Below are 206,215 nucleotides of genomic sequence, written 5' to 3' on the forward strand. Positions count from 1 at the left end.
TAATATTGAATTGGAATTACTAACTGATATTGATATGGTTCACTTCTTTCAAAAAGGTATTCGTGGTGGAATAAGTCAATGTAGTGAAAGGAAACATAAAGCAAACAATACATTTTTACCGGATTATAATCCAAATGAACCATCTTCATTCATTTCATATTTGGATGCAACAAATCTATATGGTCACAGCATGTCGCAACCATTACCAACAGGTGAATTTTCATGGTTAGCACCTCATGAAATTCTCAATCTTGATATAATGAATGTGGATATCGATAGTCCTTATGGATATGTATTGGAAGTGGATATACATTATCCCCAAGAACTTCATGATAAACATTCCGATTTACCATTCTTAGTTGAACGTTTGATACCTCCATATGCAAAATCGAAAGTTCCCAAATTAATTCCAAATTTAAACGACAAAAGAAAATATATTGTTCACTATAGAAACTTACAGCAAGCTGTCAATCATGGTTTGATAGTGATGAACACACATAGAGTATTGAGGTTTAAGCAATCATGTTGGATGAAGCCTTATATAGATTTGAATACTGAAATGCGTAATAGGTCTAATAACAAATCTGAAAAAGATTTCTACAAACTAATGAATAATGCAGTCTATGGAAAAACAATGGAAAACGTAGACAATAGAATTGATGTTAGACTCATTACACATTGGGAAAATATAAAAAGAACTATAGGTGCTAGTTGTCTCATATCTCGACCAAATTTTAAAAAATGCTCTATTTTTACAGAAAATTTTGTTACCATTCAATTGGCTAGAGTAAAAGTTCATTATGATAAACCACTATATTTAGGATTTTCCATTCTAGAATTATCTAAAACAGTTATGTATGATTTTTTCTATGGATGTATCAAACAACAGTTTGGAGAAGATGCGTCCTTACTCTACACTGATACCGACTCCCTTATTCTCAAAGTAAATACAGACAATTTCTATGAATTTATCAAAAATAATATAAGTAAGTTCGATACATCTAATTATAAAATAGGAAACCAATTCAATATTCCAGTGACAAAGTCAGTTCTGGGTAATTTCAAAGATGAATTCCCAAATGATCCAATAATCAGCTTTTACGGTACAGGTGCTAAAGCGTATTACGTGAAATCTGTTGATGGTGAACTGAAGAAGGCCAAAGGTGTGAAACGATCTGTTATAAAGAATGAATTGACATGTGAAGACTATGAAAAAATCATTGAAGAGGGAGGTATGATATTCAGGAAGATGAACTCGTTCAGAAGCGTATTGCATGATATTTACACTGAATTGAAAAATAAAGTCGCTTTATCGTATCATGACGACAAGAGATTCATCATTCCGAATACCACTCGAACTCTTCCATGGGGTCATAGCGATATAGAATATTATCGAAATGATCCTAATGATAACATTCGTTGGGTGTCTGAAATCGTTCATTCTTTTTCTCAAGAGAGCGCCTTAGACCAACTAATCAATTTGTTGACTGTAGAGATGAATAATTGAATTATAATTCGAAGTATTATTGCTTATTCCTTCAAACCGGAACATTCTTATTTGTGATTATTTGTGATTATTGTATTATGTATTGTATATGTATCACTTTTACCAAGTTACTTAGATGAATAAAAAATGATAAAAATATTATTTGTTTCATTTCTATTTTCCTAACCAATTACTGTAAAGTATATAGCATAATGTAAATGAAAGAAATATCAGTTTGAAAAGAATCATCGTAGAGTGCACAATGTCTAAAACAATCGATAAGTTTGGTAGAAAAAGAAAATTGGGTGGTAATGTCATTCGAGGTCCTCCCGGGATTGGTTTTAAATTAACAAAAGATGGTCATTATGACATGCAAAGAAAAATATTGAAAAATATAAGCGAACCAATTGACAAGAGTGATTGTGTAACTGTATCATATCTTGAGGGGGAAATTAACGGAACAAAGGAGGTTATACTTCTAGCCCTACAAGCTGCAATACAATCCACAATAGGTAATATTGCTCGCGATGCCCGTCAAGCATTTGACGATAAAATTGCAGAGGCTCGGATAACTTTCACTCGTAAATTTGACAAACTTACAAATGATGTGGACATAAAAATGTCTGACATAACAGCGTCTACAAATAAAAAATTTGATGCTATGTCAAACATAACAGGGACTACAATGAAAAAGTATGATGTACTAGAAGAGAGAGTTGAAGTTTTGGAGAAAAGCCATAAAGTCAGGCCATCAGGTGGACTGGGATATCCAGGACTGGACATTGATCCAAATGTTAGAATAATAGAACCAAAACCAAAACCAACAGATGACGTATTAATTGAACCAACATGGTGAATTTACTCCCGCGTTAGGTTAGATTAGATTAATACATACAGTAGGTTAGGGTCATAGGTGTTAGGTTAGGTTAGGTTTCACGGCGCGCGAAGCGCGCGGGTGGGGGTGGGGGGCGGCGGGGCCGCGCGTAGCGCGGCCCCGCCGCCCCCCACCCCCCACCCCCCCCCTCCTTCCCCCGGGGTGGTGGGTGGGGGGCCACCGCGCCGGCGCGCGAAGCGCGCCGGCGCGGTGGCCCCATTACGCTCGCGCCGGCGCGCGAAGCGCGCCGGCGCGAGCGTAGCGAATTGGGGCGTAGGCCGCGCGGAGCGCGGCCCGCTTTCTTCCCACCATTGCTCACCCCGCCCACTTCCTACCATTTCTCGCCCCACCATATTCCAACCATTGCGCATGCACGCCCCCACCTCATTCCCTCCACTCCCAATGATGTTGATACCCCGAGGAGCACGTTCTTCTACATTCAGTACGACAACTCCAGTCATCCAGAGCAGTCCAGCCATACTCAACCAGAAGCAGTGTACTATACGACGAGGAGCTAAGTTTGAGTAAGTTAACAATGTACTTTAATTTTTTACATCTACTAACTTTGTATTATTTTACATTTTTAGAATGGCATCCAACACTCAGGAATTAAATAACGCTGTGGCATCCATCATGCCTATGACAGAGCAGGAGAAGGCATCCACTTCGCGAGTTAGGTGCAGATCCACCAGCCCTGACTTATTCGAGGAGGAGGAGGAAGTCAGGCCTGTAAAGAAGGTTTGCCAACGACCTGCAGCGAAGGTTGGTCCTATTTCTAAGTACCGAGCTACTTGCAATAGGACTAATCCTTATGCAGGTAGTTGGTCGACCGCTCCAAACAGCTTAAGGCCCTCCACACCACCCGCAGCAGTAGTGGAACAACCTAGGGCGCCTTCTCCGGAGGAGCCACCAGTTGTATTGTCCCCATCGGAGGAGGCTCCCATCGTATTCACTCCGTCGGTGGTGCCGCTTTCGCCGATGCTGGCAACACCGGTGACGAATCCTGAAGTGTTAGTGCCACAAGTGCGACAGCCTATCGGAGAGGTTAGTGAAATGTTGGACAGTTTTCTACAGAGATGTAAGGAAGCAGAACATGCTTCTCGAGCTAGTGAGGCCGCGTTGGTTAAAAGGAAGCGCGAAATGGCTGAAATTGTTAACCGACGGAGGGAAGCAGAAAAAGTAATAGCCGAACTAGATCGGAAGTATGCATCTCTGGAGAAAAAGTGTGAAGCAGATACCTCTTCGATAGAGACTTATAAAAAGTTAGTGACTTTTATAAAAACTTTCCCATAGATTAAGTGTAAGTGTAGTAAGATTAGTTTTAGGTTAGTTAGGAATATTTAATTAAGATAGTTTTAAGTTTATGTTTGTAATTTTAGGAAATAAAAATAAAATAAAAAAAAAAGAAGTGAAATTAAGGGTGTACATTGTTTTGGTTTGGTACACATTGAACAATGCGATGGTTGGAGCATTTTTCTTCACTTCGTCTCATTATTATTTCCTTTTTTTTATTTCAATTACAAGTTCTTCTATGCAAATACCTCACATCAATTTTTGTGTTCTCTAATCTATTGTAAATAATCTCTTGGGAAGAAAATATGTTTCATAATGAAATCAATAAGTATATTTCATATAATTCATATAGTATTTTCAATTTTCTCTTTCATGGAATATAGCTCATGTCATTTTTGAAATTCATTCCCACTTAATCCCCTCTCCTCCCCACTCCTCCCCCACTCCCTTTCAAAAGTATAAACGTAGGAATTATCTGTTGGAATATTCAGTTGATCAGCCACCTTCAACATGGAACCTGATTCAACTACTGAGCCGTACAGTGACCCAGCGCATCAACATCCTTACTGGGCTTCTATCCATGAAGGTTTCGTTACCTCCACGACGGCACCTCACTCGATGGATTATGATGACATAATTTATGATGATCGGATACAAGTGCTTCACGTTACTGGAACCGATCAAGCGGACCTGTCTGATGGGGATTATCCAGATCCCTATGATTGGCGGAATGATTACGAATGGGATACACAGTCCGGAAACACAGACGACGACGACAGCGATGACGATGATGACGGTGACGCTGACAATGAGTCCGATGATAGTCCTCCACCATCCCCTATCCTGATTGATGAAGTCCTGAATTCAGACGATGATATGTAATCGTTTCCTCATTTCTCCCATCCTTTCTATTCCTTTCCTTTCCTTCCACGGAGTACACACTTTTTGGTTGGTGTACACGAGGCACTGCGAGGTTGGGGCAGTGTCTTTTTCCCTCTCCCTTATTAGTTTTTTTTTATAATAATCACTCAGAGTTTCTCATAATAATAATCACTTAGAATTTCAAAAAAATTGTCATTCTTATTGCTTTCGAATTTCAAACACTGAATTGTTCTACATTTACACTTCACCCCCTCCTTTTTTTTCCAATATAAATAAAGCATCAATCCCAGTTCTATATCATTCTTCCACAATGTCGAGTGCTGATTCCACCACCGAACCGATGAGTGTACCAGAGTGTTCTATGACGAGTACAGGCCCCATCCAGGTACATGGAATAGATTCAACGTTCGATCATTTCAGTACAAATTTTGCACAAATGCTGCAACGTATCTATGATCTACCTGATGATTTCCCGGCACGTATGGAAGAAGGTATGCAAGAGGAAGTAGAGGCAGAGTTAGAGATGGATGTCAATGAGTTAGACGATCTAGAGGATAACGAGCTAGATAATTATGCTAATGATGATTCCATTAGTATATCGTCTGATTCAGATGATTATGAGGATGACATCATCAGTATATCATCAGATACAGATGATGATACAATCATCATTGTTTCTGATGATGATGAGGAGCGTTAGTCCATACCATTGCATGGATTAATAAAAAAAACAGCCCTTTTCAGGGCTACAATTGAAGACTGAAACAATAAAAAAATATAGCTCTTTTCAGAGCTATCATTATACTTTCAAACAGAAACAGGTTCATACCATTGTTAACATTATAGTCTCAAACAAAATGTATGTATGTAAAAGTATTCATCATTATATGCATACAATGATTGACAAAATGCCAACTTCAACTTTCATTTAAAGTAGTACTCATCATATGCATAGATATTCAATGACTATCAAATTCCAAATATCGACTTTTCAGTCAAAGTAGTAATTTATTTGTCATATAATGTATAGATATTCAAAGACTAACAAATTACTTAGACTTTTATTAGTCAAAGTATTCATTTGTCATATAATCTATGAATACTAATACAACTAACTACTGTTTGTGTGAATAATGTAGCCCTGAAAAGGGCTGTTGTTTTTTTTTGACCAGTAGGTCCACGGTTATTGTGCCACAGGTTGGACATTATTACATATAATACATGTAGATACTCGAGTGAAGTTTGTTAGTGGCCTCTCGCAAGCTTCACACCAATTCTGTCCCATTTCCATAATTGAGACAGTGTTGTGGGTGTTGACATGGGCATACCACCCTCCATTATTGTTTCTATGCGAATAAAACCGAAAGCAGCACCAACATAGTTTTTTGTTCTCTCCATCTATTGTGCTGATCAATACGTATGCATCCATTGCACAATACAAATCCAAGGGATCTTCCAGTGTCTCACTGACATTGAGCGTTCGCATACCGATCCTCAAAGCACCATCGCCTTCAGTTGTGTCAGCTTCTATCCCTTCATCATCTCCTTCTTCATCCATGACCCTCTCAAACTCCATCACGTCATCATCTTCGTCGCTTTGGTTGGCCTCGTTTTCAACTTCGTCTATCTCATCTTCATCGACTCCAACATCTTCTGCTTCAACTATCACTTCCTCTAGCGGAACATTGACATCCTCATCATCTGATTCGTCTATCCAATTGTTTTCATCAACAGCAGATATTCTATTTAATGCAGCATTTATTTTTGCAGAATTCATCTTGTTGTTGTTTGCTCACAGTTGTAGAGAGTGAATGAATGAACTCTAGGTTTGCAAGTCGACTTATATAGGAGGTGATGCGACTCCCACTTGACTCGTTTAGAGTGGAATAGTAGGAGAAGTTATCCCACTATACTTTCACATGATGTTGATTTGTATAAATAGAGATCGTAGGTGTAGGAGAGAGCATTCAGAGTTTCTGTAAGTCATCTCTTAATATTTCTAATCGAATTAGTAAAATGCCGTTTCCAAAAGAGTGGAATGAAAAACCAAAAGTGTGTGTCTACCCAATGATGATTGCAGGGGCTATTGTGTGCTACTTTTGTCAAATAAGTAGACCTAAGGATTCAATCAATCCATGTACTGGTATGTGTAGTGATTGCGTGTTGCGGATTCAACTATCGCCTCCTTCTCATCCACCGAAGCGAACAAAATCGGATTATCGTCAACAACAGTTACAGTGTCTGAAGTGTTCCGAACCTATAATATTTAACAATATAGGTATCTGTAGAAATATTTGCGGTACCTGTGCTGCCGTTCCAACTCCACTGCAACGTTGTTTGCGTTGTGATACATATTCCATGAATTGTTGGAATCATGTATGCAATGCATGTAGAAGTACTTGGGATCTGTGTGAGAAGGTTGGTCAACTCTACCCCAATAGGAGAATCCATTTTTTTCAATGTTGGTGTTTGACGCACGAGCAACAACTATTGAGGAATAGAGTCAAAGAACGTTCCACATCCACAGAGACATATTAACATTTTTCATTTTATATTTTTTATTATCGTTATTGTCCTCTATTATTAATAAATATATATATATATATTTTGAATTTATTTGTATTATTTTCTAACATTTAAAAATACATGCATGCAACACAAAGTTTTCCTCTTGAATGACAAAGATTGTTACATGCGTGAATAGTTTAGTGAGAGAGCGCATGTGCCAGTTGATGAAAGAGCGCATGCGCTAGTTTATTTTCTTCTATAAATGGTGAGGTCTCAGTAACATCATCACCTTTCCTATCCACATTCTATTGCTATCACATATCATTCCTCAGACCTTAATAATCATGAGCTCTATGCCGCTATTGATTGCTGAAGATGGTTCACCACTTATTGATATCGATCAGACTGATTTTGAAAATATTCCAGTATTACATTTATCCAGTCAAGATTCGATAAATGATTTTGATATTAACGACTTCGTTAACTTTGCAGATGTGCCAGAACCAAATGAGCAAATTATTATTGAAAATCCGATCGTTTCGCAATTATCATCACTCAAACACTCTTCATCTACCCTTCCTCTTGGTGTTGATAAGAAATCTAGAACAATCAAGAGGAAGGTTACTAAGGCATCTTCATCGATTGTCACTGACTTTAAAGAAAAGAAAGAATCCAAAAGTGTTGTGCGACAGAAAAAACCCGCAACGAAAAGTGACAGATCGAAGAGGAAGCCAAAAGGTACTCCTAAAGAAATGAAGAGTGATTTGAAAGCTGAACCGCTATCTTCTTTCAGTCCCCTCCATCGGTTTGGGGAAATGAAAAGGAAAGCAAAATACCGTCTTGTAAAGGCACAGATGACTATTGCTGAACTTGAAAAGAGTGAGCGAGCTATTAATGCTAATAATGAAACTCTTGAAGCATTAGATGCCAAGATTGCATTAGCGAAGGTTGAATTGGCTAGAATGTCTAAAGATGCTGATGAACTCCGTTCAAAAATAGGTAAAGATAAGCAATTCCATCAACGTTCGAGAATGCAAGCTCAGGCTGAGCTTGAGCAGTCGACTAAGCTTTATGAGACGGCATTATCAGTGAGAGATAATTGGCAAAAGGAGTTGGATACTGCATTTCAAAGTGACGGCGATTAGTTTTGGGAATGATAATGTGTTTTCAATATCGTGAGTTGAAAAATATAAGCGGGAATGGAGTATACAATTAATTTGGTTTGGTATACACAGAACATTGCGAATGGCTGGGGCAATGTTTACCGCTGCAATATTTTTCAATTCACATACTTATAATTGAAATGAAAACAATAATGAACTTTAATATTACTTTATTCATAAAAGTCACTATTAGATACATTTAAACCATATTTGATTCATCAATCCAAGAATTTTGTTCGCTAGGAAGACCTAACCACTTTACATATACTTTATTTTTTCTTCTCTTCAACACCTTCTCAATCAGATATACGTCAGGATTCTCGGTTCGTAATAACTCTTCTTCGTAAAAACATCCTCTAATCGGCTGTTCATTCATATCTTCAAGATTATAAGTCGTTGGGATGGTTTTATTAATTTTAACAATCTTGAATAGCTCCGTGGTAAAATTCGCAGTGTAAGACTTTTCAAAAATATTTTTGTATTTACTTATACGTACAATATCATTCAATTGGAATTTGGGTTTACTTTGTCTTCCTCCAATTCCATTGATACCCTTGAATTTCAATTTTGTTGTTGAATCAACATTGATGGGTGCCATACCTATTGTACGATGAACTTTATTATTATATCTACTAGTTATAATTGGAAGAATATCAAGCCATTTGTGGTGACCTCTCATCGAAAATTCCTTGTAGAGCCATGCCTTTATTGTACGAATCACTCTTTCTGCTATAGCTGCCTTCTTTGTGCTGAATGTTGAATAATGATTGATATTATATTCTCGCATGAGAGATGAGAAGCTTCTATTAAAAAATTCTTTCCCTTGATCGCTTTGTATATGTTTAGGGGAAAATTTGGCTTTCTTCAGTACATATTTCATTGCATTAGTTATTGTACTACCTGTTTTATCTTTAACTGGCACAGTCCATAGATATTTTGAGTAACAATCAATTACTACAAGTATATATCGGTATCCTTCATTACTTTTTGCATAAGGTTGTAGTTCAGCTAGATCTATTTGCCATAGATCTGCAAAACCTTTGATGGTAGTTATTCTTCTACGAAAATTACGTCTTGCAGGTCTATGTAATTCATTAACAACTTGTCGTTTGATATCACTTACTTCATTAGTCATTCTATTTCAATATGATTAAAGAGAAAAAAAGTGATAATGTTACTGCATTGAATGATGATGTGACAGTGATCATTACTTGTGGATATATATTAATATATTATACCTTCTTCACGTAATTCTTCAATTATTGAAATTATTTCATTATCATGTCCGGTATGTCCAGCTGACTTTGATGCTACCAATAGTCGTAGGCGAGCAACTAACTCTTTCGGTGAATTCCAGTACACATAATTCGCAGGTTTAGAATTATATGTTTTCTCCATTTTCACTCGTTTGAGTGCTCCACCAATTTTACTTCTACTCCTAATTGGATATTGTCGTGAGTCTAATAGTGGTTTGATGACTTCACGAAATTTTTTAGAATTTGTATTTTTAAAACCATTCTTCAGATGATATTGTTTATATGGAGCATTCGTTATTTTCAATATTTTGGAATATACTTGACGAGTTTCTTCATTATCAACATCTTGTGGATTCTTCAAAAAGATCATATCATATAATTCTGGACTACCTGCGCATTCATATTTTTTCACTTTATTAGCATCCCAAAATGAAATGTTTCCATCTTTGAAATGTACCACTAGACTTCCCATTTTCAGCTTTTGTGTAATTGGATCCATACGTACGCCAAATGTTCCATCATATGCTGGATTTCTAGATTTTACATTATTCAAATGTTTCATCAAAACATCTTCACCACTTTCATTCATAACAGGTGAGATGTCAGGATCCGAGGAATCGATGTGGGACGATGATGGTGTTTCGAATAGAGTTGTTCTCATATCGTCTTGAAGTGTGCTCGTGTCACTATTCACAGATGATACACCATCAAAAGATTGTTTTCTTCCTATTGGAGTACTCATGGGATAATTTGAAGTAGATTGAACAGATCCACGATTTGGTGATAACACTGCTGATTTAGAAGTAGCGTTTGATGATAAAACATTCAATGGTTTCATTATGGGCTCATACAATCTTTCAAGTGTCGAACGATTTTCAATATTATCATTCTTGATAGAGTTGAATTTCTGTCTGACAGCTTCTGTTGTCTCTACTAGTTGACGTTTCAAATTCATTTCATTGTTTTTATGTTCAGAATCGTTTTTTGTATTCATAATGCCCTTTTTAAATTATAGCTCAATTCGTTGATGAAGTGACCTCTACAATATTCAGTGATCGAATAAGTTCCAAAAACAAGATCATGGGTATATAAAACTATCGAATCCTTTGCGATATCTACCTTCATCTATTTTTCTATCCTTATCAATGACTAGAAATCCATATTGGTCCTCCCAGCATTTAACACACATCAATTGGAATTGTTTGAATGTTACATCGGGTGAAACATGATCTGAATAAATGTGATGTAAATTCGTCTCATCTTGTTTGAACATTATAATGAAATTGGTATTGTCACGCACTAACTGTTTGGGTACCCGTGAATATGTCTGTGCTAGATAAAAACAATCAACATCCTTATGACGTCCCATACAGAAATATGATCTAATAATATCTTGCTTTTCACATATCACATCATCGAAAATGAAAACAGAATTAGGCTTAGCGTCGGAGGGTTCCACTATTTCTGCATTATTGCTGAATGTATAAAAACCTAATCCTTTTATAGGTTCCAAAACACTTCGCAAGTACTGATATTTAGGTTGATTGAGTGATTCCGAATAGAGATACACATTTCTAAATCTCAGTCCTTGTGGATGTGTTAATAGTGATATCATTGCATTCGTCTTTCCACAATTTGAAGGTCCTATAATGAGTCCTCGAACTGATGATGGAAGTAGTGGACCATGTCTGAATACTCTTTGTCCATTCAATCCACACCCAAATTTCTCATCTAGATTATCTACAGCAAACTTTTCTTTCTGTTTTACAATGCGCATCGTGCCGTGGTTGGAGACTATATAAATGTTATTAGCTTATTCATTTCAATGTGTACTATCAAACGATACGGACGTATTGAAAGTGATCGTAAAATTAAAAGAGGTTGTGGTTTTGTTAATGATTTAATAAACAAACTTCCTTTCGAATTACATCTACCTGGAGGATATCAATACTGTGGACCGGGTACAAAATTGAAACAACGTTTAGCTCGTAACGATCCTGGAATCAATAAATTAGATATTGAATGCAAAAAACACGATATTCAATATTCTAAGCATCCATCTGATCTTGCAGCAAGACATTTAGCCGACAAAGAACTTGAATACAGCGCTTGGGATAGGGTTAAATCAAAGGACGCGAGTATTGGGGAAAGAGCAGCTGCATTACTTGTCACCAACATTATGAAAGCGAAAAGACATATGGGCATGGGTTGTAGTACCAATAAGAAAAAATGTAAGAGGAAACAATCGAAGAAAAATAATATTAAAAAAGTTGCATTTGGTGCTGGGATAGTCCATAAAGTGCGAAATGTATTGAAGAAAGCTGGTGGGAATCAATTTGTGACGAATAATAGCAAAAAAGCTATCACTGTGGCATTGCAGGCGGCACGTAAATACCTTAAAGCTGCCGGTGGAAAGAAGAAAATCCGCACACCACGCATAATTCCTGTTCCCAAGATCGGTGGACTTTTACCATTGATACCAATTTTTGCTGGACTATCCGCACTAGGAAGTTTGGCGGGAGCCGCTGCTGGTATTACCAAGGCCGTGAATTCGGCAAAAGCCAGCAGAGCGGCTTTAATGGAAGCCAATCGTCACAATAAAACCATGGAGGCTGTAGCATTAGGCAAACGCGGAAGTGGAATATATCTCAAACCATACCGTAAAGGTTTAGGACTATATTTAAAACCATACAAAGCCACAAACAAAACAAAAAACTGATTGAACCCCTACCTCAGAGGCCTCTTACTGATCTCGATCTCAGTTATTATGCACAAAAAATGAAAATTCCACATTTTCGTGGTGTTTTTATGCGTGATAGATTACCATCTTCAGGTCCAAAACAAAACGAGACAGCTATTGTTAATTTAGATGGAATAAGTGGACCAGGAACACATTGGGTGGCATATAAAAAATGTGGGAAAGAAGTCACATATTTCGATAGTTTTGGAGATCTACCCCCACCATTGGAATTGACTCGATTCTTTCGAAAATGTTCGAATGTAAAAATCAAATATAACTATGATCGACAACAGAAATTTAATACAGTTCTCTGTGGTCACTTGTGCTTGCAGTTTCTCTCTAAATAATTTTCCAAATAAAAATGGATTCAACACCAAAACTGGATCGGGAGGCTATCAAGGGAATGGGGTTTTCACTTAGAATGTTTTCAAAATATGGTACCTTGAAAAAAATGGATAAAGTGATGCTTGCAAATATGCCTAAGGAAGTGATACTTGCATGTGTTGCACATGAGATTGCATATGTTTGGGAAAAGTTGCCTAAGCATCTGCAAGATGACATCGATATAATGAAACATAGATATTGTTATGAGCACCACCACGATCAAAATTCAGATTCGGATGTTAATGATGGTCCTATACCTCGAAAATCTATGTGTTGTATTTGTAATATAGAGGATGTGAATATTGGTATCAATAAAAATGATACTTATTACAATACAACACCTTCCAAAAAGTGTAAATTGTCTCAAATGTGCTGTTGCTGTGTACAATAATAAATTGAAATGTGTTTCAAAATATTCATCAGTCATGTCACGAAAGTTCGAGCTACAAGCTGTCGGGACAAGTGTCTTGAGTGCGGATTTTTTTCCACCAATTGAATTGGATAGGAACAGTCGTCATGGATTAGGACTTTTGGGATTCTATGGATGCAATACAATCAATAATATAACTGAAGCTAATAACTTAGTTAGTTTTAGAATCAGTAATGACAACTCATCGATACCCCAAAAGTTGACAATTGAAATTCCATGTGGTGCTTACGAAATAGAAGAGATCAATGCCGTCATACAGAAACATATCATGTTCAGATTGTTTCATGATAAAAAACCAAATGATGTCGTTGCAGATGATATTTTCTATCTACACGCCAATAATAATACATTCAAATGTGAAATGCGATCCAAATATGAAATTGATCTGACACATCCAAATTCTATAGCAGAAATGATGGGGTTCGCTCATGGAATATTTCCACCAAATCAGATACATGAATCATCATTACCAATAAACATTACAACTGTGAGACTTATCCGCTTAGATTGCAATATAATATCAGGTTCATATATAAATGGTGAAGAATCTCACATTCTTTTCTCATTCGATATTGATGTTGAACCTGGCTACAATCTTACTAAAGAACCACACAGTATTATATATATGCCTGTCAGTCCAGAAGGTCGTCAATTGATTCACAACATTACAGTGCGTATTTTGGATGAAAAAAATAACCTTATCGATTTTGGAAGTGAAGAAGAGATTTTCATTATTTTGGAATTGAAGAAAATCGAATAACTGTTGTTATGGGTTTCATTTACAATAGACAAAATCGCATTGAACAATCCCAAACGAGTTGCACTATCAAAAAGAAAGGTGTGCATAAAAAGAAAAGTGTGCATAAAAAGAAGCTCATTCCACAAGTGTATGCTAAACAGTTAGCACATAACGCTCTGTCTGTGAGTGATCTTAAATTTTTGAAATCGATTGGATTGAAAGTGAGAAAATAACAATGGTGCTCGAAACAAACAGTGAAAAGTTGAATATATTCAATGAACCAGTGCTCGATCATTCTCTCATAAGTTTACATGAGCACACATATAAGCCCTATGGATCACCGCTATTCAGGAATTCGGATGAAATCAGAATTGCAATCAATAATCAAGATGTTATACTAGATATTGCCGACAGCTTCATTTACATAGAAGGTAAATTCACCCCCAAAGATGTAGCGAAAACATGCTATCTCTCGAATAATGCAATTGCATTTCTCTTTGACGAAATTCGTTATGAAATGGGTGGTGAACAAGTGGCTGTTGTTAGAAAACCTGGGATAACATCTACAATGAAAACCATGATATCATTTGGACAATCTCATGCTAACACATTATTGACATCTGGTTGGGGACTTTCACAATTGAAGCAAGATATCTTGGATACAAACAGTCATGTTTTTAGTGGAAAACTACCACTGAAATATTTGATGGGTTTTGCTGAAGATTACAACAAAAGTATCTTGAATGCCAAACAGGAATTGATTTTGATTATCGCTCGATCATTCAAAAACTCGTATATAGGTGAGGTTGATGCTGATTTGGAAATAAATAAAATCGAATGGAAAATAAGACATATTGTACCAGATGATAAACACAAGCTAAAACTTTTGAGTAGAATAAACAAAAGCGGTCTGAATGCCAAAATCAAGTTGGCGTATCGTATGTGGGACCTCTATGAACTACCATCATTACGTGGGACTTCTTCAGACATATGGGCCATCAAAACAACTAATGCATTGGAAACTCCTCGTTTTGTCATCATCGCATTCCAAAGTACTACCACATCTGAAGATAGAACACAGGATATTACAAAATTCACAACTGCTGATATCAATAGTATTCGAGTATACTTGAATTCTGAAGTTTATCCATATGAGCGTTGGAATTTGAATTTCGATAAAAAACTTGATGCTCCTGCTTATTATGCTTTTGAGAGTTTCCAGCGAAGTTATTATGATAAAGATATGAGTGAACCTCTGATGGACATTGGGCAATTTAGAGAGAATCCACTATTCGTCATCGATTGTTCCCATCAACCGAATGCAACAAAATCATCAACTATTGATATAAAGATTGAGTTTGAGACGAGGAAGACCAAGTTTCCAGACAACACTAAAGTATATGCATTAATTTTGCATGATACAGTTTTAACATACAATGCATTGGATGGTTCAGTTCATAGCAGATATTGACACTTTTTTTCACTCTATCATATACTGTTTTATGATCTTTTTTTTATTTGTAACTGACTTATATCATGTATTGTATTTTATATCATATTTATTGTTTTGTAATCATTTTCTATTGTATTTCATGAGATTTAAATAAATAAAACATGAAAATAATTCAAAGTTTTTTATTTGACATTATTTATGATTTACAGGAACATACAGACTATCTAAAATAACTTCTTCCTCATAATCATCATTTTCGCGACCATCTTCAATTTCCTCTCGATTTTCATCATTCAATTCAAAGTGATGAATAATCCATTCTGGCAAGTATGGTTGGAGGCTATACAGGAATCTTCTTAGGTTCAGTTCAATCATAACCTCACAAAGTTGCCACAATTCCAATTCATTATCCAAAAATTTGTTACAAACTTCTGCACCACTCCAATACTTCTCAGCATCACGAAGGCATAATTCGATTTGTTTTTCATCATAGCATACACTCATATCATAATTGCTTGCATGTTCGGCTCCATCACCCAACACCTTCAATTTAGACGACAAATGTTGAACCGATGATTTGAGATCTACAACATCGACCCAATCTTGACTTGCGTACTGCATCCACATCTTTAAATGGTGGAACTGAAATCGAATAAAAAAAACAATAAGCAACCTCCAATTTTTCAGTGATATAATACTCACATTCCCATTTTAATTGTAGTTACAAAGTGGGTGTATTCAACTAAGTTAGTAATGTTTATATTTCCATATAATTATCATCTAATATATGAATATTAATAAAACAATAAGAAATTCATTATAATTACTATTATTATTCAATCATATTGAATTTGACTAGAGTTAGCGTTTTCACACCAAAAAACTTTGTAAGCTATGACCTAAAGAAATTCGCTATAAATTATTACAATTATTATTCAATCATATTGAATTTAACTAGAGATCGCGTTTTCATGCCAGCAAAACTTTGTTGGCTCTGTCCTAAATACACCATCGTATATTTACCACCTGATGAGTTGATACAAGATATATCGTCATCACTGAATTGCAACGAAATACGTTTTGGTAGCCATGTTTTAAATAATTTATCATTGCTCACATCTTGCAAAGTTAATAAAATTGATTTACCAAATCGTGTAGAATAAGTTGACATATTTTTAATTATGTACACTTCATCAATTGGCAATGATGATAAGGCCTTTTGCTCTAGTATTTCAACCTCCTGTACAATCAAATTATTAATTTTATTCAAGTCTACTTTTGAAACGGACATGATGATAATATATATGAAAATATAAACAATTTCCAACAGACAAATACACTCACCGTCTTCCTTCTATTACGAACTGAATAACACTCTACCAATTGCTAACTGCTGCAGATATATTCGTCTACTGATTTCATAGTGTGCCAGGCATTTCTTTTATATTAAACAGTGCGAGTCACCCCCACCATGAAACCGTGAAAGGTTCACATTGCTAGTTGCTATCCACTAGACATGCCTGACGTCACAGCCAAGCCCATCTCCCAATTTGATGCGATAACAGTTGCCGGCACGAGCAAGCAGTGATCGTTGCGCTCTCGGAGAGGGCAGACGTTTGCACAGTCCTCGCCCGCCTGCGTGTCACCATCAATAGCGAGGGTAGGGTGATGCGTTACGTCACATCATTCACTGCTTCGAGAGCGATAGCCGAACAAGCAATTGTCGTTGCGCTCTCGGAGAAGACAGACGTTAGCGCAGTCCTCGCCCGCCTGCGTGTCACCATTGATGGCGAGTCTGGGGCGTTACGTCACATCCTTCACTACATCGAGGGAGGTGAGAGCAGACCGATGAATACGCATTACTCTGCCACACGTCGTGGAGTGAACATGTCGCTCTCTAGCCGTTGAACGGTTATTGCTGTGACGTCACTCCACTACTAACTTGGTGCCCTCACACCGATGGAGCATTCATTACTTGGAGGATCTTCGAAGTATGCAGACGTATGTTTGTACATAGACAAACAAGCACATGATGAAACCCTGTACCGTGCATTCTCTAACACACACACACACACATACACACACAAAATCTCATATGAAAAAAAAAATCTGAACGATCCATGCACCAGACACTTCAAGGTCACAACGCCTTGACTTCACTGCACAACAAAAAAAAGCAAATAACACGTCATATTGGTGGGGGAGGATTAGAACCGGGAAAAAATTTCTGAACGATCCATACACCACACCCTTCAAGGTCACATCACCTTGACTTCACCAAACAACAACCAATAAAAAAGCAATTAATACGTCATAGTGGTGGGGGGAGGCTTAGAACCGGCTCAAATCTCCTACTCGTGTTTTTGTTCAAAATTGGCTTTATTCATCAACGTGATCTCCATCAAGGGATACACACTCATTCCATCCTATCAACTGGAGCCTATCAGCTGTCTCTACGGAACCTTCGAGATACCGGACGCCCTCTCGTCATAGCATCGCCTTGTCACGGTAATGCGGAGCTCTGCCGTGATTAACCTTCTTTCCCTAGCTACTCGTGGGACCTTTATGAACAGAGTAAACTTAAAACATTCTTTCTGACGCTAAATCTATAGAGCAGGTGGATGTACTTACGACTCCAAGTAACCTCCCTGTAAACCTAGATCAGAAGCGATATATAGAGGAGATGGATGTCGAGTTTACGACTCCAACTGACCTCCGTGTAAATTTAATTCAGAAGCGAGTCTCCAGAGGAGATGCATGTCGAGTTTACGACTCCAACGCATCGTCAGGTGTAGCTGACGTGCAAAAACCCTGATATGGGAAGGTTGTCGTGGGTATCTAGGTGGGAATCTTGCAACTTGACTATCCGACTACCTCATTAACATAGCATATGCTTAGTGCCTACCCCGCTGGGGACCGAATCAGGTCTTTGGAGTTCGGCAGAGCCGTACTCTTACCATCTGACCTGAAATACCACTCACCATATAAACTAATCGGCTTCGTCAAGAAGTTGGGTTTGTTTGGCCGAGTGAGAGTAGATGTGAGCCACAATAAAACCTTGCGGGTTGCGGATCTAACCTAACCTAACATTATAACACTTTTCAAGCCATTGCTTTGTTTGAACGTTATTTTTTCACAAGAAGAAGCAGTGTAAAATTAAAACACGACATTATTTTTGATCCATTGTTTTGAAAATAACAAAAGTGGTGTCACTCTTAACACAATAACTCACAAACTTATGAGTAAATAAATTATTCCTTCTTAAAATTACTCCCTCCCAAATTCCAGACCCTCCCCCGACACTCAGATCAAAATCCGCCCTTGGTATTGGGGTTTATTACTGGGAAAAAGTATTGACAATAGCTTCCTCAAGAGTTTCCATATGCTTTAGGAAGCTATTGCATAGCGAAACACCGGCTTTGTAAACTTTCCAGTGAAAATCGCACAATAAATTATTACTTGAGTAATGTGTTGACTGAGTTTGAATTTCATTATTGGAGTGTTAAAATATAAAAAATATTATGAGTCTAACTTTTGAGGTATTGAATATACACGTCAAGTGCTCTGGACTTATCAATATAATATCAAATGGGCTCAAGCTGAAATCATCCACAAAGAGGAACACTGATTTAGGAGATAATTCAAGGAAGCCGCGTATATGTTGTCCAACAACGCATTTAGTCAAGCTAGCGTAGAGATACGTAACATATGAAAACCTCTTATCAAGCGAAAAACGACCAACTCCCGCCAAAACCAATGAAGCGGAAAGAGGAAAGAGGGGATAGGTGAACGGTGAAAGCACCCGAATGACCTATAAATAGTCAGATCTCGGAGAAATAAGTCCAGTTATCACCTGAAGACGATTGTGGATACTAACAATCGAAACGTCATGACGTAACTTGGTTTGAAATCTTTTAATTTAAATTTTTCATTTTTATTAATAATATTTTTTAATTTCCAGCTTTTATTAATATTTAAATTTTTTATTTTCTGGTTGTAATTTCAGTTTTTTGTTTTAATAAAATTCTTATTTTTGATTAATCTTTTTATTTTTTTCAGGGATTTCAAATCAATTTATATTATATTAGACAATGGAAGTCCGAACTGTTTAAAAAATCTGTTTAAAATCTGTTTTTCCGTTAACCAGCTGTCGCACCCCTACGAACGACAACCCTCAGAAGTCGAAACTTGTGCGAGCTAAGGATTAACGAGGTCTTATCTTTTAACGTGTGATTCCTAACACGGGTTGGACGATAGCAAGTGAAGATCGATCGTTCAGACTAGGGCTTGAACCACCGACCAACACAGCAGTCAATTCGAGTAGGTGAACAAATCACCCACGCCGAACCGCTTGGCTACCGACCGACTGATGAAATACATCACGAAACATTGTCAGCCACCTTCAAACAAATAGTTGTTGACAGTTGTGTTTTATGATCATGAGTTTTTTTCTTCAACACTGACATTTCCATTTTAATATAAGTAAAAAATTGAAATTTGAAGAATGGACACTCCTCCAGATATTACAAACTTAACGATAACAATTACCAGACTAGGAAAGAAGGTGGAAGGTGTTAAAAATATGTTGAAATATGTGGAAAAGATGACGAGAAAATATGGAATGATTTGGATGAAAAAACCAATAGTACTATTGATTTGTCGGGGGAAAGCAATCAGCGTATTCATATGAATTGTCCATGGCGTTGGATGATTCATATTGGTTCCGACTCTAATGAGTCTATAATTCTTTACGAAGGAAAACAAGGGTGCATTAAGATAGCTACCAATGAAAAATCAAATAGTCAAACCAAACATATGGATGTAAGATTTCATTATTTGCGAGAGTTGACAAAAAATTACGAAATTTATTTTCTTTATTGTTCAACTTCGAATATGGTTTCTGATGGACTAACCAAGAGTAAAATTCAAGAACTTCAGAGATTCCATAGGAATAATTGATGAATTATTTGGCGAGTGGATTATTAAAATATGTACGCCAAATCGTCACTTTGTATATGAGTTAAAAAGTAGTTGTTTATGTTGCAAGTTTACAGTTGTGTCATATAATTAAAAGTTCTTCTTTTAAACATTGAATAGTTTTTGAAAAGATTTGTTTCATTATTGAAAACCAATCACTTCTTTCGAAACTGAATATGCTGTTGCAAAATAATAAATTGAATTGATTAAAAAATGTTTTTCCTAATTGTACTGCTACCACCCAATTATGGATTTTGACCTAAGTAAAAGTTTCATAGATATTTTTGGATATTTATTTGAAAATTTTATAGAATATTATTACCATTGTTGTTACTGTTTCACATATATACATCGTTATCTTTAATATACTCAGATATGAATTTAAATTTTATCCTGCTATATACATGCACTGCTGTTGAATCTGTTCAAGTTAACTGTATTTGAACAAAAATGAAGCTATTATCAGCTTATTCTCACCTACTTGAAAGGATTATCTCAAACAAAACAATTGGTAACAGTCTATTTTTCAATCACCTTCTATTCAAAACGAATCATCAATAATGAATTATTGATAGGTTAGTATGTGGCGGCTAAAGTGTCGATATACCATCACATAAAAGGACTACTTGACTGAATGAGGTCAGAGTATTGTTCACTTTGAATAATGGAAACAAATAGAAAAGAGTAGCAGACAAGCTAGTTGAATATTCCTAAGATCGTGAGTGGAATATAAAAACTAAAAACCAAGATACTTCAATCATTCTACACATAGAAGAGCAGTTCGCAAAAACTTCCCCCGCTAGATATTGTGAGTAGTCTACATTAATTTTTTGTTTACTAAAAATTAATTTCCGAATATTTCATCAGAATCTATCACTTTATTATATTTTTCAATTTCAGTTGATGTACAAACAAGATTGAAAACATAAGCATTCTTCACAAAAAGGTATAACATTTGATATTAATATAAAAAATTCCACGTATCAAATAAAGTCTTATTATGTCAACTCCTCTACTCCTCTTCTCTAATCACAAAAATTGAAAAACAATTATCGAAGCTACTTATTTTCAAGAAACAAACTTCATATATGAAAAGTAGATAATAATATTTTCAATACACTGACCCGTTACTATTCATAATAATAATTACAAATATTCACATTAAAGAATGTCGAGAGGCCGTACGATCGATTTTTACTTCATGTTGTCCAATCCATGCTAGGAATCGCACTTTGAACGGTAAGACCCTGGTAATTCTTCGTATGCACAAGGTTCGACTTTTGCTGTTTGTCGTTCGTAGGGGTGGGGGCGACAGCTGGTTAATGAAACAAAAGTCAGAGAGACAGACAAATAACTTCTGTTTTTCATTCCTTAGTGGTTGAGTAATTTATTTAGATATTTTTCCCTTATCAAGTCCTACAATTATCAATTTCATAGAATTTTCCAATCTTATAGTTTCCAATAATCACACATTTTAAAATAACAACATTTCGAATCTATAACATTAAAGAAGAATTCAAAATGGACTTTCACTTTTTCTTTTTCCAAAGTCTGGCGCACCTTGGATTTAATATCAAGCTAATTTATGTTGCGCCCTGAAACATTACTTCAGCCAATACAATGTTCATTATTCAACAGGAACTATAATTTCGTTTAATTTGGCAAACTGATAAATAATTCAGTAATACAACTTATCGGTAATGAGCTTCTCAAACTTACTAGATATTTCGATTATGATTTCTTGATGCTTGGTGATAAAGGATTGATTTTCTGAAGAGGGTAATTAATTTCTGATGAATTTTCGAATTGAATAAAAATTGAAAGAGAAAACAGAACAAACTTGAAAAAATTCTTCATTAAATTTTTTGTGCAAATAGTGCTACATATAATTACGATGTTGTAAATGGTGTGGGAAGAAGTTTGTAACGAATTTGTCATAGTGTCATTCGACAACTAATATTGATTCTGATGAGGCATTACAAAGGTTAAAACCTAATAAGGCAGCGGGCACTGATCCCTTATTTTATATTGAAAGGATATGGTGATTGGTTGAGAACTACTTTGCTCCATATATTTAATTTAATGGCCGAATCAAATATTTATCTTAGCGAATAGGAAACTTTGATTACGACACCTTTATAAAAATCCGGAGACAAAATGAATATCCAAAATTATAGAGGTATATCAATTATATCTTCACCAGAAAAATTGTTCGAACATATTATTTCGAAGAAACTCAGTGAAGACACCAACAAATATATAGTACCTCAACAGCATTGATTTATGATACAAAAGTCTATCAGTACAAATTTATTTGAATTAAGTAATAAAGCCTTTGAAGTTTAAGGCGACGAAAGATAGTTATAAGTTACCTTTACTGACTTCAAGCTCAAGTGGTCAAGCTCAAGACTTAAATTCTAGGACACATCTATATGAGGTTTCAGAGGAAATTTACCTAAATTTTGAGAATGTTCTCATGAATCGCTACTTTGTAGTGAAAATTGGTATCATTCTTGTTGAAGAAAAATTCTTAGAATCTCTGAATTCTGCATTTAGATACTGATAGATGTTTATATCACAAAATGGCGCACGTAAGTGGATCGTCGTCAACTAACGGAGCTAAAAGCCCAAGTGAAAAGTGCATCTTGTCGGCATGAAATTGAAAGCAACGAATCACAAACAGCTACATGTCATCATGAAGTGAATCTATATGAGATTGAAAATATAGACTTCTGCATCAATTAGTTAAAGAACTAGAATCTAAATGTAACATTCCGATTGATAACTGCGGTCTTTTAAAAAAAATGCATTTTCCATCAGAAAAACTCACCATATTGGAGAATAAAAAGATAACTACACATACAAACGTTATTGAAGAAAAAAGCCATATAACCGCAAAAACTATACAGTCAGTTACGCCAGTGGAGTACCTCACTGAGTCATCAAGAGAAAAAACAGTTTTCAAATCTTATTGTACAGTGATCAAAGACGGAAGAAAACCCGAAACTTCAAAAAATTATAGCAAGAGAGGAAGTTAATGCAGCAATCATAACAGCTGAAATATTATTAAATACGTTTGTTTGAAGGTAGTTGACAATGTTTCTTGGTGCATTTCATCAGTTCGGACTTCCATTGTCTAATATGATATAAATTGATTTTAAATACCTGAAAGAATCTGTAAAAAATTAAAAAGAGATTACCTGAAAAATAACAATCATAATAAGCAAAAAAACTGAAATTACAATGAAATAAAATACAAGCAACAACCAAAAATAAAAAAATCAAACTATTACCAGGAGATAAAAATTTAAAAATTATTAACGAGAAATGAGAATTGAAAGATTCCAAACTTCACGACGTTTCAATTGTTACTATCCACAATCGTCTTCGGGTGATAACTAGACATCACGAAACGTCGTGAAGTAACTTGGTTTGAAATCTTTCAATTTTTAATTTTCATTTCTTGTTAATAATTTTTAAATTTTCATCTTGTGTTGATAGTTTGATTTTTTGATTTTTTGGTTGTTGCTTGTATTTTATTTCATTTGTATTTTTTTTTTGCTTGATATAACTAATATTTTTCAGCTAATCTCTTTTTTAATTTTTTACAGATTCTTTCAGGCATTTCAAATCAATTTATATCATATTAGACAATGGAAGTCCGAACTAATGAATGCATATTAGTATACATAATGTGCAAAACTTGGAAAATGAAGATGAGAAATGGCAACAAGTTCCTCATAAAAAAGTTACAAGAGAAATAGAAGATTCATGATAGTCGGCAATGATAAAATACCTGATATTAGTACTGTGTCTGAAGATATCTCTCTCCACGTAACTCGACTGAAATCTGATACTAAACCTGATATTCTGAAGAAAACATTGGAAAATCACTTTTCCGAGGTAGTGTGCGTGAAACACCCATCTGAATTCCCTGAACTCTATTCTTCGATGAAAACCAAAATCAATTATGAAAACTTTAAGAAATCATGGAGACCTGAAGTTTGGTCCACCCGAGCACTACTCACGTTTTTTAGTGAAGAGGGCAGCACCATCAACACAGGGTTAGTTGGTGAGTCCAGTATTAAGAAACCAAACCCTGCCATCTCACCCAAAAACAATTTGAGTTCATTTCACATAAATATACAGTGTTTATCCAATAAAGTCGATGAGTTATCTGTATTTTTAGATGAGTTTGATAACGATATTGTATGTTTATCAGAGCATTGGCTTACAGAAGAAAAACTGAAAAATGTAAATTCATCTATTCACTTTCTAGCTGCTTACTTCTGCAGGAAAAATATCAAGCATGGCGGAGTTGACATCTATTGTAAAAATAACTTGAATCCACAAATTGTACACCTGAATACTTATAATGTTGAACTCGACTCTGAATAATGTGGCATTTTTATTAAATATATTAATATGTTGATTATTTTTCTCTACAGATCATGTACAGGGGACGTCAATGCCTTTTCGCCAAACCTGGATACTCTTCTATCTCGGTAATTGAAAATCAACATGAAAATATTTTTACTGGGAGATTTTGATATAGATTTCATGTCTGAGTCAACTTCATATTTCCAATTTAAATACTTCCTAGATTTCTATGGCCTTAAAATAACCATAAATAGCTCCAATCCATCAACGGCTCACTCATCTACATGCATAGATGATATAATATCAAACCTACCTGAAAATTAATATAACACTGGTGTTCTTGACCCCTGTCTCTCCGACCATAAAGGGCAGTTTGCTACCACCAATGGGGCTCCGGACATTTGCACAGAGAAAAGTAACATATTTTGTGTTTCCAAAAAGGGTCTGAGAATATTCAAAAATTACTTAAGCACTTGAAATGAATTGGTACCTATTATCTGAATACCGAACAGTTTGGTGTGAGTCGTTCTTCAGATATCCTTATCAATATTATAGTAAAATCCATCAAATTATCTTTTCCAGTGAAGAAACGTACACCTACAGAAAATAACTTGAAGTTACCATGGTTTGATGATACACTTTGAGAAATGAGAATCAATCTCAAGGCTGCAATTAACGCAACAGTTATGTCTCGAAATCCATAATATATGGCGACATTCAGGGCACTGAAGAATAATTATAAGCTCCAGTTACAAAAACGAAAAAAAGAAACGAATGATCAGTATATTTTAAGTTCCAGTAATATTTCCAAAGCCTATTGGATTATAATAAATAGCGAAATGAAACCCACAAATTCAAATAAACCAGTAGATATATCAGTACAATGCTTGAATGAATTTTTCTGCAGTATAGCTGAGTATAATATTACAGCTCTTCTTGATCTCTCAATAAATGACCTAAATAAGTCAGATAGCTCTTCTTTACCCTGCGAATCTTTTATTCTGGAGCCTGTCTGTCTTCAGGAAGTAATTTATACGATGAAATATCTCAAAGACAGTAGTTCTCGCGATATACACGACCCAAACAGCCAGATGATATATATATATATATATATATATATATATATATATATATATATATATATAAATTCTAGAAATGTTAATGCAGTCAAGCTGCTGGAAAATAATTTCATGAAAATCAAAAAATAAAAAGATAGTAGGTACTTTTTGATCATTCCCATATTGATTTCAATTCAAGAGCCACCGGTAGACAGCTGTTTCAGCCTATTGGGCATCGTTATTACCGGGCAGGCGGTCCTCGATTGAAGAAAAAATGAGAAAAACCAAAAAAGTACTTGATAAAAATAGTTGCGCAAACGCAAGCGAAACATAAGTGGATCGCCTGCCCGGTACTGACGATGCCCAATAGGCTGAAACAGCTGTCTACCGGTGGCTCTTAAATTGAAATCAATATGGGAATGATCGAAAAGAACTATCTATTTATATATATATATATATATATATATATATAAGACGAAAGCTTGGCGACTTGGCGATTTGTGAAATGGAGTCGAAATATACAGGGTATTCCATATTCGATGTTCTATTAGACGTATCTAGAGAACAAAAAAGTTGAGAGTTTTAAATGTTGGTTACCGATCACCGTTGTGATCTTTCGTTTGAAAATATGTTCATCACCACAATGTTGCCACATCTACATGTAACAGACATCAATTTGGAAATTTCAAATGGAACACCCTATATATTATATAAATTTTGAATTTTGCATCGAAATCCAGATTACTTTTGTTGAACATGTTCTATACTTATCTCTCATCGTTTTTAAAATATTGATTATTTTGTAATTTTTTTTGACGAAAACATGGTATTCTTAATATTTAATATGGTATGAATTAACTGATATATCGAACTCAACTTCTAGCAACATTGAGATAAGATATTGTGGTTTTTATTTCAGAATGGAACTCAAATCATATTTTATACAGAATGTCTGAAAAATACGTCTCAATTTGTATCTTTTATAAACAACCATAACTAATTTTTTTCAAATGGAATACCCTATATATTACTCAATTTTTGAATTTAGCCAACCAATGCGAACAACTTTGATCAACTATGTCCTATACCTATCTCTGACCGTTTATGAGATATGAACTATTTTTAAAAAAATTGCTCCTATGCAAGCATAAAATTTCCAATAAAATCAAAAATCAAGTGCATAAAACACACATTCTTAAAACTTCAGCATAGCTCTCGGGCCTTCTAAAATTCACTCCATTAACACATATGGTTGAACTTTTTTTATTTCCAATCATCTACTCGAATATCAAAAGAGTTTTAAACATTATATTTAATTTCACAACCAAATTTCAGCAAGGATAATGGTGTGTCATGATCTAAGTCTAATTTAAAAAACAAAATAATGGATTTGACAATAACTTGTTCAAAACTAATTAATACAAATTATTGTATGATTTTCATTATAAAGGGATTTACAAAAACCGCGACACGCGTTTCGCTATGCAATAGCTTCTTCAAGCGTAAACTGTCCGACTGTCATATTGAGATGTAGATTCTTATATACGTTGAAACATACTATCTGTTTTTCAATATTCAAATGCATCCGAATCTTATTCACTGGTATCTCTTTTTCTCATTGTTCACCATGGCTATTGAAATCACTACACATCAAAAAGTCTGCGTTGTTTTCACACCCGTTATTACTATTAGTACTTATCCAAGGACGTCACAATTTAATCAGAAAACAAAAATTTTAAGTAATTATAATTGCACCAATATCGAATTTCAACACCCAAATAACGATCAGTTCCTGAAATGAACAATGACAACACGACGGCTCGCATTCTATTCATCACCGTCGCATGACTTCAAATTTAATTTTATGACTCTTCAGCCAATCATAAAAGTCGGTTAGTAAAAAGCATCCAATACGAACCCCCAAGTCTACAGTCCATGTGGACTAGTTGACAGCGGTTTTATTTCTTTGTATTGGTTTTCTCAGCCTTAGAGTTCGTCGACAGTTTTAAGTATGTACTATACCGGTTACTTCGACTATACCTACCCGAACTCAGGTTCAATATTCCCAGCATAAACTAAAGCAACATCAATATAATTTCTCAAGTTAGTCAATCGTTTGAACGAATTCATAGATACTCTTTGGATACTTTTTCAATCAGTATTCCGCAAAAAAATATTTGGAGCATTTTTTAGATTCAGCTACTTGAGTAGTATTTCTCCGTATATTTCTGGTGAATAACTTACCATTTCATACAATATGAGTAGTTCAAGGATTCGGCTGTTACTTGGTGAAGATCCATAGTAATTTCATAAACTATACCTCACGATTTGATCTCCACAAACTCCATTTGGAAAATATGTCACAGCATGTTTCGCTAACAAGTAGCTCTTTCAACAGTGATTTGAATACTACAAGTTGCTTTTTACGATAATATTTATATACGACAGGTAACTACAATTGGGACTACCTTCATCAAATTACCTAAAACTCTACAATTCTTATATACCTGCGGTACCTCTTCAATTATGATTACCAGACTTCTACATCTCACTTCTACATCAATAATAATACTTCCTCGGTTTGTTAAGAAAACAAGTTCAAAAATGGTGATCTATTCAAATCCAGTTGGTCATTCATTAGGATGTTTGAATTTTCAAGTTTAATAATTTCCATTGCTTCCAAATGATTCAGTTTCAAACCTTTATTTTCTATCTGTAAAATTTCGAATTTCTCGTTAAAAATATGATTTCCTTCTGAAAAATGATTTGGATATGTTGAATTTGTTTTCTTATTTACATAGCTCATACGATGTTCCTGAATTCGATTCCTAAATGTTCTGCCAGTTTGACCAATATATACCTTGGGACACGATCCACATTTTAATTTATTTACTCCTGATTATTCAAATTTGGATGTTTTGTCTTTATTATTTTTAACTGACTTTTCCAAAGTATTACTCGTTCTATATGCAATTTTAATATCTCGTTTCCTCAAAAATATAGCCATTTTTTCCGTTGTTTGTCCAAAATACATTGGAGCTTTATGATTTTGATTATCCAACTTATCAATAGGAAAAACGTCTCGAATTACTTTTGCGCAGACTTTTTGGAAAGTATTTTGTTTATTAATTCGGCGTTAAACCCATTGTTTACAGCGGTTTGCTGATGATATTGGATTTTTTATTGAAATTATCTATTGAAAGAGAAACATTGACTAATCTGTGAGTCATGCTATTATGAGCTGCTACTTTGTGTTGATATGGATGGGTAGAATCGTAATGTATAGTAATATCCGTATAGAACGGTTTGGATAAATTGAAAAATCATGTTTGTTGTTCATTCTACTAATTGCTAAGTACAAGAAATTGACTGTGTTCTCTGCTTCCACTTCAATGGTGAATTCAATGTTTTCATGAATTTTGTTAATATCGCTATGAAAAGTATCTAATTGTCTCATAATACCCGTAAAACATACCAAAACGTCAACCACATATCTATGCCAATACAAGAAATTCTTAAAATTCTTAATCAAAGGATGTTCAAAAATCGACTTCTCTAGGTTATTCATCAACATTTTCGCAAGTAAGGGGCTTAACGGATTTCCCATAATTGAACTTTCTGAAGAGGAATAAATATTGTTGTTAAATTGAAAATAATTTTCCATAATCCAACTGAAAACATCGAATAGAAGCCAGGCAGCATAAGATGGCATAAAAATGGGAAAAATGAAATATATAATAATAATAATAATGAATTTATTCAAGCGAAGACATAAAATACAATGTTACAGGCACGCATAATATGTGGAATACATTGATACGATATATTGGTAACAATGACCCTAATTTATTTTAAACAAATTCAAGGAACCCACAAAGGAAATCCGGTGCGTGGGTATACATATCTGTTCAACTTTGATTTCTCATCATCATTTCAAAATCGATGGATTGATGCTGTACCTACCTATGTAATTAAAATAAATATGTATATATTAATGATGTAGAAATATGTTAATATTAATAATTATTAAAGAAAAAGTATAATAATATCACTTTTGATTGTGTCCTAATATTGTAAATAATGCAATGTTAGTTATTTTTCAGGTCTATAAGACTATGGATTGCATTGCGCGGTTTACTCATTAACCATTTCCGTACTTTAGACTTGAATAGAGATATCGAGTTGAGTATTTCAAATGAGTATGGCAAGATATTATAAATCTTTGATGCAGGATAAAAATGACATCTCTGAACTATTGTTTTCAGCATACGGCATACTTTGGGAACATTCTTTGTATCTAGTCGGATAACTATGTTCAATGTTTTTGGTGTTATATGCATTTCTGTGTTGATATAATGCCAGATACAGAACAAATAACTGATGAATATCTAGAACTCCAGCATCTTTAAAAGGCTGATCACTGGAATATCTGTAACCGTTTCCAGTGATTACCTTTAAAATCCATTTTTGTGTGATCTCCAAGTGTCTCATGTATAAATTTGTGGCTCCACCCCATACTACGATACCATAAATTGGATGAGTTTGTATTAAGGCATAGTACATTATTTTTAAATTTTTAAATTTTTCAAATATCGAAATTTGGGTAAGCAGTATCTTACTTTTTTTATGACGTTTTCAATTTGATCATTCCATTTCAGGTGGCAATCAAGATATATTCCTAGAAACTTAACTTCCTTATCTGATTTAATTAACATCATCTCATCTCCATGTTCAAACTCTATTTTCGTGAATGGGGGTAAGTTCGATTCGTAGCTTGTGAAGGGTACATAAATGGTTTTTTCAAATTTATGGTAAGTAATTTTTTTGTTAGGAAATCCACTATTATGGAAAATGATTCAATAATTTTTTGTTTCAGACTGAACCAGTTACTGCCCTTGAAGAATATAACTGTGTCATCCGCAAATGAACTTATTTCACCATCTACAGCAAGTTGAAAATATCATTAATATAAATTAAAAACAAAATTGGACCGAGAACTGTTCCCTGAGGAACACCATATTGAGCATTTTTCTCCCCACTCATTATATTTTCAATTTTTACACATTGTTTTCTATCTTCCAAATAACTTTTCATGAGTTTATGTGCGCTTCCTCTAAATCCAATGTTTTCTAGGGTTTCTAATAAGTCCGTGTGGCTGACAGTGTCAAAAACCTTCGCAAGGTCAAGAAATATGCATATTGCAGGTTCTTTAGGATCAATAGCTTTGTATATCTTTGAAGTTGGGTTCACGATTGCATCTTGCGTCGACTTAACTTCCATAAATCCATATTGATTTTTTGAGATGACATCGAATTTTTTCAGAAAATCTGAGATTCTTGATTTGATCAACTTTTCTAAAATTTTACTGATGGTTGGTAGTAAAGATATAGGGCGATAATTTGACATATCCATCTTGTTCCCTGACTTGAATGAGAGTTTGACCACTGCAACTTTCGCAATTTGAGGAAAAGTACCTATTTGCAATACACGTTATAGGTTTCACTAGATATGCAATACAATTTTTAATTTTCAAAAGTATCCGTTGTGATATTATCAATGCCTGGTGCTTTTTTGGACTTCAACTCTCTGATAACCTTCCTAACTTCATCTTCCTCTACCTCGTTCAAATAGATGGAATTATTCAATCTTTTTGTTGCGAATTTTTTTTTCGGTTTTTTTCATTTTATTTGCTAGTTTTGTAGCTACATTTGTGAAGTATTCATTGAATTTTTCCGAAATTATTGAGCTATCATGTATTTTCATTCCATCCGATTCAATTACTATTTTTTTTTACAAACTGCCACATATGTTTGGGGCTATTTTCATTATTTTGTATTTCTTTCTTATAATAATCAGTTTTTGCCCTATCTGTTAAACCACCAAGCATATTCTCATATTTCTTATACTCATTTAAAATCGCGGTATCACCTGGGTTTTTTTGTACTTTTTTATATAAATAATTTTTTGTATTCACTGATTTTACTAAACTGTTTGTTATCCATGGACTTCTTTTGACGTTTCTTCTCTTGATTTGAAAAGTATTACTGCTCAAATCTATATAGGAACTTAATTTTTCAACGAATAGATTAGTAATTTTGTTGACGTCATATTCTGACAGAAGTTCATGCCAATTTTCGTTTTTCAAAAGTATATTTAGATTATCGAAATTAATATAAGTGTTGAAGTGAATTTCAGGTTTCGTTTCTTTTATTTCAGATTGAAGATCATTATGAAGCACTTGGGAAAAGTGATCTGACAATGTAGATTTGAAAATTATAGGTTGAACTTTATCTAGGCTATCTTTAGTTTGTAAAAAAATATGATCAATACATGTCAAAGTTTGACCTTGTTCACGAGTTTCTTTATTTATCAATGACATATAGCCGTATTCTTGTAATATATTAAGATATTCAACACGAACTTCATTTATTTCGAGTATGTCAATATTCATATCACCAATGATTAATTTAGAGTCAGCATATTGGTTGTCCATCCTAAGGAAAGTTTCCAGCGAACTATTGAAAGCAAAAGGACATGAAGACGGTAACCTGTATACCGATAAGATTTTAAATTTTTTACCAGTTACTTCAAAGCTAATTTCAACTGGAGGTATTTCAAATCTCTAAACTATATTCTATGATATCAGAACATTTAAGTTATTGATATATTATTAATACTTCCAGTAATAACCATACATTAATGTAGTAATATAACACGTAGCTACTCGTCCGAGTAGCGGAGACTATTTGATGACGAAAGAATTGCGAAAACTGGAATATAGCAAGACGGACAAAGCCAATATATACTTTAAGGTGATACACACGGAATTACTTCATATAAAATCTGATATTTTGAATTTTAATGTTAGAGAACAAGTTAATCAAATCATTCATAAAAAGTTCTGCATTCGAAAGGAAAAAATCTAAATTCACCAATAGAAAAGAAACCATCTCTACCAATTAGAATAAAATTCACGAATCATAAATTTTATGACGGGTATATAAATTTATCGAAGGTTCAGTTTGCATTACAGAAACTGAAAATGTGTTGATAGAGAAAGGTTTCATATATAACATTGAAGATGAAAATAGCACTAACAACTTTGGAATTTTGGGAATCGAAACAGAACTGACTTTACGAAGGTCATTGAATAGCGTTAATAAGAAAAACCAGTCGCCACATATCATAAAATCAGAATTTTTGAAAGAATGAATTGAAACTTGTTTAAATCAATACGCAGTAAAATTACTTGACAATTATATTGACTAGAACAGATAGAGGTAATACTGTGATTGCTACTGTGATTAACTATGTCCAAAAACCCTTGATTCCTTGAATTTAGGACATTTTGAAATACTGAAACGTGATCCAACTAATTCTTTCCAAAGACAAGTGGAAGATTTTTTGAAAAATTCAAACATACTTTTTACTGAAAGGGAAAAGGGAAAAAATTATAGTCACTTATAAAACTGCACAAACAGAGTTATCCAATTAGACCAGTGGTTTCCTTTGTCACTGCACCATCAGTGAAATTATCAGAAAGGCTAATCAGTATCATCTTGAACTATTGTAATTTCCAACCTAAATTCAATCTACGGAATTCATATGACTTGATCAATAAAATAGAGAACATAACTCTACCAGATAACGCAAAATTACTATCTTTTGATGTGCAGAATCTATTTCCAAGCATACCTTCTAATGATACTATTACTTTAGTAATAGAATTATTAGATAAAAATAGAGTGAACCCAATTATAAAACAAGAAATCATTGACCTTCTGTAGTTATGTCTCAAACAAAATTATTTTCAATTTAACAACAATATTTATTCCTCTTCAAAAGGTTCAATCATGGGAATTCCGTTGAACCCCTTACTTGCGGAAATTTTCATGGATAACCTAGAGAAGTCGATTTTTAAACATCCTTTGATTAAACATTTCTTGTATTGGCAAAGATATGTGGATGACTTTTTGATATGTAGGACATTTAGATACTTTTCATAGCGATATTAACAAAATTCATGAAAATATTAAATTCACCATTCAAGTAGAACCAGACAACATAATCAATTTCTTTGACTTAACAACTAGTAGAATGAACAACAAACATGATTTTTCAATTTATCACAAACCGCCCTATACGGATATTACTATACATTACGATTCTACCCATACATATCACCATAAAATAGCAGCTTATTATAACATAATTCACATATTAGTGAATTTTTCTGTTTCAATAGATCATTTCAATAAAGAACTTGATATCACCAAGCAAATTGCAGTAAACAATGGGTTTAAAACCGAATTAATAAACGAAATACTTTCCAAAAAAGTCTATGTAACAGCGATGCGAGTCGTTTTTCCTATTGATAAGTTAGATAGTCAAAATCAAAATTATAGAGCTGAAGAGCTCTAACGTATTTTGGACGAACAACGGAAAAAAATACTTCATTTTTTTAGAACAAGTAGTAAGTTGGAAAATTTATTCAAAAATAATAAAGACGAAACATCCAAATTCGAGAAATCAGGAGTATATAAATGGAAGTGGGGAACCTGTCCCAAGATATATATTGGTCAAACTGGCAGAATATTCAGGAATCGAATCCAGGAACATTATATGGGCTATGTAAATAAAAAAACAAATTCAACATATTCAAATCATCTTTTAGAAGAAAATCATATCTTTAACGAAGAGTTCGGAATTTAACACATAGAAAATAAAGGTTTGGGACTGAATCATTTGGAAGCAAATGAAATTAATAAACCTAAAAATTCAAACATTCTAATGAATGACCAACTGGATTTGAATAAATCACCATTATTGAACTTGTTTTCTTAAAAAACCGAGGAAGTATAATTATTGATGTAGAAGTGAGATATAGAAGTCAGGTAATCATAACTGAAAAAGTACATCAGGTATATAAGAATTGTAGAGGTTTAGGTAATTTGATGAAGGTAGTGCCAATTGTAGTTACCTGTGGTATATAAATATTAGCGTAAGAAGTAACTTGTAGTATTCAAATCACTGTTAAAGAAGCTACTGTGTTAGCCAAACATGTGATATATTTTTCAAATAAAGTTTGTGGAGATCAAATCGTGAGGTGTACCTCAAATCGTGTATGAAATTTCAAGGATTATTCAAACTTGAAATTCTTTATCAATATAAGTAGGCTGTAATCGCTTGTTTGGATAATAATAAATGAATAAATTAATAAATAAGTGGTTGATGACGCCGCGTTGGATTGTGATAAAGATCGATAGCCAGAAATTCGTATTCGCTTGTATGTATGTTTTGTTTGTGACGCTTTTCTTCCATAAGATATTTTTGAAGAGAATGGAAAGTGAGCATTACATTTAATGATGAGAAAGAAATGTGGAAATCTACCAAAAAGTAATCAAATCAAAAGAAGAAAGTAATCAATTTACAAGAAGTAACTTCCAGTCACAAACTGGGAGAAAAGCCCTCTCGAAACAGCTACTTACATATAAACATTGATATATACGAGAAAAATTATTTTACGAAACAAATACTTCAATATTAACACTGAATTATACGAAAAACACTTTTCTCTATTCAGTTTTTCATTCCAAACATTCGTTCTGGAATTGAATATGGTTTCATTCACAGGATTGCTACACAATATAGTTAACGAAAGAGGTAAAATTTTACTTACAAGGAACACTCTTATTCTCACTGGTGAATATACGATGTTTCTGCATGAGACACTTGCCTTATCGCCTCTTCAGCATCAAATCTGGATAACAACATAAGATGAAGCACCCAGTTTATTCATAAAATTGTGACTTCATGTCACGAATGAGTTCAGTCTACTCATGTCATCGATGACAGTACGTAATTACATTAATGCGCTCATTTGATTAAATCCTAGCCGTAAGAATCTTGTTTAAAAATATGATTCATTTCGTTTGATATTGAAAAACCAAACTAGCCATTTATAATATTATTTTTTGTGAAATCCATTGACGCTGAATGGGTAAACAAAACAGCAAATCCATGAAGGTTAACTTTGCGAGTATGAAGATTGGTTTCATGAACATGTAAGCTGTATCTGTAACATATGTTTCAATGAAGGCTATTGCAACATCATTTACCCGAATTATAATAATTCAAACAAAAAAATTGTCAGAGATTTTCTATGAAATGGCGGGTGGGATAAGCTCGATAAAATTGTGGAGCAGAGAGAATTGAGGTTTGAAAATTCATAGCTATATTTTATGCCAGCCCTCTAGGAAATACCTTGGTAGTTACTTTCAGATTATACTCAACTGATACTTTGATACGAATGATGTGACTTTTCTGTCAGACAAAAATGAGCTAAATTAGAATTGTATACCGAGCAATTACCACAACTTCCCCAATATAGGACCGACGACATCTTCGAGGGTGTGGTGCACCAACTTCAATGCAATTCTCCATTCGAGTAGAAACCGAACTGATCAAAAGCCAAGGTATTTTAAATCTTCATGTTATTCATTGAGAAAAAATCTACCATGATGCATAACTATTTTTATTATGAAAAATGGTTAATTGGGAAACAGTATCAATTTTTTCTCAAAAAAGCAGTTGTTCTCTTGATGAAGTTTCGAATTCAATTAAATTTATCTTCAGGGCTCTGTAACAATGAATGTTTATGAACATACCTTCCACAAAACTTATACGATTATTATCGTCTCAATTTCTCAAGAAATTCAATATTTTACTATTTTAAAAACAATCAGACATTTAAGATACATATTTAAAAAAATAAAAAACATTGCAACAACCATATGTCCGAGACAACACCAACACAAAACGACATGAAACAAACGAATGGCTTCATCTGTGATTCTGATAAGATCGTATCTGTTTTTTTAATCAATGGCGGAAAGAAAAAGAATGAAAAAGAGTGAATTATTAAGGTATTTCACTTATCAAATTAAAGTATGCAGTATTGAGGCCATCGACATCTCTTCTAGTGCTAACCCTATCGCATTTGAGGATATATATCATTTCGCTCAAAAGTCTTTTGGATAAATATGTTTCAACATCCAGAATAGTTGGAGGATCAAAATCAAAAATATGTCCATATTCTTTTTTATGTTCAACGAGAGCTGGTCATGGCAGAACTACAAAATATTCCTATGCATTAAAAAGTTGTCATTTTCATTGCCTGTTTTCAAAAGATATGTTGACGATATTGTTACTTCCATTCCAAAAAATAAAAAAAACTGAAATATTAGACACTTTTCATAGTTTGCACCCAAAACTGAAATTCACACTAGAAATGGAAGAAAACGATTCGTTAGCATTTTCAGATACTAAAATAATCAAAGACGCAAACCGAATTTTGAAGCTAGACTGGTATCATGAACCAACTTTTTCTGAGAGATTTTTAAATTATTTTTCAAAACATAAATTTCAGAGTGGAATCAACATAATAGAAAATTTGAAATCACGAGCAATTGCTATTTCCAAAATTCTGAATTCTATAACAAAAATCTCCAATAAGTTGAGTATTATCTAGAGAGAAATAATTTTTCTAGAGCCCTTATGAGAAAAATAATTAAAGAAAGAAGTTTCTTCACCCAAAATACAGGGGTGGAACACAAATTTCAAAAAATTCCATTTGAAGAGAAATTATTTGATGAATTGGAATGCTACTCAGTACCGAACAAATCAAAGTGGCCTTTTCAATTGAAAATACAGTTGAAAAGCATTTTTTCTCAAAAAGAAACACCACAAGAAATTCAATCCAAAATAGTGTACAAATTGAACTGTGGAAGCTGTCACAAATGCTATGTTGGTCAAAACGTATAGTATCTTAAAACAAATTTCAGAACACATAAGGGATTCTAAGAAACTGAATATAAAAAACCCCACAGTTCCCGTTCAACATGAAAAAGAAAATGGACACATTTTTTATTTTGATCATTCAACTATTCTAGATGTTCAACCATATTTATCCGAAATATTTTTGAGCGAAATGATAGGTATATATTCTCAAATGCGATAGTGTTAACACTAGAAGAGATGTCGATGACCTTACTTAATACTGCATATTTGAATTTGATAAGTAAAACACCTCAATAATTTACCTTTTTTTCATTATTTTTCTTTCCGCCATTGATTAAAAAACAGACACCACTTCATCAGAATCACAGATAAAGCCATTCGTTTGTTTCATATCGTTTTGTGTTGGTCTTGTCTCGGAAATTTGGTTGTTGCATTGTTTTTTATTTTTTATTAATATGTATCTAATATGTCTGATAGTTTTCAAAATAGTAATATCATCAACACGAAAAAACTACTTTTCGATGGGTAATTTAATTAAAAACTCATTATTTTTCGAAAAATTGAAACGATAATAATCGTATAAGTTTTGTGGAAGGTATGTTAATGAAAATTCATTGTTACAGAGCCCTGAAGAATAACTGAATTGAATTCGAAACGTCGGCAAGAAAACAATTGTTTTTTTGGGAAAAAAATGATCCTGCTACCCAACCAACCATTTTTCAGAAAAATTATTGGATCACCAAACTAGTTACCTGAACATTTTTATTTTATTTCTTCAAATCTAAAAAAATGAACTTTAAACGGTCAAGTCAGTCTCGGATATACCTACACAGTAGGTTGAATGGACTGACGCCTATCAGAAAACAACTACTCCCCTGGCTAATACCACGAAGGGCGTTGGATTATATCCAACAGGCGTTAGTGCAGGAATCTTCACAGAAAATGTCCTGCATATGCAATTGGCAATACAACTGAAAGAGTCGACCTTCAGTTTTGGAACGGGCATACTTGCAGACCGGCTTCGGGCTCATTAGCCAATCATCACTGCAAGATAGTGGCCATCATCGACCTAAAGTATTGCACGGACGAGTGGCTAATGAGCCCGAAACCGGTCTGCAAGTGTGCCCGTTCCAAAAGTGAAGGTTGACTCTTTCAGTTATATTGCCAATTGCATATGCAGGAAATTTTCTGTGAAGATTCCTGCACTGACACCTGTCGGATATAATTCAACGCCCTTCGTGGTATTAGCCAGGGGGGTAGTTGTTTTCTGATAGGCGTCAGTCCATTCAACCTAATGTATAGGTATATCCGAGACTGGCTTGAACGTTTAAAGTTCATTTCTTTAGATTTGTTTACTGCCAGTTTTGAAGTATAGCCAACTGACTAATAAGAAAATTTTATTTCTTTCCGAGAAATATTATATAAATATAACGTTCAACATTGTATAATAAATAATGATGATACTCTGAGAAACGCAATACTAGAATCAAGTTCCACAAACCATTTTCAACTTCGTCAAGCTATATCGGTTTACGCCACCATTGTACTTGTGAACCTCATTTTCAAAACATCTAGAGAGTACAGCGCAATGAACGTCGCGTCGGTTAGCCGTATTTTGGATTCATATCCTGAAAATTGGCAAATATAGGTTTTTCAATATGCTTTATGGATTGATTTATCGTTTTTCCAACACTTTCGGTAATACAGGAACGTGGTACCAACTTCATTGACCCAAATGTAACACTCTGTATATTTTCACATTTTTGAATACCTATCTGGCATAAGTATAATGTGAGTTTATGTAATACACCCTGTGCCTATACCTATACAAGGTGTTCGAAAACGACGACTAATTCTGAAGATATAAAAATGGGCCAAAACTGTTATTTCAAATAGAATAACCTGTATTTTAGCAAAGTTTTGAAATTCTAAGCTAATTTTGACCCATTTTGATGAAACATTGCCTTTATCAAGAATCAACCGTTCACGAGATATTTCAGTTTTTATTGAAAAAGTGAAAAATGTGCATGTCCAACACGAAATAACGTGCTACGAAACCTTCATTCCGAACAGTTGCAGAAAGTTCATTAGAGCTATTAATTTGCCGTCATAGTTTTACTGAAGACAGGATTTCAGATGTATGAATATTGAATAAAAAAAATTTCAAAAAAGGTTATAAATGTTTCATTGAAGAGCGAAAATTTAATAATAATATATTGTCTTTTCACATTAATTATAAAAACTATTTCAAAATAAGATCGAAGACATTTCTGTTAACTTCCAGGCATTTATTAACTCTCTATTCGCATCCAGGATGATAGTTTCTAGTTATAGTTTATGAGTATCATTGAAATTGAGAAATAAAACTTCTTATGTTTTTTATCACTTGTATTTGTGACTAACGTTACTGCAGTTTCGTCCTATACAGATATTTTCAAATGAAAACAATAAACAATATTATTTTTATTTTCCCCGATCACTCTCCTATGGACTATTACGTATGGGGACAGACACAATTAATAATATTGTACAACAAAAGAGAAGAATATGGTATAAACGTTTTATAAACATTCAACGCCCTAGATGCCGATGAAATCAGTCGAACTATAAATAACAGTTTGATAAAGAGAGTTAGTAAATGCCTTGAAATTACCGGAAAAATGCCTTCGAATGTTTTATAGGAAAAGACAATGCAATATTATAGAATTTTCGCCTATCATTTATTCATTTGGAATCCTGTCTTCAATGGAAACCATACCAGCAAATTGATAACTCTAATAAACTACATGTAACTGTTCGAAATGAAGGTATCATAGCCCGTAGTTTTATAGTGGTCATGCACATGTATAATTTTTTCAAGAAAAACTTGAAAATCTCGTGAATTATTAATTTTTGATATGCAAATGAGTCAAAATCATTTCGGCATTTCAAAACTATTCTAAAATACAGGGTGTTTTGAAACTGCGTTTTGCCCCATCGATTCGTGGCACGAGTGATCCCGCTTAAGTTGACAATCTCATTAAGCCTGCGGAAGCAATTATTTGCCTCCATACGGCTCTGCTGAGCCCCCATCGTGGGTTTCCTTGCTCGTTCTCCTTGTACGTGAGGTGATGGAGGCAGCGGTGGTGATCCTGGGACCGGCTGAATTCTCTTGCGCTCCCAGGGGTTGTTCTTGGGAGCTGGTGCAAAGCTCCTATCTGACCCTAGTATATATGACAGATGGAACATCACACTTGAGAAAATTGAGGGTGATATACCTATTCATTACGACCCTGCATATTGGACGTCTCTCAGTCCTTAACCTATACACGACCGCCACGTCGAGCATGCCCTCAGTACGGAGATCACCCTCAACCTCCTCAATTTCAGGAGCAAAGTCCAACCCTCTGAAGACAAAAGCATGGGTCTTGCCTCCAGAAGGGTGTACGTGTGAAATTCTGCTTTAGCTTTCTTTATCATTGATTGAAATCTATTGCTCTTGCTAGTGATGAATTTTTCCACAGGCTGAGTTTTCCTCGCGACCCTCTTGGGGATCACAAATTCATCTTGTGTGGGTTAAGAGGGGGAAGTCCTGCATCTTATTCCTTTTATTGTCTTTTCTGGCCTCTGATGATTGAGTTTTCCTCTTTGGGTCTTTTCGGGCGGTTTGAATAGCGCTACTGCCTTCTCCAGCCTCTCAATCCTCTTCTGTGCTTCCCTCATGATTGCAAGGGGAAAGTCTTTCAGGGAGGAGTCAAAATCAATTTTATCGTTGAGATAGCTTTTTACTTTCTCATTGACATTTGCCATTGTTTTATTCTTTATCTGTTCAATTTTCCTTTCTAACTCAAAATAGGATTTGGAAGGAATTTCGCAAATAGTTGGCGTTATGATGGAGGACTAAGAAGGCCTTCCCGTTCTCCCTCTTTATATTTTTCTGGGTGTTGAGTCGGTCTCTTCGTCACTCGAAGTTATAGCTGTTCCTGTTATGTTATTGTTTCTTTTCGGAAGAAGTTTTTCTTGTTCGCTCTTTCCGAGAGCTTATTTTTGTTTAAAACCGTAGTTTCATACGCATACTTTTCCATGTTGTTAATCATTTCGAATAATTCTGGTAAAAATACACCCTCGTTCTCACCGATCCTTGGTTTCTGTTCCCTGATGGGCTTTTCGCTTTCCATTAGTGGTATGTTGGAGGTAGTGGTAGGGGTTCAGGTTGGATATACGCCTTCACAGTAATGATTGGGGGCTGCATCTTGTTTGAAACATCAGCATTTTCTATTCCACTTTCGCTTTCATAAACACCTGTTGCCGTTTTGGCCGATCTGCAAGGCTGCGTTTCGTCCCCATTATGTGGCTTCGACTCGCCCCCTGCCGACTGACCGTCGCTATTCCTCTGGTCTATGCCCATATCGAGGGTGTGTTTAGGGTTACTTTTATTATCTTTCATATTTGGGTCAGGGATGAGTGAAATTACCCTACTCTTTCTGAATAAACTCGGTTGGGCTTTGGAAAACGTAGGAGTATTGAAATTATTCACCAGTGTTTGAATAACGAAGACGTTGTGAAGTAACTTGTTTGAAATCTTTTTAATTCTATTTTTTAATTTTCTGCCCACTTTTATTTTTATTGTTTTTAATTTATTTTTACTCTGTGGTCATTTTATTTTGCATTACGTTTTATTGCTGAATGTGATTGATATTTCAGCTATTTATTCTGATTTTATTTGTTCTTTGATAGATTTCCAATCATAGTAAAATCATATTAGGCAATGAAAGTCCTAACTGATGAAATATATATTCCTCGTTGAACAGCAATCAGCATTTCTCAACAATACTTTTTTGATTTATAGGTTCGGTTAGGTCAGGTCCAAAGTGAGTGGTTCTATTTGACCCACGAGGTATGTACTCTGCTGTTTCATCATTTTCCAAACAAAGGCGACACACACTGTAATCCGACGGTCCGAGTCTCTGCGTATGATGATTCAAATGAAAGTGCCCTGTAAGAAGGTCTGTTAGATATCGTACTTCATCCCTACTGTAGTCCAACAACTGTTTGGTATCAAGCTTCGAAGGGTGAATGCTGGAAGATTCTGCCAGAAGTCCATAATATTCTTTCCATCCAGATATTCAATCTTTGTTTGGCAAAGCCGAAAACTATGCCAATGACAGGTTTTGGTCTGATGATTTAAAGGAATGTTAGTGAAAACTTTCTATGTTAGACATAAAAAAATTGAATACAACGATGAGAAATCAAGTGATATAGCGCATAAGGTTGAATGTAGGATCTACATATTTTTGTACTTGCCTCAGTTTCTTTATGACGCAAAAATCCATATTTCCTGATTTTCCTAGTTTCAATAACATGTCTTTGTGTACATTTATGTTGAACATTGAAGTTTTCAGACCCAAATGTGATCACTAGAGTGAATTTTATTAGTATTCAGTTCAGAATGATGCATTCCCCATATTTATGTATTTGCACGAAATCGTTTATGAAGGTACTTTTTTTTGCCAACAGTTGATCTCTCACCTTTCCTATTATTTTTTGAAAGCCGAAAGTTTTTACAACCATTTTTGTAAATCTTCATCAGCTGTGTAGCGGAATTGTTATAGAATGACGAATTATGACTCCTAATATGAGGGTTGAATATTTAAAAAATCGATTGAATTTTTGTAAGGCAATTGTGTAGGTGATTATTTGGTAATTGTCTTCTACTATTGTAAATGCTGTTTTTTTCATAAATAGAAATTTCCATATAGAATTTGTCAATAACAATTTACGTATTCCAAAAACACTTTACTTTGAGATTTTCTCTAAACGATTTTAAAAAAAACACAATACGTGTTTCGCCATACAATGGCTTCTTGGGGCGTGTGTTTACTAACTAGTTAGACACGGTAAAGACACGCCTGAAGAAGCCATTGTATGGCAAAAAACGTGTTGCGTTTTTGTAAATTCGTTTAGTGAAAATCTCATAATTAAGTGTTTTTTGAATACGTTAGTTATGGGCTTTCATTAAGTATCGACCAGTTCCATCATATATAATAACAATTCAATTGATTACAGAAATTACAGAAGTGATTAAGGAATAGGAGACCTCTCACTTGACCCCCATACTATTCAAGAAAATATATAAGGAGTAGCCTCTGCCTGTGTGAAGTTTCTGTTATGCTTTTTGTAACAAAACTGAACCCACTGGAAGCAAAAATTGTCCTGATTTTCGAAATTCAGAAACACATGTCCGTTTCTGACGTATAGGAAAAGATATGTTTCTGCCGGAGCGCCATGTATATATGCTTCCCTAATTGAGATCTCGGTAACACCATTGATTTCCAGAAAGTCTCAAAAAAGATGGAGTTTATGAGATGTTCCGTTTTGTCTAGGAATAATGTGTAAGGTTCATCAAAATTTACTTCAAATTGAAAATAAGATTATTTTTTTCCGTTATTTTCATCTATTCATTCTCAGGTTCTATACAAAATTTGATATCGGTTTTGTTAAAAATGCACCGTCATGGTCATTTGTCAAGGTACATTGCATTCTAATCTTTTACCATATCAGAAAAATTGTATACAAAGCATATATATTTAGTGAAGGGCTCGTCTAATATACTATCAGGCAAGTGGTGGGTGAATTCGAATAAGTCATTCAGTAATAACTATATCTCGACAAAGAATCGCGTGAACTAACCTAATTTTCACATGACGATACCAAAAAGACCAAGCGAAGTTAACTGAGAAATAAATAATCAACCCCCTACTACAGTTTCCATTTACATTCCAAAGAGCTTTTATCGCGCTTGTACACTTTGAGTTGCACATCGCAGGCCATGAAGTTTGAATTTACGTGGCATCAGTTGCGTATTGGTCAATTCTATTCGGACAGCTCTACCTACGAGGTTCAAGTCGGTTGATTGGTGACACGATGTTGACTTCACAACAAAAGTTTTCATCGATCGGATATTGAATATTAAATATTGTTTGACGTTTATTCTTCCAGTTGGACAGTGAAGAGGAAGTTAGAGCTAGTGAGTTCATACTTTTATTAAATTTTCATTGCGGTTTGGAGTATGGGAAATTTTTGAGTACACAGGGTGAGAAGTCGATTGAAATAGATGAAATTGATTTTTTCACAGTTCCAAATTGGAATTGATCTTTCATTTTATCTGGATTGCGTTGTTGATTATCAACTAGTACTGATGCCTATTTGATGCTTCAACAAAAAAAATTGTTATTCATATTTTTATTGGAATATCTGCTATAAACAGTGAATCTTTTGAATATGTTAACTAATATCATAGAAAAAGAAAAGAGTTTTTGTGTGTTTATTTGTTAATAGCAAACTCTATTAGTACTTGATGATTTCAAAAACTCTGTCACCTGTAGAAAGTTGATTTATGTTAGGCGGTTCGCTAGTAATGAATAATAAAGAACGGGATTGATATTTTGATCACATACAAGTTCAAAACGAATATTATTTGAAATTTTTGAATTGACTCAAATAATTGAATCGATTTTTTCAGAAGAAATATCAAAGGAATTCAATTCATGAATGATGTGTGATATTGAATTGAATATATTCTATTTTACTGTTGATCTGATTGCATAATTTATCATTTCAAAATAATTATCATTTCGAAAATAATTTTCCCCATTCTACACCCAATGTCACTTCATTGAAATAATTATTTACGTGGATGAGCTTGAAACTAATTTGAAATTTTTTCTCCAATAATTGATTGTTTCTTTATCTTGAATGTTCCCTTATTTATTATCTGCGTTTTGTGTTAGCTCCTTGACTTGGTTACAGTTCGTTTACTAATTGTAGATCAGTAATACCAACACTCTCAATGTACATTCCACTTTCCATGGGATTTGGAGAGCGTCTTTTGTTTCAGTCTGGTTCTTTCAACCAATAGAGGTGTGGATACTTGATTATTTCCTGATGATTTTCAATAAATATTGAATTTCAAAAAGTGAGAAACAAAAAAAGTCAATATCTGTATTTACTAGGTGAAAATTCAATAATGATGAGATATCATTTAGTATATTCTTTATATTTTTATTCTCTTTTCGAACTGTGTCAGCATTTCAATATTATCAAATCATCATTTCAATCACACTAAAAATCTATAATACTGTGATACAAATATTTTTTTGAATATCTTCAGTTCGTTAACTCTATATGGTCTGTAGAATGCACCATTGATATTTGAATTGTTGGAAAAATGACATGAAGATGGAAAAAAGGTGGAAGAAAGTGAATTATATTCCAAAAATCATCAATAACAGTCGAAAAAATAAATACATTTTCAATGTTTATAAATACGGAGTTACAGTTTATAATTTAAAAAAAAAACTCCTCCAGGATTGACAAAAATTGTATTTATCGTGTGACAAATGTGTTTGAAAAAAGTAATACAATTGCAGATACATATTTTTTATTCATTGGTCACAATAAACACCGTGAGTCATTCCGGATATACAGGGCGTTGAAATTTCAGAACAAAAAGTCTCTTTTCGTTTTGGCTCCCGTAAATCAAATGAATGATTGGAACTTCTCCGATCGATTAATAGCTGGCGAAAGTTTCTTCAGGTGCATTTGACCCAGTGCTCTACTAGTGGCGTACCAACACGTTATTGGCCAATTGTTGAAAACTCTGATTTTTCAAACTGTCTATTCAACCCAATGAATGAACATTGACAGTGAAAAGAGTAGCTTTCTGAAAAAATTGAGGTATTTTATAACTTGTAATTTTATGTCGAAAAAATGATAGTCAAAATAAACGAAATTTGATTTTATCATCTTCTCATTCCATTAGTCCTTGGAAAATTGTTTTGTTCGACAATATTCTTTTGGTTGATCAATGTAAGTCTATGCTTGGGTTCTCAACAGAAAAATAGGTGTTAAACCTATCCAAATGTAATTACTATGCTTAAAAATACAATTTCATACTCATTACACTTTGTAATTATCTCATTTATTGAACTTATTTCACATTATTACAAGGCCACTTTCTCCACTTGTCTCTTTCGACACTGTTTCATTTCTAAAAATCGAATTAGTCTTTCTTGAATGATTTACAGTTTTATATTTATCGTAAGAATCTACAAACAAAATATAAATATAAATCCAAAAAAAAGTATAGTCATAACTCGAATCAGTTTATTTAAACAAATATTAAAAATGAAAAAAAAATGGCTGAATGCTTATGCCCGTTAGGGTTTGCACAAACAAAAATAAATTTTGGTAATTATGAAAATAATAATGGGAATTATTCTACTTTGGACCAAGGTCCTTGGTCATCATATCCACCATGTATAGGAATATTCAATACAAATGAAAGGAAACAACACTTGAATAATATTGTGCTTATTATTTTCTACTATTATTTTTTCTATCTTCACGGCCCGAAATTTCCCAACTTTTCCAAGTCGAATAAACACCGAAAAGTTGGGAATTTTGTAAAATTGTCACTTCAAAATTTGTGGACTGTTCAACTGTTCTCTTACTTGGGAGAAATTGAACTTTTTTGAAGTTTTCAAACGACTCAGAATTTCAAAGTATGGGATCTCCAAGTTATGCATGTTGGAAAATCCCAACCTTGTCCTGGTTCTTTCCCTTTCTTTTCTCTCATTTTTTAAAAAAATCTTATTCATTTTCTTACTATTATTTTTTTCTATCTTCACTTCCCAACTTTTTCTCAACTTTTTCCAAAGTCGAAAAAGCAGGAGGGGAAGGCTCCCCCCCTCCCTCCCCATGGCGACTGCCCTGCCTAGGAACGATTGACGCAATTTCCAAAAATAAAAATTAGTGCTCTCTCGAAGACAGGTCTTTCTTGTCAATGATACTTTTATACGTAAATTCTGGCTTATTGTCTCGTTGGAAAGTTGGGGAGAGGATTTTTTTCGTCTGTACTCCACAGAATGAAATAATCAGGCCAGCTTTCTAAATTATCGTCAGAAGAAAGAGTTGGTTTAATAAGACCACCCTTTCGATTCGATATCAAGGAATTCATGTGTCCTCAATCGTCAAAATAATAAAAGAATAATTTGCTGAAAAAGCAAATGCGCCACTGGAATCAATGAAGTCGCTCCGGAGCGCCAATCGATTTTTATTGTTGTTTTTATTTTTATAGTTGTTGTTCAATAATTACACTTCAAATAATTTTCATGACTATCATATTTCAATTTAAAATATGTTGTGAAATCATTTGGATGAATTTATTCTGGAAAAATATCTATATACAGGGTGTTTTAAATTTGATCCTAACCATTGAGATCTCGGAAACTATGAAAGATATACGAAGATGGTTAAATTAGGGAAAAGTTGCGGATTTACCTGACGTACAATATGACGTACAATATGCCACTTTTTCTCTGCTGCATAATGGTGTTTACAGATTTGCTATCCGACGTTTCGTCTTCCGGCCACCATACTCAATTTTATATTTTTTTTGGGTGCTACATTGGATTCTTTCTGTTTTGGATAGAACCAGATTTCACCTTTTCAATGATGTATCATAAGATATCATTCTTTTTCGAAAAATTGGAGATATTGAAATAAAGTAATTCTTATCATAATAGGCTTTGACGGAAATGTATTTAAACTTATATCCCGAAAGACGACAACTACATCGAACTATGTTCGAGTTTGGTTGATTTGAGAAGCCGAGGAAAAAATACGAACACAGAGTGGACTCGGAAACTAAAGAAAATGTGATAAATGAGGTATTATGAGGTAAGTTAGACATCGTGTCCTTCTCAATAAAAATTAATAATTTGCAGATAAACATGAACCCGGGAAAATCTACACGTTAAATTTCCTCCGAAATGAGTATTTATCATAGAAGTGCTTGGAGACATCAAAAAAGCGGTTTAAAATGTTACAAAATACACATATCTCAAAAATTACATCCAGATGATCCCGAAAGGCGTTTCAAATTTTGTAATTGGCTAATAAGAAGACCTGATTTTCCTGTTTTCCTGGAAAATGTAATTTGGGCAGATGAAAGCACTTTTATGAATTGTGGGATATTCAACCGAAATAACGAACACATTTGGAGCATAAACAACCCCAGGCAGTTCCGAGATATTCGATTTAGTATTAATGTGCGGGTAGGAATTTACAAAGATAGACTGTTGGGTTCTCATTTATTCGTCGGCATTCTGAATGGAGAAACCTATCAGCAGTTTTTAATGTCGATTTTCGAAGACTATTTGGATGATCTACCTTTGGCTAACTACTTTAAAAGAAATCGAAAGGTTCAAAACAAATTTCTTCAATATCTTTACTTTGAAAAATATCATCAATGGCCTGATTACAATTCAATACGAACAGCTCGATTAAGAAACGAATTCAAAATATTAGATCAAAGACGCAAATTGTCATCCCTAATATTCATATATAAAATAATCAATAATCGTATTGATTCCCCTGAAATCCTAGGCTTGATTCCGTTTCATGTTCCTTCGCGCCTTACTCGACATACAACTATGTTTAATATTTCTATGTCAATATCTACAACTAGAGCACCTCTCGCAACCATGTTGATGTTAGCTAATGAATTTAATGAAATAACAGATATTGATTGGGCTTTACCATATTCCAAATTTTATAACACAATACTGAATGAACCTACGTGAATATGTATCCCATCAGTTCTGATAGTATTTATGTAAATAAAACATATACTTTTCAAGTTACATTAACATTATCTATAATTCTAATAATAAGAATCCATGTAATAAATCTAATAGTTTGTATAGATCAAATAAATAAATAAATAGCATTATCTGGTTTTAACATGATGGTGCTTCACCGCACACTACCAGACGAGTATTTAATTACCTGACTAAAAGGTTAGGTTATAAATGGATAGGGAATAATGGGCCGGTGAGGTCGCCAGCAAGGTTTCCGGACTTAAGTGTTATGGATATATTCTTATGTGGTACAGCGTTTATGGTCAGAGGGAATATAAAAATATTGAGGACCTTCAACATAGCATTGTAAGAGAGTTCGGAAGATTGAGGAGGAGGGAAATTAATCGTGCAGTGAATAATATTCGAAAAAGGCACAGTTGTGTTATCATGAACAAGGCCAGCATTTTGAGCATTTGCTGTGATTTAGTGTCGTCTCTACATTTTATTAAATTATTGTTTTTTGTTCAAAGTTCTATTTTCGTTGAAAAGGATACAATGTCTAATTTACCCCATACACACCTCATTAATAAAATTTTGTCTCCATATTTTTCCATTGGATTTTCAAATGCACCGATGTGGTTGTCGTCTTTCGGGATACAAGTTTAAATACATTTCCGATGTCCTAACACTGTTTCTTTCTATAAATTTGTATCATATGTCTTTTTTCTTCAAACATCAAAGCCTATTATGATAAGAATTATTTTTTTCAATATCTCAAAATTTTGAAAAAAAATTATAACTTGTGATACATCATTGAAAAGGTAAAAATTTGCTTCTATTCAAAATAGAAAGAATTCAATGTAGCGCTCATAAGAAAAATTAATGTTGATGATGGTGGCTGCCGGAAAACGAAACGTCGGATAGCAAATCTGAAAACACCATTATGTAGCAGGGAAAGAGTGGCAACATGAGAGTGCAATTCATTTTCGAATCCTTCGAAAAATAAAGCCAGAAAAAAATAAAAATCATTTGCCGAAATTTCAGTTTATTCCGGATATCTCCGAATATACTCGGAATTTCAGAACTTTCTCAACGGCATATTATACGTCAGGTAAATCCGCAACTTTGCCCTAATTTATCCATCTTCGTATCTCCCATAGTTTCCGAGATCCCAATGGTGAGGATCGAATATGAAACACCCTATATAGGTATCCAATTTCATATCTCACTGATATTCGTAATTGGGAATAAGGAAAACACAGAAAACACATTTTCTCTATAAATTTCCTATACTCCTATTTTCTTGAATATTTCCAATCCAAGGCTATCTGAAAGCTCCATATAGTAAAAGTAAATTTCCTTCTAGTTTGATACATCTACATATGCACATTATCAATCCATCAATCTGACCTCTTACTTGGATGGACGATAGGACTAATCATTACATAAACTTAGAGAGATTATGCTGACGTTATCAAAATGCCGGTATTGAGAAAAAGGGCGCAGGGAGATAATAAGGTCATCAACGGGCTTTACATTCACTCAAGCCCTCCTAGAGGTATGTATATTTATGCTGGGTGAGGTTCTATTGTAGTATGGACATGTTTTTCATGATAATCCCAGATCACATATTCACTGTTTGAGAATATTGGGTTTGAGCTTCCATTGTCTAATAATTGTGTCCAATAATTTATTGTGTCCTGAATAGGCACAATAAAATTGTTCATACTAAACTTGATTTTCCAAAAAAAAGACAATGCATACAAAACCATTATTTTGATGTATAGATTCAACTTTTTCAAGAATACTGCACTGCATTCCGACTTTTCTCATTGTTGTAAGATACATTTGTAATTGAACATTATGAGTGTCCATGGATGTCAGGCCTTTGTTATTTTATGGAAGCTGAACATTTCTCAGCGCATGGTCACAACGTAGGTAGAGAATGATGGCAATACCAAGTTTGGATCGTTGTAGGTTCGATAGCAGTAAGCTGTGGAAATCCTTCTCCAGATATATTCATTCTTTAGTAAACTGTAACTATACTCAAGTCGTAATATAAAAGCTGAATTTCATACAAGTTATTTTGGTAGGTATTTATAAGAGGTAAGTATAGATCTGCCTCTGCTATTAAAACTATCCGGTAACTGAGGAAACACCTTACAGTAACAAAAATAGCATATGTAAACTCTTTCCCAGTGAAATGTGAGTTGAACAATTCATTAAAGTTTAACCCCGGAGAGGGGTTTATCCTCGATTATCATTGATATTCGAGGATTGAGCTTTCTGTCGATCTCATAGGTGACATATTCGTGAGCGGAAAAGCCAGAACCTGTACTTACTCATGCTTGTTCTTTAACGACAGTTTAGTTCAGCAATGCATTATGATTCAGCCTAGCACCACCATTTTGGCTGGTCAAATCAGCGCTGTCTGGTGTTACACTACTAACGCTTGGTTTTTGGGTGCTGGATTCAACCAAAGCAGGTTTATCAACCATCAGACATTTGTCTAGAAAGAAATACTCTAATTTCTATTTTCTCATGAACTATGCAAAGAGGGGGATCCGAACTCCTGATGACTTTACAGGATCTATCCAGTACCATTTTGTCATGTAAACTTCCCAAATTCACAGCCTTCCTATTGTCGCGAGACGTGTTGTCCGTGGAACAGACGATTTTGGATGTAAACCTCTATGGAAATGCACCAGTTTCAGGGTCTTTACCTCGAGTTGATACAGCTTCTCCCGAGTCCACTTCACTACTCCAAATAAGTAGTTTACGATCGGAAAGGCAAGCATATCAGTACCAGCAACTTCGTTTTTGCGCGATAATTGACCACATCTGTCATACTGATACTCAAAGCGAAAAGAGATCTTCACTGAGGCCACCTCTAACGAGTGGCGTTGTATCACTGCAGGGTAAGTATAAGTCTCTCTTTCATCCAAATGGATACTGTACCATTTGGATACTGGATGCTTCCATCTACGAACTGTACGGCTCCTTTCCAATCGTTCTTTTTTGAGATGGACTGTTGAACATTTTTCTAACCTGAATTCCATATGGTTAGCAAGGATCTACTCTTACACCAGCTCAAGGGCTGATGGAAATCCTTTTCTCCAGAGGCTTTGAGTTTAAGGAAATCTATATAGAATAAATTGGTGACCTTATGACTCCGTTTCCGAGGGTACCAGAATTGTACCCATGAGTTTTTCTGAGCGCAGAGGATGATGGAAATAGTGAAATGTAGAAAATAAGGATACTGAAGAAATCTTCCAAAATACACAGCTTGTTTGGACTCTAGCTTGACCATATTTTATGGTGAAGCGAGCCTGCCAGGGTCGTATCTAGTTTTTAAATCTAAAGCAATGTTACGATGGTTACCTCTATTACTCTAACGTTAAATGTATTATTATCAAAAAGTCAAGAGCATCATTCGCAGAGGAGAAAAGTAAAAATTATACCCGAGAGTTTCAGGATTTCAAATTATATCCCATGATCATTACAGGGAAAATCAAATGTTCGAAACTGGTATGGAAACTGGAAAAATTGCCGTTATTTCCTTAATTTTCTTATATGAATTTGTTTTTCTATCAACCAGCAGTCGTCCCCTCATGATCGTTCACATATATGTGGATCGAAAGACTAAAACAAACCACTCTCGATAACTAACCGGCTATCTGATACGATAACATGAAAATGAACAAGACACAATTTATAATTATTATATAAAATGTATGCATTTACGAAATAGAATATTATGGATTTCTGACAGTCACCTTAGTGAATCCAAAAGGTAGGCGTGAAATTTTTATATATTTGAGTTACATTAATTTCATGAAGAACTTTCCTAATGGATGCTTTTAATGATCAGAAAAGTTTCATGTGACTCTAAGTTCATTTCTTTGATATTTCTTTGAATTTCAAGTTATTATACGGTGTGTTCCAGATATGGAGATGTAAAAAATATAAATTAGGTTGAACTGGAAAAAAGAGCTTTGGAGCTTACTTAAATGACGTTTTGAAATTTATAAAAATCCGATTAAATGTGATGACAAAAAGTGTAATATATAAGTGGCAGTTTTTTCATTATTATTTTTTTTAAGTAGAGTTTTTGAAGGTTTCTCGGCGACGAAACGTCGGATTGAAAATCCATTTTGTATAGCTGGAAAATGGACAATTGCAAGATGTGTTTTTGTTTCTCAATATCTCCTAGAATGATGTCACAAACATATTGAAACGGAGTTGGAAAATTTCGCTTCTTTCGCCATTCAAGTGAACTTCAAAATGAGTAACTTTTTCCTAATCTAAACAATTTTGTGTCTAACATGGGTTTCGATTTTTTCATAATGGTCCTCATTATCTTGGTCAGACAGTATATTGATAAAATTGAGTGGATATAATCTAAATTTTCAAACTAGAAGCCTAGTTATCTTCAAAAATAATCTATTTCCATGAAGTCAGAGATATTTTCATTCAAAATTGATGTTTGAAAAAACAATTTTGCAAAATAACTTTTTTTAAATCAACATGAAAACATTTTAATTGAATGGTAACTTTGAAACAACAATCATGACTTAGAATGATCTACGAGTATATGTGTGAAAGAGTTTTGTATATTTATATTATTATATTATAATAGATATTATATTTTTCAGGTCTCCTCTCATTTGAAACCACTGCAAGTTAATTTATAACCATAACCATAAATCTATATAACCTGAAATGACATTTTTGCGAATTGTAATTCCTTTTTGCATAACGTTATAAGACTGTATGCAGACTTTTCGATATGAGGTGTCACGTTATACTCATTACTTATAAATGAATCTACAATAAATATATAGTCATATATTCATGTAACACTTTGCCCAGTATGAGAGAATTCTGCCGATTTTTTTTTAAAGTGATATTTATTCATTTTTCTACTTGATATTGGCTGTAGATATATTTTTTTGGCACCAGATATAGACAGTTTAGAATAGAACTTCAAAATAATACTATATCATCAAATATATCGAGGGCATACATAAATTAGAATATGTGCAATCCAATAAAAAATACCGTTAACGAAGAACCTCTGAATAAACAGTGATAGTTCATGTCTATCATAATTTAGATCCTTCTATTTCAATTGTTTTCTTTTGTGAAGTATTCCACCGCCTCCAGTCACGCGATAAGCTAATAACTCAGTAAGCACATATTCCTGTCTTGGAAATTTAGTATTTTCTTATAGGTAATTAATATCGAGTTTTCACCGAGGATTCTCATACAAGGACGCTCATTTTCCTTAATAATACACATTACATTATTTAAAACATATTTATCTGAAATTTCTAGTGATTTTTTCTTCAATGCATTAAACGATGAAGCAGTTGATGACCAGATAACATTTAGAGAGTTTCACAGCGCTTGAATGGATTAGATCTATTGAATCGATTACAATGAATATAAATCGGTCATACTGAAGTTTCATTTTCATCGATCGAAATCGATGAACATATACCGAACCCTTCGGTAATATAGAAGAGTCAGTGTCACCACATATCACCTTTCTGAAACAAACATCGACAGTTACTGGTTGGAGATTGTATTGTTACTTACGTAAACCATTTTTGCTACCACTATTATTGCTATCTACAATGGTTTGGAATGGTTCCCTATAAAGGTATTGCTCAATCTTGCTATCACTAGGTACTGGTCTGGAACTCGATGGGCGACTTGTATGAAACGCTCTAAGGCACTGTGTCATGTATATTGCTCTGATGCCAATCTTTAGGTTGAGTACATATTCTTATCCGATTTTTCTACAATTTGACGACAGTTGATACAAAAGAAAATGTCTTAAATTTAACCAGATTTCAAGAATACTTGGTGTGAGCTTTCAGTACGACTAATTAGTAAATGATAGTTTCTCTATCTGGTCTACTTTATTAGCGATACAAAAAGTCATTGTTGACTATCTATATTCTCTCCAAGATCAATCTCTTTCAAATACTGAAGTACATTTGAATATTCTTGCCATTTGTGTCTCACTGACTCCTCAGTTACTTGGACTTTTTTTGTAGTACACGGTTTTCTTAGAATCAAATCTTACAGCTGTGACTAGACAAAATTTGCGAAAATGTTCTAAGGGTCGTCTCAACAGAGTACCTGCATTAGCGTGTTTCAATACACAAGTTATTGTTACCTCCCTCTTTTCGAAAATGAGTGGTATACTTCCCTGTGGACATTCTTCAATTAACATAGCTCGCCAACATGAATACACACCTCAGACTTGACAACTGCCAAAAATTTTACACTTTGATGAAAAGGGTATATTTTAGGAGAGACTAATTTTTGGTAAAGAATGAGAAATATGAAACATCGTGTTGTATAAAATACTTCCGGTATAACTTTCTGTCTACGGTCTAACACCGAATTGTACTAGTTATTGTTTTAGTAGGTCTTTTTCTGTATATTTTAATATATTGCAATTAGAGGAGTAATATCTGATTCATTTACCGTCAACACTTACAGAGGCCTTTAGGTTTAATTTTTGTCCCGAGCTTCCTGCTGCTTTGTATGAACGACCTACTAGATGCAACATCCAAAACAACTATAAATAGCCGATACCATTGCATCGTTCCTTGAGGGTTGAAATCAATTATTCTCTCTCGAATATTTCAAAATACTCGCTAGTGTATATCAAAGATGTGTTGACTGCAATCCTTTCTATCTGTTATACATCAACTAATTACAAGTGGGCTTCAAACTAAAACATAAACTTTTTCATATGAAGAAGAGATATTAAATTCTACAACGACTTCAATCCAACGTATATCAGCACTTTGACGTGGTCACCGCGCTCAGAATGGTGTGTTAACGATTAATGAGATGAATTAATCTATTGGTCCATCCAGAAAGTTATAATGAATCACAAGAGGCACTGACCACCATATAGTAACAATAGCATTTTTTGGCGGGTTTTTGTCTTTGGAAAGTCCAGCCACTGTCCTGAACATCTCCTGTCTTGGTAGAGTGATCAGTTTTTATCACAGGTGACGAACATACTGCGAAAAGTGATATTTTTTGTCGATCGTTCAAATCGTGGGACACCCACACTTCGAGCCAAAAACTCCATGGGAGCTGATGCTCAGTTCTTTAATCTCACGCACCGTGTGTGGTGGGTCAGTCTCCACCAGACTTTTCAAATCCTCGTCCTAGTTTACTGTAGGTCGATCACTTCGGGGCTCAATTCCGAGGGTAAAATCTCCGGAACGAAATTTCGCAAACCAACGTCGAATAGTGCATTCATTAACACTATCATTGCCAAATGCCTGATAAATTTTTGGGCTGTTTGGGCAGCGCTTTGGTTCAATTTGAATTATTAGAGAAAAATTCGCCAAATATCATAAGCTGTAATAAGCTGAGAAAAGGCAAATAATTTGGAAAAAAATCAACAGCATCAATGTATAGCGTATAAAATTCTATATCGATCAGTATATACCACGACACAGTAGAATAAATATTTGAGAGCTGTTGAAGGTTGTAGCTGACAAAGGAGTGGGTGTTTACGTAGTAATGTGTCTTCCTAAAAACCAAAAGTGACTTATTTAACGATTTTATAAATTCTAATATCAACTGACGCACCCAGGGTGGCTCCTTCCATCTGAAATGCACTATACAGAATGTGAAATTTTTCCCAACTCTAAAGTTAACGTATGAAGAAAATAATACTTACAAGATTTTTTCATTTATTTCAGTGCTTCAGCTCAATTCGGCCTACATAAAACAACTAATACATAACGGAGATGTGGACAAACTAGAGCAGGCAGTTCTTGAAGGGCAAGGTAGAAAGCTCATTGGAGAATACTCGGCGGATTACAAGACGAGGACTTTTTTGAAATCGATACCAACGTTAATGGTAAGGTATTACACTTAATTTGCACCACTTGTGACTTTTGAATTAATATTTGTACTACTCACGGCATAAATGCGATCACGATCAAGGTTTCCCCAGAGAAAATCAATTCCAGTCGGAAAATATATTTTCTTCGGCATCTACTTATTTGTTGCTGAAAACAATCAATTATAGTTATGAAATATATTTGATTCTAATCGATTGAAATTTTTCAATTTGTTAAAAAATTCCATATGATAGTGATTTCTTTTGTGTACAATTATAGGTACATGGAAGGGACAATCTTGCAAGGATCAAATAATATGGCACTGAAGAAATTTTCAGATATTCAAGTTTTTCAAGAGATGTAGCGTTCAGGTTCAACAATTATTTATTTTTCGATAATATTCAGATCCTTAGGAAAAGAAATTTCACAAACTTGTTGGAGTTAAAGTATTTATTGGTATAAATTGGTCAATTTCTCTTTGGAAATATCAGCGTATTCTGATCATATTTGACTAGCTTTCACATAATTTGATCTTGTATCAGGTTTCAAATTGTGGTTTATCCGAAAGTATTCTTCTCATTTCAGGAGAAAACGCCTCCAGCCTAGAGCAACATTTTTCAAATAATTGATCAAACCAGAGAAGTCGGTCTGGATGTCGAAATTAACATTTCCTGGTCCTTTTTTTCGTGATACCCTTAATCACACTTTCACAATTCAGAATATTCGATATATAATATTCTTTTGGATTTATACTTCTCAATAATAACATAAAAAAACTCTCCTGAAAACAGTTCTTTTTCGTAGATATAAACCTATTTTTCTTTATTTGAGATCAATTTTGTTCTCATATAATTCTGGATTTTCTCTGCCGATTCAAAAGTAGTCAAATCTAACGTTGTCAACTTTTGAAGTATTTTAATCTGTTTCGGTTTAAAACAAATCTGTTTTTCCGTTAACCAATCAATACATTCATTCTTATATTTTGTGCTGAAAAATTAAATAGTATAAATATTATAATTCATACAAATCATGAAATTATAAAACAACAATAAAAATTAATTGGCGCTCCGGGGCGACTTTATTGATTCCAGTAGCGCATTTGCTTTTCAGCTGCAGGAAAAACCTGCAGCACCACATCATCTGAAGATCTTGATCTGCCAATGTCCTCTCTCTCTCTCTGAAAAATTTCCCCTACATAATAAATGAAGTAGAACGGAAATGAAAACAAACGAGCACTCACGACCCAACTAATAAATATCTTTTTTCATTAACTACGCCTTATGATTTGATCTTTCGAAACTTTATTTTCGAAAAATATATCACGAAATGTTTTGATATCGCTATAGCAATTCACTACGAACAAGCTAGTGTGATAGCGAAAAATGTCATGATATATTTTTTGAAAATAAATTTTGTGAAGATCAAATCATAACGTGTAATTCATGAAATTACTATGAATCTTCATCAAGTAACGGCCGAATTAATCAGTAATGAATATATCGTTATAGAGATATTCTCAAAGGAAGTTTTAAAAGACAGTTTACAATATTTCCCTTTATTGAAATGTAAAACGCAGTTACCTTCTATTAACCTTTGAACACGATTTTCCACAAATTAGAAAATCAATTTATAACTTTCAGTAGAGCGATTATGTCGTGTCCGTTAAATATTCCATTCCATGAATTATTGACATATCATTTCTCGGCGCATAAGCCTTCATTACCTACAATGGACATTAACTACGTACCTACAATAACATTTTCAGTGTATCAGTAAATTTTTTCGAATTGACATTGATTTGTTGTAATGATAATTTGCCTCAACTCAATATATAAATGAAAAGAGTTGATTTTATAAATTGCAATAGTTTGGGATTACTCATATTTCCATTAATTCGTTATGCATTGGTTACTTACACTCATACTTTATGGATTTCATCATATTTGTTTCTGTTTCATTATTTTTCTCATTGATGAAATGCACGTAAATCCTATGTGTATTTTGAACATTAATCATTAACATCAATCATCAGCACAGGGCCGGCCTAAGGCGAAAGTTGCAAGTGTGCAAGACTCACATTTATGCCCCTACTGGGGCATTTAAGGTCACAGTTGTTGTGCACTTTTACGCCTTTTAGAACATTAAATTTGTCTCTCAATTTGATTTATTATTGATTGACTTGATAGTTTCAATACTCTTTCTAGTACCTTAAACCAACTAATAAATAAACTAGTTAAATAAACTAATGAAAGCTTCTGGGTCACGACGTTACAATGATGTTTACACTTATATTGCAAGTGCTCTCAGAATAAATAGCTAATGCGGGAATCACCGTCCGCCGGACCTAAGGTAAATTTTCATATCTCATGGGTAAAAAAAATAAAGCAACAGAATGTAGTGAGCCAATAATTACAGTATTACAGAGTTTAATAATGGCGCATACAAAACAAAAGTTTATTAAATGTTAAGATAGGTACATAGTCTCTTTTATTATACATTTACACAAGGGCTTTTCTTGCTTTCATTTCGGAGAATGAGTTAACTATGTCCAAATAATCAACTGACTGAGACAGCGCGTTTTCAATTGATAAGATTGAAAGGCTGTTAAGTCTTTCTTGCGACAGTGTTGACCTGACGTAAGTTTTGATCAACTTCAGCTTTGAAAAGCTTCGTTCAGCGGAGGCGACCGACATGGGCATCGTGGATATGATCCGTAACGCTATCCACAGGTTGACATAGGCATCCGTGCTTTGGGTCAATGATGAAAAGTTTAGAACATCCATTGGAGACTTTTGACCTAAAAAAAAAAGTTATGTCATGAAACTCTTCAAGTGTGATATTTAGAGAAGATATTATGAAAAAGAATAGAATGGATTTTTATCCATTTTTCTTTTTACGTTATTTACGTGTGTACTGAAGTGTCAGAATAAAACTAAAAAGAACAAGAAACAATATTACTATATATTAATTATGTAATAAAATTCTAAGTTTAATGCATTTATCTGATAAAAAATAAGGTAAGATAGGGTGAGGTAAGAAGTGGAATTTAACTGTACAAAAACCTATCAAGTTTAAATCGTTAATTTAGGATGGTGAAATATTAATATTAATTTCAATAATTAACACTACCTGCTAACTTAAATTTCAATATTATTTTACTGAAAGACTACTAACCTTCGTTGGGTAAAAGTTTCTGTATAGAAACCAGCTCGTCGCACAATTCGGCCCCTCTAATGTCACTTTGATCAGCCCCATCTGACATTAGCTCTTCCAGTTGTTGGCATTTGATCAAAAGTGTTTGTCGATCGGGCAGTTTGTCTAGATTGAAGAGAAATTCAAATTTTGAAGTTTTGGCATTCAACTGCTCAAACCTTTCTTCCACAGCTGAGTAAGCAGTATCAACTAATGGTAAGAAAAATTCAACTTTAAATTTTTCTTGTGGGTCAGTAAGAGGCTCGTGTTCGTCTCTACGCTCAACCTTATAGTCAAAGTGTTTCTTCCTCCTCCTGAGTCTTGGGGCTTTGAATTTCGCTTCAACTTTCAGCTCTTCAGCCAACTCTTTTGCTTTCACCAAACTGGAGACAAATCCATTCTCACGAAAGTCGACTAAAAAATCTGAAATGGATTTCAACGCGTCTACAACTTGAGGAAAGTTGATCACCTTTGATTGCAACATCTTACTTGCTAAGTTAATTTGAAAGAGGACGTCATACCAGGTTATTAGAGAAACTAAAAAACCGTAATCTTCAAGCATTGTGGCCAAAGAGTTTGCTTCGCTCCTAACATCATCTTCAAACGAGGGATCATCATAAAGATCCCAGAGAGCTTGGCGAACTTCGACGATCTGATATCTCACTGCTTTCAGTGAGTCGATTCGTGCCTCCCACCGTGTTATACAGAGCTCTTTCAATGTCAAAGGAATCCCAGTACAAGATTCTTCAGATCGCGAAAGACTCTCTAGGAACAAGCTCCAACGTTTGGTTGAAGAGCTGAATAGGGTATACAGACGTTGGATTGTTCCAAACAGGGTCACTGTTGGAACTGAAGACTTGGCTGCATCACTAACCACCAAGTTTAAGCTGTGACAGCCACAAGGGACAAAAAAGGCTCTTTTATTTTGTTCGATAATTCGTTTCTGCAACCCAGAAAGTTTGCCCTTCATGTTGGCCCCGTTGTCGTAGCCTTGGCCTCTACAATTTTGAATGTCAAGACCATAGTTTCCTAAGGCATTAAAAACGGTTTCAGACAAGCCTTTGCCAGTGGTGTCCGTGATTTCAACAAAGTCAACGAAACTTTCACATATTTCTACCGTTTTGTCACTTTTTTCATGGACATACCGGAAGATTACAGAAAGTTGTTCTTTTCTACTTAAATCTGGAGTGCAGTCTAGAATTAATGCAAAGTACTTTGCTTCTTTGACTCTGTTTAAAATAGACTCTCGTACTTCATCTCCCATTAAAGAAAGAAGCTCGTTTTGGATGGTTTTCCCAAGATACGAGACACATCTTCGTTTTTCATTCATTAGAACTCTTGAAATGTGTTCTTTCATCACAAGATCGAACTTGGCTATGAGTTCAACAAGACCTAAGTAGTTTCCGTTGTCTAATTTGTAAAGTGTTTCGTGGGTCCCTCTAAAGGCAAGTTGGTGATGTGCTAAAAATTGCGTAATAGCAATGAGTCGGGTGAGAACATTTTTCCACCTTTCCTTTTCTTGCGCAACAATCCTTTGATATGAATGGTCGATTGTCGTTCCTTCAGTTAGTCTTTTTTCTCTTTCAACCCATTTTTCGTAACACTTCATGTGATTTGGAGCCGTTTCATGTTTTGTCAATGTTTTGCCTATGTGCCTCCAATCACTGTTTCCGTTTTTTTCTAACAAATTTCTTGTTCCTGATGTGTTAAAGATCCTGCAGTAAAAACAGAATACACTATTTTTCTTTTCAGAGTAAGTTAACCAACGTCTCCTAACCTTTTGACCATTTTTGGCTAACCTATAATAAAACAAATTAGAAAATGATCTTTTGTTTTCATCTCTTGGATAGCTCTCCAGCTCAGTTGAGATTGATCCCTTGGTAATAATTAAATCACGTAAGCTAGCACTTATATGATCAGGCCAAGTACCCAAGTCCGTAAAATAACTATTCAACTCAGTAGCATCATAAATATCTGATTCTTCTTGGGACTTGTCGTTGTCGCTGTCGGAATCAGAAAGAGTCGGTTCTTTATGGTCCTTTGGGGTGTCTACTTCTTCTTCTTTTTCTTCTTCAGAAGAAAAGGAATCGTTGGGTTCATGGCTTGTTTGTTTTTTTTGCAATTCAAAAGGACTGCTACTACCTTCATCGCCTAGTTCCACTTGGCATTCCTTTTCGGGTTGTTGTCTACTTTGTTCACCCCCAAAATGTTCTATATTGTTGAGGTTGGTTTGTTTAGGAAACTGCATAAGAGTTTAGAACTTGCTTTGGTGTTTTTCTCTGCAATTGCCTTCCTTTTCCGGTTTTGACAACCCGACGGTTGTTTTGGCTTTGGCTTTGAAAACATTTCCAACTGAAAAAAATATCCTACAGAGCGCCTCACTCGAAAACGTGGAGTAAAGCTTATGTTTTAGATAAATTATATAGTTCAAAAATTTATAATACATACAGGTTTCACAAACAAAATTCAACTGTCCTCACGTACGCAAGCTTGATTGGTGAATATACCAAAAGCTAACAGCGTAAACTAAACACAACAAACGCAAAAAAGCAAAGAGATTCAAACCCGCGAAACGCCGAGACGTGAATAACGTGGTGGGTCACTCAACGCACTAGCCACTACTGCACCTGTCACACACAATCGCATATCGGTGGCTAGAAAAACAAAGCGGAGGAAGGGGGCAGGAAGTTGAGTCACGTCACAACCCTTCCCACGTCAGACGACTGCTCCACTGACCTTGGTCAAGGATATCAGACTACTGTATTTCAGAACAGAACTCATTGGGGTAGATCTTCAGTTTTACCTTGAAATTCAACTGTAATAGTTTTGAGACAAAGTTCCTTTTTGAATCAATTTCCAAAAATTTCCCAAATTTATTCTTTTTTTACAATATTATGCCCCTCCAAAAGGCTCGAGTGTGCGGCTGCATACTTCGCACACCCCTCAGGCCGGCCCTGCATCAGCATAACATCAAGTGATACCAAGCTGAGATCATCCACAGAGAGGAACCACTGGTTTAAGAGGAAGTTCAAAAAGCTGCATATACAGGGTGTTATTCAAGATAATTAGGGTAATTTAGGTAATTTTAAGACGAAATGTTCAAATGAATATGGGTCCGCAAATCCTTCGTTCTCAAGATACAGGGTGTTAAAATAAAAAAAAAATTATTCGTAAAAATTTTAAATATCTTCAACTTAATTTTGTTGTAATTTGGCAATGGTATTTATTACATCAAGGAGCTTATTTAGCCCGAACGTGATTCAATTTATTGAGTCCAGTGGCGTCTCGAGCGGAATTTGAACGAATATTTTGGACTTAAAAATGTACGCCACTGACTTTTGTGCAATTTCCATTATTTCTTTGGATATAGCATTTAGAAATACAACTTTTTTGTCTCTTGATTTCTTTTCGTATGTTGCTTAGTTTTCAAGAAAAAAAGTCGACCTAATTGCATATCCCTGGACCTCACAAGGAATAAATGAGGAATTGAATGTTTCTTTTGGAAATTATTATTTTTACAATTTTTCATTATTAATTATGTAATAATAACAACAAATATTAAATAACATTAACATCTAGACTAACGAATTGCACTAAATGAAGTGATGGAAATGGCCTCCTACGGCTTCAATACAACCGTCTAGCCGCCGCATCATTGAATTTCGCACTCTTGTGGAAATACCTGGCGTATTTTCTATTATGTCACATGAATCAATGATTTTATTCAGTAAATCCTCTTCACTTTGAATAGCAGTTTTGTATACCCCAGAGAAAATAATCTAAGGGATTCATTTTGGGCGAGCGAGGTGACCATGGGTGTGTGCCTACTCTTCCAATCCAGCGATTATTTTTAATTTTCATCCAAAAATTGCCGTACCACTACACTAAAGTGTGGTGGAGCACCATCGCGCATGTACCACATACGGAATCTTTCCATGATTGGAATTTCTTCTGAAAGTCCAGGTAAAACAAATTCTAAAAACTTTCGGTATTCTTCTCCATTAAGTCTAGGTGGAAGGAAGTGAGGCCCAATGAGATGGTCACCGACAATTCCAAACCAAATATTAAAAGAAAACTGTTCTTGAAAATTATTTTCTATCAAGGCGTGTGGATTGTATTCAGCACAAATGTGATTGTTGTGGAAGTTAATAATTGAAATGCGAGAAAAACAAACTTCATCTTTAAACAATATTCGACTGGATTTCTTCTTATTTTACCGCGTAACCAATTACAAAAAGCTAGTTTTACAGGCAAATATCTGGCCAATAGAGCTTGCACACGTTGCATGTGATTGGGATATAGCTGCTGAGCTCTTAAAATCTGCCATACTGGGACATGGGTGATATTCAGTTCTTCAGCTTTTTTCCGATTACTGGTATGAGGATTTACTTCAGTCTCATTGAAAAAAGCTTCTTCAATTTGAACTGTTTGTACCGTTGCAGGCACACCAATGACAACCGTCGATCTTTTAAAGCTGCCTGTTTCAGAAAGTCGTGCATGGAGACGTACAAAAGTTCTTCTATTAGGCACTACACGCTGAGGAAATCTTTCATAGTAACTGCGTCTTGCAGCATTCGAGTTTCCGTAAGCCATTCCATAACAGAAATGCATATCTGCCATTTCACTGTTAGTAAATTGAACCATGTTTTACAAAAATTTTGTAAAACAATGTTTTACACATTTTTTATAACAATTATAAATTAAAATCTTATAAAGTTGACAATAACTGTCAAGTTGTTTATTGAATGCTGCAATCGTTTTCCAAGGCAACCCTTGATTATTATTTATGGTATTTTCAGAAGAGTGCGAAATTCAATGATGCTAGACGGTTGTATTGAAGCCGAAGGAGGCCATTTCCAACACTTGATTTAGTGCAATTCGTTAGTCTAGATGTTAATTTTATTCAATATTTGTTTTGATTATTACATAATTAGTAATGAAAAATTGTAAAAATAATAATTTCCAAAAGAAACATTTTTTAATTCCACATATTATTCCTTGTGAGGTCCAGGGATATGCAATTAGGTCGACTTTTTTCTTAAAAACTAAGCAAGATACGAAAAAAATTCAAGAGACAAAAAAGTTGTATTTCCTTAATGTTATAAATACCATGGCCAAATCACAACAGAATTAGGTAAAGGATATTTAAGATATTTACGAATAACTTTTTTTTTTTATTTTTATTTCAACACCCTGTATCTTGGGAACGAAGGATTTGCGGACCCATATTCATATGAACATTTTGTCTTAAAATTACCTAAAGAATCGTCTGTTGAATTTATGGTATATACTTAATTAACACCCTATATGTTGTCCAAGCCAATACAGTTGGATTATAATAAGATTAGAATGAATTCAGATAAAATAGAGCGGGTAAACTACTCACGAATGTGAAAAATATTAAGAAACAAGAAGTATGTGATTTTCAAAATTTAATCTAGATTTTTTTTATCCATGTATCTACAACAAAAATCATTTCTCAAGTTTTTGCGTCAGCAGTTGATGTGGTACAACTAACTTACTTTTAAAATGTTGTTGAAAGTACGCTATTTGGTCTTTTTTTACGTAAGTAGATATTGAGGACCTTTAAAGATAACTATGGATATGTATAGAGGTACTGAAACTTTTAGCTCATTTATATGCTTCACATAAAAAACCTACTCCGACATTTTCCAATTAGCTAGGCTCATTACTTGAAGAGGTCGGTGTCCTCAGGTATTGAGCAACTGCGTCACAAATTTTTCTGTACCCGAAAAAATTCAGTAGAATTCAGAGAATCAACTGCTGTGTAGGCATGCATGAAACAACCCAAAAACCTCCCCGTTGGAAACTCAAATGAACAAACGCCTACCTAGGGTCAATTCTCCACTGTTCTATATGAATGGAGACTCAAGCTCAGATCTTAATGACCTGTTGGTCTCATCAACTTAGATTCAGTAATATCGAATGTAAGTCGATTGTGGAAGGTTATAAACCCAAAAAAAACTGCATTAAATATTTTTTAATAACTGGATATACGTATCGTCAATAGTACAAGATTGACATATTAATTTCTCACTGGAAGGTTTTCAAAAATCTTTCGGTAGGAAATGTGTTAAAAAATTATCTTTTTTTTCAGTCGAAAATCTCCCTACTCCACGATGCTGTAAACAGTGGTAGACTAGAAGAACTGAAAACTCTCCTGAATGAAGAACCTGAAAAAAAGAAAAGAATGGTTATGGCCAAAGATGAAACAGGCGTAGGATTACTGCACAAGGCGATATACTATGACTTGGAGGATATTTACAAATGGCTGATCCAAAAATTTCCTTTCATGGTTTCTATGAGAGATTCGGTAGGTACATCAACATATAATCGATCTAACAATGTTATTCAAAAATTTCCAAAACACATAAGGTCACTGTAGCCCTATGCCCATGATATATCGATAATTACCACAACCTGCGAATCACAATACATTTCGCATTTCCTCTTTTCGAAAAGTTCCAGAGTACTTTCATCATCAGAATTGTAATTTCGCACTTGAACATATTCATTCAATTTAAAAATGTATTGCTTTGAAAAATTTATATTTCACCTCTAAAAATACCTCATCATTACCGACTTGAAAAAGGAGGTTATCAATTCGACACGTATGTATGTATTATTGAAACTGCAATAAGAGTATAATGGGGCTTCTGAAAAATACTCAATAATGTACGAGTAGAATTTATTCATATGTATGCATGTATGTGTTCACATATGTCCACGTAAATAATATGGCCGAAATCGAGCTAACCTCACATAACAAACCCTTGGAAAAAAATTGATGATAAGATTACTTTTTTCACATAAAAAAAGAAATACCTATATTGAATGAAGTTTTGTCAGTTATTTCTGAAGACAGTTGTTTTTGTGATATAAGAAGAACTGCGTTATGGAAGAGATCACAAGAGCTGAACTTTACTTTTGGAAAACAAGATGAAAAGAGCATGTGGTATGGAGAAAAAACTATTTAAGAGAAATAAAGAAAGCCAGAACACTGCGAAAATCTATTTTTCATTTGGCAAAACCAGAACATCAAAACCCTAAAGTCCTCTCACTATAGTCACACTTTTCTACTTCTTCATCTATCTTCGTTATCAAACCTACGATCAATTTGATATTATTAGTGTCAATAATAATAATAATGAAATCAAATTGATTTACATCAAAAAACGAATTATAAGTACAAATTATAATGTTTTGATCCAAATAGATTATTCAAAGAAAATGTATAGTCTTTAAAACGTCACCAGATGATACATATTCATTTTTATATTCAACATTTTATCAATTAAAGTTACTGATAGATTAGATTTTTTTTCAAAGAGCTAATTTATAAAATGCAGTAATTTTCTGCCCTTACTACATTTGTTTTATCTCTTACTACATTTATTTTATCATGAACTTTTGGGAAAAATGAAACCAAAACGGAAAATCAAAGCTACCTACATGGCAATCTACATTAAATTCAATTCAATTCAATTCAATTCAAATTATTCATTGGTTTTACAGATTATAGTGAAAGTAATATAAAACACGTCACAAATTACAAATAGGTAGACATTTCACATTTAAAACTGATAATTTTAAAAATAGAGTAAGTAAATTAAAATATATTATTGAATGAAAGTATCCAATTAGCTGAAATAAAATTCTTCAATATTATAAAACATTTTCGACAACAGAAAAGTTTTGAGATGCTTTCTGAATTTGAAGTCAGTAGTTTCCTTTTTAATTGATTCCGGGAGCTTATTGTAAATTTTTACGCCATCGGAGATAGATCCCCTGAGGATTACATTCAAATTATTTAGAGGTGTTTTCAGATGGTGGTTAAATCTAGTTGAATAACTGTGATCATTACTATGAGTGCTGATGTTTTTTTTATTTTTAAAAATGTAGCAAGATATTTCTAAAATATACAAGCAAGAGAGAGGAAGTATTTTCAGATTGGCAAATAATGGTCTGCATGATTCTCTCTGACTTTTATTCAATAAAGTTCTAAGGCATTGTTTCTGCAGTACAAATAATTTCTGAGCTGCAGATGATGAACCCCATAATAAGATTCCATATGTGAGTCGTGACTGAATTTCAGCATAATACATTTTTTTTAGTACGGAAAAGTTGAGAACTCTTCGTTGGCATTTCAGTTGGTATATTTTGCTGTTTAGTTTGTGTGTTGTCCGTGGGTTCTAGCCTAATTGGAATGTTTCGTGGTTCATTCAATGAAATACCGACTAATACGAAGCACATCATCGAAATACCTTTATCAGAGTTGAAAATTACTTTAAGAGGTAAATGATCAGACACTAGAGTAAAATGTCGACCATAAATGAATTTATGAAAACGCTTGACCCCATGAACAATGGCCAACGATCTAGCTCAATTTGAGAGTAATTTCGTTTCCCAAGCGCTATTTTGAACAGGTTAAATAATTCCTGACTTTACTAAAAGCTGTAATTTTTTTTCCACTTTGGGTCGTAATGCATAAGGCATATTGTATGCTTTTTCGGAAATGGGACTGGCATTTTCTTTTACTTTGAAATCTACCTCAAACCCAATTATTGGTTTGGATATATCAGCATCAAATACTGACTGAAACCTGAAGTTAAGGTCGCTGACATATTTATCTCTTGTCAATGAGAGATACTTTATTTGAAAATTTTCCTGCCAATTAGGAAACATAACATTCAACCAATTTTTACCCAGCAAAGGTGTGAAACTTTTGACGGACTAAACTACTGTTAGTGGCAATCTAAATGTTTGACCAGATCTGTTAACATTTACAGAACATTCTCCAATGGCTTTTATCTGTTGACCAGTTACTGATGATAACTTATACTTTACAGGTTCCAATTTACAATTTGGAAACGTTTCATAAAATAAATTATCATTATTAACAGTTTTGCACGCATCTGTATCAAGTTCAAATGATATTGACTTATTACTTACATCTAAACACATGTTATGAGGCAAATTAACATTACCAACTGACTCTATTTTATTCAAAGGATACAATTCACAAGCAACTGACTCTTCTTGACATACTTCTACAACTTCTTCTTGTACGGTGCGTATGCTGCCCTGTCTGCACATTTTTGATGTATGCCCCTGCTTCTTACATCGGAAACATGACCACTCTCTGGCAGGACATGTTTCAGGATTGTGGAACCTACCACATCTATGACACTTCGACTTTGAAACTTGTCTCCTATTCTGACCTGACTTGGCATTCCCTTGTGAGCTCTCATCATGTTTGTGACCATTTCCATACTCAGGACAATATGTCGACTGACTTGACTTCTGACTGAAGGACTTTGAACCACTGACTTTATGAATATCTTGCACTTCCTCACTATTAGCAAGCATTCGAGCTTCTCTTTCAGCTATCTCACTAGCCTGAGCAATAACACATGCATTATTAAATGTCAAGCCCATTTGAGACAACAGCTTCCTCTGCAAAATCTCTGACTTCAAACCACATACTAGCCTGTCTCTCAGAGCCTCCTCTAAGAACGTACCAAATTTACAAGTGCTTGCTAACTTGCGAAGTTCAACTATGTAATCACTTACAGTTTGGTCTGGACGCTGATTACACTTATTGAATCGGAACCGTTCACTAATTTTAGACTTTTCAGGAAGGTAATGCTTCTTTGATATATATATATATATATATATATATATATATATATATATATATATATATATATATATATATATATATATAAGCTGTTCGTATGTTTTATCACTGGGTGTGAGCGGACTAATTAAACTTTTGAGTGTTCCATACACGACTGGACCTGCTAATGTTATGAACATAGACACTTTCATTTCGTCCACGACGACAGCATTCACTTTGAACAAATGTTTGAACTCGTTCGACATACATTTCAAACTCCTCTGCTCCCCCTTTGAAGTGTTCAATAGATCCAATTAAGGCCATCGTAATCGTCGCCAAATGTGTTGTCCGTGGGTTCTAGCCTAATTGGAATGTTTCGTGGTTCATTCAATGAAATACCGACTAATACGAAGCACCGTTTATTATTAAAAATTCTTTTACATAAGTAGTTGAACATGTGGTCTGTACACCATTTTATTTCTCTATATCAAGTGTCAACTGTCTTAATTAACACTTGTCACTAGAGTGCGTTCTAATATACCACAGTTTGGACATTGTTTCTCTGATATGGAATTCCCAATCTAATGTGTCATTCATATTTATACCTAAAAATTTCATGAATTTCACTAGTTCGGACTTCCATTGTCTATTATATAAAATGATTCGAAATCCCTGAAACAAGTAAAAAAGAATAATTAAAAAAGAATAGTTGAAAATAACAATTATATTAAGCAACAATAAACCTGAAATGAAATGATAGTAAAATAACCTACAAGTAAAAATATAATAATTGAATAAATAAAAATTAAAGGAATGCAAAAAGAAAATAATAAAAATAAAAAAGTGTAGAGATTCCAAGTCACGTTAGTTCACCACTTTAATTTTTATTTATTCAATTATTATATTTTTACTTGTAGGTTATTTTACTATCATTTCATTTCAGGTTTATTGTTGCTTAATATAATTGTTATTTTCAACTATTCTTTTTTAATTATTCTTTTTTACTTGTTTCAGGGATTTCGAATCATTTCATATAATAGACAATGGAAGTCCGAACTAGTGAAATTCATCACGAAACATTGTCAATCACCTTCAAATAAAAATTTCATGTTTTCACATTGTTTCAATTCTACTTCTCCCATATTAATTTCTGTTTTCAATCCTGTTTTGTCTATAGTGAAATATTGAAAAATTTGTTTTACCAGAAGTGACATATAATTTGTTTGTTGAGAACCAAAGTATAATTCTTGGATCTAGGATCGATAGATCATCTGCGTAAAGTGTTAGTTTGTATTCATCTAGGTATTTACCAATATCTGCTATATATAAAGAGAACAAAATAGGTGCAAGGACACTTCCCTGCGGTACCCGTACACATATTGTCTTATACCATCAAGATAAGACCGAAACCACCGATTTGTATTTCCTCTGATCCCATAAATACAAAAAGCTTTTCTAACAATCGATCGTGTGGAACACAATCAAACGCTTTGCTCAGATCGCAGTATATTCCAATGGAGGAGGTCAACCTCTCTAACATACAATACTAATAGTTTCGCAAACACTGATGTAAGAGACAATGGTCTATAGTCTTCTGGTAAATTCTTTGATTCTTTTTTATAAAAGGGATCACCTTCGCTACTTTTAAGGACTGGGAAAAATCCTGTTTTTATCGAGGAGTTCATGATTAGACAAAATGGTTCAACTAAGTCCTCCGCAAATTCTTCAATTATATTGTTAGACAGGGCATCAGGGCCAGAAGAACGTTTGTTTATAAGTTTTGTAAAAATGTCTTCAATTTCTGATTCTGTAAATGGGAGTACCAATATTGAATCCATGATATTACTCTGAGTAGGGGCAACATTCCCTCCTTCATCTGGTATATTATGTATAACTTTCTATGGTGCATCAATGAAAAAGTTATTACAGGTGTTTGCCACAGTTACAGGTGAAGTGATGTCTTTATTTTCATGTATCAGCTCAATGTTAGGCTTAGATTTGGATTTATCTTTCAGTTCATTTACGATAGACTAGGAAGTTTTACTTTTGTTTTCGGAGTTCTGAATTATGTTCACATAGTGATTACGTTTACATTTTTCCACAATTTGTTAGTGATTACGTTTTCTGACTATAGTATTCGCTTAGTATTAGATACTGTTTCTGAAGGATATATAGATCTTTAAGCTGTGCACTTAACTGTTTCACTTCATCAGTTACCCAAATCTTCAAAACTGGATTTGATTTTTGAATTTGTATTGGAAATGCATAAAAAAAGTGATTTTGAACAACGCTTTTAAATTTATTGTATTTGTCATTACAAGTTTCATGGTTATATAGTACATCCCAGTTATCCTTTTTTAGTGGTTGGGAAAATTTTTGTTTGTTCTTTCTGCTATAGTTTCTACCTAACTTTATGTTTTTCCTGTCAACATATGAGTTATGATTCATTTTCACTGTGATATATCTATGATCTAAGAGAGAAGTGTCCTTGACACGGCTTTCTGTCTCAATATTTGAGAAAATATTATCGATTCTAGTGCAAGATTGTGCAGTTACTCGGGTATCTTGTTCTTCAATACTATTAAGTCCATATTGGGCAAAAATGTCTGATTCTTCCTCTCTCTCACGGGATAATGTTTTAAAGTCTATTGGATTGTGAATCATTGCTTTATCAATATCTGTAATAAAAAAGACAGGTTCTTTAAAAAAAAAAGTTAATGGTGGCCATGTTTTATCGAATATTTATCATTACATCGTCATAGTACACTTCGAATGCAGTACCAATTTCTTTTTCCATTTTTTCATATTCTCCGAAATATCAATTCCATTCGAAAAAAAAAAAGAAAAATGACATTTTTGGTTTTTCCGTATAACTCGAGAAAAGCGAGAGTACTCATAAATTTTCTTCGACCATTGTATTGTTCCCGATGACCTTTTTTTTCCATTCCATCGTCTTCGTATCTGATAACGGTTTAGAATATAGTTATGTTATGTTATCACATGATAAAAGAAACGGCCTGTATATTTTCACTTCATTTCAATTCAGATTGTTGGAATTATACAACTAGTGAATAAAAATAACATTACAAAATGTTTACTCTATTTCTCTTTGAAGTTCACCTCAAACAAATTAATCGAAACAGATTTGAAACAAAGAATAAGTATTTCATCTACTGTGTTTATAATTACAAGAGGAGGTGAGTATTATTATATAAAAATAATAAATATATGCAAATTGTTTTCAATTATAATGTATTAACTGATAAATTCTACAATTTTTATAGTTGATATTACCATTATTGGAGCTATAGAAACATTACTTTACGAAAAAATTACTTTAGTTACCATCTTCAATATTCAATAAGAAATATTGTAAAGCATATTAAAAACATATTTTTATGTACTGATTTTTTTTTGTTGGGCAGTTTTTTCTGGTATTGTGAAAATATTCTATAACACGCATTGTTTGATTCGTCCATTTCATGTCTTTGTTTTATGGAGATTCATTAGCGAACAAGAAAATATTCAAGGTTTTCTGGAGCGAGCTGATTCTCTCATATTATTGGACATTCCTTCCCACTCAGGCGCATTTGTCCAAACTCCTCCTATCAAAGTTGACAGGAGCTTCGTCGGGGGGGGGGGGGGGGGGGAAGGGAAGGTATTTTAAAAAAAATATGTTTTTCCAGTAACCAGCTGTCGCAACCCTACGAACGACAACCCTCAGAAGTCGAAACTTGTGCGAGCTAAGGATTAACAAGGTCTCACCTTTTAACGTGTGATTCCTAACACATTGCTCTAAACAATGCTTCCACCCCTTTGTTGTCAAACTTTTTTATTATAGAAACAATTTGAATTTTTTATTAGCTCGCCTCCTGATCGGGAGACCTTTTGATTTTTTCCACAGCATATATTTCATATAAATGCTGCAATCCTATTCCCACGTGGACATCCGGTCCACCCCAGCCTCTAACCAGCGTGAATGTGGGTAGATGTTACGTAAATCCAATTTAGCACTCCCTCGTAGACATCCGTCCCACGTCGGACTCTAACCGACGTAAATGAGAGTGCTATATTTTAAACACTTAATAAATCCTTTCTCAATTCAATATAATACTTGCACGTTCAAAAACGGTGGACAGTCATAACACAAACTGAGTTCCAACCACTCCAATAATGGAGTCCACATACCTACCTTCTTTGTGGACGGTCGTTATCGGCACGTCCGTCCACTGCCATGTAAGATACGAAACTCCGTTAGACACTTTCATTGAAAGTATTCATGAAAGGAGGAGGAACATTTTACTTTTCTTTGATATTCTAGATCATCAAGGTTATTTATAAAGTTTGGAACTCCAATCACGCGAATGAAAGTTTTCAATAGAATCGTATCAACGTTATTTTGCTGAAGATATATCGCTATTGAGGTTGACATCAAACTTAAACTTCAGTACATGATTTGTGGGATTTTACATTTCTTCATCTCATTCTTAAAATTTCCTAGCATCATTTCCCACTGTCACCTCACGCTGAAAATTCTTGCGAATCTTTGTTGAGATTGTAATATTGACAGAGGCTGTTTGGGCATTTCCAAACGTATTTTACCCGGCGGTGCTGGATGGGACTAATATTTCATCTGCATATTATATTCTGTTTTTGTGATCAGCTTAATGAAGATATTGTGGCAAGATATTGAAAATCGGGCTCCATCTATCTGACCTTGTAATATCGAACTGTTTTTCTCCACTTTCGATATTTTATTTCATCATGTTCAGTCACTCTCATTGAACCTGTCTTATTTCCCACACTTTTGTTGCTCTTCTTGATCTCTACTGTTGTTTCCATTGTTGGAGATTAACAACAAAAATGAATTTGAGCCACACGTCAGAATGGTCGAAAATAAATTCGGCAGAAAACCAAAAATCATCAGATCTGACAGAGGAGGCGAGTATATGAACACAGAAGTTAGGAATTTCCTGAAAAATGCAACTCACGGCGCCATATTCAAGTCAGCAGAATGGTGTAGCTGAACGAAAGAATAGATATTTAACAGAGATGGTCAGGTGCATGTTAATTGATGCTGATCTACCAAATACTTATTGGGGCGAAGCAACCATGACAGCAAATTTACTTGAAAATTTGGTTCTGACAAGGTCAACCAATAGGATCCCCTTTGAAGTATGGCACGGGAAGAAACCAAATGTAAATCACATCAAAACCTTTGGCAGTATTGTTTATGCACATATTTCTGAAGAAAAACGCCATAAATCAAGTGAAAAGGCAAAGAAATTCGTATTAGTTGGTGTTGAGATTACTTAGTTTGAATAGGTTACTGAGAGACCAATTTGCAGTATATATCAATAAACCACTGTAACTAGTTTTACTAGCAAATAATTTCGTTCAACAGGGCACCTTTATACACATAACAATGTATAATGTATATCTCTATATACTCAAATTCCTGAAAAGAACGCAAATAAGAAAATGAACAATTCAAACAAACATTATTCAACTTACGATTGTCCCTAATTCAAACAAATCTCAAAAGAGAATTTCAATATTAATCTCTTTCTTTCAATTTGACGTTTTTTACTAAACAACTTTCTCCTGTCAGATGAGATTTTTATATATACAGGATGAATAATAACATTGAACGATTAAAATTGAAATGCTCCAATTAGGTTCTACAAAGGGTTTAAAAAAATAAGAAATATGAATAATTATTGAAAAATTAATAAATGTTAATGGTTATTTCTAACAGTTGGTTACGAAGCTGGTTCCAAAGCATATAGACTTCTTGACAGAACCACTGGAAAAATCACCATTAGCAGATATGTACATATTTTGGAAGAAGCTCATAGCGGATTTCATCAAATGAACGAGTTTCAAAACACTAAAAATAGAAGTGATTGTGAATGTCAAAATGACAACAGTGAAGTTGAAATATCATTTTGTCAAAAATCTACAACTTCTGATGGACATATTCATGTAAACGCCGAATTTTCAACAGAAAATATTGAAGAATACTCTGCAGAAATGACTGATGAAGAGACTGGTATCCAGAAAGTTGAGGAAAGTGTAACCTCGAAAGAAAGTAATGCGGAAATCCAAGATGAAGTTCACGGTTTGAGAAGATCACAAAGAATAAATAAAGGTGTTCCAGCCAAGAAATATTCTGAAGAACTTTCAGTGGAAAACATTCGAACCGAGCCAAAGTGTAGAAATGACGCTCTACAGAGGAGAGATGCGAACAAATGGATCGAGGCAATGGACGAAGAAATACGTTCCATGAAAGATAATAATACTTGGACATTGACTGAATTACCACCAGATAAAACGGCAATTGGAAGCAAATGGATTTATAAATTAAAAACCGATAATCAAGGCAATATATCCAGATATAAAGCAAGGATTGTTGCTCAGGGTTTTTCTCAAAAATATGGTCTTGATTATGACGAAGTTTTTGCTCCAGTCGTCAAACAAACAACATTTCGTCTTCTATTAACCATTGCTGGGAGGAAGAAAATGCACGTTCATCATTATGACTTCAAAACGGCTTTCCTAAATGCGGATTTGAATGAAGTAATATACCTGAAACAACCCCAAGGCTATATTGAAGAAGAACAAAAACATTTGGTCTGCAAATTGAATAAAACTATATATGGATTAAAACAATCAGCTCGAATATGGAATTCAACAAGAAACAAAGTTCTCATTGATTTCGGTTTTAGAAGGGGTGATTATGATCAATGTCTCTTTACTAAGAAAGAGGAGGATAATTTCATTTACATACTGATATATGTGGATGATATATATTCATCAACAGAAATACATTCCAAAACTATTAAAAAATTTCAATATGGAATCTGCCAAACCAGCTAGCATTCCTTTGGATACAGGATACTACAAAAATAGATTTTCCACTGATGAAAAATTTCATAATGAAGATGTTTATAGAAGCGCAATAGGAGCACTATTGTATCTTTCTGTGAATACGAGGCCAGATATATGTATCGCTATATGTCAATTATTGGAAGAAATGTTAGTAATCCTCATAAATACGACTGGACAGAAGTAAAACGGATCATGAAATATCTTAAAGAAACTCTGAATATAGAAATTCAGTTGGGAAATCTTTCAGAAGGAAATAATATTTATACGGTTCTTGCGACGCTGACCGGGCTGGAGATAAAACTGACAGAAAGTCAAATATTGGATATTTATTCAAATACATGGGAGCAATGTTTGATTGGCGATGTAAAAAGCAAACTTGTGTGGCACTTTCATCTACCGAGGCAGAATTCATCTCCCTGTCAGAAGCTTGTCAACGGACCATATATTTGACAGGACTTTTTCAAGATTTTCAAATCGAGATCTCAGAGACGATTATTTTCGAAGACAATCAATCATGTCTTAAAATGATTGACAGTGGCAAAATGAGTGACAGGACAAAACATATAGAAACGAAATACAATTTTATCAAAGATCTGAAGAAGAAAAACAAAATTAATTTTCAGTATTGTCCGACCAGTTCGAAGTTGGCTGATTTTCTGACAAAACCACTTGGGCCTGAAAAGTTGTCAACATTAAGAAGTTTGATTGGATTGAAGACAAAAAATTCATTATTGTTGAGAAGGGGTGTTGAAGATTAACAACAAAAATAAATTTGAGCTACATTATATTTATATATTTTTGATTCGATGTTTCTATGGTTGTATGTTGATATATATTGTCAAGTTCAGTTGTTATATTTTACTAGAAATAAAAATTATAAAAAGTTTCCATATAGTTTTCAGCTATAATATCCCAAGGACATTGATAACTAACGAAATAATTTTATCACAGTTTTCGAAAGCACGTTATTTGGTAACATCCCGACGCCGAAGGCGGAGGGATGTTACCTAAAATAACGTGCTTGAGGAAGTTGTGATAAAATTATGAGTTATTTATCAATGTTCGAGGGATATTCGGTGAGAAAATTTTTTGCAATTCGAACAAAATTATTTATTGAACACACAGTTATTAAAAGAACAATTCGTATAATGATATAACTCCATAAATATTTTCCAAGTGTATTTTTTACTATTGACAGTATTTTTTGGTGTATTTTCTTCAATGATTTTGTCAATTGCCGCATCATTTTGAACACCAAAGCGAGGAAGTGACATTTTCGAAATAAATTGAATTACTGAAATGTCAAACAACTTTATTGTGTTGGTTGCTTAGCAATGTCATGACATAAGTGATAACTACCCGTGAAAACTATCCATGGGTAGTTATCAGTGTAATGATGGTTTCATTGGTTATTTCGACACACATGACTAGAAATAGACAAATTTGATAGGATAATTTTTTTGGCAAAAAATTTTCATCATAAATATAAAGTATCTTCAAACATCTATTTCTAACCTTTACCTTCTCCACCCACTATTTTACATCATGCTTTCGCGCATCGACATAACAAATGGTGTACGTGAAATTTATTGTTTGTGTTGACTCCTATAGTTTAATTCCATAATTGTAGGCACTGAATTCTCATTATATTATATTATTGCATTAAAACGGAAACATTGTTGTCAATATTGTGGTTCTATACAGGGTGTCCCTGGACTTCCTCTTTTCCTCTCGGAAATGTATAGATGGGGTCAAAATATCACCAGTACTTCATATAACTTTTTTTCCTAAAAGTCTTCGTAACCAAGTTACGGGCCCTCGAAGTTACAAAATGAAAAATGTTTTTCTTTGATAACTTTTCAAGTGAATATTCAAAATCATCCAAATTTTGATAATTGACTAAACAAATGAATTCCGTCGATGAGCTTTCATGCAAGAGTCAGTTGTTTTGCTACAAAGTCAGGAACGGACTACCCCCGATGGTTCACACCCCAAAACTTTGAAATGACAGATATTTTTCAATATTTTTCAACAAAATAAGGTTACTTGGACAATTTTATGAATAAAAGTACTCGTGTGGAAAGTCGATCGGAGCAACGAGTCTTGATAAAAATGTAGTTCTACTCGACGACATCAAACCCGCTCGTCCACCATTATTTGAAATGAATAATTATCAAAGCAGAAATAATAATGATAACGTTAATTCAACAACATTTATCCTGAGATGTCTACCATTATTCGAAAATATTAGTTTTTAAGGAAAATGGAAATGATAGGTAAAATGTTCATAACGAATTTTTATAATGCAAAAACGTTTAACTAACGAAACTCAAGAGCCTCAAGAGCAAACAGAAATGAAAAATCCTCTACAGAAACTGCTCGATATGACCACCTTCTCTCTCTATACATTTTCTTAGTCTGCGAAGACACCCTCTCTGTACTTGAAATAGCATTCCAGGGTCGTTTCGTATGGCTTCACAATGTAATGTTATTCTATTCAACAATGCATCTCTTGTGTGAATAGGTGTAGCGTAAACAAGGCTTTTTAGATGCCCCCACAGAAAGAAATCCAATGGATTTAAATCCGGAGACCGCGATGGCCATGAATATGGCCCACCTCTACCAATCCATCTATTGTGGAAAATATGGTTCAGATGGTCACGCACAATCAAACTAAAATGAGGAGGAGCGCCATCATGCATAAACCACATATCTCTTCGGGTTTGCAATGGAACATGTTCCAAAAGTCCATTCAAATCGTTCTGAATGAACTCCAAATAACGTTCTCCATTCAATCGGTCCTGTAGAACGAATGGTCCTATAAGATGGTTTCCTATGATACCAGCCCAAACATTCACGTTGAATTTCCGTTGGTGTTTGGTTTGCAATATCCCATGGGGATTTTCTTCGGCCCATATATGGAGATTATGAGAGTTGATAACTCCATCTCTACTGAAACCTGCTTCATCAGTGGATAAAACTCGATTAATAAAAGTCATATCCTCTCTTTGCCTATCCATGAACCAATTGGCATATTCCAGTCGTGCTGGAAAATCTTGAGGAGTCATGGCATGTACCTTCTGGATGTGAAATGGGTGGAGCAGTTTTTCCCTAATTATTCTATGAATAGTGGACTTGGATGTATGGAACTGTTCTGATAGATTTCTGATGCTCATTGAAGGATCATCAGCGACGGCTTCCAAAATATTTTCCTCCAATACAACGGTACGTACAGTCCTAGGAGCGCCCTCACCACCTCGTTTTGGCAAAACTGTACCTACAATAATATCGAAATAAAACAACGTGCTCAAATTAATTATCAATTATTACATACCTGTCTCCCTCAAGCTGCGATCGACACGCTCGAATGTTTCTCTTGACGGTCCGTTCGATTGGGAAAATGCTCGGAATACAGACGACGAGCTTCTGCAGCATTACAAAATGCTCGTCCATAAAATACATGCATATCTGCATATTCATTGAATGTAAACTGTTCGGCCTTATCAAAAAAATTCGAAATATCCTATAGAATATTGACAATACAATGATAGTCATATGACAACGCACCACTCAACAAAACAAAATCGCATTCCAGTTTCTCATTTTTTATCAAAACTTTCTAAAAGGTTTTTTTGTCAACATCTGTGAAAGAAATGGAACATAATTATTCCCTGGATATTTTTCACCTGATCATGTGCAGCCGTTTTTGTAGTTCATTCGTTTGCTTTTTATTAGTATAGTAAATATTTTTTCCGATGTGCGTTTTTTCAGCTAAATTTAGATTCGTGTTAAAGAATTTCTCCCATAAAATTATAATTATCAGTGAAACTCCTCAACAGTTTAGCTGTGAAGAAGAATTTGAAACATTCGAATGTTGAGTTTCATGAGATTCAGATAACTGATCAACACGAAACGTGATTATTCCACACGTATTATGTACATACAAAATATGGAATGAATTCGATATTTCATAGTAGAGTAGCTTGTTAGTTTAAAAACACCACGAATCTACAGAACTTGATATTTCTTTTGAAAAAATATCTGCTATCACAATTGTGACTTAAACTTCCATATAGGTACTGTACTTTTTGTTTACGACTTCATTTTAGCATACTTTGTATTATTCCTGTTATAAATGTTGTTGAATTAACGTTATCATTATTATTTCTGCTTTGATAATTATTCATTTCAAATAATGGTGAACGAGCGGGTTTGATGTCGTCGAGTAGAACTACATTTTTATCAAGACTCGTTGCTCCGATCGACTTTCCACACGAGTACTTTTATTCATAAAATTGTCCAAGTAACCTTATTTTGTTGAAAAATATTGAAAAATGTCTGTCATTTCAAAGTTTTGGGGTGTGGACCATCGGGGGTAGTCCGTTCCTGACTTTGTAGCAAAACAACTGACTCCTGCATGAAAGCTCATCGACGGAATTCTTTTGTTTAGTCAATTACCAAAATTTGAATGATTTTGAATATTCACTTGAAAAGTTATCAAAGAAAAACATTTTTCATTTTGTAACTTCGAGGGCCCGTAACTTGGTTACGAAGACTTTTAGGAAAAAAAGTTATATGAAGTACTGGTGATATTTTGACCCCATCTATACATTCCCGAAAGGAAAAGAGGAAGTCCAGGGACACCCTGTATATTTCATCATAATTGTTTCTCATCTGTTCAGTATAAATTCCGTACGCCACTGCCAGAGACAGATTAAAGCAAAAACGTCAGTTATTTCTGAGAATTTAGTGCCTTCTATTTTGGAATTATAGTATATGTTATTATATTTTGGCATGACTATGTATATATTAGGAAAAGATGTTAGCCATAGCTAGTTATTTTTTATTTTTATATTCATATGATCCATAAGAGAAAATGGAAGTTCCTTTGTTCATGATTATTATTAGGATAATATTGAATTGATATTGTTACATTTTAATCGTTCTTTAATGAACAGATGTTATACCATATGTTTCATTCATCTTCATTAAGGCATATACACATGTGTATATATCATGTCTACATTAACATTCGTGGAAAGCGAAATTAATGTTTCAACACCTCGACCCTGGATACCGTGTTTTCTTGACTCGAAGCCAATAATATTATTTTCAGGTTGCGAAACATCTGAAACAATGGGTTGTGTATTTTGAATTTGATTGATTTGATGAAAAATATTCACTGGAAGTGAAGTTTTTGGCTTTCTACATACCCGTTATTGTACAGAAATCTGTTATTCAGAAACCCATTTCTGAATAACAGATGTGTAGTCATGCATAGAAGTTACTTTCAGATACAAACTGAAAGAAAAAGTCCTCTCGAAACAATAAGTTCCATATAAACATTGAATTACGAAAAAAAGTACTTTTGAAAAGACTACTTTTATATGAATTATATATTATATATTCAGTTTGTATTCCGAACATTCGTTATGGAATCTAATCACACACAGAATTGCTTAACAATATAGCATATGAAAGAGGTGAAATTTCACTTATATGCAACACTGTCATCCTCAATGGCAAAAATCCGATATTTTGGACTAAGACATTTGCCTTATTGCCTCTTAAGCTCCAATCTAAAAAACATTACAGAAGAAACAATGTATTCATTCATAAAATTTTACGACTTTATGTCACGAATGAGTTAAATCTAATCATGTCATAGATGACAGGACATAATAACATTCATATGTGTAGGGACCATTCTGGCTTCTCCTGTATATATGTTCCTATACGTACTATAGAAGAATCAAAGAGCGAGCTACTAGATGTACACAACCTTGTCAATTTCAATCCTCTTCTCATCAGGGAAATGGCAAATCCAGTCGTTGAAGGCGACCAACGATCAAAGCATCAACAATTGTTGTCTATCTCTCAGGATCCCTTGAGAACTTATAAAAGAAAGGACTGTTCCTTTCCCTACTTGTCAACAGTTTCTTCACAATCTTGAAGAAAATGAGAGCAACACCTGGAACTAATCACAAAAAACGAAAAGTATTCATGCAAAACGGAATATCAACTTGTTCCCATGTGTTCATTATAGAGTTAACACTGTTAAAAAAAAACAAAAAATCAGAGTGACCATCTTTCCTGTACCTGTCAATATATTTTTTTATGAAAAACAAGGTAGCATAAGGTTGCCGTAAGGTTGTTGAAATTGATTATTAAAAAAACTAACATTTTTAATAAAAGTTATTTGAGTTGTTCAAAGCTAGAATTAATTCCATGATATGCTTATTCGATTCAATCGCAGATATAGGAATCTCGTTTGATTTGAAAGGAGGATATTTTTAGGAAAGATAAGTTCTTGGAAAAGAAATGTTTTGGCTTTCTAATTCGCCATCATCATACAGAAAATGTGGAAAACTTCTAAAGGAAGAAAGAGAACAATGGCTTTCAAAATAAACTCTCTACCAAGATGTGTAGATAATGCATAGAAGTCACTTTCAGATACAAACTGAAAGTAAGTGCCGTTCTGAAACAAATATTCTCAATGTACATTGAATTTTACAAAAAGTACTTTTCTTTGAGACATTCCTTGATATATACTACATGTAACAATGAATCCACTCTTCATATTTTGATTTTCATCCAGAAGACATGATTACAATACCCATCTTCATAAAACATGAATTGGTTTTTCTATTTTTTTATTTCGTATTATATAGAGATTTATAGACCGAGTTTAGTCACGGTGAGAGAACCTTAATTTTATCATTGTGGTTAACTATCATCAATTCTTCATTTCTGAATTGAATCAGGTTTAAATTTTGTGAAAATAATAAATTACCACATCGATACCTTGTTCGAGATGAACAATCATAAAAAAAGTTGTGCATTCTTTTCAGGAAGGAAGAACCGCTTATCATTATACCTCAATGTGTAAAGATCCGAAGTCAGTGCAAAAATTGCTCACTAACGCTGGAGCTGATCCTTCAGGTTTGGACCAATATCAACACTCAGCCAAATACTATGTGGACCATAAGCACGAACTTGAACTCCCTAGTAGCCAACGATCTGTGACTAATTCAAGAAGGAGCACTGCTAAAAAAGACAGTAAGTGGAAATGAAGTTAGTGTTAAGGTAAAAGTAAAGAATGAAATGTTTTGAAATTTGAAACCTGTGCTGTCTTTTTGAAAAGACAGCTCAGGTTTCAGTTGAATATATCGATTTCCTGTAAGTTTTTGAATCAGATAGTTTAGCGAATATATCGGTTCAAAATTTTTCGTTGAAGTACAGAGACTACTATGATATAATAATTACACTCGGACATGTTTGATAATAATTTATATCTAATTTTCCTTCTATTAAGTAAATTGGTTATACTATTAACTTATTTATGATCAGATGCACTAGATAAACATGACAGTTTACCAAAGTAGTTTGTCACCTACTTTGACACGAGAATTAGTCGACAATGAAGTTTTATGAAATATTAATAATTTGACATTTCATCTTTCACAATTTCAAAATAACCAACTAATTTTTGTGAGAGAAATATATTAAGTCAGCCACTATGTTTATTAATGCCAAGTTTGTTTGGAAGTGTTTTTGATGTCTATAATAATGAATATGATTTGAAATAGAGTTTATTGGTGACTAAATCGAATTACTCGTTTTTGTTTTCAAATTTGGATATGTACATTTTAAAATTGATTGAAATAGGCACGCAACGTTGCTCTTCATTTCAAGGTTAAGATGCCTATACACTAGTGTAGTGACTCATTTCAGTAGAATTTTCATGCAAATCTGTCGACCGAAATGACTTGCTCGATTTTATTAACGTGAGCCTTAAAAAAAAAAGAAAACGCTGGCTATCGTTAATATCACTGTTCATGTGACGGTACAGTGTTGCGTATTCTACAACATGATGATGTAAATTGAGAGGTAGACGTGAGTTGTGATGACACTAACATTAAATTTCATTTGAGGTTGAGTATGTGAGTACATGTTAGTTCACCTATTTCCTTGAAACCTTTCGTGAATCTATTAGAAACTGAAATTATCGACTGTGTTTGTCATCAAGTCCCTATTTTTCATTGTGGGTATATTTTGGAAAAAAAAAATATGAGAATATTGAAATGGAAATATCAATATTAAGTTGATCAAACGCATTAGCTTTTCTGTTAACCTATTTAATAAAATCAAAATATTCTACTAATACTGTTATATACATCTGTGAATCTTCTTTAGTGTTTTTAGGTGCGTTTTGTTAACATTAATCTATCTCAGATCTGTCCATCCTGACAAACGTTATTCCCACTCTCTGCTCAAGATAACATCATATATAGATTGGCCAATAGTGAGACAGGTATTATGATTCATTTTTGGGAAAAAATATGTTGTTGTTCAATCATCCTGATGGTGCAATAGACAGATAATGTTAGTACGATAAACTAAATGAGGTACGCTCAAGTATCCCTAAAACCTCATCTTTTTATTTTTTAACAAATACCAACAACAAATACCAACTGCTACCAACGAATAAATTAAAATTGATATGGTTGGCATTCATACTACTTATATGTGTACAGATGTATTTTTGTTTTAATATAAATGTGAAAAACAATAAATTTTATGTTGAATACCTCCCGCCTATGGCGATGTCGGCAGTTCTCACGACAAAGTTTTTTTTTACTCGACTGTGATAAAACCAAATCGAAGAGTTATGACTTTAGCTGTTTCAGTTTCCAGTGTGTATGTTTGTATTGTTTGAAGGTGGTTGACAATGTTTCGTGGTGTATTTCATCCATTCGGACTTCCATTGTCTATATAATATAAATTGATTTGATAAATAAAAGTGTGACGGTTTCGTGTCCTCGAATTATTCTGTGATTTGAAAGTTTTATATCTTTCATAAATATAATTTGGCTTTTTGTAAATGAGGAATTTATGTGTATTGACGAGTAGGTGGAACTACCAGGATTTAGCAATCGGTAACCAACCTGACTCCTCGAACTTGGGGGATATATGATCGAATTTTCTCACACCATAAGAAAGACGAATGCAATTGTTTTGTATTTTTTGTAAGCGATTTACATCAGTTTATATTGAAGCAGGCCCGTAGATTATATCGCAATATGCTAATCTAGACAATATGAGGGTTTCATAAAGTTTCACCTTCAATTTGGAAGTCATAATATCTCTACTTTGATAGAGTTGACGTAAGATGCTGTATGAGGTACGACAAAGTGAATTTATATGTTTGTGAAATCTCAGATCAGCATCTAGCCATAAACCCAAGTTCTTGCTTTCTGTAATTGTTTGTAGTAAGTCTTGTCCAAGTTGGATTTCAATTCTTCCTTCAATTTCCCGTCTTTTGTGTTTCGGACCAAAAAGTATCAGCTGAGATTTTTCAGAATTCAATTTCAAGTTATGGGCTATAGATAGAACCAGTAACTTCTGTAGATCGCTGTTAATTTTTTTTCCATTGCCATCTGCCACTTACTTGGAGGAAATCGATAATATAACTGAGTGTCATCTGCATAATGATGAACTGTTCAATGATCAATTATTTTATGGAAATTATATATATATATATATATATATATATATATATATATATATATATATATAGAGAGAGAGAGAGAGAGAGAGAGAACAGAATTGGGCCAACGATAGAGCCCTGAGGTACTCCATAATCAACAGGTAAAGCACTAGAACACTTTCCATCCAGACATACTGACTGAGTCCGATTTTTGAGGTAACTTTTCAATAGATTTACAGTCCCTTCACTAAATCCAAGAAATGACATTTTCCTACACAGAATATTGTGTTCTAATGTATCGAATGCTTTACTGTAGTCCAAGAGTACCATGGCAGTTACTTCATTATTATCAGTTGCTTTGAATAAATCTTGGGTGATGTTGACAAGAACGGTGGTGGTGCTATAGAATGTACGAAATCCAGATTGAACATTTGTTATTAAATTAGTATTGTATACAAAAGAATCAATTTGATCTTTCAGAATCCGCTCGAACACCTTAGATAGGATGGACATTTTGCTAATTGACCTCAAATGAGATAATTCAGTTGGATTTTCACATTTCGGCAAAGGGAGTACAATTGCATGTTTCCATGCAGAAGGAAAATGATTTGTTTCTATAGAAGAATTGAATATGTGTGTAATGTGGTTGATAAGATAATTTTCAATATACTTTAACATAATGAGAGAAATGTTGTCAGATCCAGCACAGTTACTTTTCATACCACTGATGTATTGTTGAGTCTGGAGTGGTGTCACTCTGCGAAAATTCAAAGTAGGTCCATTATAGGTCTGCGTATATCTTTCAATAAGTGTTTCATGATGATGAGATTTTGCAGGATGAATAATATTTGTGAAGTGGACATTTATTTGATCCAGATCTGATAATTGGTCTACTATTTACTACGGCTTCACACTAGCAAACCAAAGTTATCAAATTTTCAAAGTCCGGGGAATCCCGACCCAACACTTTTTGGAGAAAAGTCTTTACAACACTAACCAAAACCCACCCCACCATGTGGCTGTCGGAGGGTTGGAATGCGCTGCGACAAACACTGTTCCAAAATTTCAGATCAGTTAAGTTTTGAAAAAACATTTTCTAGACCAACAAAATATCTACCGTTGTCTCAAAGACAACATAAGAGCATTAGTTGACAACGATATAGTTTTTTCGAGATGTACCGCATGATAAACGTCACAAGTGAATAGACAAATGTCAACAATGGTTCAGCAAACTCGACACCTGGTCTGTATCTGTAGAGTAGGGAAGGTGAGTGTAAGCCCACGCACTTAGGCCTCATGTGACCCATTGTACATCCTCCTGAGGAGTTGTCCTCCTAGGTCATCGTCCATCCTGTTCTTTCCAGGAAGGTGGATAGGTCGCTGGGAGACATCTCCTTTATATCGGCAGGTGTAGGCCACGACTCGTCGAACACACACTCTCTTATTGACGATAACTCCGGGCACTCGCACAGGACATGCCTGACAGTCTCATCTTCCTGTTCACACATCCTGCATAGAGGTGTGTCCACTAGCCCCATATTATGGTGGTGTTTTCTTAGTTGACAGTGGCCCGTCAGAAATCCTACTGTGAGGCGTAGATTTTTCCTGGTCATCGCCAGATATTTCTTCGGCGCCAGCTTCCCAGGGTGGCCCAAGGTGATCCTGGCAAGATTACATCCTTTGATTTCATCCCATCTCTTTAAGGATTGAGCATGGGTGTAACATTTGACTAGTTCCGCAATTGTTGAAGTCATCAGGCCATGGGTGCCACTGGGTCCTAAAATTTTTAGTTCAGCCGCTTCCTTGGCTAAATAGTCGGCAATGCGATTACCCTTACTCTTGTCGTGCCCTTCAAGCCACCTCAGGATAATGTTAGTATCTACCGAGGCTTTGGCTAAATCTTGGTGGCACTCTAGTACTAGCCCTGAGGTAACACGCTGTCTGTTCAAGGATAATAGTGCTTGTCTGCTATCAGTGCAGATTGTTATGTTTTTGCCAGAAATTCCTTACTCGGTTATTTCTTTTGTGGCGATTGAGATACCAGCCAGTTCTGTTTGGACCACGCTGGTATTTCTTCCCATTCCCCACTTAATCCTTAGGCTCAGTGACTTGGAGTACACTCCACATCCTGAGCCTTCTTTGGTTTTTGAGCCGTCTTCGATACCTGTTATTTCAAACACATTGGCATCGCGAACTCGAACGATTGGTAATGGTGGCGGGTTAACAGTCAAAATTTTTTGCATTGAATTTTCTACACGTAAAGGATTTAACGAAAACAGATCGAACGGCACGACGTTCACCTAGTACCCAATACCTCTCTCGAAAAATGCCTATCAATCCTTGAGTTTCTACATGACAAGACGGTACGTGCTCCTGAAAAATATTTTGATGAACTGTAGGATGTTTAGCAGGAAGTAAAATAAGAAAACGAAAACTCACGGAGTCTGTACGAGATGATACTCTGGATTCAAGAGGAATCAACCCATTTTCATCACAAAAAGGAGAAATACTAATGTTGGTTTTATCCTTTTTTTTTGTCTGGAAAAGTTTCTTCTTGAACAATTTTCAAAATGAAGATTTCAGCGACGTTTAATTCCTCACACGTCAGTGGTCCACAATTCCGGCTAGCTTTTTGAGTTTTTAGTTTGAATATGAATCTGAAGACAGCAGCCACCACCTTCACTGTTTGAAACAATTCTGAGAAACCAGTTGAATGCCAAAAATCAGAGCAGTTATTATCAGTGTAGTGATGAATTTTTTCTTCATAGCAGTTGACAGTGCCACTAGGTCACTTATCTGGCATTTCATAGAACCATGCTGGCCGCTCCCACCATCTCGAGCTGAGTGAAATTTTTGGAGAACAACAACGTGATGGAAGGTCTGCAGGATTGACAATTTCAGGAATTCAGGATTTCAGCAATTCTATTTCACACAAATGTGGCCTATTCTTCTTTTCTTTGTATCCAGGTAATTACCGTAGACGAATCACTCAAGAAATAACTCGTTTTTTGTTTGAATTCAAAATCATCCATGACATTCCTGTACAATCTTGCGCCAATTGTCGCTGCAAGTGAATCTAGCTTTGGAATTGTCAAAATTTTTCCTTTCTTCAGTATAGGAGCCAACTTAGACTTGGCTGTTAGGAGGTGGACAGAAACTTGTTGATGCTCAACAACACCTAGAAATATAACTGCAGAGTAGTTACTGGCGTCACAGAACATATGAATAGAACAAACGAAATTTGAAGTTGGAGCAATATCTACCCATCTAGGTATAGCTATTTCTAATAGACTAAGCAGTTCAAGAAACCAATTTCTAATTCAACAGATGTATCTTCATCTACAAACTCGTCCCAGGTAAGGTTTTTATTTCACAACAATTTTGGAACTAATGTAGCAGGGCACATAAAGCCTATAGGATCAAAGACACGTTGAGCCATTGAAATAATTATTTTTTTGATAATATATTCCTCTTGTAATATCACTTCTTTTAGGCAACTTGGATTATTATTCAATGTATATCGTACTGGATCCCACATCAATTTCAATACTGGAAAAGGTATTACATCTTCATTGTTGTAGTTACTGTCCTTTCTAGTGAACTTACCCTCTGGCCATAATCATAGTGGCTTCTTGCAAAAACATTTTGAGAGTCGATGCATCAGAAACACTTATAACACAGTTGTCGACATAAAATCTTTTATTTGCTACTTTCAATATTACTTTACGGGAATTTCTCGTATCGCCGCATTTTATATCATTATAATTTTAGTTTTTTCGCCTGATATAATTGTTATTTTTCAGCTAATCTTTTCAATTTTTAATTTTTTTAATTTTTCACAGATTCTTTCAGGGATTTCAAATAAATTTATATCATATTAGACAATGGAAGTCCGAACTAATGAAATGCACCACGAAACATTGTCAACCACCTTCAAACAAACATAGGACAGGACTGTTCTACTGTTTTTATTATGTATCATATATTATCGGCCAATATCACCATATGTCAAATTTCCTGGAACTCTGTGTATTTATATTAAATACTCTTTCATTGGTGGTGGAGTCATTTCCTTCAATGACTTGAGTTTTTTAATTCATCACTGATAAGATTCATTTATTCTAATAATATGTAACTAACTATGGAATGAATGAACACATAAAAGAGACACAAACTTGAAAACATAATAACTTATAGTCTAGTGGTTAGTTTGAGCCGATTTTGGAGCCTCCACCACCACTTTTAACCTTGAAAGATCTTTACATAAGTCTCACGATGTAGTCCGGGTCACTTTGAGGGCGTGTTTTGAATTTGACCTCGAACGAAATGACCTACGTCACACGACTATCGATAAAGGTTATAAAAGATGCTGTCCAAGCTATATGGTAAATACATTCAAAGAGTTTCATTGGATGGGGAAGATAATACTTCTTTCAAATCATGGCTTTCAAAATGTCTCATAGAACATTTCACAGAATGACTGATTCGCGAAGTGAATTCATACAAAGGCAAATTCATTTCTACATATATGTGTCAAAGTTCTAAGGATCATCCCGGTGCCAAAACGCGCTCACTGGTTGACTCAAATATTTCTGTTTGAATATGACTTCAATCTCCTCTGTGAATAGTGGAAATATGATATATTGATATGAAATATGAATAAGCTCTCTCGCTTCAAACATGGTCAAATTTCAAGTGAGTGCTTTTTTACGATAAAATTTCCAAACCGATGACCAGCTGCGAAAGTTCAGAAGTATTGTCTTTGTGCTACTCAAAGATAGACGAAAATACCGTGATAAAAATAGAGGAAAAAAGTAACGTATTATGTTTTCCCGTCAGTAGTATTTCAAATACTATTATTCCAGATTTTTTAGTTTTATGTTCTCAAACTTTTGATTTTTTTTTTAAATCAATAGAAGTAAAAAAAGTTGAAGTTTCCCTACATTTTGGTTTTTGAAACAAAGTTTTTTTGAGTTCATATTATAAGATCCTTCAAATTAAAATGATCCTCACCACAAATCCCCCATAAACTAATCTCAATCGATCGAAATGGTTGCTGTTTCAAAGGCTTCATTACACCCAACTTTAAAGACTGTCTTTGGAATAAAAAAATGTTTCTTTTTGTTTGAAATTTCAGAAAGTATCCAGTATGTGGTATGTAGAAATTCATAACTTCATGAATATTTCTAGTGGAAACGTATTCAAAAAATATTTTATCGAGAGTTTTTTAACAGTTTAACAAAAACGCAAAACGTGTCTCAGGCATGTTTTCACTAACTGAATTCTACATATTTGATGTTTGATATATCCAATTTTACAATTTGAAATACCTAAGCTTACCTGAGTTTGTGTACCAGTTTTCATATTTGAAAAAATATTTAGTAAAGGGAAGTTATTCGAGTTCTATTCGGTCATTCAGTAAATAACTCGAATTCTTCAATCTATTCATTTCTGGACATTCTCGAAGATTGAGTTTCAAACTTTTCTCTTCTAAATATAACACAAAGTATTCATGTCCTTCTGCTGAAAGTTGAATTGCAAATGTGGAAATGGTCTTGCTATTTAAGAAACTACTTCTTTTATGATTTTCAATTTTTTGGGAAAAAAACTCTCCTTGTTTGACCAATGTATAGTTTTGGGTAAGAGACACAAGTCAGCTTATATACTCCTGATCTATCCGACATCGAAGTTTTGTCTTCATTGTTTTTAATAAATTTACTTAGACTATTAGTCGGTCTGTATGCGTCTCCGCATACGTTTTTCAAAAAACGGGCGATATATTTGATGGGTTCATCCAAATATGTCAATGTCCTATAGCTGAAGTCATCTTGAATTTGGGTAGACCTGGTTCATGGCTTGCTTTTGTAGTTTTTGGAGTGAATGGAGTCGATGATATCTACCTTATGACTGTTGTTGACTGCGATTTGTTTGATGAAACTCGGCTCTATCTGGAAATTTCTTTGCGAAAGTAGAATACTCAATAGTCTTTGAAGCATACTACTGAAAGCAGCTACATTATGCTAGTAAGGGTGTGTGGAGAAATCATGTATGACAATGTTCGAATAAGATAGTTTGTGGAAATCTTTTTGACGCTGTCTGTACTGAGATATTTTCACATCATGTTTTAGAAGATTCCACTGTTGTAGTCTTGACCTTAACAGCTCAGCCTTTTCCTTAGACAAGCGAAGATCTCTTATAAGGTCACTCAACTCTGCTTGACTAATTCTGTGCGGATCACTAGACCTATCGCTTACCTCAAAATCAGGGTCATAGGATGTAGAAGGATGGGTTGCTCCTTCTAAACAGTCTTCATCACCTTCCTCTAAAATTTCATAGTTTTGGGGTGGAGAAGGGAGTGGCAAATTGTTTGAGTGTGGTACAGGCCGAAGAGCAGATGGGAGATTAGGTATTTAACCGTTCCTCTTTTCTTCATAGATAAACCTTGCTTAATGGGAGGAGTTAAGCAGAAATAACAGTCGTCTGTATGATTGGTAGGCTCACGCCAAACCATAGGTACTGCAAAAGCCATTGCCCGGTTTTTATTTTTCAGCCACTCTCGCAATATGACGGAACAAGAATTACAACATATATGAGGAGCCCATGATTTATCTTGGTCCCCAACTTTCACACCAAAATAATGTTCATAGGCTGTCTTAACGATAGGTGTCATTTTACGTTTCTGAGCCTTAAATGTTATTTCACCACATATATAGCAAAAGCTATCGACAGAATTCACACACTTTCGAGGCATTTCAGATCAGCACTTAAATTAATTTAAAAATCAACTTCACACGATAATTTCAATAGCAACCACGTGCGTACAATTGACAAACTCACATAGGTTATGTTTACTACTTAAGAACAGCTGATGAGAGGGGTGTTATGTAAACAAACAACTGTGTACCAACTGTTGGTGATGAAATATTTCATTTGTTGAAAACTCAATATACATATATATAATATAATGATACAATATCTTGAAAACGAGAGCTAATATATAATTTTTATGGTCACTTTCGGTTTTAACACGTGGAAATACATTAAAATCATCTAATTTCAATCCCGAAACAAAAACTTTGTTGTGTTGTGTTATTAGTCTTTCACTGCATAATATATTCATCACCAAAAATTATTTCCATCATATAAACAAGCACTGATTCCATAAAAAGAAATTTTGATTTCCCAAATACCTACAAACTGTAATCAACTCTATAGAGATGCACAATTCAATATATTATGTATTCTTTATATTCTATAATCTATTTGATCTTAACACAAGCGAAAGTTAAAGAAAACTTTTTTCAAGACAAAAAACTGTAGTAAATATCAAACCTTAGTTGTAGAACTGGGAAATTGAATAAAGCTCTTGTTTTGTCAAATCGCTAGGATTTTATTTTGCTCAAGAATTTTTTTATATTTGTATACTCACTAGGAAAGAAATATGTAAAGACAATAACATAACAAGATGGAACAGAGGTGAATTCTGAAACCAGTTCACATGTAGTTTGAAGTACGAGGTCAGTTCAATCATTACTTTACAGTTTTCTACAAAGTTCTCGAAAAGTCGAAATTCGTGAGAACCAGGGATAAACATGGTCTTACTTGTTAAGGTGCGGCTCCTAGAGCCGCCAAGGATAGTGCAACAAAAGTCCTCCCGAAAGCATTAATTCATACGAATAACATTGGGCTTCAATCGGGTTGAGACGGAATCGTCACAATAATCCGTTGCTAAATTACATATTTTATCAACATATTCTCCTCAAGTATGCGTTTTTCAGTCATATTTATATTCGACTATATTGCAATGACAAGTGAACATTTGTTTTTAGATTCTAGATTATATAAAACTGATTTTGTTGTCGATATATCAAATTCAATCAGAAAATTACTTAGATCTTCATTTAAGGAACAAACCCTAGATTTTAATTTAAACTGTAGTAGAAACAGCGATCTGATATACGGAAATGAAATGCTATTAATTGCTTCCGTACGGCAGTTATTGCCAGTAAAGTTTGCCCGCATTTTATAACCGTTCACTTAGTTAAAATCTAGACACGGCATTCTCGACTTATTAAAACAGCACGAGATTTGATTATGTCAACATAAAAATACAAATTGTTTAATATGTTCAAGGTACGAGCCAAGAATATTGCAATGAAGATTCAAAACCCAAATATGATTTAAAAAAATTTATCATTTGTTATTTTGACTATATATTATTATATTTTTACTTTTTTACTCATCCGTTTGTTTAAATTTTTATGGTTTCATTTCAACAATCGTCAACTTTGAAAAATATTTTGAATACGCGTATCAAGCATATAAAGTTATTTTTCACCTTCAAGAAAAAGTGGCTTATTCCAGCGGTTGTATCAATTGATTCCTTGGGACGTTTCGACTGCTACTGCGGAAGACATTATTAGTGAACTGACTCGGTCTTTGCTGAAATTTTGAGATACAACCTGCTTACAAATTGCTTCCATTCGGATAGCGAAGACCGTAAAAAGCCATCTCTCATAGAGATTTTTTGCAGTACTTTGGCTCAAACTGGAGTAACACTAGTAACACTAATGAAGGGAAAACTTTCCAGATGTGGTGTTGAGGAAAATTAGTAGTTATGTTGAAAGAGAGTTTGACTCACTGATATAGAGGTTATATAACATCTATCAATCATATTAGGACTTGGGCCTCATATTCCCAAAGATTGTGGTACATCTCAAATAGAGTACAGAATAGGAAAGGCAACTAAGTATTTCTCTGGTTATGAAAATTGAATTCACACAGAACCCCAAAGTATTGTTAACGTGTATTCAAATTAAATGACTGTATAGTTACAGTTTTTGATGAAATGTTGTCGTCAAACAAAATTAGTGGTGTTTGAAATTAATATTTTGGAACTCTTCATTTCCAAAAAAACAACCGAACTTATACTTTGGCGGTATAAGTAGTTTTCCCTGAAAAGTGTTTTTTCCGTGTGCATCTTTTAAAGCATATATGTACATACATTGTTGAATATATTCAGCATTGATTAAAGCGACCATATGAATTAAGAGCTTGAATTTCCTAATGTTACTAAAATCCAGAGTTCTTCTGTCGATAATGTCGTTCATTGAGATTATAAATATGTGTATTCATTAAAATCCAACTAAATTTCTGTCAGGGTCGTCTTGATAAAGAGAGACCAATAATCTTTGTATCAATACCAAGCCATTCATAATTTCCAAATGTCTTTTGAAATTTGTAGTTACCCAAAAATTTCTGTTCAGAAAATGAGGATATCAACAAGAATTAACTAATAAAAATACTGTATTGAAAAAGTCATAGATGATTTTCACGAGAAACATGATAAGCGATAATTTCATTTTTTGAAGTAAGCAATGAAATACATGAATGTGAATGTCAAGTTAATTGTCACACACATAATAAAAGTTATTCAAATCGTTGAGCGATTTTGATGAATTTTTCCAATGACGAAAAAGTGTATATGCTTTTTGTATATTCGATATGTTTGAGGAATGCTACCAAATCTCTGGAAAATAATAATCAGGAATTGTATCCTGAACGACGACAACCTAATCATTGATATTTTCAACGAATCGAAAATACTTTACGGAATTATGGATCTTTTGAAAAACCCTACGAAAGAAAATGTACGGTTACTGAATGTGGTGGCGAAAATGAAATTGGCGTTTCAGGTGAGTTCAAAGAAGATTAACAATGATGATAGAGTGACACTAATTTGATTTAGTATACTCTAGTTGTGGAAAATAAAATAGTGACCGCTTTCTTAAAACGTTTATTTCTGAATGCCAGCAATATGACCTCGAATCCATTCGGGGTGTTTATACTCCGGTATGCGAGTTTTTATTGGTATAAAAAAACTCATGAATTTAGGATTTATGGGAAATAAAAAAATTGAGAACAAGGAAGTATCTCTGAGGGAGATTGCTGATAATTTAGCCATATCCATCACGTCTGTACGGAAAATTTTGAAGAAAAATAAATTCAAGCCTTCTCGAGTCAGGAAAGTTCATCATTTGCGTTTAACGGACTTCAACAGGAAAAAAGTTTTTTGTAGATGGCCCAATAGATAATGAAATTTGTAAAAAAAATTGTGGTGTGATGAAAGTACATTTACTAATAACGGATGGTTCAACAGGAATATACATTATCATTGGCGACAAGAAAATGAATATTTACATAGAGTTACCAATTTTCAAGAGAGATATGGTGTTAACGTATGGCTTGGTGTTCTTGATAATAAAATTATTGGCCCCCACTGTTTTGAAACATCTCTGACCGGAGAATTATAATTGGATTTCTTATCAGGGACTCTAATTGAGTTATTATAGGATTTGCTGAATATTACTGGAATTTTTTCCCAACACCAAATTGTTATTTTTAACACCTCGACACGTGTTTCGATCACCAAGTGAAGATTAAAACTTTGATGAGTTTTAATCTTCCTCTTTGAAGATGATCACTTGGTTATCGAAATACGTGTCGAGGTGTTAATAACGATTTGGTGTTGGGGAAAAAACTCCAGTAATATTCATTACTACACCAAAGGTTCCAAAAAGTGCATCATAAGAGGATTTGCTACTTAGCTTCATGAGAAAATATGAGTATTTCCAACACGACGGAGCTCCACCACATCCCAGGAGAATCTGCAGAGATGGTCTATTAGACGTATCTAGAGAACAAAAAAAGATGAGAGTTTCAAATTTTGGTTACTGATGTAGATGTCTATGAACTATCGTTTGAAAATATTTTCATTGCCGCGTTGTTGCCACATCTACATGTAACAGACATCAACTTGGAAATTTCAAATGAAACACCCTATATATTATATCATTTTTGAATTCTGCATCGAAATTCAAGTTACTTTTGGTAACCATGTTCTATACCTATCTCTCACCGTTTTGAAAATAATAATCAGTTTGTAATTATTTTTTCTGAAAATCATGGTATTTTTAATATTTAATATTTCATGAATTAACTGATACATCTAACTCAAATTCTGGCAACATTGAGATAAGATATGGTAGTCATTATTTCAGAACAAAACTCAAATCTTATTTTATACAGAGTGTCTGAAAAATACGACTCAATTTGTATCTGTACAAAACGTTGTAAAACGACCATAACTAATTTTTTAATGAAACACCCTGTATATTATTCAATTTTCGAATTCAGTCAACCAATGTGAACAACTTTGATCGACTATGTCTATCTCTGACCTTTTATGAGATATGAACTGTTTCTAAAAAAAATGTGCTTCTATTCAAGCATAAAATTTCCAATAAAATTAAAAATCAAGTACATAATACACAAGAAATACTTTTGAATATTATAAAATCAGTCTGAAAAATTCAATACATATGGTGAATTTTTTTCTAGTTCCAATAATCTACGCGAATATCAAAAGAGTTTTAATTCAAACATTAATTTTCAATTTCACAACTGAATTTCGGCAAGGATCATGATCTAAGTGTATCATGATCAAAGTCTGATTTAAAAAACAAAATAATGAATTTTACAATAACTTGTTTAAATAGTTCGACTATCATATTGAATAGTGAAGATGAATAATAATAGTTATTCGAACTCTTAAAATCCTGAATAAGTTTTATATACATTTATTTCACGACTGATAACATAATAACATCATCAATCCATTAATGTTTACAAGCGAATGGTCATCATTTGAGGCACCTGAGCTAGTGAATTTTTGTAATGTCAATATCAAATGTCAAATAATTGCGATGCTAGTTTGACAATATTATCTCTTGTTTTTTAATGTAGAATTAATTTTGTTACCAAAAGTGTTCGTTCTTCGGTCAAAATAGTAATGTTTGTCATTCACCCACTATGAAATTTCATTCATGTATTCCATTAAAACTTTCTGAACTAATATGAAGTTATTATTCATTACTTAATGTGTTCAATAAATACTTTTTTCGCCGACTTTTATAATTGAAATGTTATATTTGTATAGAAGCAAAAAAATTATAGAAGAATTCATATCTCATAAACGGTCAGAGATAGGTATAGGACATAGTTGATCAAAGTTGTTCACATTGGTTGGCTGAATTCGAAAATTGAATAATATACAGGGTGTTCCATTTGAAAAAAATTACTTATGGTCGTTTTTCAAAGATACAAATTGAGTCGTATTTTTCAGACACTCTGTATAAAATAAGATTTGAGTTTCGTTCTGACCTAGTGGCCCCCATACCTCATCTCAATGTTGCCAGAATTTAAGTTTGATGTATCAGTTAATTCATGCGATATTAAATATTAAAAATACCATGGTTTTGACAAACAAAATCACAAAATGATTATTATTTTGAAACGGTGAAAGACAGGTATAGAACATGGTACACAAAAGTAACTTGGATTTCGATGCAGAATTCAAAAATGATATAATATATAGGGTGTTTCATTTGAAATTTCCAAGTTGATGTCTGTTACATGTATATGTGGCAACAACGGGGCAATGAAAATACTTTCAAACGATAGGTCACAGACATCTACATCGGGAAGCAAAATTTGAAAATCTCATCTTTTTTTGTTCTCTAGCAACGTCTAATAAACCATATATATATATATATATATATATATATATATATATATATATATATATATATATATATATATATATATATATATATATATATATATATATATTCAATATAACTTCACTTTTTCATCGCAAACTTCTAATGGAAGATCCATGTGACACACACTGTGTATTATACCTACAGGTGTATTACGCATAGACTTCAACATGAAGCGGTTTGATATGCTGGAGCATATCTATAAAATATTATGTCGATAATGTAGAAAACATTGAACTGAAAATGTTTATCACCCTTATCAAAACGTTTACTCGTAAATTCAACTGAAGCTTATTTCACCTGAGATTATCATAAGAGGAGTGGCATTTCCCATTCGATATATTTTCGACCTGCTGGTACTAACGAAATATGAATTGTATTTATGACCGATGTGACTTATCTTGACCCTCATGACATGACTACCTTAATCTATTCATTAAATTATAAAACTTGTGATAAAAGAACATCTGGGCTTTTTAGTAATTATTATAATCTTTGGCCGCCATCCTAAAGAAACAGTTCATAGCAATGAAAGTAATTTAATTAGGACTCTGTTGTAGTTAAATGGTTATGAGGTTAGTTAACCAAATAACTTTTGTGATACTTGAAAATAATTGTCTTTCAAAAGTTTGTGAAATATGATAATATCAAAAGAATTACGTAAATAAAGCAACTGGTTCAACTGTTCTTGATCGGTTGAATAAATTTCGTTACACAGCTTTCGCCCCTTCACGAGAGACAATCTAATACAAGCCAAAAATCGTGAAAACAGAGAATTGAAGAGGTCTTGCCTATTAACGTGCGAGTCCCATCATGATAGGAATAGTATTTTAATGAAGGGGCCATACTGGTAGGGGCCCGATAGATCTCGATCCTTCTGTTACTAGTTAAACTTGTTTGTTAAAACGATACGATTGGTAACAGGGACGAAAAATTGAATTATCTTGTTGAACAATTAGATATAGAGATTTTAGAACTTTCAAATGACATGCCTTGCGTATAAGGCACGCATGTACATCCACACCATTTTTTAAGAATTATTGGTCCTGCAAGATCAACACTGGTGAACTTTTAAGCTTTTTGAAGAGAAACAACATATGTTTCTAATGCTTTTGATTTGAATCTTTTATGAATGACACTTCTAGATAAAAAGATTGAAATCATGCAATTTTTGTCCTTTCATTATCCAAAATCCCTCTCATTAGAAGGGCGTGCACAATTAATTTCGTCAATGTTTTTAGCCACAAACTACAACAACGTTTCTAAGTCTGGCTTAATAATCATCAACAGCGCATACATTAATGATGAAGGGGTTCGCCAATTAACTTTTCTTGGCATTGCAACTTATTTTTCAAAAAAGAGATTTCAATATCCTAATAGACTGGTTGCGGGTAAATTAGAAGTCAGAAGAATTTTTCAGTTCGTACACTATCAGTGTGATTTTAAATTCTTTTCAGAATATTTTTGAAATATTTCAAAAAGTTTCAAGATGTTACTGCTGATATTTCTAAAGCATTCACCATTTCGAGCACGAGGATTCAAATTTGAATTTGATTTTCTAATTGGACTGATAGTTTTTGTTCTCAGTTTTCCGGCTTTCTCAAATAAATTTTCTTACAAGCGGTTGAGAATGGCTCTTTTGTGTTTAATTCCGTTTTTCTTTATATTGACTACCAATTATAAATGACCATTCAATTAACATACTGCTCATTATTACCAAAAATTATTATATTAACAAATTAACTTCTCTGGATTACATTTCTGGATATCTGTTCTACATCTCAATTCCCTTAGTTTAGAAAATATCACAAAATTTGGTTCGGTTTGATTTTTATTATCAGAGATTTTTCTCAAGATAGGCAACCATTTTTCTGAAGGAGTAATATTTGAGTAGAATTCATAAATTATGAAAGTAAAAAGGTCTTATTCTTGAACTAACTGAAAACGAGAAACCAATAAATGAGTTATTTATTGACTCGTGATTTTTCATAACCACCACTTTACTTGGAGGTGGTGCTTCCATCATCTCTACAGCTTTTAAAATAATAGGTCATCGTAGAACAAGCAGTTATTATTTTTAAATAATGAATATTTTTCTCATATATCAGGCACCACCCAAGTGTCATATGATGTTTTGTTGTTATTCGGACTACTAATATTTTTATCTTCACATGCAGAAATTCGTCTAAAAATTTTACAGTAATTTTGAATCATTTTTTATTTCCTTGATAGAATACAAAAATAATAATTTGCATTTGACACATTTTTTTATGAAGTAATAAATTACATACGGATTGAAAATATTATCTATTTGAAGAATTCACAATAATCCCAACCTACTGAATACATCATTAATTATAGAAATTCTGAAAATCAATAGGTACTATAGGGAATAGAATGAAATATTAATGATTTCTCATCGTCCAACTTATGACATACTTATAGTTTATAAGTATGCTCCTTTGACGAGCCGTCTCGGAAGGAGTTCGGATTCGGAGAATTGTTATAGTTATTGCATTGATTTTCTAAATTATCGAAAATAGCTTATGAAATACTCTAGCTGACTTACACGCAGAGAGGAATACTCAACAGACTTTTTAAAAAAACTTCGTAATATTTTCGATAATATTACTTTATTATCTGATATGAAATCAAATATATCTGATGAAATGGTACGTATTACACCTAACATATTCCCACCTTCTACATCTTCCCTTCTTCCGTAATTAAAACTTTTGTCTTAAATTTTTTTCTCCTCTACGAATATTTTTTGGTATACGTAAATTCTCATCTGGAATGAAAAATTTTCAATCGATCGGTCGAACTATATCTCCATCTGATTTTTGTTATTAGCATGAAACCATTATCCTTGCTAGGGTATACCTCTGAAATACGTCCCGTTGGTCCCATACGAACGTGTTTCCTCAAACCATTATGAATCAGATTTGCGAAATTTTTGCACCTCAATCTATTTCGTTCAATGTAACACATGATTTCCTAATTTTTTCAGTGATCTCAATACTCTTTATAATTTTTTACCATCTTTTTTCGCATTGCATTTCCCTGCATGCAATAAATCTTCATAAGCCATTGTGTTGAAAGAGATTTTTTAAATGCCTTGTAAAAGGTACATGTGAAAACTACCATACACGCCAGTGCCTCTAAAGTCGTTACAGTTTGAATTGTATCCTTCTGAAGAGGAACAAAATGTGTTCCTAATGATTTAAATATGATATTCATAACACTTTTAGAAGAGCTTGCATACCTTCATGTAAATTAATTTAATGCTTTTCTCTTAAAACGATGTATATTTGTGAAATCTATTCTTTTTCTAAAAGTTTGATTCTCACCTAGCCTAATCAATTTCCTCTCGAAAGCCTCATATTTTCATTCCATGAATTCAAATCATCACTCACTTTGTTTTTCAGAGTTCTTTTATAAAATCCCAACATCCATCCTGTCAATATTTTAGGTTATTTACTATAATATCGAATCGTTCCTATTTGCAAACAACTGTTGATAACATTCAATTATTTTTGACTGATTTTGAAGAAAGCAAAGTCTTGGCTTTCCACTTTTTCCAAAGGAAGAAAGAGAATCATTGAATGCAAAACGAGCTCATTACAAAGATATGTAAACATGCATAGAAGTAAATTGATTGATGTAGCCGTTACTACGTGGTAGAAGAGCATCATGAAAAATGAGAAATTACATTTTAACCACTTTTATTTGTAACTATCGTTACTGCAGTTTCGTCCTATATGGAAATTTTTAAACAAATACAATAAAACTGAGTAAAACTGAAAAATGAATGATAATAGTAGCCTTTATATAACTGAACACCACTGTAGATAATAACAGTTTAATTGAAAATAAATAATAATGGTAGCCCTAGTGTAACTAAACTGTTATTATCTACAGTGGTGTTGAGTTATATAAGGGCTAACATCATTTATTTTCAGTTTTATTGTATTAGTCCGAAAATGTCCATATAGGACGAAACTGCAGTAACGACAGTTACAAATAAAAGTGATAAAAAAACATATAAAGTTGCATTTCTCATTTTTCTTGATGCATAGAAGTTATTTTCAAGAAAAAGCCTCTCCGGAAAACTTCCCTTAAATGAATATTGAATTATGCGAAAATCACTTTCTCCAATTCAGTTAGTAGTACAAATATTCGTTATGAAGTTGAATCAGATATTTATTATTCATAGGAATGCTACACAATATGATATGTAGTTTGTATTGAGTTCGGTTAGTAAACAAGCGTACATTAGGAGGGTTGTGAATGTTAAAATTGAGAATAAAAAGTGCACATCACTCTCGGTTAATGTTAGTCCAACAATACCTCACAACAGAGCCTCAGAGAATTAGTATTAACTCTAATATTATCCATAAGATTTCATCGCACTGGTATTTCTCAACTTGAATACACCCATATATTGAGTTTCCGCAGACAAACTGCTCCGAACAATAGTTTTCATCTTCCCGAATCATATATCGTATCCTTTGATAACACCCTCTAACGAATCTACCTTCCTGATGATGAACCCATTTGCTACAAATGTGAGAAAAATGGCCATATAAGTGCTAATTGTCAGGAAACCGTAACCGAGCCTATTGTCAATATTGTCCAAGAACAACCCGAAGATCCAACCGACTTTGGTCAACATTGTCCAAAAAAAACGAGTTGAAATTTCAATCACTCAAAAACGCAAAAACACGGTTCCACTCAGAGATCAGTCCACCGATATAAAATCCAACAGGAGAACTAGAGCTACCCTTCGTTATTTCCAGTTCTCAGATTCCGAAGAAAACGAAGACGACACAGGTCCAAAAAACAAATCTGTCAAACCCCGGGTTGCCCCAGCCAAACAACTCTTCAAGGATAAGCCATCTGATTACCTATCCACTGGACTACAGTTAAATTGTGAGTTTTCTGGAAGATTTGTTCGGTTCATCAGACCCCCTCAGTGTGGCTCGCAGGTATACGGAGGAAAATTGTATCCTCCTAGGTATACTCACTAAGATCTATCCGGCTCTTACCGAACGTAGCTCTAGATACTTTTCAAGATATTTATCTGCAAGTGCTAATAAATGAAAAAAAAACCTAGTTATGTGTATTTAGGAAACCAAGTTCACTGAAAAATGTAGATACAATATGAAACACTATAACTCCGTCCACAAAACTAGTAACAATCAACTCCGAACCGCAGGAGGAGTAACAATATATACCAAAAAAATCTCTTAAGACAAAGTAACTTCTACTTTCGAATGACTACGAAGCTGCAGCTGTTTTATTGAAAAACCCCTCATAGAATGTGCATTTGTAACATCCACCAGATTCAGAAATCAATACCAACGATTAGTAAAATCTGACTGAACAATTACCAAAGCCTATATTGTGAGATTTCAACGCCCATAATACAATACATCAACAACACATCAATACAAAACAATACATCAACTGATCGGATAAGCAGAAAACTTGAGACGTTCATCAACACATCTAATCTTATACTTCTAAACTCTGGTGAAATAACCAAATTAAATATCGCAAATGGCAACCATTCCGCTCTCGATTTAGCATTTTGTCACCCATACAATTTCAGCAATTTTTCTTGGATATTTTTTAATTGTTCTTGGAGCTGATGTATAAAATTCATCGCGACAACGACTGGACACGTTATGGAATCCTGATGGAAGAAAAAAAACTAAATTTATTTTCCAACCCGGTACAAGACACCAATCTACTTGTTGAGGAACTCTCTGGAAGTATTCGTAAATCAGCATTCATAGCAATAGGAAAAACAACCCAGGTTTCGCATCATCAATGTGTTACATGGTGGAATGAAGAATGCCAAAAAGTAACCAATGGAAAGCAAAACAGCTTTCAATAAATTGATTTACACCGATGGAGGTATGGCAGAAAATTAACCGCATTGAAGGAACGAGGAGCCATATAGGTATTTCATCTCTGACTTAAAATGGAAATAGTATTACAAATAGTTGGGAAATTGCTAACTTGTTCGCCGAACAAATTTCAACAACAATCAAGTAATGCAAATTAAGATCCTAATTTTTCAGAGATAAAAAAACTATTTAGACATAACCATTAGATATCGAGGCTCATGCGGAGAGCCCCTGAACTATGATAAAACGATCGATAATTGGAAGATGCCTTATTCAAAGTTATCAACTCCACCCCCAGGACAGACGATAGGTATTCCTTACATGTTTCTTATTGGACAAGGGTGAGCAACCTTTTAAATCAACGGGTCAATTTAAATTTTGAAATTTTCTGGTGGGCCGCATATGAAGTAACATCATTATAAAAAGTCATTTATAATAAACATTAGAATAAAAAAATATAAAAATAAAAAAAAAAGTTTCAACAATTTTTAGATATTTCATTATGCAATAGTTATAAAAAATCATAATAAACAAATTAATAAATTTTTATGAACTTTCATCACAGGGTCGTATGAAGTATATATATATATATATATATATATATATATATATATATATATATATATATACAATGATTTTTAACATGATTACAATGTAGGTTTTCACGGATGGTAGAATATGATGTGTTGTTTTTCCGGCTGTTCATCCGTTGTGTACTATTCGATAGTCGACGTTTCGCCATCATCTCAGATGGCATTATCAAGACGAGTTACTGCTTCGCTTCGAGAGGTGTAACTGATGTCAGGTTCTTCTTGTGGTGTTTTTATATGGTTTCGCTTGCGTAAGTTGTATGGATTTGTTACCTGTTTTTCTACCTGAGGGTTGTTGATGGCTTTTGGTAGTTCTCCTACCTGAGATGGTTCATTATCAATTTGTGGTTGTCTTTGGTGGTTGTTTTTAATTATTGTTTTCCAAATCCTTGGGATGTTTAGTGAGTCATCCCTTTTGTTGATGAGGCCTTGCTTTTCGATTTCGATAGCTTCCCTGATTTGTTAATAACGTGTTAATAACACGTTAATATCCCGCAGTTTCCGCCTAACAGAACCAACAAACAGGGCAACAGAATTGGGGGAGACAACAAAGGCTCCGCAACAAAATGGCTACGGACCAAAGATCATTCAAAAGGCCATCGACAGACAAAGAAGAACCAACAAAACATCCACTAGATCGACAGAAGACTCTCCACACGACAGACAATCTGTGACACTACCTTATATCAAAGGTGTGACCGACAAAATCGGGAGAATACTAAGACGTAAAAACATTCGGACAACCTACAAACCACACAAAACGATATCCAGTTGGCTGCCCAGACCGAAAGAGAGAATTTCCCTAGAAAACCAAGGAGTATATAGCATCACATGCGAGGACTGTGGACAACAATATATCGGTCAGACCAACAGACGTATATCTGCCAGAACCCAGGAGCACAAAAACTCGATAAGAACTAAACAAACCTCCTCTGCCCTCTTTCAACACCATCTACAAACAGGTCACAAGATTAATTTTGAGTCCACAAAACAGATAGCACAGGTGCAAAACCTAAGAATACGACAAATCAGGGAAACAATCGAAATCGAAAAGCAAGGCCTCATCAACAAAAGGGATGACTCACTAAACATCCCAAGAATTTGGAAAACAATAATTAAAAACAACCACCAAAGACAACCACAAATTGATAATGAACCATCGCAGGTAGGAGAACCGCCAGAAGCCATTAACAACCCTCAGGTAGAAAAACAGGTAGGAGAACTACCAAAAGCCATCAACAACCCTCAGGTAGAAAAACAGGTAACAAATCCATACAACTTACGCAAGCGAAACCATATAAAAACACCACAAGAAGAACCTGACATCAGTTACACCTCTCGAAGCGAAGCAGTAACTCGTCTTTGGAAAAAAATTTGTTAGTTAACAATTAAATAACTTTTTAAAAAATGGCGATAAAACTTTTTCTACGGGACTCGATTTATTCAAGTGTAAAGAAGATACTAGCTTTTTTTCAACTTTTTAAAATGACATTTAATGTCATGAAAATATTATTTCTTTTGATAAACTCTCTTTGGCGGCAGCGCGCGCATGCCGTAACAGCCGAGCGGAACCCTACTTTCAACGTCAAATTAAAATTATAAATAATGGAGATATAGTTTCGGGAGTCGGGACTTGTTTATCGGAAATTTCCTCCCCTCTAACGAACTTTTTTCAAAATTGCTCAAATATTGATATTTTTTGAGTTATTATACATTGAGGTATTTTTCTCACCAAAATAGTCTTCCATGGTTTGACAAGGACCTAAAAGGCATAATTAACCGAAGAGACGAAGCATACCAAGTTTTTAAACACAACAGATGTGAAGTCAGCTGGGAAAGATATAAAAGTATAAGAAACTATGTAGTTAATTTACTGAAAACTAAAAAGCAAGAATATTATTATAATAAAATTGATTCAAGCTCTAAGAACCAACAACTTATGTGAAAACTATCAAATCGCTAATTAATACTAAGTCTAATACAGTTGACACAAACAATATTGAATTTGAAGGAGAAGGACAAGTAAAAATCCTTAGAGATGAAGCTGAAATAGCAGAAATTTTCAACAAATATTTTGAATTCAGCTTAGAAGAAATTGTTAAATCAATTAAGACTACTACTTCATGGGAAGGTGAAATTACGGCGGTCTCTAGTTTCAAAAGTTTCAATCAACTTGAATTGAAAGATCTTACAGGAATTGTTAATAGATTGGAAAATAAACCTGGAACAGAAATCTTAGATATCAAGTTTATTAAAGCTACGCTTGGAGTCATTGGTCATGTTTTGTTACATTTTATAAATATCTCTCTACAATATGGGCCATTTTCTGAGCAACTGAAAACTAGCGTAATAGTACCTGTTCCCAAAGACAAAAATACTAAGAAGCGGGAGAATTCCGTCCAGTAAACACCTTACCAGGAATGGAGAAACTACTAGAAATGACTGTATGCGATCAGCTCCTAAGTTATGTTGAGGCCAATAATATTCTCATAAGTAATCAATCCGGTTTTAGGAAATATCATTCTTGTGAAACGGCTTCACAACTTACGATTATTAAATGGACTCAATCTATTGACAACGGAGTTGTAACAGTATTCTTAGACTTGAAATGAGCTTTTGAGAAAATTGACCGTAATATATTAAAATTGAAATACATTACTATATGGGTGTGATCAAAACAAAATTTCGACTTTACAAAAACTACAAAATCATGGAATGAAAGTCATATTAAAATGTAATCATTATACAAACATAAAGTTTATGCTCGACGCATTACAATGGTTATCAATACAAGAAAGGTTCTGTAGATCAGCAATGATATTTATTTTTAAGACTAATATTGATATGTTACCATCCTATTTTGATGAATTCATTACTTATCGTGATAGTACTCACAACTACGAGACAAGACAAAGTTATGTTTTTCACTTGCCAAGATGCAGATTAACCAGCTCAATGAAAATATTGTTTTATAAAGGTTTAAACCATTTTAATAACCTGCCAAGAGACATAAAACAAAGCGAAAATATTTATATATTTAAATCTAAACTAAACAACTATATTAAAACAAACAAAATTTTGTAGGAAAATATTCAATTATGCAGAATATCAGTAATTTCAAACCTTAACATTCATTATCATGAATCAGTATGTTTTAAATTGTTAGTATAGTCTTATCTAGGTGAGTTAACTTTGAATTTTGTTTCCTTTTCTATTTTATTTCTCAACATTGTTAGGTTACAGTATGACTCTAGTTATTAGTTATTATTATTGTTTACTGATTTATTATTATCATTATTGTATATTATTATTATTATTATTATATGTATATTTGGATTTCCTGAATAAACGTATTCATTCACCGATATTAAATGGCAAGGAAAACATTTTCATGGAAACCACTATCTTCTCAGCTTTGAATATTTGGAATCGTAACTGAAATTTGTTGATTGACATGTCTATATATTGTGCGTATTTTTGAGAAGTAGTAACGTTATTTTTTCTAAATGTGGAACATGAGACATATTATTCTGCAAAAGATGCTGTTCAAACAATTTTATTTTGCGCTTAACGCACTGAATTTTATCATACAAATGGTGAATAAACTGTCCGTTGCCTTGAAGATCCACATGCTAAGTCATGTCGATAGGAAACCCAAAATCACACATTCATTCTTCATTACCAAAATGCGGAAAGGCATATCCCTTCATATCCATAGCATTGCACCTCTACTAAGTATTACTGCGGTACTAAAAACCACATAGCCATATTCAGTTTCTAAATCTTTGCCGGTTGTAGTCCCTTGCATTGAAATCAGTGAACACAATTTTTTGGTAATATTGAATTTGGTGGCAATACCACGTGAAAATATAGCCAGTTGTGCTGTATTGCTAATATCGAACCTATTATCAAATGCCAAAGAATAGTATTCGTATTTTGAAATGCGTTCACGAAGCGCTGTTCTCGGACAAGTCTTCAATTCTCCTTGCAATGGTCAATCTCGATAAACCAATGTTTGAAATAATATTTATTTTATCAGGAAATGCTATTTCTGCAACAGCAGTTAGACGTTCTTTCATCATTTCTCCATCCGCAAAGGGTTTCATTTTCTTTTGCCAGTATTTTACTGACAACAAAACTAGCCTCTACTGCCCTATTCGATAAAATAGCTTGAAAATAGTATGTTGTTTTCCAAAGTTTTTCTTCAATTGAATAAACTTATCAATCCGGAGTTGTCCTGTTAAGTTTTTATATTGTTGTTCATGTTTTGTATCGTAAAGTCTTTTTATGTTATATTCTTTTAATGTCGACAGTCTATGAGCATATAAAGCATACAGCTTTGTCTTTACAAAAATGAAAAAATCAAATTTCCACTTTTGTTGAAAATGTCTGTGCTCATCCGCAACTTTCCGTTGTTTGTCAGTTTTATTGTATCATGTCCATACAGGACGAAACTGCAGTTATAATAGTTACAAATAAAAGAGGTAAAAAACATCAAAAGTTTTATTTTCCATTTTTAATTTTTTTTGTTCGCTTTTCCGACATACTATTATGGATTAAACACATCTGAAAGTTAAAAAAATTTGTAGAACAAATTAAATTTGAATAAAAATACTCTAATATTACCTTTTTGACAATAATATTGCACTCACACCTTTCAAGAAACACAATAATTTCTAAAATTGCTAACAAATTGTTAACAGCTCACCAGTCTGACTGATTGTGTAACAGAAGCAAACACAAACATGCACAGACGCAGCACCGACAAGTGTGTATCTCGTCACAAAAAATTGTTTCAGTTTAGTATGTATTACCATTTTATAATAATATATTGGTGGGAAAAAGTCGATAAAACAAATTCAATTTAGAAATGCTTGGCGGGCTGCATAAACATGTTTGACGGGCCTCAAGCGGCCCGTGGCCACGTGTTGCTCATGCATATTCTAGGAGTAGCTATACAATGAAATACTTTACTCTCAAAGATTGCCTATCAATAAGAAGCAATTGAATTACCCATCAAAAAGCCTAACAGACCACATACAGATACACAGTCTCATATGTAATTATTCAGTTCGAATATACATTGCTTGAATGATGTCTCTAACATGTCCCAATTGTAAACTTCTGGAAAAATACTAAATGCTAGATTACAATGCTACCCGGAACAAAATAACCTGATTATTCCTCAGCAAAGTGGTTTTCGTATGTATTGTTCGATCACAGATAACCTAGTAAATCTACAGTCAGATATCCATGGAGACTTTGCGAATAGAGGAAACTTATTGCAGTATTTTTTGATATAGATAGAGCCTTCAGAACTGTCTGGGGACGCAACATTCTCGATCAACTGGATCAATGGGAAATTCAAGGAAATGTGCTTGTTTACATATCGAATTTTCTCTCTAATAGATCTTTTTTGGTCAGAGTCAATGGGAAATTATCTGAAATTGAGAAAATGGCAGATGTGTTATTGATAGCAAACTGAAATGGGACAAGCACATCGTCCTACGGATTATGGAGCATCAATCAGATCCGAACTGGATTACGAATCCGTAACTCACTCTACGGCAAGTAAATCTCTTTTGAAGTTCCAATAGATGTCATTCAGAATGCGGCCATGTGAATTGCTATGGGAGCGTTCTGTACCAATCCTGTGGACATTTGAGCACTACCGCAATTCACAACTTCTTCTTTACGCCAGGATTTCCAAAATATCAAATAACCTAATACTTGATCAGAACATTTTCACTCTAAACATAAAGATACCTCTTCCATGGACAATACTCGTTTTTGATTGCGATACCTATCTGATACATTATCCCAAGAATGATACTCCTGCAAGAGCTTTTTCCGAAGTAGCCTCCAAATACAAGAACTATTCCCAAGTGTAGTAATCACAGACAATGCAACCTACAGACAATACAATACAAGATACAGAAGATAGATACGGGAGAACTATACGTCATAGTCAAAGTTCTGCCGTCGTCTTCACCGACTCACTGAGTGCTATGCATGGTATTCATCAGTTATACCCCAGAAATACCCCCTTTCTCTGCATTGAATTAGAATTAGAAAAACTGAAATGAGAAAATGTATCAAAATTGTTTGGGTTCCTTTGCATGTAAGAGTAGTTTGCAACGAAACTGCTGACACACTAGCTTGAAAGATTATCTCAAATCCTCATAGTCTACCGATTTGCTGTGTACCACATGAATATTTGATTCATAACATACGATAACTAAATACATGAAGGGAAAGGTGGCAAACTGAAGTTTCCAATATATATATAAATATTGTACATCTAATATGATTCATATTGTACCACAACGCGCATAACCTTCGTAGTTGATGCGGTTGAATTATTAAAAAATAAATGATATATGAAGTCAATAAAATTTCACTTACATGAAACACTAATATCTTCAAAGGCAAAATAAGACACTTGTCTTATCACCTCATCAGCATCGTTCTGAATAACTTTACAAGATGAAGCACTCAGTTTATCCATAACATTTATGACATGAGTACGTACCTAAATACATGTTTTTGGAAACATCGGTTTTTGGCCTCCTACTTGTCTTGTAATTCTATTCAAATTATTCATATTCAAAAAGTCTTTCCGTATTACCTTACGCTTTCCGATGTTTGAAAATCACATGGTATAGAAGAAAATGAGATTATATAATTTTCTGAATTATTATTATTGTTATCGAAAATAATATATCTTCCATATCTCCCACTCGGAATTTTATCACTTGGAATTCAAACTAATCATCTCCTACTGCTACCAGGTCACAAATGTAAATATTCAGTTCGAATCTACATTGCTTGAAAGATGTCTCAAAATTCATAAATTTCAAAAATTCATTTAAAATGTTTGTAGATATAAATAACAAATCACAGTATACGCATTACTGGTTTCTAATAAGTCAATAAAACGATTCGTAATTTTGTAATGGGGCCCTACTAGCATATGAAATCGATGTCTCCATAATCGATATGAATAGTGAATTATTGAAGGCACACTGGTCATGTGACTACCTTCACACCGGATTGTTTGTATGGAATTCAAAGCCAGGAAACATTTCTATGAATTCATCAGTGTTTAATAGGCAAGCAACGAGCACTATGAGGGAACTTTTGCCAACAGGTCTCAACTTCAAGAAGTCAAACATAAGGATATGGATACACCAGAGGAATTTGACAAATTTGCAGCAAGTGATGTGGGAAGGACACGGGGGCAAGTTGTTGGTAGAGCACAGCAACAATCCTAAAATCAAGAAATTTTTGGAAGCCGTTCCGCATATTATGGTGAGTTTGATTATTGTATTTGAGGTAAATAGAGAATGAATTTAAATTTTCAAAAATGTTCTTAAAATATTTGAGTTGACTTTATAATTTTTGTCATTTCAAATTTACAGAGTTAATATATACATTACAAGTTGAATATGTGATGAACAATTTTTTCTATGCGAAGCAAGTGTTTTTGCACTCATCGCCATTTTTCTTTATTCAACTATTATTTTTATTATGTGGTGTGAAACCTTTCAAATGAAAGAATTCAGAATCTTTATAATTCCTTTTAGTAGAAAATAATTCAAGTTTGAGAGAATCGTTGACTATTTCATTTCATACTATTCAGCTATATTATTTCGAATATATTTTTTTCATCTATAAAATATCTCCCAATATATAGTTTTATAATAAAAACAATTCCAAAGGCTGATTCATCACACCCAAATAATCAACCTCATTTTTTGGATACTTTTTTATAAACGGCTGTTACATATTTGCGATTGACAGTCTTCTATTATGTTCACGGAACACTATTTCATCAAGCTAGCCATGATGAAATACAAAGTAGTTGTGAAATTAAATCATATCGTAAGTCAAAGTATTGGGGCTCAATGCATATTACTTCAACCATATAGTTGAATATTTCGAAATAGATCTTCAGAGTCTGCAGATATCTCCGGTAACGAGGATACTTGATGTAATTGTTGACGATATTAATAAGAATTAAGTTAAAGTACTAGTACCATTTTCTTCTTTTATTGGGAATGAACATGCATAAAATTCTTAGGAAGAAAAACAAATTCCCAAATTTATTATTCTGATTTTCGAGAATATCAAGATTACTTGGATCTTCAATCAAGCGGGTGGCTTGCAGCCTCAGAGTATGCTCAAGAGCTGAGCTCCACAAAGTTGCTGAGGTGCTTATAAATTTCTTATCAAGAAGCTGTTTCTGCTATTCTATCACTGTGATAGTGCCAAAACACCATATCCGAATCATTTTGTCCAGATCTGACACAACAAAACTGTTGCCTGACTTTTTTAGTATTGATTCTGATTGGTTACTATCACTCCCAGCTAAAATTTTCTCCAGATCTCCACTAAGATATAAAATATTTCTTTATTTGCAAAAATGTGTTCTGCTGATGCCGTTATCTAAATGAAAAGAAGAAACAAACAGCGAAGCAATTTCAGGTAATTCCCAATAAGTCGTTGAACAACAAAAAGAAGATTGGCCAAATCAATAACTCAGGGGTTGATTGATCGACGGCTGATTATAAGAAATGGCTTTGAGTAAAATGAATATCCCCGAACAAAAACAACCCGGAGAGCTATAACACCAAAGTTTAACCAAACAAACACTGTCAGAGGCGTTGGGAATATTCAACGTACAATTATCATACCAAAATCACACTCAAGAGGCCAGGGTTCAGAAAGCTTGAACTGATCCTATCCACTAGTATGCTTTATCAATAAATTTCATTTCAACTCTTATAAATACTTTATGCTCTATTCATAAGTATCCATGACTATTTTGAACTACAAAATTATTTCTAATTGCCATTATGATTGTGAGTTTCAAGTCACTTTCAATCATATAAAGTGTCACTTTTCGAACTATTTTCTGATTCTTTCATTACATTCACCTATAGCGATGCCAGACTCAGAACTACTTCCCAAAGTTACAGTGGAGGGTATAAGTAGCAACTGAATCAACTTTGATTTCACTCTATCTGCGAATGTGGGAAAAGTCTTGATGGTAATATGTGAAAGTAGTAAGTGTTGTAACCTGTTTGGTGAAAATAATGAATAACCTATCTGAAATATGCAACCAACAACTGATTCCTTTCTGTGAGGGGTAACTATTACTGATATTGTTTTGTGATTTGTTGATTTATTCGTAATGTATTGGGTTTGGAATATAAATAACGCTGATGATATCTTTTGTAAAGGGAATTCGAATTCATGAGCATGATAATCTTCAAAATCTGTTCGATTCAACGGTTATGTCGAATACTTTTTGAAAATACGCGGTACATCTCCTGTAAAAAGCCAAACGAAATGTATTTTCGATTAATCTATGACATAACCAGCAATCTTATCATATAATATCGATCTCCAGGTGTCCTACCGCCCCTAAGAGAAATAACAGTCATTAATATCATTTGGAATTTTCCTTCATGGGATCACAAATGAAAACATTTAAAAATGCAATAATTCATTCGATATTGTTGGTTATGTAAATTCGAGTTGCCTCTTCTGATCGTTATTGGGGAAAAAAAAGTTATTCAAAATACTCGTATATGGTAATTACATATTTTAAATAATGTATCCACGATTTTTTTCTAACACACGGAAGTCTTTATTATGGATAATGAATTCAAGAATAAACTAAAAACTGTTTTCGAACTACATATTTCGGGTATGAGGTTTATAAATTATCACATCCCAAAATTATTTTTTTCATTCGAATTCTGCTATATAACATTCTTTGTTTTTTTCTCTCGGTGGGCAAGTAATTGTACCAAAATTCTATATTTTCAAAAAGAGCGGGCAAAATGACACATTGATTTCCCAAGTGTCCAAGGCATATTTATTGAAATCATCTCTTTGAATATTCATTTATTCATTCATTTTCAAACAGGTGAAAACCTCATTACATGAAAATAATTATTCTTATAAAAATGTCAATACAGTCTGAATCATAAATAGAATTCTAATATTTAAACGCGAATACAGTTACATTGTACTTATCTACGAATAGTTACTATATAAAGCGAAATGGAAGGAAAAAACATAAAGTTATTCTAAGCTTGAAAAATATGTTTTTACACCACTGTAAACTTGTTTGGGAGGGTGAACAAAGTTGATATTTGACATTAACATGAAGTTGTTTGTTATTTTGATCATTGTAATGATAGGTGAACAGTTATTTGTTGTACATATGGTACACCAAAGAATTGAATGAGTCTTGTTGTTCTTTAGGGAATTGTCTCTTTTAGTAAATATTTGAGATTGGGACAGTTATGATTTTTTCATATATTTTATAACCCATTAACACTATACTTGTCTGTCTCCTATTTTCTAGATTGGGTATTTTGAATTCATTTCGTCGTGCTACTGTTCTAATTGTATTATAATCCGGGCGTACTTCATATTTTTTGAAACATAAATATGTTTTGAAATTTTTATAATCTATTTTCATGAACAAATTATGGAGCCCCATATTCAAGTTTAGGTCTAACTGTGATTTGTACGAGAGTGTGGAGTTATAGTATATAGTATACACCTAAAGCTATGACAGTCTCTTCTCTGGATAATTTAATACCATTCATTGAGTAATTGTATAGTGAATAAATATTACTGGAGTTTTTTCCCAACACCAAACCGTTATTTTAAAACCTCGACACGTGTTTCGATCACCCAGTGATCATCTTCAAGAGGAAGATCGAACTGTTGATGATGTTGGGAAAAAACTCCAGTAATGTTCATTACTACATCAAAGGTTCCAAATAGTGCCTCATAATTGTATAGTGTCTCATTTAGTTTTCGGATACATGGTATGTTTATGAGATATTTCTCAGTGGTTTTAGAATAAAGTTCATTCAGAGGACAAAATCCACGAAAACTTCGAATTGAATATGAACAAATTTCGAAATTCGATTACTTTTCCAATTAATGTTTGTTGTTGTTTTATAATTTCATGATTTGTATTTTGGAAGTGTTACCATTATATATAAAAATTATTTCTAAAATATTTTTTTTCATTTTCTTGCACAATTGCACCGAATATTCCCAATATGTGGTGTTTTGCGTTAGCTCCTCTGATCTATCACCTCTGAATGATAATTCGTCATGAACGTGGAAAATCTTAATACGAGAATAGTCTAACGTGGTATGGTTCAGTTATGATTTCGAAACATTCACTAAAATTGATAAATACATTTTTGAATACCTGAAATCATGGAAAGAACATATGATCAAAAATGCACGAAAATTCAAACAAGAAATGAAAATAGAAGAAGAAATGGAAAAACGAGAATAAAAAAGAAAAAAGAGGAAAAACAAGAAAGGGAGAGGAAAAGAAGTATAGGAAGAATAAGAAAGGAGACGAATAAAAAATACGAAAAACACTAAAGGGGAAAAAGATTAGAACAGGAAAGAAACAATTAATCCAAACGACATTGCAAATATAACTAGAGAAATTAGAAATGAAAGAAAATGTGGAAAGTACATAAAAACGGAGAAGAAAACAAAAATGGACATTTTTTGCAACAAACCCCCAAAAAAATTGTTTTCGCTTTTTGGTAGCCATCTGGCTTTCAAGTCATTTAACAGCCTCATGAGCTTCTTGCTTTTTTTTCATATTTTTATGACACCGATTTCAAGATTCTTGTTTTCTGAACAAATTTGCATAGGTCCATTGTTGGATATTTGTCATATTTATCTGTACATATTTTGGGTTATCCATGAATTGTTTGCCTGTTGTGATCGAAAGCCCTGCATTGCATAAAACATGACGAACTCTCTCTGTCTCTGTCTTTTGCATTGTCTACAGCTGAAGTCACTGTTATGTGATCTCAATGGATATTATCTAGTACGTAGCTATATGTTATTTTTCTAAGCTGAAGTGAAGCAGATCTTCAGTTCTTTTTCCTTTATAAAAGCTTCATCGTGTGTGTTCCCTAATTTTTCTTGTATGCCCAGTAGCCACTTCTCAATCTAGTTCCGAATCGAAAATTTTGTTACCTCTTCAGATGAAGTTGATGATCCGTGTCTGTCATACTCATCAGTATTGAGTCAATTTATTCATTCACATCAGTTTTCTCAGTTTTTCACTATATTCCCAGACCAGTTTTGATGTCACTTTTCAGTTCATCAGTGCCCCAAATTCAGCCACTTCACAAAATTGGTTAGGTTAACTCAGAAAAGTATGATCAAGGTATCATTCGTTTCGTAATTTTACCCATAGTTATCCAAGATTTTTGTTAATAATTAAAAAGTTATGAACAAAAATAGGTTCATTGTTTGCGAATACTACCATCTCAAAAACTATCACAGATGTTCAAAATCTGAAAAATGATCCATAAAAGGCAGGAAATTAGAAAATTCACTAAATTATAAACCTTGATACTTTTTAAAATGCAAGCCTAGAAATTTTTCCCTTTTTTGAAGCTACTATTTTTTAATGAATAGTCAAAGATGATGAATAGATGAAGATGTTGAATATTACCATTGATTCGATTCATAATTGATGAAAAATACATGAATACAATTTGTCATTGTTGCAAAATTATTGTAAGCAAATGCATTGTTTATGAAATGATTCAATGTTTGTAATTGATAATAATAATATTAATAGGCTCACACATCAGGCTCATACAAGTTAATAAGCCTGATGTGGTCCTTCTCGACCACCAGAGCGAAACGATATTTGTCGAGGAGTTTTTAGCTCCTGGCGAGACGAATATTGTCAGAAAAGAGGAGGAAAAACGGATAAAATATCGAGATTTTCTTTTCGAACTCCGCAGACTCTATCCAGATCACTCTTTCAAGATGGTTGTTCTGATTATTGGAGTCCTTGGAGAAATGATGTCCTCTCTACTTATTCTCAAACTTAATCTTAAAATCATACCGGCTTGCCGCACTAAGACAAAAATCTTAGCCGCACAGATTCAGAAGGATGTCATTCTTGGCTCACTGCGCTTGCTCGGATCCAATGATAACTTACCCCGCGGTGTGGGGGAGTGGTCATTGGTTGATAATGCTGGCGCGCTCTCCCGAATGTATCGGGACTTCGAGGGATAGGGCCTGACCAGCGCACACTACGGTGAAAAAAATTAAATAAAAAAAAAGAATAATAATATAAGCAGGGATGGCCACTAACACCCTTGGCCTTTGGTGAGTTGCGACATCACTTACCCGAGTAACTGGTGCAAAATCGGACCGGCAGCCCAGGCGCACCGGGAAGGAGAACTTTATTCTCCCTCCGGTGCCGGCCGTGGGTCCACAAGGCTAACCACCCGGTGGACCCTACACTTGGGTTTCCAATAATCAAGGAAAGGGCCCACACAATCGGAGGGGTCAGAGGCAAGGTGGTGGGGCCCATAACGATGATTTTTCTACCGATGACAACCCTGGCAATGAAAACGGACGTTTTGAGTGGACGCATGAGCTAAGAGATAGCCTTATGTATTGCTACGAGAGTAGTGAGCCTGCGCGAAGATGGTACATGGCGAGATTGCATGCTCTGTGGTGTGAAACACATCCGGAGCATGCCGCCTTTTCCGCCCAAAACCTTAGGGATTACGTGTTTTATCTATTGGCGTGAAGTTATCCACAGATTTCTGGCCACACATGCCGACGTAGAGGAAAATAAAAATCTGTGGTTGGGATACAAAATTATTAGCACCCGTACTAATATCTGTGGCTGGAAATACCTATTCACTATAGGTTGAACGTGGAATTATTGAGACTATTTGGTGTTTAACATTTTTATAGAGTCTTGAGTAGATTGAGGCGTTGATAATCCTTTTCTCATCAACAATACAGATTAGGGGAAAAATAAAATTGAAAATATTAGACTTACTTTCCAATACCCCATATAGAAATGATATCCGATGATGTGCGTCCATCAAAATCACACAACTTCCATTGTTTCTTAAGAAGATTAACTTGGTGATAACAGTTTTCTTGTTATCTAAACAGATTTCAAAAAAGAAATCGTTGAAACAATCAGACTCATTTTTTGAGATTCCTTGTATTCATGAAAATCACACAACTCTTATAGAATTTTGAATAGATCAACACAGTGAAAACCGTTTTTTTGTTACCCATACGGAATTCGAGAATAAAATTGTTGAAACGATCAAACTAACTTTTTCAACCCCTTGTAGAATTGAAACCAGATGACGTGCGTGCATAAAAATCGCATAAGTCTTATGGGATCTTGATCAGACTCATTTTTTGAGATTCCTTGTAGAATTAGAACCAGAAGATGAAAATTACATAACTGTTATGAAATCTTGGGTAGATCGATATAGTGAAAACCGTTTCCTTGTCACCCATACAGATTTCCAGGAAAAAATATTGAAACAATCAGACTCACTTTTTAAAACACCTTGTAGAATTGGAACTAGAAGATGTGCGTACATGAAAATTACACAACTGTTATAGAATTTCAGGTAGATCTATATAGTGAAAACTGTTTCCATGTCACCCATACAGTTTTCAAGAATAAAATTGTTGCAACAATCAGACTAATTTTTTGAGATTCCTTGTAGAATTAGAACCAGATGATGTGCGTTCATGAAAATAACAGAACTGTTATAAAATCTTGGGGAGATTCACATAGCGAGAATAGTGTTCTTGTCACCCCTACAGATTTTGAGAAAAAAAATTGTTTAAACGATCAGACTAACTTTTTTAAACCCTTTGTAGAATTAGATACAGATGATGGGCGTGCATAAAAATCGAATAAGTCTTATGGAATCTTGGGTAGATCAACATAGTGATAACAGTTTTCTTGTCACCCAAACAGATTTCTAAAAAAAAATGTTGAAACAATCAGACTCATTTTTTGAGATTCCTTGTAGAATTAGAACCAGAAGATGAAAATTACATAACTGTTATGAAATCTTGGGTAGATCGATATAGTGAAAACCGTTTCCTTGTCACCCATACAGATTTCCAGGAAAAAATATTGAAACAATCAGATTAACTTTTTAAAACACCTTGTAGAATTGGAACTAGAAGATGTGCGTACATGAAAATTACACAACTGTTATAGAATTTCAGGTAGATCTATATAGTGAAAACTGTTTCCATGTCACCCATACAGTTTTCAAGAATAAAATTGTTGCAACAATCAGACTAATTTTTTGAGATTCCTTGTAGAATTAGAACCAGAAGGTGTGCGTTCATGAAAATTACATAACTGTCATGAAATCTTGGGTAGATCGATATAGTGAAAACCGTTTTCTTGTCACCCATACAGATTTCCAGGAAAAAATATTGAAACAATCAGACTCACATTTTAAAACACCTTGTAGAATTGGAACTAGAAGATGTGCGTTCATGAAAATTACACAACTATTATAGAATCTTAGTTAGATTGATATAGTGTAAACCGTTTTCTTGTCACCCATACAGATTTTCAGGAAAAAATATTGAAACAATCAGACTCACTTTTTAAAACACCTTGTAGAATTGGAACTAGAAGATGTGCGTTCATGAAAATCACACAACTGTTATAGAATCTCAGGTAGATCGATATAGTGAAAACTGTTTCTTTGTCACCCATACAGATTTCGAGAAAAAAAATGTTGCAACAATCAGACTCATTTTTTGAGATTCCTTGTAGAATTGGAACCAGAAGATGTGCGTTCATGAAAACTACATAAGTGTTATAGAATATTGGGTAGCTCGATAAAGTGAAAAATGTTTTCTTGTCACTCATGAAGATTTCGATAAAAAAAATTATGCAACAATCAGACTCATTTTTTGAGATTCCTTGTAGAATTGGAATCAGAAGATGTGTGACAAGAAAACGGTTTCCACTGTATCGATCTACCCAAGATTCTATAACAGTTGTGTAATTTTCATGGACGCACATCTTCTGTATCCAATTCTACAAGGAATCTCAAAAAATGAGTCTGTTTGTTGTAACAATTTTTTCATCGAAATCTGTATGGGTGACAAAAAACAGTTTCCACTATGTCGATCCAACTAAGATTCTATAATAGTTGTGTAAATTTCATGAACGCACATCTTCTAGTTAAAATTCTACAAGGTGTTTTAAAAAGTGAGTCTTATTGTTTCAATATTTTTTCCTGGAAATCTGTGTGGGTGACAAGGAAACGGTTTTCACTATATCGATCTAACTAAGATTCTATAACAGTTGTGTAATTTTCATGAACGCACATCTTCTAGTTCCAATTCTACAAGGTGTTTTAAAAAGTGAGTCTGATTGTTTCAATATTTTTTCCTGGAAATCTGTGTGGGTGACAAGGAAACAGTTTTCACTCTATCGATCTACCCAAGATTTTATAACAGTTATGTAATTTTCATGAACGCACATCTTCTAGTTAGAATTCTACAAGGTGTTTTAAAATGTGAGTCTGATTGTTTCAATATTTTTTCCTTGAAATCTGTATGGGTGACAAGAAAACGGTTAACACTATATCAATCTAACTAAGATTTTATAACAGTTGTGTAATTTTCATGAACGCACATCTTCTGGTTCCAATTCTACAAGAAATCTCAAAAAATGAGTCTGATTGTTGCAACAATTTTTTTCTCGAAATCTGTATGGGTGACAAGAAAACGGTTTTCACTAAATCGATCTACCCAAGATTTCATAACAGTTATGTAATTTTCATGAACGCACATCTTCTGGTTCCAATTCTACAAGGAATCTCAAAAAATGAGTCTGATTGTTGCAACAATTTTTTTCTCAAAAACTGTATGGGTGACATGAAAACAGTTTTCACTATATAGATCTACCTAAGATTCTATAACAGTTGTGTAATTTTCATGAACGCACATCTTCTAGTTCCAATTCTACAAGGTGTTTTAAAAAGTGAGTCTGATTGTTTCAATCTTTTTTCCTGGAAATCTGTATGGGTGACAAGAAAACGGTTTTCACTATATCGATCTACCCAAGATTCTATAACAGTTATGAAGTTTTCATGAACGCACATCTTCTGGTTCCAATTCTACAAGGAATCTCAAAAAATGAGTCTGATTGTTTCAACATTTTTGTTTTCGAAATCTCTTCGGGTGACAAGAAAATTGTTATCACTACGTCAATCTACCCAAGATTCCATAAGACTTATGCGATTTTTATGCACGCACATCATCTGGTTTCAATTCCACAAGGGGTTGAAAAAGTTAGTTTGATCAACAATTTTATTCTCGAATTCCGTATGGGTAACAAAAAAACGGTTTTCACTGTGTTGATCTATTCAAAATTCTATAAGAGTTGTGTGATTTTCATGAATACAAGAAATTTCAACAATTTCTTTTTCGAAATCTGTTTAGATAACAAGAAAACTGTTTCACCTTCAATCACCTTCAAACAAGAAAACTGTTATCACCAAGTTAATTTTCTCAAGAAACTATGGAAGTTGTGTGATTTTGATGGACGCACATCGTCGGATATCATTTCTATATGGGGTATTGGAAAGTAAGTCTAATATTTTCAATTTTATTTTTCCCTTAATCTGTATTGTTGATGAGAAAAGGATTATCAACGCCTCAATCTACTCAAGACTCTATAAAAATGTTAAACACCAAATAGTCTCAATAATTTCACGTTCAACCTATAGTGAATAGGTATTTCCAGCCACAGATATTAGTACGGGTGCTAATAATTTTGTATCCCAACCACAGATTTTTATTTTTCACGCCAATGTTTTATCTTCGGCGCCAGGGCTATTTAGCTCCTTCCCAGCCTGCTAACGAAGTGGTAGAAGTGACAGTTCTACCACCCGTTGGCACGGCTGGAGAGGAGACTCGCACCATACCACCAATGGAGACGACAATCAGAACACGCAGGGTGCTCCACAGAATTAGGCCCCTGAAGCCACAAGAACTGGCTTGTTTGGATGCGGAGGTTCATCGAAACAATTTTGAAACAGAACAAAGTAATGAAATTTGTCAGTAGTTATTCAGGTGATTTCTATTTCCTTTTTTGAAAAGAGGAATGACTAAGGCTTTCTTGAACTCTTCTGGAAAGTAGCCTTGTATGTAGGATTGATTCATTAGATAAATGAAAGGAGATACAATAAGGTCAAATATTTCTTTAACAATTGCTATTGATATGTCATCTGATCCACTCGAATTTTTATTTTTCATTAATCTCAATGCGGCATGAATTTCAGCTTCAGTAATCGGTCCATTCTCAAATGAGTGTGTGTTCAATATAACATTCGTACTGGTTGTACAAGGTAACGTTAGATTTTGACCTAAGTGTGTGAAAATAGTCGTTATAGCAGAATTTGGAAAATGATGGGCAAATAGATCTGCTACAGCAGAAGGGAGTTCAACCACTAGACGAACTCAAATCCGTCCTTCGCCAAAACTACTATCCCGAATCCCAAATCGAAAAATCCATCCAACTTCAACAAATCCGTACCTCCACATCCCAAACTGTGCGGTGAACAGATGGGCCACCCAAAAGCTTTTCTTCCTAATATTCATGGAGTTACCGACGAAGTGAGCCGAATTATGAAGAGACACGATATAAGAACAGTATTCACACAAAACACAACAAAAGCTAAAATTGATATTCTCTATGATATTCTCTCTGAAATTTTCTGATGTTGTTGATTTTACCTCAAACACTTTAGACTTCAAATGACCCCATAGAAATAAATCTACAGGAGTGAGATACGGACCTCTTCTGCCTCTCCAGCGACCAGAAAAATGATCATCCAAAAGTTGTCGCACTGAAGCTGCATAATGCACCATCCTGCTAAAAAACTATTTCGTTTTCGAATAAGTTTATATCCTCCTCAATTGCCCTATTGATGCACGGTATTATTCGATTCTCCAAAATATCCAAATATTTATCACTAGTAGAATTATCATCGATACAAAAAAGGTCCTATGATGTGGTCACCTAAAATTCCTCCCCAAACATCCAGTTTTTGGGGACGTTGGGTATGAACTTGACGACGGTATAAATGACGATTCGTAGCACTCCAATATCAAAAGTTTTGCCGATTCACCTTTTCATTCAAATAAATGTACATTCATCCAAAAAACAAATTTTATACAAGAAATTCTGATGGAAGTTGATCCGTTCAGTGAGACTTTCATGAAACTCGATACGTCTATCAAAATCATCTTCGTTCAATTCACGAACTAGTCTAATCTTATATGGGTGAAATTTGTACTTATGGATGATCCTGAAAACATTTGTACGACTAATTCCTGGTTCTCGAGATAACTTAGGGAGAGATTGCGGATTTTCCATTAGTCCAACGTGCCCTAAAACTGCAGTACAAATAGCTTCATCGTTGACAACTCCTGAATGGTTGTCCTTTTTATTGTCAACAGATCCAATTTCCATAAAGTTGTTCAATAATTCCGAAACGTATTTGTGTCACACATTTCTTCTTGGATGATTATTATTGAACATACGGGCAGCAGCTCTAGCACTATTTCCATTCTGGTAGTACAAACTCACTATTTCAATCCGTTCTCGAAGCGTATAAACCATTGCTTCTCAAGAATTCACAAAAACAAAAACACCAATTGTAACTTCACCTGGTAGGTAATCGTTGTAGAATGAGACAAATATAAAATGAAGAGAATATCGAATTCAAACTCAACTAGGCAAATAAGACTTTTTTGAAGTACCTATGAAGTACTATGAGCTTCAGACTATAATGTCTTCTACTTTGTTGAAATCTGTTCATCATGGAACATCTGATAATGCAAAAAAATTGATCCATTTAAAGAAAATGGTGACATACTCTGGGGGTGCGATAGGGAAAATTAGATCAAATGTGAATATGTCAAAATGTGTCCCCCTGTATACTATTGTTGAGGTACTTGTGATGCACTGTTTGAAACCTTTGGTGTAGTAATCAATATTACTGGAGTTTTTTGCCAACACCAAATCGTTATTTTTAACACCTTCGACACGTGTTCCTCTTGAAGATGATCACTTGGTGATCGAAACACGTGTCGAGGTGTTAAAAATAACGATTTGGTGTTGGAAAAAACTCCAGTCATATTTTTTTTTATTTTTTCTGAAAATTATTGGTGCAAAAGTCATTCAGGGTGGCTCGTTTTCAACTCAAATAATTTGTAGCTCCCGAACCATGAGTTTCAGACCATATGTTTTATGCTTTGTTGAAATCTGCTCATCAAGGAGCATCTGATAATGCGAACAATATAGGGTGATCCATTTGAAAAAAATTGGTGACTTGCTCTGGGAGTGCGATAGGGGAAGTAACATCAAATGTGAATATGTCAAAATATGTTCCCCTGTATACTACGGTTTACGTATTTTTGTATTTTTCCTGCAAATCATTGCACCATTGCATATATATATATATATATATATATATATATATATATATATATATATATATATATATATATATATATATGATATTTTAAGTTAACAGCTTACAAAACCGCAACACGTGTTTTTCTATACGTGTTCACTGCTGAATACGCTAAAAACTTTTATTTCACAGTAAAACACGTGTCACGGTTTTGTAAACATTATCAACAAGTTACATCACATGAAATGATTAATTATTTAGATTGGCTCTCGCCAACGATGATTTTTGAGAATGTCTTCAATTCCATTACCTTTTATTTTTCAAAACAGTAGACGAAATAACATCCACATATTCGGTTATAGATTTTTTTTCAAAACATCAGCATTTTATTGATGAGTATCATGAATATTTCTTTTTTTACCGTGAAAAAAAATATATTTTTCATGCTTGAACAGTCATCAGAGTCAAATCCCATTATTGGTAAAACGTTTTTTTTTTGTTTTGTTATTCTAATGAGATTTCTAAAAGATCAGTGCATATCATAGTTTCTGGAATTACAATAAATACGATTTTATATTGTGTAGAACCTACGAATCATCATAGGTATATCTCTTCCAACCCGTGCTAGCTGTTGAGTTATTATTCTCGAATTAGATATATTCTACGAACAAGCTCTTGCCCGCGATTTCAATCATGTGGACTTCAGTTTAAAGGTTTTTCCAGAATTTCTAACAGCAAAAAGTTCTCATATATTTGTCTTATTTTCAATTCATAAGAAAATCGTTTCACAAACTATAAATATAGTAATTCAAAGTACCAGACAAATCAAATAAAAAGTAGTTTTATATTTCTTTCGAACGATTGTTTGATGTAAATATTTAAATTGACATAACTTTTTATATTTTTGAACCTTACCCAAATCAGTTAATCCGTTTCAAGGATTATCTCGCACAAATGCATAGATGAACATAACAGTTAACAGTTTAAAATTCCGAAAATCATTGTTTGGGTTCTATCAATAAAGATTCCAATAATAACTTTTCACGAATGAATTCCATGTACAGACGCATATTGATATCAATAACTTATCTTAAACCATCCTGAGTAGATTAATTGATTTTTTATAATGCAAAATACTTTCATTCATTTTCATCAAATTCGAAAAAGCTCTTCGAATCATTTTCAGGGAACTTTCGTTACTTTACAATGCATTCTATTCATTCTCCGAATAGTATTATTCATTTAAACTTTGTTAACAGGGACTTATAAAAGATATTCATACTGACGTTCAGAATGATGATTTGGAAAGTCTAAAAAATCATCTGTCGCCTCCAGTTCCACCAATTGTTCTTTCTGGAAAAGATTCCAATGGGTTAACACCCTTGCATAAGGTAAGATTCGATGAAAAGAATGACGTATGAAATCATGAAACTGTAAAAAATTTGATGTAAATTTTAAATTTTTTTTTCAATAAAATTTTTTTTCTCATTTATTATGGTAACCATCATCACCATTGTTATGGCAAGTAAAAATTTATGTTTTGAAATGATCATTTCAAAATGTTCCATCTCAACAAACTGATAACAAACTCAGATAACTGATAACAAATAACTTAACATGTGTCATACTAACTGATAACATTATTTACATTTAGGCTGTGGGTCTAGACAAAAAGAAAATAGCAGAGTTCATATTGCAAGAATACCCCGAATGTATCAATTCCTGTGATAACGATGGCAGAACTCCCCTTCACTATGCTGCCTTAGTGAAGGACGATGGTACAATGACGAAATTTCTCATTCAGCATGGTGCTGATGAATCAGCTCTGGATAATGTAAGTACTTCAACTGAAATTAATCTCAACAATTTTCCTTCATTGATTGTCTTTGCCTTTCATTTCAACAAGAATGAATCTTCGAAACAGTTGGATTGGTGGAACATTTAAAATTGAAAAGAAAACTATAAAAATGATTTAGAAGTCGATAAGAAAACGATAAAACTGATTCAAGTACAAAATATTTCTGAAATCATTCAATGTATCGTCAATCAAGTTGGCATCTTCAGGAGAAGATGACGCCAACTTGGTTGATGAAAGGCACTTCGAGAAGATTATTATATTTCTGGTGACTGAGAAAAGTGCTTGTTTTGAATATTACAGATTTGTTTCTACATTTAATAAATAAAATAACATTTTGTTTGAAAATCTAAAGAAACAGTGTTTGCTGGTATAATTTTGGAGATCTTAAGTGATTCTCTCAGTTCGATCATCATTATCAATTAACATTGATTTATTCCTTCCACAGAAACAAAAAACTGCTGCCTATTACAAAACAAGAAACTCTGAAATGGATTCAAAATTATTGAACGTTGTCCCAGAGTGTCCCAGATCCGCAAAAGAGTCCTTTGCAACTAATTTCGATTGGACAATGCTCACGTCTTCAGCAGCTTCGATGAACGGATTGAGGAATGGATTGAAGAAAATGGGAAAAAATCTCTTAAATGGAACAGATGATAATGAAAATAAGGAGAGTTCTGAAAACATAGAAATGAAAGGAACTGAGGAAGAAAATCATGAGGGGGGTATTCATAATGAGACCAATGAAAACGGTAAGATGCATTCGAATATTGAATATTTTATTATTATCACTCAATAATCTCAGGTTACTTTGTAGAACACGGAGAAGAGAAGGAGGAAGAGAAACTTATCGTGTCTTCTAATGAAAATGAAAATTCACATGAAAAAGAAGAAGAGAATGTGTTAGAAAGTCAAAGAGAAACTAATGATTTGAGTGGAAGAACAGAAGACGAAAATGAGGATGAAAATTTGACTGATAATATTGCCAATAAGATTTCCCAAGATGCTCGAGAAGAAAATACTACAACTCCCGAAGAACTGAACGATAACAATAATGATGGAGAAGAAGATAACAGAGAAGACGAAAAAATTGACAATCGAATCGAAGCAGAAAATGATGCTGATGAAATACCTCGTTCTCCAAAAAAGTCCAGGCCTAACAGCCAAATAAATTCCGTCACACGCCCAAATACCCAGGAAGACGTAAAGTCTCGCCCTACGAGTAAGAATTTGGAGAAAAGTCGCCCAAATAGCCAGCATATTAGTCAATCTAGATCAATAAGCGAAAGTGCGGGCAAAAGTCGTCCGACAAGTCTTACAAACCCAAGTACTCGCCCTGGCAGTGAGGAATTAGAAACTAATGGTTCTGGACCAATTGTGGATGATGAGAAAGTTATAGAAGGAATCGTCCATGAGGAAGATGAAGCCATGAACAATGAAGGGCTCAACGGAACAATAGCTGCTGATACCGATGATGACATTAAATCTCTGGTTGAATCCGGAAATATGGAACTACTGGCATCATTGGTACTCAATGGTGAAGGGGAGAGACTAGTTGGTAAAACTAGTGAAAATCCGGAGTTACAATCTTTCTTGGAAAATGTTCCGTTGTATATGGTAAATTATAATTTGGTGTTTAATACTCATTATCTTACATTTGATATATGTTGTAGTCAAAAATTCGAAGGATTCATGAGGCTGCTAGAAATGGAAGTTTAAGAGACTTACAGGCGGCTTTGGATAGACGCAAGTTTGCCATTGCTAAAGATGTTATTTCTCCCAACGGTAAGACTTTAGCAGTCAATAATAAATATCCGACGAATATCAGCTGAATGAAAGTAGAAAATTTAGCAAGAAAATATAGTTTCTGCAATTAAAAACAAAAATAAGACTAACAACTCTCCCGGCGCTTTCGCCAAATAATTGAATTTTATAGAGACTGTCATTCCTTGAGCAACTCCATAAGGATGTCCATATATTTGAATACAATACAGTTTCATGTTCTATAAGTGAAATAATTTTTGAAGTCCGTTGAGTAGGTTTTTAGTTTATTGATTTCAAAGAAACAAATATGTTCTCTGCATAATAATAGTTCAAAGGCGGTGAATTTGCGCAAGTGTTATAGTACACCCTATTTACGACTCAACGATAGTAGATTTGAACCCAACTTCGACAAGACATTTTTCTTGAGATAATGTTTCTAGCTCAAGTTGGATTATTTCTGTGTCAAATATATTATCCGGCTTTGTTGGCGTGGCTGCAGGTTTTATGCCTATCAAAACTACTTTTCGAATTTGACTGTGGGTTTTTATTCCTGACGTTTCGTCTTCGACGGCGGCAAACGATATTAAAAGCGATGAGGCAATATGCGAAGTGTTTTGGTTGTCGTCAAAGCAGATGAGTACTACAGAATTGGTTTGAATCTCGGGTATTATTCCGTTGGTGGTGATCGTTACTTCGTTCCTATCAGTTGAAATGAATGGTCAGATTTCTGTTTTGCTACTGCTGATTTGTCGGTATGCCCAAGCGACAATTTCTCTTATGTTCAGATAGTTCAGTACTTAAACTTCTCTTCGTGGTTTCAATGTAGACCAATCTACAGCTACATATCTCACACTCTTCTTGATAGTTTTCGTTGTACTGAGCATCGATTTTACATTGTGTTTCTCTAACGCTCTTCCGAACCGTTTGATATCTTTCTTCACATATATCAGGAAAGCTTTGCCATCTGACAGGCCTTTTTGGAGTATCCCTGGCATTCTCTTTTCTGAGTCGTATTGTTCGCTCGGAATCGACTTCGGGGCTGGTGGTTGGAGTTCTAATTCAGAAACCTGTCTATGTGTGTTGGTAACCTATACAATCTATGACCCAATGTTCAAAATGTTCAATCTTTACGTCTGATCACTAATACATTCAAGAGTTTTCCGTTCCATTGTTAATTGGATTTTTGGATAGAGGAAGTCCAGATGCTGCCATACCACGAACATGTTATCAATGTAACGTCGCCAACGGCCGCTCGCTCTAAGACAGATTGAGGTGCTATCCTTTTCTTCATAGAAAATAAATGAATGTCATTGCAAAGGGTAGCTTGTTGAGTCCTGAGGACGTAAACTTCAGTTGAAAAATTCGAACGATTTGCTTCAGAGCAAAATACCCTACAACCATATTGTTGGCTATGGGACTTTAATAACACATTCTTAGTATGGCAACACGGTGAATAACAACTAAAGAAATTACTTTCATATCTGAACTCACTCGACCCAAAAATCCATTTCACAATAGAATGACGACCTTTTTCGTAAATCAATGTGGGGGGAGGGTTTGTTCAGCTTTGATATTTGTGGATGGTGTTTTCATCAGGAATGATGTCATCACTTTTACTTTCTCAGGCTTGTTCCTTGAGTTCAAACAACGCAGTCGTGGTGGGTTGAAACATCGCTATCTGTTGATGAATCACGATTTTTTTATCGGACTCTAGGTGCCTTTCAGTGAAAACAGTTGCTAAATCTCGTTTGGTGGCCGAGCCGAAGCTTGGCTTTGCAAAGGACCAACATGAAGACCTCGTTCATCTTTGATATTCATTGACCGAGTCTTCCGTCGATGCTATAGATATATTCGTAAAAGGAGCTATCATTACCTTTACTGTCCCAGCTTTGTCATTTGAGGACAATTTAGCCTAATGTCACTGACGGTAGCATGACGGGTCAAAACAACGCATTCTGATGTTGGCTCACGAATGTTTAGTTTTTGGGCTCTCGTTTAATTTCGTCAATCTGTATGTAACAAAGAAAATAATGTTTACAAAGTGTTATAAGGCAAGTTAAATCTAGTTTTACTAGTGATAGCAATAATCATCATAACTATTAAACGTAGCAAATACTGATATAACACCTGTTGAAACAGCAAGAAACTTAGGACTGATCTTCGACGATGATTTACGATTTAAAACACATGTGAAAAATAATCGTTGTTTAGCATTCATGAATTTGAAACTTATATATGGTAATCGACATTAATTGAGCAGGAATGTGAAAGCGATACTTTGTGATTCATTGATGCTTTCAAGGTTCAACTACTGCTCATCGGTTTATGGGCCATGTTTAGACCGCGAAGGCAAGACAAACAACGAATACAAATTATCCAGAACTCATGTCTAAGAACATCACAAATATCATAAACTGAATGAGCTTAAGTGGCTGAACATGCAGAATAGGCGCAAGCTTCACTATATATATATACCATATATACCATAAAGTAATTGCGAATAAAACTCCCCCTTATCTACTGCGTAAAATCTCATTCCGAGATGTCCATCAACATTAGGTACAAAGGAACTGTTACTCCACCCTCTCATCGAACTGACATATTTAGACGGTCTTTTTGTATCAAGTTTCACTTATCTATAATTCCATTCCAGCTAATATGAAGAGTCTGAATATCGAATAATTAAAAAAAATCAAGAATCTCTTATTGTTTGCACAACCTCATATGTAATTCGAGATAACACATTAAGTGGATCAATAAAACTAACGCTAGTGACTTATGTTAATGTTGTAAGTTTTTTTTTCTTCTTACTATTTTTTATTTTTTTCTGAGTAACTTGTATATGTAACTTGTATTCTAAGTAACTTGTATATATGGAATGTCCGGTGGACTGGCCAGCTACCGCTTGAGGTTAATAACAGAGATATCATGCACTATAGTATATGATACCATATAATCTCCGGCGATCTCCCAAATGTGTATCTACCCTGTTACTAATTGTATTGTATGTGTGGAAAATAAAGACCTATTATTATTATTTATTTTTTTCCACCGTAGTGTGTGCCGGTCAGGCCCTATTACCCGAAGCCCCGATACATTCAGGAGGGCGGGCCAGCATTATCTACCAATGACCACTCCCCACACCGTGGGGTAAGTGATCATTGGGTCCGAGAATCATGTGCCCTGAGCAAGCGCAGTGAGCCAAGAATGACAGAACAACCATCTTGACAGAGTGATCTGGATAGAGTCTGCGGAGTTCGAAGAGAAAAATCTCGATATTCTATCCGTCTTTCCTCTTTTTTTCTGACGATATTTGTCTCGCCAGAAGCTCAAAACTCCACGACAAATATTGTTTTGCTCTGGTGGTCGAGAAGGACTACATCAGGCTTATTAGCTTGTATGAGCCTGAGGGTGGGGAACGAATAGTTCCAATGAATTCGGCAATTCTCGTTCTCCACAACGGGTTCAATATCCCCCGGAGCGTGGGGCAATACCGGTCAAAACCGTAAGAGTGCCGTAGATGGTAATATAGCACTCTTAGGGCCGCGTTATGTCGATGGATATAGGCCGGGACCGCATATGCTGGACATGCTGTTAGCAAGTGCATTAGGGTCTCGGGCGCCTCGAGGCAGGCCCTGCACCTTGTGTCAGGAACCCCTATACCCATCACGCGACTGCGGTAGACTGAGGTGTTGAAGACATCATCCTGGTACTTATTATTATCATTTTTTTTTTCACAATGTAGGTATTTTGTTTTTTATGTAAAGAAAGTGTACCCACAGTTCTCCTAATAGAATTCTTGACTTCTTCATCGACAACCAAACACTTTAATCCAGTGGATACTTTAGGCTCCAAAATGCTATTGGTTTCCTTGAGTTCCTTAAGAATTCTAAAAATTGTCGATCTATTGACACCGGTCATAGTTCATTTTTTTTCACAATGTAGGTATTTTGTTTTTATGTAAAGAAAGTGTACCTACAGTTCTCCTGATAGAATTCTTGACTTCTTCATCGACAACCAAACACTTTCTTCCAGTGGATACTTTAGGCTCCAAAAAGCTATTGGTTTCCTTGAGTTCCTTAAGAATTCTAAAAATTGTCGATCTATTGACACCGGTCATAGTCGCGCATTTTTTGCACTACTTCCTCTTCACTATTTATTTCGGGCAAATATTGTATTCTTAAAGAATTATCAACAGTTATAACAATTGTTTTCTTATTTATATTTAATGCTGACCATTTTGGACGCTTCACGGTTTCTGAATAACTAGCTTCCATGTTATGTAACAACGCGCTCCCGAAGTAAACTCCCAACAGAAAATAATGTAAAAATTTTCTCTATATGGAAAATCCAAGTCGATCTTATTGATGGGTACAGTATGCCTATTGACGGTATAATTCAAAGGAATATCTATTTATACTGCCTTCAAAAAACAATGTTTTTTCAATCTCCTGCTGTAGTTTCTCTCATTTCTGGACAGACTATAACAACCTTTTCGTAGATGGGTAGAGCCGCACTTATTTCATCCAGATTATTTTGCAACATATAATAACTTTACTTTTCAGGAGCATCTCCCCTGCATGTTTCTGTCATTTTCGGAAATACCAGCATTGTGAGATATCTCGCTGGTAGATTCCCGGAAACTGTTCAAGTACTGGATGAAAATGACAGAACCCCACTTCATTATGCAGCTGTTCTTGGAGATAACGGCCATTATTACAACCTTCTAGTTCACTTGGGAGCTGACGTGCGTTTGGAAGACAAAGTGAGTCGAATTTAGAAAGTGAAAATATCTTAGACAGACTGGGTGCTAATCTCTGTATCTTTAATTTTCGAGACAGAAAGTTGAAATCACCCGAAGGTGAAAACATTCACTATTTTTTCCGAAAACACATACGAAAACATATATCACTGAAGATACACTACAAATACACACTTTTGTCTATTTTCCACTATATTTCTTTATTGTTGACCGGTTTCGGCTATTACACCATTTTCAAAACTGACTGATTACATTTAAATCTGAGTAATTTATACCTATGTTGCTTATTCTATCATAAATGATTTGATATACCTGATATACCTGATACCCGGTACCTGCGTTTCATATACCTGTAAAATCCATGAACATAACAAAGGTTTCAATATAATGTAGGTTTCGGGATCTGGATTATAGGTTCAGGAGAGGACTATTATTAAAATCAAGTTGTTGGTTGAGGACAATAGAATTGGGATTTTTCTTTGACCTGTTTATTTCCATAGATTCCAACAGATTCATCATTTTCCCTTTTTCGAATGTGTGTAGGATCTTTAAATTATCTTTATCTATTTTATGTTTCGTATTTTGAAGATGATCGTACATTAATGATTTTTTATCCGAAATGACATGTTCGTGGTACCTTGTATCAAAATTTCTCCCAGTTTGGCCTGTATATATGGCGGGGCATTCACCACATTCTATTCGATATATACCAGATCTCTTCCCATTCTCTAATTTAGGTTTGGCATTAAATAATATGTTTCCTAAATTTCCGTTGGATGTGTAGGATGTTTGTAAATTGAATTTTGAGAGATAATTTTTAATATTCCCGGAGATTCTACCAGCATAATTGATACTAACATATTTGTGTTCTGGTCTTGTGGAAATTGAGTATAGTTCTTTCATTATTGATTTTTGTTGATATTTCATTATTATGTTATTAACTAGAGTGGTAGGTATTTTGTTATTAACTGCTATTTGTTTAATGATTGCGATTTCACTTCGGAGGTTTTGATCAGAAAGGGGTATTGTGAAAGCCCTATATATCATTGACCTGAATGCAGACAATTTCTGTGAAATTGGGTTAAAAGAGTCAAAAGGTATTGTGCAATCTGTGAATGTGTTTTTTCGGAAAATGTTAAAGTCGAGTTTATCATTGTTTTCGGATATTATCAGATCTGAAAAATTTATCTCATTGTTCTCTTCTATATCTACGGTGAATTTGATCTTATCGTGTAGACTATTAAGGAATTTTAAGTAATGAGATATTTGTCTAGTTGAACCATCGAAGCCTACTAATATGTCATCTACATATCTAAACCAGAAGTGAAAACATATACATATATCCAAGAAGTGAAAACATATAAATCCAAAATTCTGTGAAATATTATTCAAATGAATATTAATATATGTGATAGTCTAAATATAATATTTACTGATTTTAAATTTCAAAGAATCGTAAGAGAAAATGGTAGAGAAACGTGAGCTTTCTTCACCACTGACAATTGAAATACACTGTTTTTCTCTGTTTCTTAGTAACTCGTATAGTGCTAAAAAGCATTGTATCCATAATACAATATCAGACATCACTCTTTTGATCTACTACAGACATCATCATTGGCTAAATTATAGATTCAAATTTTGAAAAATTCTCATTTATCGAAGGTTGGGTCATCAATAAAAAATTTGAAGCAAACATACTCATTACAATATCACATAATTGTTCCGTACATAGTAGGTAATTTTTGAGTAAACATTTCCACTATTCGCATCTTACATTCATGTTTATGAAGATATGCTCAATACACTTGACGATAATATCCTTGGTATGCAATCGTGGAAACCTGAATTGCAAGCTTCAAAAGAAATGATTTTTCATTGAAGATGAAGACTGATCAAGAAGACAAATTTCTGAATATTCCATATGAACGTATCCATCATACACATCGATTTTGACAAGAGAATATGTTTGCAAAATATTCAAAATTAAGTCGTGTTGTTACTGTAAATGAATCTTGCGTATGCAATCGTGGAAAATTGAATTGCAAGCAACAAAAGAAATGATGTTTCATTAAAGATGAAGATTGATCAAGAAGGCTAATTTCTGAATATTTCATATGAACGTATACATCATACACATTGATTTGGCCATGAGGATATGTTCGTAAAATATGCAAACTTAAGTCGTATTGTTTCTGTAAATGAATCTTGGGTACATTTCAACGACCCAGATCTAATCAAGATGGTCGTTCCATCTGGTACTCGACGCCTCAACGTCTATACGAAACTTGCGTACCCCGGTAATAAAATTCTAAACAGAAATAAAATTTGACCGATGTCTATGTCGAGGAGAGATACATATTTTAACCAAATGAATACTTCGAAGAACCTCTTTGGGGCTCTGTTCACGAGATGGAACTCTTATTACGTCAATTTAGTTTGAAACAATACCAGTCTCAGATGAAGAGTCATTACAAGCGGTGGAGTGTCCATGAAATCAGTTGATTACCAGACTGATCGACTGCAGATGATCTCCCAATTGATTTCATCGAGGTCCTGCCGCTGGACTAACTTGAAACACCTGCCAGATTTTCCTTCGTCAGATATAAACCAGTATTTGTCGTAGTGTTATCTAAGAAAATGATTTTTCTAGCAGACATTTGTCATATTATTGTATATAAACGTTGGGAGAGGTGTATATAAACGTTGGTTTGAATTCATATTAGAACTATTTATGTCCTTGGCTAACTATCTCTTCTCGACAGTCATTAAACTGAGTTGATCTCTGCCTACTTAAATAATTATATCTGAAATGAAAATATAAATTCAATAATCATCATGACGTGTTCCAAAAATTAAATGGAGTATCATTCACACTTTTTTAATAATAGTACATAGGTGTTATTTCAGTTCTTAATTTTCTCTTTAGGGAATAGCACAAACAAAATGTTCTCTGAAAATGAAAAAATTGAGATAGAGAGTGCACTTCTATAAATCCAAAAATTGTATACGAACTTTAATTTGTTATAGTTTGGTCATAAACCAGATTACTACAGAAAAAATCAAGAAGAATTCTCTCACAGAAGTCTATTGAAGGAATTTGGAGTAGAAGATACAAAGGAATTTTTTGAAGATAAAGGTAAGTAAATATTTTTCATATCTTAATTTTTTTGTTCATGTTAGTGGCTTAATTATTGGTTTAAGTTGATAAAGATTATCATATAAGAAGACACATTAACGGATTTTGGAAAGCCAGGATAAAATTTTGTGAAAGATATTAAATTGGGCAAATTTTCATCTTCTATATACAAACTGAATAATTTCGTTTTGTTCAACTATAACTTATTGCTTAATTAAAACTTGTACCAATTAAGTTCATGACTTCATTGAAATTTAATGGAAACTCATCCAATATCTCTATTCAACAAGTTAACAATTCAAAATCAGTTGACTACAAGATATTATATGAAGTATAAGGAAAATGGTATAATGAATGGTAAAATAATATAATAAAGTAAAATAAAATGGTATAAAATTCAAATTATTCATTGAACCGAATTTTTCATCTGCGTTAGTTCATTTCTTTGTTCGGTCAGACAAAATTCATTTCTCTTCAAAAGTTGATATTAAACACAATGTTTTTTTGGAGTGTTCTGCCCCAAATTCAAAATTTTGATTATAGACTGAAAGAAACAATCTGTGGTAGAATGAATTCAAAGTAAACACTTTTTCCACACGAAAGAACTGTGACCATATTCTCGAAGACCATTTTACTCGTTAAATCACTATTATCACGAGATAATATTGATTAATTTCCAAACACTAATATATTCATATCTAACAAAGTAAACATTCACTTTCACAATGTCATATATCATTAATGTCTAAACTAGGTAGTGATTGTTTCACCTATAATTTTGAAAATTATTATTAGTTGAACATTTGAAATGCCTTGCAGAAATTTGTTCATAATTTTCTTTATGTTTTTTCATTTTTCCTACCACACCATGAATTTCCCAAACATGTAAATATACTTTTCAAGAGAAATTAAATTTAATTCTTCATAATACTTCGTCAGTAATTGAGAGTGTGGGCTTGGGAGTGTGATTTTTAAATACATTCATTACAGAATCATTTTTGTCAAGTAAGAATTTTATAAAGTACTTGCACATCGGAACATATTTTTGAAAATAATTTTTTTTTTATTATATCCGACTGGTAATCCTTGAAAATCCATTGTTTTTGATTTTGAAAATATTCTATAATTTACTTTCATGAGCTTTATTTAGCAATTTATATTTGAAATCTAGTACCGAACGACATCGCTTCCGCCCGAAAAGATCTAGATGACGAAGATATGATATCTGTCCTTGAACGTTGTTACAATGTTCTGCATGGTCGTAGAAGTTCAACAGTTTCATCTTCATCCGCAGTCACTCTCAGTTCTTCAACCTACTGCAATTCATTTTTGGGTAAACATATTAGACGACATATTTTTGATACAGTCAAGTTCAGAGTAACCAAGCTAGACCATAATTTGTATGACATTATATGGCCGAGTGTAAAAAAATTACCTAAAGAGGTTGGTTTCCGAGATGCCCTGGAACAGGATTATCCACTGGGAATAGTAGCACCAGATATTTACGCATATACAGTTTTTCGAGAATTTTTGGACCCTATAATAAAAGACTACAACTATATTGATATCAATCAAGAACTTCTACATCCTGTAACAAAATTCATGGAAGGTGACAGATATTTGGTATCAGAAATTGACTTGGACCCTCAAAGGAAATATGTACTCTCTGGAACCCTGAATACCACTAGAAATCTTGCAGATTTCGAACTACCAAAATCACTTAACCACGGCCAACTTGAGTTGGTGGAGCGTATCATCACCTCTGTATTACTTGGTAAAGAAGTGGCGAAGGCTCTCTATCCTCTCACGTCTGAACTCGAAATAGAGGAGAAGGGTAGTGGTACATATTACACCATGAACGAAGTACTCGAAGATCCATCAGAAGCAAAACTGTTACTATCTAATAATGGATTGCTGATTCCTTTATGGAATATACCCGATTCTGAAAGATTACACGGCTCTCATTGGCCCTATGGTAGAGGAGTGTTCATTAGTAATGGAGCAAACCTTGCCGTATGGGTCAATGTCTTAGACCATTTGAGAATAGTGACTTGTAGCGATAAAAATCACCCAGGAGCAATCGGACAAATTTTCTCAAGAATATCTAGGCTGATGGTGGTTTTGGACCAAAATATGAAATTCATTTTCGATGAAAAATTAGGATATCTCTCGTCCAGACCGTCGGCTGTAGGAAACACCCTACAATTCAAGCTAACTATGAGATTACCATATCTGATTAAAGAACCTGATAATTTAAAACATCTATGTGCTGTGAGAGGTTTAACTCATTCTAGAAGTACTAACACAACTGACGTGGTGAAACTTGGCAATCAGCAATGTTTAGGAATAACTGAACAGCAATGTTTTGAAGATATCACTACTGCTGTTGCTAACATCATACAGCTCGAGAAAGATTTAGCCATGTCGAATTCTTTACATATTGCCGCAATTTTTTTGAATATCTTCAAAAAAAAGAAACTGGCCCAGAGTGCCTGAAATATCACTGTTAGTAATCTCTGTAAATATAGGCATGGATAATCGTAAGCAAACTTGTATATGGTGCCAAAAATGTTCACTTTATTTTTACCTTTTTGTACACAATCAACACTTTAAAGGATGGAGTCTTATAGGTCAGTATCAGTAAAATACAAAACTGTTGTTCACATTCTTTATGTACTTTTTCAGCAACAGATAGTCTTGTTTGTACAGTGTTTTTCGATGCACCTCCAACAACGCAACTGTCTTGAACTTTATTGTGATTTTTGTGAAGCGCTTTGATGAAAACTTGTGTCACGGCAGTATTCTGATACACATTTATAGATTCCTCTGTGATTCACATTAGATGAAAGAAATATTTTTGGTTTCAGGCAACTCTGATAATAAAAATGGACAAGTTGATATGCCTTTTTTCGCCACAGAAGAAGGACGGTACTTGGCCGCATGTGAGTTTACAACTAATTCTATTATTCACTTGATAATGAAAGATAACCCGATCAGAGTTTTTGAATAATTCTTGGAAATATTATCCCGTGAATTGTAATAATTTTGGTTTGTTCATGGACAAATGATTCGATGCAGAGTTTCGGAGATACTTTTTTGTCTTATACAATCATTTTATAATAAGAATCATAAAATTGAAAGTTAAAATGTTGATTGAATAAATAGGTTTTACAACTCTAGCTTGAGTGAACTGCTGAAGCGTCATCTCTAATCAAATTTTTATCTCATCGGTTCCCAATTTTCCTATTAGTCATAATATTCACATTGTCAACCTTCGTTACATTTATTCTCTTCATCATGAACAAAAGCTTCAATTTCATTTAAATATTCTTAACTTATTGATCAACGACTGTTTCCTTTTGAATAAGTAGTCAGCTGCAGTTTTTCGCAGAACCGTTTTTTTTTTCTCAAAGAACTCAAAGAACTGAATGAACTTTTGTGTTTTCTTATGAATGTGTTTTTTTGTGAATGTGTAGTTTCATATATTTCAGGTTGACAGATGAAATTTAAAGAAGGTTTTTCTGAAAATTTTGTTGGGGAACATTTTTTTGTGGTACATTTTTATGTTTTACTTCACTTCAAAACTCTAAACCTCTAATTGGATAACTACTCTGGATCAATTCAAAAATTTATATCTGATTTTCTATTTTATTTCTTATAGCTCTAGGAGATCCTCTCATAAAAGGACTGACTGAGGTTGCAAACAAACGGCCTGAAGACCCAATTGCATACTTGGCCCAGTATCTCTATAATTTCGCAAATAACAGAAATAATATCAAGTCCAGGGGAAGAACGCAGGTGACTATTAGAAAAATATTATATTTTGAGTTTTCAAACACTTTAATATATGATTTCCTTCACAAAAAAATTATTTCATCGAATAATGAAAAATCTTCTCAAAATTCATACCTCAAAGCACTACGAATACACGAAGATTTCTGGTTTATAAAATCAAAAAGTAATAAACCTTGTGGCACATCTGTCGAAGAACAGATTTGCTAACACACCGCCCTTTCTATAGAATGAGGTCGATCCATTATTTTATTATCATTATTTTTCCCTAAATTTGCGCTGGTCGAGCCCTATCCCTCGAAGCCCCGATACATTCGAAAGGAAGCGCTAGTGTTATCAACCAATAACCACTTCCCACACCATGGGGTACGAGATCATTGGGTCTAAAAAAAAAGTTTCTCAAGCAAATGGAGTGAACCAAAAATGACAGCCTCCTATATTTGTCCAGCTAAGATTTCTGCCTCAGTGTGGCATCCAGCATGAGCTTGAGATTCGAAAGTAAAGAAGGCATTATTCCACCAAAAACAATCATCTTGGCTCAGTGGTCTGGATAGAGTATGTGGTTTTCAAAGAGAAAATCTCGATATTTCACCTCTTTCCACCAGGAGCTAATAACTACACGACAAATATCGTCTTGCTCTAATGATCAAGAAGAATTACATCAGGCTCATTATCTTGTATGAGCCTGAGGGAGAGAACTGATAGTTTCAATAAATTTGTCACTTTTCCCATGTGCTGGATATGCGGACAGCAAGTGAGCAAGTGCATAGGGTATCAGGTGCCTTGCGGCTGGCCCTACACCCTGTGTATGGAACCTCTATACTCATTACGCGACTATGTTAGATTAAGGTGTTGAAGACACCATCCCGGCAGGCCATGATGAACCCCTCAATTTCCGACTTCAGCTCAATCGACCAGAAAAAAGCTAAGGTCAGGCGCTGTGATAAGTCGAGTTCATCGATGTTTTGGGGATGATCCCATGTATTTGCTTAACTTTGTGATGTCGCAGGAGTGAAGTGATCTCTGTGGCTCGGATAAGGGGTGGCGCAACTCACCAAAGGCCCCAGGTATTAGTGGCCATCCCTGCTTATTTGGTTTTATTATTATTATTATCATAAAATAAATTTTAAATGGTTTTTATGCTACAAGCCTAGAAGTAGACCTAAGAATTTTATGAAAGGAGACTTTTCGATATTACTTAAATCTGGGAATTAAAAGTGAACTTTGCCCAACATAGCCTAAAAAAACTCATTCCAGATAACACTCCACTCCAGAAAGTCTGTTTTTTTTTTCGAGACTAGCGCATTCTCGAATTTGTCACTTTATGTCTCGATTAGGGAACATTTCATTTTACATACCTCTTAGCGATGCAAATGGATTCAACTAAATTCAATTAAATAAGTTCTTCACCCATTTTACCACTTACATTATTACACTTCATATCATGAAAATATTAGGTTTGAAGAAAACTATGAATGCCTGAATATCCCTTATGTACTCATTTGCTTAGCTACTATTTAACTAATCGTAAATGTTACAGGAAAGTGCTCAGCAAATTATAGCCGGTTCCCCAACTGACGCCGATGATAACAAAGCCATTCCTGCAAGCATCGATGTAGTAACTGTTGAACCAGAAGAAAATGAAGATGCAGACGATTCAGCCTTCAATAGTGCAAGTAGGGTATGTTCATTGTGATATTTATGTTACGTTTATCTTTCACGTGTATTGATATTTGAAAAGGATGAACACGGTCAAAGTATGCTCCATTTTGCTGCCTCGCGATCGCATGGCCGGAACGCACTTTTTCAACTATTAATGGAAACAGAAATAAACGTTGCCTATAGAGATGAACTCTACAGAACCGCCAGAGACATTAGCATTCAAGCAAGTTTGCCAGACAATACAGAAGAGATTGATCGATATGTTCTACATATTGCAACAAAAGGTACAATTTTGAATAATGTTAGTTTTCTTTTGATTGAATGCTTTGTTATTCAAGGTGATACTGATAAACTTGTCGAACTTCTGTTAGATGGATATGATCACATAACGGATATAGTAGATAGTGATGATCAGTCAATAATGACGGCTGTAACAAAGGCGGAACAACCTGAGACAGTATCATTTCTCCAATCAATTCTGGCATTTGAGGTGAGTTTGAATTATTTGCTTCTATTAATATTATGGAGCATCCCTGGAGATCTGATACAGGAATTGAGAACATGAACATATGGATTGTGGAAGGTGGATATTTACACAAATATTTAATAAAAACTTTTTGATTTCCTCCATAACATTTTTGTATTAATTTCATGCTGGCTAGCTTTTTTGTTTTTTGAATCTACGTACTCCACATTGTGCTGTTATTTCTGTTGAGTCGTCAAAAAAATGTATTACTTTTTGAGATTGCGATTATAGAGTAATTTCCTATTTTTTTTCCACTTCATCAAAGCCTAATTCTTAGATATCTACATCAATGGCATCACCTACACTTTCTTTTGAGAAAATACAAAATTCAGAATATTTTTTCTGGGGCATGGTGTTTCAATAAAAGGTCAGTGAATCAAATAATAATCAAGAAAATGCAGGCCGAAAAATTCGTTTCTATAAATGATGCTTCCCAAAAAACAGACACGATACACGTTAGGAATGAAAATATTCCTGAAGCGGTTAGTGGGGTTTTCACTGAAAAACTTTCACTGGACCCCTCAGTTCTACCAGCAATTGTTACAGAATTAATTCTGATAAGGCTGAGATGAGAAAAGTTAATTCTGTCAATGTGAAATTTTTGTGTATTGAAGATTGTAAAATGGTTCTGAAATACAAAAGAAAACTAAAAGGGTCTCATATCACTGTTACCGAAGATCTGACTGAATCCAGGAATGAAGTTTGCTTGATGAAGCTAAAAAAAATTTGGCAATTTGGCAAGCAGAGTGTATGGGTCCAGTTATTGTACTCATTTTCGAATATATGTTATATTTGGGTTTTCAAATGTAAACTTTTAAAAAACAACTTTATTTTGTTTCACAATAATGATATACCAAGATAATAACAACTTTAACTGGCACCAATGCTTGGCCAAATGAACACTGGGGCCCCCCCATGCCCCCTCCCGGGTTAAGTGCCCTGAAGTAGAAGCTTCCCCCCCCAGCTATTTAGCGAGGAGAACCTACTACCCCACTCTATCCACCCCCGCTTTCCGAGCGGTCCTCAACTTGCTGATGGGCACTTCAGCAAGATTGACATCTGACCTCTTTTTGGTCGAAAGTCAGCCTTTAGGTGCTTTTACTTTCTTATCGAATCTTTATTTTATCTGACTATTCCTAACTGAATTTGAGCATGGGGGCCCCCAAAAACTAACCGGCGGCTTTGTGTTATGCATCGAGCGTTTCTGAGTGCATCCAAGAAAAAAAATTTTCAGAGTCGCGATCGCGGTCGAAGTGTTCATCGCTGAACCTACCTGGAAGAGAGTGTATCTGATTAGTGTTATACTTACCTGAGCCGCCTGACGGCAACTAACGGAGGCGGTCTGTTATTCTGTTTAGTCGGCCTGGGATGTTTGTCCCTTTCTCGGAATCTGGGGTCATCTATATTTATCGCATCGTGTAAATCGCGGAACGCTGGATTTAAGTGCGATCTGATTCTATCGAACGTGCTTTCTACATGTTCTCTCATATACACACACGTCCACATATTGCGTGTCCAGGTCTAGGTCTCTGTATATAAATCTATTGGCTATATAATAAGGTGCGTTTACAGTGGCCCTTACGCTCGTATTCATAAACGATTGGATCTTCTTTCTGTATGTCTGTGCGCACTGGCCCCAGGCAGTGCATGCATACAGTATTATTGGCATTAGAATCGTTTTGATCATTAGTAACTTGACTTTCAATGCCATGTTACTGCTTCTTCCTATGATCGGCGCCAGGCGTCTTCTGGCCTGTCTGGCCATTCCTATTCTCTGCTGTACGTGGGCCTGGAATGTTAGTTTCTTGTCTAGGATGACCCCCAGATATGTCGCTTTGTTTGTCCACGGAATCTCTTGTCCGTTGAAGGTGACGTTGCCTTCCGGTTGTACGAACCTGCAAGTGAACAGTATCGCCTGACTCTTGTCAGGGTTGATACTGATCTTCCAAAGGTTAGCCCACTCCTCCAATCTGTCTACCTGTTGTTGAAGGTATCTCGTAACGTGTGCTTGACTCGTAGATCTCGCCAGCAGGGCCGTGTCGTCCGCGTAGAGCGCCAACTTGTTAAAGTTGTTCTCTGGCTTGTGCACTCTATTTCGTCTACCACGTCTGTGAACGGGACGTCATTCTCTCTGCACTGCCTTTCGAAGTTGTCCGCGAATGCTTCCGCCTTCTCCTTGTCAGTGTAGACAATTCCTTGCTCGCCGTGTATCGGTGGGTAGGGTCGTCGAGGTCCATTTTTGAGTTTTTTCTGCATTTGCCATGCAGATCGATTTTCTGTGGTCAGTTCTTCCAGACGGGTAGTCCATTGTCTTTCTCGGATCGCTTTCAACTCTTCTTTCAGTATCCTATTTGCTCTATGCATGTACCTTTTGTCCATAGGTGCACGTGTCCTTTGGCACTGTCTTTTCAGGCGTCTTCTTATTCTGATTAGTTTCATCGTTTCTGGTGGAAGATGCTCTTGGAAGTTATAGCGCGTGGCTGGGACTTCCCGCGCGCTTCTTTCCGTTGTTTGTACGATCGCCTGCTGAAGCTGGTCCGTGGCGTTCTCTAGATCTGTTTTTGTCTCGATGCGTGGTATCTCACCCAGCGCATCGTGTATGGCTCGCTGGAATCTTGTCCAGTCTATGACTTGCCTTGTTGGGTTGTCTGTTTCAACTTCACCCCTTCCTATTGTTAATAGGATGGGGTTGTGGTCTGACGAACCTTCATCTAGTATTTCCATCTCCGTAGTGTCGATGTTCTGTACTAGTGCGATGTCGAGAGTGCTTGGGACTGCGTCTGCTTGCGGGTAGTACGTTGGGCTGTTAGGTGCTACTACCTCGATGTCCTCAAATTCTTCTAGTAATCTTACTCACTACCTCTTGTGTTCGCAATTCTGAAGTTCCAGTCTGGCGACTTTGCGTTGAAGTCGCCGATAGCCACTGTAGGATGGTGATCTGGGAATAGTTCTGCCATGTCGGTTCTTTCTAGTCTTCTACCTCGAGGAGGTAGGTATACCGACGATATTCTCAGCTGTTCGTAGCGTCTCACGTTGACTCTGACCGCTACTACTTCTCCGACTTGGACATCTGGTTTTCTTTCTTCGTTCTGCTCTAGATCTGTTTTTACCAGTAGCGCAACGCCCCCTGTGGCGTTGCGCCCCCCTGGCCTGTCTGTCCTATATATATTATATCCTGGGATTCGATAGCTCGTTTCGCTTCTTATCCGTGTCTCCTGGAGACACGGATAAGAAGCGAAAGTATAAACATCATATCTGAGAAACTAAAACACCAAAACATAGACAAAACCTATATTAACCAAATGGAACACAGTCTAAATACAATATCAAAATTATTTCGAATCTGAAGGGAAAATTTATAAACAAACAGATGAACTTGCGATGGGATCCCCCACTATCTAGCATCATATCCGAAATATACCTGCAAACCATAGATACGAAAATCTCAACAATAATAAAAACACATGATGAAAAAGGAGAATGGTTCAGATACGTTGACGATGGACTGTACATATCACAAAACAATGGAATAAGAATAGAACAAATAAAAAAAAGAAATTAACGAAATAAATCAAGAACTATGTTTCAGCATTGAGGAAGAACACAACTCGAAACTCAACTACCTGGACATAACCACAACAAAACACAATTTCAAATAACAATATACAGGAAACCTACACAAACAAGATCCAGCATACCCGCAAGTTCAAACCATCCACCATCACACAAAATGGCTGCCTATAACGCATTCATATATAGAATGTTAAGGATACCACTCAGCAAGGAAGCCAGAAACAAAGAACGGAAAGTCATATACCAAATAGCGAACGAAAACGGATACACCCAAAAGACAATAGATAAACTAGAAAACAGAATCAAACAAAAAATACAGAACAAGGATCAAGCCACTCCAACAGACAAAACAACACAACGATGGACATCATTTACGTACGTAGGACACCAAACCAAAAAACTAACAAACATCTTCAAACCACTGAACATCAACATCACATACAAGCCGAACACGAAGATAACACAAAAAATAAACAACTATGAAAAGAAGAAGACAAAGACCAAAATGGGATATATAGTATACAATGCTCGGACTGCAACAAATTCTATATCGGCCAAACCAAGAAAAAACTAATCCAAAGGTACAATGAGTACAAAAAGGCATACATAAATCCACCTTTTCATGATATTTTTAGTTTGCAGGATATTGATGAAAAAGTAGCTCGTATGACTTGTCATACTTTTTTTATTAATGATAAAAGAAAGAGAATCTGCACTAGTCAAGTATAAGAAAACAAAATCACCTGCTGATTGATCTCGGATATATGGCATTTTACGATATATTTTTTACAGCCATGATTCTAAACATTTATGGACTCAGTTATAGAAAATTAGCAATAAAAGTAAAAATATTGACCTACCAATATAGCGAAACACGTGACGTGGTTTTTGTAAAACCCTTCATAGTGAAAATCATACAATAAATGGTATAAATGAGTTTTAATATGGATTTTCATCAAGTATCGGCCGGTTCTATTCAATTAAGTATCATTTGCATATACCACATTATAGATCACAACTCCATGTACATATATTATAATTTAATAAGAATGCTTTTGTAATACATTCAGTTGTACAACTTAGGTTAAGTGTAAGGAGAGTCTTAGGCTGAACTTCGCCTATTTTATGTACAGAAAGATGATAAAGACGATTTATCATTATTACTGTGTGAAATATAGAGTAAGACACGATGATAAATAAACCTGTCAACTTATTAGTCTTCAATTGTCTAATTATATGTTACCGTTGCTGGACTTTTCGATAAATAATAATGCCGTAAAATGCATTTTTCCTCTACTTTTCTTAGAACCAACTAAAAAATCTATATAAACCAAAGCGTATACTCGATATCAATTATATTCATAAATAAAAAGTATGCATCTTTCTGTAGTGTGTTATAAAGAATAAAAAAATCACTATGAAATTTATAGACCTTAGACGATAATAAAAAAAGTCAAATCTGCATTTCCAGAGAATCTATATTTTACAAAGGAATAATTGAACATAATGAAATATCAAATGATGGTAAACAATTTTCCAACACAGAGATATTAAAAAAAGCATCGAGGAAATATTTGTTTCAATAATTACATTTATCGAATTTGTTTTGTTTTTGTCATCAATTTGGCAAATTCTGAAATAGCTTCTATTGAAGTTGAATATTTATCTATGACTATTTCTTGTGTAAACAATTTCCTGTATAAACCATTGTAGCTGATACTACTGAATGTAATATACTAAATAAATGTTTATTACTAAATAGTAATTATAGAAATTGGGAAAAGAAATGTATGTGGCGATAGATAAAACTTCAAGAAATTTCCAAATTAGTAAATGGTTTCAGAGATAATGATATACCTAACGATCGTCAAGAAGAAAGTATTGGCATCGTTTTCAATTACATAATAGATTGAAAACGTCAACAATAAATTAGTATAAATCTGATCGTCCTTTACAAAATTCCTTGTCTGGATTGTGACAAATCATACGGTCATATATTCACAACTCTCCGCAATTGCATCAATCTTACAAAAGTGACTGAAGGAGAGGCATTATCACATGTGCAAGTTCTGAGAATATTATATAGTGCATTTCTTTAATGTCCCCGCCTCTTTTATTTTTTGAAGGGGTCAACTCAAAAAATAAAAATTTGGGATAATAAAACTAATGCATGAATATTTTATTTTGAAGTGAAATTGACAGATGAAACTTTCAAGATGGCGACCGGACGCCATCTGGGAAAAAATTAAATGGAAAGATGGATCTTGTGACACATTATTTTGAAGCTCCTGATGAATACTTCACAACCCAAGAATATGAAGTCAATATTCTCCTACTACAAAATGGCGGAACATTCAATAATTTCCTGAAAACAAACACATTATTTTTTTTATTATTATTATTCTGGCATCGACTACTGAGGTCATTAGCCATTTTGTAGTATACGATAAATGTTTATATTTTGTTGAAAAGGTCTGTCGCTTTCAGAAAGTTCAAAACATATCTTATAGCTTTGGTACTGAGGCAAGTTCTGATATTATCCGGTAAGTTATATTGTTGTCGATCGGCTTCATATTGGTGGCATTCTAAGAGAAGGTGTTTAACCGTCATCAAAGTTTGGCAATTTTCACAGGATGGTTGTATTTGTCTTTTCAGTATATAAGAGGACGTTTAGTTTGTTTGTCCTATCCTAAGTCGTATTATTATGACTTGTTCTCTTCTCGTTAGCCCTTGTGGAAGTCTCATGGCTGCAATATCAGGTTTGATATCTTTCAATTTTGAATCGTTGTTTGTCCATTCGTGTTGCCATGTGTTGAGTATTGAGTTTTTTTATGAATATTTTTGTGTCATTTGGACTCACAAGTATATTCAGTTCGACATTATTCTCAGTTGCAGCTCTTGCTGCAGCGTCAGCTTTCTCATTACCGTCAATTCCTATATGACTAGGAACCCAAACGAATATGATCGATTTTTCTTTGGACTGGAGACAACTCATCAGTGTTAAGATTCTTTGTACCAACGGATGTTTACTGAAAGAGTTTTCAATTGCTTGAATAAAACTCAGCGAGTCTGTGCAAATGATGTATGAATGAAAATTACATGAGTCCATGTATAGTAATGCTTGCCAGATTGCATATAGTTCTGTTGTGAAAACACTCGCTTGATTCGTTAAGGTCCAGAAGTGGGTTGATCCCAGACATGCGGAAGCACTTCCAGTTCCTTGCTCAGTCTTCGATCCATCCGTGTACACTATATGGCTATTCGGGTATGTTTCAATTATTCTTTTGAATTCAGCCCTGATCACCGCTGGGTTGATTTCCTCTTTGTTGAATACAGAATAATCTAAGTTGCTTTCAATCGGTTTCATTTCCCACGGGGGAGACTCGCAAAATCCTAGCTTATATGTATCTGGAAAGCGGGTATCCATTGAAGACATCAGCTCTTTCAGTCGTACACCGAATGGGCGGAAAATAGTAGGACGTCTTGCGTAAATGGATTCGTCTTCCCCTATAAACATAAATGGAAAATTAGGGTGTGATGGTTGGGTATAAATTATAATCCCGTATGCTGTAAAAGTTGGTTTCTTCTGTATTTAAGTGGCGGTATCCCTGCTTCACAACTAGTCCGGCAGGCCCCCAAGGCCAGTCGCAATCCAGTTCAGTGGATTGAATCTAACACTCTGAGAGTAGAAGAACGAGCTGCACTGTATATGGTACAACCGTAGTCCATCTTAGACATTACTAGAGTTTTATATAGTTGCACTGCGATGTCTCTATCACTTCCCCACCTAATCTTAGATACTTTTTGCACAGGGTTTAAAGCTTCTTTGCATCTTGCGGCTAAGTCATTAATGTGAGGTTTCCAATGCAGTTTTCTGTCTAGAATCAAACCAAGATATTTGATTGTTTCAACACATTCAATGTAGTGGTTTTGTAATTTCAGTTTTGGGTCATTGTGAATATTGCGTAAAGGACAGAAGTGAATACACTTAGTCTTATTGGTAGAGAATTTGGAACCAAGACGGTTTGCCTTATTTTCCAATTTATCGATAGTGTCTTGAAGTGTTTCTTCTATTGTTTGTATCGATGAGGAAGAAAAAAAAATGCCATATCATCAACATACAACCTCTTTCCTACCATTGGGTATCTGTTTCCCGGAAAACCTAAGGGTTGGTGTCACTCCAATAACGGCAATTTTGGCGACCAGTCGCCATCTTGAAAGTTTTATCTGTCAATTTTACTTCAACGAACACATTATTATGGATATTTGTTTATAAAAACGACAAAAAATATCAGTTCGACAATAAACATCATTGTTCAGTTAGAATATTCTCATTTAATTTTTGATTTTACTCGTAGAAAGGTATCACATCAACAATCTCTAAAATGGTCAATTCTTGTCCATTGGAAGAAAAGATTAGAGCGATTTTTATTTACGGTACGACGCGTAACTTTCACGAGACCGAAAGGACTTTCAGTGAACGTTTTCCAAATCATCCTATCTGTAGAAAATATTTAAGGAAACTTGTATCCAAATTCACAACTACCGGTAGTGTACATAACAAAAAGCCCCCAGGTCATCCGACCATTCCGAAAGAACAGCAAGTGCAAATAATTAGTTAGATGGTAGTAAATCCTGAACAGTCTACTTATTCCGTCGCGAATGTTTGTGAGGTGTCTCCTTCTACTGTGAGGAGACTTTTGATGAGGAATAGGTTTCATCCATACAAAATTAGAAACCATTGCAAGGCATCCTACCACAATATTTGTTTTAGTGACAAATGTACTTTTTTTTTCAAACAGCAATGTTCTCAGACAAAATTGCCGTTATTGGAGTGACACCAACCCTTAGGTTTTCTGTGAAACACATACCCAATATCCAGAAAAAATTAACATTTGGGCAGGCATTTCGGGAAACCATATCGTAGGACTTCTATTTATTGATCAAAATTCAACAGGGGAACTGTATTTGAATATGCTGGAAACTACTGTTGACCCTCTCATCACTGAAATCGTCGAAGCGAATCCTTTTGAATTCGATGTGGATATTGTATTCCAACAAGATGGAGTACCACCACATTACTTTAGACAAGTAAGAAACTATTTGGATACTACTTTTCCCAAACGTTAGATTGGCCGTCTAGGTTCTACAGAATGGCCAGCCCGCTCTCCAGGTTTGACACCTTTGGACTTTTTATGAGGCTATTTGAAGCAAAAGGTATACGAAACTGAACCTGCTTCAATATTGGATATACGGCAGAGAATAATAAATATTTGTAGAGATATTGACGTTATTGTGTTCGAAAATGTTCGGCGTGGAATATCGGATAGACTGTTCATATGTCAAGAAGTTCAAGGCAACCATTTTGAATATCTTCTGAACTGACCTCAAGCTTACTTCCTCATATTATGTAGTTAAATGTTAATGTATAAGGCAATTATTAAAAGTTTCGTTGTAGTTGTAGTTGAAGATATTGACATCATATTCTAGGGTTGCGAAGCATTTGTCGGGAGCTTCAAAAAGATGTGTCACAAGTCCCCCCTTTCTGTTTGATTTGTTTTCCCCAGATGGCGCCCAGTCGCCATCTTGAAAGTTTTATCTGTCAATTTTACTTCAAAATAGAGTATTCATGCATTAATTTCAATATCCCAAATTTATTTTTTTTTCAGTTGACCCGTTCAAAAAATAAAAGGGGGGACATTAAAGAAATGCACTGTATAAATAAGTAAAATAGACTAGTTATTCCACTGTTCTTTGAAGAGGAGCCAATTATACAAAAGTTTTTTTTGGAGATGGTGCATACTAGTTGATGATGTATCAACAAAAACACTGATCTGAATAATCCGAGTCAAATTTATACCTTCGTGCTAAATTATCAGTAAAAAAATGCATATCGTCCTCTAATCAAAATGTCTTTCCTTAAATTTATATCAGTGTCATTTCAATTGAAATAATTTCAGAATTCTTATGTTATCTAAAAATAGTGATTTTGTTGTTAGTACCCAAATGGCAATATGTGATAACGAACTCATAACTTAGTTGCCCTGAGGAAGGTGGTGAAAATCAAGGAAATACACTATCTGTATTCAATACAATTTGAATTAAATTGAACTGTTCAATTAAATTGTATGTCAATAATTCAGACATACCAACCCTTAACTATTTTTTTTAGGAAAAACGGGAAAGAGTTCATCACGCAATCCGGCAAGGTTCTATAAATGATGTCACTGATCTTTTAGCTGACGAAAACGATACTGGTAGTGGGAAACTTCTGGCAATAGGAAAGAATAGTTACGGCCGATGCACTCTTCATATTGCAGTTCTGTGTCAACAAGAAGAAATAGTCGATTTTGTATCAAACCATTTTCCAGATACATTGAAACTTGGGGACAACGTGAGATATATTTTATAATGCTTTATCGTTAGTTATATACCTTTTATAGATGCCTCAAAGAAGGCACTGGATATCTCCTATGTAATCAATACAATAAATATCTTTGAAAAAGCTAGGTATAGAAGGAATGTGCAGTTACAATAATTTCTGAGATATATTTTGTAATGGCGAATGAATAAAATCAGTGTTTGATTGATTGATTTGAGAATAAAATCAAAATTTATTTGTATAGCTTTTCTAATGAATAAAATCTATTTCAGTTCCACTATGAATGTTAGATGTACAGTTTCGTGTAATTCATCAATATCAATAGGGAGGAGTAGTTGTTCTTTGGCCAGTGCCTTCGTAAATCTTCGCCTTTTCAAAAAGATGAAGACTCAAAATTTACAATTCCTTCATACAAACTAAAATACAGCTAGGGATCGGTTCAAATTTTTGAAAAATTGAATATGAAAGTGGCTTTCAGAACTGCTCGTACACTTCAAAAAGTATTTGTAACCCGAAATACAAGACAACGGAAAAATAAAAAAAATCTGCGATTTACAAAAGAAGCTGTGAGGATTGCAATAAAAAATATGTCGGGCAAACTAAGCCGCTAAGGAACTTGCAACTCTTCGATTTCATATCCCAGAGAAATCGAGTTTATCTTATAGAAAACGGCCACAGAATAAATGAGAAATGCAAGAAACCGAAAAATGTGAAATTAGATTGAACAAACACTACTAGAAATACTAGAAATAAAGTATTCGACCCGTGACCCATCGTTATGCAGGGTAATGATTCGTGTAGATTAGATGCTTATAAAAACATCAACATCGCTTGTAAGGTAAAGATTAGGTATCAGTCAAGGGGTAAATATCAATAGAACAATAACAAAATACTAGGAGTTTATTGATTGACCTTCACTATGGTTATGAGTCATATAGATTCATATAAACACATCATAGCATGTGAGAAATAGTTTTAGTCTTCTCCTGATGATCATGACTTAGTTAGCGAAACGCGCGCCGAGAGACAGCATTTTTGTTCTGCTGAGGAAAAGTGTTCAATTACGACTATTTCACCGGAGAAAGAAATCGACTGAATATTATCCTTTTTGTGTCAGTCAAAAATTTCAAATTCAGTGACATGGGATCAAAAATATGCACATTCTTTCAAATGATTCTAATTTCGTGAAATAGTGTGAGAAGTGGTAATTTTATGAACAAGATCAAAAAGTACTATATCGGTATGATAAACCATTTAAAAAATTTCCGCAAATTCCCGAATTTTCGCGGTTGAGAAAAAAAGAAACGACATTCAATTACTCAAATCAATATAAATGATTTCTGTTCTGCCTTATAACAGTTATTTTCGAATTATCATTGTGTTGTACCTAACAGATATATTTTCGAGAGTGTTAAATATTCAAAAATATCAAAATGTTTTTTTTATTTATCCAAACAACTACTGTTGAGGATCCAAAACATGCACTTTTCCCAATCACCAGATATGCAATACTCTATGCGCTTTTCATCTGCAATGTTGGCAATTTCAGAAGATGGAGTTTTCTTGGGAAAGTGAAGTTTTCTTCATCTCCTAACTTGGTTGATGAAACTCACGTCGATGAATGTATAGCATTTCTGATGATTGGGAAACGTGCTTGTTTCGCATTTGTTCTACCTCAGAGGATCCAGTGTTACCATTTATCATTGTTGAGGAGTTGAAAATGAGAGTTTTCATCCGAAATCCTTTGAACAGTAAAAGTTTGAAGTATTACATTGTGTAACTAATGAATATTTTTTTCGGTGACCGAAAGAAGTTATAGATTATTTCTTGTCATAAATGAAAAATTGGTAATTATTCTACACATTTTTAAATAGTTTTCACTAACAGTTGTTGATTTTCGTCTTTTTATGATGGTTTATCATTTTATTTACCTATATTAGGTAAAGGATAAGAAACACCCTATGAGATAATTTTCTTCAATGACTACGAGTATGATATACACAATTTAATAAGCAGTATAACCTACTTCAGTAATCGAGAATTTCTTGTAGAACTGTCACTCTATAATATCAAAACCTAGAGGCGATCCAATAATCGATATTCCACAAAATTATATTCCATGTGCTGATTGCAGATAAGTAATTGCACAACACTGGCATATGTTTACAAATTTTCATATGATGATGATCTGAATCATACTGTTTTTGAAATCATGAGATATTAAGTGGCATAGTTGTCAAAATAATATTATCAAAATTGGCTTCCAGAACCCGCTAAGGGTTTTTATATATTCTAATTTGGTATGATTTCTTGTTTCACATTAATGATTACATTTTTTATTGCAGCTGGAGAGAACAGCGTTGCACTATGCGATGGGGGTAGAAAAAATGGAATCAATTAGTAGGGTATTGATCAAAGCTGGTGCTCAGAGGGTTACCAAAGATTTAAAAGGAAGACAACCGACCTACTATTTCTTGAATAAATCTGACATATTGCGGCTACAGGAAGAAGAAGAAACATTCTGAATTCACAAAAAAGGCTGAATCTCTTGTATTTTTATTAGTTTGACAAAATCTGAATCAATTTCAGATTTCGATTCAAAAGTGAAGTAAAGTCAAAGTCTGAAGAGCCAGTGCTCCTGGCAATACTGTATAATAAATAAGGTTGTAGTATTCTTAAAAAAATTTGCTGTTTCAATTATATTCCAGAAAAGTGATAGGAATGAAAAAAATCGGTGGAGTTATAATCACTGTAAAACACAAGTATTATTATTTGTCACATGCAGTTTTCTTTTTAATGTAATCATCGAAGATACCAATTATATAAAATTGAAAAACAAAAAGTTTCAAAAATCAGCTTTTGAATGTAATAATTGATCAATAATAAAATGAAGTTTTACTTTTTCACTATAAGTAGTGTATCAATTTTTTAAATAAGTTTTCAATATGTGACAATGATTTTTTTTAATTTTCCTTAGGCTTCTATGTACTACTGTGAACTGATAATTTTGAAACATTTGGAAATAATGAAATTGATTCAATTTTTCACTGATGATCATCTATAAGATAAAGAAAACTCGACTCTGAGTTGATGAAGAGAATAGTTATTGCAATAATATCCATCCGTTAGTGGTTAGTTTTCACCTTTATATTTTTATACACATATTTCTTGTAATGTAGTTTTACAACAATTTCAGATTCGAACTGCCTGAAAAAAAACGTTTTCATGTACATCAGAAAATTAATATAATTTTCTGACCTCGTATCTGATTGAACTTGTTCTTATTGTCATTTGTGGAAATGCTTTCGTTGCTGCAGTTGTTTCTGTAAAATTTCAAATGGCGAATGTTTCAAGTTTTAACTTGCCAAAACCTAGGCCCTAGGCGAATTTTAGTTGTGGATTTATTGTTGGATGTTACATGAAAAAGTTAGAAATGATATAATATGTTTTCACGGATAAAAAATTTGAAAATCAAATTTAGGAATGATTGAGCATATTGGGATAAAAAAATTATTGGGATATTTGGGGACCCATTCGACAATATTGTGAGTTTGGAGATACTATTATCATTATCATTTTTGTGAGTTTACTCTTATTTACAATTTGATCCAAAAATTTGTTCTTCTCTCAAAATTATTTATACAGTGTCTCACTTTCGTAAATAATGAAAAAAAAAACAGTCGGGTTAAAAAACAAACGTTCTGCTCGACACATTAATTACTTCGCAAAATGTGAACTTTGTACCGTTCTCGAGAAAATTCTAATGAACTTGTGTGTATTTATTTGTTTTCTTTGGCTATTTAGTCTAAGAATGTTTCGCAGTTTATATTTACACTGAGGCAGAGATTCAAAAAATTCTATAAATTGAATATTATAGAAGACAATGATCAGGAAGTATAATTATTTCCATATTTATAGATCGCATTGATGAAATAACATGTTACCTACCGATAATTTTTCATTTAATTGTAACTAATTCATGGAATCTCATTTATGTCAAGCTATTTTCCGGGTTGTTAGCCGTGGCCTGCAGGTTTTTATACCTGACGTTTCCTCCACGACTGCGCTGAACTTTATCGGAAGCGATCAGACAATGGACTCAATTCTCTAGTTGTCCTCATAGCACATACTACTTCGTTATCTATCTGGGTCTTCAGTTTTATCCCAGCGGTATTAAAAGCTTCTAGTTAGTTGAATTAAATGATCCGGTTTGTGTGCAGTTGGGGGCAGACAGCCAGATTCTATACATGCCTCTATACCCTCTTCCTTTCAGTTGAAATTGTCTCTGTGTTTATGAATTTCTATCGCTTTACTGTATATTTTTAGACAGTCGAAGTCGAATTGGAACGGGCGCTACGACCTAGCGGAGAAAACGCTAAAGTAACTCCAGCTGATAGGTCTGGTAATGGAAAAGGTTGCCTTCCTTATGTTAAAAATATCACGGAGCGGATTGTAAAAATTCTGGAGAGAGATATCGTGAACTATTAGAGAGTGTTTAAGGTCTGCTAAGGACCCATTGAGCAGTTTGTAATACCATGGGTATCCCAAATATCTTATAGCTACCGGTATGCCTACCATTGCATCACAAAAAAAGTGTAGATACCCTCTCTCCAAACATAAGCGAACAAATGAATAAATTGTTGCCGATCATACGTTATTTCGTTAGATAAAACACAAATACTTGACACAATTCAGAAATACTACCTAAGATTATACAAGAGGGGCCATAGAATTTCATATACAGAGATAAAGATAAAGAAGGACATAATTAAAAAAAAACTGATTATCTGTCCTAAGTTACACACAATTCAAGTAATATAAATGAAGCCATTTTCACCATTGATGGAATAAATCCTAAAATACAGACAGTGAACAAAGTAGTATGTGTTGTTAGGACAACCTGAGAACTGTGACCGTTGCCTCATCGCTTTTGATAATGTTCACCGCAGTCGTGGACGAAACGTTAGACGAAAAACTACAGATCACAGCCAAACCCGGGAAATAGTTTGACATAGTTATCTTCGGCCATGAAAGTTTACACTCTTTGATTAAACGCCTTCAGTGGGATATTCTATAATGGTATGGAGTAAACGAAATAACTTAGATATACGTAGTAATGAAAATTTTCTGCCGGAAGTTTCATATGGAAAAGATTGACGTTTTACCCGGTTCATAAATTATAGTATTTGGCTCCCCTCCCAGAATTCTACATGTGATTTTATGGTAGACTTTTGTTAAAATATAATATTTTCCTGCAGCTGAAAAAGCAAATGCGCCACTGGAATCAATGAAGTCGCCCCGGAGCGCCAATTAATTTTTATTGTTGTATTTATTTTATTTTTATCGTTGTTTTAACATATTGTAATAATTTTCAGTACTATTATATGTCGAATGAAATAATACCTTTTCAGCGGTTTAGTTGAATGACTGTTTTGTTCGAATCTGAGATTGAAAATTCAAAACTTATTTTCTAATGGAATACTTAGAAGTTCATAATGTAATTTGTTTCAATTCAGGTACAGATCCAGAAATGTATTGTCCTCTTTCCAAATTAATTCCTCAAAAAATCCGATAAAATATTATTGATTACTATTTTGTCTATATAAAATATATAAAAGGAATTATGAATACTGGACCAAACCTGTTTAAAAATTTCACTTATATTCATTGTAACTATTTAGCTGTGTTTATACTAGATAAATATATTTGTTATTAGATTTTGAGAAAACTTATAGTTCAAATATAATATTGGAATTTAGTAAAATAAAATTGTTTCTATGTGTATATTTTCGAAAAGAACAAGTGCAATCAAACAGTTACAAGTCCATTAGTTCAAACAACAACGAATTTAATATACTAATTAACAAAGTCATCCTCAATCCTAGAGGGTTATGAAGATGTCCTAGGTCCCAATTATCCTATATACTTACTGTGTGGAGTGGAAATGGGAATATACTTCCCCTGTGTTTAGCCACTTTGGTATTTCCATACACAAAAATGAAGAAATTAGTTCCATTCATTGAAAAAATGAAGTAAGGAAGCAGTCCCTCTCCGTAAGTAGAGGGGAAAAGACGGGTCTGGACCTCCTCCCAAGGGTATGCCCCCCCAGATACACACCACTGACTGTGACCTTGATTCGTTTTTTTATTCTCTGCCTATGAGTTGACCTTGAGTTGTGTGTAACATGATGAGGTGAAACCCCTTTTTTACTCTCCGCCCATGAGTGGCATTGAGATGTGTGTGATGTCATGACCGTGAACCGCTTTTTACTGTACAGCTATGATTTGGCCTTGCATGGTCACATGACCTTGGAAATTTCCTAAGCGATTTCGAGCTACGAACACGTCATATGACCTTGGGAGAAAATTCTGATCGATATTGACCTCGGAACACGTCATATGACCTTAAACACAAAGTGTGGATAGACAACCGGCTTTGCCCTTGATACATGAGCTCAAATATAAAGAAGATGTAACCTTGAACCCCTTCCCTCCTGATAATTTTTCTATAAGTATGGAGTTTCATACTTTCACATTCAGTTCATATAATCTCAAGTGTTCGAATAGGTGATTAGTATTTGTTGAGTTTCAAGGTGATAACGAGAAGTAACTAGCAATCCAAGTAGTGAGTGTTGACATCGTCATAGAGGTGAACATATTTTTTATATTCTTAAACTGTAATTTTCACTATTTTTTTTGAAATGGATAATTTGAAATTTGACATTGAAAAGATTAATTTTGCAATTAATCAACAAAATGAAGTTTTAGAGCAGAGATCCATAACATCATTGATTGTCGATAAGGGTTATACAATTGAAAAAATGACTATGCTTTCTACACGATATGGTAAATCCATCCAAGTAGTTTTATTGGATGAGGAAAGTAATACTTCCTTCAAATCGTGGCTACCAAAACGTGTCACAGAGCAATTCACAGAGGACATTATTCGTGAAGTGAATTCAACCAAATCTAAATTCATTTTTACATATATGGGTCAAAGTTCTCAGGATTATCCTGGTGCCAAGACCCGCTCATTGGTAAAATTTGATATTTTAGATTGATGGTGTTGATTGTGTCTTTATTCTCTTTGTAAATAGTGAAAATATGGTTTATTTATATGAAATATGTATCAACTCTCTCGCTTCAATCATGGTCAAATTTCAAGTGAGTGTTTTTTTTCCATTCACAATATATCTCCCAAACTAATGAATGTGATTTGTATTTTTTCAGAGCTGTTCATTCTGCAAATATGTGGATGCAATATTCAGCACAAGAGTGGCCGGAAGCTGTGGATTTGGATTCTGCCATAAGAAAAATGGCTTGGGAAATGGCTGATCTGAGTTTTGACGCTCTACATTCATCAAATTATGATTTAAGTGTATGTTATGATGCTGAGGAGGTGCGAAAACTTTTGGAGCTTAGTGAAAAGTATGAACTTGGTGTGGCATTGTGTCATAAATATTCGTATGGAAGCAGGAATTTGGATGACTTCTGTAAGCTAATAATTGAAGCAGACTTGAAACATTTTCTTTACGATATATGCACATACCTGCCGCAGAATATTATAGAGAAATATCAATTGGAACCGCGAAGTCCTAACCCACAACTGGAAGAATCATTAACTGATGGTGATGTAAATAATTGAAATCTGTTGTATATGGTATGAATAAAATAATGTTGCATATTTGCCTATATCTAGTGAATAAAAGACAAAAAATAATTATTGATTGTTTTATTATTTATCGAATATTTCATGATGAATTACATGTCAATCTTATTATAATCCAGTCTGAACAGAGCCGTTAAGAGCATTATATGATAAAACAGCATCGTGGAGGATGAGTGCATATACTTTGGTGTTTGCTGGAAACTTCACCTTGCGTGTTTCAAATTCTATTTTGATGTCGACAGTGGATGACTTCATAGCATCGGGTTGATGGGAGCAGTCGATGATGAATAGTGGATTGTTGCGAAAGCTGCCAATATCCATCATCGGCTCACTCATAATTTTATCGTAGTAGCTGCGTTGGAAGTTTTCATATGCATAGTAGGCTGATGAGTCTAACTTCTTATCGAAATCCAGATTCCAACGCTCATATGGATATACTTCAGAGTTCAGAGATAGTCGAATATTATTAATATTCACATGTGAGAATTTAGTTACATCTTTTGATATATTTTCGGATTGATTAGTATTTTGAAAGCCGATAATGATATATCGTGGTCTTTCGAGACTGTTGGTTGTCTTCACAGCCCATATATCTGAGGATGTATCACGAAGTGTGGGTAATTCATAAAGGTCCCACATACGATAAGCCACCTTCACTTTAGCATTATTAGAATTTTTATTGATGCGATTCAATAGTTTCAATTTTTGGCGATCTTCCGGCACAATGTGTCTGATTCTCCATTCTATTTTATTGATTTCTAAATCTGCATCAACTTCTCCTATGAATGAATTTTTGAAAGAGCGTGCTATAATCAAAATGAGCTCCTGCTTCACATTCAATATCCCTTTATTGTAATCTTCAGCAAAACCCATGAGATACTTCAAGGGTAATTTGCCGCTGAATACATTGCTGACGGAATCCAATATATCTTGTTTATTCACATCAAGACCCCATCCTATCGGTAGTAGTGAATTTGCTTGTGTTTGTCCGAATGATATCATCGTTTTCATTGTTGTAGTTATACCAGGTTTTCGAACAACGACCACTTGTTCACCCCCCATTTCATAGCGAATTTCATCGAAGAGAAAAGCGAGGGCGTTATTGGATAGGTAGCACTGCTTCGTGGTATCAGATGGTGTGAACTTCCCCTCGATATAAATGTAACTGTCTGCTATATCCAGTATAAGATCTTGAAAATTGATTGGAATTCTTATTTCATCTGAATTTTTGTAATATGGTGAACCATACGGCTTATATGTATGCTCATGATGGCTAATGAGGGAATGGTCGAACATTGGCTCTTCGAATACCTCCAATTTATCACTTGTGGTGATGGTAGCCATGTTATTACTATTTTTTATATCGCACCTTCAAACCAATGGATTTGAGAAAGTTCACGCTACTAGCACTTATTCTATATCTTGACCGTTTGGCTAACATATGTGGAATGAATCGACTTTTAGATTTCCCCTCCTTTAAATGCACATGACTATACTCTCCACCAAATGCATTACGTTGATTCATCAGCTGCCGCTGCTGCAATCGATGACTATTAAAGCACAATCCCATTTTTTTTACAATACTTGTAGAGTTTATATCTTCATCAAATATTATCATCTGCACAGCGCTGGGAAGTAATAAATACTGAGTTACTATTTTATCAGTTTCAGCTTTATATTGATTTTTTCACAGATGATCATCGCTCACCATCGTTTTTGGTCAATTGTTTGGATACTTATCGAGGGTTGTTTTTTCAAATCAGATTGCATCGATTTGATATCCTTTTCCATATGCTCACAATTTCTCACAGTTTCTACAAACTTCAGTCCAAGCGCAATGAGATCTTTTCTAACAGATGAGGAATGTGTTTCTACTCTATCTAATCTCAAATTAATTTTATCAATGTCAGAATCTATTTCTCCTCTAATCTTTGAGATGTAAAAACCAACATAATCACGATTAACACAATCCGTACTCTCTTCAGGTTGTGCTATATTTTTCAAACGTTTATTTTCCATATCGAAGTTTCCATCGGAAGTCAATTTGAAACCGGCTCCAGGTGGTCCTCGCAAAACAGTATTTGAAACAGCCTTACTTCTGCGACCAAACTTATCGATGCTTCCTCCACTCATTTTTGTGATACACTTATGACGGTCGTTGATGTTGTGATTCAACATATGAGAAATGATGATTGTTATAGCTTTATCAATTCCAATTTAACTATTATTTTTTCACCATTGAAATTGATCAGCTTACCATTATCATCCAATATGCGTAGAGTGATATTGTCGAGATACTGACGACCCCCAGGTTGGATTGGCATATATATAATATTTTGTGGCTCTTTGGTGAGTTTGTAACCGGGCTCTACATCAATATCAAATTCAAAGATGCTATGGATTTCATCACCATTTGAATATGCTCCAGCTGTAACATTACAATCCACACGAATTATTCTTACCTTATTGATATTCACAGGCAATGTTGATTCGTGTGTTTCACCACAACCGAACACATTATTATCAAACCCCAGAAGTTCAGCAATGGTGTTTTCATGTTTGAGATTGATGAAATATTTGGAGCGCATTTCGCATTTCAGAGTGTTGTTGTTTGCATGTAGGAGAAATACTTCGTTGATATTTTCTTCATCCCCATTTTCTAGTTTCACTTCTTTGGATTTGATGAATCTTTGAATCACCTTATTGATTTCATCAATTTCATAAGCCCCAGGTGGAATTTTTATAATAGTGGGGGGTGAGTTTATTGTCTGCGAATAGCCGATAACATTATTCTTAGCATCTACATTAAATATGGAGTTGTAAGAGTAGAAACCATGTAATCCCAGACCATAATTACTGGTGGCATCCAATTCGATGGGAGGGTAGAAGTTGGCGCTCAACTCGCTAGAGTATCCCGACAATGAAAACGTACGTGACATGACTGATGAATTTTCACTGATTCAAGTCTTTTTATTGCTGACAGCAGAAATTGTGGAGTAATCGTTGCTTTTTCGGCGATCTATCCATATCACTATGTGTGACTACATTCACATCATTCACTTTACAATAACAACAGAAAATTTTTCTTGTAGGTGGACCATCATTCACATCAGAAATACAGCTGCTGCCGCCGCTGGAATCATTGTAATGCTCTTGGCAGTACTGATACTTCATCACATCAATATCATTTTGTAGGTTTTGTGGTAACTTATCCCATACAGATGCAATTTCATGTGATGCACACCCAATCAACACCTCTTTCGGCATATCAGCGAGTTGTTCTTTACTCATTTTTCGTAAAGTGCGTGCTCTGGAATATGCGATCAATGAATGACTCATCCTCTTGATACTCTTTCTGTCCTGTGCTGGTGTTATTTCCATGATTTGTTCTGGAGAAACTTCAAACACAAATGACCACACCATACTGTGTTGAATTGTTGTTTACGCTCATAGTTATAAGTAATAGTATTGATAGAATTTGATCCCTTATAGAAATAGTAAATCAATTCTTTGGGAGGGGGTAAATCACCAAAACTATCAAAATATTTCACAGAAGTGCCGCTTTTTCTGTATGCTACCCAATGTGTTCCTCGGCCATGACGACTATCCAGATTTACTATAGCAGATTCATATCGGCGTGGTCCTGATTTTGGTAAATCATCACGCATATATACCCCCCGAAAATATGGAATCATCATTTTCTTAGCGTGATAGATGAGGTCGATGTTGGAGAGAGCTCTTTGAGGTAGCAAATCTATGAGTTTTTTGGATTTTGAGGTTTCAGATATAGTCCTAATCCTTTACGGTAAGGTTTCAAGTAGATACCACTCCCTTGTTTACCTAAAGCAATTGCCTCCATGTGTTTATTATGTCGATTTGTTTCACTCAACTGCTCCCTACTCGCTCTGGCTGCTTGAACTGCTTTCGTTATGCCAGCTGTAGCACCAGCTAAACTTCCTAACGCTGATAAACCAGCAAAAATTGGAATGAGTGGTAGTATTCCACCAATTTTAGGAATTGGTATGATTCGAGGTGTGCGAATTCTCTTTTTGCCACCTGCATCTCGCGTATATTTGCGTGCAGCTTTTAATGCAATTTCAGTTGCTTTTTTAGAATTTTTGACAATAAATTCACTTCCTCCCGCTTTGTGTAAAACATCGCGCACTTTCTTAACGATTCCAGATCCAAAAGCTATTAACTTAGAATCTTTTAATTTTTTTGTAGCTTTTTTTTTCTTGATAGGACGTTTTTTTTGTATGCGCGACGGCTTGGATGGTGACTTGCAACCCATACCAAATCGACGTTTTCTCTTCATTATATTTGTAATTAGCCAAGCGGCTCCTTTCTCTCCAATAGAAGCGTCTTTTGCCTTGAATCGATTCCAAGAACTTTCAGCAAGTTCCTGATCCGCTATGTGTCTAGCTACAAGATTGATGGGATTATGTGAATATGCAATATCGTGTTTTTTGCATGCAACATCCAGTTGATTGACACCTGGATCACCTCTCACCAATCTTTTCTGCAATTTGGTGCCGGGACCGCAATACTGATAGCCAGGTAAGTGTAATTCGAATGGTAGATTATTAATGAGTGAATTTACCAATCCTCTACCAACTTTATTCGAATGCAATTTAGTAGATCTGCATCGGTTCATAACCCCCATTTAAATAAAGAAATCGATATGGAACCCTGCTTATATAGTCTCCAACTGTCATACAATGCGCATACTACAGCAAAAGCAACAATTTTCCATCGATAATTTCGATGAAAAAGTGGGTTGTGGATCGGGAAGTGGTGTCAAACAGCGTCATGGATCTTTACTTCCACTATCCATTCGCGGACTGATTATTGGACCTTCTAATTGTGGCAAAACAAATGTTATGATTTCTCTGCTGACTCATCCTCTAGGATTACGACTTGCAAATGTTTATCTGTATTCAAAATCTCTTTATCAACCTAAATATGAGTATTTACGTGAAGTGCTAACTCCAATTAGAGGATTGGGATTTTACACTTTTGCCAATAACGCAGGTGAAATAGTAGAACCGTCAGATGCCAAAGCGGATTCGATATTCATTTTTGATGATGTTATGTGTGAGAAACAGGATGTTATACGATCATATTTCAGTATGGGTCGTCATAAAAATGTGGATTGTTTCTATCTAGCCCAAACATATTCACGAGTCCCAAAACAATTGATTCGAGATAATGCAAATTTTATTGTGCTGTTCAAACAAGATGATATGAATCTCAATCATATTTTTTCCGACCATGTGTCACCAGATGTTACATTCAAGCAATTTCAAGATATGTGTGCGAGATGTTGGAAAGATAAATATGGATTTTTAGTAATTGATAAGGATCGAGAAGTGCTAGATGGACGTTATCGAAAAGGATTTGACGCTTTCATATATCCTTGACGTTCTTGAAATAATTGATTCATTCAAGTGCTGGATAGTGTAGACAACACTTCATTGTACTCATTTTCGGAGTGAAAACAATATGGAGGGGAAAAATGATGACGAAATATGTTTAAAAAGAAAATTAATTGAAGCAACGGATGCCGTTCGAAAGAAATTCAATTATATCAAGAATAGTCGCCAAGGTGATCAATCAACACTCGAGAGAATCTACGAGCCAATAATAACACCATTGAAAGCAATATCTGCCAATACTGGAGGATTATCTCAAATGAATGGAGTTATACAGAAAACAGATAGTGGTACACCATTCACCGCTAAAACTATAATTAAAAGTGAGTTGAAACCAAAATTTGAAGGTGCTTTTTCGAAGGCTCATCAATCTTCTCAATTGTCAACTTCAAATTCAGAATCACCAAATGCACTTGATAATGGTGATGAAGTACAAATGCATATACAAAAGTTACTATCAGGAAATCCCTCATACGATACAGTCTTTGGAGTACACATGAACACTGATACGGGAAATTTACAAATGGGTGTAGCTGATGTGGAATTTATCGATGAGAAAATTGTGTTCAAGAAAAATGGTAAAACTATTGCCACATATCAGGGCACACCAAAATTATATAAATTGATATTCATGAAAGTACCATCGGGAAATATTCCCTCTTCCGATATGAGCACTTATGGTGATATACTCAAATTAACAAAGGCGGCATATAAATATAATGAAAGAAAACAGGGTCTACTATCGAATAATTGGAAGAAATATCGTGAAATAATTCTACCACTATTATCCAATGGAAACCCTCTGCCAAACTCTAGTAGAGAAGGTGCTGGCATGATCAAACCGCCAACCCAAAAAAAATATATCAGAAATAAGCATATAGATTATGTATATTGGAATAAACTCGAAGAATTGATTGATCGCCTTCGATTACTTTGGAGTTCACGAATGGCTGGTCATACCGGCCACGATAATGAAATATTGTCCATAATTGAGGAATTACGTGAAGAAGGATTAGTCTATTAATCACAAAGTCATAAACACAGAATCAGTTTGTGAAACTGACTCATCACTAAATGATTTGAGGAATGTGGAAATGTGAATTAGCGTTATAACTGAATTGATTGGTACTTTTACTGAGCGAGTTGATGAATTTGATCAGTCAGTAATTAAACCTGCACTTGAACAGTAGAGAAGTGAATCCTTAACATAATAATCTTGAGTAATATGAGTGATGCAAAATGGGAGATTGTGAAAGAAATACATAAGCCAGCGCGTCGAAATTTTCCCCGTCGAAAGACAATAATAAAGGGATTTTCGGACTTGTGGCAGATGGATTTGATGGAAATGCAATCATATGCTAAAGAAAATAACGGGAATAGATACATACTCATAGTAATCAATTGTTATTCAAAATATGTATGGTCAAAACCGTTGAAAAATAAATCTGCTGATTCAGTTACTGCAGCTATGGGAAGTGTGTTGGAAGATGCAAAGCATGTGCCGAGAAACTTACAATCTGATCACGGTAGTGAGTTCTATAATTCAAAATTTTCATCGTTAATGAGAAAACACCATATCAATCATTACTCAACATTCAGCACAAAAAAAGCTTCAATTGCCGAACGAGTTATCAGAACTTTGAAAAGTTGGCTTTATAAACAATTTTCACTTCAAGGCCATTACAAGTGGTTGAAAGTTCTTCCTAAAATTACCAATCAATATAACAACAAAGTTCATCGCACCATTGGCATGAAGCCTGCAGAGGTAAAACCATCTACAAAATTGTTCGTTTATACAAAATCTGAGAAGCCAAGTGGTAAACGTGAAAAAAGTCAATTCAAAATTGGAGATATGGTACGAATTAGTAAATTTAAAAACATATTCGCCAAAGGCTATACTGCAAACTTCACCACTGAACTTTTTAAAGTTGTGAAAATTAATAGTACAGACCCTATAACTTATGAGCTAGAAGATGTGAATGGACATCCAATCAAAGGTTGCTTTTATAAAATGGAGTTGAATAAAGCGAAAGATCCCAATACATATTTGGTTGAACGAGTTTTGAAAAAGAAAGGACGTCGCCTATTTGTGAAATGGTTGGGATTTTCTGGAGATCATAACTCTTGGATTGATGAAAATTCATTAATGTAATTGCAGTATTATTGTTTTTGATGAAAAATAAAGATATATAAATGAAATTGATTTTTTTTTTTTGAATTTTGATTTTAAATAGTAAAAAAAACAAACAATATTCAAACTGATTTTATTCATCACATTTATATCTATTAATGCATTTGTTTAATTATTAGCGTTCGTTGTGATAGGTGGCACCATAACCAATGGAATGTAAGATCGAATAACGTTGCCATAGATTTCTAGTCTCCTCATCTGATCTTCACTCTCCAAACACCAACAATCCCGGAAGTGAAAGTTCTCATCGGGATGGAAATCACCAACATTTTCACATAATATCCATCCATTTCTACACATACTACATAAATTGTTCCAACAATCTACTTTGTAGTTATCACAACGCATACAACGTTGAATTAGTAACTCGCGATTTGATGCACAATTCACACACATACTTCTACAAATTCCTATATTGTTATACACGATTTTGGTAAAACATTTGTAGCACTGATGATGGACGCATACTTCAGGAGATGAATATCCCCACCAGAAAGGGCTGACCTTTCCGAACAGCAGAACAGAATCAGAAGGGACGACACATCATTCTGTTTTAGTATCTCTTACCCATCGAACTAACTTGCAGTGACACACTCAAGTCAAGTGATATAGTTGACTCAAGCAACCCAATAATCATCAACGATTCTTAGCAGTTGAAGTTATCTCAATGTAAGTACAGTGTACTATATTATTCATTTCGAATTGAAAGAGTTATAATTTTAGGAGTGTTTAGTTTTTTGAATTTCTAATTTGTATTCAATTCAGTGTTCATATAAAATTATCTATTCCAAAAGTATTTTTTTTTGTGTAAATCAACTGATTTTGATGAAAGTAGATGTTTTCGAAAGAGAGTTTTTATTTATACTTAATATAACCTTGAATATTCTGAACAAAATTTGAATGTTTCTGAAAGGAAGTTGAGATGTGACGATGATATATGAAATTCTTTTCTGAAATTGCTTCCTTCTTTTCAGTTTCTAATTTTTTTTTTTTGTATAATTCAGTGTTCATGTGAAATTATTAGTTCAGAGTTTTTTTTTCATATAATTCATTGTTTTCTATGAAAGTAGTTGTTTTTATGTAAACGTAATACAACCTTGAAAAGTGTGAAACAAGTTTGAAGGTTTCTAAAAGGACATTGAGATTTTGATGATGTTATATGGAATTCTTTTTTGAAATTGATTCCTTCCTTTCAGTTCAATAAAGCAGCCAGGTGAAGCAACTCCACCAAAGCCTTCAAATCTCAGCAGCTGAAAATTCATCTCGATGTAAGTACAACCTACTATATTATTCATATCAAACTGAAAAGGTTATATTTTAAGATGAGAATAATTTTGGTAAAGAACGGTTATTTATACTTAATACCTATAACCTTGAATATTTTGAACAAAATTTGAATGTTTCTGAAAGGAAGTTGAGATGTGACAATGATATATGAAATTCTTGTCTGAAATTGCTTCCTTCTTTTCAGTTTCAAATTTTTTTTTTTGTATAATTCAGTGTTCATATCAAATTATCAGTTCAGAGTTTTTTTTCATATAATTCATTGTTTTCTATGAAAGTAGTTGTTTTTTATGTGAACGTAATACAACCTTGAAAAGTGTGAAACAAGTTTGAAGGTTTCTAAAAGGTCATTGGTTTTTATGTGAACGTAATACAACCTTGAAAAGTGTGAAACAAGTTTGAAGGTTTCTAAAAGGTCATTGAGATTTTGATGATGTTATATGGAATTCTTTTTTGAAATTGATTCCTTCCTTTCAGTTCAATAAAGCAGGCAGGTGAAGCAACTCCATCAAAGCCTTCAAATCTTAGCAGCTGAAAATTCATCTCGATGTAAGTACAACCTACTATATTATTCATATCAAACTGAAAAGGTTATATTTTAAGATGAGAATAATTTTGGTAAAGAACGGTTTTTGTTTTTCTATAAAGTTTTTTTTTTTTTGTATGATTCAGTGTTCATATGAAAGTAATTGATTTGAATGTAATTTTTGTTTCATGTAATTCAATGTTTTTTTTGAAAGTAGTTGTTTTAGAAAGGGTACATTGTGATTAAAAGTTACTTCTTCGTATATAGTTACCTCTTTTGAAATTGCTTTTTCTGAAAGATTTCCACTGTTTTGTATCAAGGTGATGAAAAGAAAAGATGAAAACTTTTTTGTTAGCTAATTAAATTTAATCATATTATATTGTCTATTATTTTTTGATTTCAGAACCATGTCTTTGTTGAAAGAAGCTTTATTAAAACCATCAAGCTCTGTGAACCGATCAGAAATGTGTGAAATGGATCGCAGGGATGTAATTGTCCACCAGAACGTGATCATTCAGGAAGGCGGGGAGATACCACAACCGGTGATGACTTCCATTCAGCAGATGCACAATGCTAAATCATTTTTAAATGGATTCAATCCAAACCATGTGGAGATGAATGACAATCCCTCAAACATTGATAATGTGATGGCGACTCACACCCAGAATCTTGATGAGTCACTTCCGAACTTATCACAAACTGTTGTGAGTAACATATTAGAGATGGAGGAAACATATTCGAAGAATATGGGATCACCACATAGTTCAATCATTCAGAACAGTTCGGATGATGACCTTGAGAGACGAAAAAGAAAAAAAATGGAGAGTGATGAAAAAATAATGAAGAAGGCGAAGAAGTCTAAAAAGTCTACCTCGAAGTCGCCATCTAGAAGGAGACACAAGGCGAAACACGAAAAAAGGGATAAAGTCAAGTCGATAAAAGTGAGAGAGATGGAAGTCATAGCAGGACCTTCTACATCACTCCATCAGGTAATTATCATTACTCAAACGCGACAAGATGTTAGTTCATCATATCCTTTCATTCCACAGGTTCCTGAATACGATAATGTTAGTGCTGGAAGCACGCCTCCCCAACGATTGACCTCGAAAACTCAGACGATTGGTTTTCATTTATGAGATCCAGGAGAGATAAATTTCTAGAGATGTATCACGCTTACAATGGCTTCGAAACGGAATATAGAGCGAAGAAGGAAAAACTTGTTGAACTGGAAGAGCAAGTTTCTCTCCTCAAAGTGGAATGTGAACAAATGAGAGCAGCTCAACGAGAGAGATCTGCTCACATGAAAAAACTTTCTCCCAAAATTCGACAATTGGAAATCTTCAGTAAGGAGATACATGAAAATTCCATCTTACATCTCTTGTAAAAATTTTTATCTTTCCCTATACATTTGCAATTCATGTATCATAATATTTTCTATATTATTTTCATATCTGTATTATTCAGAGCAATCGTGTCGAGAAATCTCCCCCAATAAATATTTTGTAAATATTTTTTTTTGTATGTTGCTAATAAAGTTATATGTGAGTGTCACTTTCTAGTCATATTTAAAAGTGTAAAATTGATTATTCATATTTGAAAAAATGAATAATGAATGTATCAGTTAATCATTTAGTTTAAAAAAAACAAAATAAAGTTATGTTATGCAATTTCTATTTATATGTAAAAAAGTATATTTTATATTTTGAAAAATAAATAAGGAAAATAATGATTAGTCATTTTTATTTCTAAAAAACAAATAATATTTATGTATCTTACTTTCTACTCATAACTAAAAGTGCAAATCTGATTATTTAAAAAATATATAAAAGTAACAATTAGAAAGTTATTTTCAATCTCTGAAAAAATTAAAATGATTGTAGCATTGATTATTAAATGTCGTCAATGCCACAGATCAAAAAAAAATTCTACATCCTATATTGAGATGGATGACTCAGATGAAGACAAATCAATGGTTATTTTTCAGAAAACAGAATGAGATTATCATTCATTACATTCAAAAGTTATCTGTCGAAAACAAAGTCAATCGTTAGGGTTAAAACTCCATGTCAGAGGGTATATGACATTTCATAACACAAGGTCGTATGAGATAGTAAAACCAAGGCCAAAACTCCATGTCGGAGGGTATATGACATTTCATAACACAAGGTCATATGAGATATAAATAAGTTGTGTTCATATATCGAGGTCATGTGACACAAAATATAATCAAGGTCATATGACACACATATCCCAAGGATTTGTGATGTTATTCATTGTCAATGTCGAAAGATTGGTAGTTTTCAGCTTTACATTGCAAGTAACTGACCACTTGTTCCCTCATAATGAATCAAGTAAAACCAAGGCCAAAACTCCATGTCGGCGGGTATATGACATTTCATAACACAAGGTCATATGAGATATAAATAAGTTGTGTTCATATATCGAGGTCATGTGACAAATCCTTGGGAAATATCCCAAGGATTTGTGATGTCATTCATTGTCAATGTCGAAAGATTGGAGATTTTCAGCTTCACACTGCAAGTAACAGACCACTTGTTCCCTCATCATGAATCAAGTAACACCGGTTGTGCAAGAAGCCGATTCAACGAGTGAACCATATTTCGTTCCTTCTGAGGATTCAGCTTATGGAGACATTCAAGTTGAAATTATCAATTCAACGGGTGTGGACAACAACTTCGATGGATATTCAGACACCACAATTGATTTGGATGAGGACCGTGGTTTCGAATTCGACGCTGACGAATACGGTCTATTTGACGACCCAAATGATAGCGACGGCGACTTTGGTGTGATGAATGAATTTTTTCCAATCTTTCGGGATTCACCCAGCCCTGACCTTATGGAACCGTATTTGGATGAAGAAATTGTACAAAATCAATTCGCCGACCCCCCAGAAATCATTATGATAGCTGATTCTCCAGATCCTGAAATAGTCGTTATCGATGATGATCAGAATGGTTAGGTTACGCTAGTGTACTCGGAGTGTACATAATTTGGTTGGTGCACACGGAATACTGCGTGATTTGGGGCAGTGTTCAACCTAAGACATTATTTTATTGAAAACTGATTACTCATATCTATCACTTATAGATGTTAGAAAAAAATTAGGTAAGTTCAATACAAAATTCAATGTGAAAAATGAATGATGAATATAAAGATAAAGCCATTTGTTTGTTTCATCTCGTTTTGTGTTGATGTTGTCTCGAAAATTTGTTGTTGCAATGATTTTTATTTTTCAAATATCTACTATCTCTGATAGGTTTTAAATTATTAATATCATCAACACGAAAAAAACGACTTTTTGAGCTCTGAAGAAGAATTCAATTGAATTCAAATCGTCGACTAGAATACAATTATTTTTTAAGAAAAAAACTTGGATGCCTCAACAATATACTTTAGTTTATCATGTATATTGTGTCAATCATATTTTTTGAGAAGGACTTTTCTTCTCCATCAAAAGGTTCATTATTAAAATAACATCAACAATAGTGAAATCAATGATATTTATTATAACATTTCATTGTGCAGGGACATTGTTACAAATAATGCATGCATCTAAACGGCGAAAATTCGTCAGAGGTCTGTCACAAGATTCACACCAAGTTTGTGTTATTTCCATCATCGATATAGTGTAATGTAAATCCATATGTTCATATTCGCCACCATTATTTCTATTTCGATGGGAATAAAATCTAAAACAACACCAACATAATGTGTGGATGCTATCATTAATGGTTCGTATACGCACATGAGAGTCCGTCACACAGTACAGATCTAAATTATTTTCCACTGTCTCACTAATGTTCATCCACCGGCTCCCTATTATAATGTTGCCATTGTCTGTCGCTGGATCATCATCAATGCCTTCATCTTCAAGTTCTGGATCCATTACACCTTCATTATCCTGCAAATTATCAGCAGCAGCTATGGCTCCACCATCTTCTTGTGCTACATCGAATATATCGATTTCTCCTCCGATGTTATCTTCTCCTTCGATAATGATGTTGGGAAGTTCGTCTTCTTCATCCGAAAACCAATTATTTTCATCTTCAAGTGTCAACCTTGTCAAAACTTCATTAATTTTTGCAGAATTCATTTTTCTTTATTTCTGAGTGAAAAGCTTGAAGTTACTAATAGTACTAGTGAAGTGAAGTTTCAGAATCAGCATTCGATTTTTATGATTTGTTCGATTGTGGAGGTGGTAGCCCCACCACTCTTCTCCCTCTATTCTCTCTATGAGTTTATGATAGGAAAAATAGGTTCATGAGAGTGCAGTTGAATTTGTCAGTTGAATATTGCACCATCTAATAGTGAATACTAATATGCCTTTTCCGAAAGAATGGAATTCAAAACCGAAAGTGTGTGGCGATCCAATTAAAATTGATAAAACTATATTTTGTAATAATTGTCAAGGTTATTGGCCTGAGACGTATATTAATCCATGTACTGGTTTGTGTCGTAGATGTGTGTTGGAGAATCCAGTTCCAGTTCCGAGTCCATTCACAATTCCGAAGACGTCAAATGATTCATCTCCTGAAGTATGCGTCCATCATCAGTGCTACAAATGTTTTACCAAAATCGTGTATAACAATATAGGAATTTGTAGAAGTATGTGTGTGAATTGTGCATCAAATCGCGAGTTACTAATTCAACGTTGTATGCGTTGTGATAACTACAAAGTAGATTGTTGGAACAATTTATGTAGTATGTGTAGAAATGGATGGATATTATGTGAAAATGTTGGTGATTTCCATCCCGATGAGAACTTTCACTTCCGGGATTGTTGGTGTTTGGAGAGTGAAGATCAGATGAGGAGACTAGAAATCTATGGCAACGTTATTCGATCTTACATTCCATTGGTTATGGTGCCACCTATCACAACGAACGCTAATAATTAAACAAATGCATTAATAGATATAAATGTGATGAATAAAATCAGTTTGAATATTGTTTGTTTTTTTTACTATTTAAAATCAAAATTCAAAAAAAAAAATCAATTTCATTTATATATCTTTATTTTTCATCAAAAACAATAATACTGCAATTACATTAATGAATTTTCATCAATCCAAGAGTTATGATCTCCAGAAAATCCCAACCATTTCACAAATAGGCGACGTCCTTTCTTTTTCAAAACTCGTTCAACCAAATATGTATTGGGATCTTTCGCTTTATTCAACTCCATTTTATAAAAGCAACCTTTGATTGGATGTCCATTCACATCTTCTAGCTCATAAGTTATAGGGTCTGTACTATTAATTTTCACAACTTTAAAAAGTTCAGTGGTGAAGTTTGCAGTATAGCCTTTGGCGAATATGTTTTTAAATTTACTAATTCGTATGGATCCAGAACTTGAAGATGAAGGCATTGATGATGATCCAGCGACAGACAATGGCAACATTATAATAGGGAGCCGGTGGATGAACATTAGTGAGACAGTGGAAAATAATTTAGATCTGTACTGTGTGACGGACTCTCATGTGCGTATACGAACCATTAATGATAGCATCCACACATTATGTTGGTGTTGTTTTAGATTTTATTCCCATCGAAATAGAAATAATGGTGGCGAATATGAACATATGGAATCTCAACTTCCTTTCAGAAACATTCAAATTTTGTTCAGAATATTTCTCAAATCCATTGGTTTGAAGGTGCGATATAAAAAATAGTAATAACATGGCTACCATCACCACAAGTGATAAATTGGAGGTATTCGAAGAGCCAATGTTCGACCATTCCCTCATTAGCCATCATGAGCATACATATAAGCCGTATGGTTCACCATATTACAAAAATTCAGATGAAATAAGAATTCCAATCAATTTTCAAGATCTTATACTGGATATAGCAGACAGTTACATTTATATCGAGGGGAAGTTCACACCATCTGATACCACGAAGCAGTGCTACCTATCCAATAACGCCCTCGCTTTTCTCTTCGATGAAATTCGCTATGAAATGGGGGGTGAACAAGTGGTCGTTGTTCGAAAACCTGGTATAACTACAACAATGAAAACGATGATATCATTCGGACAAACACAAGCAAATTCACTACTACCGATAGGATGGGGTCTTGATGTGAATAAACAAGATATATTGGATTCCGTCAGCAATGTATTCAGCGGCAAATTACCCTTGAAGTATCTCATGGGTTTTGCTGAAGATTACAATAAAGGGATATTGAATGTGAAGCAGGAGCTCATTTTGATTATAGCACGCTCTTTCAAAAATTCATTCATAGGAGAAGTTGATGCAGATTTAGAAATCAATAAAATAGAATGGAGAATCAGACACATTGTGCCGGAAGATCGCTAAAAATTGAAACTATTGAATCGCATCAATAAAAATTCTAATAATGCTAAAGTGAAGGTGGCTTATCGTATGTGGGACCTTTATGAATTACCCACACTTCGTGATACATCCTCAGATATATGGGCTGTGAAGACAACCAACAGTCTCGAAAGACCACGATATATCATTATCGGCTTTCAAAATACTAATCAATCCGAAAATATATCAAAAGATGTAACTAAATTCTCACATGTGAATATTAATAATATTCGACTATCTCTGAACTCTGAAGTATATCCATATGAGCGTTGGAATCTGGATTTCGATAAGAAGTTAGACTCATCAGCCTACTATGCATATGAAAACTTCCAACGCAGCTACTACGATAAAATTATGAGTGAGCCGATGATGGATATTGGCAGCTTTCGCAACAATCCACTATTCATCATCGACTGCTCCCATCAACCCGATGCTATGAAGTCATCCACTGTCGACATCAAAATAGAATTTGAAACACGCAAGGTGAAGTTTCCAGCAAACACCAAAGTATATGCACTCATCCTCCACGATGCTGTTTTATCATATAATGCTCTTAACGGCTCTGTTCAGACTGGATTATAATAAGATTGACATGTAATTCATCATGAAATATTCGATAAATAATAAAACAATCAATAATTATTTTTTGTCTTTTATTCACTAGATATAGGCAAATATGCAACATTATTTTATTCATACCATATACAACAGATTTCAATTATTTACATCACCATCAGTTAATGATTCTTCCAGTTGTGGGTTAGGACTTCGCGGTTCCAATTGATATTTCTCTATAATATTCTGCGGCAGGTATGTGCATATATCGTAAAGAAAATGTTTCAAGTCTGCTTCAATTATTAGCTTACAGAAGTCATCCAAATTCCTGCTTCCATACGAATATTTATGACACAATGCCACACCAAGTTCATACTTTTCACTAAGCTCCAAAAGTTTTCGCACCTCCTCAGCATCATAACATACACTTAAATCATAATTTGATGAATGTAGAGCGTCAAAACTCAGATCAGCCATTTCCCAAGCCATTTTTCTTATGGCAGAATCCAAATCCACAGCTTCCGGCCACTCTTGTGCTGAATATTGCATCCACATATTTGCAGAATGAACAGCTCTGAAAAAATACAAATCACATTCATTAGTTTGGGAGATATATTGTGAATGGAAAAAAAAACACTCACTTGAAATTTGACCATGATTGAAGCGAGAGAGTTGATACATATTTCATATAAATAAACCATATTTTCACTATTTACAAAGAGAATAAAGACACAATCAACACCATCAATCTAAAATATCAAATTTTACCAATGAGCGGGTCTTGGCACCAGGATAATCCTGAGAACTTTGACCCATATATGTAAAAATGAATTTAGATTTGGTTGAATTCACTTCACGAATAATGTCCTCTGTGAATTGCTCTGTGACACGTTTTGGTAGCCACGATTTGAAGGAAGTATTACTTTCCTCATCCAATAAAACTACTTGGATGGATTTACCATATCGTGTAGAAAGCATAGTCATTTTTTCAATTTTATAACCCTTATCGACAATCAATGATGTTATGGATCTCTGCTCTAAAACTTCATTTTGTTGATTAATTGCAAAATTAATCTTTTCAATGTCAAATTTCAAATTATCCATTTCAAAAAAAATAGTGAAAATTACAGTTTAAGAATATAAAAAATATGTTCACCTCTATGACGATGTCAACACTCACTACTTGGATTGCTAGTTACTTCTCGTTATCACCTTGAAACTCAACAAATACTAATCACCTATTCGAACACTTGAGATTATATGAACTGAATGTGAAAGTATGAAACTCCATACTTATAGAAAAATTATCAGGAGGGAAGGGGTTCAAGGTTACATCTTCTTTATATTTGAGCTCATGTATCAAGGGCAAAGCCGGTTGTCTATCCACACTTTGTGTTTAAGGTCATATGACGTGTTCCGAGGTCAATATCGATCAGAATTTTCTCCCAAGGTCATATGACGTGTTCGTAGCTCGAAATCGCTTAGGAAATTTCCAAGGTCATGTGACCATGCAAGGCCAAATCATAGCTGTACAGTAAAAAGCGGTTCACGGTCATGACATCACACACATCTCAATGCCACTCATGGGCGGAGAGTAAAAAAGGGGTTTCACCTCATCATGTTACACACAACTCAAGGTCAACTCATAGGCAGAGAATAAAAAAACGAATCAAGGTCACAGTCAGTGGTGTGTATCTGGGGGGGCATACCCTTGGGAGGAGGTCCAGACCCGTCTTTTCCCCTCTACTTCCGTAGATATCAAGGTTGAACAAAGTTTACAAAAAAAATATCATATTGAGTTTTTTCAACATTATTGTATCATTACGGGTTATGATTAGTCGTGCATTGCATTTTTAAAATGCCATCTTCTCTCCGGAGTGTATGTTAATGAAGAATATTGAATATGAGATATAAAATTAATATTTTCAAGAGATATTTAATGAAATATACCTCATAATCCGCAGCTATCACTTTTGCTGCTTGTTGGGTAGTAACCACAACGCATTAATTATGAATTCTACTAATAAATCTTTCTCAACTCAACTACATTCAAAATTGTTTAAAATGCTTTGGCATATCACTTTGACGTTTGAATAGTTCAACAAAAGTAATTTCCTACATCTTATACATTCACATTCGAATAATTTCATAATATGTTATGCTGAGTTTCTTCCATGATTTCTTATACGTTGGTATTATACAAAATTTGTTTGCTTGCATTCCATCTTCAAGCACTCTCATCCTAATTTTACTAATATGTATTCTGTCTATTGATCCATTTCCATGTTTATATCATGAATAAGTATAAAAATTTTAATTATTCATACTAACTACAGTATAAATTTTAAATTATTCAGTTTAGATTCAAAATGGTTTACTCATTTTCATTATTTAAACTATTTTTCTAATGCTCATCTTTTTTTAACGATGAATCGTCTTAAATGAAACTTGCCTCAGACTATTTCAGCTCTTTTAATCGAAATACTTCAATTTTGGCTTCCCGTTAAAAAATCTAGCATGTTAATCCAGTCATTTAAGCTTAAATTAGGTAAGAATATCGGAATTCGAGATACCCAGCTGTAAGTCTGTAAATACTTGTATATTGACACCCTAAAAGTTGTCTCAAAACCTACATATGGTAGGGTGTAAGCAACTATTAAATTTCAAGGTCAAAGGTTTCAAAAATCGGTTTTTTGTGCTTTTTTTGGAAATATCTCATTTCCTATGGGTTTTTTGCTATTTGTATTCATTATCAATATTGTAGAATACAAAATTCTCTATAAATTTTGTTTGAAAAATTTTTTTATACGGTGAACCGTTTTCGAGATAGAGGGCGGAGAGCGCGTGGTCACAGCATCACTTCAGGTCAACCGGTGCCTCCGTTCGAAAACGCGCCATATATATTTGATGAACTATCGATAAATCAATCATTATGAATATTTGTCAATTTTTATTAACTATTATATTATGTCATTGTATGACAACATGAGCCCAATTGATTTTGTTCTCAATGAAAATAATGTGACGTTCATTATTGATGGCGGATTTCTTCTTCATCATGTTGTATGGAGCAGAGAAGATACTTTTTCTATTATTTTTGATAAATACATGAATTATTTACAAAAGCATTACAGTTCCAAAATAATTGTTGTATTTGACGGATATTCAGACTACAGTAAGAACGTAAAAGCTATGGAGCAGCAGAGAAGACCTGCTGCACTTTCAAAAACGTATGAAGTTTGTTTCGATGAAACAATGGTTGTACCAGTTACTCAAGAAAAATTCTTATCAAATCGAAATAACAAAGATAAGTTCATTAATATGTTAATTGAAAAATTACAAGCTGCAAATATTACTACTAAACAAGCCAGAGATGATGCGGATGTTCTTATTGTTGAAACTGCAATTGAAGAATCAAAGTCTAAAAAAACTGCAGTTATAATAGGACAAGATATTGATTTACCTGTCATTTAAATTGGGCGTACACTGTCTTACGAACAAGAAATTTTCTTTAAAAAAGTTGGGAAAGGTAATGTAAAAACGGAGATATACTCGACTGAAAGTTTTGATAATTATCCTCATTCTAAAAAACATATTTTATTTCTGCACGCATTAACTTCTGCGCTTTTTGAAAAGGGAAAAATCATTTTTAAAAGTTTTTGAGAAACTGACAAATTTGGATGAACTAGCTGCAGCATTTGAGGAAGAAAATTGTTCGGCCCAGAGATTATTAGAGAGTGGAACTCAAATCTTATTGGCAGTCTATAATGCTCCGAAATCTGTGAAAAGTCTCGATCATCTTCGTTATATGCATTACGTCAAGTCTACAAAAGTTAATGAACCTGTGCAGCTTTCAAATATTCCACCAACAAGTGCACCTGCTCATCAACATTTCAACCGTGTATATTATCAAGTTCAAACTTGGTTAGGACATGATTTGGAACCCCAGGTATGGGGTTGGGCAATGTGAAACGATTTTCTGGAGCCTATCATGACAATTTTACCACCTGCTCCAGAAGATTTGCTAAATACAATTTTCTGCAACTGCAAGAGTGGTTGTGGTTCGCGATGCGGATGCAGGAAAGCAGGCTTGCAATGCTCTTTAGCTTGTGGCCAATGTAATGGGCAAGCTTGTCTCAATGCTCTACCATATCAGAGCGACATTAACGAAGATGGAACCTTTGACCCCGAAATCATGGAAGAACTTGAGACAAATGTCGTTGAAGACGATAATGAAGACCAGTTTGAAATTTACCAGCAGCCAGAAGACGACGATGAAGAGGAAGAAGATGAATAAAATTATAAATTGTAGTTTTTGTACCCTTTATTCCATTTCTTTACTTTCAATAAAAATAAATGTATTCAATGATATTTTTTAATAAAAAGATTAATTCATAATTTATTTGTTTTTTTTTCATCATGTAAGAAGTTATAATATATATTGATTAGGTTAAAATTCAAATATAATTCCTATATTTTCATTAACAATTCTGCATTTACATGGGCAGGTAAGTGTAAATGTAATACTGTACGCAGGTAAGTGTAAATTAATACTGAATAAAAAGTGGATAAGTTAGGAAAAAAATGATAAAATATAATATAATAGTTAATAAAAATTGACAAATATTTATAATCATTGATTTATCGATAGTTCATCAACTATATATGGCGCGTTTTCGACCGGAGGCACCGGTTGACCTGAAGTGATGCTGTGACCACGCGCTCTCCGCCCTCTATCTCGAAAACGGTTCACCGTATAAAAAATTTTTTTTACAAAATTTGTAGAGAATTTTGTATTCTACAATATTGATAATAAATACAAATAGCAAAAAACCCATAGGAAATGAGATATTTCCAAAAAAAGCGCAAAAAACCGATTTTTGTGACCTTTGACCTTGAAATTTAATAGTTGCTCACACCCTACCATATGTAGGTTTCGAGACAACTTTTAGGGTGTCAATATACAAGTATTTACAGACTTACAGCTGGGTATCTCGAATTCCGAGGTGAACTTATTATAATGACTGGACTATGTATCTTGGTAGCCTAGCCAGCGTGTCTAGAGTTTACATTTTGTTAATTCACATAAATTCATAGATGAAATTAAGTATGTGAAATTGCGAGATGGAAAAATTTTAGTGTCATTTTGACATTTATTACCAATGGATTTTTGTAATCATATCAATTCATACGAACTCAATTGAAACAAAAATATCCTCTTTTAGGTTGTTTTGAACCTATTTAATTCGAATGCAGAATTGAACGGCAACAAAACAGTACATTACAAAAAAATAGGAACAGTTATTATGTGATGCCTATATTTTCATACAAATGTTGAATCATTTAGGAACAAACCATCGGTTCCATTCAATTGATTCAAAAAATCTTTCTGTTCCCAAACATCAATTTATAGTGAAAATCATACAATAAACTATATTAATTAGTTTTTAATATGGAGTTTCATCAAGTATTGGCCAGTTCTATTCAATTATCAATTTATTAGCCACTCGACATTTTTTGAGAGTCATTTAAATTTAGACCATTTTTATAGACGTGTTATAATTCAATATCGAACTTTGAAGAATGCGAGAAAAAATGATTTACAAAGGTAGTCATACAGTTCCAATGGAATATAGGTAGGTACAATTATTTTGTTAGTGAATCTTCAATATTTTCGAAATTTCATTCAATCGCTAGAGATATCAAAAATACAATTTCAGTTTCTTTGGCTGTCCTATTTAAATGTTTCTCTCATTTCTGTGTAACCCGAATTATTACAAAACGCGGACTCATCATAATAAGCCCTATACCATAAAAATGAGAAAATGATTTTAATTACACAACGATGAATATTGATACTTCTTCGGCATTCCACATGTTCCTACCTTTCAAAATATATTACCGAAATTCTATGAGATAGGAGTTTTTATGATATACGAATTAATTTGGTATGCAGATGATTTTAATGCATTTTCATTATAGGAGCTGATGCCATCTATAAGTACGTCAATTATCCAAACGTCGTTTTCAGTAGCGGCGCTATAGAGTTCCGATACTGGAAATGAACTATTAGGTTTAAATCTCAATAAATAATTATTCTACTGTGTCGTGGTACTGATCATACTGATCTATACACTGATGCTGGTCATTGATTTCAAATTTTGAGTTTTTGCCTGTTTTCACCTTATATTGAAGTTTGAAACTATAACACTATAACTTTCTGCAACCGGCCAGGTCATCACACAATTGTGAGGTAATTGACGAAATGTACCGGCAGCCAGCACTGGTCAACAGAAGAAGTCCGATCTTCCTCCACGACAACGCCCGTTCGCACGTTTCACAAATCACCGTACGAAAATTAAACGAATTGAGCGTCAAAGTTCTGCCTCACCCTTCATACTCCCCAGACCGCTCGCCAGCTGACTTCGATGACTGCCTATCCGGGAGAACCTTCGCCGATCAACACCAGGCAAAAACGGCCTTCGTCGACTTCATCAAGTCCTCAGTACACAATGTTTATGCTGACGGAAATAATCGACTCATGTTACGTTGGCAAAAGTATACTGATTCAAATGGCGCTTATTTCGATCAAATTACAGTTTAAAGTAGACTAAAAAAATCGGACAAAACTATTGAAACAACTCAATAAAATTATCAGCAAACCAAAATAACTCACGTTTCAAAATGAAGCATTTATCATGAAGATCGTATATCAAAGAAATAGAATAATAATTTGAATGCCATGACTTACATTGGAATAGAAGTAGGATTCTGGGCAATTGAATTCTATGTTTTCATTTCTACTTGATGCACGAATGAAGATTTTCGATATCTTTCGAAACAATGTCTATTGCAGTATTAATGAGGGCAATCATGAAAATTCTTGCAGCGAGAGGGTGCTGAGCGGCGTAAGGTCACTTCTCATGGTAATTTTTTCATTTACAATACATACGAATAACATGAATTTATTCGAATTATATTATGAGGAGCTGAGATATCTTTCAAAGAAGGGAGGTTTAAGACCAACGACCAACTAGGGCGGAAGCCGTAATGTGAGAAGTACTACAGCCTAGTCATAGCCTATTTCTTATTATGTTTCCCAACAGAAATGGTTTTGAATGTTATATCTAGGTGTTGCCATGGTAAATTTTCGTTTTGAGGACACCCGGCGATTTTGAAAAAATTTTTGCGTGTATACTTACGTATTTTGGTGCATAGATTATGAATCCGAAAGAAAAAAGCGGCGCTCTCCCTTATTTACAAAGTTACGGCCCTTCAAAGTTCTGAATAGGGCAACTTTTCAGCCTTCTTTTTCACAAAATAAACTATTTAAAAACACAAGCATCTATTCACTAGGTCACCTTCACACCTTATTCCTCCTTCTTTGACACTTTTCACTTCAATATTCAACATTTTTCTTATAAAAAACTCAATTTAAAAACGAATGCTTCTCCTGGTGACATTATTCTATTTTTGTGTTAGTTACTAGTGACATTTCAGAAAAAAGCGGTTAGTATTTGCCGCCGCCTACTATTTCAAATTCGTAATACACCACTAAAAACCAATTTACGATCTAAAGAATGAAGGTAAAAAACATTTGAATTACTTTAGGAATCTGAACTGCATCAGTCGTACCAACCATATCATCAACCTTCAAAACGTAAAATACAGAGATATGTAACCAAAAAGCAGCTGCTTACATTTTTTAGCAGAACTATGAAGGGCCGTAACTTTGTAAATAAGGGAGAGCGCCGCTTTTTTCTTTCGGATTCGTAATCTACGAATCAAAATACGTAAGTAAACGTTAAATTTTTTTCAAAATCGCCGGGTGTTCTCAAAACGAAAATTTACCAAAAAGTACCTTGAGAATCGAACACAATGTGTCAGAATAAATGAAACACATAATGACTTCAAAATAATTGAATATGGTGTGCCTCAGGGTACCGTGATGGAGCCGATAATATTCTCAATATACATAAACAGCTTATTTTCCATTCAGAGCAAAGGAAAAATAATCAGCTTTGCAGATGATACTGCAATATTTTATAAGGGCGAGTCATGGCTCACTTTGGAAGAAGATGTAGAATCAGATTTTTCACTAATCAAATCGTTCTTTGACAACAACCTTCTAACTATCAACATAGATGAAACTTATTTTTTACCCTTTTTAATTACCAAACAACAATGCCCAAATTCAATTCTCTATCTCTAGGAAACAATACACGAATAATGTCGACAAATATAATAAAATATCTTGGAATAGTTATAGATATACATATGAAGTGGGATCATCACATCAACTTCCTTCTGCAAAAACTTCGATTTGTTCTTTATAAATTCCGACAGTTGAATGATATTCTTGACCTGAAACAAAAAGAGATAATATATCACAGTATTGTGGAAAGTCATGTCACTTATGGACTACTCGGATGGGAAGGTATATCTAAAAGTAACATCCATTCTCTTGAAGTCATTCAGAGCCCTCTGTTGCTCAGATGAACAAGTGATACACTTTATAAAGAATCGAGATTACTAAATGCAAGACGATTGTATTACAAAAACTGTAATATAAGACAACATAAACACAAGAATCAGTTAGTGACACTTACCCATGACTATAGTATTAGGCATCGTAAGCAGTTCCAATGTCCTCTTGTGCATAAATTGGTGGGCCAGAAATGTCATCAATACTTGGGTCTAAAACTATACAACAGCTTACCTTCGAATATTCAATAGATACGTAATATCAACCAATTCAAAAGTAAACTAGTCAGGTTTATAAAGAACTCACCTAGAGAGAGTGCTCATAATTTAATTTGTTTCAATAACATAATGCAAAAGATAAACAGTTGTAAATAATGAAATTTGAACCTCACACTACTAAAATATGAACTTGGCCCTTTCTGCCTTGTACTCAATACATGCATATTATTGTATTTTACATATTTCATATTATAAATTGATTCAATATTTGTATCTCCTCAGTTTATCAATACCTATGTACTTATAATGTGTAAAACTTTAATATTTGTTATCCTCACAAACAAGTATGAACTTCTGTGATCTGGCTGTATGTGTTTGTTTGTTTCTCAACTTTTTTATAACCTTCGATTTTATCTATCAATGCGACAATGTATGACATTGATATTTTATTATATTTTATTTTTTAGCTATCACAACAAATTGTTCTATGTGAGTAATTGTGATTGTGTTATATGTAATATTATTTTATTAATTGTATTTGTTAATTTAACCACACACAGGGTTAAACCCTCAGTGGATTTGCAATTTATTCATCAATACCTTCAAGATGTTAATTCTATTTAGTATGCAACATGGATGAATAAATATCATTATTATCTCTCACCATTGTTCAATTTATTTTCATTACCAACAATAATGTACCTTATGATGTACTGTTTGGAACCTTTGGTGTAGTAATGAATATTACTGGAGTTTTTTTTTCCCAACACCAAATCGTTATTTTTACACCTCGACACGTGTTTCGATCACCAAGTGATCATCTTCAAGAGGAAGATAAGAAGAAGATCTTCCTCCTCTCAAAATTTACAGATGAAAGTCGAAATTTCAAAATGAAAGTCGAAACTACGAGATAAAAGTCGAAATTACGAGATAAAAGTCGATATTACGAGATAAAAATCGAAATTACGAGAAAAAAGTCGAAATTACGAGAAAAAAATCGAAATCACGAGATAAAAGTCGAAACTATGAGATAAAAGTCAAAATTACGAGATAAAAGTCGGAATTGCGAGATAAAAGTCGAAATTACGAAATAAAAGTCGAAATTTCGACTTTTAAGTCGAAATTATGATGAATCAAATAAACAAATAATCTTTGGCAGTAGGGTGCTAATGCCGACTGAACGCCTCCCCCCACCCCTTTTGACCTTGAGACGTCACACGACCTTGAATAACGTCACCTAACCTTGAACGTCGTACACGTAGTATGAGCTTGAATGCGGTGTTTGACCTTGAGTGTGGGGTTTGACCTTGACGTTCGACACTTCGACTACCTTGAGCTTGCTCCATGGCATTGAATGTTGACCTTGAATGAAATCGTGACGTGTACAGAATATAACCTTGAACAGTGGGCGTTCGGCGTTGTCCACTCCCTTGTTGGTAATTCCTATATAAGTTCAGAATATCGTATGATGTCACCTAACCTTGAACGTCGTACACATAGTATGAGATTGAATGCGGTGTTTGACCTTGAGTGTGGGGTTTGACCTTGACGTTCGACACTTCGACTACCTTGAGCTTGCTCCATGGCATTGAATGTTGACCTTGAATGAAATCGTGACGTGTACAGAATATAACCTTGAACAGTGGGCGTTCGGCGTTGTCCACTCCCTTGTTGGTAATTCCTATATAAGTTCAGAATATCGTATGACGTCACCTAACCTTGAACGTCGTACACATAGTATGAGATTGAATGCGGTGTTTGACCTTGAGTGTGGGGTTTGACCTTGACGTTCGACACTTCGACTACCTTGAGCTTGCTCCATGGCATTGAATGTTGACCTTGAATGAAATCGTGACGTGTACAGAATATACAGTGGGATTAGGCGTTGCGGTGTTTGACCTTGAGTGTGGGGTTTGACATTGACGTTCGTCACTTCGACTACCTTGAGCTTGCTCTGTGGCATTGAATGTTGACCTTGTAGCTCTCATTTGGGTTATGGTGGGGGGGAGGAGTTGGGCTTTTATAAGGAGTGTGGTGTGAACGTTTCACTCATTTCAAATTCTCCTTATCGTACGGTAGATATTTCTATATACAAGATGTATTCGTGCGTTGATTGTAAAAAAAGTTTCACTCGTAGTGACAACCTACGTCGTCATCAGCGGGATTCCTGCACACCCGCAAATGGTGATGGACCTCCAACATCGAAGAGGCAACGGTTGACACCCCCAGCACTTCCAACACTGCAAACATGCGTTTGCTGCAATTTGACTATTGCAAGCGATCAGATGAATGTACATCGGAGGACGTTGCAGCACAGAACAAATGCATATGTTCAATATGGGGAAGGTGTGAAAATTGTCAATACAGCTTTCAAGTGTCGAATTGTGAGCTACCGAGTGGACATTGAAAACCACCACATGGATTACCCAACATTCTTCAATGAAATTAAGCAGAAAGTAGTGAAACTACTCGAAGAAGTGTTGGATATCCATAAATGCATGAAAGTGAACATGGAAGTGTTTGGGCGGTACAGTCTGCAAACTAAGGATCTTTCAGACATCAAATCATTTAATAGTCCCAATGAAGTAATTGATCAATCGAATGATTTGGATGTGGTTTATAGCAGTTTTGCAGATAGTTTAACTGTTAAAGCAGCGGAATTTCAAGATCGGGATTCAGGTATGTGATCTAGTCAAAATGTTGATGATGATGGACTTATAGAGAAAACCCATATTTTCAGGTTGGACCATTGAGAAAATTTTGTACTTGGAGGTGAATATCAACAAGTATAGCCCCTTCGGAGGGTCTTCATACATCAAATTGCCAAGGTTCATCGAATTGAAGAAAAGTGTGGTGAATGTTCCTAATCAAGATCAGTGCTGCTTTGCGTGGGCTGTGACTTCAGCTTTATACCCTGCCAGTCAGAAACTTAATGGAATTTCATCATATCCCCACTTCTCAACCGTCTTGAATGTAGCAGGTATGGAATTTCCAGTTAAGTTGAAAGATATGAACGATTGCTCTATCAATGTTTATGGGTTGGAAAATGTTTTTAAAAATGGTAGAATTGAATATGAAGTTGTGGGTCCGTTACACTATTCTAAACGTAGATTAAATAGTCATGTTAATCTGTTGATTATTACAGATGATTCTGGTAATAGTCATTATTGTTGGATTAAGGATTTATCGAGACTAGTATCATCACAAATATCTGCCCGTGGTCATAAAAAGTATTTTTGTGATGGTTGTTTATTGTACTTTGATAATGAACGAACTTTATTGCGACATCAGTTGAATGATTGTAATCACATATCGACAACGACACCATCCACAAATTTCAGGGTTGATAAATTTGGTAAAAGGGTACCTGAGAATATTTTGAAATTTGAAAATATCGAGAAACAGTTGAGGGTTCCATTCGTTGTATATGCTGATTTCGAATCTATTCTGAAACCAGTGCATACTAATGAGCCAAATCCTGCTAACTCTTATACAAATCGAACATATCTTCATGAACCATATGCTTTTTCTTACCTCATAAAGTGCTCTTTTGATGATTCTATATCTAAATTTGTACTATATAGAGGTGCTGATGCAGCTAAAGTGTTTGTGTCAAACTTGGAGGCTGATGTCACCAATATTTATCACAAATATTTGAAGAAAGTCATTCCAATGAGTCCATTGACTGATGAGGAAGAGCATGATTTCAATATTGCCGCCACATGTGGTATATGTGGAGAACCATTTGGTGATGGTGATATTAAGGTGCGTGACCACTGCCATCTAACGGGGAAAAAAAGAAATGGAGCTGCACATAGTATTTGTAACCTCAATTTCAAATTGCCCAACTTTATACCCATAATTTTTCATAATCTCAGTGGGTATGACTGTCATTTGTTCATAAAAGAGTTATGCACAAACAAAACAAAAGTTGATGTCATTGCTCAAACTAAAGAAAAGTATGTTTCCTTCACGAAACATATAATTATGGAGAGAATAGTAGATCACAATGGAGTGATGAAAAATAAGTTTTTGAAATTAAGGTTCATCGATAGTTTTAAATTTATGGCTGCTTCCCTTCAAGAGTTAGGTGACAATTTAGATGAAAAACATTTTGTGGAAACAAGAAAATATTTTCCGGAACAGGATAAATTCAAACTTATGAGGCAGAAAGGTGTTTTTCCGTACAGTTTTATCGATTCTTTAGATAAATTAAATTATTCTAGTATACCATCAAAGGTGGACTTTTATGATAAATTAAATGAAAAACATGTTTCTGATGAGGATTATGATAGAGTAAAGCAGGTATGGAACACATTCAATTGTCAAGATTTGGGTGAATATTCTGACATATACCTAAAATCTGATGTTCTACTGTTGTGCGATATTTTTGAAAATTTCAGAAATATGAGTTTAGATACATATAAATTGGATCCTGCTCACTATTTCACTTCTCCAGGTCTTTCTTGGGATGCTATGTTGAAGTATACGGGTGTCAACTTGGAATTATTAACTGATATCGATATGGTGCATTTTCTCCAAAACGGTATACGTGGTGGTGTAAGCCAGTGTTCGGAGAGAAAGCATATTGCAAACAATCAGTTTCTTCCAAATTATAATCCCGAAGAACCTTCATCTTTCATAATGTATTTGGATGCAACAAATCTGTATGGTCATAGCATGTCTCAATCATTACCTTTTGGTGGGTTCACTTGGTTGACCGCCAGTGAAATATGTCAGTTGGATATCAATAGTATTCCAGATGATAGCCCCCAAGGATACATACTTGAAGTAGATGTGCATTACCCTGTCGAGTTACACGATCTATATTCGGATTTACCATTTTTGGTTGAAAGTATTATACCACCTGGTTCAAAGTCAAAAATACCCAAACTTATTCCTAATTTGAATGATAAAAAGAAATATATCGTTCATTATAGGAATTTGAAACAAGCGGTCCGTAATGGTTTGATGGTGATGAAAACTCATAGAATTCTCAGATTCAATCAGTCACCGTGGCTGAAAAAATATATCGATTTAAATACAAATTTGAGAAATAAGGCTACCAATAAGTTTGAGAAGGGTTACTTCAAATTGAATATAAATTCCATATTTGGCAAAACGATGGAAAATGTAAACAATAGAAGAGACATTCGAATTGTCACACATTGGGAATCCATAAGAAGAGGTATGGGTGCCAATGCTTTGATAGCTCGTCCCAATTTCAAAACATTATCCATATTTTCGGAAGACTTTGTCGTCATACATATGGATAAAGTTAAGGTTCGTTATAATAAACCATTGTATTTGGGGTTCAGTATATTGGATATGTCGGAAACAGTCATTTATGATTTTTTCTATGATGTCATCAAAAAACATTACGGACCACAAGCTTCTCTTCTCTATACCGATACGGATTCTTTGATACTGAAAATAATGACGGATAATTTTTATAATTTTATGATTGCAAATGTTGACAAATTTGACACTTCTAACTATAGGTTGGGTAATAAATTCAATGTGCCAGTTAGCAAATCGGTGATTGGAAATATGAAGGATGAACTTCCGAGTGATCCCATCATCAGTTTCCATGGCACCGGTGCGAAAGCATATCATGTACAAAGTGTGTCTGATGAAATAAAGAAAGCAAAAGGTATTAAAAAATCCGTTATAAAAAATCAAATTTCAATTGAAGATTACATTAGGATTGTTGAAACAGGCGGTATAATATTTAGAAAGATGAATGTATTCAGGAGTGATTTACATGATATTTACACGTTGATGTGCAATAAAGTCGCGCTATCACATAATGATGATAAGCGATTCATCATTCCTAATACCACCAAGACATTACCTTGGGGCCACAACGATATTGAATTCTATCAGACAAGTTCCGAACAAAATTTAAGAATTCTTTTGAATGTACTGAAAGATGAAAACAGTATAAGTGACAAGAAATTAAATTTACTCATTGCCTTATTGGAAGAGCAATCGAGTAATTGAATTTTTTCACTCATTATCTGGTCTGTTCAACAAATTGTAAAATTCATACTTGTCGAATATTTCAAACGAATTATCCTACCCCACTTCCACCCCCACTCCCATTCCCACCCGAAGTGGTAGGGAGCATACGGCTATAAAACATGAGGAGGAGGCCACAGTTCATCATTCGATTGCAGTCTTCCTTCGAAAGAAGCAGCCAACCTGAGATACCTGCCAGCCAACTTAGTTGAAGTTGAAAATTCCAAGCAGCTTGATGTAAGTACACACTTCCATACTATTTATATTATATTGTCTAATATTTTCATTTTCTCTTTCTAGAATCATGTCTTTTCTAAGGAATGCTCTGATGACCCCGATTACCACTCTCAGTGAGAGACAGTTGGAGGATGTAGAGCGGAGGAGGGTGGTTGTCCTACAGGACATCATGGTACAACCACCAGCTGCAACACCAGCTGCAGCTCCCATTCCACCACCGGGGATGACTTCCACCCAGGAAGTGGCGGCTCCCATTCCACCACCGGGGATGACTTCCACCCAGGAAGTGGCGGCTCCTGACTTGAAGTTCTTTTTCGAGGACTTCAAACCAACCCCCGAGGAGGAGGAGATTGACCCCCCACCAACTTTGTCGACATTCAGTGGACCAACTTCTTCGTCAGCACCCCAAATCGAAGATTTACTGAATGTCTACAACCCGGACCTGGACGAGTCTCTGGCGGATTTATCGCATCTTCAAAGCTTCTTATCGCCCATCGAACTATTATCCCCCATCGATTCAGGGGATGAGTTCGAGAAACCGGTGAAGAGGGCCAAGAAGATGAAGAAGTCCGCACCTGTGAAGAAGTCCGCACCTGTGAAGAAGTCCGCACCTGTGAAGGCATCCAAAGCCAAAGGTGGGAGGGGTGGTAAGTTGAGTGCTTTTCGCAAAAAGTGTGAAAAGAACTCACCTTACGTTGGTTGGCCTACAGCACCCCTTCCAGTGATGGAGGTGCAGAACTTGGTGGAAGTCGTCGCCCAGGTCCATCGGGATGCGTCACCCCCTCCAGTCACCCCCCAGGTCCATCGGAATGCGTCACCCCCTCCAGTCACCCCCCAGGTACGTGTTGAGCATTCCGAACAAGAGGTTGGCCCGGAAAATGTCCTTTCACAGACTGTGGTAGAGGGTAATAAACTCAAAGAGTCTATTACCTATGCACAGTCTGTGAAAAAGAGATATTTGAGGGAAAAGAAGGTTGTGGATGGTTCTGATTCCAGAAAAAGGGCCTTGATGGCGGATATTTCCACCATCGAGGCCCAGAAACTGGAATTAGAGAAGCGACTCTCTATGCTTAGGGCGAAACTTCAAGAAGAAGATTCGCAACAAGGAAAGAGTTTGGCTTACATCCAAAAATATGGACCTCTTGTTCAGGAATGGGATGCCATGTGCCAGGGGTTCCTTAATACCTAACCCCTTTGGTAAATATATTTTTGTTTAGTTTAAGTTAGATGTATGTTTAGAATAAAAAAATTGTAATTTTAGGAATATAATAAAAACTTGCATGTTAATTTTAAGGTTATGAATGTTATGAATGAAAAAATAAAATAAGGAATATTGGAGTGCATATCTATTTTGGTTGTTGCACACGAAATACTGCGTGGTTGGAGCAGTATTTATTCCTTCATTCTAGTCATTTTCTAGTCACATGTAGTATATAGAATAAAATTAGTTAAATAGAATAATTGTATAGAATTTCCATCATTTGAAAGTGTGTGAATTGTAAAATAGTTATTTTTCTAGAGAATAAATAAAAGTGATTCTAGTAATGCTCTGAGTATAATTCCAAAACTTTTGACACTTCTCTCATCATTACTTCTCTCAACATTATTCAAACAAATTTCATTTATGTGAATGTGTAAAAATAAAATCATGAATCTAATGAATATTATATTGGATTTATTCCCCAATTCTCACATCAATACTTGAATAAATAACCTAGTGGGTCTTTATTTTTCACATATTCCCCCTCCCTTACTCTACCCCACTTTCTTCAAATCATATAAATAAGATTGTATTCTCAATATTCTTCAACTTGTTCGTTCATCATGAATCAAGCAACACCAATTATTCGGGAAGCTGATTCCACCAGTGAACCTCATTTTGCCCCACCAGAGAATTGGTCCTATGGTGACATTCAAGTTGCTGTAGTTGATTCAACATCTCCCGATGATGAATTCGATGGGTATTCAGATACAACAATAGAGCTGAATGAAGAACAAGATGTAACCTCAGACGAAGATGAGTTTGAACATGATGAATTTGAATTTCACTAGTTCGGACTTCCATTGTCTATTATATAAATTGATTTGAAATCCCTGAAACAAGTAAAAAAGAATAATTAAAAAAAAGAATAGTTGAAAATAACAATTTAATTATTCTTTTTTACTTGTTTCAGGGATTTCAAATCAATTTATATAATAGACAATGGAAGTCCGAACTAGTGAAATTCATCACGAAACATTGTCAATCACCTTCAAACAAACATGATGAATTTGCCAGCCCAGAACTTGTGGATCAACTGTGGCTTGAAGATCATCAAATCGCTCCACCAAATATCATTGTGGTGGTTGATTCTCCCGAACCTGACATCATCATTATAGATGATGATGATGATGATCAGGTAGGTTAGGTTAGGTTTTCCTCGGAGTGCACATAGTACCTGGTTGGTGCACACGGAATGCTGCGTGGATGGGGCAGCATTCAACCTAACCACTCTATTTGGTAGTAGTGAAAAAAATAGGCCTATATCGGTACACCCTTGCGGTGAAACGTTAGTTGTTTCGCTATAAAACGAACTAATTAGAAAATGGAAACAGTTAATCATTATCTTTGAATATCTTTGGAACATTATTTTAATAATGTTGATAAAAATTCGTATCATAAAGAAATTTCAAGCAATGTATATTCGGATAAGTAACGAAGGGAAAGGTTGTATAGGCGATCGCTTCGCGATCGTGAAGCGATCGCTCAGCAGGCCGCTTCGCGGCCTGGGGCGCTCAACATCCGCCACTTGCATCCGGGGCGCGTTTTTTGCGACCCCCACCTCCCCCCCACTCCGCCTCCCACTATACCCCCTCCTGTGCAAGAGTATAAATGTAGGAGTTCCTCAATGTAATCTTCAGTTGAGTAGCTATCGTCAGCATGTCAACATACCAGGAAGCCGATTCCACGACCGGACCCCAGGCGGAAGAACCTACAGCGCCACTCCCGGATCTTCAGTTGGAGGATTCCGATATGGAGAATCCAGATATGGAGGCCGATTCAACCACCACGCCTCATCACCCTTCCACATCTTCGGTCCAGGTACTGCATGTGACCAGTACCGAAGACCACTCCGAAGACTCGAGCAGCTCGGATGATGATGACGATCTCTGGGACGACGACGCATTTGCGGAGGAAATGGCGTTTTCTGAGGGTTCGGTGATGTGGCAGTACTTCCCCCGACCCGATGACAGCGACGACGACGACGACTTGTAATCCTTTCCTTTTTTTTCCCTATTTTTTTCCCTATTTCACCCATCCTTTATCCTTCCTCGGAGTACACATTTTGTTTGGTTGGTGTACACGAGACACTGCGTGGTTGGGGCAGTGTCTACCTCCCTCTCTCCTTTCCACCTTTGAAATAAATATTCTGAATTACAATACCAATTACTCTTATTGACTACTCTGAATAAACACCCCTCGAATTTGAAATATTGTCTTATGAAAATTATATTTCCAAATCTTGACATGAATTCTGCAATTGTTCAGATAAGAGAGAGCTAGTATGTTATCAAACAGATTCAAATCCACTCGGACGCTTGAACAATCATGTTTTCAATGTGATTTATTTTACAAAGATAAGATATTCAGAGAACTTACATATTCTATAACACATTTGTGCATACCTCATATGTATATGGATGTACATTTTAGAGGTATATCCATATATTACAAACTACTCTTCGTATGATTATGTGACACTCAAAATATTCTATTTCTTTGATTGAGTGATCAATCTTATTATTAGATATCTACACTTTGTTTGTAGCTCTGAAAAGAGCTGTATTTTTGTTGACCCGAAAGTCCACGGTAACTGCTCCGCAGATGGGGTGTTGTTGCAATCTCATTATGAGATATCTACTCTTTGTTTAAATAATGTAGCCCTGAAAAGGGCTGTTTTTTTTTGTTGACCCGAAGGTCCACGGTTACATCTCCAGAGGTGGGGTGTTGTTACATATGATACAGACGGCTATTCTCCTAAAGTTGGTCAAAGGCCTATCACATGCTTTACACCATGTTTGCCCCATCTCCATGAAGCGGGCGGTGTAATGAATGTCGACGTGCTCATAATACCCTCCATTGTTATTCCGCACAGAATAAAAGCGGAAGCAACACCAACACAACTTCTCTATTTCACCGTCAATCGTTTTGATCCTGACATGGCTATCCGTTACACAATACAAATCTAACGGATCATCCAATGTCTCAGTGATATTCAACCACTCAACATTGCCAATAACTACTCCGCTGTCGTCAGTCTCGTGAGTCGAATCTGTTGCGATACCTTCATCTTCTTCTTCAACAAGACCTTCTTCATCATCATCAATATCTAAATCCCCAACACCTTGCTCAATTGCCTCATCGTCTTCGATATTTAAGCCACCTTCTGCACCTTGCTCATTCACCTCATACTGCATATCTCCACCATCCTTTTCTTCGTCAACACCCACTATCTGTCCAACGTCTTCAAACTCTTCCACCAGCTCATGGTTATTAATATCTCTCTGAGATAATAATGCTAACACAGCAGCTCTCTGGGCAGACATATTAATGTATTCTTGTGGTGATACTTGAATACTGACTGAAGTTTACAATCACTCACCGATTTTTATATGATTTTTGACAGTGGTGGTGGTAGCTCCCTCCACTCTACCCCACTCTTCACGGTACCTGTTTATAAGAGGGAAACATGGGAGCGTGAGAGTGTAGTTAAATTCATCGATTGAATATTTGTACATCTATCAGTGAATATGTCTTTCCCTAAAGAGTGGGATACAAAACCGACAATACGCGGCTTTCCAATCAAAATTGGCAAACATATAGTGTGTTACAACTGCCATGGGTATTGGCCTGAAACATATATCAACCCATGTACCGGCCTGTGTCGTAGATGTGTTGTGGCAAGGAATCCAGACCCACTTCGGAAGAGGATAAATGGTTCAACTCTAGAAGTAAGTGACTACCGCCAGCAGTGCAGAGAATGTTCGAAAGAGATTATGTGTAATAATATGGGCATTTCAAGGAATAAATGCATAAATTGTGTAGCGACTTGCGATACATTAGTCCAGCGATGTCTACAATGTGGTGAATATAGTGTGGATTGTTGGAACAATTTATGCAGTGCTTGTAGAAATGATTGGCAATTGTGTGAGAATGTCGGCCAATTTCACCCCAACAGAGATGTCCACTTTCGAGAGTGCTGGTGTCTAACCCATGAAGAGCGGATAGAGAGACGGAGGATTCATGGAAATCTTATGCTAACATACACATCTTGTGATTTCAATATGTTGAATTTATGAAAAATAAAACCAATAGTTTACATATTACTTGCATCATTTCTAAGGTTATTATTCTATTTAGTTTTTAATAAATAAAACAATTTTAATACACTATTTTTTTATTTTTTATCTAATATTGAGTACAATCATGATAATGTCATTACACTAAAGAATTTTCATCGATCCATGAGTTGTGATCTTCAGAGAACCCCAGCCACTTTACATAGAGGCGATGTCCTTTTCTTTTTAAAACTCGCTCCACCAAATACGTATTGGGATCTTTCGTTTTATTCAACTCCAGCCCATAAAAACAGCCTTTGATTGGTTGCCCATTCACATCTTCTAATGCATAAGTTATAGGTTCTGTATTATTAACTTTCACAACTTTGAATATTTCAGCTGTAAAATTTGCTGTATAACCTTTATCGAATGCATTTTTATATTTGCTGATTCGAACACTATCCCCAATTTTAAACGTACTTTTTTTACGTTTCACATGTGGACTCTTAGATTCGGCATACATTGACAATTTAGTAGACTGTTTCACATCTGCAGGTTTCATACCAATCGTACGATGAACTTTGTTGTTATACTGACGAGTAATTCTAGGAAGAATGTTCAACCACTTGTAATGACCTTGAAGTGAAAACTCCTTATAAAGCCAACTCTTCAATGTTCTGATTACTCGTTCTGCAATTGCAGCTTTTTTTGTGCTGAATGTTGAGTAATGATTGATGTTGTGTTTCTTCATTAACGATGAGAATTTCGAATTATAGAACTCAGTACCATGATCAGATTGTAAATTTTTTGGAGTATATTTAGCATCTTTCAACACGCTTGCCATAGCTGCAGTAACTGAATCACCAGTTTTATTCTTCAACGGCCTTGACCATACAAACTTTGAATAACAGTTGATAACTATAAGGATGTACCTACATCCCTCATTTTCTTTAGAATATGGTTGCATTTCCATCAAATCCATCTGCCACAAGTCAGAAAAACCCTTTATTATTGTCTTCCGACGGGGGAAATTTCGACGCGCCGGCTTGTGTATTTCTTTCACCACCTGCCATTTTGCATTACTCATATTACTGCTCTAAGACTTCTTCAAGATGATAAAATTGAGGAATCACTTTTCTACTGTTCAGGTGCAAGTGTAACGATTGACTATTAAACTTCAATGACTCGCTCAGTAAAAGTATCAACCAACTTAGCTATTACGTCAGTTCGCTTTTCCACATTACTCAATTGATCAGCTAATGCAGAAGTGATGAGTGCATTTTTTTCAATGATTATTTGCACCTCATTATGTTTTGAATCAATATGTTTTCCGATGTTACGTAGCGTTGATGCAATGAATTCTTGGAAATACTTCAGAGTTGTCTCATTGACTTTTCTAATGTGATCGTCAACATATCCTTTAGTAACAGAATCTTTACTGTCTACAGGTTCACTAACATTTTGAAACTGCTTATTCTGAATAACATAATCACCATTTGGTGTGAGAATGAATCCAACACCAGATCTTCCAACTATTGGTTTACTAACACCACCTCTTCTACGACCAAATTTATCAATTGTGGTATGCATAGTTAGATCGTTTGTGATCGACTGAGCCAGTTTCACACATCATGTTCATGATATTGCGGTCAATAGACTAATCCTTCTTCACGTAATTCCTCAATTATGGCTAATATTTCATTATCATGTCCGGTATGTCCAGCCAGTCGTGAACTCCAAAGTAGTCGAAGGCGATCAATCAATTCTTCGAGTTCATTCCAATAAACATAATCTGTATGCTTATTTCTGATATATTTTTTCTGGGAGGGTATTTTGATCATGCCAGCACCTTCTCTACTAGGGTTTCCATTGGATAATAATGGTAGGATTATTTCTCTATATTTCTTCCAATTATTCGATAGAAGACCTTGTTTTCTCTCATTGTATTTATATGCAGCCTTTGTTAATTTGAGTATATCACCATATGTGGTCATATCGGAAGAGGGGATATTTCTCGATGGTACTTTCATGAATATCAAGTTATATAGTTTTGGAGTGCCCTGATAAGAGCCAATAGTTTTACCATTTTTCATAAACACAATTTTCTCATCGATAAATTCCACATCAGCTACTCCCATTTGTAAATTTCCCGTTTCAGTGTTCATGTGTACTCCAAAGACTGTATCGTAAGAGGGATTTCCTGATAGTAACTTTTTTATATGCTTTTGTACTTCATCACCATCATCGAATACATTAGGTGATTGTGAATCTAACGTTGTCAATTGAGAGGTTTGAAGATCCTTCGAGGAAGCCCCTTCAAATTTCGGTTTCCACTCACTTTCAATTATAGTTTTGGCTGTTAATGGTGTAGCAGGCTTTGTTTTCTGCATCACTTGATTCATTTGAGATGCTCCTTCAGTATTGGCAGATATTACTTTCAAAGGTGTTATTATTGGCTCATAGATCCTCTCGAGTGCTGATTGATCACCTAGACGACTACTTTTGATATAATTGAATTTCTTCCGAACGGCATCCGTTGCTTCAATTAACTTTATTTTTAAACATATTTCATCATCATTTTTTCCCTCCATAATTCACTCCAAGAATTTGTATAATGAAGTGTTATCTCCACTATCTAGCACTCAAGTGATTCAATTCTTCAAGAACGTCAAGGATATATGAAAGCGTCGAATCCTTTTCGATAACGTCCATTTACCACTTCTCGATCCTTATCAATTACTAAAAATCCATATTTATCTTCCCAACATCTCGCACACATATCTTGAAATTGCTTATATGTTACATCTGGTGATACATGGTCGGAAAAAATATGATTGAGATTCATATCATCTTGTTTGAAAATTACGATAAAATTTGCATTATCTCGTATCAATTGTTTCGGAACTCGTGAATATGTTTGGGCTAAATAGAAACAATCCACATTTTTATGACGACCCATACTGAAATATGATCGTATAACATCCTGTTTCTCGCACATAACATCATCAAAAATGAATATCGAATCAGATTTGGCGTCCGAAGGCTCTACTATTTCACCTGCATTATTGGCAAAAGTGTAAAAACCCAACCCTTCGATTGGAGATAATACTTCACGTAAATACTCGTATTTAGGTTGATAAAGAGACTTTGAATAAAGATAAACATTTGCGAATCGTAATCTTAGAGGATGCGTTAGCAAAGAAATCATAACATTTGTCTTGCCACAGTTAGAAGGTCCAATAATCAGGCCGCGAATAGAAAGTGGAAGTAAAGATCCGTGACGTTGTTTGACACCGCTTCCTGATCCACCACCCACTTTTTCATCGAAATTATCGATGGAAAATTGCTGCTTCTGCTTCAATATGCGCATTGTATGACAGTTGGAGACTATATAAGCAGGGTTCCACATCGATTCCTTTATTTAAATAGGGGTTATGAGTCGATGCAGATCTACTGAATTGCATTCAAATAAAACTGGTAGAGGATTGATCAATTCCCTCATCAATAATCTACCATTTGAAATACACTTACCTGGCTATCAGTATTGCGGTCCGGGCACCAAATTGCAGAAAAGATTGTTGAGAGGTGATTCGGGTGTCAATCAGCTGGATTTTGCATGCAAAAAACACGATATTGCATATTCACAGAACCCCGATAATCTTGCAGCTAGACACATAGCGGATAAGGAGCTTGCAGAAAGTGCTTGGAATCGTGTCAAAGCAAAAGACGCTACTATTGGAGAAAAAGGAGCTGCTTGGCTAGTTACGAATATAATGAAAGGGAAACGCCGATTTGGTATGGGTTGTGACTCATCTCCCAAGCAGTCACACATTCCGAAGAAAAAGCGTTCTATTAAGAAAAAAAAAGTTAAAAAAATATTGAAAGCTTCTAAGGTGATAGCTTTTGGTTCTGGGATCGTTCAGAAAGTGCGTGATGTTCTACACAAAGCGGGTGGAAGTGAATTTGTTGTCAAAAATTCTAAAAGAGCAGCTGAAATTGCACTCAAAGCAGCACGCAAATATATGAGGGCTGCAGGTGGGAAAAAGAAAATTCGCACACCGCGAATCATACCGATTCCTAAAATTGGTGGAATACTACCACTCATTCCAATTTTTGCTGGTTTATCAGCACTAGGTAGTTTAGCCGGTGCTACTGCTGGTATAACGAAAGCAGTTCAAGCAGCAAAAGCGAGTAGGGAGCAGTTGAGTGAGACAAATCGCCATAATAAACACATGGAGGCAATTGCTATAGGTAAACAAGGAAGTGGTATCTACTTGAAGCCTTACCGCAAAGGATTAGGAGTCTATTTGAAACCTCAAAATTCAAAAAACTCATAAATTTGCTACCTAAAAGAGCTCTCTCCAATATCGACCTCAACTATTACGCTAAGAAAATGACGATTCCATATTTTCGGGGGGTATATATGCGTGACGATTTACCAAAATCAGGACCACTCCGATATGAATCTGCCATAGTAAATTTGGATAGTCGACATGGTCAAGGGACACATTGGGTAGCATATAGAAAAAGGGGAACTTCGATAAAATATTTTGATAGTTTTGGCGATTTACCCCCTCCCAAAGAACTGATTCACTATTTTTATATGGGTTTGAATCCTATCAATACTATCACATATAACTATAAGCGTGAACAACGATTCAACACAGTATGGTGTGGCCATTTGTGTTTGAAGTTTCTTCAGAACAAGACATGGAGTTAACACCAGTACAGGATAGGGAGAGTATCAAGAGGATGAGTCATTCATTAATCGCATATTCCAGAGTACGCACTTTACAAAAAATGAGTAAAGAATAACTCGCTGATATGCCGAAAGAGGTGTTGATTGGGTGTGCATCACATGAAATTGCATCTGTATGGGATAAGTTACCACTAAACCTACAAAATGATATTGATGTCTTGAAGTATCAGTACTGTCAAGAGCATTACAATGATTCCAGCGGTAGCAGTAGTAATTCCGATATGAATGATGGTCCACCTACAAGAAAAATTTTTTGTTGTTATTGTAAAGTGAATGATGTGAATGTAGTCACACATAATGATATGGATAGACCACCGAAAAAGCGACGATTGGTCCACAATTTCTGCTGTCAGCAATAAAAAGACATGAATCATCGAAAATTCGTCAGTCATGTCACGCACGTTTTCATTGTCGGGATACTCTAGCGAGTTGAGTGCAAACTTCTACCCACCCATCGAATTGGATACCAATAGTAATTATGGTCTGGGATTACATGGTTTCTATTCCTACAATTCCATATTCAATGTAGATGCTAAGAATAATGTTATCGGCTATTCGAAGACAATTATCTCACCCCCCACTATTATAAAAATTCCACCTGGGGCATATGAAATTGATGAAATTAATAAGGTGATTCAAAGATTCATGAAATCCAAAGAAGTGCAACTAGAAAATGGAATTGAAGAAAATATCGACGAAGTATTTCTCCTACGTGCAAACAACAACACTCTGAAATGTGAAATGCGATCGAATATTACATTCATCTCAAACATGAAAACAGCATTGCTGAACTTCTAGGGTTCGATGACAATGTTTTCAATTGTGGTGAAATACATGAATCAACATTGCCCGTGAATATCAATAAGGTGAGGATTATTCGTGTGGATTGTAATGTCACAGCTGGAGCATATTCGAATGGCGATGAAATCCATAGCATCTTTGAATTTGATATTGATGTAGAGCCCGGTTACAAACTCACCAAGGAGCCACAAAATATTATTTATATGCCAATCCGACCTGGTGGTCGTCAGTACCTCGACAATATCACTCTTCGCATATTGGATGATAATGGTAATCTGATCAATTTCAATGGTGAAAAAATAATAGTCAAATTGGAATTGATAAAGCTATAATAATCATCATTTCTCATATATTTATTCACAACATCGACGACAGTCATTAGTAACAATCATCGTTTCTCATACGTTGATTCAGAACATCGATGACTGTCATTAGTGTATCATAAAGAAAATGAGTAAAGGAAGCATCGATAAGTTTGGTCGCAGAAGTAAGGCAGTTTCAAATACTGTTTTGCGTGGGCAGCCTGGAGTTGGTTTCAAATTAACAACCGATGGAAACTTTGATATGGAAAATAAACGTTTGAAAAATATAGCAGAGCCTGAAGAGAGTACGGATTGTGTTAATCGAGGATATGTCGGTTTTTACATCTCAAAGATGAGAGGAGAATTAGATACTGATATTGACAAAATTAATTTGAAATTAGATGGAGTAGAAAAATATTCCGTATCAGTGAGGGAAGATCTCATTACGCTTGGACTGAAATTAGTAGAATTTGTAAAAAAGTATGAGCATATGGATAAGGATATCAAATCGCTGCAATCTGATTTGAAAAAACAACCCTCGATAAGCATTCAAACGATCGAGCAAAAACGATGGTGAGCGATGATCATCTGTGAAAAAAGTCAATATAAAGCTGAAGTTGATCAAATTGTTACTCAGTATTTGTTACTTCCTAACGCTGAGCAGGTGATATTCATTGATGGAACTATAAATTCTGCGATTATCGTTTCTAAAAATGGGGTTGTGCTTCAATAGTCAGCGATTGCCGCAGCGGCAGCAGTTGAGTCAGCATAATGTATTTGGTGGAGGCTATGATCATGTGCATTTAAAGAAGCGAAAATCCAGCAGTCGATTCATTCCACGTATATCTGCCAAACGGTCAAGATATAGAATAAGTGCTAGTAGCCTGAACTTTCTCAAATCTATTGGCTTGAAGGTGCGATATAAAAAATAGTAATAACATGGCGACAATCACCACAAGTGATAAATTGGAAGTGTTCGAGGAGCCCATGTTCGACCATTCCCTCATCAGCCTTCATGAGCATACATATAAGCCGTATGGTTCACCATATTACAAAAATTCAGATGAAATACGAATTCCAATCAATTATCAAGATCTCATACTCGATATTGCAGATAGTTACATTTATATCGAGGGGAAGTTCACACCATCTGATGCCACAAAGCGGTGCTACCTATCCAATAATGCTCTCGCCTTTCTTTTCGACGAAATTCGCTATGAAATGGGTGGTGAGCAAGTGGTTGTTGTTCGAAAACCCGGCATAACTACCACAATGAAAACGATGATATCATTCGGAAAAACGCATGCAAATTCGCTACTACCGATAGGATGGGGACTCGATGTGAATAAACAAGATATATTCGATTCCGTTAGCAATGTATTTAGTGGTAAATTACCCTTGAAGTATCTCATGGGTTTTGCTGAAGATTACAATAAGGGGATAATGAATGTGAAGCAGGAGCTCATTTTGATTATAGCTCGCTCATTCAAAAATTCATTCATTGGAGAAGTCGATGCAGATTTGGAAATCAATAAAATAGAATGGAGAATCAGGCACATTGTGCCGGAAGATCGACAGAAACTGAAACTATTGAATCGCATAAATAAAAATGGTAATAATGCTAAAGTGAAGGTGGCTTATCGTATGTGGGACCTTTATGAATTACCCACACTTCGTGATACATCCTCGGATATATGGGCGGTGAAGACAACCAGCAGCCTCGAAAGACCACGATATATCATCATCGGCTTTCAAAACACCGACCAATCCGAAAATATGTCAAAAGATGTAACGAAATTCACACATGTGAATATTAATAATATTCGACTATCTCTGAACTCTGAAGTATACCCATATGAGCGTTGGAATCTGGATTTCGACAAGAAGTTAGACTCATCAGCTTACTATGCATATGAAAACTTCCAACGTAGCTACTATTATAAAACTATGAGTGAACCGATGATGGATATTGGTAGCTTTCGCAACAACCCACTATTCATTATCGACTGCTCCCATCAACCCGAAGCTATGAAGTCATCCACTGTCGACATCAAAATAGAATTCGAAACACGCAAGGTGAAGTTTCCAGCAAACACCAAAGTATATGCACTCATCCTCCACGATGCTGTTCTATCATATAATGCTCTTAATGGCTCTGTTCAAACTGGATTGTAATAAGATTGACATGTAATATGCTATGAAATATTCGATATTGATGAATAATAAAACACTCAATAATTATGCTATATCTTTTATTCACCAAACAATTAGATACAAACAAATATGGATTGAAACATTATTTTATTCACAAACATATACAACAGATTTCAAATATTTACAACACCATCATTTGTCGCTTCTTCCAGCTGCGGGTTGGGACTCTGTGGTTCCAATTGATATTTCTCTATGATATTTTGCGGTAGGTAGGTGCATATGTCTTGAAGAAAATGTTTCAAGTCTGCTTCAATTATTAACTCACAGAACTCATCCAAATTTCTACTCCCATATGAATATTTATGACATACTTCTCACTAAGCTCCAAAAGTTTTCGCACCTCTTCAGCATCGTAACATACACTCAAATCATAATTTGATGAATGTAGAGCATCAAAACTCAGATCAGCCATCTCCCAAGCCATTTTTCTTATGGCGGAATTCAAATCCACTGCTTCCGGCCACTCTTGGGCTGAATATTGCATCCACATATTTATAGAATGGTGAGTTCTGAAAATTCATAAATGGCATTCATTAGTTTGCAAATAATATAAAAAAAATACTCACTTGAAATCTGACTATGTCTATGAAGTGACCAAGTTGATACATATTTTATATTAATCTACCATATTTTCACTATTTACAAAAAAAAAAATTCATAATTTCAAAATGTTCAATCTAAAACATTGAATTTCATCAATGATCGGGTTTTAGCACCAGGATAATCCTGCGAACTTTGACCCATATAAGTAAGTGTGAATTTGGCTTTGGATGAATTCACTTCACGAATGAAGTCTTCTGGTAATTGCTCTGTGA

The 206,215-nt window shown here is 34.5% G+C and overlaps 6 protein-coding genes and 1 long non-coding RNA gene across 12 annotated transcripts in view; 6 read left to right on the plus strand and 1 right to left on the minus strand.

The window, feature by feature from the left end:
* Positions 1–1,543, plus strand: part of LOC141480445 (uncharacterized) — a 5,310-nt gene extending 3,767 nt beyond the window's left edge. Inside the window, exon 2 of the mRNA XM_074170411.1 lies at positions 1–1,543. This exon is cut by the window's left edge and continues 1,768 nt beyond it. Within this exon, the coding sequence (XP_074026512.1) occupies positions 1–1,507 (1,507 nt within the window). The 3' untranslated portion in view covers positions 1,508–1,543.
* Positions 1,544–50,428: 48,885 nt separating this feature from the next.
* LOC111511520 (uncharacterized) lies at positions 50,429–158,591 on the plus strand. 4 transcript variants are annotated; one of them, XM_074170413.1, is made up of 19 exons: positions 50,453–50,601; positions 56,786–56,946; positions 66,240–66,455; positions 83,504–83,711; positions 112,418–112,578; positions 126,842–126,973; positions 127,237–127,416; positions 127,886–128,189; positions 128,243–129,054; positions 129,111–129,222; positions 133,767–133,966; positions 136,991–137,099; positions 139,967–140,041; positions 140,761–140,897; positions 142,432–142,572; positions 142,633–142,837; positions 142,892–143,043; positions 152,825–153,046; positions 155,380–158,591. In XM_074170413.1, the coding sequence occupies exons 1-19, from the start codon at positions 50,523–50,525 to the stop codon at positions 155,557–155,559; spliced, it is 3,786 nt and encodes a 1,261-aa protein (XP_074026514.1). In that variant the 5' UTR covers positions 50,453–50,522; the 3' UTR covers positions 155,560–158,591. The 4 variants fall into 4 exon arrangements, with proteins under 4 accessions (XP_074026517.1, XP_074026516.1, XP_074026514.1 ...); XM_074170414.1 differs by having other exon boundaries at positions 128,255–129,054; XM_074170415.1 differs by lacking the exon at positions 152,825–153,046 and having other exon boundaries at positions 50,431–50,601.
* Positions 137,107–139,864, plus strand: LOC141480446 (arginine kinase Lit v 2.0101-like). Its single transcript, XM_074170417.1, has one exon. The coding sequence runs from the start codon at positions 138,318–138,320 to the stop codon at positions 139,593–139,595; it is 1,278 nt and encodes a 425-aa protein (XP_074026518.1). The 5' UTR covers positions 137,107–138,317; the 3' UTR covers positions 139,596–139,864.
* A 520-nt stretch (positions 158,592–159,111) lies between the features above and the next one.
* Positions 159,112–160,756, plus strand: LOC141480447 (uncharacterized). Its single transcript, XM_074170418.1, has 2 exons — positions 159,112–160,197; positions 160,264–160,756. The coding sequence occupies exons 1-2, from the start codon at positions 160,151–160,153 to the stop codon at positions 160,676–160,678; spliced, it is 462 nt and encodes a 153-aa protein (XP_074026519.1). The 5' UTR covers positions 159,112–160,150; the 3' UTR covers positions 160,679–160,756.
* An 8,059-nt stretch (positions 160,757–168,815) lies between these two features.
* LOC141480448 (uncharacterized) lies at positions 168,816–171,824 on the plus strand. Of its 3 annotated transcripts, none has more exons than XM_074170421.1 (5): positions 168,816–168,994; positions 169,522–169,538; positions 170,104–170,158; positions 170,539–171,124; positions 171,185–171,824. In XM_074170421.1, exons 4-5 carry the CDS (start codon positions 170,543–170,545, stop codon positions 171,269–171,271), a joined length of 669 nt encoding a protein of 222 aa, XP_074026522.1. In that variant the 5' UTR covers positions 168,816–168,994; positions 169,522–169,538; positions 170,104–170,158; positions 170,539–170,542; the 3' UTR covers positions 171,272–171,824. The 3 variants fall into 3 exon arrangements, with proteins under 3 accessions (XP_074026522.1, XP_074026521.1, XP_074026520.1); XM_074170420.1 differs by having other exon boundaries at positions 169,522–169,593; positions 170,087–170,158; positions 171,185–171,822; XM_074170419.1 differs by lacking the exon at positions 168,816–168,994 and having other exon boundaries at positions 169,025–169,593; positions 170,087–170,158; positions 171,185–171,822.
* A 5,301-nt stretch (positions 171,825–177,125) lies between these two features.
* Positions 177,126–178,810, minus strand: LOC141480449 (uncharacterized). The gene is made up of 2 exons (XR_012464350.1): positions 177,686–178,810; positions 177,126–177,618 (listed from the first exon to the last, which is right to left on the minus strand). It is a non-coding gene; the product is annotated as an uncharacterized lncRNA (long non-coding RNA).
* Positions 178,811–191,082: 12,272 nt separating this feature from the next.
* On the plus strand, positions 191,083–193,355 carry LOC141480450 (uncharacterized). Its single transcript, XM_074170423.1, has 2 exons — positions 191,083–192,005; positions 192,069–193,355. The coding sequence occupies exon 2, from the start codon at positions 192,073–192,075 to the stop codon at positions 193,192–193,194; it is 1,122 nt and encodes a 373-aa protein (XP_074026524.1). The 5' UTR covers positions 191,083–192,005; positions 192,069–192,072; the 3' UTR covers positions 193,195–193,355.
* Positions 193,356–206,215: the final 12,860 nt, after the last annotated feature.

This window comes from Leptinotarsa decemlineata, unplaced genomic scaffold, assembly GCF_025532065.1.
Source record: "Leptinotarsa decemlineata unplaced genomic scaffold, Ldec_3_MD MMD2_P_RNA_scaffold_9, whole genome shotgun sequence".
Lineage (NCBI taxonomy): Eukaryota > Metazoa > Arthropoda > Insecta > Coleoptera > Chrysomelidae > Leptinotarsa > Leptinotarsa decemlineata.

Coding starts and splice junctions, on each gene's coding strand:
- LOC111511520 (XM_074170413.1), top strand. CDS start 50,523: ATGCCGGTATTGAGAAAAAGGGCGCAGGGAGATAATAAGGTCATCAAC. Junction 140,042..140,760: donor AGGACGGTACTTGGCCGCAT/GTGAGTTTACAA, acceptor TATTTCTTATAG/CTCTAGGAGATCCTCTCATA. Junction 142,838..142,891: donor TCTACATATTGCAACAAAAG/GTACAATTTTGA, acceptor TTGTTATTCAAG/GTGATACTGATAAACTTGTC.
- LOC141480446 (XM_074170417.1), top strand. CDS start 138,318: ATGATATCTGTCCTTGAACGTTGTTACAATGTTCTGCATGGTCGTAGA.
- LOC141480447 (XM_074170418.1), top strand. CDS start 160,151: ATGAAATATGTATCAACTCTCTCGCTTCAATCATGGTCAAATTTCAA. Junction 160,198..160,263: donor CAATCATGGTCAAATTTCAA/GTGAGTGTTTTT, acceptor GTATTTTTTCAG/AGCTGTTCATTCTGCAAATA.
- LOC141480448 (XM_074170421.1), top strand. CDS start 170,543: ATGTCTTTGTTGAAAGAAGCTTTATTAAAACCATCAAGCTCTGTGAAC. Junction 171,125..171,184: donor CTTCTACATCACTCCATCAG/GTAATTATCATT, acceptor TTCATTCCACAG/GTTCCTGAATACGATAATGT.
- LOC141480450 (XM_074170423.1), top strand. CDS start 192,073: ATGTCTTTTCTAAGGAATGCTCTGATGACCCCGATTACCACTCTCAGT.